At 38.5% G+C, this 288358-nt stretch overlaps 1 non-coding gene across 1 annotated transcript; it reads left to right on the top strand.

Moving 5' to 3' along the window:
* The first annotated feature begins 24528 nt into the window (after positions 1–24528).
* Positions 24529–24633, top strand: LOC124516790 (U6 spliceosomal RNA). The gene has a single exon (XR_006963182.1). It is a non-coding gene; the product is annotated as a U6 spliceosomal RNA (small nuclear RNA).
* The last annotated feature ends 263725 nt before the right edge of the window (positions 24634–288358 follow it).

Here is a 288358-nt window from a genome sequence, read left to right as displayed (position 1 = left end):
GCATTCAAGATGGAGAACTCAATTAAAAAAAAAATTGCCACCTACACAGAGTTTTCACTGTAAGAACAAGGAATGGGTTTAAGCTATTATATTAATGGAGATTTGAAGATATACCAAGGAAGGAGATTGCATTTCAAGCAGCTAACACCCCAAAAGAGGTTAAATTTGGTTTAATTGTTGATTGCTTGTCAGAGGCAGAGGCAGAAAATTAATTAAAGTCAATACTCAGTAGGCTTAGTTGCTATTAAGTAGCATTTGGAATCTGATTTAATTCACCAAGTGACTGATGGAAAGAACAACAGTCCAATTTTTCAAATCAAGCAAAATTTATTATTTAACTCGCTGATAAATGTTTAGATCTAAATGAGCAGAGAACATGAACAGGCACAATTGGCAAAACTAATTTAAAATCCACAAAGACCCACAGTAATTATCAAAGCAAATGACAATGGTAAATATTTCAGTGACATAACAGCAAGGGGTTATTTTCCTGACTACACCCAGTTCAAGCTATTCCAATCATTTAAATTCATCCTGTCTCCTCAAAATATCCTGCATTCTTTTCTTTTCTCTTCTTTTTCATTTATTTTTTCCCTTCTTTCTTTCTTTTTACCTTGAGAAATAAAGGAATTATTTCATCTCCAGACTAAAGCAAAGAAACCAGATTGAGGGAAAGGATAATAATTTTAACAACTCACTTGGGCTTGGGGGAGAGGAGTGTTGAACAGGGGATAGAAAACATCTTAAAATGTTAGTTCATATGTTTTCTTCCTTATTAAATTCTTATTTGCACGTAACATGTTGGCTGGCAAATGTATTTTGCCAAGACTCTTTTCATGTCCACCTCCACATGTCTGAAATTATTCTGCTAATGTTTTTTAAATTTTTTTTCCTAATGTTTATTTATTTTTTATAGAGGAAGAGAGACAGAGTGTGAGTGGGGGAGGGGCCGAGAGAAAGGGAGACACAGAATCTGAAGCAGGTTCCAGGCTCTGAGCTGTCAGCACAGAGCCTGACACGAGGCTCGAACTCACAAACGGTGAGATCATGACCTGAGCCGAAGTAGGACACTTAACCAACTGAGTCATCCAGGTGCCCCGTATTCTGCTAACGTTTTATGTGCTGAATTTTACTATTCCAAATGTATTTCATCTTTGTTTTGTTATTTCTGCAATTATTGCTCTGAGCATTTGTCATGAAAAGACAACAAAGAATACATAGATGTTCTGAATTTCAACACAGAATTTTCTATTTAATTTGAGTGCAGTTAGTAATGAGCAAAACATATATGTAATTCCTATTTTTACAAATTTTGGTCTTGAGAATGCGCTGTAATTTTAATTTTAGTTTAAAAGATGAAATTATATGCATCCAGTGTTGAATTTTCTCTAGCATATTAGATCCTGTATTATTAGACGACATGGATTTCTTGAATATTGCTTTTGAAATACTGATCTACGGGAACGGTAGGTGCCATTTATTATTCTCTCCAGTCTATAGATTCATCTAGTTTTACTATTTATCTCCATTACTACCCATTGCTAGATATGTTGTAAATCTGTCATTTGTACATACAGAACCACTCATCACTCCTCTCCACCTTACTCTCTACCCCTTGGCAGAGGTTGGTCTATTTGGACTACATCATGGGCTCCCTTGCCCTCCAACCATCTTCCTATTGGGTTTGAATGTTAGCAGGAGATCAAGAAGCCAAAAACAAAACAAAAACAAATACAAAAGCAAAGTTAAGGTCCTTGTTTTCCTTGGGATGTGACATTCTTTTTCATTAGGACCTGGACTGATAGAGAATCAGGCTGGTGTATTTTCATTTGTTTGAATACTTGAAAAATATATGATAAACAACCTTTACTATTCCATGAATCTTTCTCCAAAGGTTTTGGTGTATTTTAAAATAATGCATCAAATAGACAATATAAAATAAAATGAATATTGTTAAAATAAAATGAGGCAAAGGGAAAAAAGGGGCAAGGAGTTCTTTGGATCAGGAGCTATATTAGCATTTAAATGGAAATCATGAATGAAAGCCTACGCATATGCAAAACTTGTTTTTGAACTTACTAGTAGCCAAAGCATAGGGAAAAATAAAAATAAAAAGAAGGTTACAGAACACAACATTCTTAATACCAAGAACAGAGAAAATTCCTGTAAGAAAAAGAGGAAATTAGGGCGCCTGGGTGGCTCAGTCAATTAAGCATCTGACTCGATTTCAGCTCAGGTCATGATCTCATAGTTCATGAGTTCCAGCCACATGTTGGGTCCTGTGCTGACACCGTGGAGCCTGCTTGGGATTCTCTGTCTCCTTCTCTCTCTGTCCCTCCTCTGCTTGGTCGCTCTCTCTTTCTCTCTCTCTCAATAAATAAACACTAAAAAAATTTGAAAAAGAGGAAACTACAATGCAGTAAATGACATCTCTAACCACATTCTCAATGGCTTAATGAATCATATCAAAATATTTTTATAATGCTTTATTTCCCAAACATCAAAATGCTACTGCCTGACCTCTATGATTTTTTTCTAAGAAAAATCTGTACACAGTCTACTAATAAAGACCTGTTTTTAATTTTAGGGGGAAGGAGGGCAGGAGCGGATGGTTAGGGATGCTAACTTTTAATGGACTCTAACTTACAATGATGAGCAAGTTTGGAGTAATATGATGTGTGTCCATTTTTTGTTTAAAAAATATGTTCAGGTGCCTGGGTGGCTCAGTCGGTTGAGCAACTGACTTCGGCTCAGGTCATGATCTCACTGTTTGTGAGTTCAAGCCCCACATCAGGATCTGTGCTGGCAGCTCGGAGCCTGGAGCCTGCTTCATATTCTGTCTCCCTCTATCTCTGCCCCTCCGCCACTCGCGTTCTGTCTCTGTCTCTCAAAAATAAATAAACATTAAAAATTTTTTTAAAAATGTTCAAAATATTCAAAAATTTGGTGGCCACTATCAAAATGATCAGGCACCAAGATAAACCAAAATAGGTTGAAGATATATTGCATTGAAACTACTTACTTAACCAACCCAACATTAAAATGATCATAGATAGGCAAAATTATGGTGTGGGATTATATAGATAATAAAGTAAGAAAGCTTAACAACCATTTTCCCTTAAAAACTTTGTAATTATTATCACAGCCCACACCTAATCTGGACAGATGTTAACACTCCTAGACTATAAACCTGTACTCACCATCTTCATAACAGAGCCATATAATGCTTTACAATGTAACACTAACTGTTCTAGGCCTACCACAATTTGGTGAGACAGACACTGTTGTCCTTATTTTACAGATGAAGAGAATGAGGTGCAGAAAGGTGAGGTTTGCCCAAAGTCTTGGAGATGGTGTTTTGAGGAGATCAAAGTAGAATCCAAGAAGTCTGCCCACTTTGATCTAGAAACAGTTTACTCTATCATGGCCTATGGCTCAAATGCCTAAGGAAATTGGGAGAAGAAAATGGTGTGTGAAACAACAATGCTATGCCCACATGTGGAAAGAAAAGAACTGAGCGTATAAATTCTAATGATCAAAGTTTGGAAACCATTTAGTGTCATTTCACGTTTTCCTGTAGAAGATGCCCCCAAATGGCTGAGACTCAAAATGGCTTCGACTTCATTCCATTTCCACTGATTCCTAACACTCATCTCGAAGGAATACTAAGCCAAGTGAAACACGTGAAAGATTCCCTCAATTAAATATATATAAAGCTTTGAATAACCAAGCTGGAAATGTTGGATATAACTTTTAAACAGGAGTTGTTTTGTTTTGTTTTGTTTTAATTAAAAGTAATCACAATTCATTCCCCTACTGGGCCGTGAACACAAGTGGCAATTTTGCCTTAAGCCATTGTTCCCAAACTGCACTGAGGTACCCCAGAGTCGCAAAAGGGAATTCACAGGAGCTCCATGGGGTATTTTAAATACCTCACACCTATTTCATATATGCGCAAACTGGGTCACATGTCCTTTAATGAACATAAGATTATCACATGTGGTATAGATCAATTATGATTCATCCCCAGAAGCTTAAGCACATAGCCACTTGAGGGGCAGGGGGCAGGAATCAAGGTTGTAGAGGAAGAAGAGAACCACTATAGGATGAGCAATTAATTAAGAGACCTTACATCCTTTCATATACTTCCCAAATCATCTATGACTGTCAAGTGTTTTATCCAAAATAAAAATTTAAATATATAAATGTTTTATATATATTTATCAAATATTAAATATATAATAGTTTAATATATAATAAAATAAATTAATTAATTAAAAAGTAACAAATAGTAATATGTGAAGAAAAAGGCAAAATACATCAACTCCAGTTCTGAAACAACCTATTATAGATTAAGAGAAATAGGACATAGGAAAATATGAATATTGTTCATCTGCTACAGGTCCATCTGGCAGACTAAGAGTGGAAAATTCTGCCATTCTGTGAGGTTTTCACCTGATTATCTGCGATTAAATTGCTTCCTACAAAAAAACTGCAACAGCTTGAACATCTCAAGATTTGACAAAAGCTGGACCCAAAACAAGAAACACTCAGAAATTCTGAAGGAAAGCATTGCTTTCCGAATTCTAACATGACAGGTAAAAGAGCTCTCAGGCAACAGTAGACTGTTGTCTGAAGATATCAGCTCACGGGGCTGCTGAAGCCAAAAATATGAGCAAAGTGCTGGGTATCATCAGAAAACATTGTACATCCCTTGTAAAATCACTTGGTGCCTTGGAGTAGAATAGTGCATGGGGCTCCAGTCAATGGACTTTGGAAATGTACGCTGAATTCAAAGGTAACTGACAGAGAAGATTTGGGACTATTAGTAAGGTGCACAACAATTTAGAAATCTAATTCTATAAAAATACTGGGCCAGAAGAAAGACTATAGCCAAATTCCAAGATTCCAGAACAATAGGCAGCCTGTGAATTGGCCATGACTTACAACTTTTAAGTACTATGTGAGAGGCTGGGTCTCATGGTGGCCACTCTGATCAGAGAAGGAGCCAGTCCCAGAGATGGCACTAAAACCATCAGGTGAGTCTGAAAGGCAAAGATAGAAGTTGGAGGAGAAACCACACTCAGTGATAAAAAGTACTTCAGGTAGATATTGTCGGGAGGGGAGAGTATCAAAATGGAACTAGATTGTAAACACAAAACTAGAAGAGACAAATTATGTAGTCAGAAGGAAAGTAGGACCGTATGAAAATTTGACAGACATTACTTTTCTAGTTTTGTTAAGGCATAGGTTCCTGGCTTTCCTCCTGCTCTCTGGAGCATTTCAAAGGGCACTTCCCAGCAGCATCTGTACCACAGAGGGAGGATTCAGATCATTTGAGGAATGGATGGTGTACAGTTGGGGGTAGTTTGAACCATATTCTTCATTTTGGTTTTTGTAATTTATAAACAATTTTCCTTGGGGCCCCTATTATTTGTTCACTTAAAAAGCAAAATCTATACTGCTTCAGTGACTATTCTATGTTGCAAGGCAAGTGCAACAATAAATCAAAGTTCCCGTTCAGGGACAGAATTGGGGGCAGAAGAAACCAATCCGGCCCCAATATAGCACTTGCTCTGTCCATAAGTTTTCAAGTGACAGATGTCCAAAAACACGTAGGGTCTTATTAACGTTCTGTCTTGGCTAAAAATGGGGAGGGCATTTAATGTTTATAATAAGAAAGTCTACTCTTCCTATAAGCTCTGTCATTCATAGAACAATTTGTTGAGAGTCCTCTATGAACAAAGCAGCACCCCAGTTCATGTAGGGAGGTAAAAATAACAAAAGAAGAACATGTTTTTGTCCTGTAGAAGTTTAATATCTCATGGGAAAGACATTACTGTCATGCAATTAAAGAAGGGTTATAGTATATCATAACTCAAATATGTCCTTTTACTAAAATCATCTCAATGATACACAGCGTATGTACATGTGAACATTTGATTTCCTAAGAAGGTCATCATGTAAATCCATGTGTTTGGGTTTGCCTAATATATAAACCCCCTCTGTAAACCTCTCAGGAAAATGTACAATAGAATAGAATAAATGAATCAGTTTATAAACTAGGCATTTGTGTACTTATTCTCATATAAAACCTCAACCAGAGTTAATCCTTTTATTCTATTTGAACATTGAAGCATAAAAGCAATAAAATTAATGGAATGTGGATGATAAGGCCTCATGACTCGAGGTTATTGCCAAATTGTCCCAACAGATGTTAGTAAATTTTAATAATCTTAGAGATTTTAATAATTATTTATTTGGTTGATTGAAGATTGTGTATGGTAACATTAAACTGGTAATATTAATTATATACTTTAATTATTTCTAGGTTCTCGTAGCTTTTGTTGATACGTGCAATACCATGAAAATTCAAGATAATAATTAAATGTGAGCTTTGATATGCTCCCCAGGGCAGAGACCTTGTGCAGCATGTGCCTACAAATGATAATAACAATTAATAATACAAATAATGAATTATGCTAAATCAGTTAAAACCACAATGATTGTCTTTTTAAAATTTTCTCAATGTAAGAAATGATAAAGTAAGTCCTAGTCATTGGGTTCATTAGCCACCACCCTGATTGACAAAGGTGGGAAGGGGAATTAGAGATATAAAGAATAAGAAAATGTATTCAATAGCAAGAACAATTAGTAGGTTAATAATATTTTGCCAAATATAATCTGAGATTAATAATATCTTCTGTAGCTAAATAAATATAAGTAGGTTATAGGGAAATAGTCAAACCTTGGGCTAGTGTATTCAGGTAAAATTATTTCAGTTCCACATTTTATTACAAAAATTTTCAAAAATATGGAAATTGTTTAAACACACACAAAAAAACTGAAAGACTTGTAGAGAGAATACTTATATACTCATCATCTAAATCTATCGAATAATATGATTTTATGCCTAAAAGAAGCATGAGAAAACATTAGAGAAATGATGAGAATCACTAAAAGTGGCAGTTTGAAAAATGAACACAATAAATAATTGTCCTTTGGTTAAAAAAAGACATAAAATTAAACGTCAGATCCCATTCAAAATAAGTGTTAAAATGTCAAGAAATCAACAAGAAATTCACAGGATACATGTGAAGAGCAATATTTACCTTTTACTGAGCAAAAAAAAAAAAAAGCATACACTTTTTATTGGGGAAAAAAATCACTCTACAGTACAAAGATGCAAATTTACCCTAAAATAATATTGAAATTATTTGTAATCTTGGTTAAAAGAATGAATTATGTTTACCAAAATATTTTAAAATTTATTAGAGGGGCACCTGGATGGCTCAGTCGGTTAAGCGTCCGACTTCAGCTCAGGTCATGATCTCATGGTTTGTGGGTTCGAGCCCTGCATCAGGCTCTGTGCTGACAGCTCAGAGCCTGGAGCCTGTTTCCAATTCTGTGTCTCATTCTCTATCTGCCCCTCCCCCACTTGTGCTCTGTCTCTCTCTGTCTCTCAAAAATAGATAAATGTAAAAATCTTTAAAAAAAATTTATTAGAAAGAATAAACTGGGGCGCCTGGGTGGCGCAGTCGGTTAAGCGTCCGACTTCAGCCAGGTCACGATCTCGTGGTCCGGGAGTTCGAGCCCCGCGTCAGGCTCTGGGCTGATGGCTCAGAGCCTGGAGCCTGCTTCCGATTCTGTGTCTCCCTCTCTCTCTGCCCCTCCCCCATTCATGCTCTGTCTCTCTCTGTCCCAAAAATAAATAAACGTTGAAAAAAAATTAAAAAAAAAAAGAAAGAATAAACTAATGGGAAGTAAGGAAAAATGTAAAAAATACTAATAAGGGGAAGAATAATATGCAAAATGTTAAAATATGTTAAAAAGTGATAATATTTAAAATAAACAAGGAGATCAATGAGAGAGAATGGGATATTCAGAATTATATTCATGGAAAAATGAAAATTTTTACATAAGTTACAATGGATTTTCCAAACAGTTGGGTAAAGATGTACTATTTAGTAAATGTTGTTGGTTCAAATTTGTAGGCACTTGAACAAGATCCAATGCTTGCTTCTTATGTCATAACAAATTCTAGACAGAGTAAAAGTTTAAACACGTTTTAAAAGTGCAAAACACCTGAGGAAAAAAAATGAACTCTTTTTGGTAATCTTAAACTAGGAAACACATTTCTTAGTGTGACAACAAATTTGTAAATAAGCCAAAACCTAGATAAATTGACCACTAAAATTTTGAAGCAGTTATTTAAAATAAAACGTAAAGTAAAACAGTAACATAATAGCCTGGATAAATATAGTTGCCACACATGAGACTCTTAAAGGGTTAAATTAATAAATGGAAAGTTCTTATAAATCAATAAGAAGGAGGAAAATCATCCTATAAGAAGTTTGACAAAGGATATAAGCATGCAGGCCACATGGAAAGAAGTACAAGGCACCAAAAAAACATGGAAATTGCACAGACTTGCTCATAAATAAACATAATGAACCACATTGCTGAAGTCTTTTAAACAAGTAAGTTCAACCTAAATTGTACAATGGTTAAAAATTAAGAAAATTTAAATGTCTTCATGTGGGAAGCTGCCCAAAATACATGCTAAGGGAAAAAGCAAGTCATAGAACAGCATGTGTAGTATGAGATAGTTTATGCAAAGAAAAAAGTATAATATGGCCATATATATGCATGTTTATACATGGATAGAAAACGTATAGAAGTGCATATACCAATCTCTTTATAGTGTCTACTTCTCTGGAGGGAGATGATAAACAGTAGGGAAACAAGGTTCATAGGGACTTCTATTTTTTACTTTATACAATTTCATACTTTTGCATTTTTAAAACTTAGCTTTTTATTATTCGAGATAATTTTAGATTCATGAATTTTTTTAACACTGAGCATTTGTTTTATAATATAAGAACTTTAAAAATTTCTGAAACATTTCCAGGAAAAAAAGGAAGAGAACAATAAAAATAATAGAAGAAAAGCCAGAATCATTCCACAGCTTCTTTAGTGAGGACAGACTAGACACCAATATCGTAGTTGCACACTTATTGTGTCTTAATATGTTTGAGTTAACTGTGTAGTGACTTGTCTATAATTTTCATTCCAGTGGGTGAGCCCAGTCATTTTCAGCTAACAATTTTGTTATCTTCATGAAGTCCTCACTTAAGGATCATGCCAGGCATTATTATAGATAGGTATCTGGAATAAGAGGACCCCACCTGCCAATTGTGGTTGAGATTCTGTTGCTCAAGAGGGGAAGAACAGAGAAGTCCCCCTACAATATGATTCTTTCATAAGCCCCATTTGCGACTGGGTGGACCACACCTTCAACTTACCGTAGACATTTATTAGAGGCTATAACTGATATTCATAAGATCTACCCTTCATTGTGTACTTACTATGTGGTGCATGCTGCTCTAAGCTCTTTATTTAACTGACTAATTTGAAACTCATTAACCACCACATAAGATTATTATGCTCTTTATTATTTTCAGTGTGCAGATAAGGAAAGAAGTTAAGAAGGCTCAGTAACTCCCTCAAGGACAACTGTCTAGAATGGAGTTCATATTATAAGCCAGGACTTCCTAATTTGAATGTTCACACTTTGCCTCTATTTATACTCAGGGGAGTGGGAGTATCGAGTGACTGGAGTAAGAAAACAACTATTGATATTTGAACTTTTAGGATGACTAGAGAGATCTCTGGCAAATTTGCACAGAGCCACAGCTCTTCTTAAGTTTCTCCTCAATTTCAAAGCTTCTGTAGCCTGGATCTTTACCAATGCCCAGTGTCTGGGAAGAGCAACAAAATTCCAGAGAAAAATATTTTCTTGATACTAAGAAAAAATAAGTTCAGTGGTCTGACCCATGTGCTGAGGACCTGAACACCAGAATTTCCCTTGGTCCTATTCGTGTAGTTGGAAAATGATTCTTTGAATATAGAGACTTTGGGAGAAGACACTACCTTGGAATGGATTGCCCTTAGATTAAATTTCCAGTATTGAAATCTTTTGGGCCTGGGCAAAGACTTGCGCTAGTGGAAGTGACTAAATATGAGTTTCAGACCCAACCAATTCTGCTTCAGGTATGAATGACACACACTGACATGCTATTGAGACATGGCAGATCTCTTTTGTCTGGGTCTTTAGATGCTGGCAGTTCTCTAGTTTGTTGACAACAGTTGTGATAAGATGGGCAGGATGCCCTCCGTTGCAGCTGGTCTGTAGAGTTGGCTGATGTTCTCCAAATCCAGGATGGTGTGTGGGAATCACATTCCAGGGGTGATTGGGTGCAAACAGGACAATATCTTTGGATACATGTAAGTACCCCCTGGGTAGTACTTGGAAATACTGAAGGGGGATATGTCTGTGGGGGAGGGAGACTGGGTTGTCTGCTAATCTGAACTAGTGGCTACTAACTGATGCACTCTGGAGCAAATTATTCCTAAACCACATTGTGAAATAGGATACTCCAGATACATTTTTCATGGTGGGATTTTTGAAGGTACAAAAAATGCCCTGCAGAGGATCTAAAGTAACATTTTCCAAAGAAGACATACAGATGGCAAACAGGTACATAAAAAGATGCTCAACATTACTAATCATCAGTGAAATGCAAATCAAAACCACAGTGAGCTATTGCCTCACACCTTTAAAATGGTTACTATCAGGGGTGCCTGAGTGGCTCAGTCGGTTAAGCATCTGACTTCAGCTCAGGTCATGATCTCACGGTTCACAAGTTTGAGCCCCACGTTGGGCTCTGTGCTGACAGCTCAGAACCTGCAGCCTACTTCAGATTATGTGTCTCCCTCTCTCTGCCCCTCCTCTGCTTGCGCTCTTTCTCAAAAATAAATAAAAATATTTAAAAAATTAAAAAAATAAACAAAATAAAAATAAAATGGCTATTACCAAAAAGACAGGGAATAAGTGTTGGCAAGGATGTGAAGAAAAGGGAACCCTTGGGTACTGTTGGTGGGAATGTAAATTGGTGCCGCTTCTATGGAAAATAGTATGGAGGTTCCTCAAAAAATTAAAAATAGAATTACCATGTGATCCAGCAAAGCCACTTCTGGGTATTTGTCCAAAGGAAACAAAAACAAAGACATGCTCTCCCATATTCATTGAAGCATTATTTACAATAGCTAAGGTATGGGAACAACCAAAGTGCCCATGGATAGATGAATCGATAAAGAAAATGTGGTATATATACAATGGAATATTATCCATTCATACAAAAGAAGGAAATTGTGCCATTTGTGACAATATGGATGTATCTTGAGGGCATTATAGTGACATAAGTCAGACAGAGAAAGAAAAATACCGTATGATCTCTCTTATATGTAGAATCTTAAAGCAAACAAACAAACAAACAAACAAAACAAAACAAAATGAACTCATAGATACAGAGAACAGATTGGTGGTTGCCAGAAGCAAGGGGTGGGAAGTGGACAAAATGGGTGAAGGAGGTCAAAAGTTACAGATGTCCAGTTATAAAATAAGTAAGTCCTGGGGATGTAATGTACAACATGATGACTATAGTTAATAATACTGCATTATAAATTTGAAAGTTACTAACAGAATAGATCTTAAAAGCTTTCATGATAAGAAAAAGAATTGTAATTATGTGTGGTGATGGATGTTGACTTACTGTAGTAACCATTTCACAATACACACAAAAATCAAATCATTATGTTGTATACCTGAAACTAATATAAATATGTTAATTATATCTCAATTTAAAAAAAATAACTGCTGTAGATTGGGGCACTCTCCTATAAATTTTGAGGAAAAAAAGAGTATCTGATAGCCGGGAAATGTGACTATCGATTTAGTCCCTAAGCAATGAAAGAGTTTTCTGATTTGTCGGGAATTCCAGAATATTGAACAGAATGAAAACAACCCACACAAGCAAACCTGGGAGGGATTTGACCTGAATCATGAAGACACTGGCAGATAGTGAACAGTAAGTAAATAACACCCACTGCCTAGCAGACAATATGGCTTACTGGAGTTACGGTAAAGTGGCAAGTAATTAAAACTCATTTCTGACAATTAAGCATGAATGCCCCACAGGAAGGATATTTTCTGGACAGCTGGCCACATAAACCTGGAGACTGCTTTCACTAAATGACAAGCTGATAAGCTTATTCAACAATAAAGTCCTTCCTTACGAGCCATTTCCACTGAATCACAATCTGAATTTTTTGTTTATTTGTTTGTTTGTTTTGGTGATCCCTGATTTAAAACCTTTCTAGCAAGCAAGTCACTAAAGTAAATAGTTTCAGGACATGGGAGAAGAAAGGGAATAGAGCATCCAAAGACTCTGCCTATTTATGGCAGGATTGAGCCGGTCCCTCATGGCCATGGACACTCTCTATAACCTGCTATGCTCCACACCTTCACAAGCATGAAGAATCAGTCTAGTTTGTTTTCATAGTTGACTAATGTAGCAGCACGGATTCCAAATATAGAAGGGATTTACTAACTTAACTACTTCCTGGTATTACCAAGCATTGAAACTTGCAATTACCATTGACGTATGGTTAAGTTTTGACTATGTAGCCTTTGTCTTCCACCCTTCACTTCCTTCTACCCCAGTCCTTATCATCATCAATATGATGTGATTCCACTGTACATTGACCACCTCCCTTTTTGGCAAGTGTGGTGACAAATATAGCCATCACATTGAAGGTGAAGTGACCCATTGCGAAAATTAGGTCACACATGGGGGTATCCATATCATAAACACATGCAACCTGGACATTTTTTTAGACAATATTGTTTCTTTTATTTTTTGCCTGTGTAAATCTTTCATAAAGCCTTGATTACTTTCTGCCCTTGCCTCCTCCTGCAGAGTGTCACATTTAGGGAAGCATCCCCCAATGTGGAATTGTCAAGCATTAATAGAATTTCTCTCAAGATTATCAGAGTTTCCATTATACTAGCTCATGTCAATCTTACTAATCTATCTCATTTTCTGTTTTTTAGCAGCCCCACCCCCAGAGTCTTTTCTTCCTTCTTCTACCCCACAGCATTCTCTTCTCCTTTCCATCTACCTTGCCATCTTGAGTTTCCATGCCCCGACTGCATGTTATCATGTGAGCCCACATTCCCAGGCTCCTCCTCCATGCAGTCAGCACAGGGTAAACTTTCTTGGTGGTAGGAGAAGTGAAGTACTCAGAGGTGAGGAAAGATATGAACCCCATTCAAGCTAATAATTATTATCCTGTGATACTTGGGTGGGATCTTAGGTGTTATTTTGTGGGTAATGTTGTAGAGAGTTTTTTGTTCATATAGGTTTGGGCCAAATTATTAAAGATACTTTGTAACAATTATTAGTTTCTAGGTTTTCTCAGAATATTTGCCTTTTTATCAGCCTACCCTTAATCTTAGGAACTATATCATACCACAGGAGTACAAAATACTGTATTTCTTTTGTCCTATACGTTTTCGCACTAGTTTTGCTTCTGGGTTGTTTTGGTTTAGAAAAAAGAGTTGTAATCCTGTCTCCTTTGGAAATACCTCTTCCAACTTTGCTCCTTCTTTTTCACTTTGCTGGGTCCCATGGTTGCTAACTGCATGCTTAGGTCACATAATGCAAATCATTCCCTTAACGGCTATAGATTTCACATGGAGAACTCAGACATATGTTTCCCATTTTTCTCCCTTTTATGCCACATACTTGTGCTGAATAGTTTTATTGGTAATGGGGGAGATGCCAGAATATTTACAGGATCATGGTCATGGGAGTGTGCTGTTATTTGGACTATGTCTGGATAATGCCAACATAATCAATCAAAACGGAAACATTTGGTCAGTTAAGCATTTTTTAAATGATTAGCATAAGGCGAACAGCTTTGAATATTTAACTAACCTTACACTTATTTTGAGGGGATACAGAAACAAACTTAGCAGAGTACCCTGTGAATGCTTCTACTTATAAAAAATAAGGGAAACGTGTTGGAATTTTGTGTAGTTGCAACATCAACGGGGGTCTGCATCTAGTTCTGCCACTGCTATTCTGAAAGAGACACAAACAGATCATTTAACCATGCAGATCAGCTTCCTCCCACTTTAAAATGAGCATTGCTTAATCCTATTTTTTTAGACATCGCTGGGAATATAATGAAAGCTATCAACCCTGTCCTCAGTACATACATATAAGAACTTTGCAAATGATTCCAAAATAATATAATAACTTCAAACTCAAAATCTTCCACACACCTCTTAGGGTTTTGCTAGGAACTCTTCGGACAGATGATCTTTAAAGACTTGTTCATTTTGAAATGTTATGATTCCAGGAATTTTCCCTTTCCAAAGCTGAAGGGCTGATCTACCCCTACCTGTTCGTCCAGCACAAGTTTTCTTGGTGCTCATTACATAGGAGTTGTGGATATGCTGAAACATTAGATCTTCTTCCCATATTAGCAATGCTTCTGTATTCATGAGCTTCTATTAGTGAGGGGAAATCTTAAACCATCAGGATATATTTTAGCCCTTGCTAACAACCATCCAGGAGTGACTGACAAGCACCACCTTCTGGAGAAAATGTGTAGTTAAATGTCAAAGTTGATGATCCTTGACACAGCTAGGCGTTCTCAGTTGCCCAGGGCAACTCTTCCCTGCCTTCAGCACCAGTTTTACCCCATATTTCTAGAGAAACTCTCATGTCCATTCATTAAAACCAATGGTGAATCTATATTTTGTCTCTGGGAGCCTTGAAAATGAAGTCTGAAAATTAATTCTGCCCATTGGAAGAGTTCTACTTTTCATTAAAAATGTCACAGCAAAATTTCAGATCATGTTAAGACATGGGCTGTAGGGGTGCCTGAGTGGCTTAGTTGGTTGAGCATCTGACTTCGGCTCAGGTCATGGTCTCACAGTTCATGGGTTCGAGCCCCACATCGGGCTCTGTGCCGATAGCTCAGAGCCTGAAGCCTGCTTCAGATTCTGTGTCTCCCTCTCTCTGCCCCTCCCTGCTCACACTCTGTCTCTCTCTCTCTGTCTCTCAAAAACAACAACAACAAAAAAAAAAAACACTTAAAAAATTTAAAAGAAGACATTGGGCTGTTGTTCTGATTAGAAGCTTTATGTAGAATGACTTACGTACAACTTATTAAAATGTTGGTGAAGTAGTTTAAAGTGCTTACCCAGAGTAAATGGGGAAGGATTAAGAAAAGAACGCACAGTCTTGGATGTAATAATGATGAATTAATGAAAACAATGCTCCATTCTAGCCCCATGCATAATGAAGCATCAAAAGAGTATTTGGTTTAGAAGATTTGCTTTAAACATGAAAAATACATTTTTTAAAAAATAGGTACCTTTTTATACGTGCTTTGATTTTAATCACAAAATGCAAAATTTTTAAATAGCAGAATTGCCAGAAAATTGAACAATCCATGAATATCTTTATTATAATTCATAAAACTTAATTTTCTATTATATTTCTTATAAAACTCTTTTTGTCTCAATTTTTTCTCTGCTTTCCTAGGGTCAGACCAATGCTGATGTGAAACCATTTGTCTTATAGGAATTCCTAACAGAGTTCTGTAAGTTTCTTCTGTTGCCAAATTGACAGACCCTAATCCCATTTACACCTTTTTGTTTTTGATCCAGACAAGCAAGAATGATTATGTTTCCTGAGAAATTAAATTCTTTAAAGCTCATTCACAATGCATCTTAGAAAAGTTTTGAGAGTTGAATCAGCAAGTGGAATATTCCTTCAGGCCTATCATATCCCCAAACTGGGTTGGTTTTCCAAGGAGATAAATTGAGTATAATAAAGTTTACTGTGGAGGAGTTGCAGAAACAAACCCTTGGAAATATAGACTCTGAACATATTAATGTATTTCTCCTGGCATTTTTAATGAGAAAGTAGGCATTGATTGTTTATTCCCAGACAAAATTTCTATGTCCTATACCTAAAAATCCTCAGCCTGCCAAGTGTTTTGCTCTTCCCAAGGGGCTATTAGTCATTCCATAGAATTATATTTATTTTTTTAACTTGCTTTCCAGATGGACATATGCATTGTTTCATTAAAGCCAAATGTGGTTTATGAAATTTGAGAATAATAATTAATCATGCCAGTGAGAGCACTTGAGTGAGGCTGACTGAGGACATTTTCAGAAAAATCAATAATAAAAGTAGAAGTGGCTACCATTTTGAGAGGTACTTAACTCTATTCCAAGCATTTTTATGTATGAATGTATCTTAACTACATATTGCACAGTAAATATTGTTCCCATTTTATAAAAGGAGAGATGAGCCCATGAGAGATATTAAGTGAATCCAAGTCTGTCCAGTCTAGAGTCTGTGTACTTTCCATTCTGCAACACTGCCTCTTGAAGTTAAGTATTCAAACTTGGCCATCTTAAAGCCTTACTAAACTGCATGGGTTCTCTATAACTGATAATGGAAAATAAAGAATTATTAGAATTTGACAAAGTTTGTCCATTAATAATATTCTGTCTTTAAGTAATATGCCTTTTTAGTAGATGACAAATAACTTTTAATCAGTACTATTTGCCAACAACCTCAGGTTTTGTGTTTTTGTTTGTTTGTTTTTTGTTTGTTTGTTTTTTTGGTGAAAAACCACAAACATAAACACACACCAAGACATGACTTGTTGTATCCTTAGGAGTCCATTTAGAACTACCTTTTGAAAAAGTATGATGACACAAAGGGAATCATAAGTACAACTAAACTGACAGGGTCTCATGCATAGACAATGAAAAGAACAAAGCAAAGGCTGATAAACCAATCCAAGCCACAGCATTGGTTCAAGACAATGAAAGCAATGACAGAGATATTTTAAGTCATTTCGGAGAAAGGAAAATGCCTTACGTCTATTGGGAAGGTAACCTCCAGCAGAAAGAAATCCTTACCATACTCCTGTTATCATGCACCTGGGAGAAGTGTTGATTATTACTCCAGGGCCAATTGTGGAGGTTGTATTATTTTAAAATAGAGACCTGGCCAAAGAGAAGGAAATCGGCAGCATGCCAATAGCCAGTCTAGCATTGGGTGCTCCTGAGAAGAAACAGATGTAAACACAGAAAATTGTTCAAATTTGCCAGCAGAACCTATCAGTCCATCAGCCAGCAGTCAAAGTCTAGAAAATAACCAGAAATGCTTTCCTATAAACAAAATGAACTGGAAAAAGGATGGGAAATTAACATCTATGTTTGAAATTGTTGAAAAAAAGGAGAAGATGTGCTACACATTCACGCAGAACAAAGACACGTGTCAAAGATGCAGCATGGTGAAGTCTGCAGAGAGGGGCCAGGTGCAATGCCGTTCTGTGATGGGATTTGGGGCTGGGACCATACAGACTTGAAGGGGAGAGTGTGTGAAATTAATAGGCATCGATGCCAGAATCATTCACACACTTCATCACAAACAATGAGGAAATTTTACTGAAATGCATCCGTGGGAATGGCCTGTAAAACCTCAGTGTGCCTGTTTCCAAGTTAAGAACACAGAATGTTCACCAACTAGAAAACAAAATACATTTTTTGTTGGGATTTTTCATGCTAGAACATTGTAGGTTTCAGTTTCAAGTTCACTGCTCAAAGACTGCCTTAGGTGTTCTGCTTTGGTTCTACCTACATGTTTGGAATTGGCAGGATTCCAATGGAGACTTGGTTAAGGGAGAGAAAGCTTTTTTTACTCACTGCTTAAAATTCAAAAGAATAATTATTTGATAAAGTTAAACAGCAGCACTAAAGAGCACTTTAAAAAGATGTTATAAAAATGTAACTAATAAAACCGGATCATTCTGTGACCTATCTCAGCATGTGTCATACACAAAAGAAACATCTCAAGAGGTATTAAAAAGCAATTGGAAACACAGGGAAGTCTCATGAGGAGAGAGCAAAGAGGTCTGCCATTCACAATACAAAACCAAAACTTCCTAACAATTCTTTCCCAAGAGTTCACAGAGCAGAACTGATGCCCTACATAGTTTTCTCCACACAAAATCAGACTTCCTCTTGCCCCATTGAGCTGGTGTTGGCCCTTCTCTCCCCAACTTCCCTTTATGCTTTCTCACTAATTTACACCCAGGACCAAGAATATTAATTATTCTTCATAATGAAATGTCATATGACTCCTAAAGGAAATTAGTTTAGTCTTTTCAGCTATGTCAGTTCTGCATCAGTTTACACCAGATTTGAACAGCAGAAGACCAAGAACAGCATGACCTCTTTTGGTGGAAGGACATTATGAATATGCATTTATTAGTGATTTTTTTGTCTTTGTCATATAAAGACTTAACCAAATGCTTAGAGAGGTCATGGTACTTTTTTCCAGTAATCTTTAAATTATCAATTACTACTTAATATATCCTTCATTCTGATTCACATTGAATCTTTGAGTCAAACCTTTACTAGATATACTTGATTCACATAGATTCAACCCTCTGACATTTCTTATGATGTAAAATTATTATGTGCATTTTCTAAAAGCACTCTCACTCATTGTAGAAACTTTAGTTACAGTAAGAGATGATTGAAGACCCCTAATAAGAACCCAGATTATCTAGTTTTCAATTCAATGCTGGTCTCTATTTAGAGTTAGCTGAGAAGAGATGTTGGTGACAGAAAGGGCAGAGGGATGGATCATAAAATCAGGGATGGAAGACACCTGAAAGGGAAGGCCTGAATGAAATAGGTAAGTGTGCCTTCCCAGACTTGCTTGCCTCACATCATTTTTCTGGCCCTTCCCTCCTCTGCTCTCTCCCTAGGGAGGCTCACTCCATAGGGCTAGACTTCTCAAGCTCTCTCACATGCTGGTTAGTGGCCAATGGAAGTCATTGGTGGAAAGCTGGAGAATAGAAGGAAGAGAGAAACCAGAGCATGATTTCAGGCAACAAGTAATTTGGTGCCCAGACTTGACTAGAACTAACAAGAGGCCTTCTGTCATTTTGATTCACCCTACTTTGAGTGAATATGTACTTATTTTGCTGAATTTGATTATGGAGTACTGCTGCCCCTGATCCTACGGGGGGTGTGGCATAATCTATGATGTGTCTCATACTGCCTTTATCAAATATGAAAAATCATGAGCTCTGAAACTTACCTGTTCCAAGAAGTTTCAAGTAAGGGACTGTAGACATGTAGTTTGCAAATTTTGTGTGAACTTTAATTCACACAAAAATTAGAAATGTAATGGGACATAACTTTTCCTGTTGTCTTGAATTTTCAGAGGTAAAAATACAGTAGCCTAAAGCAGATGCTAAACCACCTCTGCAGGACACACACTTGGAGACTGTAATACTTATTCTGCCAAGATCAGCCCTCATCTACCTCCAGTCTATAGAAGATATGGCCAAGAATTCATTCGGGGGCTAAAAGGATTAATGATAAGACTTTAAAGGGGTAATTATTGATGTACTGAACATTCATCCTTCCCCACTCGTGGAGGACATCAGGGGCACTTAACCCTTCATCTTGATCCAGGTGAGGGATGGCTTCAGGAGGAACTCTGAGAGAATCTGACCTATGAACACATAGAAGAAGGGATGACTGGAATTTGACTCTTTCCAAAAGAATGTCAGGGGCACCTGGATGGCTCAGTCGGTTAAGTGTCCAACTCTTGATCTCAGCTCAGGTCTTGATCTCAGGGTCATGAGTTCAAGCCCCACATTGGACCCCATGCTGGGCATGAAACCTACTTAAAAAAAGAAGAATAAGAACAAGAAGGAGGAGGAGAAGCAGAAGAAGCAGAAGCAGAAGCAGAAGCAGAAGCAGAAGCAGAAGAAGAAGAAGAAGAAGAAGAAGAAGAAGAAGAATGTCAACGAACAAGGCTATATCTGGAGTTTCTTCTTTTTGGTGGCAGAGGGAAGGGACAGATTTGAGGTAAGACAAGCCTATACTTCCACAACTGAAGGGCAAAGATAAAATTTTCCTTGTGGCCCAGATGCCAAACTTTGGGAAGGGTGTCCTTGAGAGGGACTTTGAGGGCTGAGGACACCGGTGGAAGAGAGAAGGACTATTTGAAGCCTGAGGGCTGCCAGCAGGTAAGAGGATGAATCATAAAAATACCCAGGTGAAACTCATCTTCGAATATCATTGCATCTAGAAGTCTCCAGTGAAACTTTTCAGTCACATAAGACCCTTTCTAATCCTACACATTTTATTGACCCTAAAAAATAGTAGATAAACATGGAGTATTTAGCAAGGATATCAAAGAGAGACTAAATATATGGTTTTTTTGGCAAGTCTCTTAGCTTAAAGGAGGCCCAGACAAGGCAAACACTTAACATTGAAGGCAGGGATAAAGCAGTATTGCTCTGGTTTAGGCATTTTAACATTAGAAGCAAGAAAAGATTACTCATTTCAAGGAAGGCATGTGAATAAGTGATTACATACCATAGGCCCCCTCTACTCAGTGTATGTGCCTGCAGCTCTGTGTTGAGGAAGATTGTGAGTGGGAAGCTGTGCGATGACCACCCGGGCTCAGTGGTGGAGGCAAATATGCCATGTATCTGTCATCTGTAGTTTAGGGAAATGGTGCAAATGGACTTGATATTCTCTCTCTGCCCTGTGAGAGCCTTTTGAGTGAGTATGGGAGAGGGGCTAACACGTTGTAGGTATTCAGTAAATTTTTGTTGAATGAAAATAACATGACCAGTGGAGCAAATCTATGTACCCCATGTTCTAAAGGATTCTTTGAACACCTGACCACAAGCTTTTGATTTATCAATTGAATAACCATAACTACCAATAGTATGGCATGCATAAAGTTCAGATAGGTCCTGTTGAGTAGAGACCCATGTTTCCCCAGACTAGACTCTCTAGAGGAGGTATCACTAAAGGACAATTACTAACTTCCTGACCATGATTTACCTATAAAGCTGGCCCTGTGATTTACCAATAAAACTGGCCTAGTATTTAGACAGTCTCTAAGACAAGGCAACCAAGGTTGGTTCTTAGACTAGAAGCACATGTGGCAGTTGAGCTTCCTTAAAACCTCATCCTTGGGGTGCTTGGCTGCCTCAGTCAGTAGGAAATGTGACTTTTGATCTTGGGGACATGAATTCAAGCCCCGTGTTAGGTGTGGACACTACTTAAACAAACAAACAAACAAACAAACAAACAACTTCACCTTTTATGGCTACCACCAGCTTACTTTTGGGTGCTTGGGAGCCTCTATCCTCTAATTTACATACTGATAGAACAGTGCCCTTGGCATGGCTAGAAGTACCTAAAGGGATAATTTCTTTTTCTCTAATCCATCCTTACCCAGTCATCACATTTATCTCCCTAAAATACTGCATTGTCTATATTTCTTCCTGCTTAAAAAGTATTCAATAGCTGTTCATTGCTTAGCAAATAAAATCCAAAACTCTGTCAGTTCTTCAAAGGTCCCTATGAATGATATTGGCTCAACCTGCTTTTCCAGTCTGAAATTCTGTTCCTCCTGTCCCATCCAGGTGAAGTCATTCAACACTCCCTGAGTATTTCTTATGCCTCTCCTTTCTTTCCTTGGCTCATGATTTTCCTGTTACCAGAAGTATGCTGCCTCCTTCCACCCATCATTTGAAGCCTATCTCTAATACTGTCTCCTTCAAACCGTTTTTCACACTCAAACCCACTGGCATCCACAAATCAGAAATTAACTCTCCTTTAGTTAGTGTCATGTTTTTTATATAAATTATCATATATTGTCTTATATTTTAGGAGGAAAATGGCCAAGCTCCCTACTAAAAATTTTCGTCTTAAGGGCACAAGCCATGTTTTATTTTTCTTTATGTAGTCTCTTATACTTGGTGCAAAAAGGGTTGTATATAGGGTAATGATTAAATATTTGAAGAGTAACTTAATGTTTAGATGCTAAAAAATGTTTTAGAATTAGATAGCGGTAGTTATTGCACAATATTTTGAATGCAGTAAATGACATTTTTACTCTTTTAAATGGTTAATTTTATGTTGCTGAAATTTTACATCAATAAAAATTTGTTAAAAGAATGAATTGATTGAATGAATGATTATACCTTCCTAGCACTTGGCTGACAAATTAAAATCACTTCTTTCTCTCTGCTTCAATTTTGCAGAGGAGAGCAATATGAACATGTAATTGTATTTCCATATCAGCAGCATGAATATGTTCTGTAACTAACTTCTCCCAATTTCTCTATCTTCTCTACCTTTTCAGAGTGGTGTCTTCCACAACCCGACAGCTTCTGATCCCGTGTGAATGGATGGGATTATTCTCTATATTCCCCATCTTCAACCTGACTAAAACAAGCCTCACTAGCCTCCAGTCAGACAATGTGAGGGAGAAACTCACCATCTAACATAAAAATGGAGAATAAGTTTGAGGCTATCTGCATCTTTCCTTAGTTTGAAAGAAAGTTAATCCCAGAATTTATAGACAAAGTACTTTCCCTTAGCTACAAGTACAAATCATTGTCAATTATACAACCTCCTCAATAGAAATGCATTCCAAGAGTATTTTATCTTTTAAAGCAAAAGACATTTTAAATGACATTTAAACACAATGTCTAATATGGCTTAAACAAAGATTTTGAGTGGAACCATTTCATCAGCATTGACATTTCAGCCACCATGAGTGATTCTCCTTCGAATGTTGATGGAATTGATAAACCCATGGTTTCCACCTCCAGTTTCTCCCCTTCCAATATACCCTGCAAAATGTCACCAGATTTATCTATCTCACACACTCCCATATCCAGAAACATTACTATCCACTAATTGTTTACTTTAAAAAGCCCTAACTCCTTAGGTAAATGGTTGTTAATGTTGGCTACACATTGGTGGATTTTTTACATATGCCTGGACCATCTGAATTAGAAGTGGTACACAATGAGGCCCAGGTGTAGGTATTCTTTTTAAGGCTCTTCAGGTGATTCTAATGTACAATTGGTGTCAAGAACCACCATCTTGGATAACTTCAGGAGCTTCGGATTGGAAATGGCAGGGGCAGAAGTGTGGGATGTAGGATAAGAAATGAGCAAGCAAGAAAAAGAAGCCAGTCACAACTGAAGAAAATTGAGCCCATAGAGATGTTTCTTGCGGATGCCATTGTTATGAGGCAGAGTTTTTACTCTCTGAGTACAAGTAGAAAATAGCTGCACACCAGCACTTGCCAGTTACAGTCCCTTCTCCAGCTCTCTTTTACATCTGATTCTGGCAGAAGTGCCAGCAATGCAGCCCTCTGCAGTTGCCCAGTGTGTCCTGACAGGCCATTCTTTCATTCTGGGGTCCATGTGTCCCACCCCTGCCCCTTTCTAGGGGACTGGACCTCTGGCAGGCACAAAACAAGAGTGAGGTTATTGGCTGGTAATTTTCCTCCTGCATAAAGATAAAGAGGGCAACAGTGTTTTATCTGCTGTAACTACTCAACAGGCTCTTTCTTCCCTGGGGCAGGATTAGGTAAAATTTGTGTCACATAGTTTACCCGCCAGGATGTCTGTCCCAAAGTGGAATGGAGAATCTTGAAGGATATAAATGATACTGCTGCAATGGCAGACACATCTGGTGCCCCCAACTCCTTTTAGGAGGCATTCATGTCTAGGTTTTGCTACAAGACCTAGGGTGGGCTTTATCGAAGCACTTTATGACTGTGCTTTTGAAAATGTTTCCCTCTAGTCATCATTATGAGGTTATGTATTAGGTAATGTCTTGAAAAATGGCCAGAGGGCTAAAGTGTCAGCTTTACAGCTCACATACCTGAAAATAACAATGTTGGTTTATTATTTTTATTCGACAATATCTTTGGAATGTCTCATAAACAGAAATTAATAGTGACAACTCTGTCTCTGTACACAACCCTACCAACACATAATGCTAAGAAAAGCCAAGGCCACTAACTGAATACTTTCAAGAATTCCTCTCCCTATTATCCCATTCAAGGTACACTCCTGGCCTTTTTTGTCTCAGCCATCAGAGTCAACTTCAGTTACCCAAGGTTCACTAAAATACACAGATAATCCTCCACTTAAATATTTTTCAAAGAATTGCAACCTCTCTTCCCATCTTATCTCCTATAAAAATTTCCAATAAGCAACAGAGATATGAGTTGGTATATCCAGCCCCAAAGACAAAAGACTGGCTGGGAATGTGAGAATGTTAGCAAAGAAATGACTGAAACATTTTGAAATCACATCTATATTTTTAATTGGTAACTTTTCTTTCTTTTTATTTAAACTTTCACATGTGTGAGCCAATTATAATTGCTATTTTTTGGGAATTTAAGAAGTTATTAATAAATGAAAAGACAATATAATGTCTGCACAATCTGGATTTAAAAAACATTAATTTGTGGGGGAAGGGCACTTGGGTGGCTCAGTCAGTTGAGTGGCCAACTCTTGACTTGGGCTCAAATCATGATCCCAGTGTTATGATCAAGCTTCCCCTTGGGCTCCACGCTGGGAGTGGAGCCTACTTGAGATTCACTCTCCCTCTCCTTCTGCCCCTCTCCCTAGCTTGCACTCTCCTCTCTCTTCCTCAAAAAAAAAAAAAAAAGCATTAATTTAGATTGGTCTTATACAGAAATCGCTCCAGTAAGCATTACCTTCAAACATAAAGTTTGAATGCTCATTTTGCAGCACGTCTAACTAAAGTTGGAATGACACGGAGAGCATTAGCATGGCTCCTGCACCTGGATGATATGCAAATGCAAAGTTTGATCACTTTTCCAGATGAACACATTCCAGACTTTTTAAACCAACCAGTATTAATCAACAAAATAGAAATTAAGCATATACTATATACAAAACAATATTCCATATTTTAAAAATATAAAGTAGTATCTCTATAGTCCTAGATTCTGTAATTGAGTATATACCTATATATGTGATTTCCTTGGGTTCTCAATAAAACAGTGATAATGCTCTTCTACTAATCAAATTACTCATTTTCATGAATGTCTGCTGGAGGTTAGGATTTTAGGTTATATTCTCTTTTTCTATACCCAACGCCTCATATAAGTAGTTGATTCACATGAGGTAATTAATATATGTTTGTTGAATAAATAACCACTCATATAATGTATGTATACCTACACACATATATCTATGTATAATAGATACATGTATGCAATACATATATATGTATATGTACTATAGATATATAGAAACACAGACACATACACACGAGATATTGATTATTTGTTTATGTGAAATTTGGTGTCTGTGTAAAATTAGAAGGAAGTAAATGACAAGTGTAGTGTAATATTTCCATCATTCCAGTGTTGAGATAATAAAGCCATGCCCAATTTGTCCTGTGATGTTACAGGACAAGTGGTAACTTGCAAAATATGTAGGTGGGAACTGGTGTGGTCAATATTTCAATTGAATTTCTGGAATAATAATGATCTTTTTTTTTTTTCCAACGTTTATTTATTTTTGGGACAGAGAGAGACAGAGCATGAACGGGGGAGGGGCAGAGAGAGAGGGAGACACAGAATCGGAAACAGGCTCCAGGCTCTGAGCCATCAGCCCAGAGCCCGACACGGGGCTCGAACTCACAGACCGCGAGATCGTGACCTGGCTGAAGTTGGACGCTTAACCGACTGCGCCACCCAGGCGCCCCTAATCTTTCTTGCATTTTTCTGGACACCCTTTTAAAGAGTTTTTCCACGAAGCAGGTTTTGGGACAGCTGCTTTTACATGTGGTCCTGAGAAAACTGTATTGAAAAGAAAGATAACTTCCACTCAAATATCTATTGCTGTATTACACAGAAATGTACAGTAAAACATGTGATATATTATTACCTGAATTATATATTCCAAGGTCCAAAGGCTGAAAAAAGAGGCTTCAATCTATTTTTTCCAGCATGCTTGAAGGCAAATGTCCTTTAAAATTTGCACATCATGGGAATGGAATGTGCTCAGGGATCAGCTGAAAGTTTAAAAACCATGAGAACTTTGCAGCTGTGGCTACGGGCTTAGGCTCAGCAGGAGAGGACAGGTCCCCTTCTGGGCCATTCTATAAGTTCCGATGAGTTCCCCAGGGAGTCACAGATAATACTCCTTGTCCTGACAAAGCCACATGCAGATTTTGAGCCAAACTATGCAGGTGTACAGTCATAAGATCTTACATTTGCATAGCACAACAGATTATATTGTGCTATATAATCTTTTGAATTAGGCAGAAAGCTAATTATCTCCAGGTTATAGACAAGGAAACCAAACTTTGGTGAGGGTTAGGGGTATGAGATAATAGAAAACACATAACTGGTCTCTGTTCCTAGTTTCTGACAGAGCTCCTAAAACCTTTGTAATTTCCTAAGTGATAAGAGCACAGGGACCATCCTTTGTTCTAATGTTTGGTCTTTCCTGACACAGGGCTCCTGGTTCCTGACACAGGGCTCCTAAGTCCCTTGGAATTTCCTTGATGATAGGGGTCTCTTGTTCTAATGAGGTGACTCTGAGTAGACTCCTGGATGGCATTGATCAACAGAAAGACCAAGCCATGATTAGAGGCTTGGAAAAAAAAAAAAGAGGCTTGGAACTTCCAGCCACACCCCCACATTCTCCAGAGAGGGAAGCGGGGTTGGAAAAGAAGTTCATGATAGATCATGTTTACATGATGAAGCCTTCATAAAAATCCCAAATGTATGTGGTTGGAAGTGAGTCTGCTTCCGGGTTGGTGAACACACGGAGGTGCCGGGAGATGGCATGGAAGTTCTAGGTCTCTTTCTACCGACCTTGCTCTGCATCTCTACCATCATATGTATCTTTTTATCATATACTTTTACAAGAAGCTTATAAATAGAAAGTAAATTGTTTTCTTGAGTTCTGTGAGCCCCTCTAGCAAATTAATCAAATATAAAGAGGGGGTAGTAGGAACCTCTAATTCATAGCTGATCAGTCAGAAGCACAGGTAACAACCTAGACTTGCAATTGGTATTGGAACTGGGGGGAATACTTAACCCCCTTTAACTGGGCCCTTAACATGTGAGATCAGATGTTATCTCCAGAATTGCTTAGTGTGGGAAAAGACCCTGCATAGCTGGCTTCAGAAGTGTTGTGACTGTGGCAGTCATGTGAGAGTAAAGAAGAAATCTGGGAGGGAGACTGGGTTTTTCCTGCTTGAGTTGCTTGCAAGGTCCCACAGCAGAAAGGGGCGAAATTGGAAATAGAACCTATAGATTTGGTCAGATTTCATATAGAGTTCAGAGGATATAAGTGTTTTCCAGTCCTACTATTTTCTGGCTATGTGACTTTCTTCAAGACTCTCAAGCTCTTTGAACTTGAACAGCCTCATCAATAAAACAGAATAAAAATCTCTCACATTGTTACTCTGGGGGTGAAATAATGTGTGAAAAGTTTTGTTGACAGCAAAATATGATTTAAGGTTTATGTCATATTTACTCTTTTACTCCCCTGCAAATGGTAACAGTATAGTTTTCCAGAAGCATCCTGTTTAAAAAAAAAAAAAAGGCACAGAATCTGTAATTCTGAAATCCTCAAAACTCTACACCAAAAGTCTTTCTAACTCATATAGCAGCAAAGTCTTACCTGAACTGACAGTCCTATTTACTTTCTTATTTTACCCTATTTAATATGAATATTCATTTCTTCCACATCAGAAATACCAATATAATTATAAGGTTACAAGTTGCTGCCTCACACCTGTAGACGTCTTCTGCAATAATTGGTATTATTTTTTGTTATTTATTATTTTTATTATTTATGTTATTTTCCTACAACTCAACATCCTATATCCCAATGTATATCTGGCCCTTGAGATTTGAGGAGGATCATGGGGCTTATAATATGGAATGGAGTCACAGTGATCCAGCTTAAAGATGACCGGATGACAGGATGCCACAATTCTGGGTGAATTTTGAGTGTCAGGTCAGAGGCTGGGTGGTTCTGAGGTCAGCCAGAGGTTGGGTCTACTCCAGAGGAAACTTAGGACAGCCTCGGAGATGTCACGCATTTCCGGTCCCAAGCTTCAACTTGATTCCTGGTCCTGAAACGAATGAGGCTATTTGAATGACTCTCCTCACAGTAACACAGCCAAGGGCTAGAATCAGAAACCATGGTGGAGAATGGATGAGCAAAGCCATTGGGCAACATTGGATCTGAATCTGGATCCCTACACTACTGCTTACCAGCTCTGCACCTTTGACGGGTTTACCAAGATTTTTAAATATTATCTTCTCATCCTTAAAGTGGAAAATTTAAAATTTGTCTGAGGGCTGTGATAAGTTTTCAATGGCACAGGATATATAGAAGTGCTTTCTGTGGTGACTGATTGATACTAGGTGTCCAGTAAAGGGTTGATTCCACTCTCTTTTCCTTTGTTACCATTTCCATGGTATTTCCACTAACAGAAACCTCTACCGTAAGGTTATTGTGAAGTTTTTCTTCAAATTGCTAATTTGTTGTGGTAGTGGTATATTAATTTAAATAGCTGAGGGTTGTTATTTCATTTATTTTTTTTTCTGAATCTTGGTTTGGATTTGTGCCATTTTTAAGTCCAGAAAGTTGAATTTCTGGTTTAATTCCAATATTATTCTGGCAAGCTATTTTTTTAAGAAAACAAACTGTTTTAATAATGTATGAGGATTATAATGCACGTGTCTCACAGTTTGCAGGAAACAGAGCAAAACACCCATAAGTGATAAAGTGTGTTTACTGTAGGTCAACTAATTACATTTCTCAAACCTGGAATATATGAAATTTGATGGTTGGCTCTAGTCTGTAGAGAACTACAGGGCACGCACTGTATCTTGGCTGAGATTCATTCTGAAGTTCTGAGGCTGGAGCTCATGACAATAGCACGTGAGCTTTGGTATGACTAATTCACTTAAATTTTTTAAATAGGTCTTGAGTCAAAAAGTTCTCCCAAAGTTAAATCACCACAAGTCATAAATGCTCAAAGAGAGATTCCCTCCAGCACTGGCATTTCTCCTGGCTGTTGTGTCGGGCAGCACAAGAGCCAACTCACAGGCCATCAAGAAACCTCATATCAAGGTGTTACATGTTGCTCTCAGGACCTTTTTCTCAAATAAAGGAGCATACATTGCAAAAGGAAGGCTTGCATGCCTGTGAAGGTGGTCTGTAAGCCAATGGGGAAATGAAGGACAATTCAGTAAGTGGTCCCAGGACCAGTAGTCACCACAAAAAAATAAATAAATAAACCACATTAATGTGAATCTCAGGAAATCAATGCCAGACAAAGTTAAGCCTTCGATGCAAACAGGAAAATTTTCATAAGAAAGTATGCAAGACTACCACATGACCTCAAGACAGGGAAGGAGTCTTAAACAGGACAAAAATGCACAAACCCTAAAAGAAAATATGACCAGATTTTACAACAAAGTTTAAGATGTCCACAGAACAAAAAGTACTAATAAACAGAATTAGAAGACAAGCCACAGACTGGGAGGTGATATCTGCATACACCTGACAAAAGATTAGTAACTGGATTGTATAAAGTAGTTCCAGACATTAATAAGAAAAAACTAATGGCACAGTAGAAAAATGGAGAAAAAAGATATAAATACCAGAACAGGAAACAACATTGACCAATCACTTTATGAAAAGATGTTCAGGGACTCCTGGGTAGCTCAGTTGATTAAAGTGTCCAACTCTTGATTTCAGCTCAGGTCATGATCTCACGGTTCCATGAGAATGAACCTCCTTGTTGGGCTCTGCACAGACAGTGTGGAGCCTGCTTTGGATTCTCTCTACCTCTCTCTCTGCCCCTCCCCCACTTGCATGTGTGAGCACACATGCTCTCTCTCTCTCTCTCAAAATAAATAAATAAACTTTAAAAAAAAGGGTATTCAAGGTGAAAAATAATTATGGAGAAGCAAATATAAACAGATTTGGCAAAATTTTAAAAGTTCATAATGTCACCTTCTGGTGAAATGATGAAATGGAAAGTTTTGTGTGCTGTTGAAGGGCAGTGTAAATAGGTAAAGCCACTTTGGGGAAGACATAGTTGGCATTATCTCCTAAGGTTGAAGATACTTCCATTCCTTTGTCCAGGATTTCCATCCTAGAGCAGGACTTCCCACAGATGTCACTGTGAGCTCTGCACAGGTCACTTGTGTGCTGGGACTTTGATCCTGGAGCCTTGGGGACAGGTGGGGAGGGAGGGGCTGACAGTGGCTTGAAGTCTTGTGTTGGTTCTTTCTGGATACTCACCTGATTCCATAAGTATGCCATATATATTTTTTTCATTTTCTATACACAAAAAATGTTACACAACCCTGCCCAGGAATGTGTGCCTTTACTTTCACAAAGAGATACCCACAGTGGTCACAGATATGTGCCTACAGCATTGTCTATGCTGTGTCAGACCACATGACTACAGAATTTTTTATGGTGACGAAAACTTAGAAACCACTTGGTTTCATTCAAAACTTTCCAACTCAGAAAGGCCTTCCTCCAAGAGGCTTTCTTTTTTTTTTAATTTTTTATTGTTTATTTATTTTTGAGAGAGAGAGAGACAGAGGGTGAGTGGGTGAGATGCAGAGAGAGAGGGAGACACAGAATCTGAAGTAGGCTCTAGGCTCTGAGTTGTCAGCACAGAGCCCAAGGCAAGGTTCAAACTCATGAACCGCAAGATCATGACCTGAGCCAAAGTAGGATGCTTAACTGACTGAGCTACCCAGGTGCCCCCAAAAGGCTTTCTAAATTTGCATCTCCTCTCCTCTTCACTCTCCCCTTCCATGGCGGTCAATTCCATGAAAGCAGAAAACTGTCTATTTATTCACTTCTATATACTCAGAGCATAAAACAGTATGAAGCATAGGAAACAGTAAATACAGTAAAAAAAAACAATTTTTTAAAGTTTATTTATTTTTGAGAGAGAGAAAGCATAAGTGGGGGAGGGATAGAGAGAGAGAGAGGAGAGAGGAGAGAGAGAGAGGAGAGAGAGAGAGAGAGAGAGAGAATTTCAAACAGGCTCCACACTCCATGCAAAGCCCGACGTGGAGCTCAAACTCACAAACCGTGGGATTATGACCAGATTCGAAATCAAGTGTTGGATTCTTAACTGACTGAGCCACCCAGGTGTCCCAACAGTAAAATACCTTTTTCAATATTTAATGAATGTCCATTCTCCAGTTTAACTGTGTATATTCATAAAACAGAATACCATACAAAAGTTAAAATGTAGGAATTAAGGTTCTAGATACCAATACAGGAAGTTTCTCAAAACATAAGATACAAAAAAGCAGGTTGAAAACCATATATATATATATATATATGAAAACCATTTATATATATATAAACATATAAAATATACATATATATCATATATGCTATAATACTATTTTTATAAAAAGTAAAAACATGCAAAAACTGTCTATAGATTATTTGTGTATATTAAGCATGTATAAAAGCTTAAAGTGTGCTTGGGAAAGATACACACCAAATGCAGGAACTATTGCAGTTGCCTCTGAGAACACAGCAGAGGAGACGTGATACACAGAGGGCTTGAACTGTATCTCTAATATTTATTTCTTCTAAAAAAATGACACAAGTATGGTAGATGTGCAAGTACTCAGTAGGTTTGCATAGTGGATACACAGAAGTTTGTTATACATTCTAGTATGTGCTTTTAAGTGTGAAAATTTCTATAATGTATATTTAATGTAAAGATACTCTTCACTTGATAAACAACTCACTTTGTGTCTATAAAGGCAAACATTAGGAAGAACTGGCAAACTTCGGAGCCCCTGGGACTTTTGCCTCTTCTGCAGCATGGCTCAAAGCCTTCGTCCTTGTCACTTCACTTACTTTTTCTAAGTTTTACCTAACAGCATCAAGCTATACATTTTCAGAGATAGACAGAGGACAGACACGGACCAACAGCAGCATAGAAGGTTTCCTCCTCCCTGCAGCTGTCTCCAGGCTCTATAATGAGCGCCTTGTCCCACTTCTGTCTCATCTCCACATCCTGGAAGTCCTGCCATTTCCCTCTCTGACTTCTGGGATGTGCTGCACCCCCCCACCCCCCGCAGCAGCAAGGATTGTCATTCAAATGGGGCTGCAGCTGCTGCGTTTCTGACACTGGAGAAAGTACTCTTGAGCTTCATGTCCCACTCTCTGATGCTAAACAGTCCTTTTCTGTCTTTTAATAGATTCTTGGAGGAGGAGGAAGTGGAGGCTGAGGTTAGCTTGCTGGCTTGTGTGCCTGTCTCAGCTGGAGTGGCATCTGGCACTAAGCCTACCATTTAGTCAGATGGTATTGCTTTCTGTTACATATGCGCCCGCGCACATGCACAAAGCAGAAGCTTGAGCCATTCAAACTCTAGGTCTCCATGCCTACAAGTTACATTGCCCTGGCCAGAATTATATTGAATCACACTCTGGGGTATAAACTCAAAATATACATGTTCATTGGCATCTACAACCATGTCAAGTGAGGTTCAGCTTGTTTTCAAACTGGCAGTGGGACAGAGAAAGTAGGTGAAACTTCCTTCAAATGATTTCTATTTTTGGTAAAAAGAACTCACAGAATGTGGTAAAAGGATCGGCTCAACCAATTCTCTCATACATGGAGGATTTGGAACCTTTCTAGGGGGACCTCGGTGGACTGTTGCTGTGACTAGAACTTCCCAAATATCTCCTTCCCCAGACTCCTAATGATGACTAAAGCATAGAACTGTGACCTCTTTTTTCCACGCTTCCATGGTTCTCTTCCAGGTTGAAAGCCTTTCAGGACCCATCAAGATCTGTCTTCTCACTCCCTATAGTGAGTCTAGAAACTTCAGACCTATTAGAGCAGAGGTTGTCAAATGATAACTCCAAGCTGGCCAAATCCAACCAGCTGCCTGATTTGCAAATAAAATTTTATTGGAACACAGAAATGCTCATTTCTTTTTTTTTTTAATTTTTAATGTTTATTTATTTTTGAGAGAGACAGAGAGAGACAGAGTGTGCACAAGGGAAGGGCAGAGAAAGACAGAGACACAGAATCCAAAGCAGGCTCCAGGCTCTGAGCTGGCACAGAGCCGAAGTGGGGCTCCAACTCACAAACGCTGAGATCATGACCTGAGCTGAAGTTGGATGCTTAACTGAGCCACGCAGATGCCCCAACAATGCTCATTTGTATACAAATTGTCTGTGGTTGTTTTCATGCTAGAACGATAAGGTTGAGTAGTACAGTAGTACTAGGGACCCAAAGCCTAAAATATTTATTGTCTGGCCCTTTACTAAACAAGTAAGCTGACCCCTTGGTACTAGAAATCCCATAGCTTGAAGGACTGACTAGATTACATGCTATAGCAAAACATACTTATGTTCAATTTATAACCAAGCTTATCCCAGGGAATCAGCAAAACTGGGGGCCAAATATGCACACCTCATTTATTTATTTTTTAAATATAACAAAATCAAAGAAATACCCCTCCATAAAGTAGTCCTGTCTTTGACTAGAAACTGTTCCCTGTTGACCCATGATCGCTCTCAACACTAACAATGAAATAACATAGAACTTTAATTTCTCTGTGACTCATCCTCTTTATTCAAGCCATGGTTTCTTGCTGGACTTGTCACCCCACACTTGATGGCTGGGGGCCAAGATGACCATGCCACTGGCACAGCTCAGAGCACCTGGGAAGGTTGAGGGCCCATGGTAAACATGTCCTTTAAAAGGCAACAGTAACAAGCTTCCTCAAGCTTTGGATCACATGTGCCTCACCAGTCTGTGACTACTACTACCCCTTTGTCTTACAGAGACTCAGGCAGATGCTGAGTGGACACAGAAGGCAAATGATATACATCTCTGTTCTACGAGTTCCAAAATCACTTGAATGATCCAAGGAAAATGACTATTTCAAAGAACGCCCGTCCACAATTTACTGTAGTTAATGATGTTTGGTTTCCGGACAGATTGTAATTACCAATATTATATGCATAATAATGTGTTTGACAGGGTTAGCTAAGCTCTGCATTATTGTTTTTAGATCTGTCTGCTTTGTGGTGACTAGATTGAAGGCCAGGAGACTGGAAGTCAAGGGTAAGCCACTCACCCAGTTTGGGTTTCAGTTTGACTCTGGAAATGAGGAGTTTAGATCAAATAACAAGAAAATGATCTTCCTAGTTTACAAAGCAGTTTTGCGGGTGTGATCCTATATTGTTATTTTATGATTTGAGATGTATGCATCTCCGCCATACTTAAGTGCTATTGGAAATGCTGGAACCAGCTTGGCAGTCTTGTGATGGTCTAGAAAAAAGCAGGTCAAAGTGTGTTTCTTGTTTTCCACCATATTCTTCTTTATAATAAAAGTGTTGCTCAAGCAATAAAGTACGTTAAGGGTTTACATTTTCTTTGTTTTCCAGTACTAACCTTGGTTAGTTGATGCCATTGGGCTACGATTAGAGCAAAGCTAAGAAACCCTAGCAGACACCATAAAAAGATTTCCAGCCTCGGTACACCACGCCTCACCGAAGTAAAGTCTAATTCCGAGAATTACAAAATGGCCAGTAAGACACTGTGGCCTGCGTGAGTCTTAGGGGCCTTCCTCCCCTTCCACTAGCTGTGCTCAGTGAATCTTGTGTGAGGCATTTCTTTCTCAGGTGGGCTGTGTTAATCCTGGTGGAGACTTTGTGGTGAAAACCTCAGACTCTGGCCTTTGTTTTCAGAATTTTTGTGCAGATGAAATCCACTCTGTCTCTGACTCTGTGGACACAGGGGTGCAGTTTTGTGGATTACAGTGTGTATTTTTCGGGTGAGGCTTGCGGTGTGTGAATTTGTATGGTGTTTAAGTGACGGATGGAATGTGGAAGGGTTAGGACGCACTCTGTTGAAGCCCTTCCAAGTTGCCAAATGTTTTCTGTGAAGCCCAAGTGTGCCGTCAGGTTTGGATTTCCTTTCCCGACATTTTCAGCTGGTTGCGTTTGTACTTCTGTGGGAGTGTACCTGAGTGGCTGGGTACTGAATAGTTGGCGTAAAAATCTTCCCGGACAATGATGAAAGAAAGATATACGATCTCCCTTCCCAGAAGCTGAGTTTGATGTGGAAAGAAAGGAAAAGAAAATCAATTCCCAGCTCAGTTTCCTGCCTGTGCTGGTCAAAGAAGTCATCCAAACCTGAACATTTAATGATTTTAATGTAATTCTGGAGTTTTAGAAATTAAGTACAGAGGCCAACTATCAGAAGGCATGAGGAGATGCTAACTCCTAGATAAAAGAAGAATTAAACTAGAAAAACATTTATTGTTATCATAGCACTTCCTAATAGGTTAGTTCATTTCATATGCCTTGAAAGAGGAAAAATGTTGCACTTTAGTCAGAAAATAAGCTGCAGTGCACATGTATCTTGCCAAACACCAATTTTTAGAATATTTTTGAAACCTTAGGAGACTAAACTTAAGTAGCACAGAAAGATGTTTCAGAGCACAACACTTAAGTAGACACCACTGAATTGGTCTGATAGACTTTCATTTAGGGATAATAATTTCCTAATTTATAACGACCCAAGCAACACTCATCTGTTTCCACCAAAGTAGCTCCCTTTTACTATTCTTAATGCCTCCTGATGTTGAGGGTCACGGAGTGATTTCATGGATAAAAATAGTTCCTACTGTTCAAACAAATAGAAAAGCATTGGATTTATTTATTTCTGAGGATCCTTATGGCCTCCGTAGTTAATATGACAGAATGAGAAGAGAGCTGAATCAGGAAGGGAAGAGTGTGACAGACACTATCGGTTTTTATGTAGATCTCACCTTCCACTTCACCTCACTCTTATATTTCCTTGCTTACAGATCTCTGACTTTGTTCTGAGATTTGGAACAGCCATGGGTTCAGGGATAGAGACCATCCCTGGCCGAAAGGTGAATCTCAATTGGTCTACGCCAATCACAGTAGTCTTAATCACCAGACAGTCACTGGTTTAGGTGTGAACATATGCTCTTACTCTGGGCTTTGGAGAACTAGAATCTATTGGGAGTGTCTCCAAAAGACTTCCTTTGCTAGAAAAAGAGATACATAGTGGTCTGTTTCTTTTGCAGGATCTCTGCACTAGGAGCAGCTGTCTAATTTGTGGGGCTCAGTAAAGACTTAAAATATGAAGATCCTTGTTCGTTTCTTCTACTGTCTCTCTCTACCTGCCATGGTATTTTTTTACTTGCTATTTAGGGATGGGTAACCTCATAGGCGCCTCACCCAGCAACTCAGCATGCAGAACTCACATTACCTGACCCTACCCACATCAATACTCAGAACCCCACTGGAGGCAAGGGATGGAAGTATTTGGGGCAGGGGTCAGGGAGCAGGTGATCTAAAACTGGTTTAACCCACGTGGTGAGGCAGGACTGTACATGAGTCAAGGCTCCAAACTCTTGGTCCTTTGCTCCTTTGTCCCACTGAACTTCACTTACAAAACACAAATCCAAAGTAAAACTATTAAGAATTTCAAGATGGCAACCATAGAGCATTAGACCCCATGCATGGCACTATTATGAGCCTGGGGCCACAAACAAGCATACTGACTGCATACCCATGAAGCTGGCCCTTGTCTTCATGTCTGGCCCTTGTCTTCATGTCTGCATGTGTTACCTGATGGTTTCACCCATCTTGAAACCACAAGGGGAACATGGCTGAAGAAGAAAGGGGAACAAGCTAAAGAAGGAAGACAAAAAGCACCCAGGTCTTTAAAGTTATTAAGCTACTAAATTAACCAACCTTGAAAACTGTCCAGACTCAAGAATTCTTGCTATATAGGAATCCCTTGTTTTATATCCCTTGTTTTATAGGCCACTTTTACTTGGGTCTTTCATTAGTCACAATTGAAAGTATTCTAACTGATAGGAAAAATTACACGTTAAATTTTTTCTTTTATTTTTGAGAGAGAGAGAGAGCAGGGGAGGGGCAGAGAGAGAGGGAGACACAGAATCCAGAGCAGGCTCCCGGCTCTGAGCTGTCAGCACAGAGTCCAAATCAGGGCTTGAACTCATGGACCGTGAGATCATGACCTGAGCTGAAGTCGGAAGCTTAACTGACTGAGCCACCCAGGTGCCCCAATTACACATTTTTTAAAGTTTATTTATTTATTTTGAGAGAGAGAAAGAGAGAGAATCCTAAGCAGGCTCTGTGCTAACAGTGCCTGATGCAGGGTTAGATCCCGTGAACCTTGAGATCATGACCTGAGCAGAAATCAAGAGTCAGATGCTCAACAGACTGAGTCACCCAGATGCCCCAGGAAAAATTACATATTGATGAAAGAAGTCTACAAAGGGACTAGAAAGCTGTTAAGCTAGAGGAATTTTGCTCTGACATTCAAATTTATAGCCACTGTTCTAGAGAATGCAGTTCTTGCTTTTCTCCAATCACTCTGCAGGGCATGAGAGAGCCTGTGTGTGCATTGGAGCCCAAACACAGGCAGTGCTCTCACACCCCACCCCCTCACATTCCTTCACTCTTAGAAGACTTAACAAGTTTAAGTAGGGCAGATATTGGCAAACTATGACACAGGGGATAAACACCCACATCGAGTTTTAGGTGCACAAGAATGGAGATAATGGAAAGAGGTCACTGTGAGCTTTAGGAACAATTTCAGGCAAAATTATAAAATAGATGAGGCTTGCTTTAGGCTTGCCTACTCTCCTTATGATAGAGTTTTTTTTATCTTTAGAGACTCTTCCCTACATAAATATCTTAGATTCTATTCTTGGTTATTCCTACTTAAGGTACTAACTAAAAATTCACGGTGACATTTTACATAAAATTTTGATTGTCTGGCCCCTAAAGTTCCTTCAAACTTTGAGTTTTTATGATTCTTCATTGGATGCTCTGTGGCCCTCCTACATAAAAATCCTGGGAAAGTAGATTTTTTGGGGACTTCAAGAAGTTCCAAATCCATAAAGCTCTTCCTTGAATTATGGGTTTATAAGAAGAATAAATACCCTCTGAAAAAAAACAGCTTCATGGAAAAGGTATGAGAGGAGACTTTGAAGGATGTGGTTTGATAACCTATCTGGATGGAAAGGCACTCTATCTAGAAGGTCAGCAGGTGTGCAGGCCTGGATGGATGTGCTTCCCTCTGCCTGAGGAAGGGGGATATAACCCTTAGACGTCTCTTCACCTCCCTTCTCAGGAATGGTTAGGCATTAAGCATGCTTTTTAGACATTTCTAGGGATGAGAGCAGGGTCTACAAATTGTGGGTCACTTTTCTACTTTTATAGGTTATGCTGGGTTGAATAGCATCCCCATATAATTTATGTCATCACAGAAACTCAGAATGTGGCCTATTTAGATATAAATGTACTTAGTTAAGATTTGGACATACTGGATTCTAACAGACCCAAATCCAATGATGGGTATCCTTATGAGAAGGTATGTGAAGACACACAGGGAAGATGGAAACTTGAGGATGGAGGTGGAGACTGGAGTTACGCTGTCACAAGCCATGGAATATCAGAAATCACCAGAAGCTGGAAAAGGCAAGGAAGAAATACTTTTTAGGGCCTTCAGAGGGAGCATGGCCCCGTCAACAACCTGATCTTGAACTTACAGCTTCCAGAACTGTGAGAGAATAAATTTCTGTTGTTTCGACCCACCCAGTTTGTGGTAATTTGTTATGGTGGCCTTAGGAAACAAATACACAGGTAAATGATGGAGGTTGCCTCTCACTGGGGCCACTGACCAGGTAGAATGATAAGGCTTGAGAGCTGACCATTGACTGGGCCTTGAATTTCAGAAAGGGAAATGGAAGAGGTCCTTCCTCAACAGACCATCTACTGACTGCTCTGTGTGGGGGGAGCAGGGCTCACCTTTCCATCTGAAAAGAGCCTGTGATATTAGGTAAGTGATATTAGATTGGATGTTGTCTTAAAGGTCAGCATTCCTGACTGCTGCATGTCCATGGATATGCATCTAGGTTTCTCCCACTTCCACTTTTTCATCACAGCTGTCTGCCAAACCAAGTCAGACCACAGGTCTTCCTGTTTGAACCAGTGAGTTTGTTCAGTGACATCAGACAAGACGGCTGAAAGCTGTTGGAAGTTTCCTCCCTACTAGATTAGCAGCACGTGGGTGAACCATGCTCATACATTATTCAGAGGGGAAAAAATGTGGGCTTTGACTGAACTTTGAAGGCATCAGCAGCTATTCCAGAGGAGAGTGACCTATTGTTCTGCTTCACAGAACACAAAGAGCAAGCGGAATTCCTTACAGCATAGCTAATGGAGTGCACACAGACACTGTGATGAACTGGCCAGCAGACATCTTTTACGAGCTCTGAGAGCCTGTGCAGCATGCCACACTGCTGATTAGAGGAAGGATGTTCACACTTTTTCTATTTCTGTAAGGTTACAACCCAGTGATACTAGGGTCAGGAGTTTCTGGAAGAGAAAATGGTGTCATCTGTGGAGTGTGTACTTCTCAACAGCACCAAGGTCCCCTCAGAAGGCCCACCAGGAAGAAAAGGTTGGCCTTCATGGTGTTGTCTGACAGATCCTTCTCTGAAACATGGGAAGCCCTTCCTGTATCATGGAGGAAGAAGAGAAATGGTTGCAAAATTCACTTTTTAAAAAACTGCACACCACGTGTTTCAAAGAAACCAGAAAATCACTTTCTAAGAATGGGAGACAGAAACTCTGACCAAAAGGATCCAAGGAAGGCTAATAGGGCCTCAGTCCAGAGCATCTATAAGGGTTCTGAACTAATTCCTGGTGAAGGCTCTTTTTCAGTCAATAATTAAATTTTAAATATTCTGGGGAGAACATAGAACAAACCATGATAAAGCTATTTATTTGTTCCCTATGTTATCATTCTGGCTTTCAAGAAAGACTGAGGAGGGGTTGGAGTGGGGAGAGGAAGAAGAGAGAGAACTATCTTGTTTATATTTCCCTTGGCAAACATTTCTCAATCTGTGGATTAAGTTGATCTGTATTTATTAAATCTGCTTGATTTCAAAGGTGGAAAACTGATTTATTAAGAAAAAAATATGTTGATAGTACAAACTTGATTTTAAAAATTCCATTTTATCATAGTAAGTTCTCATGATGTTCCAAATATAAAAAGTATAGTTCAACGCATATAAGACTTATAGAAAGACAATAAAATTACTTATAAACTTATTTAATAGTATCTATAATGTTTAAGCTTATTCTATAAAGTATGTTTTAGTAATTAGGTAATATTTGGGGAGGCTACATGAGTCATTTCAGGTCCCAGATTGGCCTTAATAAAGATCTTTAACAATTTTAGGCATAAAACTTATTTGTAATTCAATAATTCATTCAACACTTAAATCCTTCATTTACCCAACAGATATTATTGAGCTCCTATCATGTTCTAAATACTGTGTTGATAAGTAGGGTCAATGACAAGACTGGAACAGATGAAGCCTTCACAAGAATCTGTGAATTAAGAAATATGTTCCCAACGTTAGCAAAGTATCTCTCCTCTTTGATGATATATTTAAACTTTTAATGCTGAAAGATAAATTATTATTCTAAAACAAGAAGCAGCCATTATCAGAATTTCATAGACAGTTCATTTTTAAACATATAATTTGTTTGATTCTTTAAGTCTTATTATAATTTTGAGTTAACTATTTTGTATAGCCATAAATAAAGTAATGGACAAGTATTTGGTCTCTGTATTGTGTGGACTCATATTTATACTTTATCACTCGGTAGCTTTTGATGAATAACCAGACATCTCTATGCCTCAGTTTTCTCATCTGTACAATGGTAATAATGGTATGTACTTCACAGGTTGTAGGGTGATGATTAAAGAATTTAATAGAGTGCCTGGAACAGCTCCTGGAACAGAGTAAATTCACAGAAACATTTTTATTTGATTTTCTTAAACAGTGAGTGTTTTCCTTTTTTAAAAAAATTTTTAATGTTTATTATTATTTTTTTTTTTTTGAGAAAGAGAGAGAGTCAGAGTGTGAGTGGAGGAGGAACAGAGAGAGAGGGAGCCACAGAATCTGAATAGGCTCCAGGCTCTAAGCTGTCAGCACAGAGCCCAATGCTGGGCTCAACTCACAAGCCGAGAGATCATGACCTGAGCCAAAGTCGAACACTTAATAGACTGAGCCACCCAGGCACCCCGATTTTTTTTTATAGTTAAGACATGATTTCAACAATACAATAAAATGAGGGTAAACAAGCAGGTTGTGGGTGAGAAGAACTGGCCTCAATTTCAGGAGACCTGAGGTAGAATCTCAGCACTGCTGCCAAAGAGTCCAGGTAGGTCAGTAAACTGGGTTTATTTTTACTGTGAAGACAGAGCACACAGATCCCCTTTCAATTATCCACTCCCTCTATTATATGAACACATCCTGCTTTCCACTACTCAATGACAAATGAGGGACTTGAAATACATGGTCACCAGCGCCCTGTCCACCTCTAAAATTGTGTGACACTGTAATTTCAACAGGATCATAATTCAGGCCTGGGAAATGTTTTGATAGTGAACCCTTTAGTTAGAAAAGTATTTTTTGAAAATGGTATCTGTAGACATAGTTGAAGGAAATTCCTCCCACTGAAAATTACTTCTATCCATGAAAACAAGGTAGTAGAAGATGTTCAGGCTGGTGAAATGAATTTTGATATTTAATGGACAGTTCCAAATAAACTCTTTAGAATCCAAGAGCTTGGACATAGTCTAAATGAAGACTTGAAAAGCTGTTCTGATAAAGAGTGCCAAGTGTGTATATAATTTTTTGAATTCTTCAAAGTGGTTTTGTATCTATTATTTCATTTTCTCTGCCTTAACTGTAACTTTTGCAGAAGAGCTCTGCACTAGAAACCGGATATTCCAGGTTTTCTACCAGCCATATCATTGCTCTCTGAGGAACAGAGTACCTAGATGTTTGGGTCAACTTACTTATATGAATGTCTTTCTCTTGTGAGCATTTAATTTTTTTTAAAAGTTACTTGGGGAAAGTTCATTTTCAAAGAGCCAGTTATAAAAAGAAATATGAATTACACACCCAAGCACGGTCTTGAGACTTAGCAGTCTTCATAAGCAGCAGTTTTATTTCCATACATAGATTTTTAATCATTGGCACATCCTACTCAACAACTATACATTGGGGAGTATATAATTATTTGCAACATTACCATGGTATTTAGATATACATAAGCAAACACATTGGGCTAAAAAGAAACATACTTGTGGGATGACAAAATATCTAGCATTGCCTTGAGATTTTCTTATTAAAAGTCCTTAAATTATTGTGAAACATTGAGGACACATCTAAAATTTGAAAAGGTTAGGGAAGTTTCGGTTTAGTAGTCTGGGTCTGTCTTGGCTAAATATCATTGTACCTGAAAAATCTAACAAATAAATAGTCAGGTACCCATCATGATGATGAAGGGAAATATTCAATGAAAAGAATGGTCAATTCATCCAGTATATATCATCGGCATTCTCTCTTACAAATCATTCTTTCAAATAAGCGACAATAAAATTAAATTCAACCATTTTGCCAACAGCTCTACATGGAACATTTGCTATGTGCTTTTACCTGTATAGTACCTCCTGGGTTAAGATAACACCACTTGTCTCTGGTGGTTTTTTAATATGGTAGGAGAGGTCACACATAAACACATATAACAATTCCTCCAGTTCTGAGGTGCCTGGGTGGCTCAGTTGATTAAGTGTCCGACTTCTGCTCAGGTCATGATCTGGTGGTTCATGAGTTCAAGCCCCATGTCAGGCTCTGTGCTGACACCTCAGAGCCTGGAGGCTGCTACCGATTCTGTGTCTCCCTCTCTCTCTGCCCCTCCCCTACTCATGCTCTGTTTTTCTCTGTCCCTCAAAAATAAATAAACATTTAAAAAATTAAAAAACAAAAACAATTCCTCCAGTTCTATTACTATCACCCTGGCCTGAGACAGCCATCATCTTACCCCTGAATTTTTTTCGTGTCCTTTTTGTTCCTCCTTTTGGCCTCCTACAGTCTTGTTCTACATAGAATTCAGCGTTCCTCCATTGCACTTACAATAAAATCCATACTATTTAGTCTTGTCATGGAGGTGGAAAGAGGAGAGAAGTGGAGGAGAAATCATCGTGCTATTTTCCTTAGCTTCTTGTTTTCAAATTCCTACACAGTCTGGGCCTGCCTATCTCTCTTACATCACCTCCTATACTTCCTCCCTTGTCCAGGGTGCAAGCTATATTCTCCCACCAGAAGTAGGGTCAGTGAGAGTAGGTGCACTTACCTACCTTGCTCTTTGTATCAGTGTTGTTTACAAAAATGTCAGGCATATTGCAGGTACATAGTTAGCATTTCTTGAAAATAATGAATGAATAGGAGAGTATTATATCCTTTCCGTATTTTGATATGTTAAGTCTGCAAACTGTGTGCAGACATCAAAGAATAGGATAGTCTTTCATAAGGCAGCCATACATAATAAATTTAAACAATTATTTCTTAAAAATGAGATGGACAGGGGCACCTGGGTAGCTCAGTCAGTTACGCATCCAACTTAGGCTCAGGTCATGATCTCCTGGTTTATGCGTTTGAACCCCACATTGGGCTCTCTGCTGTCAACACGGAGCCCACTTCAGATCTTGTGTCCTCCTCTATCTCTGCCCCTCCCCAGGTTGTGTGCCCTCTCTCTCTCTCTCTCTCAAAAATAAATAAAAACATTTTAAAAAATGAGATGGACAACAGGCATTGGGTAGATGGTCACAAGAGGCTGAGACTCGAGATGAGCTTAGAATAAAAATGTGAATTTCAATAGATGAACAGAGAGATGAAAGATAGCATTCTAGGGAAATAAAAGACCAAAAGCGAGCCACGAGTATGAATAGGTGGGTGAATATAGTTGGAGGAGGACATTAAGGAAGTCAAAATGATAGACCCCAGCATTCAGACTGAGGAAGAATAGAAGCCACAGTGTGGTAAAGAATGGCTAAATTATCAAAGGACTTGAACAGATTAGCAGAGGAGATGAGAATTCATTAAGTAGGAAAACAGAGGGTTTAAATGTTTTGGAGGAGATAGACATCATGACAAAAGTAGTGTTTTAGGAAGATTTGGGTGAAATAAAGGAGGTAAATAACCCTAGGCAAGAAGACTTGTAGCCAATGTCAATCTTTGGGAATAGGTGATATTATAAGAGCCAGAGTGTGAAGTTACAAAGATAATGGGGAGGAAAACTGTGAACCAAAGAGGACAAACAGAACTATTGATGAGAATTTGGATGAGTGAGAAAGGAGAAAGGCAATTAAAACTACGAATACACCATGTGCACTAGAAAACACTTCTATCCAACAGGAAACTGAAATGTGAAACCATATTGCTTAAAGGTCAGCATTCTATACCCAAACATAAGGACCTCCTATGTGCTCAGTTTCCTATGTCTTTCTCTATATTTGGACAAAATCAAAGTATGTCACTCTAGAACCCTGTTATTAAAATATGGCTCTTAAAAAAACTGATGGTTATCAGAGGGTTGGTGGGGGAGGGATGGATGAAACAGATGATGGGGATTAAAGCCAGCACTCGTCATGATGAGCACGGGGTGATGTATGGAATTGTTGAATCACTATATTGTACACCTGCAACTAACACACCACTTTATGTTAACTATACTGGAATCAAAAATAAGAACTTAATAAGTAAAAAATATGGCTCTGTCAAAGTCTCTCAGTGAGTTACCCATGTATATTTATAGTTGTTTTTTATTATCTGTCAACAAAATGTTTCAACAGTACGCTGTGTATGATGAGCACCCAGTAAGATGTCTTCCAAGCACCTTTTCTGTGCCCACTCCATTCACAGAAGAGGTTCTGTCTGGTAATACCTTATTGGACACTGAAGTGGATACCTAATTCAAACCGGTCCAATCAGAAACCTGCCTTAAGACTCATAACCAGCAGACAATAAGGAGAAAGGAACTGATGTATGTTGATTCTGGAAGGTTAGAGGAAAAAGCTCATGAATTTGGACCAGATTTGTCTTCATCTTTTTGAATGCTTCATTGTCCAAGTCTTCTCTAATGTCTTAGAATCTATTCAACACATTTCTTTTGTATTTTCTTATCTTTCAAAAAATCATCTTCAGGTTTCTATTGCATATAACTCAAAGAAATCTAATCAATTCCTAGAGTAAAACACTTTCAGAACAGGTATCAATTATAGATGCAGATGTTTCTAGTGGAAATGGTAAATGAGGGCAAGATAAATGTAACTTTGGAGGTTGGAAAGAAAGTTTGCACATTAATAAAACTCTTCACAAGATTCATCTAAGAAAGGCAAGCATCACTTGACTCATGAACACAGGATTAGATTTCTGCTCGTCTTTCTCCTCCCAGAGAACTGATATTTTTGGTAGGAGATTTTCTTGCATTTCTCCATCTTATCACCTCCTTCCTCAAAGGGAAAATTCTAAACTTGGAGGATGTAGAACAGATCAGCTGTGGTCCTATTTAAAAAGGTATAAGGGTGGTGTGCCATTTGAGGAAGCTGATAAACTGGGGAGAAAAGATGACATAAGTTCCCACAGGGTAGGTTAAATTACCAGAAATAACATGTGAGTTGAGACAGATCAGCTTAACCAAAGGTACTGCTGGCTTCCCCTGGCAATTGGGATTCTAACTGCACAAATGCTTAGCTGGGTTACAACACCCACTCTCCTACAGGTTGAAAGCATATGAAAAGAGCAGTCTATTTTTGTAAGTGACACTCAAGGAGGTTTCTACTTAGTTCAGTACTTTAGTTCATTAACACAAATACTTTTATGTTATGGTTTATTGGTTTTATGTTCTAGTTCACTTCAGAATAGTTTGATATGCTCACAGAAGTTCACCAAAAAATGCTCTTTTAAAAGTAAGAATCAATAAGAGGGGGCTAGTTCTATTCCTTCATCTGTTCATTCATTCAAAAATATTTATTATGCTTCTAGGTATCCTGCTAGAAAGTGGTTTTATAGGTTGTTTGTTTTTTTTTTTAATTTTTTTTTAAACGTTTATTTATTTTGGGGATAGAGAGAGAGCATGAACGGGGGAGGGGCAGAGAGAGAGGGAGACACAGAATCGGAAACAGGCTCCACGCTCTGAGCCATCAGCCCAGAGCCTGACGCGGGGCTCGAACTCACGGACCGCGAGATCGTGACCTGGCTGAAGTCGGACGCTTAACCGACTGCGCCACCCAGGCGCCCCTAGGTTGTTTGTTTTAAGGATGCAGTTCTTGCTTGCATGAATCTTGCTCTGATACAGAAGCAAACACTAAATAAAGAACAGTATAAAAATAAGATTACAAATTAAAATGAGTAAACTGAAATATGAGAAAATATGAGAAACAGGTAAAGATTTAATTTAATTAATAAAGATGATCAGGAAAATCTACTCTGAGGGTACTTACTTAAGTTGAATCTGGAAGACTGGCTGTGCCTTAGCCAAGAAAAAGGGAAGAGTGGGGTGGGTTTGGAGGCAGGAAAAGGGCATTCCAGAAGAAGTGGAAAGCATGTGCAAAGCTCTTGTGGAAGGAAAGAACTCAGTGCCTTTGAACAAATGAAAGGGTCCAGGGTGGCTGTGGCACAGTGAGGCAGGGATGGCATGCCATCAGAGGAAGATAAGAGGACATAAGTCTTTCAGGCCAGGCTAGGGATTTGGGGGTTCGTATTGAGTATGACAGGAAGCCATTGTAGGTGGTGATATGAATATCATTTAAATGTTGTAAAGACTACTCAGACTGCTGTGTTGAAAATGGGTGTTGTAGTAGGTCAGCAGTAGAAGCAGGGAGACCAGTTTGAAGGTCAAGGCAGTAATCCAGGGGATGCACGAGAGCTATTGATGGAGGATGGTGATTACAAAATGGCGTTTCAGAGTTGATCTACCTTAAATCTGCTACAGTCTGTCCACTGCTTGACTTGGAAAACTACTTTAAAAAGGCATAAGTATAGCCAAATGGTATGTCTTTGGTCACAACTTCATCCGAGATGTTTTTGAGTATTTTATGTTGCTTTTAATTTTTAAAAAGTTTAAAAATACAAATGTGCGTAGAAAAAAAAAAAGAAAAAAAATGACATCATTTAGATACACACTTACACGTGTATTTATCTAAAATATAAAATCATGGGGTGCTTGGGTGGCTCAGTCGGTTAAACGTCCGACTTCGGCTCAGGTCATGATCTCGCGGTCCGTGAGTTCGAGCCCCGCGTCGGGCTCTGTGCTGACTGCTCAGAGCCTGGAGCCTGTTTCAGATTCTGAGTCTCCCTCTCTCTCTGACCCTCTCCCATTCATGCTCTGTCTCTCCCTGTCTCAAAAATAAATAAACGTAAAATATATATATATATATATATATATATAAAATCATATTATATGGACTGTTTTGCCACTTGTGATTTACACTTAGCAACAGGTCATAAACATGTTTCCTTGTCAAGACCCGAAGATCCTCATTCTTCTAATGGCTTATTGATATTCTTACTGTATGAATGAACCACAATTTATTCAGTAATTTTTCACTGATAGGCATTTAGATTGTTCCTAATTTTTCACTGTTACAATAATGCTGCAGGGAACATCTTTATATATTTCTGCACACATTTAAACACACTTTTAGGAACAGTTTTATAAAATTAATTACTAGGAATAGAACCACAAGTCCAGGGGTTGGGATGCCTGATGTGGGTCTCTAACCACTTGCTCCTTGGGGACACATTCCATATTTGTGAAATCCCTTTCACATGTGGGTTGTTCCACCAGGGGTGGGGTTTTTGGTGAAACTGTGTCTCTGCCTCTCCTACTTATCTTGATGTGGCTTTTTTATTCTTTGTTGTGGAGGAGCTGTTCAGCTTGTTTTCAGGTCTTTTTCAGAGAGAACTGTTCTATAAGCAGCTATATCTGGTAGGTCCATGGTGGAGGTGAGTTCAAGGTCTTTCTAAACCACCATCTTGAACCCTCTCCTCGTTGAACATTGCACAGATTTTAAGAATGACCAATTTTGGGGCACTTGGGGGGCTCAGTCAGTTAAGCATCTGACTTCAGTTTAGGTCATGATCTCACAGTTCGTGAGTTCGAGCCCCATGTCGGGCTCTGTGCTGACAGCTTGAAGCCTGCTTCAGATTCTGTGTCTCCCTTTCTTTCTGACCCTCCCCCACTCATTCTCTCTCTCTCTCTCTCTCTCTCTCTCTCTCTCTGTCTAAAAAATAAACATTAAAAAACTTTTAAAAAAGAATGACCAATTTAAACATGCTACCCCAGCACATCCATTTGCCTTAAAATATTGATTTCATGTCACTCTTCTAAGATGAGTAAAAAGTCTGCTTTTCCATAATCTATTTTGAGATTAACTATAAGCCTGTCATGCTATTTACTATCTTTTCTAAACCACCCTTTACTTTCTCCTTCTTCATCCTTCTCTTCATATGAAAATACTTGGGATTTATGTCTTCACTGTACCAGTTCAATTATTTCTGTATATATTTTATTGGTCATTTTGTTGTATTTATTAGTAGGTTTTTATTTTTATTTTATATTTCTCACTAAATCATTATTATCTTTAGGTTAATAAAACATGTTCTCTACTTTTTATGAAACAATTCTCCATCCTCCACCACCAGGACACACACAATCTAGAATAGTTCTCTGTCCAGAGACGATTCCAGAAAACATAGCTGCCTGACTTTATTTGAGAGCAATGTGCAGTTGCTGTGTGGGATGCATGAGTAGGAATCCGCGTGTGTGTTTGTTAACGGTGACTGCCTCCAAGGGCAATACCTAAAGCAGAGCAGAATCAATATTCAGCAGAGTCATTTCTTTGGCAGCTGAAATGAAACTGCAGGAATCTTGCTGTCACTGATACATTCTTGGATGCCTGCAACTGTAAATTTACCCACCCACCTGCATAACTCAATAGAAATAATTCCCCCAGCTTTGGAATACATCCCCCTCACTGTGGGTCGGATAACAAGCCTTTAGGGGACACAATCATAAGTAATGAGAGATTGAGAGAGTTGAAGCCAAGTGATATTTACAGGAACCTTGGGCATAGTGTAATTACAGGACTCAGGCTTACATGTTGCTCTTGATTATTCATTTTTGGCCACTTCTTACCTCCTTCCTTTGTCTCATCATCACCAGACAATAAACTCTTTTATTTGAGTAACTAGAAAAGGGAATGCTACAGTTCATCAAATGTTCTGTTTCCTGGGTACTGCCACAATAGTTTAATAGTTAATTTTGATTCACAGATATTCTGCATTTTACTCTAAGTCTTTGGAAATACGTACCTGGCTGAATCACAAAGATATTTAAAGTCTTGCAATGAGAGGGGCGTCCTTAGGAAAACCAACACTTCGTGTCAAGTACTACACAGAAAACAAACTGAAACTGTTCTGACCATAGCACATACCTTAGAAATAGTTAATTTGGAAAAAAATTCTTAATAATGTTAATTCACTTTGTGTCATTCACACAAATTGAACTATTAATGAACCTACTTTCTATGCAACTTAGTTGATGTTTCTTGTTTGGTTACCGTATAAAATGGGAGCTTATTTTCAATTAAGTGGTTTTTGTGTGACAATCATGGGTCTATCATTGCTTTTTCATTTTCAACTGAAATGTTCTCATCAAAGAAGGAGGTCATTGTCCAGAATAGGGAACTGTCCCTTCCTGAGATTCTCTTGGATTTCATTGGAAGTGAGTTCCTCCAAACACTGACCCAGCTCAACCCCACTTAGTTTCTCAGAGAAGATGAGCTCATATCCTGGTGGGGTGGTGCTCTGCATGGTACAGTCCCAATAATATGACCATTGCTTGTGTATAAAATAAAGCTAAGAATTTTAGATTGTACAGCTAGCTAACAGAGGAGGGTACTGTCTGTGTGGGAAACACTACATGATTCATATTTTCTTTGAAAAATTAAAGTCATATTTCTTTGATGTGTCAACAGTGATGACTGAAAGCAGATTGCAGAGTCTTTGTACTAAACTGAAGGGAGAAAGTGAGAAAGAAAGCCAGAGAGCAAATGAGAGACTTTTCTGAGATCAAGCAGTAAGAACAATACTGCCAGAAAATATACCTAAACCAAGTGCACGGTCCTTGGAATGTAATAGCATAAACTAATGGTGTGAGAGAAGCAACAGTAAGAGGAAAATGTGAACAGAAATAATTGCCCTTGAATAGCTATGAAAATAAATGAATGGAGGGCACTGAGAGCATCTGAATATTTGTGTGAGGCAAGAAAACAAGGACACACATTGAGTGAGAGAAGAGGCAGGAAGAGGAAGATACTGTTCCCAAAATAATTTGGTGCCATGACTAGAGTGCTGTATTCAGACTCTCTTGTCTTCCCTTTCCTTCCTCTGTCGTCACTCTGTTGTGATCCCATCAGCGTCACTTCAAAGATTTAAATCTCAATTTATCCCCATGAAAAACATACATCATATTGGCCAAAATAAGAGGTGAGAAGATCAGCTCTATGTACAAAATAGTTTCTCTAGATCCATTAAAAATAGAAAATCCAATTTTATGGTCCTTGAAGGAAGTGGGTGGTAAGTAGCAGGTGGCTGTCCTTTCAAATTGGAGAGAAATTGGGGGAGGAGGTTAAAGGAAGAAAGGTGATTGGTCCTCTTCCTTAGAGGAGTAGCCCTCTAAGTGGTCTCTGCCTCACTGATTCCGAGGGTTTGGCGTTCTAGCTATGTCAGCAGGAGCCATCACACCACTTTTTTCCCCTAAGGACTGTGTTTCCCTACCAGGCTTTTGGAGGCTTCAGTGGACATATTACTGAGTGGTCTGAGTCCTGTTGTCGGTGATTTTGCACTCAAGCCAAGGAAGGCACAGGATTTGGGAAGGGCTCAGGGAAACCACCTCCACCCACTTCCGCAGCAGGGAGCACACAGACTAAGAGAAAGAAAAAAACTCCCTGTTCCTTCCAGGACTACACAGAATCCTCAGCATTTCGTGAAGAACTCAAGATGCTCCAAGGCAGCTGCTGCCCTGCTTCTAAACAATGCGCACTTCCTCTAAGAAGACTCTCTCAACCTTCATAAAAAGGGGGGCTAGGGGCGCCTGGGTGGCGCAGTCGGTTGAGCGTCCGACTTCAGCCAGGTCACGATCTCGCGGTCCGTGAGTTCGAGCCTCGCGTCAGGCTCTGGGCTGATGGCTCAGAGCCTGGAGCCTGTTTCCGATTCTGTGTCTCCCTCTCTCTCTGCCCCTCCCCCGTTCATGCTCTGTCTCTCTCTGTCCCACAAATAAATAAACGTTGAAAAAAAAATTTAAAAAAAGGGGGGCTATTGGTATTAATTATTAATAGTAATATGGGCAGTCAGAATCTCGCCAGAGAGACAACCTAACTGGGAAAACGGATCAAGCAGAATGCAGAAGTTGCAACTAGAGTGGTGAATATGAAGGCACTGTAGTGACTCTGAGTTGAATCAAATGTAATTTCCGCGGAAAAAAATTGAATGATACTGAGAACGTGGGGATGCCCCCGCACATCAGTAGTACAGAGCTGTTCTTACTGAAATCTGAAAATACTCTTATTAAATGGAGTTAGAAAGAATATCTGGCAAGGCTCCCTCCATTGCTTTTCAGGAAGTTTCACAAAAGGGTGAGAGTGGGAGCCATCCCAAGTTAGAGAATATCACGCTGACAGCCCTAGCGTCATTGGCTTGCAAAGACCTCATTGAATGTGACAGGCTGGAAATCTAGGTGGCATAATGAGGCACATACACAGTATTTTCAAGGGTGCTCGCAGCTATTTCATGGCTCTTTTCCCCTAAGGCAAGTAAGGTTCCCAAATTCATCTGTCTATTTTCATATATTTTCTTTTTCTTCATTGTTCCTCCCCCTACATCTAATGCACTGCCATTCAGTGGATTGTGCCAAATTTCAAATATAAACATCCCTCGAGGAAATAAAAGACACTCAGACTTCTTGACCACCTGAATTAAAAGTGAACATCTTACTAGAGGATATATGATCAAAATAGTTGTTTTCTAAAGATAGTCTCCTGTGAGGTGTATGCTGGCTTTATTCAGGAATTATATTTTGTTTGAAATCATTCATGTTATCTTGCATCGACACTTCAAAGTTCTTCTAATTAAAGTAACAAATCATCAAAGTTCATCTAAGAACAAGTACATATAAGATCTCTTATTTTAGAAACGGCCAATACAGAATAAGATCGAAGCTGTAAATAATAAGGATGGTGTGCACTGAACAGGGATTATATAATTGAGATGTCCCAGTTTTCTGCAGAGGCTGACCTCAATTACACACAGAATAAAGTATCAGAGTTTGCAGTTTCCCGGATGCACAATTAGGAAAAATGGTATGGATATATGTAGAACATTTTATGCACATATACACAAGGGGAAACAGAAAAAGCCACAAAGTTTATCTCTTTATTTTGCGGATGATCTTTCATGTTTAGCCATACAGTTTTGTTGTTCAATAAATGAGTTTCACTTGTAAGATAATACTACATGAGACTACAAATACTCTTTTTTCCAAGGAAAACTTTTAGCCACCTAAACAACCACACTGGATCAACCATAGGGCCATTTTTTTCTTTGTGTAGTAGCTGGTAGTTCAGAGACCCATGATCTATCTGGCATTTTAGGTAGCCCCATGCTTTGTGGGAAGGAAAGCAGAACTTAGTACAATGGGAAAGAAATTCTGAGTTAGTAGATCTGTGTGGACAATCCATTTCCTGCCCTGTTAAATCTCTCCAGCTATAAAATGGGACTCATAACGCCTTTCTCCTAAGGTGCTGGCTGTGAGTAACTTTCTGAGTGATCTCTGCCTTATGCACTGTCTTCCTCTTCTCCTTTCTTCTTGTCACTTTTGTTCTCTCACTTGTTCTTTCATTCTCCTTGGGACCAATATTCTGAGCGCAGCAAGGGGTTCCTCACTGGAAGCTTTCAGCCACCACCTCCTGGCTAGGGATCATGGAGTGAGAGTGTGTGGATAGACCTAACAGTATAGCAGGAGATGTTCCTTAGGAAACCATCCTGCTAATATGTCCCCAGAGCTTCGATACTTAACTCAACCTAACCCCGATATGAGCCTGACTGCTCCATTCACATGAGGTTTTGATGGATCCTGGTTTCACTACCTCAGGCACTCTGTGTGCTAAGTCTTCCTGAGGATTTCCTGAGGATTTCCTATAAAACATCATTTTATAGGAATATTACACCTTCCAACCTCTCTCATCCGGAGTATAAGAGACGCAGTCATGATTTCAACTTACATAGTTAGCCAAAATGTAATTAGTCTAGGGATAAAATAACCCTATCATCATCATCATCATCATCATCATCATCATCATCGCTAACATTTTACTAAGTCCGAGGCGCAGTGTTAAGCACACGGCATCCAATATATTATTTAATACATCAACACTATGAGACAGGGAGTATCATCATTCCCATATCACAATGAAGCCTACATTTTCCCCAAGCTCACACAGGCACTCCACCTCCAGATCTAGCACCTTAAACCACTGCACTCTTAGCAACCATGAACTTCTCTTTCACACAGAAACCATCCTGCTTCCTCCCACTCCTGGACTATAGCAACAGTAATTAGCGCTAAACCATTCCCAGCCTGTTGGCATTATCTGAGGCAGCTGGCTGACTGCGGTACCTTTCGTGGCTCCAAGTTGTCAGTGATGCCAACTCCCCTCTCATCTCTGGCTTTGCTGTTGTCCTTAAGGTGTGCCCTTTCTTCGCTTTCACCTTCCTGCACCTTTGGCCTATATCTCTGGTCTTGAAAAGTCATCTGAGTTCTGCTTTCCCTTCCACCTTCGAATGGGATCTTCTTTTGGAACACCTTTGTTGCTGTTGGCTCCTTTCTCCCCTAGTCTGCCCTTTCTGTCCCTTTTAACTAGTCTCCTAACATTCTCCAGTGCAACAGTTAAAGGCTGGGAGAGTACTTTACAATTTATAAAGTACTGTAAGAATGTGATTTGCTAATAATGAATTAAAATGTCATTATTCTGAGAAGCAGTGTTGTATGGAATACAATCAGCCTGTGTATTGCTGTCAGCCTGAACCAAGTTTAAATTCTGGTATTACCACTTCCTGAATGCTTATACTAAGTTATGTGACCCATGCTTTCTGAGCCTTAGTTTTCTTATGGCTAAAGTGGACATAAAATGAAAATACTCATGCTTACTTCACAGCATGGTTTTTTGAAGATCATACTCAATATATGATGCTAGTAATAACCAATGTTCACCAGTGCTACTAAGGATCTGACACTGTGCTAGGGACTACACGTTGAAGCCCTAGCCCCCAGTCTGATGTATTTGGTCATAAGGCCTTTAAAGAGGTAATTAATGTTAAGTAAGGTCATAAGGGTAAAGCCTGATCCAATGGAAGTAGTGTCCTTGTAGGAAGAAAGTCCCTGGTTCTGTACTGCACAGAGAGAAGAGGTCACGTGAGCACACAGCAAGATGGCAACCATCCGCAAGCCAACAAAGCCCTCACAAGAAATCAAATCCACTGGTACCTCAATTTTAGATTTCTCAGTCTCAGACCTGTAACAAAATTTCTATCCTTGAAACCACTCAGTCCTTGGTATTTTGTTACGGCAGTTGGATCAGACTTATACAACACCTACCTGTGCTATTTTACAAAGAGACAAAAGGGCCTATAATTACCTTTGTTTACAAAAAAGAAAGTAGAACTGCAGAGCGATTAAGCAAAATGTTTAAGCTCCCATGAAGGGACGGACACATGGGAGATTTGAACCTAGTGCAGTCTGATTCAACACGAGTTTTTGTCACATCCTATATTTACTCAAATGCACCAAGGTGTCCTATGGTGTTCAAAGAAGGTGCTCTCTTTCCCTGTAAAATGTGGCCTAGATGTGTCTGTTGGCCTTTACAAAAACTGAAGGGCTGGCATTTTACCAATGCAACATCAAGGCTTCCATAAGAAATCTTTACCTTTTCTTGTATACTTTGTCCAAATATTATCCAAGTTGGAAACAGTGAAATGATAAGGAGTTTTCTCTTACTTAAGAATACTTTTTTTAAAAACTTATAAAAGGTAAAATTCATAAAAAATAAATGCATAGTGAGTTTCCTTAGGGAATCTGTGTTAAGAAATATTAGTCACTATTATCTTTTGGCATTTTTTTTCTCAGATATGATTTGATACTGGGTAATGTGACAACATGTGAATCATGGTGTGCTTTAATTGAATGTTGGACATTGCTCAGCTCGGCTGATGTTTTTGAAATATATGTTCCCATCAGATATAGCAGTACCACTCAGTATATATTTTTTGAATGAGATTTATAAATAATATAAATTTTACCTATAAGTATAATCTCAGAAAGGAATATAATGTCACATCTATATTAAAAGAAGAATTTGTTTAATCTCTAATAATATAATTAATATCTCAATGTGATTTTGATAGAAAGCAAAATGAAACAGATGTTTCCTTCTCTCCATAAAATTGCCATGAATTTGACAGATACAAATGTGTTGAATTGAAGAACCCACTACTGTAAAGGGATTATCATCAGTGATGGAGTTTTCTAAAATAGTCAAGTTCCAAAATGAAACAAAGAACCATAAAACACAAGATAACTCATTCCTTAATTAGCAGACATGGATGAAACAGCATAGGCAATTTGCCCCCATTTTCTGCCCAATCCCCTCCTCAGCTGAAGGTGGGCTGATGTTCTTCTCTTGTTGATGGTTGAAGACATAGATGCAAGAGCAAAGGCAGGCATAAATATAGCAGGCAGCTTTATTTAGGGAAGTAGTGGGGAAAGGTGGATTATTCTACTGGGGTCATGAACCAACTGCTCAGGAGATTTCTGGAATGCTGCTGCTGTTCTGGGAGTTCAGTCAGTCACTGAACCCAGAATTGTCTCCAAAAATACTAAGCTGGAGCAGACAAATGCTTGAAAGTAGAAGCATACTGCATCTGAGACCCGTATATATTTGGACTGTGTGTCTTGCATTTAAGTCAGTGGAACCATTATTTCCCAGCTGACTGTACAGTTTCACCTTGGTCATTTAATTTGCAAAAACATCAGCAAGCATTCTACACACTATCAGACTTTTTAGACCCTACTTATCAATTACTATGGAGCTTTATGTAATCTCCTCTTGATTTATGTGTTGGTTTAATTCTTGGAAAATTCAATGTGTATTAAAGCACTACAAAACTTTATGTATATGTGTCACTGGAGTGAGGTTCTAGCTTGAGACAATTTATAAGATTTTATTCCCCATTTGGATACCTGGAAGTAATCTCAAAAGTCTTGGGGGACCCAGAATAATTCTGTGTTGTGTGGGATTATTCCCACATGTTGCTGGATATGTAGCATCACTGACTCCCACCCACTAAATTCTGGGAGGTTTTTCCTCCAAACCCCTACTGCTCACACTGCTTCTATTACTTACATGCTTTTTAGAATACAGTATTTTCTCCTTTGAGAACCACTAATAGAGGTTAATAATGTAGGCTTTTGAGTTAAGAAGAGCTGAGTTGTAATTTTAAGTTGGACTTTGGGCAAGCTATCCAAATTAAGACTGGTTGGAGTTCTACTCTATAGTGTAAAGTCCCTTGAAATACTTGAACTAAATACCAAGTCTCTTTTACTTAGAAATTGAATCATTTTCTTCATTTAGCAAGTTTCATGACTTTTATGTTCTCGGGCCTTTAACAGACAGTGGGGGCAGGGAATGAAACATAAGATAATTTATGCCTGCTTTTGGGAAGGAACAGGAATCATGAGAGAAACAGGTATGTAAACCTATTATTGTAACAATTGAAAAAATACTTTGTTAGTCTAGAGTTCCAGATTAAAAAAAAATTAAGATAGCCAGTTACATTTGAATCCCAGATAATTATTTATTATTTAGTATAAGTATGGCCCGTTCATTGGGGGTGTATTTGAATTTTAGGAAATTCCCAATGCATTAAATACTCACACTGAAAAATTATTTTTTGTTTATCTAAATTTCAAATGTAATTGGCTTTTCTGCACCTTATCTGGCAACCTTGTTAGTGGCTGATACAATCAATATATTATCATTAATTCATGCCCATGCTTAGTTTAAATACTTCAAAATGATTTAACAGTCAACATGTAGAGACTTTTAAAGCCTAATATACTTTTGTGTACAGATGAGAGTTTATATTTAAAAAATGGTCCATTTTGCAGGTAAGCGAGCTCACTGAGCACCTAAAAGAGAAAAAAATGGGACTTGGAATTTAAAAAACAAGTTATTTTATAAAAACAGGTATTTTTTAAAACTCTAAACTGTGTTTCTTAGTCTTGGGGGCCCAAGCCTAAGTTTCCTTATCCCTCTGAGATAGTAAGCAACATTTTGCATATCTCTGTTACTTTTCTGGAAAAAGATAATAGCATCTGTCAAATTCTCAAAAATTTTAAAGACCAAAACATATTAGGAATAACTGAACTCAAAACAAAGTTCAGAAACAACTCAGAGAATAAACCAACGACCTTTCATTGTCTTCCCCAAACATACATTTTCCAAGAATTTCACTCCTTTCAATGAAAGTCTTCATTCCAGAGAGAGGTCACTTAGGAGGACCAGACAACCACCTTATCATTCAACAGTGGACATAAAGGATGGCATTTTCAATGACTAAAGCACTTTCCCTGGAAATTTCCTTTTCTTATCTCTATGCTAAATGAAATGAAATGGAAAGACAGTACAAATAGATCGGTGATTTTATTATTCAAGCATTATCCTTATGTCTTCTAAGCCTTTATTACCTATGTCCTTAAGAATTTTTTTTCTTCTTTTCTTATTTATTTTTTAAAGGCAGCATTACTATTATTCATTAACCAGCATGATGACTAGTCTGTCAGGGTGTTATGCTCTTAGAAAGATCACCATCTACTCCTATATACGTCAATAAAAAAAATTCTCTTTCACAAAAAATTCAATTGTCCTAGCCACATTTGTTAATTTCTTCCATCTGAAAAATGGAACTAATATTGCAAATTCTGAAGCTGTCATTCAGTTCAGGCTTCCATAAAAGAATATCATAGACTGGGTGGCATGAACAACAAAAATGTATTTTTATGGTTGTGGAGACTAGGAAATCAAAAATCAAAGTCAGTCAATTCAACTTCTGATGAGGGCCCTCTACCTGGCTTGCAGATGGCTGCTGTCTTCTCATATCTTTACATGGCAGAGACAGATTGAGAGAAATCAAGCTCTCTGGTGTCTCTTCTTAGAAGGGTGCTAATCGCAACATGAGGGCTCCACCTTCATGACGAATCACCTCCCAAAGGTGCCATCTCCAAATCCTTTCATATTGGGGATTAGAATTTCAACATATGAATTTTGGGGGTGAAGGAGAGAATAACCATTCAGTTCGTAGCAGAAGGCTATTGTGCAATAAATATGTGAAAGGGCTTTATAAACTCCAAAGTATTATATCAATTGCAAGTGTTGAAACTATAAGGCATGAATAAAGTCAGATGTATAGTACTACTAATAAAAGGAGCTAACCTTCCTTAAGTGCTCTGTTCATGCAAGCCATTATATACATTATTTCATTAACCTTCAGACACGTCTATAACAGCATTTTCATTATTATTACTAACAGAAAATGCCAAAAAAATAGATTGGCCATGCCCAGATCATGTTCTTGGGCAAGGGCAATAATGTACACAAATTTCAGACATGTTTGATCAAGCTAAAACACAGAGAAAACACAAAAACATTAGGAATGAAAAGATGATAAAATCATAAGATGGCAGAGATTATAAGACATTGGAAGTGATTGCTGTTCACTCATATAATCCGTGAATGAACATGAACTGCATGTTACAGCTAGATACAAATTACCAAATTCAAGGAGAAGAGGAAATAGAAAATAAATTAAAATGAAATAGACCACATTTGTTAACTCTGAGGGGGTGAAGGCGAGGGAGGTCTATCACATTTTGCTCTGCATGCATTAGCAGTGGTTCACTCTTGTTCAAGCCTTCTAATCAGCGGCATATTTTTGGATGCCCGTTTTTATTTTTAAGACACATACAAAGAATTTGGGCAGCCCTGCCATGTAAAATTTAGTTCCAGCTTTCTTCTGGGACAGCTACCAAAATTCTGAAAAGCACCACAAGTGAAATGAGGAATAGAAACCTAATCACAACACAGTTCACACCATCTCAAAACAAAATTAAATTCTCTAGTTAGATGCAGCAGAAACTTTTACTTTGTTTCAATCATCTGAATTGAGTTATGTCTGTCTGGAATTAGTTCATATGTAAAAACATTCTTTAGTGAATAGATAAATTCCTTAGGATCTGCTGGCATTTGCAGCTCTCAAAAACATTACTCTGTCCTGGGAATAATTATTTAGTATTTATATGGCCTTTTTCTCACATTTGAAGAATGTGCTTTATGATGACTTTATGAGATAAAGAACAGTTAATTGCATATTTACAAGGTGCTTAAGGAGAAATCCCGGCTCTACCCTTCTCCATTACAATTACCGTCAACTCCCGGTAGCTGTAAGAATAGCTGTTTTTTTGCATAGGTCTCATATTTTACATGTTTTCTATTAGCATCCACTGGTTGCCAAAAGCACAAATGAGTAGAATCAGTTTGAGTAGGGTTTTGGGGCTTGTTTGGAGGGGGGAAAGACATTATCTCAGTCAAGTTCATTCAAGTAATCCTTTCTAGAAGACAGCTTTTCCACTTTCATGATCTGTGATAACCCAGATAATTAATTAGCCTGCATAAACTAAGTGGCATTAGTGTTCACAGAGGGCCAAAGGATAATGAAACACTGATAAGTGAGTAGTAAGAGAGAAAATATCTATTAAACACTTAAACTCTGTGCCGAACACTTTACATATATTTTCTTAGTCCTCATAATAACCTACCAGAAAGGAACTATGTTATCTCTATTTTTATGAGCAAGTAAACTGAGGCACAGAAAAGTTAAACAACTTGCTCAGGTCACATAGTTAATAAGTGGAGGGAATCTGAACCTCCCAGAGAGTCGAAACCTAAAATCTCTACTTACAGCTCTGTGGTAGTCAGTATACATCAGAATCACATTACTTCCATTATCTAAAAATTCCCCCCCCCCCCACACACCGTATACCAGTTACACATACATCTCAGTCTTCTGAAATGATTACATTGCAAAATTACCACAAGCTCAGATTAGCTTCAAAGACAATGAATGACGTAGAACATTCAGGAAAAAACAGCACCAGGTGATGCCAATTGAGGTTCATGAGTTGTGACAGCCAACACAATACCGTATGTGAGGCATTAACTTACTGGAATGTACATATAAGCTTCCTGGCACCCAGCCATCCTATATGTTTTCCATTTTGCTCACCTCATGGCAGATGGGCTTGTTTTATTAGGGGAGATGCCTGAATGTGTGACCAATAACATGAAAACAGAACCTGGCAGCTGTCTGCGTTACAGAAGTCTTTATGTGGCCCATGCGTGGGTCCACAGATACACAGAACCCACGTGTAAAAACACCTAGACAATGCATACCACTTAGAAGAAGTCTGCCAATTAACAGCACCACCTCTACAGTGCCAATGATTCAGATATGGCTGTGTCAGGTTAGATGCTGATGAAACGACTCATGTAGGAAAATCAGCCAGGGTCCCAGCCCCTTTCAAGTGCATTTATTGATGGTCCTTACTTTAATATGGACTCCTCTGGCAGAAATACTATTGCAGGATGACAAGTAAAAAATACAGCACAAATGCAAACGGAATGAGACTGGCATGAAAATAAGCCTTGCATTTTAAATATTTTGGAAAACTTATTAGAGAGGGAGAATTTTAAGTTACGACTTAAGGTCAGCAAATCAAGGTTTTGCCTTCCAGAGACTGTTGAAAACCCCACAGACAACATTTTATCTTTTATATGTGTGGGTGTAATGGGTTCTTTTTTTTTTAGATATTAAGTCTTTTATTTTTAGTGTAGCTAACACGCAGTGTCATATTAGTTTTAGGTGTACATTACAGTGACTCAACAATTCTGCGCATTACTCAGGTGTTTATCATGATAAGCATACTCCTCAATCCCCATTGCCTACTTCACCCCTCCTCTTTTCCCTCTGGTAACCATCAGTTCGTTCTCTATAGTGAGATTCTGTTTCCTGGTTTGTCTCTATCTTGCTTTTTTTTTTCTTTTCTTCTTTTGTTTTGTTTCTTAAATTCCACATATGAGTGAAATTATACGGTATTTGTCTTTCTCTGACTGACTTATTTCACTCAGCATTATACTGTCTAGCTCCAGGATGGCTATACTTTTGAGATGCATGTGGGTATATTGTGTGTGGGTGTGTATGAAAAATATCCTCTAAGAGAAGAGCGGAGTAAACCTCCTGTCAACCAACTGAGGGAAACAATAGCATAAATGTTACCAAGCTACAGATAATCTGATCAATAATTCTCTGCAATAAGTAAGAGTACATTTCACACTAAGATGTGCAACACAAACACACTCCCTGCAATGTAGATCTTATTTATAAATCCAACTTGGACACAATCTGAGAGAGTTGACTTGCTGAAGTTAGAAAACATAACTGCATTCCCAGTTTGGCCTCAGTTTGGCCTCCGTGTACAATCTATGGCATCACGATGAAAATGACAGGGCTTCGAAAGTGAAATGGTACATTTGAGGATGACACTTCAGTCACCTGAATGTGTAGGGATGATGAAGAAGACATTCTACATTGCAAACGCATTTGGCTCAAATTCCAAACTCTGCGTATTACACTGTGCACCCTTGGCTCAGACTGAGTCCCCCTTGTTTCCTTGTACCTCTCTCCTGATCCCATCCAACACTGATCTCTGCAATTCCATGAGGTCTGACCCAACCCATCGGGAAAGCTCAAGGCTATTGCTATTTCAATGCCAAGAAACTCCCCAAAGTAGGGCAGCCTAACATGCCTCCTGGACCCCTGCCTCTACTCTCAGCTCCCTCCAATCCATCTTCTATACTTGCTGCCAAAGTGATGGTTCCAATATGAAAAATCTAACCGTGAAACCTTGGCTTGAAACCCTTAAAATGCTTCCCTAGTGTCTACAGAGTAAACTGTAAACTCCTTCCCTTGGCATACAAAGAACTTCAAGATCTGGCCACTGCCTAAATGTCAAGTCTCATCTGTCATTTCCTGCCTTGCTCTTTGCAAGCCAGCAATATTGAACTACTTAGAGTTCTCTAAATGCACCAAGCTCTGTGCTGGCACCCTGCCTTTACACATGCTCTCCCTGGAACAGCCTCCCCTGCCTGTGTGACTGACAGTCATTCTTTCCGCAAGCTTCAGTTAACATGCTGCCTCTTCTGAGAAGGCTTCTTTGACTTCCCAAAAAAGGCTGCTGTGCACTGCTCTGGTGATCTCACTTGAGTATGTGGTTAGATTTTAAAGGAAGCATCTTATGGTTTCACACTGTTTAAGTTACTCGAGGGCAGGGACCACATCTTTCCATTTTTTATCCCCAGCTTGAATATTGCAGGCACAGAGTGAGGTTCAATGCACGTTGTTGAATGAATGAATGCAGCATCCATCTCTCCTCAAGTGAGCAAGAGAACAGTTCATTAAATAAAAACAATTCAGGGCCACCTTGGTGGCTCAGTCAGGCCTGACTTTGGTTCAGGTTATGATCTCTTGGTTTGTGAGTTCAAGCCCTGTGTCAGGCTCTGTGCTGACAGCTTAGAGCCTGGAGCCTGCTTTGGATTCTGTGTCTCCCTCTCTCTCTCTGACCCTCTCCCTCTCCCACTTGTGCTCTGTCTCTCACAAATAAATAAACATTAAAAAAAATTTTTTAATAGAAACAATTCAGACTTTTTAAGGACTTGATTTGGATACACAAGGCAATGCATCCAGTGGTCTAGTTGAGCCAGTTTCCTGTGTCTACTTAGTAATCTAACTAGCCAGAAAGAGCATTTTACAAATGACAAACAGCCCATTCTAACTACTTTGCAGTTTCTTTGCAGGGGAGGTTTTGAAGGATATTATCCAGTCTGTCGAGAGTCATCTGGTAAAGTTACCTGTAACTGACCACCAATACCCATTCCCTGTCAGAGCACCACTACCCATTACCTTGGCAATGAATGGGAGGCAGTATAGCACAGGGGTTAAAAGTACACATCCAGGGCATTTTGACTAATCTGGACCCTGCCACATACTTTTTATGCCTCTGTGTGAATCAGTAAATGAGAGATACTAATAGTACAGCCTCAAGAGATTTGCTGTGAAGATTAAAATCAGTGTATATATGTCAAAATTGCTGGGAATAATGTTTGTCACATAACAAATTCTAAATAAGTGTGGTTATCATTACTATTATTATTATTATATATTTTTAAACCTACCCAATTCATCCTGGCCTTTATACAAATTGGGCAACAGCAGCCCTGTTCTGCATTGTCACAGAGTCCTTAAACAAGTCCAACCTCCCCACACACTGAAAATAGCAATAAATATCAGCCACAGACACCCAAAGCTACAGCAACAGTTGCTGAGGGTCTTGTCTCTCGGTCTCAACAAGTTGCTACTCAGGTCTGAGTTCTGTCTGGCCTCAAAGTCTTAGATCTTCAACTAGAACTGGATCTGGCCCCTGGCCCTGTGGGATTGGTATTTGTGTTGTAAATCTAAACTTTGCCCACAGATTCTGCTGTGGCTGGCCCTCTGGCTCTCCAAATCCATGTTAGCTCAGGAAGAATTCATAACAGTGGCTCCTGGCTCCTCAGAACTCAGCCAGGAGAGTCCCATCATTATCAACAAGCAAACCCCTGCCCACCAAGGACTTGAGGAAAAGGGGAAGATCTGACTGTGCAGGTGAGAACTGACTCACAAAGAGAGTGAAGCATGGCCTCTGGCAGATGTCCTTGTATAACTTTTTTTTCCCCTAAAGTTTATTTATTTATTTTTGAGACAGAGGGAGAGCATGAGCAGGGGAGGGGCAGAGTGAGAGGGAGAGAGAATCCCAAGCAATCTATGCACCTTCAGTGCAGAGCCCAATGCAGGGCTCCATCTTAGAAACCATGAGATCGTGACCTGAGCCAAAATCAAGAGTCAGACGCTTAACAGACTGAGCCAGGCACTCCCGCCCTACTGTAACTTGTAATCACAACCAACTTTAGAGTTGGTTTAGATTTGCTTCAAGAAAAAAATCAAAACAAAATAAAAACCCTCCAGGAAGGCATACAGATGGACAGGTTTCTTTAAACACTGTACATATTGGGCAAAAATACTTATTTCTGTTGTATTACCCCCTGAGTGAAATGTTCTGGACTTTTCCTTACTATGGGAGTGATTAAAAGCTTGAGAATATGGTCCTAGGAGAAAGTTCCAAGGTGGCAAAATTTTTTAAATGGTACCAATTCTGTTGTAGCCTATACCTTCAGCCAGATGTTCAAACAGAGTTCATGTGCCCAAGCCAGCTCGCCATGGATCCAAGTCTGATAACTATAATGAAAGTATACATTGCATTGATTGTCTACTCTGGGAACCTTCCTCCTGAACTTTCCACAGTGGTAGGTCTCATCAAGAATTTGAAGGTTTTGAATTTCAGACAACACAATTTTTAGAAACAGCTATTGTTTGAAGTTTGGAATTTCATCTATTTGGCCCATGGGCTGTTTGTTCAGAGAATCATCTTATTTTCTGAGATGATAAAATTTCACGATTGGAAAACTACCTTAAAGGTATACTATTGGGTACAGTTCCAAGTGTTCTTTTGGCTGCTGCTACTGAGTCCTAGCATTACAAGTCTAGGGTGCCTGTTCTTAAAGGTCTTCGTATAGGCTCTCCTGGTCTGATGTGCCAATGGGCAGGTGGTTCAGTTAGCAACCTGTATAAATACATCCTGGAAGGAAGACCCAGTTTAAGCTAAAAATCTATAAATTATAATCATTTCACAGATGGTGTATACTAATTTCATATTTAATATTTTACACCTTTTTTTTAGTATTCTGTGTCTGAGCCCCTAAAGCCTGCTGCTTAAAATGTTTTCTTTTGTTAGTGCCTTGAAAATAATGAACAAAACATGTTTCATTCTGAGTTTATTCATAACCTTCTAATGTTTTGCCAAAGGCCCAGCCTTCTGGACATTGGATGAGAGTTTTGTCTGTAATTCATTCCATCTCATTCTATCATATACTTAGGTTCAAATAATTTCAAGTACTGGGATCCCTCCTGGATGAATCTAAAGTCCAGTCATAAAATCTAGATGCCTGGAAAATTTGAGTAGAAGTGAAAATTATAACCTAGCAATACTCTACATCTTGATTGTTGCATACTATTATCTCTCATTCAAATTGGCTCAGTATGTACACATCCATTCCAAAATGACTCATGTAAATGTGATAAGGACAGGTGGTAATCTAATTAAAATTTAGAAATGAATTGGCTAGATATTGGATTGTACCTCAAAATGGACAGGGGAAATACAAAAGAAAGATTTAGCTAAACGTTAACTAAAAATGAAAAGGCTTCAGAAGATTACAGTCATCCAACGTTCTGACTCAGTCCAAATTAAATTGGAAGTAGACAGTCAATAACCTTTTTGGTTTCTTCAGGGAATGTTTTCTCCAATAGGATTCTTGGCTGAAGTTCCTAACATTTTTTTCCTAAGGACAGTCTCATTGCTAACTTTATAAAAACAAATTTATGAAAACCAAGTCTGTGAATTCTGAAAATTAATATGAGTTTACAAAAAGACAACTCTTTACATGTATTCTCCACAAATAGCTACCTTCTGGACAGGTTATTTGCATGGAACAATTTAAGACTTCAAAAAGAATTCAGCCATTTACTATTAAATAAAGCTATACTTTTAATAACAAAGGTACCTGAACTGTCTAGTCATAAAAGGCACATTACTATCCACCTCTTTACATAAAATCAAAACATAAAAGTAACGGATGAGTTATCTGCCCACTCACTTGGAGTTGGAACGATCTTATTTTTCTAAACTGTGAGTTCCAAGACTGAAAGTCCCATCCACGCAAGACAAACCAAGGTGAAACAGAAGATTAAATATTTGGGAGGCAGTCTGGTTTGACCAAGCAAGCAATGGCAACTAAATTCCTGTCAGAGTCTGATTTAAAATGAGGCTGAATCGACTGATGAATGGATAAAAAAGATGTGGTATATTTATACAATGTAATACTACTCAGCCATCAAAAAATAATGAATTCTTGCCATTTGCAATGACACGGATGGAGCTAGAGTGTATTTTGCTAAGGGAAGTAAGTCAAAGAAAGACAACTACCATATGATTTCACTCATGTGTGGAACTTAAGAAATAAAACAGATGAACATATGAGAAGGGAGTGAGGAGAAAAGAGAGAGGGAAACAAACCATAAGAGACTCTTAAACACAGAGAACAAACTGAGGGTTGCTGGAGGGGCGTTGGGTGGGGGGATGGGCTAAATGGGCGATGGGCATTAAGGAGGGCACTTGTTGGGATGAGCACTGGGTGTTATATGTAAGTGATGAATCACTGAATTCTACTCCGAAAATCAATATTACACTATATGTTAGTTAGAATTTAAATAAAAATTTGGAAGGAAAAATAGAGGCTGGACACAGAAATCCCAACCACCTCATGAATCTTCACCTGTTTGTTTTAAATATAATTCAGATGAACATATCTCCAAAAGACTTCTTTATTCTTCCTCCACCCCATTTTGTATATATTTTGTACCCAGCTTGCTCTTCCAGCTCAGTTATAAAGGTGTCACCAATTCAACACCCATGGGAACTTAGCATCCAGTAAAAGTGCACTTCTAGTCAGTACGAAAACATATGTTATTAAATAAATGGTGGCAGAAAACAACAAGCCATTTGAAGTAAAAAGAAAAAGTTAGATACCGACTCCACTCCTTAAGTTACTTCAAAAGCTAAAGAGGATGAAAAAGAAATCATGGATGACATTTTATTACCATAGAAAAGACACTCAACTCAAACTGTATTAAATTTTTCATGATCAATAGAGTGACACGCAACTGAGAAATTATATGCAGCACATTTAAAATAATGATTATTTTTAATCTTTAAGTCTTTAATGTGTAAAGAGTTTCGACCTATAATCCATCAGGAAAACAAATAGGGAAACAGCATGAATAAGACTATAGACACGCATACATCTATAAGTGGATTATTAACATAAAAAACATGCTGAAACACCCTTATAATTAAATGGATGCAAATTAAAATGAAAAAAGGCTACTACTTTCTACTTAATAGTCTACTAACTCAGTCTGATTATGGAGTTTTTAGAAATCAGGGCCACCATGTTTTCCATGTTGCACACCTTCCCCCCCTGCCCAGGAGCTTCCAACCACATAGGACTGTATGTTCACATTATGAAAGCGATGAGGAAAATAGGCAACCTCAAACATTCCCTGTTAATGACATTGTAAGTTGATAGACATTAACATCTTAGATGGTCTAATCTTAGAACTTAGAAAACATTTCATCTTTAGGAAACTGTCTTACAGCCACTGAGAACTATCTCTTTTTTTGTTGTTTTTACATGTTTATGTTTATTTTTGAGAGAGAGAGAGAGAGAGACAGAGTGTGAGAGTGTGAGTTGGGGAGGGGCAGAGAGAGAGAGAGGGAGACACAGAATCTGAAGCAGGTTCCAGGCTCTGAGCTGTCAGCACAGAGCCCAATGCAGGGCTCCAATTCCGGAACAGTGAGATCATTACCTGAGCTGAAGTGGGACCCTTAATCGACTGAGCCAGCCAGGCGCCCTGCCACTGAGAACTGTCTTACTCACAGCCACTGCAGTCTATGCACTGCATAACTTCAGAGGTGCCATTCCCATAGTTTGTGGAGTGAATGCCACCCCCGCAGGAGTTAATAAGTGGCCTCTGACTTGGATAACTTCTCACACATATGTGTGTGCAAGGATATGTGCAAGGATGTTTATTTCTTCAAACTTTGGAACAACCAAAACCAATGAGGAAAAAATATGTCCTCCAATAAGGAATTTGCTTAAATTCCATATACATTGAACAGAGTAAGAGACACCTATTAAAAGAATGAAGACACAGAGGGGTATGGATGGCTCAGTTGGTTAAGCATCTAACTCTTGATCGGAGTTCAGGTCTTGATCTCTAGGTTGAGTGTTCAAGCTCCGTGTTGGGCTCTGCACTGGGCATGAAACCGCCTAAAACAAAACCAAAAACCAAAAAAAAAAAAACCAAAAACAACAAAAAAAAGAAGTCATAGCTCTCCAGAGTCTGAAGTAGGAGAGAGTACTTATTTATCAATGTATTTGTTTACATGTTCTTTGAAAGTGTTTTGAGTACATGTATTACTTTTCAACAAAATAAACAACTTGATAAAAAACAAATTTCATTTCCACCATTCAAATTGAGAAAAATTGAAAAAAGGTTAGCAATAATAGGGAGTCTCAAAAAAATTACAGAAGAGATAATGCAAAGGTACCACAGTTATCTCATTGAGTCCGATTATCCTTCCAGAGAACATCCAGGCACCATTCCCAACAGCATAGGCACAGTTAGCAAGGGAAGGCCAGAGAAAACCTGATTGACCTCAACAACTGCGCTCATAGTAAGCTAAAGCAATTGGGTGGGTGGGTGGGAGGGGGGCTGGTTTAATGGGACATTCCTGAAGCAAACATTTCCATATAGTTCAGTCTTCCAAAATTCCAAAATCGCAAATCACTTAAATTCAGAATTTATGCACGTAAAATCACTCTTCTGTGATTTGCGAATTTTGGATCATAAAACATTTTTTTAGAACATAAAACAGCCGGGTGCCTAAGTGGCTCAGTTGGTTGAGTGTCTAACTCTTGATTTTGGCTCAGGCCACGATCTCACTGTTCATGAGATTGAGCCCAGCGTTGGACTCTGCGCTCTCAGCACAGAGCCTGCTTGGGATTCTCTTTCTCTCTGCCCTTCCCCCATGTTCTCTCTCTCTCTCTCAAAATAAATAAATAAACTTAAAAAAAAAAGAAATTCGCATACTTAGTCTTTCTTACATGCATCTTCCAGATTTTTTTCAAATGTCTTATTATTTTACATTGTCAAGACTGAAGACATTATTATTCTTCATATTTATTTCCAACAGAGATTTTGTCCTTGCATAATATGTAAATGGATGTAGTGCTTACCTCCTACCTCATTTCTGAATAACTACATTTGATATATCCTTTGCTGTCTTTTATTTATCGAATCACGTTTTCATAAGGGAGCAGGGATTCCACATTTCCTCAGTGCTTGACTTAAGGTATATTACTCTGATGGAGTGCCTGGGTGGCTCAGTCGGTTGACATCTGGCTCTTGATTTCCCCTCGGTCATGTTCTCACAGTTGTGGGATCAAGCCCCATGTTGAACTCTGCCCTGACAGTGTGGAACCTGCTTGGGATTCTCTCTCGTCCTCTCTCTTTGCCCCTCCCCCACTCAACTGTGTACTTTCTCTCTCAAAATAAATAAATAAACTTAAAAAAAAAAGATAGACTGGGCGCCTGGTTGCTCAGTCAGTTGAGTGTCCAACTTCAGCTCAGGTCATGATCTTCTGGTTAGTGAGTTCATGCCGCTCATCAGGCTCTGTGCTGACAGTTCGGAGCCTGGATCCTGATTCAGATTCTGTGTCTCCCTCTCACTCTACCCTTTCCCAGCTCATGCTCTATCTCTCTCTCTTTCAAAATAAATAAACATTATTTTTTTTAAAAGATAGATTTCTCTGAGGGACAGGATAGCCAGAATATAAAGTATTTCTATCACATACAATTTTCCTCACAGTTTTACAAAAATTCTCTATTTTTTGCCAAGCCTCTCCCTTTAAAAAAAAAAGAATTAATGTTTTATTTATTTTTTGAGAGAGAGACAGACAGAGCACAAGCAGATGAGGGGCAGAGAGAGAGGGAGCCACAGAATCCAAAGTAGGCTCCAGGCTCTGAGCTGTCAGCACAGAGCCCCACTCAGGGCTCGAACTCATGAAATGTGAGCTCATGACCTGAGCTGAAGTCAGACTGAGCCACCCAGGTACCACCCCCTTTTTTTAAAGTTTATTTATTTTAAGAGAGACAGAGAGAGCACAAGTAGGGGAGGGGCAGAGAGAGAGAGGGAGAGAGAGAATTCCAAGCAGGCTCCACACCATCAGCACAGAGCCTGACACGGGGCCCAAACCCACATAACTGTGAGATCATGACCTGAGCTGAAACCAAGAGTCAGACACTTACCTGACTGAGCCACCCAGGGGCCCCCAGATCTTTCCTCCTCTTTAAATGACACCTTTCATCTCTGCCTAGATGCCTTGAGCCTCTCCTAATCCTTACAGTTCAGAAATTTTACTGCAATGATATCTTGGTTTTGATCATTTTGTGCAAATATTCCTGTTACCATTGTGTTCTTTAACTCTCACTTCTAAATTTCCTTTATTTCAGGAAAGATTTCTTCTACTTTTATCTTTAAATATTTTAAAAATAGTTTATGTTTCTTCCAAATATCTATAGATTATACAGGTTTCATTTTGTTCAATAACTATTACCTGGCTTCCGGTCACTTCATCACTTTTTCAACTGTTTTCAATTTAATTTTTTACATTTACTCAAGCCTATCCCCTTTAGTCACATCTAGACCCTCACCTCCTAAATGTTGTTCTTCAAATCTGGCCCCTTCTCAGCCTCTCTTCTAGGTAACTCTTCAGTTTTGTGGTTTGTCCAGTTTTTAGTTGTCATCAGTGAGAGAGGGTGTGATGGGCTCACTCAAGCTTGGCTGGCACTAGACTATAATGATGTTTTGAAACTATAGAAAACTGTCAAAACATTTCCTCTCTTTCCTATGATAATTACTTATATAATCTCAGTCAACTTTTCTGATTCATATCTACTCTGTCACTCTTTCCCTCAAGTTTCTATATATAGGCAATTTTTTTTTTTTTTAGCTGTTAATCATCTTTGAATGATGGTGATACCAGTTATGGGCTGAAAAATAATATGGTAAGATCACTAGAGTGAGTTAGGGAAAACTGCAGTTTTCATTCAACTTTCTTATCTCAAATGTGATTTCTGTTCCAAAATTTTCCATATAGAGATAGGTATACTGTGTCATGCATCTAGAATAACAGGCACTGGGGAAACAGAAATAGCAATGTTTACCATTCATAAAGCACTTTCTGTGTATCAGTCATTATGTTAGGTGCTTTATACATTTATTCTTATTTACTGTGTACAATGCTGTGAGCTAAGTATTTTCATACCCGTTTACAGAATAAAGAACTAAGGCTTGTCACTGTGTTAAAATTTGTCTATAGTGCCAGCCAGTTAAATGACAGAGCCAGGACATTAACCCAGATCTTCTCAATACCAATTATTTGGTCTTGAATACTCACTCAAAACATACCTCACTTCTTTTTATTTTTGCTCAGAATTTGACAACAGAAGGACAGTAGGAACTCTCTGTGAATCCACTTTGTTAAAGGGGAGAGAATACTGCTGTTTCCAGAAAGGAAAAGAATCACTCCTAAATAGGAATCCTGAAAACATGCTGTATTTTTATCTAAGGTTAATCATCAGGGACAATTAACTGTCTCAGAGAAGCTTTCATTGACACCACACCTTAGCTCAGCTGCTGGTAAGCTCCTCTCTGTTATACTCTCATCTTATTCTGTGTATCTATCTAGTAGTATTTTTCAATAAGAATTAGTTAAATTAAAAAAAAATTAACGTTTATTTGTTATTGAGAGACAGAGAGAGACAGAGCATGAGCAGGGGAGGGGCAGAGAGAGAGAGGGAGACACAGAATCCAAAGCAGGCTCCAGGCTCTGAGCTGTCAGCACAGAGCCCGATGCAGGGCTCAAACTCATGAACCGCGAGATCAGCATCTGAGCCGAAGTCAGTCGCTTAACCGACTGAGCCCATCAGGCACTCCGAGAATGAGTTAAATTTAAATAATACAATTGATTTGTTTAATGTCAGTCTTTCTGATAGACCTTGTCTTGTCCTCACAGTATTTCCTCAACCCATCCGAAGTTCTCTCACATCGTAGCTTCTAGGTTTATGTTAGTTAACAAATCACTTAAAATGTCATCAACTGAAAAACAAAACAAAACAAAAAACAAACACACGAAGCGAACAGACAAAACCCAGAAAGTATGAAGGAAATTGGCTGAACCCATCTGTAAGTGTATAATTTAATATTCTAAGAAAGCAGGATATAGGGCAGCCTCAGACCTGTTATGTTAGGACTCCCATGCTGCTTCTCTATTATCTTGTACTTTCTTTCATAATTTGTTGGCCTTGGCTTGAGGCCCGTAGCAATATATGTACTATATTTCAGAGATGACAATGTCCAGAGGCAGAAAAAGTGCTATGTCTTCAATGTTTATCTCTCAGAAGATAAGAGTAAGCATTATTTTCCCCAAGCTCATAGTGGTTTTCCCCTCGACCCTTATTGGCTGGAACTAGGACATGTGCCCAGCTTTAAATAAATCAGTAGTGGGAGTAATAGGATTATCTTTGGTTTTGATAAGTCAGAATTTGCCCCTGGTAGATGAATGGCCACCAGGTCTATAGAGACAGGAACAGTGGTAGGGATGGGTCAAGGAACTTGAAAATTGTGTCCATTTGTATCCTACATGACTGGCAATGGTGGGAATATTTAGAATTTGAGTTAAGTGAAGTCAACACTGGTGAAGCCCTGTGAGAGAGTTCTGTGGATTCGGGGTACCAACAAAAATTTTAATGAAAGTTCTTGGGGATTTGCAAAACAGTATTTCATTATTTATGGAATTCAAATAAACTAAAGTTTAATGATTCCACTGAAATCTTTAGAGAATCTTCAAAGACTAGAGTCTAGCAATTATTGCCACCAATAATTAGCAAAAAGCATTGGGAAAGCCCACTGATTCTGACCTCTTCAAAATTATCTTAAATGTAAGTGCCTACAGACAGAGCTTTGGCTGACTGAACTAAAAACTCATTATGTGTTCTATTTCTTCTGGTAAACTAGATCCTTATTCCAGGGCAGGGACCAGGATAGGCTCAACAACTGTTTCGTGCTGGTCACAGAGTGAAGATGGTGGCGTCGCATTTGGAGATGTTATGGTTTGAATTGTGCACTCTCCGAAATTCATACGCTGAAGTCGTGAATTGTGAATTTGGCTGTGTTTGAAGATGGGGTGATTAAAGAGGTAATTAAGTTAAAATGAGGCAATTAGGGTGGATCCTAATGCAATATAATCAGTGTCCTCATAAGAGAGGTTAGGACACAGACATGAGCAGATGGAAGACCGTGTGAAGACACAAGGAGAAGACAAGTAAGTACAAGCCATGGAAAGAGGCCTCAGAAGAAATGAACCCTGCTGACAGCTTGATCTCAGACTTCTAACATTGAGAACTATGAGAAAATAAATGTGTTCTCTAAGCTACTCACTCAGTCTGTGGTACTTTCTTATGGCTGCCCTAGTAAATAAATACGGACCTACAGGAGTTAGTGGCAGTCTCAGTGGGAAAAATGCTGCCCTTGTTGAATGACACTACTCAGGTTCTAGATTATGGTAGCCCATCCCCTGGAGAGAATACAGCCTAGTGTGATAGGATATGGAAGGCTCCATGGACCACAGATAATCTATGTTTGGGCATTATAGAACCAATAAGATATGAAAAGTCTTGGTTCCTGGAACTATATTATATGCAGAGGCCATAGACTGCATGAACTTTATTCCCTGAATTCATGTAATGCAGTTACTGGGGAGGGAAGTTAAGTACCTCATAGGGAAGCAGGGATCATGAAGAGTCTTACTACAACTGTAGTTAATCATTCATTCATTTATTTATCAAAACTATGGTTTTTATTTGACAATTTTATGCTAAGCACTATGTGAGATGCAGGGAATAACAGTAAACATGATCCTTAGGGCTTACAGTCTAATGGGAAACAGAGCTGGAATAATGATATGTGGCTTCATTGGACACTTATCCCAGTCAGTATCTCCTTTGTAGAAAGGATAATGTAGATGGCTGACCATGATGAGCTCAGAGTTCTGGGCTTGGTGGTTTTTGTTGGAGCCATTATGGTTGAAACACTGTTTACTTTCCAGCCAGTGCTTCCTTAATACAGGGCAGCCCTTATTGACAGTATCAGATATCACCCTGAGTCAGAATTAATACTCAGTTCCCAAAGTTCCATAGATGGTTAGAGGAAGGTGTATTATTAAGCAATAGGAGGAATTCAGGCACTGAGCATTCAGCAGCCTGCAGGATACAGACCAGGCAGAGTAGGGACACTCCACCAGTGGATCAGGTTCTGCCACCAGGGCAATCTGCCAGCAGGTATTAGGTATGGTCAGGAAGCTGGCTTCAGAGTAATGGAGGAGCAGGCCTCCGGTTTGAGAACCACAATTTTAGGGGTTGACAATCAGGTTCAAAAGAAATAGGAGAGAAAGAGTATTAAGTAATGACTTCAGACAGTGACTCAAGGTTGACAGGACAAAAAATTATCATATTTTGATGGACATCACAACCTCCTGAGAAGCTTCTTCACACACTTGTGCCTGGACCTCATTTCCAGAGATTCTGATGTAGCTGTTTCCTGGCTAGCCTGGACACTTACATTCTTAAAGAACTCAGTGAGGTATTATAATGTGTACCCATTATTTGAAATTATTGGATTATAAGAATGGAAAGCTAAAGGCAAGCAGATTATTACCAGGCAGGTGTATCGGTATGCGTATGTGTCGAGAGAAGAAACTGAGCAGACCTTCGCTAAGCAGAATAACTTCAATACATGCTTCTCTGCTGAGAAGGGGAATAAGTTTTGTTTGAACAAAGGAAGCTGAAGAGGATTCAAACTGTGCTAAATATCTCTATGTAGAAAAGTGGGCTGCAGGGTTTCATAGGGAAGTCAAAGGAAATACTAATTGTATCACCATAGCAACAGTCTGCCTAATTCTGCCTCTTCCTTACACTAGCCCTCGTTGTTCAGATCCTTATATGTCCCTTGTATAAATAAGCACGAACCTCATTATGAAATAATAACCACACTTTCCTTTCTCTCCTATTCTATTGGAATCTGTGTAGAATATCTTTTAGATCCAAAATCAAAACCTCTTTTAAAATTTTTTTTTATTTAAGTGTTTTAATTTATTTTTGAGACAGAGAGAGACAGAGCATGAGCAGAGAAGGGGCAGAGAGAGAGGGAGACACAGAATCTGAAGCAGGCTCCAGGCTCCGAGCTGTCAGCACAGAGCCCAACGCGGGGCTCGAACTCACACACTGCGAGATCATGACCTGAGCCGAAGTCGGACATTCAACTGACTGAGCCACCCAGGTGCCCCCAAAACCTCTTTTTTAAACAAGAGACAATGACCAGGTAGATTGAATCTACCTCAGGTGGCACAGTCTTAACAAGAAACGCTTTTTCTCTGAAGGGTGATAATGTTGTACGGTATATAGCAGACTGAAAATATGCTGTCCCAAGATCTGATTATTTCCTAATTCCTAACCTATGAATACTACTTTATATGACAACAAAACAAAACAAAACAAAACAAAAACCCCGTTTACTTTAAATGGCAAAAGATGTGATTAAGTCAAGAATATTGAAAGTTGGAACTTACCTTGGATTGTATCTAGGAGGGCCCTAAATGCCATCACAGCGTCCTTATAAGAGAGAGGCAGACAAAAATCGGACACAGACACAAAAGAAGAGGAGGGGATATGAGCACATAAGCAGAGATTAGAGTGATGTGGCTATAATCAAAGAATGCCAACAGCCATCAGAAGCTGGAAGAAATAAATAATGGATTCTCCCCTAGAGCCTCTGTAGGGAATGTGCTCCTGCTGTTCCTTGATTTTGGATTTCTAGCCTCCAGAACTGTGAGAGAATAAATTCCTGTTGTTTAAAGCCACCCAGTTTGTGGTAATTTGTTGCAGCAACTCCAGAAAACTAATACAGATTTTGGTAACAGAAGTGAAGTGCTACTATAACAATACCTAGAAATTTGAAAGTGCCTTTGGAATTGGATAATTGGTAAAGGCTGGAAGATTATGAGTGCGTGATGGAAAAATTCTAAGTTGACTTGAACAGGCTGTTGGTAGAAATATGGACATTAAAGACACTGCTGGTGAGCGCTCAGAAGGAAGTAAGAAGCACCACAGAGAAAGTTTCTACATATCATCATGAACAGGACGTTGGTAGGAATATGAACATTAAAGGCACTGCTGGCAAGGATTCAGAAGGAAATGAGGAGTATGTTATTGGAAATATGGGTAAAAATGATCCCTATTACATAGTTTCCAAAAACTTGGCTGAATAGCATCCTAGAGTTACATGGAAAGCAGAATTTATAAGTCATAAACTTGGACACCCAAGCAAAATGTTGAAGATGTGGCCTGGTTTCTTCTTGCTGCTTAGAGTTAAATGAGAGAGGAAATAGATAAATTAAGGAAAAAGCTATTAAGCAGAAAGGAAACAGCACTTGATGATTTGAGAAATTCTCAGCCTATCCTGAATATAAATGGTGCTAAAAATTGGGAGATTCGTTGTCAGAAAAGCATGCTCTGGAGAGAAGGCTAAAGATGTATTTGGGTAATGTTTAGTTGAAGAGATTAGGTGTGTGACTCATGGAACCACTCAATCATCTCAAGGAAGCTGGGAATCAAGATGGAATCACCCAGGAAAGATCTAGATCCATGGAAGGCCCTCTTGTTAAATGGTATGAATACACTGAAGACCCACACAGCTTTTGAGAAGATTATATCAGGAGAAATGCCGTCAGCTTGGCCTGAAAGAGACAGAATTATGACAACATGAAAGAAGGCCGCTGGATTCCCAAAATTCTACGAGCAGGAAACAGGCTGATAAAACTAGTCAGCTGCAAACATGTGCTACCCTTCAAGAAAGAAGAAGAACCACTCCAAGGGTGGAGCCATGGGTGCAGAAGGCTACACAATTGTGTTACATAGGATTATTCCCAGGCCTTGAAACCTGGTAAAATTTGCCCTTCAGGACTGTGAACTTACTTAGAACTGGTAATCCCTTTATTCTTTCCATTTTTTCTTTTTAGAATGAACATGTCTATAACTGTTACCTTATACCTATCCCACCACTGTAGTTTGGAAACAGGTTGTTTTCTGGCTTCACACATACACAGATGGAAATTAATTTTGCTCCAGGATGAATAATATCCAGATTCTCACCTAAATCTGGTTTAAACGATTAAGATGGCTAAGACTTGGGACTTTTGGCCAGATATTTAGATGAGATTTTGGACTTAAGTGGATGGCAAAATGGGCTGCAAATTTTGAAGATATTGGAATAGAGGGCTTGTATTTTGCATCCAGGATGAATGTAAATCTTTGGGTGCCAGAACTGTAGTAAGCTGAAAAATGATCCCCTGAAGATATATTCACTTCCCGATCCTTGAACCTATGAATGTAACCTTACATGGCAAAACAGTGAATACTGTGTTTTATGGGGGGGGGGGGGGGAATGTGATGAGGTTAAGGGTCTTGAGAGGAGAAGCTTACCCTAGATTATCTATGTGGATCCTAAATGCCATCACAAGTGTCCTTATAAGAAAGTTAGGGGGCTTTGGGCAAGACTCTGCCTCGTCCCACCTGCTTTTCTTCCCCAGACTACCAGACTCCACTATCTGCTTTGAGATAATCTGATAATCTTTTATGTTTTCCACTGCTGTAATGTTAGCCACCTGAGGAAACCTTGCACTTTGAACACACCCCTCGACACCCAGAATCAAATCCATGCCAGGCTCTATATATTCCCCTCTTCAACTTTCCAACTCTTTAAACCTTTCCAGTACTTTCTGCAGAACCCTCACTTTAGTGATCAATAAAACCCTCATATCCTCAAATTCTTCTGAAGGTCCTCTTCACCTCCTTGCTCTAATGGAGATCTGGCTCCCATAGAGGACTCTGACTCTCTTTGATCCCCTAAAGCGACAGCTGTTTTCTCTCCCACCTTCTTATCCCCCTCACTTCTGATGATTTTACCTGCTGGCGCAGTATCAGATTGTTAAATATTACATACACTTCGGTTCCTTCACTACCTGCATTCCAATATTCTGAACTTTCAGATCATTTACCCCTGGTCTGCAATGTCCAAGAAGGCATACTCTGTCCTCTACCCAACTTCAGCTACTCACTCCCATGCTCATACTTGTGCTCTGTCATAACCAAGAACTAACTGCAACCTCTCTATCAACTCAATTTCAAGCACCCTAATTTCTTAATGCATTCATCTAGTTTCCTTCTGCCTTGTTATTGTATCCTGATTCCAGTAATCCTTCAACCCTACTGAGACCTCCAATCCAATGATTCCAATTCCTTTTCATAGGACCTCACCCCTTATGTTTGATACATGTCCCTTTTTTCGTTTCTAGACTGCATGCTCAGTCTTCTTTGCTCATACCCTCTCAACTCCTCAGAGATTTGGAACAAGATTGGAATCTTAGAACTCAATCCTTGTATTTCTTTTCTTCTCTATCCTTGCATCCTTGGACACCTCTCACTTCTCATTCCTCATATGGCCTTTCTTCTGTGCTTATGTGGAGAGAAAAAGATCTCTGGTGTTTCTTCCTCTGCTGTTAAAGACACCAACCCTATGGGATTAGCGTCTCATATTTATGACTGCATCTAACCTTAATTACCTCCCTACAGGCCCTATCTCCTCCTAATATGATCATATTAAGGGATACGACTTCAATACAAATGTGGGAAAAACTGAATTTGGTCCATCACATTGTCCAATAGGAGAAGCTAGTGCTTGGAGAAACTTAAAGTCCTAAAAAGAACTGTACTGCCGTATCAACCCTATTTGTAATGGATAGTCACATACAGCTTTTCAATTAAGATGTCATTAAGTTTCTATTCCTACTTGGAGATCTCCTCCTCCCAAACCAGTTCTCATCCCTTTCAGTAGTTAGCACATTCATTGATCTATTTGCCTTAGTGTTTATACTCAGGGAAGAAATGTTTACAGGTACTAACTACTGACTACCAAACTCAGTCTGGGTCTTGTTCACTGTTGTATCCCCAACCTCACCTTGTGTCAGGCACAGGGTGAGTCCCCTTTTAAGGATTTTATGAAGTGAATGATCTGATGCAGCTCAATCAGGTCTTTTACTTCTCAAACTGGTAGAACAGCCCCCTGGGAGGTTGCCACACATGCTTGGGCTTACAAGAAAACACGGGATAAACACATGCATCTCACTCAAGCACAAATTTTACCTACTGTAAAATTTAAAACATGCTGTGATGTTGGGGCACCCAGGTGGCTCAGCTGGTTGAGCATCTGATTACAGCTCAGGTCATGATCTCCTGGTTCCTGGGTTTGAGCCCTGGGTTCGAGCCCCATGTTGGGCTCTGTGCTGACAGCTCAGAACCTGGAGCCTGCTTTGGATTCTTTGTCTCCCTCTCTCTCTGCCCCTCCCCCTCTCATGCTCTGTCCTTCTCTCTCAAAAACAAATAAACGTTAGCAAAATTTAAAATATGCTGTGATGTTAAAACAAACTTTTTTTTTTTTTGCAGAAAAGGAGAGCAAAATTCACATAAATGGTAAAGTGAAAGGGATTTCTTTAGGCACGATCCTCCCTCACTTTCCCCAAGGATCTATGTTAAATCTGAGTTGTCCCTATTATACTAGATGCTATCAGATGCCAGAAAGGAAATACAGAAGACACTTACATTTATTCACAAATCCATATAAAGAAATGTATGTCCAAGTTCAAGGATGATTAAGAGGTCATACAGAAATTGTTTCTACTGTTTCCTCTTAAAATCCAAACAAAGAGAAATTAGACAAAGTATAGGGACCATATAAGTGCAGCTTTACAGAGACTATAAAATGTAAAATGTGAAGGCTTTTAATTTATAAGAGGAGATTGGGAAAAGAGCTGTTTAATGTTTCACAAAATTAGTTGCAGATGGTAGGAGCTCCTAAGGTCTCCTGGGTCAGCTCTCTTGACCCTGCACTGATGTTTTAAAAATATATACTTCTGTCTAGATTCAGGAATAATATCTCAATGACTTGCTCTAAATTCTGTTTCAATGGTTAAGTGCTCCTGCCAATGCTAACAGATATATCCCACATTGATCTTCCGGTACTCTCTGAACATTTCTCCTTTGTTATGCCACTTCAATGTACTATGGCAAATTCCTAACCAAAAATTAGTCCTCTGCCATAACCTATGTAAAGCACAGTCACCTACTTGTCTCCCTTTCTCTGACCAGATACCTCGACTCATTTTGTAAATTCACTAAGGAATTCCTTCTTTGTTTCCAAAAGCACTCAGACTGATGGTGATTTGCAGCTTTCTGTCATTCACATTTCATCTTCATTGTTTGCTGTAGTGATTTCAGTCTAGGTTCTACTGGATCAGAAAGACTTTTTCTGTTTTCACCGCAGCGATATGATTATGATTCTTAATCACTGACCCTCAAGCATCTTGAGGACACACTGTTGTTGTGTTAGTTATATTTACGCATCTTTTGTCTTGTTCCAAAAAATGACTTTAGACAGCTCCTTTTCTTTGTAACTACTCTTGATTTCTGTGCATTTTACATTTTAGATTTGTCTCTAAAATAGACTCACACCTTCGCATCTGCTTCAAAATCTTTTCAATTTGCCCTGTGTCTGTGTTTGATCATGTTTACTTTGGATTTGACTTCCAGTTGTCCTTGCTATTTGTAAAACTCAAGGAAATGTTAGCACTTGATGTTTACTGAATTCCTAATATCAAGAAGATCTTGATAGATATGCTCGGTCTCAAAGTGTATCTATAAACAAAGAAAATACCCTAAATGCAGTACTTGTGTACTTATCCAAACTACCTCCGGGCTATCTCTCTACGTACACAGTAACAATAAAAGGGAATTGTGTCTGTGCCATTCAAAATTATATCAAGGGAAGAACTGGAGGTGATTTATGACTTCTTGAAGCTGAATGACTTTGCTGAAATGCAGAATACAATCGAGAAACATGACTTTATCTGTCATGGCAAGCACTGCCTTCCACAATTTAAAAACAAGGGGAAAAAAGGAAAAGCAAGAAAGAAATTTTCATCTATGACAAAAATAAATGACTTATGACAGAGAGAATGCTCTTTAAAAGTAATGGCTGATGCAGAAAGCTGATGTCAAATACGTAAAGAGATCTATCTCCATCTATAATCAGTGAGGTATTAATTTACATAAGCATAATGTGAACAAAATTTGTAAACCATCAGCGATGAATCCAAATAAGTTTTTGTTACATTTACTATAGTTACATAAATCAGTCTAAACTGTAATTTTGCTTCAGAAATTTCCAATGGCAAACTGGGTGAAACATCTTTTAATGGCACTGAGACCAGTTTTAAAAATCAGGGTGGTATTAGCATATGCGAAGAGAAATTCAGTGATGATTTTAAAAAACATAATTGGCAACCAGACCTATTAGCTTGTGTATGTGTTCATAGCATCAAAGATATATTTCTAAAGTTTGCTTTTTGAAATCATTCTCAAAATGTGTGACCTAGGAACCTGAAACTATGTCAGTGCACACAGCTAGCTTATTGACATAAAATATACCACTCTTGAAAAGTCCATTGATCTCTTTTTTTTTTATGTTTATTTTTGAGAGAGAGAGAGACAGAGCATGAATGGGGGAGGGCAGAGAGAGAAAGGTAGAGGATCCGAAATGTGCTCTAGGATCTGAGCCTGACACAGAGCTCAAACCCATGGATGGTGAGATCATGACCTGAGCCAAAGTCAGACGCTTCACTAACTGAGCCACCCAGGTGCCCCAGTTAATCTCTTTTACAAATTAACAATCCAGGAGAAAAAAAATAATTGGACAAAGGGTTTGAAGTAACAATTCAAAAAATAAAATAAAACCCCAAATATACAAAATAATGCTAAGTTTCCCAATAATGCAAATTAAATCAACACTGAAATAGCACTTTGAACCCATCAGTTTTTTAAAATAATTTGTTTTTTAAGTATTGGCAAGGATATAGCAAAAACAACTGTCTTCCAATAGTAGGAGCAGTGTAAATTGATATACTTCATTGAAAAGAATCTGGCAAAATCTAGTAATGCAGAATAGATACATATCCTATGATCCAGCAGTAAATACCCTCCTAGGTTTAGGGAATGCATAAAAAGGGACACAAATATTCAATGCAGAAATATGTGCACTTAGCAAAAAAAATAGAAAAATACTGTATATATTTATTATATATACTATATTACATGTAGTATATTCTTATAATAATAACACAACAGCCAAAATGAATGATCTAGAGCTCCATGTATTAACATGGTTGAATCTCAAAAGTTGAGTGAAAAGAAAGCAAGGTGCAGAACAATAAGTATGATGCCATTTATATGAACTTTAAAGTATGAGAAGAAATATATTTGATTAGTGACTCTATCTAATAAAGAGACATCCTTAAAAGTAATAAAAACTAAATATAGGATAGTGATTACCTTGGGGCCAGTGTAAGGAAGAAAATATAATAGAAGAGGGGTGCACAGAGGGCTTCAACTGTTTCATTAAATGGATTATTTCTTAAGCTAGGTGGTTGGGTACACTGGAGTTTATCACATTAGTCTACGTTCATTTTTTGTGCACATATATATGAAATAATTCATAAAAATCTGCTGAATCCAGTGTTTGATTACACTGGTGTTAGGACTAGTTTTATAAAGTCCAGTAAAAATGGCACATCAGTCTCCATATTTTCTATTAAGGTGCATATGAGACTTGATACTAGTTGTTTTTTGCTTTTTCTTTTCTTACAGATGGAGAGTGCCTGAGTGGAGATTAATCCAAATGCTAAAAATCTTAAACAAACAAACAAACAAACAAACAAACAAACAAACAAACAAAAACAGTTGAGAAGAGCTAAGCCCTTCATAGGATGAGCATTCTTCAGCAAATCATTTATGCTAATTTGGATGTGCAGACATATAAACACATACCCACTTTGACCACCCATCCCTTCTGTCTGTAGAAAGGCAAATTTGCCCTAGCTTTGGGTTGAGCCAGTGTCTCATTTGTGGCTCTGTATCATCTTCTATCACCCTCAGCATATTTCTTTTATGCTCTGTGCTTGTAAAGATCACACATGACTATTGCATTTACTAACAGTCTGGTTATGAATGTTTAATAGCTTTCCAACCTAAATGAAAATCAATCTGTGCCCCCGTTGCTTGTTCCTCATTTGTATTTCTGTCTTTGTGCAGATACAAAGGCACAAAGACAAAGATATCCAGCACAAGAGAACTGCAAATTCACATGTCACAAAGGCCAGGCAAATAACTTAAATAAATGATGCAGGCCAGAGGTAAAGCAAAAAATGGAAAATTTATGTGTCTTCTTCTAGGCAGACACTAGTCTGGTCCAGGCTGATTTGGGAAAGTAAAAATACAGGTTCTGTGTTACTAGATCCTCCAATTGTTCAAAGATACAAAATTTGCAGATCTGTATGTTAAATCTCTTGATTTCAAAAGTTGGCAACTAATTTAGCATATCATCTTAACCCTGCTTGGGCTAAAGCAAACATTTCCGCAACCATAATTAGCCCCTGGGCTGCCAGTTGGAGACTTCTGCTCTATCTATATACTATGGAAACTGCTGATAAAGAGAAAACAACTGTCCTTGGGATTAAAAAAAAAAAATGTTTTTCAACAACCCAAATACTTGATTTTCCTAAAACAGAAGGCAGAATTCAACAGTTCCTTAGAAGAACACATGTGGAAGACTCATCTTTGGATGCCATTTGGAAGACAGTCATCCCCAGGAAGCCACGGGCCCCTCTGCCTTAGGGCCGTATCTTGGGCTTAATGCTTGTCATCCAATTGAAATGTTTTAATCAGAGGTGGGGTGACCCTGGACCAGAGGACCACAGATGTCGTTCTATGTAAGTGGCTGCCCTAGATGACCCTTCCAATTCTGTCATTAAGTTAGCCTCGATTTCTTGCTGTGGTTTTTAATTTTTTGCTTTAAAATTCTTTTATTTTTTAAATACTCTTTTATTTAGAATTATCTGTCAATAACCCCCAAACAACTTCTTTGGAAATAACCTAAATGTCTAAAAGTAGAAAGTAGTTAAGTATGTTACATACATCAAATGGAATATCACACTGGCATTAAATGCAATAGTTATGAAATCTAGATTCAAGATGGAAAGTGTGAGAAGTACTAAAAAGTAGGATATTTATAATATGATTATAGCTATGTGAACTGTAAAAAGCATTAGTTCATTAATATTGTCACAGTTGTGTTAAGGTAGCGGGATTAATGGTCATTGTTTCCTTTCTTCTAAATTTTCTCTTACGAAGTTATATTACATATACTACATATATAACTATAATTATTTTAAAATCAATATTTAAAAATAAACCTCCTTTTCCAGTGTTGTATTTGAAACAGAGGGATTATCACTTACTTTTCTCCTCCCCCCCAGATGCCTTGGGGTGTTACTAGTAAATCTCTCTCTGGGTAGAAGATACAAGAGCCTCTGGTCACATCAGGATTCACAGAAATATGTCAGGGAAGGCCTCATGGCTGAGAAGTGCTCCTGAAGAAACTGCGTAATGTTACATTTTCAGATCTCTGTTTTCCCCCAAACTTCCTCTGGAGTGGTATAATTCACCTTCACACCGAACACCAGAGGGTTCCTGTGGTAGGGGAGGGGAAACTGGTTTGCTTTAATATTTTTGTGAGTTTCCTTACTTTCTATTTCTAGGTGAAAGAAGCAACGCCTGGTGGCATTCGTAAAAGGTTGTGTTTCTCTGCAGGAACACAGGCAATATTCCTGAGACAACTTAATCCCAACAGACATAAAACATAAGGGCCAAAGGAAGCTCAACAAAGTGAACTCCTAACTCATGGTCTTTGCTTCTTACCTAGCCTGCTTCAAACATTAAAATTCAATAAACAAAGAAAAGATTCTCTATAACAAAGGCCAGATGATCTGCCAGTCTAACGTTATTCGCATTAGTTGGAAGAAAAGTTCATTTGCGTAGGGATGGTGAGGTTACATGCATAAATTGTTTTGAAATATATATGACCCCATGTGGTTTTTGAATTCATTGGATAAAATCTAGGATGTATTCTGAGCACTGCTTCCAGATTAAATTACTACATATGGCAACTAATTTGAGGGGGAAAAGAAGAGCTAATTCTTATTGAATATCTGCTGTGCCCTAAATTTTTATCTATACTACTTCCTTTAATATTCAGAACAGTCCCACTTGGTAAGACCATTACCCTAATTTTATAAATGAGGAAATAAGATCAAGGCAGTCAAATAACTTGCCCAAGGTCAAACAGCAACTACATGGCAGAAACAAGATTCAATTCCAGGTCTATCTAATTACAAAACCCATACACGTTTTCATGTTATCAAGCTTCCTTGACTGAAATCTATTGAAAACCTGTTCTAAATTAAGAAACCAAATCCTTTGTTCAGAAATGTGAGATCAATTTCTGAACCCCTTTTCACATGTATCGTGTCAATATTTTGGAAAGTATATCATGCTGAGTTGTTTTTTCTTAAGTGTTAGGATTTGAATAGCCAGTAAAAATCAGGTGCCTATCTCATCTGCTGCTTTAAGCTACATTTTCCCAAGTGAATGTTCTAGAAGTGTTTCTGGCGGAAAGGACTAACAACTGCCTTCTATCCTCTTGAGTTCTGTGGCAGGACCTGAGATTTCAACTGACATATGACACATTAGCAGAAAAAAAAAAAAAGCACCCACATTTAAAAAAAATTTTTTTTTTAATGTTTATTCCTTTTTTGAGAGACAGACACAGAGCATGAGTGAGGGAGGGGCAGAGAGAAGGGAGACACAGAAACCGAAGCAGGCTCCAGGCTTTGAGCTGTCAGCACAGAGCCTGATGTGGAGCTCCAACTCAGCAACTGTGAGATCATGACCTGAGCCAAAATAGGACACCCAAGTGACTGAGCCACCCAGGCGCCCCTTATTTAATATTTTTGATGTGTATATGAGAGTCCTCAGAATAGAAATAAAAACCTGAAGAAGCTGTTAGGCTTAAAAGCCTATGTACCTTTTTACACACAGAACAAGAAATTGTGGGGATGCGACAAAACAGAGGGGCTTGGGTTCGGGGCAGTCAACTGTGGGACAGTAAACAGGAAATGAACGAGGGAAACTAATAGAAGTTCAAGAGTCATTTTAGTAGGTTTGTTTGTGCAGGTCCCTTGCAGTGTTGACTCCTAGTCTCGGGTGATAAGATGTTCTCTTTCTGGAACAGGGAAGGCAACTTTCTCGTGGGAGAAAGCAAGGTGATCAACCTGCTTTTAGGTAGAAAGGGGCAAGTCAGAGAGCCTTTCTGCATCTGCAGTTTCTCAAGTACCTTCAGCTCAAAACGGTCAATATGCCAAAGCCGCGTATTTTGGGGTGGCATGTTCTGATCCCCTTCATTAGCTTTTTGTCTTTTGCTTTTTTGAAGCTGTGCTAGCAGAACATGGTTCAACCATTTGTGTTTGATTACAAACAAGTAAGACAATGGTCAATTCAGGGTTTCAGAAGAATGTTTTAAAAGCCAAGCAAATAAAGAAAGCTAGTCTGCTTAGCTTTGTCAAGTGTTTTTCAGGTTGTTGTTTTTTTTTTTAAACAGGAAGTTAGTATGGTAATACCCCTGGAAGAATAGACAAAATCCCTACAACTGGAATCTAGGCTCGAAACGATTATGAAATACAGACATGGTCATATTTGCCAGAGCCTGGTTCTGGTTGTAGTGCTCTACCTCCCTCCAGAGAGGTCTCAGAAAAATGTATATTTGGCCAAAAGAAAAATTTCACTCAAGTTATCTTTTTTTTTTAAGTTTATTTATTTATTTTGAGAAAGCATATGAGAGAGCACAATCAGGGGAGGGGTACAGAGAGTGGGAGAGAGAGAATCCCAAGGAGGTTCCATGCTGTCAGCACAGAGCCCTACCAGGGGCTTGATTTCACGCACCGTGAGTCACGACTTGAGCCAAGACCAAGAGTCAGTTGCTTAACTGACTAAGCCACCCAGGCACCCATCCCCCAAGTTTTCTTAAGTGGTGATTCACTACAGCACCTTCTAAAAAATCTTTAAAAACTACCAAAGCAGTATTAAAATTATATCTATATAATGATAGATATAGACACAGGTAGAGGTGGAGATATAGATATCAATGCAGATGTTGAATTAGATACTGATACAGATATCACACACACACACACAAATAGGTCCAATAATTTGGAATTTACTTCTTACTTTCAAAAACAACAGTACTGGCATTTCTAAACTAGCCAAGGCATGCACCTGCTTTAAGATGATAAAGGGTGATTCCATAGGTGTCTATAAAAATGACTCCTTGATCATGTTCAGGATGAAATGGCCCTAGAATAAGAATCCTAGAACCTCAGTGAGGTTGATAAATCCATCAAATATTCCCATATGTCAATTCCTTTGTTGAAAAACACAGTGATAAAAGTATACAGGGAAGCATTTGACAATTATTTTTCACCCAACACTTCAGAAATTAATCTTTATGTTCCCACAATTGGTAGATAGTAAGTACTGGACATTCCTGGCACCTCGTTAGATAAAAGTACAATGGATGGCATTTACCTCTGAAAATTTTTATATAAGTAGCTAATGAAGCTGGTCCCCAATTAAGAAGATCTTATAAAGGGCGCCTGGGTGGCTCAGTCGGTTGGGCAGCCAACTTCAGCTCAGGTCATGATCTCACGGTTCATGATTTCAAGCCCCGCGTTGGGCTCTGTGCTGACAGCTCAGAGCCTGGAGCCTACTTTGGATTCTGTGTCTCCCTCTCTCTCTGCCCCTTCCCTGCTCACGCTCTGTCTCTCTGTCTCTCAACAATAAATAAATGTTAAAAAAAAATAAAAATAAAAAAAGAAGAAGATCTTATGTTGAGCACATCTAGGACCTGACTTCATCCAGCATGCGATTAAAACAGACTCCATATAGCCCCAGCATCTTGTGGATGCACTCACAATACAATTACATTTTTTTAATTAGGTGGATTAACAGTTTTGCCAATATTAAACACTGAATAGCAGTTGTTACCCCCCAAATTATATGAAGGCTCAATAGCTCTGTGATCATACTTTTTGATCCTCAGAATCCTGTCGGCAGCATTGGGACTGGTCCCTTACAGTATCACCAAAATTGCATGCAGTTCAGATTACTACTCCATGAACTATATAGAAAATAGTGTTTAAAAGTAGTATTGCTGGTAATCATTTACAAAATCCTTTATGAATAATTTTCACTGTTTAGGTGTCCTGGAGTTGAGACTCCTAAATAAATAATATAAATAAACAATAAACAAATATAAATAATGTTTGAATAGGTCACTGAATTCTGATATTCCCAAGTGCCAGGAAATCACAGGCACTTGAATCTTGGCTTCATTCTTTGTAATTTATACCTCTCTAGACATGTTTTGAAGTATAAATCAAAGTTTATTCTTCACTGGTTATCTCAACCTGCACAGGCTTTGTAATTGTCTTATTCCCACAGCCATAACTACTAGTGCCATTTCCTTAAAATACTTAATCAGAGACTGCTTCCTATTATCACTTAACAGTTTACCTAGGAAATTTAAGTATTCCTAGATTGCAAGTTCCTCTACCACTCAGTCACCAACACAATCCTAATTTCACAGTATATGCTTAGTAAATAACAATTAAAATTTCATCTTTTGAGTGGGCAAAAGAGATATGATCAATCCTCACTCTTCTTATTTGGAATAGTGGGGAAAATGTGTAATGGGATGCTGAGAGGAACTTTCCCTATTTTCTTGAAATTGGCTCTAGAGCACGGATTAGAAAAATTTTTCACCAACACTGGGGACAGACTGATTTCTTCAGAGCTTAACTGAAGGGAGCAAAATCTACTCAATCAACTATCTATCTACCTATCTATCTATCTACCTATCTATGATTTAACAACCAATAATCTATGTATCATTTATCTACTTCTCATTGAACATCTGAAATTGAGAAAAATTCAATTATCTAACATTTATCATGTCTCCATCTGTCTATTTCTATCTAAACATTCAGGTATGAAGAGAGAAGAAGGGGTCATTAGCTTCTTTGGCCTAGGCCTCATGAGAAATGTTCTATTAGTCTTCAAAGATTATTTCGTACCTTCTCTAAAGTGTGAGGGGTTGTGTGGACATGGAATTCCAAGGGAATTTCCCACAGAGACTGAAAGATGCCTTCAAAAAGGAAGACTGCATCTTATTTTCCATTTGGGTATCTGCTTTGATGGTAGACTTACAGCCTGACACTATAGGAAGAAGAGAAGAGAATTAGTGTGTGTGTGTGGGGGGGGTAAGGGTGAAATTTCCATGGAATGCCATGAAATGTAGTTGGGTTTGAGTCAGCATGCTGACACTCCATCTGGGACCTAAGCGTAAGAATTTATGGGGTATACTTACGGGGGGAGGAAATGAAGTGGAAAAATCAGTATGCAGTTAGAGGTCTTGCAATGGCTTCCAAAGAACTCACCCTTGTATCCATGAGTGCCACTATAATCTGGCTGGTGCCATAGTCCTGACACCTGATCTGGGCTAGTGAGAGAAGAGGTGGCTACTGACAGAATGAGGACCACAACAGGAGACAGTTAAGTTGGGAATATTCACTATTTTCTCTCATTCTCCTCCCCAACAGCATCAATATAGAGAAAGAACTGTACTTTGTAGCAAAGGGTGGAAGATGTGTCTCAAAAACATCCACTGACACACACACGCAAACACACACACACACACACACACACACACACACACACTCCCCAAGCAGTCATCATCCCAGCTGAAACCTGTCCTGGAGATGGGGGAAGAGATGCATTTTCAACTAGACTGAGTGTTGATAAGTGTCCAAGATGTTAAGGGAAAAGAACAAGGATTTGCCCATGTACAACTGAAAGCAATGATTGGGGGAAAGTGTTTCACAGCTGTAACTTACTGTGTAGAACCATATATAATTTCCTTCTTTCCTTTCTTCCTTCTCTCCTTCCTTTCTTTCTTTCATTTTTCTTATCTTCTGATAGATGTGTCCATAAACATTTAACTTCAAGTCTTTCAAGAAAGACTTTCTCATTGTCACTGCTAGGACCTGAAGTCTGTTAGAGGAACCAGGAAATACATTATCTCAGATTGGTTCCCCAGAAGCAAATCTGAGGGGATGATTCCAGTTTAAGTGATTTATTAACAAAGTGCTTCCAGGGGAAGCCAGTCAGGGAATGGGAAAAAGAATGGGGAAAGCAGGACAGGGAAGAAGAAGAAGCCGAGCAAGGGGGTGATCTCAGGGATGGTCTCCCAGGGGTTAGTTTCAGCCTAATCATGCAGAAAACTACAGACTGTGGGTTCTGCCTCTGATAGTCCCCATCCCAGTCAAGGGAATGGGGGCTGTCATACTCCCACACCTGGGAGTCACCGGTTAAGGGCCACCCTTGGGGGATGCAAATACCCGGAACTTCTGGCTCTCTGCCCTGAAAAAGAGGGTTCCAGGAGCCCACAGGCACTCTTCTCATGGGGAAACAGAAATTGTAAAAGTGAGATCCAAGAGGATCTGGATGGAGCATCAAAGTTAACGACTACACACAGTCATAGAATGTTAGAGTGGAAGAGTACTTGGGGAATGCCAGACCATGGCATACCTTGATTAGCTGTAAGCTCTGTCCCATGCATACACACACACACACACACACACACACACACACGCACATGCATACATGATGTTACCAATAATAAAGCACAAAAATTTGTAAAGAGGTTTTTTTGTTTTGTTTTAGCTTTTTAAAAATTTATTTCAATTCAAGTTAGTTATCAGACAGTGTAGTCTTGGCTTCAGGAGTAGAACCCAGTGATTTGTCACTTACATATAACACCCAGTGCTCATCCCAACAAGTGCCCTCCTTAATGCCCATCACCCATTTAACCCACCCCTCCACCCACCTCTCCTGCAGCAACCTTTAGTTGTTCTCTGTATTTAAGAGTCTCTTATGGTTTGCCTCCCTCTCCATTTTTATCTTAATGTTTATAGAAACACTTTCAACAATAGCCAAATTATGGAAAGGCCTGAATGTCCATCAACAGGTGAATGGATAAAGAAGATGTGGTTTATATATACAATGGAATACTACTTGGCAATGAGAAAGAATGAAATCATGCCATTTGCAGCAATATGGATGGAAATGTAAAGAGTTTTTTAACTAATTTGTTTAGAATTTAAGGTTATCCCTATAATAAATAATGTCACTCTTACTAGCAATCTCATGTGCTTTCTTTATTGGAAAAGAAAGGGTTGGAAATACAACTGGAACTCAGAATGCTATGTATCTCAGGACTGCCTTATTTATTTTTTTTAAAACCTTTTTTAAAAGTTTATTTATTTTGAGAGAAAGAGAGAGAGAGAAATAGAGAGAGAGAGAGAGAGAGAGAGAGAGCAGGGGAGAGGCAGAGAGAGAGGGAAGGAGAGAATCCCAAGCAGGTTCCGTGCTATCAGCAAAGAGCTTGATGAGGGCTCAGTCTCACAATCCATGAGATTATGACCTGAACCAAGATCAAGAGTTGGATGCTTAACTGACAACCCCCCAGGTGCCCGGAACTGCCTTATTTCTGCTACAACTCACCTTAGATATTCTTACTATGGTTCTGATGATAGTTGTGGCAATTAGAAATGATTTAGAATTTACAAGTTCCGGCTTCATAATTACTTCGGAGTTTTAAACACTAATCTGTGAATAAATTTGGGTTGTTTCTAAATTGGCCTATAGGAAGGTCTACTGCTTGCTAGAAAAATATGCCAAAAGTCATTACTGTAGTAGAATCTAGCAAGCAGACTGGTATAGAGGTAAGGCAGTATATACTAATGATTAATAGTGTGCAGTTAAATTGCCTGGGGTCAAATCCTGGTTTTGCTAGTAACAAAATGTTTTTCAATGGACAATGTGATTAATTTTGTACACCTAAATACCCTCATCTATAAATAGGAATGAGGTTGGAAGTTGCTTTATCAGGCTTTTGGAGATTAAAGGGCATTGCATGTGAGGAGTGCTCAGACATGATGCTAGCATACAGTAAGTGCTTCATAAATGTTCATTTTTATGAAAAACATGGTTTCAGGAGTTGGAAAGGCTCACCTAGTTCTATTTTTTGTCCTTGGGCAGGTGAGCCTAAGCTCTTTACAGAAAATTGGAGACAATATTAGCATGACTGGATTTCCAGGGGGATTAAATGCATAATATAAGAAATCACCTAGCACACTTGAAGCACATAATAGGTGTCAGCTCCCTGTGCTTTCATTGATGACACAAATACTCTCCACATGTGAAGGAAAAGTGGCTGTACATCCTGAGCATGAATGTCTTCACATTCACTCTTTCACTCAATCTCTTTTGCATACATACAAATGGAAGACTCCTTTAATTTTTCGACTTTGAGAAGGTGACAGCAGGCCCCATTCCACCTCCACAAAGTTCTGGTGTTAGAATATGTTCCCTTAAATTGAACTAAGATTTGTATCCATCTAACCATAACCCTTTTTGCTCCTGGAACGATATAGACATGAACCATTCTTGAGTTAATTCAGTTGGCCAACAGAACTAAAAACTTTCCCTTAAATTAAGAACATACTAGCAGAGATGAAATGCTCATGGATTCAGCAGCACATTAGGTGGAGTATTTCCTGTGCCTTGACTATAGCAAGGCTTCAATGCAAAGGAAGCCAAAGTATTCACAGAACAGTCCAAACTGTTATATTCCCTTCAAAACCAGTCTCTTGAGTCTGTTCTATAGCTTCTGGCTAGTTGATCCTCAGACCTCATTTTTTTTTTTGTTCAAAATAGTCTGGATTTTATTAACTGGATTGAGTTGAGGCTGGGGTTGGATAATCAGATACTTCCTGTAGAAAATTGCTTAATTGGGGGTGAAGGTTGTTGCTTAGAGTATGAAGCATTAAAAAAAGTCATTTGTTTTACTCTCAATTGCATTAAGGGCTTAGAACAAAACATTACACGGAGAGCAAGTTCAGGTCTCTATTTGAATTATACGGGCAGCCTCATGAAAAGTAGATGGCCTCTGTGTTAATGACTTTCAGCAATAGTGTGACAGGCAGGACAGTGAAGGTATGGTTCCTGGTTCATCCCTGTCTTCCAGAAGACCCATATCTTTGCAGCATTATTCACAATAGCCAAGATGTGGAAACAAATGTTCATCAGTTGGAAAATGAATAAAGAAAATGTGGCATAGGTGTGCCTGGGTGGCTCAGTCAGTTAAGCGTCTGACTTCGGCTCAGGTCATGATCTCATGGTTTGTAGGTTCGAGCCCCACGTCCAGCTCTGTGCTGACAGCTCAGAGCCTGGAATCTGCTTTAGATCCTGTCTCTGTCTTTCTCTGTTTCTCTGCCCCTGACCCACTTACTCTCTGTTTCTCTCTGTCTCTCAAAAATGAATAAACATTAAAACATTTTTTAAAGAAAATGTGGTATATACATACAATGGATTTATACAACCTTAAAAAAGAAGGACATCCTGCAGTGTGCAACAACATGGGTTCCACTTATATGAGGTATCTAAAGTAGTCAAACACATAGAAGATAAAGGCTACAAAAGCAAAAATAAACATGTAGGATTATATCAAACTAAAATGCTTCTATACAGCAAGGGAAACAATCAACAAAATGAAAAGGCAACCTATGGAATGAGGAATAATATTTGTAAACCACATATTTGATAATAGGTTAATATCCAAAATATACAAGGAACTCATATAGCAAAATAAATAAACAAATAACCCAATATAAAATTAGCAAAGTACCTGAACAGACATTTTTCCAAAGAAGATATACAAATGGCCAAGAAGTACATGAAAAGGTGCTCAAAGTCACTAATCATCAGGGAGCTATAAACCAAAACCACAATGAGATGTCATCTCACACCTGTTATATTATCAAAAAGCAAAAGAGAACAAATTCTGGTGAAGATGTGGAGTAAAGGAAACTCTTATATGTTGTTGGTGGAAATGTAAACTGGTGTAGCCACTATGGAAAACATATGGATACTCCCAAGAAATTAAAAACAGAACTACTATATGATCCAGTAATCCCACTTCTGGGTATATATCCAAGGGAAACAAAACCATCATCTTGAAGATATAAATATACTGCCATGTTCATGGCAGCATTATTTACAATAGCCAAGTATGAAAACAGCCTAAGTGTCTGTCAACAAATAAATGGATAAAGAAAATGTGGCAACCGTATACAATAGGATACTATTCAGCCTTAAGAAAGATGGAAATCCTGACATTTGTGACAGCACAGATGAAACTGGAGGGTATTCTGCTATGTGAAATAAGCAGACAGAGAAAGACAAATACTGCATGGCACCACTTATATGTGCAACCTTTAAAAAACAAAGTTGAATTCATAGAAATAGAGAAGAGAAGTGATTGCCAGGGATGGGGATGGGAAAATAAAGAGAGGTTGGTAGAAGGGCACAAACTTTTCAGTTATAAAATGCATAAGGTCTGAGGACCTGATGTATAACGTGGTGACTATGATCACACTATATAATATAACTGAAATTTGCAGGGAAAGTAGAACTTAAGTGTTCTCACCAAGGGAAAAAAAGGTAAATATGTGAGGTGATGGATGTGGTAAATAACTTGATGGAAGAAAACCCTTTCACAATGTTAACATATACCAAATCTTCACATGGTATACTTTAAATATCTTACAGTTTTGTCAATTATACCTCAATGAAGCTAAAAAAAAAAAAAGATAAAGGGGACTATGGTAGAAGGGATGGTTTTCAAAGAGACATAATATTTGCTAATCATTTGTTATGGAAGTTACAAATCAAGTGTTGGCCACTTATAGACTATCAGGCTATGGGTGGGATATGGTATTCAAACCAGAATGGTAAATGGTGTAAAAACAGGGAAACAACACAGAAGAGCATTCAGCCTTTAACGGAGTATTCCTTATTGTATGCCTGCCTAGCACCTAGCCCTATGTGCGGCTCTGAGGAAAGGCAAGGATCCTGTTCTCCATGAAGTCACTTTCCAGGACAGACTAATAGGACATACCACATAAACACAATGAGGTCCCATGAGGGTTCACAGAGTCCATTTTGAACTCAGTAAACCGCAGCCAGTCCAGCCCTCAGTGTTTTGCTAGACAATGCACTAGATGGAACTTGAAGATGCATAAGAAGTAAGGCGGTGATGAAGAGTAAAGGGAACTATTGGCCTGGAGACAACATAAGAAAGGCAAGGAAGTGAGAACTGTCTGATGGCAAAGCTCTCCAGGGGACTTCCTGGTGCTCACGTGGAGCGTGGGATAGGGGCGGAGGCATGGAGGTTGAACGACCAACTCTTGGAGCCACTGATGAGATTTTGGATGGTCCTGTAGGACTTGGAGAGGCTTTAAGGGGCCTGTTCCACTAAGGAATCTTCTAGCAGCAAGTGGCCTTAAACCTAGCCCCAAATGAATGTATTGGCACCTATAACTGAAGATATCAAAGGAAGAGAAAACTGAAGCAAATTACGTTTAACATACCCCCTCCCAAAAATAAACACTATATGGATGTAGAGTGGAATGGCGGTTGCCAGGGGCTGGGTGGAAGTGGATATTGGGGATTGTTAATCAAGAGGTATAAAGTTTCGGTTACATAAGTCCAGAAATCTGCTGTACAACATCGTGCCTATCATTAACAGTACTGTATTGTACACTTAAAAATTTGAGGATAGATCTCATGTTAAATGTTTTTACCACAACTTAAAAAAAGAAAATAAATCTTTATTGAAAACTCAATGAAAGCATCAGAAGAGGTCCCAGGGAAGGCTGTCACCAGGCACCTATGCTCTGCACTCACATTTCCTTCTTCTTTCAGACAAATGGAGTGATCTGAGATTCTTCCATCCACCCTTTCAATTCCTGGTTCAGTCAAAGACCAACATCTAAACCTACGTCATACGTCAAAGACAGTCATGTATGTTAGATTTTCTTCCCTTTCCCCAGCCTTGACCAATCTCTCCAGTGGAAACTTCTGATCTTATTCTACCCTAAAGCGAAGTGCTTTTGTGTAGCCCCAAATTGCTTCATCAAGCATACAGCAGACTCAAAATTATTTCTTTCTTATTTCTATCATTAAAGTGCAATCTTAGTCTGCACAGGGACAAAAGAAATCTTTCTGTCTCCAGGATAATTTATATAATTGTGTTCCCATAGCCATTTGTCTTTGTTTTTTTTTCTCCATAATCCCCTTGCCAACTTCTGTTTTAAGGGAAGTAGGGGTATCACAGACCAATAGGTGTTGGAAAGAGTTCTGGAGACTTCTCATCTAAGAGTCTAAAATTCAGGAAGGATAAAGATTTACCCTCAACATAGTCACACAATTATTAGGAACAGAACTGCTTTGAGATGCCAAGGTCCTAGAAAGCCCATTCTCCATCCAGACAGATCCAGATTGTTTCGGTTGACTATGTCACAAACTTGTCCTTCCCTGCTGATGCAGCTTTTTGTAGCATTCCTGATCACTCTTGATGAACACTATGGGCACAGAGCTTCTAGGTTCCTATTATGTCCCATACATTCAGCTTTCTCTCATCTTCTCTTGTATCTAAACTGATAAACCCAGAAATCCCATCATGTCTTCTCTTCTAGGAACTACACAGGTTATTCTCCTGAGAAGCACCCAGAGCAACTCCTCGTATGGAATCCATTTTTTTCCTACTTTTGTCCTGTTCTTCTGCCCTCCTCAAATCTGCTCCCACCCTTCCCTGTCTTTTGGTTTTTGCGTTTCTCAAAACTATGCCACAGTATTTCAGCATTCCCCACATCGCCATTAACTTTGCTTTTAAGAAAACAAAGAGGACGAAAATGAGGAAGTATTAAATTCCAGAACCTTACAAAATTCTCCCAAGTCCTGTTTCCAATTAAGTTGAATCCAGTTAGATTCTAGCTTTTCTTTTGTATCCTGAGACTGGACTGTCTCAAAAGCTATTCTGATTTTTCCCATTTTCTGCATTTTATATATGTATACACACTTCTCCCAGAAGCTTCCTTTCTCCATACATAGGACCAAAGAAGAAATTGGAGCAGAAAACAGGGAGCTCCTGATAACATACATTTCAATAATCTCAGTGGGTACAGATACTGTACCTTTAGATATTTTTAATTCTCTTCACTAAAGGAAATGAATAATTTTATCTCCATACAGATTTTGAAAATAAAATATTCTGATTTTTAAATGGGTAAACAGAACATATTATACTCCCTCTTGGAAGATCAAAGAACACATAAGCATAGTCTAGGCTCCAAGTGGTTTTGCCACAAACAAATGTAAGTTTATTTAAACCATTATTTACTAAGTCTGTTTGACTGATGCTGGAATCTCTGGAATCTAGAATGTTAGTGCATATTAACATCCTAAACCATCCATGCCTGGAAACATTTGTCAAATACAAAGGCAGCACTGACTCATTGTAAATATTTCCTGCCTTACAATCCCATATCCCTTACCCACTCCTTCAGAAAATAATTTCTCTACCTGAAATGTTTAGTCTCATTCGATCCACATGTTTTACATACCAGACATTATATATACCAGGTATTGTTTCCACTAAACAAAGAAATTTGGGTTAAACAATGTGTTGGCTACAGAGTTTTTGACTGTAAATAAGAAAAATCTCAACTCACAGTGGCCTAAGCAATTAAGGAATTTTTATTACCCCACAAAGCAAGAAATCCTGAGGCAGAGTGATTCTAGTCATGATTAATTCTTCAGCTCTATGACATCATCAACAATCTGGAATCTTTCCATCTTGCTGTTATTCCATCTTCAGCGTTGCCACTTTGTCAAAGATCAGCTGATCTGAGGGTCATACATATGCCGTGCAGATATGACATCATATAATAAAAGAAGAAAAAGTCCTCCTGTCATGAAAAAATCAGACCTTCCATAATCGGCTATTACTACAACTTTGTAATTGAAGGAGAAAAGTTCAAATCTCAGGAAAATAATTGATTCTTAATATCTTACTGAGCCAATTGAGGGCCAATTCCTTTCACATTTTTCTAATCATGTTATTCAAATATTATTTTTTAAAATCTTCTTAATTATCACTACAAGGTCTGTCCTCACCCCTCCTGCCACAAGTTTCTACTTTCTCCTATCTAAGTGCCACAAAGCTCTTCACTGGCATTGACCATAAGACAATTCACAGAGGAGGTCTTAGCTTGTACCAGTGTACAAAAGAAAGTCTGTAATTTTGATGTCTTAAAAGAAGTGTACTTGATGAATGCCCAGCTACTGGCTGGTTTAACATTTCCCTTCATCCTTCCCACAATGAATTCTTAATAAACAATAAGGTCTAAAATTCTTAGTCTGTGGTCTAATTTCTGAGTAAATGATGGAGCACAAACAGAACTGGGGCTGCCTCAGCAAGAAAGAAATGAGGAATGGCTGTTTGGTCAGCATCCAATAATACTTGCTCTAAGTATCCTATCATCTGAGTATTAAGCACACAGTTAATTGGTTTCTTGGTCATACCCACCCATCTATACTTCTGTATACCACCTTGAGCTCAACTGACTACTTGGTAATGAGAGAATAGTGTTACCTTTCTAGGGGCCCAGCAACAAGGAACTCCAAGAACAACTGCTGGCCCATTAGAATTAGAATGCCATTAAAAACTACTAGTACATATTTATATTGTCATTATTCCCTTGGGGGTTAAATAACATTAGCTTAAATTGTGCAAATATCAAATGCTGTGAAGTTATAAATAAGAGTTACTTCATGAAAGAATATCCAATCTAAATATTTGTAGTTTAAAATATATATTTAAAAAAGAAAAATGAACTATTGGGACCTCATCAAGATAAAAACCTTCTGCACAGAGAAGGAAACAATCCACAAAACTAAAAAGAAACCAACAGAATAAGAGAAGATATTTGCAAATGACATACCAGATAAAGGTTAGTATCCAAAATCTATAAAGAACTTACCAAACTCAACACTCAGAAAACAAACAAAATAGTGAAGAAATGGGCAAAAGACATGAACAGACACTTTTCCAAAAAAGACATCCAGATGGCTAACAGACACATGAAAAGATGCTCAACATTGCTCATCATCAGGAAAATACAAATCAAAAACACAATGAGATACCACCTCACATCTGTCAGAATGGCTAAAATTGACAACTCAAGAAACAACAGATGTTGGCAAGGATGCAGAGAAAGGGGAATGCTTTTGCACTGCTGGTGGAAAGGCAAACTGGTGTAGCCACTCTGGAAAAGAATATGGAGCTTCCTCAAAAAATTAGAAATAGAGCTACCCTATGACCCAACAATTGCACTTTTAGGTATTTATCCAAAGGGCACAAAAATGTTGATTTGAAGGGGCACATGCACCCAATGTTTATAGCAGCACTGTCAACAATAGCCAAATTATGGAAAAAGCCCAAATTTCCATATGTTGACGAATGGATAAGGAAGACATGGTGTGTACACACACACACACACACACACACACACACACTGGAATATTATGTGGCAATCAAAAAGAATGAAATCTTGCCATTTTGCAACAACGTGGATGGAACTAGAATGTACTATGCTAAGCAACATAAGTCACTCAGAGAAAGATGAATATCGTATGATTTCACTCATATGTGGAATTTAAGAAAAAAAGATGAACATAGGGGAAGGGAAGGAAAAATAAGACAAAAACAGAGAGGGAGGCAAACCATAACAGACTTTTAAATACAGAGAACAAACTGAGGGTTTTTGGAGGGGTGTTAGGTGGGGATGGGCTAAAATGAGTGATGGGCATTAAGGAAGGCACTTATTAGAATGAGTACTGGCTGTTATGTGTAAGTGTGAATCACTAAATTCTACTCCTGACCATCATTACACTATATGTTAACTAACTTGGATTTAAATAAAATTTAAAAAGAAAAGAAAAGAAAAAATGTGACCCAGAGACAGGCCATTTATTACCTGGTTCAATTCAAATGCCTTGAAATTTATTGGCACAATTCACAAACCTAAAAGATTTTGAGTCTTAAAAACATGAAAGCCCCAGATGGTTTTATTGGCTCAGACATCTTTGTATACTATATTTTGTCAAAGCAGTCACTGAGAGCATAGATAACACTGATTTAAGTCAGTCCCCTCCAAACGTCCGAAAGTGAACGTCCAAGTGTCCGAAAATGATGGAATCAAAGAGAAGAATAAGGCAATAATAAGTTGATATTTCAGTTTGAAATGCAAGATGATCTGCATAGTTCAATAAAATTTCAGGGCCAGAAATAACTTCCATGGGCAATAGATTGCAGAAATTGGCTTAACATGATCCAAAAACTTATTGGGTGAAAGATGGTTTAGGGATGATTCAGATGTTCACTAGCTTCCAAATACTTGCACTTAAACAAATGGAAAATCTATATGTGCCATTTCTCCAAGTCCACCTGGCTGTCTAAAGCTGACAGCCTAAAAACCAAAAGGGAGTTTTCCAGTGATAGAAGGAAATTAGAATTTTTGTGGGTTTTACACTTTTTTTTCAGAGACATCTGCTTATAGTCATCATTATAGACTCACTATTTTTATAGGTTTAGAACAACTACTTTAAATTTGGGGGCCAAAATATATTTTCTTCCTTCCAATCTATATTTTGTAGAGAGCTGGGCAAAGTGCTAAGTTAATATGAAACAAATTGCTCACTAAGATAGGTAATCATGGTCAAAACTGAAACATAGGATTCATTCGCTTTCTTCAGAGTCCCCAGAAAATCCATTGTTTTTCTCTTCTGTGTCTTCTTTCCATTTTGGCTAGCCAGTTTTGCCCTCTTAGCAAAACCTCTTCTTTAGGAAAGAAGTACAGAGACACACACATGTATAATATACATATAGTGTGTATATACAATTACATAAGTCACTTATATCTTAGCCTTAATGGATGTTTGCATTTAAAAGCCTTTAAATAATCGTAAATTAAATGGCTTTGCATTTAATATACAAATATCTCTGGACCTCACCAGCTTTGGGATGTAGGGCAAATTAATCATTAATTTGAGGACATGTCTTGTCCTCATCTGCTAACCAGGATTTGTGATCTCCTGCAGATTCTTCTCCATCTGCCCTATCAGCTCTAGCAGATTTTCCTATGTGTTCGTGAACTGGGCCATCGGCCACAGTAACACTGGACCATGTGGTGTTTTCTGCATTCCTCCTGCCCTCGTCTAATTCTTCTCAGTCAATATCTCTTCCTCCTGAGACTCTGGCATGCCTGATCTCTGCCATTGCTTGTGTAGCCTGCCAGGAGAATGCAAGTGCTATGCTGAGACTACGCTGCCAACGGACCCCAAATTTTCCATCCTTGCAGTGCTTAGAGTATGTTGGCATTTGGTAAAAAGGATATGGTTCTCTGTATTATTGACACCCACTATTTCATCCAGAAACCCCAAACATGATACCTACATTGGCCTTATTTTTCTTCTTTCTGTGCACCTTTTTATTTCCCCTAATTTCTTTAGTTAAAAGAAATAAACAAGGTCCCTATTTAACTTGATTCTGACAGTTAGGTCCTAGAGGGAGTGCCCTCTGTTCTTGGGACATTTATCATCTTGTAGGAAGACAGGTGTAACACATATAAAAATAATTGTAATAAAAGGACTGATGTGTGATTTTAAAATAGACATGCAATTTGTGGTACAGAAGAGGAAACAATTATTTTTGGCAGACTGGGTTGAAGATTTGAAAGCCAGAAATGTACTAAACAAAGAAAAGTGAACCAGCAGCCCATTGAGAGTGGACTAGAATGGACAACAGAATAAAGAAACAGAGGTGGGACATGCAGTGTATAAAGGGCACATGAGTCCTCTTATATGGGATCTTGGTCACTGAAGGAAATATGACTAGAGAACCTGAGCTTTCCTCTGTGACAGTTATATTCACTACATTTTGTGTCGTGCCCCCAGCTCAATGGAACTGATACTTGATGGTTAGTATCCAAAATCTTTAAAAGGGAAAAACAGGTTTTCATGTGTGCTTATTTATATTGAAAAGACTGTAATCACCAGAAGCTTCCCAGAATAGGTTCTTGGGTGATCTCTCTCTCTCTCTCTCTGTCTTATTTAATGTTTTTATTTATTTTTGTGAGAGAGAGAGAGAGAGACAGAGCATGAGTTGGGGAGGGGAAGAGAGAGAGGGAGACATAGAATCTGAGGCAAGCTCCAGGCTCTGAGCTGTCAGCACAGAGTCTGATGTGGGGCTTGAACCCACAAATTGTGAGATCTTGACCTGAGCTGAAGTCAGGCGCTTAACCACCTGTGCCACCTAGATGCCCCATATTCCTGATGATTTCTGAGATACTTGATGTAGATTGTGTCTTCATTTACTCTTGATAGAAAGGTATCATTTTGGGGGCACCTGGGTGGCTCAGTCGATTGAGTCCCTGACTCTTGATTTCAGCTCAGGTCATGATCTGGCATGAGATCGACCTGGGATCAAGCCTCACATCGGGCTTCATGCTGAGTGTAGAGCCTGCTTGGGATTCTTACTCTCTATCCCTCTGCCCCTCTCCCCCTTGGTCTCTCTCCCAAAACAGAAAAAGAAGAAAAAGAAGAAGAAAAATAAAAAGTATCGCTTTGGAAATGAGAGTAGGATATAAGTAATGCATAGGACAGTGCTTTGCAAATGGTGGGTGCTCAGTAAATATTCAGAGAAGAAAGGAATTGACATTAAAAGAGATTTTGCTTAACTTGACCATGGCTTGCAACGCTGGTTTTCAAGCTGTGCTCTGGATCTGGATCTGGAGCCACAGAAGTGTCACCTAGAGAAGGCCTCCTTCCCCATACCTTCCCCATACCTTCCCCATATCTTCTCCACACACGTACCCCCTCCAACTAGAAGAACTGCACTTCTATATATTTTATATGTAAGGGCCCGAATGAGATTTCCTTTAAAGGAACTAAGGTTTCCATGACTTAAAACTTTTGAAAATTATATTCTTTCAATAATTAAATTTGATCCCCTAAAAAGGGACAAAGAACATTTTAAAATTTCTAAGAAAATTGTGGTTCCAGGAAATTCACTAACTTGATTAAGACAGCATTAAAGTAATATTTTCAGGACAGAGAGAAAAAAGAAATATTATGGTGAGCAACAAGAATGATATATAAATAAAGATGATTACTTGGAGATTTATAGTAACAGAAAATAAGAAATGCTCATTGTCTCTAATTTTTAGAAGCTACTCACTGAATAAATATTTTAAATAGTCAAAATTAAATTTTAGATACTAACAAGTAAATATGATCTTATGTAACATTCATTCTTTATAGTAGGCATTCATGGATAAGAATGCAGAATAAGAGAAAATCATTTTTAGACACAAACATATCTACTAATGGGGGAGTAATTAATAGTACTATACACCAGGGGCTCCTGGGTAGCTCAGTCGGTTAAGCATTCGATTCTTGGTTTTTGGCTCAGGTCATGATCTTGCGGCTTTGTGAGTTCAAGCCCCTCATCGAACTCTGCTCTGGCAGTGCAGAGCCTGCTTGGGATTCCCTCTCTCTCCCCTCTCTCTGCGCATCCCCCAGTCATACTGTCTCTGTCTCTCTCAAACAAAACAAAAACTTAAAAAATGGTACGATACATCAAACTCTATTCTCAAGAAAAATGTCTGAACTTGATAATGGAAATTCATGAACAGAGTATCTTGTGAAAGTGTACTACAGGCAGTTGGCCAGATAGAAGCCTTGATCAATGTCCTTTTTGGGGTGGTTAGACAAAGATAATAATACATTTGAATGAGGAGGAGGAAGAAGCCTGGAAAGAGGATAAATTCTACAATGGGAGATGTCCAATGAAGGTAAGAACCAGATGGAAATAATAACCATATTAAGATTAGCTTGGCCTATGGGAAAGAATTTGGAACAAGACATATAACCACAATATAAGCCGGGATCATAAATAAAAATGAATATAGAATGGAAGAAGAACTATCTTGGTGAAGGCTAAACCAACTGGGGAATTGGCTAAGTGCCATTGATTGTGGGAATTTAAAGGATACATTTTGAACAAAGTTGCCATAATTTTTTAACCAATAATCATGATAATCTATAATAATGATAAGACAGTTAATGGAAGTATTTGCAAACTAACCTGTTATTAATAATGAAATATGATTATGTTTTATCAATTAAAGATTTTTACTTGAAACATGCACGCTGCTGCTCATCTTGCAAGTACTATGATAACATACATAATAATTATGCTATCCTTGTGTTCTGAGAAGGTGAGTCATGCTCATCTCTATGAAAAGTAACAAATAAGGGCAAGTCAATGTCACTTCTGCATGATACTTGTCCTTGAGAGTCTTTCAGCAGCACTTAGCAGGTGAGTTGATTAAAAAAGGAACAACAAAATAAATTCTACCAATAATAACAATCGTAGTGTTGCACATCAGGATGCATTAATGTAAGAGAATTGGTCAACAGCCTAAAATATTTGGCTAATGCCAGGAAAGTGAATCACTTTGCCAAAAAGTTTTGCCAAGATAGAGGAACAGAATATGGAGTTCTTTATGATACGGAAGAAAGTGTTTTTAATATGAGCTTGATTAACTTTGGATAGAGCCTCCAACCTCTACCCACACACTGCTCTTTTTATGTGATAGAAGAAATCCACTCATAAAATCATTTGTCACAGAGCATGGCTTTCTAGATTGGCTCAACTGACAAATATTTTCAGCCACAGGAATAATGTAAACCTTTACATTAAGGCCCTATATTCAGCATTATAAATACTGTTTTGAAACTGTGCGACATTTCAGCCAAACACACATTCTGGAACAAAAGATTGGAGACAGACAATTCTGAAAACTTCCCTTGGCTGGAGGAAGTGATGCTGTAGGCTAAAATCAAAACCAACAAAGCCCTGTCAATTTTCAAGCAAACCAAAACCTATAGACACTTGGAAATACCACAGAGATTTTAGAAGGCTACATCCCTTCAAATAACCTAAAAATGAAATGTGGATTCATAATCCTTATTTTGCTGACTTGTAGGCATCTCCTTGACCTGAGACAAAGGACAAGATATGATATAAATTCTACCTGAAGACCTTGGAAATTCTGCTCCTCATTGAAACAAGGCTACTTTCATCTAGCAAAACTAGTGTTTGTTTTTTTTTTTTTAATGTTTATTTTTGAGGCAGAGAGAGACAGAGTATGAGCGGGGGAGGGGCAGAGAGAGAGGGAGACACAGAATCCAAAGCAGGCTTCAGGTTCTGAGCTGTCAGCACAGAGCCCGATGAGGGGCTCGAGCCCACGAACTGTGAGATCATGATCTGAGCCGAAGTCAGACGTTCAACTGACTGAGCCACCCAGGCACCCCTCATCTAGCAAAACAAGTAATGGGAGTTCTGATTCCATTGTTTTGCTATTCCAGATATTTTTCAGTCAGAGTTTCCAGCATTTGTAAGCACAGAAATGAAAACTCAGAAATGGTTATCAAAAGATGCTTTTTACAGTCATACAAGTTCATTCAAGTTCATTACTTATTCAAACCAAAAACAAAACAAAACAAAACAAAACTGTGTTCTCATTGAAATTTAAACATGATTAGAGTTTACATTTTAGTTTTATACACAATTTGTATTGCTATAATTTTTAAAGCAAGTAATATTTTTCACATTAAGTTGAAAATAAACTCTACCCCTCCCTCATTCACACACTCTCTCTCTCTCTCTCTTACAAAAATTTTTTAAAAAATTAAAAATTTTAAAAAAGGGGGTGCCTGGGTGGATCAGTCAATTAAGGGTCTGACTTCGGCTCAGGTCATGATCTCATGGTTTGTGGTTTGAGCTCCGTATCAGGTTCTGCACTGACAGCACAGAGCCTGGAGCCTGCTTCAGATTCTGTCTCCCTCTCTCTCTGTCCTTCTCCTTCTCATGTGTTCTCTCTCTCTCTCTCTCTCTCTCAAAATAAATAAAAAACATTTTTAAAAAATTTTAAGGTTGAGAACTAGAGCCTTTTTTTTTAGAAAATTTATTTTACATTCTGTCTCCATGAAGGAAATGAATATCCAATGCAATAAAAGACAGTATGTGTGTGTGTGTCTTTTTCCAGAAAATAAACAACTAGCTTTCATAAGATTCTCAGAGATTTATGACCCCAAAAAAGGTCAAAACTACTAATAAAGAGTTAGTTCACACTCATGTGCTTGATTCTATTCAACTTTGTAATAAATATTAGGTTGCACCATACACAACTGTCACTGTGTAGCATTTTTGACCTACAAAAACAGCAATATATACAAGACTCAGCCTAATATCTTAGACCAATTGGTAGGAAGCATGAAAAACTAGGAAGAATAATATGTTGGACCCAGAAACAAGTTTGAAAGATATCCAGGCATTCTGAGGTATGGGACAGAAATTTATTGTAATGAAAGAGAACAAAGATACATGTAAAACCTTATATTGACCAGGATAAACAACATTTTTTACGTATAGAATGCCAGAGATATTTCACCGGGCAGGTGAAACTCCCAACAATCTAAATGACAACAAGCTCAACATTAGATACTGACACGAAGGTGCTGCTAATGAATGCTAAAATAATCTTAGCATTAGCAGAACCACAGATGTTCACTGAGTACTCTTAGGAATTTTAATTGTGTATTTGTTTATTTTTATTAATTAATTAATTTATTTATTTATTTTGAGAGAGAGGTCATGAGCAGGGGAGGGACAGAGAGAGAAAGGAGAGAGAGAATCTCAAGCAGGCTTCACACTTTTAGCACTATTAGCACAGAGCCCAACGTGGGGCTCAGTCCCACGAACTGTGAGATAATGACCTGAGCCAAAATCAGGAGTCAGACTCCTGACTCCAGTCAATGGACTGAGCCACCCACGTGCCCCTGTCTTAGGTATTTTTAGATTTACTTTCCCACTAAGCCCTCACAATAGCGCTTTGAAGTATTAACTGTTCCAATTCACTGGTGATGAAACTGAGCACCAGAAAACCTTCACAACTGGTTCACAGATAGTGTCAGGAATGGAAAACATGATAAAAATAATTATTATTAATAATAATCATTGATAAGTCCGCCTAGGTGGCTCAGTCGGTTGAGCATCCAACTTGGGCTCAGGTCATGATCTCACAGTTTGTGGGTTTGGGCCCCGCATCGGGCTCTGTGCGGACAGCTCAGAGCCTGGAGCCTGCTTCGGATTCTGTGTCTCCCTCTCTCTCTCTCTCTGTCCCACCCCTGCTTGCACTCTGTCTCTCTCCCCATCAAAAAAAAAAAAAAAAAAAAAAAACATTAAAAGTTAAAAATCGTCATCATCATCATCATCATCGATAAAATTTACTGCGCTCTTTCTGCAAACTAGGAACTATGATAAAGTGTATTACTCTATCATTTCATTTAATAATGATATTAATATTGATAATAACCCCATTAGGTACGTATTACTATCTCCATTTGTACAAATGAAAAAATTGAAGTTCAGAGATTGTATCTAGCTTGATATAGGTCTTCAAACTCTAGCACTAGACACAAAAACACCAGCATAGGGAGAGTATTTAATTAGCTGTCATTATTGAAAAAGGTCAAATCCCTTATTTTATGTATATCTCCAAATGGTTTTGCTTCTCTGATCAAACTGTGACTAATAGATGTGTAAGCCATGTTTAGGGTTATATAAAACTCTGCCAAAATGTTAAATGGCATATACTTAACATTTGCGTCTGAGAAATGCAGTTTGCAGTGATTGTTGACATTTTTTTGCCAATATTTATGCCCTAAATTTTTTACAGTGAGCAATGTATGTTTACTTGAGGCCTAATAGTTTTTAAAATAAAGTAAAATAAAAATCCTCCTCATTAGTGAGTCCATTTATTTAAAGAAATTAGTATAACTGAAACCATGAATTTGAGTTCTAAAGTGGTACCAAAAATGCATGCAAGTTCTCCAATATTCAGACACGCCAGTAAAGTATGTGGGAAAAGGTTTTAAGAGCTAAATTCTGCATTTAAAAAGCAAATTAGTGGAGCAGAATAGTACTCTGCCTCCTAACTGCATCAGTTCAGTTGTACTATTTCTTCTGCAAACGCACAAGGGAGGATTCTCCCTGCCACCATGATGCCTCAGTAAGTGGGAGGCCTGGCTCAAGAGTGTGGACACTGCTCTGCAGAGCGCCGTCACACCTGTGGAGGCTGAGGGTAGCTATCTGCAGTGCCTGGAAGCAAGAAGGTGAAAGGCAAGTTGTAGCGGTACTTTGAAGGAGATGAGCCCAAGGTTTGTGCTGGGAAGCAAACAGGAAAGGAGGAAGTAGAAATGAAAGAGTCTGGTAAGAAGGTCAGAAAGAAGCAGGGAATTAGATGCAGGCAAGAAATGGGCAACTGAGCCCGTGGGGGTGAAACAGGAGAAATGGGGAGAGGAGAGTGTGAGGAGTGGAGTGATCCCCCACTAATCACACATCCTTTCCTGATGCAACGAACACTACCTCCCTTTTGGGCTCGTCTCTATTCCATCTCTCACTTTTCTGGCCGCATTAGTTCCCTTCTCTCTGCCATTGTCTCTCTGGCTGTGTTGCATCAAATCAAAATCCCTTTTGTCCTGTGAAACCTAAATAAGATATAAATAGGGAAAGAAAGAAGCTTTGGAAAGGAAGAAGGGGGAGGGAAGAGGTAAAGAGGATGCGGAATTATAGCACATACCTCTAGTGAATTAAGAATTTGAAACTACAAATAAATCTTATGCATGCATAACACACAGAAACTCAGGTAGGGCTTGGGGAACTCCCGAACACTAGTTTAATCCATTGCTCCTTGTTTGCCTTGCACCACATAGTGAAAGACTTAGAGTCGTTATTCCAGCTGAGAGTTGAACATGTTCACAAGCATGTGTTTAACAAAAGCAGATGTGTCATTAGGATTGAATCTCTTCACAAAATCATAATCTTAGAACGTGCAAATATATATGTATACATGTGTAGATATATTTGGAGGTCTTAAATATAAGATTATTGGGGTGCCTGGGTGGCTCAGTCAGCTGAGCATCTGACTCCTGGTTTTGGCTCAGGTCATGATCTTACAGTTGGTCATGGTATCGAGCCCACACTGGCGTAGAGTCTGTGTGGGATCCTCTCTGCCTTCTCCCTCTGTCCCTCTCCCCTGCTTGCGTGCTCTCTGTCTCTAAAAATAATAACAACAAATAAAAATAAGATTATTTTTTAGGGCAGAGGTCATACAATTACAGCCCAAGGGTCAAATCCAGTACTCCCTGTTTTTGTATAGCCAGTGAGCTAAAAATAGTTTTTATGTATTTAAATGATTGAAAGAAAATTTTAAAAATAATATTTGTGGTACATGAAATCTAAGTCTCAGAGTCCAAAAATAAGGTTTTATTGAGAAAGAGTGACACCACTCATTTATGTATTATCCATGGCTGCTTTCACTCTGCAATGGCGGAGTTGTGCCGTGTAGCAAAAGAGACTGTATGGCCCACTGAATGCAGCATATTCGCCATCTGGCCCATTCCAGGAAGTTTGCCAAACCCTGACTTAGAGAATTGCTTATTAAAAGAGAAAAGTGCTTTTTCCTACACTGATCCTCATGGTCTGAAAGATATAGGGTATTTCCAAAGAGTCAGGATGTCACTCTTCCAGTGCCCAGCCTTAGATTCCTTACTGTCTTTGCCCCATTATAGTGCTGTTCCAGAACCTAAGTAGTCTATGGATGCATTAGTCTGACTTTTTATTTCTTAAAGATTTTCTTTGACCTATAAACAACAGCACCCAGACCATCATCCGGCTGTTATTTCGTCTCTATTTGGTTACAAAAAAAAGTGTAAATGAGTGAGTGAATAATAAACCACTTTAAATGCCAAAGATATTTCATTTTTGCTTCTCATGTTTACACTTAACATTTCTAGAGACTGACACATCACCAAACCAAAGGAAAAACCATCTTCTTCAGATAAACACCCAAGGCAGGAATACAATTAAGACTTAATTATTCAGCTTATGTTTTAAATTTTCTTGAATGACTAAAGCCCTTTCTGGATATTAAGCAAAACATTATGCTAAATGAAAATACATGAGAGCTTTCACAAACGCCTTGAGATCTTCATGCTTACCTTTGGAATAATTCTTTTTTATTATTATTTTTTTAAATGTTTACTTATTTTTGAGAGAGAGAGAAACAGAGCGTGAGTAGGGGAGGGGCAGAGAGAGAGAGGGAGACACAGAATCTGAAGCAGGCTCCAGGCTCCGAGCTGTCAGCACAGAGTCTGACGCGGGGCCCTGAACCCACAAACTGTGAGATCATGACCTGAGCCAAAGTCAGATGCTCAACTGACTGAGCAGTCAGGAACCCCTGGAATAATTCTTTTTTTTTTTTAATGTTTATTTATTTTTGAGAGAGACAGAGACAGAGTGTGAGTGGGGGAGGGGCAGAGAGCGAGGGAGGCACAGGATCTGAAGCAGGCTCCAGGCTTTGAACTGTCAGCACAGAGCCTGACGCAGGCTGTCACTCATGAACCGCGAGATCATGACCTGAGCCAAAGTTGGACCCTTAACCAATTGAGCCACCAGGAGCCCCACCTTGGGAATAATTCTGAGGCTCATAGCAGGAGGCATTGCCAGGTAAAGCAGCTACAATTTCAACCCAGAAAGTTTTTGTAGAATTTCCAAAACAGAAGATAAATGACTTGGGAGAAATGTTGCTTAGCCATGTGATTTTCATATAGTTTACAAGTGTAGGAAGAAGATTTCAGAAATCACAGAAATAATGTACACTTAAAATTATAGTCTTTTCCAAAAGCCTAACTGAACACTTCACTAAAATTTACTTTATGAATTATACAGGAAATCTCATTAACTCAGCATATAAGTTCAACTAGAAAAATATATAAGTAATATTTCTTTTTTTTTGAAATGGTAAAGATTCAACACAACTATAGCATCAAATACCTTCTCAGCAGCCTTTGTAAAGCTTTCTTTTCTATATTCACATTTATTGGGTTTTATGTAGATGAGACTATTGTTTCTATAAACAATGGAAATTGAAGCATGAGGTTGATACTGGAAAATGAAAGCCAAAGATATTTTTTCTCTCAGTGCATTTGTTTGTTTTCTAAACAGATTACTCCACAGAACCCATCCCTTAGAACATTTAGGTAAGTAAAATAGCAATTATTAAACAATATCAAAATAATCAGAATTATAAAAACCATGAGTGAAGCTAAAGTGAAAGGTTCAGATGCTGTGTCTCACCCATATAGCTTCAAAATACAATACTGCTACAAGCTGAGTTACCCCATTAACCACTAACCTTCCAATTAGAGCTTTGGGGGTAACCTTTTGTGTAATTGGTACAATATTTTAAAGTAAGCAGTAATTATATAATTTATAGAAGTCTCCACTCATTATGACAAAGCTACTCAGAGGAGACAGGGAATACATGTAACATAATATAATAGGCTGATTGTATAAATGGCTTGGCCATATCACTGCTGTTACCATTTGCAGAACAGTAAGTAATGCTTCAGTTCAGTCTAAATCTCATCATTTACTGAGTGCTTACATCTTCACTGCTAGTTCAGGTCTGTCTAAGACAACCAGTTGATGATGTCAGATGCAATAGAAAAGTAACATCCGTAGACCCTTACTCAGAATCAGTGTGAAACAAGTTTGTGTTTCAATCCATCAAAAAGAAGATTGCTTTCAAAATGGGGTTGGTGCCATGAATTAAGAGCAAATGGAAGTGGAGAGAAAGGATGTTGCTGTAATTTGAGAGGCCCACTGATGGCCTCCCTGCTCAATTGTTGACTCTGTACACAGGGGGGTTGGTGGAAATGATGTCCTATTTTATGTAGAAAGTCACATCTAGCTTCCTTGTTACCATTAGTACAACTACTCTCTTGCAAACCTAAGAACTGTGATGCATGGATTGCATGGATATTTCCCAATTTAGCACATGCTGTAACTCCTGCATTCAAAATGTGTATATGTTTCATCACAAATTGATGTTATTTATGATTGTTCAAACAACCAGGAAGATGCCCACAATTGATATAATACAATTCTTAAAACCTAAATTGGGGAACAATTATTCCTCATCCTTTTGCAAGCCACTGTTTAAGCCTACCTGCTTCATAACTTAAGTGCATCAAATATTAGTATAATGTACATAATTACAAGGTATTTTTTGAGAGAGTGCAGGGGAGAGGGGCGGGGGGGGAGAGAGAGAGAGAAAAAGAGGGAGAGTCAGAATCTTAAGCAGGCTCCATGCTTAGTGCAGAGCTTGAGGAGGAGCTGAGTCCCACAATGCTGGGATCATGACTTGAGCCAAAATCAAGAGTCAGACGCTCAACTGCCTGAGTCACCCAGGCGCTTCACAAGGCATTTTTTTAACTGGATTTATGATTTAGATATGGTAAGGCTAAGAGATCAACTAAGGATTTCCATTTGTTGATCACAGTTCCCAAGTGGAAGGGGCACAGAACACCACAGGGGACCACATGGGAAAGGAGGAGAAGCCAGAGTTAGTCAGTAGGCAAGAGCCTTTTTGGTGGCTTCCACAGGAAGGTTGTGAATGAAGCAGGGTAAGCGGGCTTGCAATTGGCTAGTATGAATAATTTTAGTGGGCTCTGAAGCATGGTGGCTATCCCTAATTGTGTGGTATCTGGCCCTGCAATGCTTAGGGCAGGTGGATGAGAGCCTGATAAAGGATGGCTGGGATGCTGGCTCTGGATTGGTTGATTTGCATTTGAAAAGCACTCACACTGGCTTATGTATATCTATGTCTAGGAATATCTTTATTAGGAATTAGCTAACCCTGGGAAAGGAAGTCCCTCCGGGGTCAGCAAAGCTCTGATGTCAAAGCATTACAATACAGAAAATAAAAGATGTGGTTAAGGCAACTATTCACCCATCTTTACTAAAAGCATGAAATGCATTTGTTTGCTGTGAAAAAATGGTTTTGATTACTATTATTATTGATATGATTGAGACAATTCAGTGCAAACTTTTTCATATTACTTTTCTTCTCTGCCAACTCTTTTGTATCTTCCTTCAATTTTATCTCATGTCTCCTGACTCAGAGGAGGAATCAACTCTACTCTAATTGTGAATATTGGTCTTTATCTTACTGCTTTAATGCCAATTCTAAAGCAACTTTCATGAATAATTCTCTCTTTTCATGTATGTATTTTTTAAATGTTGATTTATTTTTAGACAGAGCACACGTGCATAAGTGGGGGAGGGGCAGAGAGAGACGGGGAGAGAGAGAGAATCCCAAACAGGCTCTGGTGTCAGTGCAGAGCCTGGTGCGGAGCTCTATCCCATGACCATGTGATCATGACCTGACCCGAAATCAAGAGTCAGACACTTAACTGACTGAGCCACCCAGGCTCCCCTCTCTTTGTGTGTATTTTGGATGTTCTTGTTTTTTCATCTCTATAGTCCCATCCCCTTATGTTTAGATCTTTATCTAAAATCTTTCCCTCTGTAGGGCTGGCCCATCAAGCAGTCACCCTAACAACCCTCCTTTCCTTCACTGTCAAAATATTGAAAATTAGTCTACACCTATGGCCCCTGAGGCCTTGGTTTCACTCCTTAACCCCTTATAGTCTGGTTTTAGTTCCACGCAGATACCTCTTTTATTGTGATCAAATCCAGTAAGGTTTCCTATCCCCTCAGAGCCCCTTATTTGTCTGCAGGATTTGAGGTTATTGACATCTTGCTTAAATTGTCCATTCCTCATTAATATCATGGCATCAAATGATCTAGATTCCAGTCTCTTTCCACGGCTTTTCCAAAGCGCTCTAATTTCCTTACAGAGAGAATCTCCTTCTCAAGCCCAGAGAGTCACACTGCCAGCCCCTTGTAGGCATTTGTCCCTGGATTTCTCTTCACGACCTTGAACTTAATCAGTCTCATTCTGGTGTCAGCATTCTCATCTCAATTTGCTCCTTCTTTGGTCTTACTTCCTATCAAAGTTATCACCTTCTCCCGGCTCAGAATGTTAGAATCACCTTTGCATCCTTCAGTTCTTTTGTTTGCCACGTTATACCATTTGGCAAATCTTGCCTGCTCTGTCTCAATGAGCATCTTCACATATGCCTCTTCCTTTCCATGCTCACAGTTGTCATCCCCATACGAGCTGTTATTTACTGGCATAAGCTCTTAATTTGCCTTTATGTCTTCAGTTTCTCATTTTTTTAGTAATGGTCTATAAGGAATGTTTTAAATTCCTGGCACACTCATAGCCTCACCATTTTGCAATTTGCCATTTTCAGTGCCTGCAGGGGTACTTTTCTTCTGTAACCTTTACCCTAGCAAATAGTCTTTATAAACAAAAAATCAACCCTAACTCTCAGACGAATGATATTGGGAAGATTATCAATGAAAATGATAAAGCTGACAGTTGTAATGTTCTCCTATGCCCTTCGGTCATTGTATAATTCATGTAACCTTCACTTCCTGCCTCTTTCCATGCCTCCTTGTGACAGCAACTGATATAACAGTGGCAGCATCCAATCTCTGGATTTCCATTCTGACTTCAGTTCAAAAGAGGGCAGGCTTGGCCTCCGTCCATGCTTGTTAGGATTACAGTAATGCACATTATTCCATTCTTACACTGACCAATGAATATGTAGACAGAAATCATATTGAGTCAACTTCAAAGGAACTGGAACCATGAAGTGAAGAACTGACTTGGAGTCTCTGTAGTTTGGGTTTTCACCAACAGAGGTCCTATCAATGAGGCCCTTTTTTGGCTGCAATTTAGATGTCAGAGCAGCAATGATAATGCAACAGTGATGGAAAGGGGGGTATGCTCAGAGCGTCCTGCACAGTCGGCTGAGGACACAGCTTGCTCCTTATCTCCCCTTGACTTAATTGGTATCCTGTTGTAACAAGGGCTCCTTAGTTATAAAAAATAAATCACTACTTAAGTGACAGGTGGTTGGGATTACTAGTTTTTGTCTTTGGAAAATTTATATAGAAGGTAAGTCAACCCACATGGCATGAAGATAAGGGAATGGGGAATATTCTGACATGGCCCTCATCTTTTGGAAACTTAGAATGTAGTGATGGTTAATTTTATGTATCAACTTGACTGGCCACAGGGTGCCCGCGTCCAACATTATCTCTGGATGTGTCTGTGAGAATGTTTCTGGATGAGATAAGCATATGAACTGGACTCAGTGAAGTAGTTTGCCTTCCCCAGTATGGATAGGCATTATCCAATCTGTTGAGGACTGAATGGAACAAAAGGTGGAAAAAGGAGGAAGTCACCTCTTTTTGCTTCCTATCTCCCTGCTTGAGTTGGGACATCTCATCTCATTTTCTCCAGCACTGAGGATTTAAACCATTGGCTCCCCTGGTTTCTCAGATCTTCAAACTCAGGCTGAATTACATCACCAGTTTTCCTGGGTCTCCAGCTTGCAGATGGCAGATAATGGGACTTCTCAGCTTCCATAATCGTGTGAGCCAATTCATCATAACAAATTTCTTTTATATATATAAAATATATTTACACTGCATGTAGTATAAATATATTAAAATGAAATTAAAATATTATACATATTCTACTACTCTATTTCTCTGGAGAAGCCTGTCTGATACAGATACAGTAGGAGAAAGGACTATGTTTTTGAATAGTCTTTATATGGCTACTAGGAGCCCTATAGATGTTCCTTGATAACCCATCCTCTACACTGCCTCCTGCTGAGCTTTCAGCTAATGTCCACATTGCTCCTCTGGTAGTCTTTTCCCAAGAGCCCTTCTAACTTAATACAGCCACTTCATTCTGGCATTCAAGGCCCTCCTTGTTGTCAAAATCTTTCTGATACACTAGAGCCTTCTTAGCCCTTATATTAATCTCACAGAAGATATTCTCACTCAGTTGATCCACCCTAGATTTTATTTTATTTTTTTAACATTTTTTTAATGTTTATTTATTTTTGACAGAGAGAGAGAGAGAGACCGAGTGTGAGCGGGGGAGGGGCAGAGAGAGGAGACACAGAATCTGAAACAGGGTCCAGGCTCTGAGCTGTCAGCACAGAGCCCAATGTGGGCCTCGAACTCACAAACTGTGAGATCATGACCTGAGCCAAAGTTGGACCCAACCGACTGAGCCACCCAGGTGCCCCTACTCTAGACTTTATGTAGACCATTATATGGCCCTTTTCTTACTCTACAGGAGAAGGAAATAAAAACACGCTGCGTATATGTATGTATGTATTGCATGATGGTGAAAATCACATGCTTTGGACTCAGACTATCTGGTTTCAAATGCCACCACCACCAATACTCATTGTACAGCCTTGGGAAAATTATCGTCAAAATGAGAGTGATACTCATAGCACCTACCTCACAGGATTGGGTGAAGATTAATCAAGCTGATATATGTAAAGCATTTGAAACATATTGCACATTGACATGTGCCTCAAGAACCTATCACAGTCCTCAATCACATGGGAGAAGTTTGCTTTCACTTCTCAGGTTTTCTCTCTCCACTCCCCAGAATCTGGCCTCTGGCATCCTCAGGGTTCTACACAGAAGACATATGGCAAGGTCAGCTTCCAAGCAGAAGGGTGAGTCATCAAGGGAAGTTGCAATATGGGGCAGAAAATTGGAGCACTAGACAGACAGAGGTCAGTTTGACTCCACATCTGCCAAGTTATTCCAGCTCTCAGAACCTCAGTGGTCTCAAATATAGAATAGGATTGTCGCAAAGATTGGAGAATGAGGCCTGGCCCTTATGGTGTAACTTCTAGGGCCCAGGGAGAGCCCTCTCCGCCTCAAAGTGCTCAATAAAGAGAGACATCCCTTTATCAGAAACTAAGATTCATTCCATGATAACATGATCAAAGGTTCTCTTTATACCCAGGATATATAGAAATTGAATTGTTCAGAAAGCAGGGCACTGTGTGATATACACTTATTCTCTGTCTCTGAACAAAAGGCCCGTTTCTTGCTCTCTACCTGAAAAATCCCTTTACCTCTCATGAAACTACTATTTTATACCTCATTTACTTTCCACATACATAGCCAAATTCTCATGTTAAGACTTTTTTTTAATTAAAAAAAGTTTACACCTACCTATTATCTTAGAGAAGTGTCTAGCAATTCTGTTAATTCTGAGAAATGCAGTATTACTTTTGGCATCTAAATAGCACCTTTGAAACAGAGAATTCGGGGCATATTTTTATGATGCCTCACAAAACCCTAACAGTGTGTTACTGTTTAGATGTCCTCTGGGAGCTTGTCCATAGTCAGTTGCTGCTTTTCTAAGACAAAATTTCAATGGCCTCAATGTGACCTTTCATGTCTATAAGCAATTACAATCCAAAAAGCTCAAAGCAAGCAAATACATGTATACACACACACACACACACACACACACACACACACACACACAAAGCTTCATAAACTAACACTGTCTGTGAGAAATTAGACAAAACTAGAGTAGTAGGAGCATGCTCTGACTTTTACAACAGTTACTTGAAATTCTGGAGCAGACACAGCATGCTTTCAAACCTCATCACTTTGCAGAATTTAAAAGGCCTGGAGTTAGATCTCGACACCCTCTATGGTACATGCTGAGTTCAGCTCTTTATTAGAGCCATGGGTATTGATTTTGATCTTTCCATATTTTTAATGTCATCTTGATTTGGATACATGGGCTCTTGTGGGCTGAAACTGATTAGGACTGATGCTAAGAAAAATTATTAAGAAGGCAAAATTTATTTATATTGGCCTTCCCCATCTTTTCATCAGCATCTTTTCTCCCATGCCAGCTCTCACCCACCAGGTTTCCTAATGCCTTCATGTTTAGAGCCCCGATTAATGCTGGACCAGCCTCCCTGGAAAATACTTCATGTTCTAGCCTTGTGAGATTTATCTGTTGAATGTAGCCATCTCTCAGCCTTTGCTTAGTGATGATTAACCACTATGATTTATACCACCCATTCTGAAGGGCCAGTAAGCACTTGTCTTAATCAGCTCAGGCTATTATAACAAGATACCATAGACTATGTAACTTAAATGACAGGCATTTATTTCTTATGGTTCTGGAGGCTAGGAATTCCAAGGTCAAGTAACCCACAGATCTGGCACGCGGTGAGGGCACTTCCTACTTTGTAAATGGTCATCTTCTTGCTATATCTTCATATGGCAAAGAGCAGAGAAAAAGAGAGAGGAAGCAATATCTCTCTACTCTTGTAAGGGCTCCACATTCTTGACCTCATTACTCCCAAGGGCCTCCCCTTCAAATACCATCACATTAGGGATTAACATATGAATTGAAGAGCAACACAAAAGTTCAGTAGACTGAACTATCTTAATGAGCTTTCTTTCTCTCTCTTACTAGAACACTCTTCATTTTCTGCTCCTTTGAAAAATTAAACTCACCCACCTCAAATTAATTTCTTTGAAGATTTCTGAATTCCTCCTAGGAATAATTACCCTTTATTCTATGCTCCCATAATACTTTGTGTAGGTAGTCTATGCTATTGCATATAAGACTTTATTTTATTATTTTATTTTAAAAATTATTTTGGGAGTTTGGTCTTTCTTTTCCCATTAAACTCTGAGATTTTCAAAAACTGAAGTCAGCTTTTTTTGTCTTTATGTTTCCACTACTTAGCATAGAGACTGGCACTTAGTAATTGCTCAATAAGTACTTACTGAATATATACATACATATACATATATATATATATATATATATATATGCATGTGTGTGTATGTATATATACATACACAACTATAGGCTACAATAATGTGAATTTGAAGTACTCTTAGTTCTCTCAAGATATACAGTCTTTGAGAAGTTAAAAAGAAAACAATCTGGTGTTGATCCACAATAAAGGATGCTTTGAGCAGATCGTTTTCCTCAGAAACCAATCTGAGGACAACAGTTTGCTCAGAGTCATAGCCTTTTGTACCACACATACTTCATCATAAACCTTGGAAATGACAGAGTTCACAACCACAGATCTCTTTGTTCCAACCTGTTTCTCTGATCAGAGTAATTCTGTATTGCTGCTTTTTTGTGCCAAAGAAAATTTAGCTATACAATCTTCCAATCTTGGTATCCCAACCTCCCTGTGAGTCAACAATAGATTCTTTTTTAAGATGTTTGTTTGTTTGTTTATTTATTTATTTATTTATTTATTGAGAGACAGAGAGAGAGAGGGAGGCAGAGAGCATCCCAAGCAATCTCCTTTCTGTCAGTGCAGAGCCTGATGACGCGGGGCTTAAACTCATGAACCATAAGATCATGACATGAGCCAAAATCAAGAGTAGGCCACTTAACCGACTAAGCCACCAAGGTGCCCAAAAATAGATTCTTAAACAGGGCAAATACGATATATTTTATCATAAAGATCTACTCATTTGCTGTGTCTCTTGTCCTTTTGGAAAATGGCAACAATCAGTGATTCTGAAATCCCATCAGCTAGAGGGGAGAATGTTTGGGGGCATAGGCCTTTCTTCAGTCCTCCTCCCAGTCACATCACATCTGCAGCCATCCTGGCCACCACACAGCATGGGCTATGACCAAAGACATTCCATAGACTGAAATTACACTTCAAACGCAAATGAGAAGAAAGCATGTAAAATGAGATATTCTCATCATTCATACAGATGTGATTACCTCCCGGAGTAACAGAAAACAAAAGGATAATGCACCTCAATCCCTCATCATCAAAATCGCCTCGCTCCATGTCTTAACATGATGAGAAGAGCATGATGAAAGACATTTGTAGTGGGACTTTACTGGATACGGTTTCCTATTGCCATAGAAAACAGTGTCAAGTAGCTATTTTTGTTATTTTTGTGGCCCCAAATATGTAATCACAAACATAAGATCTAAACTTTTGTGGGAAGCCATACACATGCTAAGTTAGCCATGAAAAACATTGATCTTCTTTGAATCATTTGCTTTGGCAGATGTATTTATGCAGTTCCTAGGTATTTCCAGAAAAAAAATATAACATGTTGAATTGTGTAATATTTGGGATTGTGGTTAAGAAAGGCATAATATATGTAAAGCAAAGGAGGAAAAAAATCATCTGACTTTACCAAAATATTCTAGTTTACCTCAAACCTACCTTTTATTTCCACTGCTTCTCTTATTTGTCTCCTCTTACAGATGTTTTTCTTTAACTAATTACTTTGTCTGCACGTTGATTCAGTTAGCTTTATTATCTGATTCCATATGTGTATAATCTTCTGCCTGAAATATTTCTGCTTGAGTTTCTTACATCCCATTTACTAAATGCCTTTAATTAATTCCTCCAGCAATACTCTTAATCCTATCCTCTTCTAATTTATCCAAGACCCTGCCATCGATTATTGTCAGATAACAGCAATCCTGTTTTTCTCCCCTGTTGTATTCTCTTTGTCCCAAATAGAAGATGGCAGCATGGGTGGTCACATCATCCCACAACTCCAAGGCCGTGTATAGAATTTAGTACAAGTTATCTCACTTTTCTGAACTTCAGTTTTCTCAACTTAATCTATTTTGTTCACTACACCCTAGATAAGTAAATAGCAGAGTAAAAAGAGAAAAGAATTGGTAAAAAAAAAATGTAGTAGCCCTGTGAGGGCACCCCTTACCTGATTTGTGAGAGCTCCATCCTGTATCTAACGCTTCCAGGATCGTCCTACAAGTGGCGCAGTGTTCTGGGACCTGTTCCTCCTGCCTGTCCTGTGGCATGCACTCACATCCTCCCTCCCTTCCTTGTCTAGCCGCCAGAGTGGCATCTGTGTTCTCTGAGGACTCTGAAGGTGGCATCTATGCCAGCACTTCCACTGCTGCCTTCCAGAGCCTGTAAGGTTGCCAATGCCCAAGGCTCAAAAGCATCCATATCTGTAGCAAGGCTGCTGATTGCCAAAGCCAAAGGCACAGAAGACATCAAGAGAAAGATACTTTTCTCTAATGTCACTGCCATCACCACAGCCAACCTGCTACTTCCCGTGTTACTGCTTCTTCTCCAGGGACCAGTGATTCCCAATGTTGTTGACAATGTGCACATCAGTGTCCCAGGAGGATTCCAGAGAAATGACTCTTTAATTTACATAGCTCTGTTATTATGCCCCTCACTCTAGGACTTGGAAGGCTGCATGGAGATTGAACTGGGGACCATCTGACGGACACTAAGATGTCCTTGGAATCATTCCCATGTATTCTCCACAAGTTACATTTTGACTCTTTTCCCTTAAAAGGAGACCCTCTCTTCACCCTTCCCCTGGTAAGTAGGCCTGCCTCCTCATTTTCCAGGTGCACTCAGCACACACAATTCTCAATCCTAATTTGGCTTAAGGCTATTGACTCTCACTACATGTAAATTACTGATAATAGAAACTATCCTGTGGTGGATAGTGTGTGTAACACATGTGAAGTGCCATCTGAAGAGGAGGAGGGTTCCAAGGGAAGAAGCAGGCACTCCAGGACTGGTGTCAGAAATGTGTCTCACCATAGCCCTGGTGCAGAACAGAATTCCAGGATGGGTGTGTGATGCTCAAGAGGAAACCCCAAAAGAAGCTTCACTTGGAGACAAAATGTATGTTTGGTGCAACTGTGCACTCCAGGCTGTGCTTGCCCCACAGACTCCCCAACTGAAGTATGACCAGGAGGAAAGAGAAAGCTGCCACGTTGGAAGGTCCTTGAAGATGGACCTAGAGACATGTCAGCAATGACCTGCCTGCACCCACCTGATCACAACGTGGGAGGTCGCACATCCTAGGAGGAAGAGGTACAATTTATACGACATTTTCTCATCCGTGAGAATTTGAACTAGAAACTACACGGAGTTACAAATAATATATATTACCCCTTATAAAAGGAAAATACTCTCAACATAGTCTATCTATATGAATTCTCAGTTCCTTCAATGCTTTGTTGGTGTCATATGACTCCACTCTCATCAGTTTACTGAAATTGCTGCCTCAGGGGTCAGTGATGATCAACACATTGACAGGACCAATATCCCTCTCTCCATCTCATTCCAGGTGACATCTTTACAGATATTGCTGCTCTCCTTGGAGCTGCCCCCCACCTCACCTCCCTAAAACATTTCTTTTCCCACTGCTACTTCTCATGCTCTCAAGAATCTCATTTCTCCTCTTTGAACAGAATTTTTAACTCTGCAGTTTCTGTAATCCAGTACCATTCTCATCCATGTCCTGCCCCATACTCCTTCTTCATTCTTAACTTTCTCCCAGATAATCTTATATACCATTAGGCTTCAGTTGTCGTCCTTATCCATGGCTCTCAAAAATTGTAATGCATTAAAATAACCCAAGAATATTTCTAGAAAACAGATCCAGGACCCCATCCTCCAGAGAATGTGATCAAGTATTCTGTGATAAGACCCAGGAATCTTCATTTGTACAAGCACCCTGAGACAAGTATTTCTCATGCAGAAGTTCTCAGATCACATCTTGAGAAACACTAATGTCTCCTGCCCATGGCTTCTAAGTCAAAGGTATCCTAATCTGCCTCTTGACTTCTAAACCCTTATTTCTATCTAGCTACTTAATATTCCCATTACCGAAAATGTGACGTAACAGTATGAAAGATAAGTTTTAATTCATCCCCCCATTTTACTTCCTTGCTTATATTTCCTGTCTTATGTCAAAACCGTATTGTCATCTCAATCTAGAAACAAGAGATTCGCTCTCTTCATTGTCTAAGAAATCATCCTGTCCTTTTAATTTTATCTCCAAAGTATCCCTCAAATCTATCCTTCACCTCTGCCTAATTTAAATATCTATGGTTCCTTCCCTGGCAATTAAAACAGCCTCTGTCTCTCTCACCTCCAATCTTCTCTTCCATACTCCCAGCACTTTGTTTTCTAAAAGACAGAGCCAAGTGTATCAATATAGTAATAAAGCAAAAATCAAAAACAGAGACAAAACAAACCTTTGATATTTTCTCGGCTTACAGAATTACTATTACCCAAGCATAGCATTCAAGAATTTACCCAATCAGAATCTAACCTCAATTCCAAGCCCCTTCTCTTCAGCCTTCCCATCAGACACAATGGCAAGCTCACTGTTCCCCTCACCCCTCTGTGCTGCCATAGTCCAGGCATACTTCTGTGCTACCCAGATGCCCTTTACCCCATCTCTATATGCTGAAATCCTTTCCAAGCTTCAAATCACACTTCCCACTGTATATCAAAGGCAATATTTCAACCTGGACCCATATGATTTCTCAAATTGTTAAGATTTTTTATTTATTCATCAAACAAATATTTGTGGAACATCTAGGATATATCAGGTCCTGTGTTAGGCACTAACTATTCAACAATGAACAAGATAGATTGTGTGTGTGTGTGTGTGTGTGTGTGTGTGTGTGTGTGTGATTATGTGCGATGAGAGACAGGAGAGAGAGAAAAGAAGAGTCAGGGTGTGTTTTGAAGGGAGAGGAGTCCTGTTTTGGAGGGCACTGTAAACTGGCTTATTCAACATTGAGCCCAATCAACATTTCCAGGTACAGAAGCTAAGAAGCTAAAATCCACATGCATTATGTAGGGTAAGACTGGACTGTTACAGTTGAAAGACCAAACGATACTCCATGGACTTAAAGAAGATTCAAGTTTTTTTCTCACTGGTGTAATCATCCAAAGTGGTTAAATGGACTTTTCTCCACAAAATCATCCAGGAACCCAGGGTAGTGATGTAACTCCACACCCTCTGGCATTGTCACCTGCATAGTCGAAGGTGCGTCAGTTTCCAGCCAACAATGAAGAGAAAAAATGTGGACGAGGTATGACCATTGTCTTAAGGTGTATGTTATCTCCACTTATATTCTCTAGGCAAGAACATAGACATACAGGGGCGCCTGGATGGCTCAGTCAGTTAAGCCTCCAACTCTTGGTTTTGGCTCAGCTCATGATCTCACACTTAGAGAGATCAAGCCCCCTGTTGGGCTCAGTGCTGACAGCAGGGAGCCTGCTTGGGATTCTTTCTCTCCCTTTGTCTCTGCCCCTACCCCAGTCACATGTGTATACACACGCACTCTCTCAAAATAAATAAACATAAAAAAAGGAACATAGGCACACAGCCACATATAACTGGTGGGGAGATTGAAAAACAGTCTAGGGGTGCCTGGGTGGCTCAGTCAGTTGAGCACCCAGCTCTTGATTTTGGCTTAGGTCATGATCCTAGGGTTGTGGCATCAAGTCCCACCTTGGGCTCATGCTCAGCATGGATTCTCTCTCTCTCTCCTTCTGGCCATCTCCCCCACTCATATACTCGCTCGCTCTCTCTCTCAAATAAAAAAAACTTTAAAATCAAAAAAAAAGAAAGAAAGAAAAACATAGTCTAGCCATGCACTCAAGGAGAAAATTATTTTCGTCAAGAATGATATTTTTCATAAAACATTTCCTACAGTCCCTTACAGTAAGGTTTCAGATTGTTATCTTACTCTGGATACTGATTCATTTCAGGAAAAGATCTTTCTGTGCTGCTGACATAGAGTATGACAAAGGCAGGCTAATTCTGGAACAGGCAACTACAGCAATGATTTCCTGATTCCACTGGTAGTTTCCTCCTTTGGTAGATTTCTAGCAAAGACTAAGGTATCATTCTGGAACCAATGATCACAATAACATATTTCTGATTGTATAATGAAGTTTCCGATCATGGCAGAAGCAACATGTCTCCTGGCCTGATTCTGTTACATGGATTTGGAAATGCTTCCTGATCTCAACATAGGGTTTTTCTTCAGCCCATATAGTGGTTCTGTAAGTCACATGGTACCACATAATAACTCCTTGTCTGCTCAGATAGAATGGATTCTATCTTTGGCAAGTGAATTCTAAGCAATACACTCTTTTCTTTTTTAATTTTAGCTTTATTCAGGTATAATGGAAATATAAAATTGTAAGATGTTTAAATGTACGTTGTGGTGATCTGATATACATATACATTGTGAAAGGATTCCCCCATCTATGTTAATTAACGTACCTATCATATATGTGTGTGTGTGTGTGTGTGTGTGTGTATCTCTATATAATGTGTGTGTGTGAAAGACAGAACACTTAAGTACTACCCTCTTAGCAAATTGCAATTATCCAATACAGTGTTATCAACTATAGTCACTATGTGCTTACATTAGATCTTCAGACTTTATTCATCTTATAGCTGAAAGTTTGTACCCTTTTACCAACTTCTCCCTATTTCACCACCCTGAGCCTCTGGCAACCACTTTTCTAATCTCTGTTTCTCTGAGCTTCACTTTTTTATTTTTAGATTCCACATATAAATGATACTGTGCAGTGTTTGTCTTTCTATGTCTGGTTTGTTTCATGAGCAATACACTTTCTATGTCACAAAAAGACTGAAATCTCCTTGAACATGTCTGGCTTACATTTTCGTGATGCATATATAATTTACCTTGAGTTCCAAAGAACATTTACTAAGAGATGTGACAGTCTATGGATCCCCAAAGAGCATAAGAAAGAGTATTCATTTTTCTAGTATTTCTGACATCCTACTCTCAAACCTCAATACCTAATTGACGTTTATTTTGTAGACCCCCAGGAAGATGTTATGTCAAGGGCAGGGAGGAGGGATCCAAGATGCCTAGTAAGTGAAGCCACAACAGAACTCCATGGCAAGTTTCTTTAAAATGTATTTAAATTTAAATCAAAATACCATTATTATATAAGGTGAAGAATTTAGGAGAAAATGGACTAATGTGTGCAATTTACTTCAAAATCTATCAAGAAAATAAAAAAGAATGAGGAATGGATTGAAGAATAGACAAATTGATAGATATATGATAAAGTAAGTATAGTAAATATAAACAGGATAGATTCCAAGAGATTTGTATATGGTTCCATAATGTCAAATTACTTCAGCTTTGCTCTATGTTTGAAACTTTTTGTAATAAAATGCTGGATAAAATATTGCTCATTGAAAGTAACATGCTTACTGGGGTGCCTGGGTGGCTCAGTCAGCTAAGTGTCTGACTTTAGCTCAGGTCATGATCTCACGGTTCATGATTTCCAGCCCTGCATCGGGCTCTGTGCTGACAGCTCGGAGCCTGGAGCCTGCTTTGGATTCTGTGTCTTCCTCTCTCTCTGCTCCTCTCCCACTCATGTTCTGTCTGTCTCTCTCAAAAATAAATAAACATTAAAAAAAATTTTAAGGTAATATACTTCTTGCAAATATACAAAGAGTACTAATACATCTTGAGAAAAGAAAATTTTTCTTTGATTTATCTATTGTTAATTTAGGAGGTATTTATTCATTTTTTCCTTATTTAATCACAAATATAAAACATACATAAATATAAGGATTTAATATCAAATGGGATGATACTATATTGTATTTTATAAATTGTTTTTTCACTTTATAAATGCATCATAGATATCTTTCCAAGTCAATTTATATAAATCTGTATCTATCCCCTTCAAAATATGCATAGTATTCAAAATATGAACTGCCTAATTTGTTTAATTATCCAGTTATTGAGAATAATTGAGCCTGCCTCCAATTCTTCATTGCCAAAAACCATGTTATTAATTTCTTATACATGTTCCTTTGGTATTTTTATATCTAGTAAATAAGTGGTTAGAAGTGGAATTGCTGTTCAGATGGGCATATATTTTAAAGTTTAATTAATTCTGTCAGATAACTTTCTAAGAAGGTTGTTTGTGGTCCAACCAACAGTGAATAAGAATCTCTCTTTTCCCACAGACCCACCAGCACTAGAGACGATCACTTATGAACATTCTGATAGTAACCATGATATGCTTTAGGATTTTTTTCCAGAAGAAACAGGGCTGAAGAATAAAGACCACTCCATAATAAATGTTTTCCTAGGACCACATAGTTTATTAAAGCCTGAATAGGTAACATAACTGTGGATTTCTTTTTTTTTTTCAGATTTTATTTACCCACTCATAAGCTGATGGACATCTGAGTAGCTTTCACTTTTGACTACTATGAATAATGTTGCTATGAATATTCATGGACAAGTTTTTGTTTGGATGTATGTTTTAATTTTTTTAATATGAAATTTATTGTCAAATTGGTTTCCATACAACACCCATGCTCATCCCAAAAGGTGCCCTCCTCAATGCCCATCACCCACTTTCCCCTCCCTCCCACCCTCCATCAACCCTCAGTTTATTCTCAGTTTTTAAGAGTCACTTATGGTTTGGCTCCCTCCCTCTCTAACTTTTTTTTTTTCCTTCCCCTCCCCCATGGTCTTCTGTTAAGTTTCTCAGGATCCACATAAGACTGAAAACATATGGTATCTGTCTTTCTCTGTGTGACTTATTTCACTTAGCATAACACTCTCCAGTTCCATCCACGTTGCTACAAAAGGCCTTATTTCATTCTTTCTCATTGCCAAATAGTATTCCATTGTGTATATGAACCACAATTTCTTTATCCATTCATCAGTTGATGGACATTTAGGCTCTTTCCATAATTTGGCTATTGTTGAAAGTGCTGCTACAAACATTGGGGTACAAGTACCCCTATGCATCAGCACTTCTGTATCCCTTGGGTAAATTCCTAGCAGTGCTATTGCTGGGTCATAGGGTAGAACTGTGGATTTCTAATTCACAATGTTCATTTCCTTTGTTCGAACACAACCTGAACACAACATGTGAAGACACAACCTGAAAACCACCTAGGGTGACAGTTTTCATTTTTTTATCAAAATAAAAATTTTGTTATCTTTCAGCCAAACTTAGTTACTTTTAGTCTCTTAGCATTCTGATGTTTCTTCTATGACTCTAATTGTAGGCAGTATGATCAAATACGGAGTGTAAAATGTGAGGAATACCTCAGCGTTTCAGCAAGTGGAGAGGGGTAGAACTCTTACATGCCCTCCTCTCGTGTTGCTTCCATAAGGGCATGGGCCAAAGTGATGAGATTAAACATGGAGAATGGTCATGAAAGGTGCCATCAGCCTGGTACAGAGCTTGCTAGCTCACTCTACAAATGTAGGCAAATCTCTCCACTTGCTTGTTTGCATTTTCTTTCCTTATATGTAAAATGGAAAAGTAACTTTCACATACAAGGAGGCTTATTCTAGGTTTTGAAGCAAATTTTAGCCAAGCCTCTAGATAGTAAACCCTTATTTAAAAATAATATATCCCACAAAGAAAATAAAATGAGAAAAAAAAAGAAACTTAATAGCATGTGCTGTTACATAGCAAGCTTTCATCTGTTTCTGGAATATTTGAGTAATTATGCTGCATTACCCTGCAATATCTATTTTGACAGTATTTTTATCCATCAAGCAGTTAGACAAATATTTCACAACAAATGGTTAAGCAATTGAAGATATGTATTCTTCCTTCATAAAGTGGTATACAATCACTTTCGACTCCTAGATTAAACCACTGAAAAATGTTATTTTTCTAGAACTCCCTATGACATTAAAGGGATATACACAATGCCTCCTCTCTTCTCTTTATTGGCCAGAAGGTTTTTTTTTTTTTAATATGACATGGTCTGTATATTTTCCCAATGTCAGAGAAGCATAGAACCAATAGTAAATAATTACAGGCCCTAAAAATTAATAGTAATGCTACTAATCAAAAAGCAAACTAATTGTTAGACCTTGAATGAATTAAAGTGGAGCAGAAAATTCAAATTTTCCAGGTAACTAAGCACAGTTAGTATTGATTGTGGCTGTTCTAAGACTTAGGGAAAGAAAGATTCACTTTTTTTTAGGCTATATCTTCAAGTTCTCAGGAACCCCAAGGTCTGTGGAGTACTCACATGTTTCCAAACATTATGAACCAAGCATTCTGCAAAGAAAGGATGGCAATGTAGGCAGAACCAAAACCCCAGGAAACTGATCTTTTTATTTAATCACTAACAAAGCTGAAAACTTATGTTAATATGGTATTAAGTCAGTGCATTTTGGGTCAGAGTGCTCTTCAAGATCATGGTCATTTATATGGTCACTTGTTCCCATGTAAATAAAGTAGGAATAGGTAGACGGGGACTGCCTGCAGCTTTGAGTCATTTCTTACCCTCCCTACAACAAGCGCGCGCGCGCGCACACACACACACGTATTCTGGGAAAGCCCAGACTGGGATAGCCAGTCGAGTTCAGCTGGGTTTCTTAAATTAAGTTATTTTATTTTATTTTTAATGTTTACTTATTTTTGAGAGAGAAAGACACAGCATAAGTGGGGGAGGGGCAGAGAGAGAGAGTGAGAGACCAAGACGAAGAATCTGAAACAGGCTCCTGGCTCTGAGCTGTCAGCCCAGAGCCTGTCGCAGGGCTCCAACTTGGGAATGGTGAGATCATGAACTGAGCTGAAGTCGGCCGCTCAACCAACTGAGCCACCCAGGCGTCCCTGTTTTTAATTTTAATTCCAGTATAGTTAACATACAGTGTTATATTAGTTTCAGGTGTATGATATAGTGATTCAGCAATTTTATATATCATTAGTCAGTGCTAATCAGCTGTTCTAAATCTTAGGGAAATGTATTTATTTTTCTTTGGGCTACTTCCTCAACATTTTAAGTATAATATCAAGATATGAGATTATGAGAAAGAAACCAAGACAACTACTTGACATGCTTTTGGACTTTAATTAAAGAAAAGCAGTCGTCTCAAAGATATCCTTAGTCAAATCTCGCCCATTGGTTCCTAACTGAAGGTGATTAGGCAATGCCCAGACTTATATCTGGTTATCACAAGTGAAGGAAGAGAAGATATACCATTGGCATCCAGTGGGTAGAAGCCAGGATGCTGCTAAATATCCTATAATGCAGAGGACACTCCCTCTCAACAAAGAATTGTCCAGTTTCACTGTCAATATGTCAATTGTGCAGAGGTTCAGAAATGTTGATCTAGCCCACAAGGACTGGAATGTCACTGACAGGTATAGGGCCAACAACATATTTAATCTTATCATCACCAATCTCCCTCCCTCCCAGTGTTCCTCCCTTCATCCCTCCCTCACTCCTTTGCTCTAAATATGGAAGACCGGCTACTTAGTTACCAACTGGAATGATTCAAATATTGCAATCACAGCCAAATCCTCTTTAGAAATATGACTAGTTTTGGCCATTTAAAAAAAATGTCTTAGTATTTGAATTTCTTGTGAGTTGGGTCATTAAGGTAAGTGAATAATGCAGATTAAAATTTCACTTTGGACCATAATTATTTGAGCTGGCCATGTTAATATATTATTACACAACTCAATATGATCAACCTAAGTACCTCACTTTCAAGTCATTTCAGGTAAAAAACAAAAGAAAGAAAATGTTCATGCCAACAATGAAAATGGATTTTAGTTTCTTTGTACATATGTAAAAAATACAGTTACAGAGGCACCTGGGTGCTGAGTCGGTTAGCATCTGACCCTTGATTTCAGATCAGGTTATGATCTCATGGTTTGTGGGATTGAGCCCATGTCAGGCTCTGCACTGACAGCATGGAAACTTCTTGGGATTTTTCTCTCTCCCTCTCTCTGCCCCTCCCTGGTTCATCTCTCTCTCTCTCTCTCTCTCTCTCTCTCTCTCTCTCTCTCTCTTTCTCTCTCTCTCTCTGTTTCTCAAAATAAATAAACATTTAAAAAATACATTTACAGTACTTATATTTTTTGAATACAAAGAATCATATAGGAAAATTTCTTATTTGGTTTCACATCTGTGGATTAATTCAGCTGAGCCCAGTTGCAAGAGTATAAGTCTATATGTAAATTTGTGACAAAGACAAACACAAGGCATTCTCTGGTCCAGGTAAGTTACCATTTACACTAAAACATAAAATAAAATAATTGTAAACATTGACAATTAACATTTGTGACATGGCTCGTATGTGAAATGGGCATATTCTCTATATTTATAAGAGATTCTATAATCTGAATCCTGCATGTTTAATCTATGACATACTAAAGGAAACTAGAAAAATATTTTCCTATCTCAAAAAAGCCTGGCTTTCGAGCCAATTGCCTCAGTGGAAAAATTCTACTTTGGATGGCAGAGGTTGAAAAGTAATTATTTCTTCCTCTTTACAGCCTTAAATTGTATTCTGCTGCTACTAATTGTATTCTGCTATTACAGTCTTAACCCACCCCTACAACTATTTGGTACCAGCTACACAATTTTTTATACCAAGTACAAAATGAAAATATGGTGCTCTTTGTTTAAAACTTTTTCTAGATTTCAAGATGGTGACAAAAGAGCATCAAACCAACTATGGAGCCCTTCTAAGTCAGGGGCCTCTGCAATTACGTGTTACCTGGTCATGAAGCCAGCTCTGCTTTCACCTATTTGGATAGAGTCTGGTGAGGTCAAGCACACAGAAATGCCATTTCCAGCTATTACCCAGCAGGGCCTCCACATTCAGTTCAACAGAACACACAACAAAAGGGCATTCATGTCACAGGCTAGAGAACTGCATCCTCTGGGAATGTTGTGGTATACCACCTGCACATCCCCATGTGCCAGCCCTGAACACCAGTTACACAAAATACATTCTTGGGGCGCCTGGGTGGCGCAGTCGGTTAAGCGTCCGACTTCAGCCAGGTCACGATCTTGCGGTCCGTGAGTTCGAGCCCCGCGTCAGGCTCTGGGCTGATGGCTCGGAGCCTGGAGCCTGTTTCCGATTCTGTGTCTCCCTCTCTCTCTGCCCCTCCCCCGTTCATGCTCTGTCTCTCTCTGTCCCAAAAATAAATAAACGTTGAAAAAAAAAATTCAAAATACATTCTTCTCCATTTTAGCAAATAAAGTCACAGAACATAGCTACTACCTTTGTCATCCCCCCAAAATGAGGAGTGATTCAGTTGATCTTGAAATTCAGTGACTCTTCAGTCCTTCCCCTTGTGATCAGTTACTACAGAGGGTGTTTTGCATTATTAAACTAGAGTTCAAAGACCACAAGAATATTCCTTGTATTTTTCTCATTATCAGAAATATAGTTCATGTTTTTCCCAAATGTTTGAAACATTAACTCGATAGGATTTCCGTGACACTAGAACCCATTTATAGATCATAGTTCTGTCACAATTTACATATTACTTGAGGAAGCACTTAGGGTCTAGGGAAGATTTCCCGTGTAGGTCAGAGGGAGTCCTCCATGAACACTGAGCCCGCACAGATTTAGAGAAATATTACAACTGAAAGTGATCTAAAAAATGATCTTTTCCCATCCCCTCCTTAGCTAGATAAGGAACTGAAAACTGGGCTTGCCACAGGTCACAAAGGTAGATGCTGGGAAAGTAAAGAGTAGATCCCAGGTCACAAGGATCTTGATTTCCAGCATAATCAAGAATATAATGTATGTGCTTAAATCAGATCCATCCTGGGAGAAAAATGATAAATGCTTCTGTCAACAGGAGAAAAATCAATGTCTTGTGAATAACTGTAACTGTGACTCAGATTTGACAGATGACATGTTAGCAGTTACCCCAGTCAGATCCTGTGAACTCATGCTATCACTATGGCACCACTGCTGGAAATGGATGCTGTTTGTCATTGCAGGATATTAGCCCCTTTGTTAAGATTCCTTAGGTGTTGTCACTGTAAACACTCTATCTTCAGGTGTTTATAACAGGCTCATAAGCATTCTGTTCATATTCAGACATCTGAAGCATTAAAAACCCTCAGCAATAAAAAGAATTTAGAAAGATTTGCTGATAATTCAAAACCATCTCAGGCACTTGCAACATTTTATCAAACAAGAAAGGGGATGTTTATCACTCTTAAATTATTTTGCAATATATTTAAATTTTAAAATCGTCACTAAATCCCGAAAGAATGGTTTTATTCTCTCTGTACATATAACAACCCATCAGAATTATTGCCCTCTGAAGCTATTTCACTTTGTCATTGTCTTTCTGTTTCCCCTGGAGTGAATATTCCTCTCTCCCATGGTAACAGAGGACAGTTCTTATCACAAGAACCAGGCTGTGTGAGTTCTAAATGTAAGGAGACAAAGCTTCTTTAGAAGCTCACGTTGCCTACCACCTCTATAATACAGAGCTGATGGTTTTCCTGCCAATTCACCATTTCTTGATATTCTTTGCTCCAAATGAATTATAAAATCCTTTCTTCTGAAAAGTATTAAAACTGAATCTCACATAAAATGTGGCCATCAAATCAATATCAAATATGAAGTAATAATCTGATATACCTAACAGTCCTAAAATAAGACAAAAGCTTATCTTTCTCTTAAGGTGACATAATTGTAACTTGGTAAGGCAACTCCTTTTTCATGATCAAAAAGCACTGATAGGAAATAATATGTGCAACAGGAATAGTTTCTAAAGCAGCGTATCAGATATCTCTTCATGTTAGTATAGGTTGCATTATTATTCCAATTCTTCATCCCTCCAGTATCCATGCTGTTTATCGTGTGATTTTGCAATTCTGCCCCTTGACCTTGACCATGCGACTTATTTTAGCCAATGTGATATGAGTAAAAACAATTTTCCAGTCATTCTTTACCACTTTTTTCATTGCCATGAGAAGAGCTTGCTCTGGCTAGCCCACATAAGGAAGATGAGTGACAGGTGGTAAGACCAGAACCTCCCCCATTGACCCACAGAGAAACAGTGAGAGTGGGGTCGCAGGCTCTGCTTCTGCAATCTGAAGCTGAGTTGCCCAGCCAAACCCAGCCTATATCAGCCAAACTCCCAAAGTCCTAGAGACACAGAGGTGATAATGATTCTTGTTTAAAGCCACTGCATTTTGAAGTAGGTTCTCATTCAACAACAGCTAGCTGGTTCATTGGCCTTTCATTGTGAAAATGAGGAACAAGACTAGCTAAAAATATATATGTGGGATTTCTCCTGGAGTCCAAAACAAGGCAAAACCCCAAACCAAACAAACAAAACACTGCCATATTTTACTGTGCTTATCATCCTCAAATACAGAGGAAAATGCTTCTATTTGGAAATGAGAGTAGGTGAAAATGGTCCACATTTGTTGAGTTTGCTGAGAAAAATATGGCTTCCCATCCCTGCTGAAGTAGTAGTTCCAAAGTTTATACTCTGGAAATGTTTCTCTAGAGACCAGAGGCTCCTTACCATTCTGAAAATACCTGTTTTAGCTAATATACATCTCTCACTTAGACACAATGCTATTCCCCAAAAATAAGATGTGTGATTCTTATTGAACAACATAGACAAGATAGTCAATAGACAACTACTATTCTTCCAAATTACTAAATAATGGATATTTTTTATATTGTTTTGTTTTAATGCTTAGAACAGAGGCTAAGAAATTCAAGTGGGGTAAACAAGAGATCTTGGATGCTGAATAGTTCTCGCAAATACTATAAACTTTTGATCCAAATATCAAAGTAATTTCAGTTGTGCACGAAAGAAAAATAAATGAGTTTGGACAATACCTTCTTACATCATGTTTATTGGTTTCCTAAAGCATTTTCTAACTAAAATATAGATGCTTCCCCACAAGCATAATCTCCCTAATGATTTAAGACAGGATCTTAGTCTGAGACTTGCTTTGAGAATTAACTCAGGATGTTTAATCAAAAAGGCAGTGGTGTAAACTAAAAATATAGTTAATGAAGGTACAGATATTAGAAATAATTTTAAATATTAAATTAAGTATCTAAAATGTATTGTGCTCTTGGAAACAAATAACTATTTTTCATTTACTTCCCATACAGTAAGCAAAATGGCTGTAGAGTTTAAAAAAAAAATCAATGTTTCATTACCTGAAGACCTTGCTGAGGACTGAGAATATTTTTCTGCTGTTGACATCTCATTAAGATTATTTAACAACTAAGCAATCCATTTGCCTCCTTGGTGCTTAAATTGATATATTTTTCAAAATACAGTCCAGAGTTTTCAGAGAAAAACCCATAGATTTTTGACCCAATGTCAATATCTATCACTGAAAGGTGTGAATAAAATGAAACAATAAATGTGTTGAGTCAAGAAAATAGAAAATATATTAAGCAATAAATACAGTCATTCCTTAATTATGCTATTAAAAGTGGCAAAGACATAACATGAATATTCTTTTATAATGAGATTATTTTTTAAAATACCACTTTGCATTAATTGGATATTGATAATATACGTGTTTTATTATTTCATAAGCATAAATAGAAAGCATGAGTATTTTCTTTGTTGTTACTTTCGTATGTAGAGAATAGAGGCGTTTCCCAGATTCTTTTAGACAGAAACAATTTTTCTTTGTTCATTTTTTATATAAATTCAGGCTTACAGAAAGGTTGCAAGAATAGTAGTTAGAGTTAAAATTCCTATGTACCCTTCATCCAAATTGTCTAAATATTAACATTTTACCATATCTACCTTATCGTCCCGACTCTTAATAGGTGTATTAGAACTGCTTAAAGGTAAGTTGCAGACAAGATATTGTACATACCCCTAAATATTTCACTGTGTATATCCTAAAACAAGACTATTGTCTTACATAGTCACAGTACAATTATCAATGTAAAGATATTGACATCAATAAAAATACTATCATATAATCTATAGAACTCATTCAGTTCTACCAGTTATCTCAACAATGTTGCCTGCAGCAAAAGAAAAATCCCAGTTTATATATTATATTCAGTTGTAATATTTCTTTCATTTCAGGGATATTTTAAAAAAGTATAGGCTCACAATTTTGTCGAATGCCCCTCAAATTCGGTTTATCTAATAGTTCTCTATGATTAGATTCAACACATGTATTTTGGGGCCAGAATATCATAAAAGTGTTTTGTTCTTTTAGGTACAACACACGAAGGAAGAGGCATATGATGTAAATTTGTCCCATTGCTGATGATGTTAATTTTTCTCCTTTGCCTCAGGTAGTATCTGTTGAGTTTCCCCAGTGTAAAGTTACTATATTTGGTCTTTTAATTAATAAATATCTTGTGGGAACATAAGTTGAGGCTCTGTAAATATCCTGGTACTTTTCACACTTTTAACCACTAATTAGTATCAACTGATTTTTGACTGAGTCAAATATTATTATGAAGATTGCCAAATGGTAATGTTTTTTAATATTTATTTTGAGAGAGAGAATGTGTACGAGCAAGGGAGGGGCAGAGAGAGGGAGAGAATCTCAAGCAGGCTCCACATTGTCACCACAGAGTCCCACATGGGGTTTGAACTCACAAACCACGAGATCTTGGCCTGAACCAAAACCAAGAGTCAGATGCTTAACTGACTGAGCCACCCAGGGGCTCCTATATCCCACTTATTGGCTGGCTTTCTACTGTTAAAAGAGCTTTTCCTTAATATGTATGTATGTATGTATGTATGTATGTATATATGTATGTATGTGTTTCTTTGTGGGAATCACAAATTTTATTTTATTCAATGGTTTATAACGCTTCCCTAGCATCATTTAGATGACAAATTGGTCCCAGATTTGGCCTTAGTGAGCCACTCCATGCTGGCTCCTATGCCCTTTTGACATATCCTTATTTTTCTGAGAAATTTCTTATTTTATGGCACACCCCCCCCCAAAATGTCCCTTCCCTAGAACTAGTCATTTTTCTATGGGCTTGAGGCTGGTAGAGGGAATTGACTTCAAAGGACACGAGAACTTTTTGAGATGATATATTGATTGTGGTGGCAGTTACATGGCTCTACAGTTGTCAAAAGTTGATAAACTCTACTTTTCGAGGGTGAAATTTTCAGCATGAAAATTATACAACCATAAACATGAGTTAAAATAAACCTCTAGAAGATAAAAAAAGACATACTGCTTTAATATCCAGATAAGGAAAGTGAGGCTAAAAATGTCTAAATGGTCTGTTAACCACCCCAGGGGGGAAGTGGCAGAGGCAGGGCTTCAGTCCAGATCACTGAACCCTCATCTCAGGCTTGTTCATAATATCACATTTTTAAAAATCTAATACAAGCACATTCATGACCTTTCTACACCAACAATGTAGTATGAAGAGGATTTAGACTTGAACTGTGTCTTTCCACTGGGGTTATATTAGGTTCATTAGTCCAACAGGTAAAAGTTGTAGCAAATCAGATTTTCAGCTCAACATAAAAAACGACTTGAACAAGAGGTCTTCCTGCAACAGGCCGCTTACTGATAGTGACCAGAAAGCCAGTAGGCCGGAGAAAGGAGCACAGGGAAGATGACTGAGGAATAAGAAGATTAGGTGTGCCATTGCAGTAGCTTGTCTCTAAGGGTCCAGTCATCACTCCTGCTTTATAAAGAGGTAGGAGATATGCGTTGCACCTAATAATGTGAAGTACAGCCCTAAGGCCTGTGAATGTTGCAAAGATGAAAAAGATCTAACTGCTACCTTGAAGCTGCATATGGTAAAATGTTAAAATCTTTACCCACAGAAAGTGATTGCACATGTGATATTCTAAAAGCAAATACACAGCAAAATAGAGTTAAATATACTTCTTTATTTAGCCCGTACAAGGGAAAATAAAGATTATTATCATTTCAATCAACAATATAGAACACTTGGTACAAATTGTGACAGACATTAAGAAAAATCTACACATAATGTATACTGATTAAAATTAAGGTAATTTAATTAATCAGGGACTGAATATAAATCTTTTTCTCATCACTTATGGATTTCAATTTAAATAATTATGTTAGGGTGGTGGGATTATGTGATTTGAACCTTTTTGGTATAACTGTAAAGTATTTAATTTTAAAGCCTGTAGGATAAAGAATTGCAGCTAATTACTGTGTATACAAGGATAAGGTAAACATCTACTGGGCTGGGACTCAATTAAGGCCCCTGAACTCAAGGACAGAATTTAGTCCAGATCATTCGAAAATAACAGCATCCTCCCGTATAATTATAAGATCAATGACTGACAAGATAATTAGTATATCTGGTAATCAAGGTAATAGCTTTTGCAGCTCTAATTAGAGTATATTCTGTTGCTTGGAATACATGCCAAAGGTGTTAAACTAATCTTCTGTGCTTAAAGATGATGGCTGAATCTTAGGAAACTAATATGTGTAAATTGTATTCCTCACTTCATATACAGTAAAGGGCAATGAATAAATCAATACTAATTATGATCGTAGTTTTACAGATTTTTTTTTTAATTTTGAGAGAGAGAGAGCATGAGTGGGGTAGGGGCAGAGAGAGAGAGAGAGAGAGAGAGAGAGAGAGAGAACTCCAAGCAAGCTCCACGCAGTCAGCACAGAGCCCAAGGCGGGGCTTGAACGCATGAAACTGTGAGATCGTGACCTGAGCTGGAATCAAGAGTCAGGTGCTTAAACGGACTGAGCCACCCAGGTACCCCTGATTATAGTTTGAGCACAGTTAGGAAGAAACACCTACCCTGTTAGGAAAAGCAACAATTTGAACACCTAAAACGCAGTCAACCATCTGACTGCATGTCACCTCTATCCTTTCAACCTAACTGTTAGATTCCTACTGGGAGACAAACTCTAGATATTCACAAATCATGAACTTAAGTCTGTCACCAACCAAAAATGTCTGTCTGTGGCATCTTGGTCTCAGAATCGTATAGGCCTAGTTTAAAGTCCTCGCTATGAGATGTAGACCCTGACAACTTTTACGGTAACTATCTGTTGCTCTGCCTGCGCACCTTGTCTTTGGGTCACAGTGCCTTCATTTTCTTTTGGAGAGTCCTCCCACCCTGACAGCATGCAGTCTGGGTGCGACGGTACAATTTTTAGTCCAATCTTCCCTGTCACAGATTGAGTTCAAGACCGGGATGCTCAATACCTATAAGCCATTCCCTGCAAAGTAGTAACAGTAACATGTCTAAGAATGGGAGTGAGCCAGACAAGGCCAAGAAGAATATTCTTCACGTTTGATGTAACTGCTAAGTTGATGGTGGCCATGTTTTCCACGAAGGCAGAGTATACATGAGAGTTAAGCCACCAAAAGAAAGCAAAGCTGAGGGTCTATATGTAGAGAGATACATAGAGAGTTCTTCTAACAGTGCTTTAATTTTGAATCCATGTGTACCAAAAAGCCAGATTCACCCATCAAAATTCCTAGTAAAAAGATCAAAATATTCTGTTTGCTTAAGCAAGCAACAAGAGAATCTTGACTGATACAACCTGCCTATTATTTCTATGCCTTGGCTTCCTAGTTTATAAAATTGAACATAAAAGTTACTGTTTTACAGAATTATTGAAATGAAAACAATTATTGTTTTACCCTTTTTAAAATTTGTGGTAACACTATGAAATAGGTGTTCATTTTATCTCCATTTTACAGATGGGAAAAGTGAAGTTTGGAGAGGTTAAGGAGTTTGCCCAAGATCATGTCTTAGGGTAATCAGCACTAATTAATGTAAAACAATCTCAACACTTCAGTGGCTTCCTACAATGAAAGTACATTTATTTCCCTTACAAAGTATAGTTCTCATACACAGACTAAGGAGCTCTCCTGGGCAGCATTCTTTTAAGTGCTGTTTCGGGGGTCCAGACCGCCTCTTTTTTGGGGCTCTGCTATTCTGTACCTTCACTATCACACTACTGCTATCCAACCAGCAGGTAGAGATGGAGTTGAGAGGTACAGAACATGAGGAAGGCACACGAGACATACAACTACCCCAACTTAGAAGTGAAACATATTACCCCTGCTTATATCCTATCAGCTAAAATTAGTCACAGGATATCAGCATCTAGTTGCAAGGGGTCATGTCTGCCTCAAATGAAACTTACATGTAGCATAGTTTATATCATAATTAACATTGGTTAATACAGGTGGGACCTGGATTTCAACCCAATTAGGCTGATTATTGAGGCCAGGCCCTTAAGGACTATGCCATACTATAGTAATCTCTGTCGCCAGCACTTACTGAATGTGTAGGACAGTACTAGGCATATGTTAGGAAATAAAGACTGATCACAATTAAGTTCCTTTATTTTGTGTTTCTTTCCTCTCTAAAAAATCCTTAATTTGGTGAATTGGGGACAAAGCAAATGATCATATTTTTAAAAATTATAATACTTTACGAAAAGAAGAAAAATGACAGCAGAAGTGAAATACCAGAAAGTGTTATATGCAGACTTGTTCATCTCCTAACTCAACCCATCCAAATGTTGTTCTGGGTGCCAATGGTACTATTTTGGTAAGTCCTTGAGTTTCTGTATTTGCATGTCTAATCCAAATTATATGCCGCACGTCTGCATTTTTGCCTGAAATTAGCTCCTTTTGACATTTTCCCCAGCTATCTATTAGAGGTTTTAAGGCACTGTCCTGTCTCTCATGAGTCCATCAGATTTTTCCAACCAGCCTTCTTAACTTGTCAGCTCTTTGCCTCAGGTGATCCTTGGGAGCTCTCTGCTGGGCTCCATGACACTTAATGGGCATAACTAGTGGGCAATATTGAAAATAGATAAAAGAAAAAACAATGCAATCCTATTATCTATTTCTCTAAATATGCTACCATAGGAGAGACTGGGCTATATCTTTCAACAAGAACTTATGAAAACTTCAAGGATAACAAACTAGCCTAAAAGTCCTGTTAGACTCAGATCCATTCTAGGGACACTTCTTGGTCAGTTTTTCTTTTGCTTCCAGCCTAGAATCATATGCTAGGGGGCAGCTTACCACTTCTATTACCCCTACCCCCATGCATGGCCAGCGTGGAGGTCTTTATTTCCTGATGCCAGACTAACAACTTTCCATTCCCTTTAGGAAAAATTCCTCCTCCACCTATATGTGTGTGGGTTTTGACCTATGGCTCAAATAAGACAATCATACAGTAGTCTGGCATCAGAACATTTCCATTTCTTGGTGCTTTTTAAATAAGACAACACATGATATCCTGGCAAGATCACACCAAGCCTGCTTGAAAGCTACAAATGTATGTTTTGGCCAAAGGGTAAAAATATTAATTTTCTCAAGTGAATAACCTATATTTAATAAACTATGCCAACTCAGTTGTAGCTACCATAGAGTTCCTGAACCTTACAATAGAGGTTGGTCTTTCCAAGATGCTTACTTAAAACTCAAATGTGTGAGTGAACAAATAAGTGAGCACACCTAATAGTAAGGTAAATATCTGTGGAGATTACAAATTCATGGTGCTATGGGGCTCCTGGGTGGCTCAGTCAGTTAAGCGTCTAATTCTTGATTTTGGCTCAGGTCAATATTTCACGATTTGTGAGTTTGAGCCCCACATCTGGCTCTGTGCTGACAGCGCACAGCCTGCTTGGGATTCTCTCTCTCCCTCTCTGCCCCTCCCCTCACACGTGTGTGTTTGCATGTGTATGCATGCTCTCTCCCTCTCTCTCTCTCAAAATAAATAAAATAAAAACTTTTTAAAAATACATGGTGATATGCCATCCTGACTCATGAAAACCCTCCTAGCTATTCTTTCTGAATAGAAAGTTTGGCATACAGACACTCAACTCCTAATGCTGCTACTCAAGATTATGAACAATTAATCATAAATGTTACTGGAATAGAGATGCAAATAATCATTATCTAAAGAGAAACATGCAACTCTGAATAATTATTTACCCACAAATCTGATAGCCTAGGTGAAATGGGTTAATTCCTTGGAAGACAAAATCTGTCAAAACTCACACAAGAAGAAACAGATAATCTCGGCAGGCCTATATTTATTAAGGAAATTCAATTGATAGTATCTTTCCAAAACAAAAATCACCCAATCCAAATGGTATCACAAGCGAATTCTACCAAACATTTAAGGAAGAAATTCTATCTATTCTCTACGATCTCTTTGAAAAGTTGGAAGCAGAAGGAATGTTTCCTAACTCATTCTGTGGAGGCAGATTACCTTAATATCAAAACCAGACAAAGAAATTACAAGAAAACTAGAGACCAATGTCTCTTATGAAAATACAAGGAAAATCCTCAAAAAAATATATATATATATAAAACTGAATTCAACAAGGTATAAAAAGAATTATATACCATGACCAAGTGAGATTTATCTCAGCTATGCAGACTGGTACAATGTTCAAAAATCAATTAATGTAATCCATTATCTCAACAGGTTAAATAAGAAAAATCACATTATTGTATCAACAAATGCAGAAAATGCATATGACAAAATCCAACACCCATTCATAATAAAAACACTTGGGATGCTAGAATAGAAACTTCATCAACTTGATAAATAACGTCTACAAAACAACTGCAGCTAACATTGTACTTAATGATGAGAACCTAGAAGTTTTCCCTCTAAGACAGGAAGAAGAATGCAGGAATGTTCTCTGTTAGCACTTCTTTTCAACATTTTGTTGGAAGTCCAAGCTAATAAAATAAGACAAGAAAAGGAAATAAAAGGCATACAGATTGGGAAAGAAGAAATAAAATTTCTTTGTTCACAAATGACATGATTGTCTAAGTAGAAAATCCAAAAGAATCAACAACAACAAAAAAATCTCTTGGAACTAATAAGAAATTATAGCAAAGTTGCAGGATACAAAGTTAATATATAAAAATCAATTGCTATCCTATATACCAGCAATGAACAAGTGAAATTTAAAATTTAAGAATTCACATTAGCAACCAAAAAATAAAATACTTAGGTATAAATCTCACAAAATATAAGATCTATATGAGGAAGATCTATCTATCTACAAAACTCTGATAGATGAAATCAATGAAGAATTAAATAAATGTTCACAGATAGAAATACTTAATTTGTCCAGATGTCAGTTCTCCCCAACTTGATCTATAAAGCCAATGCAATCTCAGTCAAAATCCCAACAAGTTATTTTGTGGACATTGAGAAACTTATTCTAGGGGCGTGTGGGTGGCTCAGTCAGTTAAGCATCTGACTTCGGCTCAGGTCACAGTTCATGGGTTTGAGCCCTGCATTGGGCTCTGTGCTAACAGCTCCGAGCCTGCTTCGGATTCTGTGTCTCCCTCTCTCTCTGCCCCTCCCCAACTCAAACTCTGTCTCTATCTCTCTAAAAAATAAACAAACATTAAAAAAAATTTTTTTTTAAGAAATTCATTCCAAAGTTTATATGGAGGGGCAAAAGATCCAGACTAGCCAATACATTATTGAAGGAAAAGAACAAAGTTGGAGAACTAACACTACCTGGCTTCAAGACTTAGTATAAAGTTATAATAATCAATACAAAATGGTAACAGTGAAAGAATAGACAAATAGATGAAAGGAACAGAACGGATGATTTACACAAAGACAGTAAACTTATCTTTGACAATGGAGCAAAGACAAAATGGAGCAAAGATAATCTTTTCAACAAGTGGTGCTGAAACAAATAGACATGAACATGCAAAAAAAAAAAAAAAGAACCAGAAATAGACCATACACTTTTAACCAAAATTAGCTCGAAGTGGATCACTATAGAACACAAAACTATAAAATGCCTAGAATATAAGCTAGGAGAAAAATCTAGATAACTTTGGGTTTGACAACGACTTATATATATATATATATATATATATATATATATATATATATAAAGATACAATCCATGAACAAAAAAATTGATGAGCTAAACTTTATTAAAATTAAAAGTTTATTCTCTGTGAAAAACACAGGCATAATTAAAACACAAGCCAAAGATTGAGAGAAAATATTTGCAAAATACGTATCTAATAAAGGACTGTTTTCCATAATATAGAAAGAATTCTTTAAAACTCAAAATAAGAAAATCACCAATCTGATTATAAATGGGCTAAAAACCTTAACAGATACTTCACCCAAGAAGACATACAGGTGGAAAATAAGCATATGAAAACATATTCCACAACATAGGTCATCAGGGAAATGCAAATTAAAACAACAATGAGATAATTTTTACATCTGTTAGAATGACCAAAATCCAGAACACTGACAATACCAAATTCTGGTGAGGATGTTGTGCAACAGAAATTCTCATTTATAGCCACTTTGGAAAATAATTTGGCAGTTTCCTACAAAACTAAACATACTCTGCCCATACAATCCAGCAATCATACTCCTTGGTATTTACCCAAAGAAGTGGAGAACTTACATTCAAACAAAAACATGAACATAGATGTTTATAACATCTTTATTCATAATTGCCAAAAGTTGGAAGCAACCAAGATGTCCTTCAACAGGTGAAAAAACTGTAGTACATCCAGACAATGAAATATTATTCAATGTGAAATGAGCTATTGAAACTTGAAAATATACGGAAGAATCTTAAATGCATATTATTAAGTGAAAAACACCAATCTGAAAAGGTTACATACTGTGTGATGCCAACTATGTGACATCCTGAAAAAGGCTAAACTATGGAGACAGTAAAAAGATGAGTGGTTCCAGGGGTTTGAGGGAGAGAGACTGACAGGCAGAGCACAGAGAAATTTTATGGCATTAAAAATACTCTGATACTATAATGGTGGATACATGTTATAATATATTTGTCCAAATCCATAAAATTTACTACACCAAGAACAGATCCTAATGTATGAACCATGAACTTTGGGTGACAATGATGTGTTAATGTAGATTCATCAGTTGTAACAAAATGTACCACTCCTGTGGGAGATGTTGATAATGGGAGAGACTATGCATGTGTAGGGAGTATATGAGAACTCTATACTTTCTGCTCAATTTTTCTATGAATTTAAAACTTCTGTAAAAAATAAGTTCTCCCTCTCTCTCTCTTTTTTTCCAAAGGTCATAGTGTATTTAATTCAAGTTCTTTGCAGTCCTTAAAATTCTCCAGTCCTTCATAGAGACCTTGTTTTTTGTTATTTTAAGTGTTATCGTATTTTATCTTTTGTTTTTGTTTTATAATTTGATTTCATAGTTTTTATTTTTTATAATTAGAAAATGTATGCCCTTTATTTAAAAAAAAAGTTTATTTATTTTGAGAGAGAGAGCATAAGTGGGGAAGGGGCAGATGGAGAGGGAGAAAGAGAATCCCAAGCAGGCTTCACGCCATCAGACCAGAGACTGACATGGGGCTTGATCTGACGAACCACGAGGTCATGACCTGAGCCATACTCAAGAGTCCAAAGCTTAACTGCCTGAGCCACCCAGGCACCCCAACCTTTTTTAAAAAAGTTTTTATTTAAATTCTACTTAGTTAACATATAGCATAATATTGGTTTCAGGAGTAGAATTTAGTGTTGTCACATATAACACCCAGTGCTCCTCACAAGTGCACTCCTTAATGCCCATCACCCATTTAATTCATCCCCCACTAACTCCCCTCCAGCAACCCTCAGTTTGTTCTCTATAGTTAAGATTCTCTTATGGTTTGTTTCCATCTTTTTTTTCCTTCCCCTATGTTCATCTGTTTGTTTCTTAAATTCCATATATGAGTGAAATCATAGGGTATTTGTCTTTCTCTGACTTGTTTCGCTTAGTAGAACACACTTTAGCTTCATCCACATTATTGCAAATGGCAAGATTTTATTCTCTTTTTGATGGCTGAGTAATATTCCATTATATACATATATATGTATAAATATCACATATTTTTTATCCATTCATCAGTCAATGGACATTTGGGCTCTTTCCATAATTTGGCTATTGTTGATAATACTGCTATAAAGACTGGGGTGCATGTATCCCTTCAAATCAGTATTTTTGTATCATTTGGGTAAATACCCAGTAGTGCAATTTCTAGGTTGTAGGCTGGTTCTATTTTTAACATTTTGAGGAACCTCCATATTGTTTCCCCATATTTTAGTAAAAAGTGAGCTGACAACGAGTAAACAGTAATATAGAAAGCCTAGAAATTACTACAAAATTCCAATGTTTTATAAACCTAGTACAAAAAAGATCTTTTAATATCAATATGTTAGGATACTACTATAATCCTTCTTATATTAAATTTATTCCAAATAAGGTATTCACATTTCTTTTTTTTTTTTTCAGATGAATTCATATTAGATGTTTATTTAATCCTGCAGTTTTTTTTTCTATTTTATTTTATTTTTTTTATATATATATGAAATTTATTGACAAATTGGTTTCCATACAACACCCAGTGATCATCCCAAAATATGCCCTCCTCAATGCCCATCACCTACACTTCCCTCCCTCCCACCCCCCCATCAACCCTCAATTTGTTCTCAGTTTTCAAGAGTCTCTTATGCTTTGGCTCTCTCCCACTCTAACCTCTTTTTTTTTTTTTTCCCTTCCCCTCCCCCATGGGTTCCTGTTAAGTTTCTCAGGATCCACATAAGAGTGAAACCATATGGTATCTGTCTTTCTCTGTATGGCTTATTTCACTTAGCATCACACTCTCCAGTTCCATCCACGTTGCTACAAAAGGCCATATTTCATTTTTTCTCATTGCCATGTAGCATTCCATTGTGTATATATACCACAATTTCTTTATCCATTCATCAGTTGATGGACCTTTAGGCTCTTTCCATAATTTGGCTATTGTTGAGAGTGCTGCTATGAACATTGGGGTACAAGTGCCCCTATGCATCAGTACTCCTGTATCCCTTGGATAAATTCCTAGCAGTGCTATTGCTGGGTCATAGGGTAGGTCAATTTTTAATTTTCTGAGGAACCTCCACACTGCTTTCCAGAGCGGCTGCACCAATTTGCATTCCCACCAACAGCGCAAGAGGGTTCCCGTTTCTCCACATCCTCTCCAGCATCTATAGTCTCCTGATTTGTTCATTTTGGCCACTCTGACTGGCGTGAGGTGATACCTGAGTGTGGTTTTGATTTGTATTTCCCTGATAAGGAGCGACGCTGAACATCTTTTCATGTGCCTGTTGGCCATCTGGATGTCTTCTTTAGAGAAGTGTCTATTCATGTTTTCTGCCCATTTCTTCACTGGGTTATTTGTTTTTCGGGTGTGGAGTTTGGTGAGCTCTTTATAGATTTTAGATACTAGCCCTTTGTCCGATATGTCATTTGCAAATATCTTTTCCCATTCCGTTGGTTGCCTTTTAGTTTTGTTGGTTGTTTCCTTTGCTGTGCAGAAGCTTTTTATCTTCATAAGGTCCCAGTAATTCACTTTTGCTTTTAATTCCCTTGCCTTTGGGGATGTGTCGAGGAAGAGATTGCTACGGCTGAGGTCAGAGAGGTCTTTTCCTGCTTTCTCCTCCAAGGTTTTGATGGTTTCCTGTCTCACATTCAGGTCCTTTATCCATTTTGAGTTTATTTTTGTGAGTGGTGTGAGAAAGTGGTCTAGTTTCAACCTTCTGCATGTTGCTGTCCAGTTCTCCCAGCACCATTTGTTAAAGAGGCTGTCTTTTTTCCATTGGATGTTCTTTCCTGCTTTGTCAAAGATGAGTTGGCCATACGTTTGTGGGTCTAGTTCTGGGGTTTCTATTCTATTCCATTGGTCTGTGTGTCTGTTTTTGTGCCAATATCATGCTGTCTTGATGATGACAGCTTTGTAGTAGAGGCTGAAGTCTGGGATTGTGATGCCTCCTGCTTTGGTCTTCTTCTTCAAAATTCCTTTGGCTATTCGGGGACTTTTGTGGCTCCATATGAATTTTAGGATTGCTTGTTCTAGTTTCGAGAAGAATGCTGGTGCAATTTTGATTGGGATTGCATTGAATGTGTAGATAGCTTTGGGTAGTATTGACATTTTGACAATATTTATTTTTCCAATCCATGAGCAGGGAATGTCTTTCCATTTCTTTAAATCTTCTTCAATTACTTTCATAAGTTTTCTATAATTTTCAGCATACAGATCCTTTACATCTTTGGTTAGATTTATTACTAGGTATTTTATGCTTCTTGGTGCAATTGTGAATGGGATCAGTTTCTTTATTTGTCTTTCTGTTGCTTTGTTGTTAGTGTATAAGAATGCAACTGATTTCTGTACATTGATTTTGTATCCTGCAACTTTGCTGAATTCATGTATCAGTTCTAGCAGACTTTTGGTGGAGTCTATCGGATTTTCCATGTATAATATCATGTCATCTGCAAAAAGCGAAAGCTTGACTTCATCTTTGCCAATTTTGATGCCTTTGATTTCCTTTTGTTGTCTGATTGCTGATGCTAGAACTTCCAGCACTATGTTAAACAACAGCGGTGAGAGTGGGCATCCCTGTCGTGTTCCTGATCTCAGGGAAAAAGCTCTCAGTTTTTCCCCGTTGAGGATGATGTTAGCTGTGGGCTTTTCATAAATGGCTTTTATGATCTTTAAGTATGTTCCTTCTATCCCGTAAGGTATTCACATTTCTAACCCATGACATTCCTACAAATATACACACATACACAAACACAGACACAGACACAGACACACACACACACACACACACACACACACACACACACTTCAATTTTCCAGTGCCTGCTCAGTTTTTGCCATATTTTCCAAACAAACATAGTCCTTGATGAGACAATCCACTGACCAAGAAGAGAAGACATTCCACTGAGTTGAATTTACCAATATGAGATGATTTTCTCCAATAAGTATCATTGACTTTCAAATAAGTACTACTTGTCATTAATAAAAGTTATTTTCCTGGGACGCCTGGGTGGCTCGGTCAGTCAAGCCTCCAACTTCAGCTCAGGTCATGATCTCACGGCCCGTGAGTTCGAGCCCCGTGACAGGCTCTGTGCTGACAGCTCAGAGCCTGGAGCCTGCTTCGGATTCTGTGTGTCCCTCTCTCTGCCCCTCCCCCACTCATACTCTCTGTCTCTCAAAAATAAACATTAAAAAAAATTTTTAATAAAAAAATGAAAGCTATTTTCTTGACTAATGTTTCATACCTAGAAATAACAATTGATTTTTTGATCTGTAATTTCCATTGAGTGAGTCCACTGATGAATGGATAAGGAAGATATGGTATATGTATATAATGAAATATTACACTTTCATCAAAAAGAATGAAATCCTGCCATTTGCAACAACATGGATGGAATTAGAGTGTATTATGCTAAGCAAAATAAGTATTAATGTGTTTTTATTCTCTTGCTGATTTTAATATTTTTTCTCTTTTGTTTTGGATTTCAGCAAATTGATAATTACATACCTGTGTGTGTACATGTGTACGTGTGGTGTGATGTGGTATGGGAGTTCAGGCTATGAGAAGCATTCAATGAACTTTTAAGAACTAGAGAAGTTTTGCTCATTACTTATTGAAATATTCTTTATATGAATTTTTTTCTGGAGCTCCAAGTGTTTGTGGGTCTGCTCTTGCTGACTACTTTTTCTTTTGATTATGGGTCATATTTTCCTGATTCCTTGAATGTTTCCATATGTTTTAATTGAGTTACAGGCATTGTGTATAAAGGAATAGAGGCTGAAGTATGATTATTTTTTGCTTTATTTTATTTTCCAGATAATTTAAGCCTTTTTCTCTTTTTGGCATTTAGAGTAAGTGGATGAGGATTTAGATTTTTTTCAAAGTCAAACTAAACTGAGCTGGAGCAAAGCCATATCCTCAATTTGATTCAGTTCACCTTTGGTTAACCCTTTCTGCACTCTGCTATTCCCCTGCCACTAAGGCCTGACCGTTTTGTTCCTGACCTCATTTGAGCTAGATGGAGTGGACCAAGAAGCTTTGGCCTATGTTTAGATTCAATAACCCACTGGTTCTGTTTCTCTAGAGAACTCTAATACAATGGCAAAAGGGACTTTTGCAGATGTAGTTAAGTTTATAGTCAGTTGACTTTGGTTAATGAAAAGGGAAATTCATTTAGGTGAGCCTGACCTAATCACATGAGCCCTTTAAAAGCAGATGGTTTTCTCTAGTGAGCAGTGGAGACGGAAATCAGATTTCTGGCAGAAGAAGGGGTTGAAACAAGGTTCTTGGCTTGAAGACAGAAGGGACCTCATGGAAAAGACCTGACCGCAGCCTCTAGATGCTGTGAATAGTTCCCAGCTAGAAATCAGCAAGGACATGGGGACCTTAGTCCAATAGCTGCAGGAAATGTAATTCTGCCAACAAGAATAAGTTGGAAGTAGATTCTCCTCCCTTGTCTCAGAACATGAACTCAGTTCTGCCAACACCTTGATTTTGACCTTATGAGACCTTGGGCAGAAAATTCAGCCTTGCTGTCCTGGGCTTGTCATATAAAAGACTGTGAGCTAATGAATGGGTGTTGTTTTAAGCCATTACATATGTGGCAATTTGTGATATAGCATTAGAAAATTAATACAGCCTAGATACAAAGATGAACTACACTACCAAGGATAAAGATGGTTTAGGTAATGGTCACCCACCTTGGTGTCTGAATACATATAGCACTATAGATGCCTCAGTTCAAAAAATACTAATCCAATCAAATAATAATCCAATAAATAATATTCTTGTTTACTATTCAAAAGTCACTTGATAGGTGATCTGAAAAGTATCTTGACCATATGCTGTCTAAAAAAGGCTTCTCTCAAATCTCTAAGTATCTTTCTTTATTCTGACACATGTACATTTACATTTATAATTAGCAGCATAAACTGTCAAGAATCTAGAGTGACACTGGCTGTCTAAGGATTAAACCGGAGTAGTGGGAATTGCCCCTTAGTAGTTGAAGATGCAAAAAATAAACTTGTTTGTACATGATAATTCACTCACAGAAACTGTGTATCTCTTTCCTAAAAGATTAGAAGAATCTGGTTCTGGAGCGCCTGGGTGGCTCAGTCAGTTAAGCATCTGACTCTTGATTTTGGCACAGGTCATGACCTCATGCTTCCTGATTTCAAGCCCCTACCCCTATCGGGCTCTTTACTGACAGTGGTTCTTTGCTGACAGAGTAGAGCCTGCTTGGGATTCTCTGTCTCCCTCTCTCTCTCTGCTCCTCCTCAGCTCACTCTCTCTCTCTCAAAAATAAACAAACTTAAAAAAAAAAAAAAAAGAAGAATCTGGTTCTTAGGGACAAAGTTGACATCTGGTAGTACATATGTATTTTGCACAGGTGTCAGACTATTGTAAATTTAACATCTGCCTTCACTTGTATTGAACAACCTTCTGGTTTTACCTAAATTGTTTTAGAAGAAGATCCTTATTGAAAACCCAGGAGCACAATGTTTTTTGTTTGTTTTGTTTTTATTTTATTTTATTTTATTTTTACATTTTGAAAGCATGTTTTCTTTTAACATCAAGCTGTAGCTGTAAACAGAGGTCTGAAAAAAAAAAAAAACAACTGCCCTCTTCAGAGCCAGGTTCACATTTCTGTTTACCTAACACTGTTCTCAACCTGCCACCAAGACAGCCTGGTGGTTATGGATGGGGCCAAGAACAAAGATTTTGGAGTCCACAAGAGGTAAGTCTAAAATGCCAACTTTACCATTTATCAGCTGAATAAATAACATCTATGCATCTCAGTTTTCTCATCTAAGAAGAAAATCCTTTCAGAGCCAAGATGATGATTACTTAAAGTCATTCCAGAGTTTCACTGTTCTAATATAATTCATAGAACCTATTTTTATTAACATTTTTCCTGAAATTGAATTGTTTTCATCTCTCCAGCTCATTCCAAATTTTACCAAAAAATTCTTCAGTTGTACTTACTAAAGTTTTTCTCTTGCTGTTATTTATTCAGAACCTATTATTTGTCAATAGTTCTTTTTGCTCATCGTCAAGAAATGAATATACTAAAGTCACCAGTCTGAGTTAAGGACACTCTCTATAATGAAGACCCAATAGCTTAAAGTCAATTTGAACGGGTATTTGAAACTTAATCTTCCAGTTGTAATGGAGATAGTTAGCATTTTCAGTAAAGGTTTTATTGGTCCAGACCACAGAGACCATATTACATTAATAACTTTTCTGTACTTTAAGTTGCTGTAACCACTTTAGGCCAAATTTTGCTCAATGGTAATCACTGCTAAAATGATAGGGTAGTGTTCATTTTCCAGGCTTTACGTCTAGCAAATGTCCTTTTTACACAGGAAAACCATACTCACCAAGCTTTACTTTATGAGTCTGAACTAGGCTATTCAGTATTTTATAAATTCAAAGCAAGACTCTATTATTTATTCTAAATGTGACAGCATAGCTTAGGGGTGGGCAGCCTCCACACAAGTAATCTGCTGATTAGTAAGAGTATGCATATCAGAAGCCAGCAAACTCCAATTTGCATTGAATGCCAGCTGCATAACAACTTATCAGAGAAGCCCAGATAGAAGGGTAAAGAAATATCCCTTCCGTAATTACGAGCATGTGTGTGCCAGTGCAAACCTGCATTAGTATGACTGAGCATTCTGGGATAATAAGTTAATGCTATTAAGATTCATTACATATTCCTAATATGCATACCAATGCTTCTTAGGGGTAATATGTTAGATCCCAGGCTCCAGGTCTGGGCTGACAGACTCCAGAGAGAATGGAAAGAAGTCCAGCCAGGAATGCCAGAAGATGTCCTAAAAATGCTTTGCGACATTTTGGGAAAGATACTTCTGGTGATTGTACATACTAATTTAGTATAAACATCAGGTAATCTTAATTTTCTTTTAAAAAAAACTTTCTGTTTTGGTTATAGACATCCAATCTTTTTGTAATAACATAAGGCAAATTAATGTAAAGTGAAGAGCTAATTGGTAAGGCCCTACTTTGGCCTCAGACCTGTTTTATTTGACTGAAGTTTAAATTTCAGTGACATGGGGTGGCACTTGCACTGTCTGTGACCTATTGCTTTTATATTGGACTTATTCATTTACATTATCTGATGGGTCCCTGAAAGCAGTTGAGCTTGATGTTCTAGTTCCAAATGAAGATCCATTTGAATGGTCCCATGTTTTCTTATGACAGATGGACCAGGTACGTGAATATGACTCTCGATCTTTTGCTTCCTTGCTATGTCAGACTCTGCAAAAATACAAATGCAGGATCGTTTCGACATGGGGCACTACAACATAATGGGAAGTGTCTTGAGTTGGGACATAGGAAGTAGAGTTTTATTTATCTGTTCATTTAGTCATTCAGTAATTCAGATGACCGACATGTACTGACTGCCCACAGGGTGCCATTGTTGGGATACAACAATGAAAAAAATAGTAATACTGATATCCTAAGACTGTTTTAAGGATTCAGTTTGATAATGCATGTGTACTGGGTGCAAATTTTTTTTTTTTCAGATTCCCTTGACCACCTCCATTTGTGTTTAGCCATTAGTTAGCAAAGTCCCTTAATCGTTAGGTGAAATCTGTACCCTAGGGCTCTGGCTTGCTGAATGCACACCAAGGCTGCTGCATAATCCTACCTGGAAGTGGGAGAGCCTGAGCCTCCTATGGAGCAAATGTGACCATTGAGAAATGAGATGCGAAATGAGACTAGGCAAATAAATTCCTCCTCTCGTTCTTCATGGGCTGCTTCTGATCCCCAAAACCTATTTTGCATGTCCAAAATAAAAGGAATTGCAATAGGTAATCTCTAAATGAGCCATATATCTCTAAAATTCTATAATTTTATGATTCCATTTGGACAGTCTCATGTGTGTTTGGTTTCTTTAGGGAAGAGAAAAGAATTACCATTTGTTGTGCCAAAAGTATAGTCCAGGCACTAAGCGGTTCACTTTACATACATTATTTAGTTTTTATAAGTGTCCTGGAAGGCAGGAATTATTTACTCTATTATTGAAGAAATTAAGGCACAAGAAGTAATAAATTGTCATGTACACGCAGCTACTAAGAGGCCCAATCTCTCCCACTAAGTACATTGTTTCACTTTTTTTATTTTAATCTCCTTCCCTTACTCTTCTTTCCTCCACACACAAAAATAAATAAATAAAAATCTATTATTTAGAAATCATTCGTTGACCCACAGCTACACAAATTTAATACCCCTTTAAGTACTTACTTAATTGTTTTTCATTTTTTTACTTTTGAGAGAGAGAGAGAGAGAGAGAGAGAGAGAGAGAGAGAGCGCATGAACAGGGGAGAGGGGCAGAGGGAGAGAGAGAATCTTAAGCAAGCTCCATGCTCGGTGCAGAGCCTGATGCAGGGCTTGATGCAGGGCTCCACCCCACCACCCTGGGGTCATGACCTGAGCCAAAATTAAGAGCTGAACACTCAACCGACTGAGCCACCCAGGTGCCCCTTTAATTATTTATTTTTTGCCTCCATAGTAAAACATTTAGTAATTTAGAGCAATATCTCATTTAAATAGTACATGTAGCTGTCAAGGGTAATTGCCAAGTTTAAAAATTCTTTAACTTAGCACATCACAATATGCACTACAATTTACTTCCTGGATACACTTCAACTAGTTCAATATTTCATTCATTGTAGTAATGGTTCCAGCACTGTTTATTAACCAACACATCTGTGCTCTGCAAGTATCACTATAAATATTCACAAGGTAATTCTCACACCTAAGAAAGACAAAGGGTGTTTTTTCATTTTCAAAGAAAGTTTTCGTTATATTCAACTTAACTCTAAGCATAAGTTTATTTTACTATATTTGAATAATTTAAAGTTGGTAAGGTATACAACTATACCACAGGGTTCAAGTTCGAGCCCTGTGTCAGGCTCCATGCTGACAGCTCAGAGCCTGGAAACTGCTTTGGATTCTGTGTCTCCCTCTCTCTCTGCCCTACCCCTGCATGCACTCTGTCTCTCTCTGTCTCTCAAAAATGAGTAAATGTTAAAAAAATAAAATCAAATAAAAATAAATCAAATCTATGTTTTTATGACAAATTGAATCAATTTTTATCACTAAATTTATCAATATAATCAGATATTTATAAACTTCTCCATGATACAACTAAATATGTGAGTGAAAAAAATTTACATTAAGTATTAAACATAATGAAATGCTATCTTCAGAGTATAACTTAAATAAATATCTTAAAAGTAAAATAATCTTATATATCTGTGCCTGGTTCCTACACATTAATTTAATTCTTATGATTCTAATTTAGAACTTGGTCTAAGTGTTGACTGGTTAGGATACTTTGAATATCCTAGTTAAAACATTTGGTTATTAGCAACCTTTATTGTATTGCATTTTCAGCTTATTTTTTAAAAATCTCAGGGTCAAAACCTGTAAGATGCCATGGAAGGACAGAATGCAGGTAAGATAGAAACATGGGTAACACATCTACGAGGCTTCACTTTTTATACAGAGCATGGATCCTCCTGCACTAAACCAAATAAAAGCTTCCAAATGACCCCATGTGGTCCCTGGAAGGTCAGCCAAGAGTTCTATTTCCATTATCTGTGACGATACACAGAATGTCTTCTGAAATGACTCCCAAATGGCCAGATACCAATACCCCATATCAAGACAGAAACCAAATTTAGTCTTTTATTTCGTGGGGGAAATAACACAACTATTTTTAGTGTTTTGTTTTACCAAAGGCCTCCTCGTTACTGCTCTAGGCTTGGCATAATAAATGTGTTGATGAACATTTGTACATTCTTAACAGTCAGAGTCAAAAACAAGAAGGAAAAGTCCAAAGCAGATGAGGTCCTTATCAGGCTCTCACTTCCCTCCTGAATATTTTCCCCAACCTCCTGCATTCCAGAGTCCTTACCCTTCATGCTAGCTTTATATATATATACATAGCTTTTATAGCCTTATTTCAGGGGCACCTGGGTGGCTCATTTGGTTAAGCTTCCAACGTTGCCTCAGGTCATGATCTCATGGTTCGTGAGTTCGGGTCATGATTCCATGGTTTGTGAGTTTGAGCCCCATGTCGGGCTCTGTGCTGACATCTCAGAGCCTAGAACATGCTTTGGATTCTGCCTTCTTCTCTCTCTGTCCCTCCCCCCACTTGAGCGCGCTCTCTCTCTCTCTCTCTCTTACAAATAAATAAACATCAACAACAACAAAAAGAATGCCTTATTTCAGTCTTCCCCCTAAGTAGTCTTTCCCAGATCAAGCTGTGTATGACATCTTATTTCAGGAGCTGGTAGTTTATTTATTAAGACACAAATGGATATAATGATTGATTTATTCATTCAGTTACTCAACAAACATATGCTGAGTGCCTGTTTAGTGCCAGGCACTGTGCTAGCCACTAGAAAAATATTATTATCATCAATTTAGTAAACACCATAGTAAGAAAGATTAACCCTTATTCATTATCTATAATCCCACTTGCCTGCATTTTTAAAGTATTTTGAAGGTTGTTACCCCAAAGATGTAGACACTTACTAAAGAATTTTAAGCAGAAATATACATATTTTAAATAGAAATGACTGTCCTAGAATTTTCAAATCCAAGAATACACACCCTTTCTCTCTTTCTTTCTCACCCTTTCTTTCTTGATTTAGATTCTCTCTCTAAATCAAATCTCTGATCTGATTTAGAAGATCAGCCTTGAACTCAGCTTACTAACTGTTCAATATGTTAAATAGAACTTGTCTTGTTACCTTGAAATTTGAAATTAAGTCCTAAGCAGGACAAAAAGCATTAGATAGCCTTATATTATAAAAACCTGCTAACTACATCCATGTGAATTATTAAAGGTTGACAAAAATCAGTCCTCATCTCCAAATACCCCAAAGAGCCTATACAAATGGCTGGCTAGCAGTTGCAGGGGGGAATCTTCAGATTTAGTAATGACCAGGTCTTAGACACATTTTGACTTTTCTCAGTGGGGTGTAGTGAGGACTCTCCCCTTTTAAAGAAAGTATAGAAGGTTCTGTAGACTACTCATGATAATTAGAAGAATAAGAAAAAGATGCCCATTTCCCTTCAATGTGAATAGTCACAAGCAGCAGTTCAAATGCCACTGTGAAAACATCCTTGGGAGAGTCTGACATGCTTCCCTTGAGTTTGGGAGGCAACAGGGCACCTTGAAACTTGAGCCTACCTCTGCCTTCAGAATTCTAAAGATGGGAGATGGGCCAGAGCCATTGTGGAAGGGTGAGGAGGTGGAACACTTGTAGGAGCAGTCTGTGCAAGGATCATCTGGCAAGACCAGCCCAAAAGGATGTCAGGCAAAACCCAAGCCATCTGGAAAGTACCTATATTGGTTTCCTGTTACTACTGTAATGAATTCCACAAATGTCATGGCTTAAAACAACACAGATTTATTCTCTCAAAGTTCTGGAGGTCAGAGGGCTAAAATGAGTCTCTGGGGCCACTTACATTCTAGAGTTCTAGGGTAGAATCTGTGTCTTGTCTTTTCTAGCTTCTAGAAACTGCTTATGTTGCCTGGCTTATGTTCCCTTCCTACATTTTCAAAGCCAGCAGTGCAGCACCTTCTGTCCTCTCTGACATCTGCTTCTGTCCTAACATGTTCTGGATATGACTCCAACCCTCCAGGCCCCCCTCTCACACAGATCCTTATAATTACACTGGATCCAGCTGGATAATCCAGGCTAATCTCCCCATCTCAAGATCCTTAATTTATTCAAACCTACAAAGGCTCATTTACCATTACCATTCAGATTCCAGGGATTAGGAAGTGGATATATCCTACCCAAGGAGATGGCTTGTTGGGCCATAGGGACCCCAGCATTAAGAAGCTTAGAGGTATAATACTGGTGGTGGAGTGGGAGTGCATGCATCTCAGAAGATTGAGGAGAACATGGCCCAAGTCAGAGCTCCCAGAAGGCTTCCAAGTCACCACATAAATGTGTCCCATAAAGGACCCAACATCCGAACCTCTGCTCTAAGAGGCAATGACATTGAATCCCAGCAAGTCAAGATTTCCTTGAGTCAACTTTCTCCTCCCCTCTGGAAAACTCAGGAGTGATATTTGGGGTTGACGTGAAGAACAAGGAGAAGTGAGAGAACACACCAAGTGCTGCTCTCTGTGGCAAGTCAGGCCTAAAAACAACAGGAAGGGAGTGTCATTAAAAGCGACACTGATTTAGACAACACTGAAACTTTTACTACCAAGACATGAGTCTTGATTAATAAGATGTGACTCTTCTGATATTGGAAGAGCATGAATTCTGCCTACAAGGAAACCAAGGGGTACGGAAAAAGAAATCCAACACAGCATGTTGGAAGAGTAAGGTTGGAAAATAATTAAGCCCTTTCCTATTTGTAGGAAACAGATTTCAGCGATTCAACAAAGTGGTTACAATGGGGGTTTTTTTGATACATTTTTTTGCATTTGTAGCCAAGTCAGTGGCTTTTGATACTTTTCTGCCTCTGATTTCCTAGTGCTCCTGCCCAGAAGCACTCTTTATGTCAGTCAGTGTACGGTCAGCCACTCTCCTACTTCCAGCAACCTGTCCATTCCCGATCCGCGTACACTCCTAATTATTCAGAGCCTGCCTCATCCTCTAAATGGATTAACTGGCACTAGATTGACACCTTGTATGTTGTTCAGCAGTTGTTACGCTGGCTTCTAAATTATTTCAGCTTGGCATTACAGAGATAATCTGTCACTAATGCAAACTTGTGTATTTACAATATTAGAATCGCTGTCTTGTGATTTTTTCATTACTACTGTATTTTCTGATTCTCCCTCATTACCATGTGTATTGTTCCATTATTTACATTTTGAATGCTATTATCTCTAAGGCTGTCAGCAGAAGTATTGAGATAATGACGCTGTGGGAAGAGAATTATCTAAATATGGATCTTTCTGCTCATGCTCAAATAAATTATTGTCTAACTCTTCAGATGCTTCTTCGGGGTCCTCATTAAGACACTCATGGCCTGGGGGAATTATAAAGCATCAGCTGCCTTTGTCTAAGGGTCTGAAGGTACAGAAACAAAACTAGAGATAGAGAAACCGATCAAGACTTGAAGTGAAGGGCGTTCCTGATAGTAACAGGGGATGTGAACATATCCAATGAAATATGTATTTAACAGCAATGGCCTTGAAAGAGAATGGTATCTGAAAGTCTGAAGGTAAAACAGTGACTGGAATGGAATTTTGCGGGTGTTTTGTTTATTTTGGTTTAGATATTGTCTGTTCAAAAAAAAAAAAAAAAAAGGCAGACTATCTCCATGGTTTTAAAACCCAACTGCACATCCATGCCTCCCAAATTTCTATTTTTATCTCTGACCTCCCCACTGAGCTTCAAATTCCAGTATCTATCCTCAAATATGGCATTTACACTTGGCTGTCCACTAGCATCTCAAACTCAATATGGCTAATACGGACCCCCCCCCTTTCTTTTTTGCCTCCAAAAGTCTTTTTTCTTTTTCTACCCTGTCATCCAGTTTGTACAGAACTTTTAATTTTCCCCAAAAAGTCTTTTTCCTCTTGTCCCCTGTCATCCAGTCTGAGTTCATGCCATCATGGCATACTGTACAAAATCCAGGAAACTTCCTTCAACTCTTGTGTCTCTTCCTGTTCACACATAGTTGGTCAAGACCTGCAGGTCCATCTGCAAAGTGCGCCATGAGTCCCTGACTGCTGCCCATCTCCATGGAGACCATCCACATCTAGGAAAACCTCCTCTCTTAATGGGCACTGTCTCCCAACAGGGGGGTGGGGCAGCTTCCCTTCTTGCCTCTCCGCCCCCAGGAGCTAAAGGGAGCTGCATAAGACATGCATCACGTCATGTCTCTCTTCTGCTTCTCATCCACTTAGAATAAAATCTATACCCCACACCATGGCCTGCAAAGCCCTGAGTGACTGTTCCTGCCCACCTCTTAGATCACATCTCCTCTCATTCTGTCCAGCCACAGTGGCGTTCTTCCGGGTCATTCCTGCCTCATGCTCCCTGTGCTGACCCATCCAGAATATTCTGCTTCTGGCTCTACACATGGATGGGTGACTGCTTCTCCTCATTCAGGTCTCTCTCAAACTGCTTAGGAAGGACTTTCAACTCTTCAGCCACTTTCCTTCCTATCTGGTACTGCTTTATGGTACCTACCATCCTCTAAAACATCCCATCCATTCATTTGTTCTCCTATTAGATCTGTCTTATCCCACTTGACTATAAGCTCCATGAGGGCAGGAATCTCATCTCTTTTGTTCTCTCCACTGTATATCTAGGGTCAAGAATGGTGCTAAATTCATAGCAGTCCCTCAATAAATATTCATGAATAAATGAATGATTGGAATCCAAATCACTTGTGACTCAGTGTCAGAGGCCCACACTGCCAGTCTTTTTAGTTATACTAAATAGTTTCATCCTTGGCCATTTTCCTGCATGTATGAACGGATCCAATTTGAAGACTCAATTTCCAGGTATCGGGGTAGATGCTCACTGCTTTTTGCAAAGCTAGCATCTCAGGCTCTGACCACCTACTTCATGCCTCACCCATTATCATCATAGTGAGAGATCTGTGTCCCAGCTCCTGTTCTCATGTGGGGGAGTCCTCCCCATTCTCTCTGCTACTAGATTTCAGAATCTCCCTTCCTGAAATGCTTCTCTTTGGCTACATTATGTCTTCTCACCTCTTTCTTTATGGATTTCCCAGTCATAGACAGATTAGACTTAGTCTCCTCAGAGTCTCAACAAGAATGCTAGGTTTATGGGACAGAACTCTCTGTCTTTCCAGTAGTTTCAATCATTTTTGACATTGTTTTAATCCTTTTTGACATCCTGCTGTGATGATTCAGCATACAGTTTAGCTACAGTCTTTTGTTTATTTTTAAGAGGGGTTATATAAAAGGAGGAAAGTGGGTGGCAGAATTTGTCTCAAAAAATGTTTCTCGAAGCCTTGCATTCCTGGCCATTTTAATACCAAAAACAAACCAAAAATGTGTCCTTAGCTCCTAAGACTAGTGTCACTCACATACAACCCATCTGTTTCTCCACGGACAAAATAAAATGTAAAAGCAGTAAATAATCAATGCCACCTTCTTACACTACCACCACCAAGACCCCCAAGGAGAGGAGATAATGAAGAGCTATTGAATTGTTTTCTTGAAAAAAATGTAATCTGGATTATACTTCTGAAGGCCAAAAAGTAAGTCAGTAAAGGGTTCAATAATGTTTGTGAAACAGTTAATATTAGAATATCAATAATACAGAATAATATAGAATCTGACTATTAAATAGATACAAATGATATTAGTTTCAACAACTTACAAATTTGCAAACTGTCAAGAGAATTATTTTATCTACAAATGTCAATTAAAGGAAAAGTATGATAATCCTGTGCTTTTCAGGCAGATGTAAATTGTTTGCAACAGAATTACTGCTGTTAAGAGTTCATATTTAGTTTAGCACTTACTATGGGCCAGACCCTACTACATATGCTTTCTGGATGTTCATTCTATACTCCTCACAATGCCTTCTGAGATGGATAACAATGAATGTCCGGCTTCAGCAAAGAAACAGAAGCATAGAAGAATAAGCCATTGCCTGCTGGTACACAGCTCTCACTAATAAACTGAGTTTAAACTCAAGCTATACTTCATTTCATCACCAAACTATGCTAATTGTGGTGGTAACCAGAGACATTTATTGAGCCGTCCTGTTTTTCAATGCACTATGGAAAACATGTTGCACGTTTTATATCACCTAATCTTTCCAACAATCCTGAGGTGGGAGGACTTTAATTATAACCATTATTTAAAACTGATGATGGTACGATTTTATGGAAAGTCTTCCCATACTGCTCACTTCTAGAAACAACTCTTCTGTTTTATTCAATTTTGCAAAGCAGGACCAGCTGCTGCAAGTTCAGATCACACTGTTTTCTTCAGCAGCCCCACACAAGGCCTTAGAATTGCCAGGTACATGTCATTTCCACTCTCTCTCTCTCTTTTTTTTAATGCAACCTCTATTTTTTTTTTTTTTTTGCATCTAACAAAACTTGTTACCCTTTTATTCTTAACTGAGACAGGCATATTTTTAAGGTGATGCTTCTAAGTTTTCTAGCTATACAGGCTTCTCTGTGAGGTTATGTTTTTCATTCCAACCCAGCATTTGGGCTGAACACTCCAAGAGAAAGCTTATACCCAACAAGGATGCTCAGTAATATCAAATCTATGAGGGCTGCAAATCATAAAATATGGGTCCCTTCTTCAGCTAAATTAATTGGACCACATAACAGAAACACTAACAAAGGACTTTCATAGATTCCAGCCAATGAATCCTTTTCAAAGTGAAGCCTATAATACTCTTTTATTAGTCCGCAAGTAACAAATGTAATACAGACATCAATCTCATTGGAATAGTAAAGAAATCCCTGGAGCCAACAGAAGAAAACTGGGTGTTCCATCAAACAGCACTAACAGGGTAATTTAGCAACAATCACCATTAATGGAAAAACACGCATGCATAATTAGGGAGGTAAACTAATACTAAAATTGGGATTATTACTTACAGTCAAGAGTTCACACCCATCCCTTATGATCTGATAGGCACTGTTCTGAACACTTCAAATGAATGATTTCATAATAACACGCAGGGGGAGGTACAATTATCATTTCATGTTACAGATTGGAAAACTGGGGCTTAGACAGGCCAAGGCTGTCCAGGGCTATACAGCCTGGAAGCAGCAGAGCCACATCTCGATCCCAAGCATTTTGGACACTGCATGTATTTAGTTTGCTGTGTTTTATCAGCCTTTAGTGACTTAGAGTTATAACAGCATAGTCTGGCCACACTGAACTGTATGCTGTTCCCAGATCACAGCGGGCACCTTCTCATCTTGACATCTTTTGCCCCTGCAGTTCCCCCTGTCTGGGACACCTACCTCCGCCAACTCACTTTTACTAAGGTTGAGCTTAAGTGTCACTTTGGGAAGGTTGCTATTATGCCAACCACCCATGACCTAGTCTCCTGCCCATGGCATACTAAGATATCCTTTCACTGGCTTAAAATGTATGATCCATTGAGTGCAAAAAAAGGAAAAAATGGAATCAAACAGGCAACCTGCGACTGTAAACAGTGAGAAAGAAAACACTGATATCCAGAGCTACCATGGTCTTACACAGAAAAAAAGAAATCTATATTCACCTAACTGTGGCTAAATACCTTTGATTTTTTTTCAGTTACTGACTGCCAGATAATGTTTACATGATTTGTCTATTTTACAAATGCTTAGGGGTGAAGCTGTAGTCAAATATGCATCTGATATTTATTTGAGCCTTTTGATAGTCCACGGTTCTTCCTTACTTCAGTCCAATTTAATTTCAGCAAGCAAAAAAAAAAAATTCATATTATAAAGATAAGCTAAAAGACTTTTTCCTTTCCTGGTGTAGGAGGAAATCAACTATATGGAGGTCTCTGGATAATAAATAACTTTTCCACCTCTTGCTTTTCTTGGCAGGCTTGTGAAACATTTATTGCATTTCTTTCTAAGGGCTTAAAAGTATCCTTCTCCTCCAGAGAACATTATCCTATGACCCAACGCATGTCCCACTGTTGTCTGCTTCAGCTCTGCTCACATCTCCTGCCCCCTCCCCTGACCCCTGTCTTTCAATGCTGCCTTTGGGTTAACTTCTTCTGACAATTTCGGTTGCCTTTCGTTTAAGCTGTTACACTCCATATGGCTCCTCTCTCTTTGATGTGGCCCAAAACATATTATAAACCACAGAACACAAGCTCAACAATGTAATAGTTCACCCAAGAATCTGCAGTGTTCTACCCAGGGCAGAAGCTTAGTACAACTCTAAAGAAATGGAGAATACCTAGACAAAGAGGGAGACATTCCCCCCACCCTGTATCACTTTAATGTGTAAAGGAAACTATTCTTCAGAACCAAATGGCTACTTTTTACCTGTGGACAAATGCTAGAGCAAACCAACCCCTGGGGATAAACCCAGCAACGAAAACCAAACCCTCTGACCATTGATAATCAGTTTAGTGAGCTTGATTGGAGGTTCAGATTTGAGATTTAATGGCAAATTGATCCAAAACAGATTTAAAAAAATAATAATAAATCCCAGAACTAAAAGCAAACAGATTCAGAAAATGTTTTTAAAAAATTTTCAACCATCCCTACCAGTGTATAAGGAGAGTTGAACCACTTCAAGGGAAACTGAGTCAAGTTAATACGAAAATAGAGAAGGGAATAAAAAATTGTTCATCTTTATCTGTTACAAATGCTGGCGAATGTTGGAAATGAAATGGATTCCTCATTTGGAGATTAAAGATTCTCTCAGCATTTATAGATTGGTTTTGAATACAGTTGAGAGAGAGAGAGAGAGAGAGAGATAGAAAGACAGAGAAGGGGGAGACAGAGAAGGAGGAACTAGGCTACAGGGCATCAAGACACTGTGTTCAATTCAGATTGTACAGTTGAGCTGCAGAATATCCTCAAGCAAGGGTCCCAACCTCCGTGACCATGTGACTCATCAGCTAAGCAAGGCTAATTAGGACCATCCACCTTCTCCACCTAAAAAGCAGAGTTCATGTTAATTAACTTGGACATTTTGAACAACCTGAGCTCCACACACGAAAAAGTGAAAAGGGCATTTCATGGTTGTTAGCAATTACCTGTGAAATTATTTAAGTCATCAGGACTGCTACAGATCTGCCCCTAGGAGAGGTCTCCCATGTGGCTGCATTGACCACACTTTGTATGTTTTTAAAGAAAAGGATCTCTCCCACTCCACTCTCATTTCTTTTTCTGTACCTTTTTCACTCTTGTCTCTTCCTCTTAAATATTCTTGTTCTCTAAAACTGTCACTATCTTTTATGATTTTATATTGTCTTCTAAAAGCTAAGAAGCCAATTATAGTAAAATTTGATGTACCGTCCTCCACAGTTTCCCTATTTATCCTCAAACCCCAACAGATACCTCATATTCTATTCTTCCTCTTACTACAGTAAATCATATTTCCTTATCATGTTATATTAGTAAACAGTTCTCTGTTCTTTTCTACTAACCCCATGAAAATAGATTAATATAGATGCATATTTATATAGCAATGACATCTAATTCTGGACAACTGAAAGAACACTCGAGGATTGACTTTAACGTCTTGTGTTTTAATGACTGCACGTGCGTGCGCGCACGCATGCACACACGCACGCACACACACAGAATGCTAAAAGAGTTAGCTTTATTCTAAAGTAAATATGTCATGAAACTATCTCACTGGATATAAGTCCTTGTGTTGTCTCCTGGCACTATTGTTTTCTCTCCCCTGGAGTGCTTGTAAAGAGCAATTTTACTGTGATTTGCAAGCATACCTCACCTTCTTCTCTGACTTTTGGATAGTCTTGTATTTTAAAAGGTTAGGTTATATATCAAAAGTGTACTGCAAAGTTATTAGCTTGATCTTTGAACCAGAACAGGTTATCTGGGATCCAATTCATAATTTGTCAGTATTATGTAAAACAAGTTGAGGGGAAAAGGGAAAACAGGGGAAAAAAGAAATTTTTCAAAAAGTCCTACTTAAATAAATATTTTATATCAAACCTTTAAATATTACTAACTAACTGAAGATGTTTTAGGATAGACCAAACTAAAAATCATAACTATACTCACACTATAGTATGCAGCCTTAGAAATTAAGTTTGAGGAACTCTGAAAATTATCTTACAGGAATCCCTTTAAAATATCACCACTGGAGCGTCTGAGTGGCTCAGTCAGTTGAGCATCCAGCTCTTGATTTCAATTCAGGTCATGACCCCAGTATCATGGGATCAAGCCCTGCATCAGGCTCCATGCTGAGCTTAAGATATTCTCTCTCTCTCCCTCTGCCCCTCTCCCCGGATTGCGTGTTCTCTCTCTCTCTCTCAAATTAAAAATAAATGCCACTATTATCCATTCACCAGGTTTATTCTGTTATAGTAATAATAAGTTTACTTATTAGTCAACCTATGGATTTGGCTACTCTGTTCCAGGTTCTTTAGTAGTTTCTGGGAATAAATCAATGAAAAGATAGTTTTTTTTTCTCACAAGGGCTAATAGTTTAGCCAGGGTGAAATACAAGCACCTGAACAATTTCAATACCATAGGAAACATGCTCATCTTTGCTGGTCTACCTGAGTCATGATTAGAAAGGGTCCAGAAGTAAGAGCACTCAGGCAGAGAGAATGTCAATAAAAAAGAAAAAAAAAAGTCTTCAATGCCACATGTCAGTGACATAATGAGTGGGTTTTAGTACAATTACAGCGTGAGTGTGGCATCTCACAAGCACAGAGCTTCAGAATAAAGCAAAGAATGGAGCACAAAGGGCCCTGAATGATGTGGCAAGGAATTTTGCTGCAGATAATAGCAGGACATGGTAATATCTATGCAGCGAAATGATTAAATTCCTGTTAAAGTTGCACGTTAGAGAGATTGCTCTGGATGAAGTATTGAAAGATCTATGTGAGAGATTGTCCCTTGAACACAAAAGATCCAAACATATGGATATATACTGACTCCTCCCTAAAACTTACCAAAAGGAATAATGTAACAAGAATGGTGTGAAGCCAAGAGGAAAACTTAAAAAAGAACAGGAAATAGAACAAGGAAAGAAAATAGATCTTTGCAAGATAGCAAGAAGAGTATTTATGCAGTGCAGAGAAAACTGAAGTCTGAATGCCTGCAGGGAGGGATGGGAATGAGTATCAGAATGATTCACAGGAGAATGCTACACTTAGGAAACACTACACTTAGGAAATAGAGACTAAGGGTGTCTGAGATTGTAGGCAGAATGATGTAGCTTCAAATAGCATTGATTTGAAGCTTTTATGAGGAGTCTAGGTCTCAAGTCTCCACTCCAGCTCATACAACTCTTCTCAACCTGGAGGACGATCAGATATTTATTCCATTAAGGAATGGACGTGGAAAAGCTCTAAAATCAGTACCACAAGATTTAGTGAAGGGTGGACATGAGATCCATTTAGGAAAAAAAAAGATCAGTGAAATTCTACATCCTAAACAGTGAGAACTCTCTTCTTTGAGTCACAGAATACTGGAAAACAGATTTCTTTCTGGAAAACTAGCTAGCCTAGAGAAAAGAAATGCAGACATGGATAGTTATGACTCCCAAAAAATTGATCAAGTTTCCCTTAATCATCCTACCATAAAGCCAACTAAATGACAATCATCTCTCCCCACAACACACACACACACACACACACACACACACACACACACATACACAAAACCACACACACCATAAACACACATGACACAGAACTTTCATACATCTTTTATTGCCTCAATCTCAAGTATGAACAGAGAGGCAAGAAAACTGCACATGCAGACACATGAGAGAAGCCTCCTGCATAAAAAGGCAGAAAGGCAGAGACAAAAGAAAAAAGAAAAAAAAGACAAGAAAAAAGGAAGAAGAGAAAAGAGAATAGAGGAAGTATAAGAGAATACTTCAAAGTGGGATTCTATAATTTATATCCTAAGATAAAAGATATTACATCTATAACAAGAATAAGAAGTCATAAAAATGGAACGGGATGAGAACATGAGATTTAAGTAGCATAAAAGTGTTGAAAGATAAAAGTGTTGAAACTGTCCCAAATAAGAAAACAAAAACATAGTTGGAAAAAAAGAGAAAAGAAAAAGATAAATCCAGTAGGTCCTACACTTGAATTATACTAGTACTGTGGAATACTGATTTATTGTAGAGATACAGTAACATTTCCCAGAACTGAAGAACATGCATTTCTCAACTAAAAGTACTATATGAATGCTCAGGCAAATAGCATTTCCACACCAAGTTACCCTATTGTAAAATTTCGAAATGCCAGGGATATAGAAGAAATACTTACATCTTCCAGAGGAGGAAAAATAAGTCACAGAGAATGAAGAAGGGCAATGCTGTCATCTCACTTATATGTAGGATCTAAAAAAGTTGAACACATAGAAACAGAGTAGAATGGTGGTTACCAATGCCTGGGTGTGGAGAAGATGGGGAGATGCTGGACAAAGAGTACAAAGCTTCAGTGATGTAGGATAAATAGGTTGTAGAGATCTAATGTACAGCTTGGTGACTATAGTTAATAATACTGTATTGTATACTTGAAATTTGCTAAAAGAGTAGATCTTAAGTGCTCTCACAAGAAAAATAAAAGGTGATGGATATATTAATTAGCTCCATCATTTCACAATATATACATATATCAAAACGGCACTATATTTTACATCTTAAAAATGTACAATTTTTATCTGACAATTATACTTCAATAAAGCTGGGGTGGTGGTGGAAGAAGAGCAATTCTAGAATCAGAGGAAAGGAAATAATCAAGATCTGAGCCAAAATCAATGAAGTCAAAACACAGAAAAATAATAGAGAAAATCAATCAACTCAAAAGATATTCTCTAAAAGGATCAGTACAACCTGATAAGCCTCTATCTATACAGGTCAAGGAAAACAGAGAAGACACAAATAACCAATATTAGAAGTGACATCACTACAGATAATACAGATATTGAAAGAATAGGGGAATATTATAAACAACTTTACCATAATAAATACAACAGGGTTGAAATGGACGAATTCCTGGAAAGACACAAACTACCAAAGCTCACTCAAGAAGAAATAGATAATCTGAAGAGCCCCACGTCTATTAAAAAAAAAATAGTAAATCTCCTCTTACAAACAAAACTCCAGGTCCAGATGGCTATACTGGGGAATTCTACCAAACATTTAAGAAATAATCTCAGTTCTGTAGAAACTCTACCAGACAAGTGAAGAAAAGACAACTTTTGAACTCATTTTATGAAGACAGTAGTATTTGAATATTGAAACCACATAAACACATTTCTGGGAAAGAAAACTATCTACCAATATCTCTCATGAACATAAATGTGAATGTCTTTAACAAAATTTGAGTAAACCGAATACAACAATATATTAAAAGCATAACACATCATGACTGAGTGAGGTTTATCCCTGGAATTCAAAGTTGATTTAACATTCAAAAAAAGTCAATGAAATTTACTGTATTAATAAGCAAAAGAGAAAAAACACATGAGCACATCAATAGATGCAACAAAAGCAATGGACAAAATTCAACACCTTTCTGACATAAATTATCAAATTAGAAATCAAGAGAAGTTCCTTGATCTAATATCGGGCATGTATAAAAAATCTACAGCTAACATCATAAATAGTAATGAAAGGCTAAAACCTTCCTCACTGAGATTACAAACAAAGCAAGGAAGTCTGTTTTCCCTCTACCCAACTTTGTACTGGAATTTGTAGCCAGTTAAGTAAGGTAAGTAACAGAAATAAAGGGCATCCAGATTAGAAAGGAGCAATTAAAACGGTTTTTCTTTAAAAATGGCATCGTCATCTGTGGACCTACAAAATAGCTACTAGAGTGAATAAGTTAGTTTAGGAGGGTTGTATGATATGAAATCAAAATTTTAAAAAATTAGTTGTATTTGTATACACTAAAAAGATCATAAATTGAAACTTTTAAAAATACTATTTATAAAATATCAAAAATATGAAACACTTTGGATATATATATTAAAATATGTGCAAGACCTTTACACTGAAAAATATAAAACAATGCTAAGAGATATTAAAGAAAATCTAAATAAATGGAGAGGTAAACTGTGTTCATGGATCAGAAGGATCAGTATTACTAAGTTGGCAAGAACTAATATCAAGTTGGCAAAAAATCTAGAGACACTTCATCAAAAACTGTACCACCGACAAGCACATGAAAAGGTGTTCAATATCATTAGTCATTAAGGAAACTACAATCTAAAATCACAATGTGATAACAGTAATATCTAAAATTAAAAGAACTTCCCATACCAAGTGTTGGTAAGAATATGAAGTTATTAGAATTCAACTTAATGCTGAGAAACAGTTTGGCAGTTTCATAAAAAGTTCAACATATATTTACCTTAGGACCCAGTATTCTATCCCTAGGTATTTACCCAAGAGAGATGACAGCAAATATCTAAGACTTGTACACGAATGTTCATAGAAGCTTTTTTTTGGTGATAGTAAAAAACTAAAAACAACCAAAATGTCCATCAGTTGGTGAATAGCTAAACTGTAGTATATCCTTACAATGAAATATTGCTCAGCAACAAAAAAGAACGAGTTACTGATTTTTGCAACAACATAGATGAATCTCAAAATAACTAAGAGTGAAAAAGAACCCAGACCACAGAATATAGTGTATGATTCCATATATATAAAATTCTAGAAAGGGTAGCCTGGGTGGCTCAGTTGGTTTAAGCATCTGACTCTTGGTTTTTGGCTCAGGTCATGATCTCACAGCTTGTGAGTTCAAGCCCCAGTATCAGTGCAGAGCCCACTTGGGATTCTCTCTCTCCCCCTCTCTCTGCTCCTCCCCCCACTCATGACGTCTCTGTCTCAAAATAAATAAGATTTTAAAAAACTTAAATAAAATAATAAATAAAATCCTTGAAAATGCAAATTAATCAATAGTGACCTTGGCAGATTAGCAGTTGCCTTGGTATCAGATGGTAGACGGGGCAGAGGGAGGGATTAAAAAGGAACTCAAGAAAACTTTTGTGGATAATATGCTTACTTTCTTGATTGTGGTGATGGTTTCACAGGTATAGAAATATGTCAAAATTTATCAAACTGTACATTTCAAACCTGTGACTTTTATTGTATGTCAACTTATCTTTAAAAAAGTTTTTAAAAACTTTATAAGTATAAAAAGAAAACTGAGTAAAAAATGTTTTATTAGAAAAAGAGGTCTCAGGGCAGCTGGGTGGCTCAGTCAGTTGAGCGTCCGACTTCGGCTCAGGTCATGATTTCGTGGTCTGTGAGTTCCAGCCCCGTGTCGAGCTCTGTGCTGACAGTTCGGAGCCTGGAGCCTGCTTCCGATTCTGTGTCTCCCTCTCTCTCTGCCCCTCTCCTGCTCCTGCTCTCTCTCTCTCTCTCTGTCAAAAATTAAAAAAAAAAACACATTAAAAAATTAAAAAGAGGGGCGCCTGGGTGGCTCAGTCGGTTAAGCCTCCGACTTCAGCCAGGTCACGATCTCGCGGTCCGTGAGTTCGAGCCCCGCGTCAGGCTCTGGGCTGATGGCTCGGAGCCTGGAGCCTGTTTCCGATTCTGTGTCTGCCTCTCTCTCTGCCCCTCCCCCGTTCATGCTCTGTCTCTCTCTGTCCCAAAAATAAATAAACGTTGAAAAAAAAATTAAAAAAAAAAATTAAAAAGAAAAAGAGGTCTCAAAATTAAGAGAACAGGAAGCTGTGACAATATTCAAATTAAAGGTAATGTTCTGTACTAAGGATTTGGCAAATGAATGGAGAGAAGTAGATTTTCATGCATTTATTAAACTTTAGTAATCAGGACTTTGTTCTTGCTTGGTGGGGTGGTGGTGGTGGTGTGAAAAGATCAGTAAATAATGATTTCACATACGGAACCTGGATTGCTAATTGTCAGGAACACCAGTGTGGGAGCAAGGGTTGGCATGAAAAAATTATGAGTTTAGTTTTCAATATATTGAATTTGAAATACACTCATATAGAAATGCCCAAAAGGGTATGGAAACCAATCTGACAATAAATTTCATATATGAAAAAAAAAAAAAAGAAAAAAGAAATGCCCAAAAGGCAGTTGTGTAATGGGTCCAAAATTCCAAAGGGTGAAGTCCTCACCAGATGGATGATAACTGAAGCAAAGTATTAATTGGTGAGATCACCTAAGAAAAGTTGAGATACGATTTAAATGCTGAGGCCCAAACCGTGAGAAGTACTAATATTTCATGGTTGGGAAGAACAGAGGATCTCACTATGTAAATAGAAATTCATTTTGTTAATTCAACTTTCAAAACATATACTTAGAAATTATAATTCATCAGAATCAAAGGACTTTCAAATCCAAAAATAACCAGTTCACGGTGGCTCACTATGAACTGGTAGACATTACCAACAGAATAGGCATTCTGCTAATAGTTGGAAGAGCCACTGTTCTTAGTTATTAGGTAGGAAAACTCTATGATGGACATTTAGTCATGCGAACAATTCAACACCCCTCCCCCCCACACACAAAATAACATCTGCTCTTATAGGAATTCTCAATAAATGGCTCTCGTTTAGACTTTGCACTAATTATGGTAGTTATAATCATGTGATTAAGAAGGAAAATTAGCAGAATTCCACACGGCATTTTTAGCCTCATAAATTTGAAATAAGAGAATTTTTCAACCATATTGCTGCTCATGTTTAACCTCCCCGCACCTGGTATAATATTCCATGCTTGGAATATTTAAGCAATATACTTGTAGCTATTAATACCAGCTTTGACTGGAACCAATATAATGACTTGAGATTGTTCATGTTTGCTGAAATAAAATTTAAAAAAAAGTAATCAAGTGACAGACGTATAAATGTGCTATTAGGTTTTCATGAAAGATATTTCCATGGATATTATAAATATTGAACAGAAAAGCTATAATGTTGGGCTTGTGTATAAAGCTAAATGTGAAATAATAAGTGAAAATGCAAATAAATGATTAGTTATCCATTATATATTAACTACCAAGAAATACATCCATTAAAGCTCATACATTTCATTCCTAGGGAAGTCCTAATCAGATTTAATTAACTCTTATTTTAGAAATTTCTAACAAGCTTGGTTAACTCGTTTACTGCCTAAAAGCAAATTAGAAGTAATAAGCTGGCTGCAGACAGGACCTCATTTTGAGACATGCACGTTAATGGCAGCAAGCTGTGATGACAGATAAAAAGGAATGTGAAAGAAAAAAGGTTTTAGAAAGCAGAAATCAGAGCTCCAAGAGTAGACCAGTCTGTGGCCATTTAGCGTGGAGTAACCAACTTGCTATATTTCACTGGCCTCTGATGGTAGCACTATACAATGACAAATTATTATAATGTAATAGTCACCAAAAGGTTAAATATAGTAATATTATATGACATTTGTTAAAAAATATTTTAAGAGTTAAAATTGGTTAATAGCTATGATTCTATTGTTTGCAAATATTGCATATGCAGAGTTTGTTTTCTAATAGTGAAAAACCCATTCAGGAGTAATAGTATATCTCTTTAAAGACTATTGATGAGTCGTGGTTTCATATACAAAGTACTTGTTAATTGACCCTGAGATTATCTCTTTGTGTTATTTACAACTCCTTCCTAACATCTGCCTAGCATCACAGTTATTTGTGTAGAATTGTCTGAGCTGGTTAGATTATTAGCTACTTGAATATAAAGAATAAAAATCAGACCCTCTAATTCATCCTTGTGTCCCCTCAACTATATTCTGCAGTGCTTAGCACGCAGAAAGTGGTCAGTAAAGAAAAGTGACTTACAATAGACACACGTACATCCTTTATTCTTTTAGTGACAGTAAATAGTGTCGAAACTTATATTTGGATAACACTGTAAAAAGTAAATTCACATTAAAAAAGTCAAATATATTTAATCACAAATTCAAGTTAACTAGGAGAAAGTCAGTTTAAGTGGGGAAATGAAGAAACGTATAAATTACTGAATATCCTTAAGGAATTACAGTGCAGACAGAATTAGTGTTGCTTATTAGTAAATTTCAAGAAAGTATAGATTGAAATCATTTGTTAATATTATATGTCACAGTAATTTTACAGTCTTAGGTAGATTGCAATCTGCATTTCGTGTTGAGAAAAGGCTTTAAAACCAAGTTTTGCTGTAATATGCTCCCTTACTAAATATTTTTAAATTTCTAATTAATGAGGTGCAAAATAAATGATTCTTCTCTTTTTTTTTTGTTAATGTGATGTATCACGTTGATTGATTTGCGAATGTTGAACCAGCCCTGCATCCCAGGAATGAATCCCACTTGATCATGGTGAATAATTCTTTTTATATGCTGTTGAATTCGATTTGCTAGTATCTTATTGAGAATTTTGGCATCCATATTCATCAGGGATACTGGCCTGTAGTTCTCTTTTTTTACTGGGTCTCTGTCTGGTTTAGGAATCAAAGTAATACTGGCTTCATAGAATGAGTCTGGAAGTTTTCCTTCCCTTTCTATTTCTTGGAATAGCTTGAGAAGGATAGGTATTATCTCTGCTTTAAACGTCTGGTAGAACTCCCCTGGAAAGCCATCTGGTCCTGGACTCTTATTTGTTGGGAGATTTTTGATAACCGATTCAATTTCTTCGCTGGTTATGGGTCTGTTCAAGCTTTCTATTTCCTCCTGATTGAGTTTTGGAAGAGTGTGGGTGTTCAGGAATTTGTCCATTTCTTCCAGGTTGTCCAATTTGTTGGCATATAATTTTTCATAGTATTCCCTGATAATTGTTTGTATCTCTGAGGGATTGGTTGTAATAATTCCATTTTCATTCATGGTTTTATCTATTTGGGTCATCTCCCTTTTCTTTTTGAGAAGCCTGGCTAGAGGTTTGTCAATTTTGTTTATTTTTTCAAAAAACCAACTCTTGGTTTCGTTGATCTGCTCTACAGTTTTTTTAGATTCTATATTGTTTATTTCTGCTCTGATCTTTATTATTTCTCTTCTTCTGCTGGGTTTAGGCTGCCTTTGCTGTTCTGCTTCTATTTCCTTTAGGTGTGCTGTTAGATTTTGTATTTGGGATTTTTCTTGTTTCTGGAGATAGGCCTGGATTGCGATGTATTTTCCTCTCAGGACTGCCTTCGCTGCGTCCCAAAGCGTTTGGATTGTTGTATTTTCATTTTCGTTTGTTTCCATATATTTTTTGATTTCTTCTCTAATTGCCTGGTTGACCCACTCATTCGTGAGTAGGGTGTTCTTTAATCTCCATGCTTTTGGAGGTTTTCCAGACTTTTTCCTGTGGTTGACTTCAAGCTTCATAGCATTGTGGTCTGAAAGTATGCATGGTATAATTTCAATTCTTGTAAACTTATGAAGGGCTGATTTGTGACCCAGTATATGATCTATCTTGGAGAATGTTCCATGTGCACTCGAGAAGAAAGTATATTCTGTTGCTTTGGGATGCAGAGTTCTAAATATATCTGTCAAGTCCATCTGATCCAGTGTCTCATTCAGGGCCCTTGTTTCTTTATTGACCGTGTGTCTAGATGATCTATCCATTTCTGTAAGTGGGGTGTTAAAGTCCCCAGCAATTACCACATTCTTATCAATAAGGTTGCTTATGTTTATGAGTAATTGTTTTATATATTTGGGGGCTCCGGTATTCGGCGCATAGACATTTATAATTGTTAGCTCTTCCTGATGGATAGACCCTGTAACTATTATATAATGTCCTTCTTCATCTCTTGTTACAGCCTTTAATTTAAAGTCTAGTTTGTCTGATATAAGTATGGCTACTCCAGCTTTCTTCTGGCTTCCAGTAGCATGATAAATAGTTCTCCATCCCCTCACTCTCAATCTAAAGGTGTCCTCAGGTCTAAAATGAGTCTCTTGTAGACAGCAAATAGATGGGTCTTGTTTTTTTATCCATTCTGATACCCTATGTCTTTTGGTTGGCGCATTTAATCCATTTACATTCAGTGTTATTATAGAAAGATACGGGTTTAGAGTCATTGTGATGTCTGTATGTTTTATGCTTGTAGTGATGTCTCTGGTACTTTGTCTCACAGGGTCCCCCTTAGGATCTCTTGTAGGGCTGGTTTAGTGGTGACAAATTCCTTCAGTTTTTGTTTGTTTGGGAAGACCTTTATCTCTCCTTCTATTCTAAATGACAGACTTGCTGGATAAAGGATTCTTGGCTGCATATTTTTGCTGTCTAGCACCCTGAAAATCTCGTGCCAATTCTTTCTGGCCTGCCAAGTTTCAAAAGAGAGATCAGTCACGAGTCTTATAGGTCTCCCTTTATATGTGAGGGCACGTTTACCCCTTGCTGCTTTCAGAATTTTCTCTTTATCCTTGTATTTTGCCAGTTTCACTATGATATGTCGTGCAGAAGATCGATTCAAGTTACGTCTGAAGGGAGTTCTCTGTGCCTCTTGGATTTCAATGCCTTTTTCCTTCCCCAGTTCAGGGAAGTTCTCAGCTATGATTTCTTCAAGTACCCCTTCAGCACCTTTCCCTCTCTCTTCCTTCTCTGGGATACCAATTATGCGTAAATTATTTCTTTTTAGTGTATCACTTAGTTCTCTAATTTTCCCCTCATACTCCTGGATTTTTTTATCTCTCTTTTTCTCAGCTTCCTCTTTTTCCATAACTTTATCTTCTAGTTCACCTATTCTCTCCTCTGCCTCTTCCATCCGAGCTGTGGTGGTTTGCATTTTGTTTTCCATTTCCTTTAAAGCGTTTTTCAGCTCCTCGTGCCTGTTCATTAGTCCCCTGATGTCTGTAGCAAGAGATTCTCTGCTGTCCTGTATGCTGTTTTCCAGCCCAGCGATTAATTTTATGACTATTATTCTAAATTCACTTTCTGTTATATTATTTAAATCCTTTTTGATCAGCTCATTAGCTGTTGTTATTTCCTGGAGATTCTTCTGGGGGGAATTCTTCCGCTTGGTCATTTTGGATAGTCCCTGGTGTGGTGAGGGCCTGCAGGGCACTTCCCCTGTGCTGTGGTGTATAACTGGAGTTGGTGGGCGGGGCCGCAGTCCGACCTGATGTCTGCCCCCAGCCCACCGCTGGGGCCACAGTCAGACTGGTGTGTGCCTTCTCTTCCCCTCTCCTAGGGGCGGGATTCACTGTGGGGTGGCGTGGCCCGTCTGGGCTACTTGCACACTGCCAGGCTTGTGATGCTGGGGATCTGGCGTATTAGCTGGGGTGGGAAGGCAAGGTGCACGGCGGCAGGGGGGGCAGGCTTAGCTCCCTTCTCCTTAGGTGATCCACTTCAGGAGGGGCCCTGTGCAGCCGGAGGGAGTCAGATCGCTGCCGGAGGTTTGGCTCCGCAGAAGCACAGAGTTGGGTGTTCGCGCGGAGCGAGCAATTTCCCTGGCCGGAGCCGGTTCCCTTTGGGATTTTGGCTGGGGGATGGGCGGGGGAGATGGCGCTGGAGAGCGCCTTTGTTCCCCGCCAAACTGAGCTCTGTCGTCCGGGGGCTCCGCAGCTCACCCTCCCTTTGTCCTCCAGCCTTCCCGCTTTCTGAGCAGAGCTGTTAACTTATGACCTCCCAGACGCTAAGTCGCGCTTGCTGTCGGAGCACAGTCCGTCAGGCCCCTCCGCTTTTGCAAGCCGGACTCGGGGGCTCTGCTTGGCCGGCGAGCCGCCCCTCCGCCCCGGCTCCCTCCCGCCAGTCCGTGGAGCGCGCACCGCCTCGCCGCCCTTCCTACCCTCTTCCGTGGGCCTCTCGTCTGCACTTGGGTCCGGTGACTCTGTTCTGCTAATCCTCTGGCGGTTTTCTGGGTTATTTAGGCAGGTGTAGGTGGAATCTAAGTGATCAGCAGGACGCGCGGTGAGCCCAGCGTCCTCCTACGCCGCCATCTTCCTAGTCGCAAAAGTATTTCCGCACTTCTGATCTTTAACACCGAAACAGGGGCGCCTGGGTGGCTCTGTCGGTTAAGCGCCCGACTTCAGCTCAGGTGATGGTCTCACCGCAAAATAAATGATTTTGCCCTATATATATCCAAAAGCCATGAGTCTTGGTTCCTTTAGGCAATTCCTATTTAGTTCATTTTATATTCCAGAAATTGTTAAATGGAATATTTAAAGCTTTGAGAGACACATAAATGTGTTCATAATCTTACAACACTTTTAGTCTGAAAAATATTTTCAATATCTCTACATAATAGTCATGCTCAGGTTTAGGGCTCAATCACAATATATTTGTCATTATTTAGGATTTATTCAGAAATAAATTAACAGTCGAACATCATTAATTTCATAAAAATAACACGTCCGATACACTATCAAGCATTTTTTGATGCTTATAGTAAAATACTATGAAGAGGCAGAGAGTAGATTTTACTTAATAAGAGAATGCTATTTGACTCTTGTGTGCAACTTTCATATCTAGGTATAGTTTTGGGGTAATAGCAAATGAGATAATTTGTGAACAACAGACAAATCCTCAGGACTCAAATCACACCAGAAGATTAGAGGTTTCCTGTGATTAACAGAAAGTTTTTCATATCTGAAGCAGGGACAATTGGTAAACATAATAAACATTCTAGTATAACTCATGGAGGAAAGTAGATAGCAAGATGTAGAAATATCAGAGCTGAATCAGCTTGATAAGCAAATAGCCAATCACTTGTTATTACTCTTTTTGTTTGTTAATCTATTAAACTTTGTAATTAATATAATAATGTGGGTGATCCTGTTTTAAATAGATGATTATTGGAAGAGGGCATTCACTCACTCATTCAACACTAAGTGTCTAAAATGTGCCAGTCACTGGCCAGAAGCAGAAGACAGAAATACAAATATGACATTCTTTCCCTTAAAACCCATATTGTCATCTATGAAAAAAATAGTTGAAAAGCTGGACTTTATTAAAATTCAAAGCTCTCCTCTGCAAAAGACAAGGTCAAGAGAATGAGAAAACAAGTCACAGACTTGGAGAAAATATTCGCAAAAGACGCATCTGATACAGGATTATTATCTAAAATACACAAAGAATTCTTAAAACTCAACAATAAGGAAATGAACAACCTGATTAAAAAAATGAGCAAGAGACTTACCAGATACCTCACCAAAGAAGATATGCAGATGAAAATAAACATATGAAGGGACAGTCAACATAATATCTCATTAGGAAAATGCAAATTTAAATAACACTGAACTACTACCACATACCTATTAAAATGGCTGCAATCCAAAACACTGACCACACCAAATGCCGACAAGGATGTGGAGCGATAGTGTTACCAAAACCCAATAAATGAGCTATGCTTGTCACTCAAAAGGCCAATACTCAAGAGACAAGCTTTGACTGGAATGGAATCTGAGCTTTATCAAGAGGCTGGCCACCTGGGGAGAAGGCAGACTCTTGTCCAAAGTCCAACTCCAAAGTTTCTGCCTGGTGCCGAGATTTTTAAAGGGGTTTAATCAATTAAAGGAGTGCACTGGTCTCTGACATTTCTTGATTACATGCAGATTCGATTATGCCAGCTACAGAGTTATCTCAGTGCTCAGAAGTTGCACAAGAAGTTCTAGTTCCTTGGTACCCAGGGGTTGTGTGAGAGTACTCTGTTCTTCTACAAAGGAGGGCAAGGTCTACAGATGCACAAAGGGAGGTCAATAAAGTCATCTGTGTGACCTTTTGCTAAAAGATTGCTGGGCTAATCAGAAAGCTGAGGGGGCTTCAACAGCACAACAGCACAACAGACTTGCTGGCCCCTATGACTTGGGAACGTTCATTCCCCAAGGCCAACAGTCTACAAATCTCCAAGAAAGTAAATTAGTTCTGTTACAGATCAAGGGCCTTAAAGTCAGCAAGCAAGGAGTGTGTTAACTTGAAGCAAATTAACCCTTAAGACCAGCTGGAGTGCTGTTATAAAGGGAACTCTCATTCATTGCTGGTAGAAATGCAAAATGATACAAACTGTTTGGCAGTTTCTTGCAAAACTCATCATATTTTTACCATGTGATCCAGCAGTTGTACTCCTTGGTATTTATGCAGATGAACTGAAAACTCACAACCACACAAAAACCTGCACACAGATTTATAGTTGTATTCATAATTGCCAACACCTGAAAGCAAGTGCGATCTCCTTCAGTAGGTAAATGGATAGGCTGTGGTACATTCAGACAACAGATTATTCAACACTAAAAATAGGTGAGCTATCAAGCCATGAAAAAAAACATGGAAGAGCTTTAAATGTATATTGCTAAGTGAAAGATTCAAACTAGAAAAGATACATGTTACACGATTCCAACTCTGTGACATTCTGGTAAAGGCAAAACTGTGGGGTAAAAAGATCAGTGGTTGCCAGGGGCCCAGGGAGGGGTGAAAGTATGAAAAGGCAGAGCACAGAAGATTTTTGAGAGCAGTAAAACTATTCTGTATATTATACGCATGGATATTTGACATTATACACCTGTTAAAACACACGGAATATACACACCAAGAGTGAACTCTACTATAAACTACGGACATTGGTGATAATGACGTGTTAATCTAGGTTTATGGATTATAACAGATAGGCCACGCTGATGATAGCAGTGCAGTTTAAGGTTTTAACAGTACCATGCTTACCCTAATAGAGAGAAAGATGGAGTGACAATATTGGTATTACACAAGATAGGATTTCAGACCAAAGAATTTCAGCAGGGCTAAAGAGAGTCGTTTCATGATAAAGGGGCCAGTTAATCAAGAAGAGATAAGAATGTTAAGACATTTATACACCTAAGAGCTGAGCCTCAAAATACATGAGGCAAAACCCAGTGGGAAACACAAAAAGAAACAAATCCAACAGTTTAGATGTTTTATTACCCCTTTTCAATAACTGATTGAATAAGTAGACCAAAAAACAGTAAGGACACGGAAGATTTGAACACTGTTAAACTTGATCTAATTGGGGCGCCTGGGTGGCTCAGTCGGTTAAGTGTCCGACTTCGGCTCAGGTCATGACCTCACAGTCCGTGAGTTCGAGCCCCACGTCGGGCTCTGTGCTGACAGCTCAGAGCCTGGAGCCCATTTCAGATTCTGTGTCTCCCTCTCTCTCTGCCCCTCCCCTGTTCATGCTCTGTTTCTCTCTGTCTCAAAAATAAATAAACGTTAAAAAAAAAAAACTTGATCTAATTGACATTTATAAAGCACTCCATTCAACATCAACAGAATACACACTGTTTTCAAGTGCTCACAGTACATGTACCAAGAGAAATCATAGTCCAGTTCAAAGAGAGCTGCATTTTTTCTGCATGTTGAACTGAGATAATTATCTGTGCTGTTGGGACAGAAGGTGGGGTAAAGAGAGGGTTATGTAGAGAGAGGTCAGAAGTCAAAGCTTGATTCAGATACAATGGCCAAGGAACTTTACGAGGCCAGAAAAATTTAATTTCCAATTCCCAGCTATCTGTATAGTATATGCTCCCTCCCTTCACTATGTAACCCCAAAACTCAGTGCATTTCTTGTATTCACAGCTGCCTCTTATGAGCAGTAGGAGGACAGGGAAGACATAAAATAAAGGAGAAGGAAATGCTCCCACATCTGACTTGAAGCCAGGGCAGAGATAAAGCAGCCTCAAGACTCAGAGTAATGAGAACTCAACAAAAGCAGGAAACTGGAGTCAGAAGTGACTCGCACAAATGTATTTGCAAAAACCCTGAGGGCATTGGACTTTCCATAAAACATAGTTGCACAATTTGACCTGACCCAGTCCTATCCTGATGCTTAGGAGCAGAGTGACCCCAGCGAACATCTGTGTTACATTTCTTCTCACCCCAGCAGTCACCATAAGAAAAAAGAAACCATATAAATTTAACTTCTGTTGTGAGTGATTCCAAAGCCCTCTAGAAGGCAAAAGTGGCTACAAATAGTTTTTAAGCAATGATTCCATTACTACCCATCACCCAGTTAATTTGAGCAAGTGTCTCAAGAACAACAGTAACAAGGTGATGCCGGCAGTAAAATAAGAATGAGAAAAAATGTAAGATATTGCTCAGGGAAGGAAAACAGACATATAGACAAGGACTTACTTTTCAAGGTGTGCCTGAAAGCTAAACCCCAGGTGTGTGTCTGTCTGTCCCCACATATCTAACATTTTTCAACTGATAGTATGTGGGAGCAGAGAAATGCTTATCAAACTATCTTTTTGGCTAATACAGGCAGAAGGTAAAACAAAACGTGAGTTTCAGGACAGTCATGGCATATTCAAACTGTTTAAAAGCATCTTCACAGAGGGGAGGGTTTAGAGCCTTAGTTACCTAGAGAGTTCAAAAAGGATATCTCACCAAAATTCTCTGCAGTTGAATTTCTGAGAGATACTGAATGTTGGTACCACTTTTCAGTTCCTACTAGTCAGTTTTCTTGTGCAAGCTAGAAAGTTCCCTGGTCTCACTGCTTGGACCACAAGGCCGCCATGCAAAGAACATCTGCACCACCCAAGACCTCTGTGACCCCCGACTACAGTGGGACAGGGGCAGTAGTGAACCCTGGTCCCAGGGCAGGAAGGATCTTTTAACCGTCTGAAATCAGAATGTGACACTCTTACGTCTTTGGCTTGTTCTCGTCTGTATTGCCTGGATATCACTCCATAGAGTGGCGAATTATCTAGATTACTCACCTTTCTCCCTCCAGTACCTGTCACGGTGCCTACACAGCACAAGAAGGTGCTGAATAAATAGTTGTAGAATTGGACTGTGGCCAAATTCAAAGAGCATGAACAAGTCTGAAATACAACAACAACAACAGTTTGATTCTGGCCATGACAGAAGCTTCACCCATCAAGTGGTAATAAATCAGGTGTCCCTCTGAGAGATGCAGTTGTGATTTTTCCCAGCTATCAAAGCATGACAATTCCTTAAGCTCCAGCGACATATGGCCAGCAAGGGTAGTTAATGTTACAGAGATTTAGGAAAAACCCTGTGTGGGTTTTTTGTCAGCAAAGTATGTAACAAAGTTCAAACTGTAGGCCAACCTGTGAAGGAAGCAGACAGTTTTACAAATGATCTCCTTCCTCTTTCTGTGCCTTTTTATCCTTTTCCAGCACTGATCTCCTTTTTTCCTATTTTGTTATAGCCCTCCTTCTCCCTGTTCATCTCCTTTCACCTAAATAAGCCAGATCCACATAACCAGCAGCCAGATAATACTAAACATTTCCTATTTTACAAGAGAGCAATTGGTAAGTACATTTTTAGCAAGGTGTTATGACTGCTGAGCACCTCTTGTGTTACCCTTCTCAAGTGTTTTGCATTTGCGGTGGAAGAAACCATTTTTATCTTAACTCAAGAGAATGCATGAAAAGGGATATTTAAGGGATCAATAAATCTGGATAAACAAAATTTAAAGAGGAAGGCCATATAGTAGGGATTTTAATTCAACATGAAAAATTTGTTTTCATTTAAACTAAGTAGGAGAAAAGGAAATCAATTTGTTTGATATGTGGTACTTTCTGCTGGCCTTAAACCAGTTAATCTAGAAGAGCATTTTCAGTAGTATAGTAAGAAATCTAAATCAAATATCTAGTAGTATCACTATGAAGTTTTACTTCATCTCTATGAAAATAGCACATAACCTTACATTTGTGTGCTTCTTTATTAGACATTAACAGAAAATGTAAATCATAGTGTGTCTTGTAAAAAAACAAACAAAAAACTACAGCAGACATGGTGGAGGATTCTCTTATTTCCCCTTTGCCTTCAACTATGGCTTTGTCTCCCGATTTTTCTCTTCCCTCCCACCCACACTTTTTTTTCTGGCACTACCTCCCCTACCCCCTAAACCTTGACTAACCACCAAACCACAAGGCTTGCAAAAAACAGCTCTTGGAAAGTACTACTCTGACTGTTATCAGACAGGATGGCACCAACAATCCTGAAGAAACATGAAAACCAGAACAATCTCTAACAGCAAGTTTCTCAGCAATTAAAGACAAAACTGCTACCTGAGCCAAATCACAAAGATACATATTCCCCTCCCCTCTTTACCCTGTAAAAGTTCAGCCCTGAGTCAACTCAGTCACCTGGTCATCAGGTTTTCATTACTGTACATCAACAGAATAAAGCTTTCAAAGCCTATCTGAACTACTTAATGTGTTTTCTTTTGAAAGGCAAACCATAAGAGGCTCTTAAAAACTGAGAATAAACTGAGGATTGATGGGGGGGGGCTGGGAGGGAGGGGAAAGTGGGTGATGGGCATTGAGGAGGGCACCTTTTGGGATGAGCACTGGGTGTTGTATGGAAACCAATTTGACAATAAATTTCATATTAAAAAAATAAAAAATAAAAGTTGGAAATGGAAAAAAAAGAAAGTCTTAATGTGAATGTTAACATTCAAATATAAGCTTCTGTGCATTGAGTAATATAAAGTCATATATATTGCAGATTTTACGAAAAACATCCTCCACGTCATTACTTCCTGGGGTCAAGACGTCAGGTAGTGCCGCATAGGGGTTTGACTAAGGTGTGGCTGCTCAAAGCAGATAGTAGATTCATTTCTCCCCTCCATCTGATTCATCTATCCCCAGTTGCCTTATCTTTGCAAACTAAAATTATATCAAAAAGTAATTTGTCATGGACTCCTTCGGATCATTCCTTAACAATTTGCAGACATAAGAGATCTACAAAACCTACTACTTAAAATAGAGCCATCAATCTGCTTATTCTTAAGCTATGACCAACTGCCGAATCTGCATGCATGACATAATTTTTTACTTGTTAAAAGTCCCTACTTTATTTTGATGGATTCACAGATTCCTCGAGTTGAAAAGGAGAGTATGAAAGTCATCATTCATTTCCACAATGATACTTCCCTCAGAATATACATAGCAATAATAGCATCTTTACACTGCAGAGTATGTCTTACAATTTACGAAACATACAATAACGCAGCCTTCCTGGTGTGAGCATGAACACAGACATACAGAGACATCCAGTCTCTCCTTAAATACTGCTTATAATGGTGGGCTCCTTACATTTAAGTCTTGTCTACTTCTTCGAATAGAAATTGTGCCAGCCAGTGAAAAACATAGTTCTCTTTACTGATAGCTGACTCTCAGTGGTTCCAATCTGTCATGTACACAACTGAAGGAAGTCCAGTTTTCCCTGGATAAGTCCTGGAAGTTCTCAGGGGTGTCTGTAGTCCTTCCTCACCCCTCTATCCAGCCCACCTGAGATGTTTCCATAGCAACGCCAGACATTTCTACCAAGACTCTACCCCAACCTCAAACTCTGTTTCATCACTGGAACTGGATGCCTTCCCCAGAATCTCAGTCTAGAAACATGTGCTTGCTTACAAAAAACACACCTTCTGTATTATTCTCGGTCTGTCAGAGGACTTGTGGCAAGATTGCTTAGACACAGGATTATTAAGCCAGAATCGTTCTTTAGATTCACACACACATTCTCTTTTCCCTTAAGGCACAAACAGCTAGAATGATGGGGTCAAGAAAAATACAGGATTAGCCACCAATGGATAAACGAGAACTGTCATTACTTTCTAGCATACAGACCCAGTTACTGCACCTGGGCCACATTTTCTTAAATGATCTGTTCTCTCACAGGGCCAACTTTGTCTTTTCTTGCAATCTGACTTCCACAGAGCTACTCCATCAGTAATATTTTTAAAATATGCCGCAAACCTCGTTTTGGACAGGTTTAAACTGATGAGTATCATTGAATACTCAGCAGAAGAAATACAAGAAATACTGTTTGGATTCATCACCAGATCTCTGAGCTTCTGCCAGGCCAAGACTCCTATTTACATTTCTTCTAAAAACAAAAAAATTCTAAAAAATTAAATTAAATTAAATTTCAAGAAATCCTACATCTTATCACCTCCCACCCTTTCATTCAAGTTTTGCCCTTTGGAGAAAACTTCCTCCTTGTGAAAGTCTATTCAGATCCTAGATACCTAGGAACATTTACTTCTTTCTTTCCTGAAGATACCTTCCCATTTCTCATAGGGAACAGTGATGGATCATTTATCAGGCTGGATGAGCTCTAGTTTGCTAAGGTGACCTTTAAAATGCATAGCTCCAGCTAAAGTCCAACTCTGATGGAATATAGTTGGATGTGTCCCTGCCTTAATGTGGGTACCATATTTCTATCAAAAAGTCCTAAGATTGGTTTTTTGCCTATCTTTCAGTAATAGGAAGATACTCAACTAGTACTTTTAAATTTCATAAAGGTTAAACTCACCCAATTCAGATCACACTACTCTTCACGTAGTTCTCGTCAGAGTCACCAATGACCTTCATTTGCTGAATTTAGTGACCAGATGCAACACTCCTACATCCAGCTGCTCACTGGCCAACCACACTACCAGGTACCACAGACTTTTTATGTTCAAAAGAGAAACTATCATTCCCTCTGCTAATATGCGCCACCCATACTCTTCCTCACTGGAGCCTCTCGGTTATTGTTAATGTCTTCCTTCCACTTCCTCAGACCAAACACTTTGGTATTATCCTTGAATGTTTTTTTCACACCCCTTGTTGGAATTCATCCGCAAATCTGGTCAGTTCTTTCTTTTAAATATATCCAGAATTTCTGCAGCGAAGGCAGTCCTGAGAGGAAAATACATTGCAATCCAGGCCTATCTCAAGAAACGAGAAAAATCCCAAATACAAAATCTAACAGCACACCTAAAGGAAATAGAAGCAGAACAGCAAAGACAGCCTAAATCCAACAGAAGAAGAGAAGTAATAAAGATCAGAGCAGAAATAAACAATATAGAATCTAAAAAAACTGTAGAGCAGATCAATGAAACCAAGAGTTGGTTTTTTGAAAAAATAAACAAAATTGATAAACCTCTTTTTCTCAAAAAGAAAAGGGAGATGACCCAAATAGATAAAATCATGAATGAAAATGGAATTATTACAACCAATCCCTCAGAGATACAAACAATTATCAGGGAATACTATGAAAAATTATATGCCAACAAACAGGACAACCTGGAAGAAGTGGACAAATTCCTAAACACCCACATGCTTCCAAAACTCAATCAGGAGGAAAGAGAAAGCTTGAACAGACCCATAACCAGCGAAGAAATTGAATCAGTCATCAAAAATCTCCCAACAAATAAGAGTCCAGGACCAGATGGCTTCCCAGGGGAGTTCTACCAGATGTTTAAAGCAGAGATAATACCTATCCTTCTCAAGCTATTCCAAAAAAATAGAAAGGGAAGGAAAACTTCCAGACTCATTCTATGAAGCCAGTATTACTTTGATTCCTAAACCAGACAGAGACCCAGTAAAAAAAGAGAACTACAGGCCAGTATCCCTGATGAATATGGATGCAAAAATTCTCAATAAGATACTAGCAAATCGAATTCAACCGCATATAAAAAGAATTATTCACCATGATCAAGTGGGATTCATTCCTGGGATGCAGGGCTGGTTCAACATTCGCAAATCAATCAATGTGATACATCACATTAATAAAAGAAAAGATAAGAACCATATGATCCTGTCAATCGATGCAGAAAAGGCCTTTGGCAAAATTCAGCAAAGTTTCTTAATAAAAACCCTCGAGAAAGTCGGGATAGAAGGAACATACTTAAAGATCATAAAAGCCATTTATGAAAAGCCCACAGCTAACATCATCCTCAATGGGGAAAAACTGAGAGCTTTTTCCCTGAGATCGGGAACACGACAGGGATGTCCACTCTCACCACTGTTGTTTAACATAGTGTTGGAAGTTCTAGCATCAGCAATCAGACAACAAAAGGAAATCAAAGGCATCAAAATTGGCAAAGATGAAGTTAAGCTTTCACTTTTTGCAGATGACATGATATTATACATGGAAAATCCGATAGACTCCACCAGAAGTCTGCTAGAACTGATACATGAATTTAGCAAAGTTGCAGGATACAAAATCAATGTACAGAAATCAGTTGCATTCTTATACACTAATAATGAAGCAACAGAAAGACAAATAAAGAAACTGATCCCATTCACAATTGCACCAAGAAGCATAAAATACCTAGGAATAAAGCTAACCAAAGATGTAAAAGATCTGTATGCTGAAAACTATAGAAAGCTTATGAAGGAAATTGAAGAAGATATAAAGAAATGGAAAAACATTCCATGCTCATGGATTGGAAGAGTAAATAGTGTCAAAATGTCAATACTACCCAAAGCTATCTACACATTCAATGCAATCCCAATCAAAATCGCACCAACATTCTTCTCAAAGCTAGAACAAACAATCTTAAAATTCATATGGAACCACAAAAGGCCCCGAATAGTCAAAGTAATTTTGAAGAAGAAGACCAAAGCAGGAGGCATCACAATCCCAGACTTTAGCCTCTACTACAAAGCTGTTATCATCAAGACAGCATGGTATTGGCACAAAAACAGACACATAGACCAATGGAATAGAATAGAAACCCCAGAACTAGACCCACAAACGTATGGTCAACTCATCTTTGACAAAGCAGGAAAGAACATCCAATGGAAAAAAGACAGTCTCTTTAACAAATGGTGCTGGGAGAACTGGACAGCAACATGCAGAAGGTTGAAACTAGACCACTTTCTCACACCACTCACAAAAATAAACTCAAAATGGATAAAGGACCTGAATGTGAGACAGGAAACCATCAAAACCCTAGAGGAGAAAGCAGGAAAAGACCTCTCTGACCTCAGCCGTAGCAATCTCTTACTCGACACATCCCCAAAGGCAAGGGAATTAAAAAGCAAAAATGAACTACTGGGACCTTATGAAGATAAAAAGCTTCTGCACGGCAAAGGAAACAATCAACAAAACTAAAAGGCAACCAATGGAATGGGAAAAGATATTTGCAAATGACATATCGGACAAAGGGCTAGTATCCAAAATCTATAAAGAGCTCACCAAATTCTACACCCGAAAAACAAATAACCCAGTGAAGAAATGGGCAGAAAACATGAATAGACACTTCTCTAAAGAAGACAGCCAGATGGCCAACAGGCACATGAAAAGATGCTCACCATCGCTCCTCATCAGGGAAATACAAATCAAAACCACCCTCAGATATCACCTCACGCCAGGCAGAGTGGCCAAAATGAACAAATCAGGAGACTATAGATGCTGGAGAGGATGTGGAGAAACGGGAACCCTCTAGCACTGTTGGTGGGAATGCAAACTGGTGCAGCCACTCTGGAAAACAGTGTGGAGGTTCCTCAAAAAATTAAAAATAGACCTACCCTATGACCCAGCAATAGCACTGCTAGGAATTTACCCAAGGGATACAGGAGTGCTGATGCATAGGGGCACTTGTACCCCAATGTTTATAGCAGCACTCTCAACAATAGCCAAATTATGGAAAGAACCTAAATGTCCATCAACTGATGAATGGATAAAGAAATTGTGGTTTATATACACAATGGAGTACTACGTGGCAATAAGAAAGAATGAAATATGGCCCTTTGTAGCAACGTGTATGGAACTGGAGAGTGTTATGCTAAGTGAAATAAGCCATACAGAGAAAGACAGATACCATATGTTTTCACTCTTATGTGGGTCCTGAGAAACTTAACAGAAACCCATGGGGGAGGGGAAGGGAAAAAAAAAAGAGGTTAGAGTGGAAGAGAGTCAAAGCATAAGAGACTCTTAAAAACTGAGAACAAACTGAGGGTTGATGGGGGGGTGGGAGGGAGGGGAGGGCGGGGGATGGGTATTGAGGAGGGCACCTTTTGGGATGAGCACTGGGTGTTGTATGGAAACCAATTTGACAATAAACTTCATATATTGAAAAAAAATTAAAAAGCAAAAAAAATAATAAATATATCCAGAATTTCTGCAAGCACATCTCATATCCCCTCCAGTACTGCCCTGATTCACAGCATTTCTCACCTGGCTTTGTACAGGGCCATACTAACTGGTCTCCCTGCTTGTCAACACAACAGCCAAATTGATCCCGTTAAAACACAAGCCAGCTCATAGCACTCTTTTCAATATTCTCTGACAGCCTGGCATCTCTTTTAGAGTAAAAGCCAAAAAAGTCATTATAGTGGCCTACCAAGTCTGGCAAGCCCTGCCTCCCTTTCCTTGCAATGCTCTTCCCTCACTCTCTATGCTCCAGCCACCCTGGCCTCCTTGAGTCCTTGAACACACCGAGTACACTCCAAGCTCAGGCCTCCTGGAATATTCCTTCCACATATAGTCCCATACACTGCTTCCTCACCTCCTTTAAGTTTCCATTCAAATATCATGTTGTTGTTGTTGTTGTTGAAGAAGAAGAAGAAGAAGAAGAAGAAGAAGAAGAAGAAGAAGGGGGAGGAGGAGGAGGAGGAGGGGAAGGAGGAGTAGGAGGAGGGCAAGGAGGAGGGGGGAGGGGGAGAAAAGAAGGAGAAGAAGAAGAAGAAGAAGAAGAAGAAGAAGAAGAAGAAGAAGAAGAAGGGGAAGAAGGGGAAGAAGGGGAAGAAGAAGAGGAGGAAGGAGTAAAAGAACTAGAGTTCTGAAGGACTACTACTAAAAATTATTTCCAAGAACAGGTAAAACACAATTGTTTTTCTACCATAATACCCAAGAGAATGTTTTAGTATTCCAGGATGAGAAGTATTTTTTAGAATTCTAATTAAAAAATAGTCCAAAACGTTTGATTTTTATACTTTTATTTTTGTGGTGGCATTCCTGTAAAATTCGTCTTTTCTGAAGTGTTCTCTTAGGTGATTTGATTGACTAGGATCCCCTCATTAGATGCCCACTCTGCACCCTTGAAGGTATACCCCCACCCAGTGGATGTCCAGGACTCCCTACCTCCATACCTTTTTGCATGTGGCCCCTCCACTGACATTATCCCTACCCACATTCATACACTTGCAATTCTCCATATATTTTGTGGCCCAGAGCAGATGCTACTTCCTCCATGAAGTTTTCTGTAATCTCTGCTGCAAAAAGGCACCTTTTCTTCCTGGGAACCCATAGCATTGACTTGTACTTCTTAGTGTGTCTATTCTTGTAAATGTTCTTTTTGTGTGCCCTATGTGCCTTACATGGGTATTATGTGTTTCTTGACATTATAAGCTATCTTTAATTTGCTATTTTATTCCATGCAGGGATTAGAAGTACCTCACATAAAGCATAATTTCAAAAAAATGTTCATTGAATAGTTAGATAAAAATGGGATTAATAAGTACATTAAGACACATTCTTAAATTGTCCCTTTATAAATTATTATTTTTAATTAGACTTATTTAAATAAAGGTATCATTGTTATCTCAAACTAATAATATTAATGACAATAGTACTTGAATTGTCTCCAATTATTTTGAGGTCATTATTTAAAAGATGTTTTCATTATTAAAAAAAAATCTACTACTAATATTTTCCTTGGGTTTTTATTTTCAGGTCTGGTTGCATTTATGTAAAACACATAATATATATAATGCATATCTGTCTGTATATATTGGATATGGATTCATTTGCATAAATATTCAACAATGTTCATCTTTAGCACAGAACATGTACACATGCACAAGTTATATTTTCTATGTAGGCTTGTGTTTGTGTGTTTGTGTAAGCATCACATAACTTTTCAAGTAGGAATATTGATCAAAAATGGGAGTAACTAATATAAAACCCCAAGGCATTTCCAAAGACCAGAATACTTTGAAGTATTTCAGCAAGAACATATTGACCTCTTTTGGGAAAAAGATTGTGTGCGGCAATCAGACATGACTATCTAATGTTGAAGATCAAAGGGTATTGACTGAAATCTGCAGTTGCCATAGCTACTGAGCCCTGTGAATTTACTATAGTTCTCTTATTACAAGCACAAGATTTACAGTTAAGACCTGCTTTATTGACTGGAGGGGTTATCTGTTCACTAAATCTGGGAGTTTACTGTAATGATTTTCAGCCCACATTGTTTTGCTAAATTGAATCTGAGTCAGTGAAATTAAAATTAAAATACAGTGTTCTCAAGGCACACATTCATAATCTACCCAAACTCCATCAATCTTTTTAGGATGTGCAAAATATTCCAAGAGCAATTTCAATCTTAGAGGATAAGATGTTTATGAAGTATTTTTATATGGGGCAAGTTCTCAATTGACTGTAGCACCTGAAACAGATGTTCAGTGGTAAGGTTGACAAGTAGAACCAAGCCAGCACGTCGCAAATTGCCCTCCTTGAAATAGCTTAATGCCTTTTCCCTGGTGACACCAGGTGGATTTCTGAAGCTAGGTTTTGAATCCCAAAATCTCAATCACCAAAGTATGTCTGGTTATCTGAAGCTACTTTTTGAAATGTCCTGAATGTAAAATTTTTAACATAATCCTACATTTGACTGCCTTCTCTATAACAGACTTGGTTCTCAATTTATTAGGTTTACTATTCTAAAAAACATTTAATTAATTCATCTAATGTCTGAATAGATATCTGCCTGTTGGGTCGCTGCTCCCAATGAGGTATTTTCATAACTAATTGGGAATGGTTGGCAGAGAGGAAAAATGGAGAAGAAGCCAGCCAGTAACTCTCCAGCTACTTGTTGTGGGAGTAACTGAACTCTCTCCAGTAATCAATTGCCTTTATGTTCATAAATGTGCCCTTGTGTTCACCTCCTTGGGCCTTAGGGGAAAGAATTTCCAAAACCTTTCTTGTTTATTATTCTGAAAATAAAATATGCAGTAAAAAGCGCATCTACATGGAAGTCCAAAAATGTGATCTTAGCCAGCTTTGAATTCTCAGTCAAATCAGAGTTTCAGTTTCTCCACTGGATAACAAGAACATAACAGTTTCTACCTCATGGTGTTTTGTAAATACATGATAAATTATATGAGGTATGTAGCTGAGCCACTGATGCATAATGAGTACTCAGCAAAGGTTATTTTCAGGACTTAGTATTCTGCTAAAAAGTTTTTAAAACTAAGAAGAGAAAGACAATATGAAGAAAAAATTCTTGTGATTCCAAATATCATTTTTAGAAGCTACAAGGAGGTCACTTCTAAATTTATTATAGAATCCCCTCTTTCCCTCTGATCAGGCAACACATTTTAAATTTGTCCTTAGAAGGGACGCCTGGGTGGCTTAGTTGGTTAAGCAACCCACTCTTGATATAGGCTCAGGTCGTGATCTCACAGTTGTGATCTCATAGTTGTGAGATGGAGTCCCAAGTTGGGCTCCATGCTGACCGACCATGGAGCCTTCTTGGGATTCTGTCTCTCCCTCTCTCTGACCCTCTCTCACTCACTCTCTCTCTTTCTCTGTCTTTCAAAATAAATAAACATTAAAAAAATAAATTTATTCTTAGGAAACATTAATCTTTTGGGAAATGCCACAGTTATACTGTAGAACTTAACAGAAATACTTCACAGTAATTAGAAACACTTCTCAAAGTTCAGATCATTTAGGATAAAATGAAATACTAGAACACAGTTTTTGGCAACTCATTATAACTAACGTTTACTCTTGTTCCCCATTGGGAAAAAACAAACAAACAATAACAAAAACCAGAGCTTTCTGCTCAATTTTTAAGCTCTTTCCTGGGGTGCCATCAGCTGCCTTAAAAAGAAAGAAGCAAAAAAGCAAAGAAGCACATTGGAACTCCAAGGCTAGGGACCACGATTTCTTTACTAATAGTGGCCTAAGTCCATATGGTTTTAACTAGATAAACATATAACTGTAGAAAGTATGCTGGTAAGAAATAAAGTTTTTTTGTTTAACATACAAAAGCATCACACCTTTATCTCCTTGCCTCTAAGCATTCTCTCTGTTCATCAGTAACAAAGAGCATAAGATGATATGTTGCCATGTGATTAAAAAATCAGAATCATACAGAGAAAGACAGATACCATATGGTTTCACTCTTATGTGGATCCTGAGAAACTTAACAGGAACCCATGGGGGAGGGGAAGGAAAAAAAAAAAAAAAGAGGTTAGAGCGGGAGAGAGCCAAAGCATAAGAGACTCTTAAAAACTGAGAACAAACTGAGGGTTGATGGGGGGTGGGAGGGAGGGGAGGGTGGGTGATGGGTATTGAGGAGGGCACCTTTTGGGATGAGCACTGGGTGTTGTATGGAAACCAATTTGTCAATAAATTTCATATATATAAAAATAAATAAATAAATAAATATTTCAAAAGCTGAAAAAAAATCAGAATCAGCTTAATATCCATTTGGAGCATAATTCAACACCTACATCTGTTTAAAATACTGCAGGGTATGATCATCAAACAGAAAGGAAGCTGGAAAAGTGGTGCATGGAAAATTTCCATTTTCTCAGGCTAAGTGGATTCACCCAATTGCTCACTCATCCTTAAGTCAATAATTCTCTTCTCTTGCTCAGGTGATTTACAGCCTTCAGGTGATGCATTCTAGAACACTGTGGGCAAATCCCTTGTGTCCCTTCCCAAGACTTTCTATTTAGGTTTTTATCTGCACCAGTTGCTTCTGCATCAAACCCAAGGAAAAGCCAAACTGGAGTTTTCATACTAAGTGTACATATAGGAATCAAGAAAACACATGAAAAAAGCAAGCTACTATTGTGATAAATAGAAGTGAGTGCATTCTGTTCTACTGAGAATTAATATTTTTCTCAGTTATTCTTATTCTGAAACAGCTTTGCTGTTATTTGGCAAAATTTAGGTACACAGGAATTTTTTTCCAGTTGGCCCATGGACAATTTTTATATGAGATAGAACAATAATTTCTGGCCAGGGTATTGAGGCCCAGAAGATAATTAAATAATGCAAAAGGAACAAAGTGGAATTTGCAAGCTGTGTTACTACTTCCCAGTATCCTGCTCTGCAGAGAACTCAGATTGCTACTCAATGGTTTTATTATATAACCTTGCTGTGAACAACATATAAACTATAATTTAACTGGGGTTTTTAATCTAAACAAATAAAAACTTTAAAAAAAGAAAACTATGATGTAGTGTCTAAATCTTCCAAATTAGCTACACTGGAATAAATAGATATTCTCTGAAGTGCTATAACTTAGGTCTGCAAGTCTAAGTCATGAAGAGCGTTATGTTTTGAGGTACTCTCCTCTTCCATTAAAATGGAATGTACTGGGGACCCAGAAGTTGTGTACACAGACACAAACTTATCAGCAGAGGCCTTCTAAGTAAACACAGAGATTTTCTAAGTAACCTTGTAAGGTAATCAGTGATTTCAAATATTAGAACTTCCCTAAATTTGTTTTCTTTTTAGTTCTAATTTTATAGGTTTTAGTCATGCTTGAATCAAAGAGTCCAATCTAAATTATTTTTCTTCCCTGAAAACAGATTTGAAACTGTGGCATAGAAATTCCAATGGTCAATAAAATTTCCCCCTGGAGGAACCAAAGCAAAAAGATTTGAAAGTGAATACTTCTGGCAAGTATCTTTTTTGAAATCCATAGTTCACAAATGTTGTCAGAAGTGGAGCACCTGGGTGGTTCAGTTGGTTAAGCCTCCGACTTCCGCTCAGGTCATGATCTCATGGTTCGTGAGTTCAAGCCCTGTCAGGTTCCAGGCTGGCAGCGTGCAGGAGCCTGCTTGTAATTCTCTCCCTCTCCCCCTCTCTCTCTGCCCCTCCCCTGCTTGTTCTATCTCTCTCTCCCTCTCCCTCTCTCTGTCTCTCTCTCTCTCTCTCTCTCAAAATAAACCAGGATAAGCTTTAAAAAATATTGTCAGAAGTATTTGTTTCAGATTGTTTAGATGATCAAACAAAGCCTTACAAAGAAAAATAAAAATGAGATGAGAACACTCCCATAAGTGGTTCAAATGGACTCAAAATGAGAAAGATTGAAAATAGTTCATTAATATATTCTGTTTTAGAGTAATAATTATTCTATTGAAACTGGATTCAAGGATATAGAGTAACAACAGACCGCTAATATACACACATTGGTATGCATATACATATGTACACATATATTAAACCACCAGTAAGCTATATACTCAAAGGAACTGAATCGCAAAGACGGATGAGCTCTCCCTAGTTGATCTGAGTCTAGCTACTACTTTCATCCATAGGTGCAATGACCATGTCTGGGCATGAGTAAGCAGAGTACCTTGCCTGCCATAGGCCAGGGGGAGTGGAGGGATGATATGCCGGGGAAGGAGAAGTCAGCCAAACTTTCAGCAATCTCATGAGACTACTTGAAGGACTGGAATCTAAAGCCGTCTCAAATGCAGAAATAGGTCCTCCCAAGTGGACCTATTGATTCTATCTCACAAGTTTGTAGGGGTTTAGGATGCTCAGTGCTGGGGTGCAAAGCAAGGAAGGATCTCTTACAGAATGGTGCTTAGGTCCCAAAGCCTCACTAGAAAGAGCTGTTCTATACACATAGAACAGATTTTGCCCTCAGGACATTTGACACAACAGGTGAATTGAACTTAATAAAATTGTAGCCCAGCCTCAGATCTAGCTCAACTCCTGACTGGATCAAAGGAATCATCCTCTTTCTCTAGGTCTCTGACAAAGGAAAAAGCAGGACCTCTCTGGGGAAAAGAAGATTTATTCTAGTACCTATGGGCCTTTTAAGACACAGTATCTGAATTCTAGGAAGATGGCGGCGTAGGAGGACGCTGGGCTCACCGCGCGTCCTGCTGATCACTTAGATTCCACCTACACCTGCCTAAATAACCCAGAAAACCGCCAGAGGATTAGCAGAACAGAGTCACCGGACCCAAGTGCAGACGAGAGGCCCACGGAAGAGGGTAGGAAGAGCGGCGAGGCGGTGCGCGCTCCACGGACTGGCGGGAGGGAGCCGGGGCGGAGGGGCGGCTCGCCGGCCAAGCAGAGCCCCCGAGTCCGGCTTGCAAAAGCGGAGGGGCCTGACGGACTGTGTTCCGACAGCAAGCGCGACTTAGCGTCTGGGAGGTCATAAGTTAACAGCTCTGCTCGGAAAGCAGGAAGGCTGGAGGACAAAGGGAGGGTGAGCTGCGGAGCCCCCGGACGACAGAGCTCAGTTTGGCGGGGAACAAAGGCGCTCGCCAGCGCCATCTCCCCCGCCCATCCCCCAGCCAAAATCCCAAAGGGAACCGGCTCCGGCCAGGGAAATTGCTCGCTCCGCGCGAACACCCAACTCTGTGCTTCTGCGGAGCCAAACCTCCGGCAGCGGATCTGACTCCCTCCGGCTGCCACAGGGCCCCTCCTGAAGTGGATCACCTAAGGAGAAGCGACCTAAGCCTGCCCCCCCTGCCGCCGTGCACCTTGCCTTCCCACCCCAGCTAATACGCCAGATCCCCAGCATCACAAGCCTGGCAGTGTGCAAGTAGCCCAGACGGGCCACGCCACCCCACAGTGAATCCCGCCCCTAGGAGAGGGGAAGAGAAGGCACACACCAGTCTGACTGTGGCCCCAGCGGTGGGCTGGGGGCAGACATCAGGTCGGACTGCGGCCCCGCCCACCAACTCCAGTTATACACCACAGCACAGGGGAAGTGCCCTGCAGGCCCTCACCACACCAGGGACTATCCAAAATGACCAAGCGGAAGAATTCCCCTCAGAAGAATCTCCAGGAAATAACAACAGCTAATGAGCTGATCAAAAAGGACTTAAATAATATAACAGAAAGTGAATTTAGAATAATAGTCATAAAATTAATCGCTGGGCTGGAAAACAGCATACAGGACAGCAGAGAATCTCTTGCTACAGACATCAGGGGACTAAGGAACAGTCACGAGGAGCTGAAAAACGCTTTAAAGGAAATGGAAAACAAAATGCAAACCACCACGGCTCGGATGGAAGAGGCAGAGGAGAGAATAGGTGAACTAGAAGATAAAGTTATGGAAAAAGAGGAAGCTGAGAAAAAGAGAGATAAAAAAATCCAGGAGTATGAGGGGAAAATTAGAGAACTAAGTGATACACTAAAAAGAAATAATATACGCATAATTGGTATCCCAGAGGAGGAAGAGAGAGGGAAAGGTGCTGAAGGGGTACTTGAAGAAATCATAGCTGAGAACTTCCCTGAACTGGGGAAGGAAAAAGGCATTGAAATCCAAGAGGCACAGAGAACTTCCTTCAGACGTAACTTGAATCGATCTTCTGCACGACATATCATAGTGAAACTGGCAAAATACAAGGATAAAGAGAAAATTCTGAAAGCAGCAAGGGGTAAACGTGCCCTCACATATAAAGGGAGACCTATAAGACTCGTGACTGATCTCTCTTTTGAAACTTGGCAGGCCAGAAAGAATTGGCACGAGATTTTCAGGGTGCTAGACAGCAAAAATATGCAGCCAAGAATCCTTTATCCAGCAAGTCTGTCATTTAGAATGGAAGGAGAGATAAAGGTCTTCCCAAACAAACAAAAACTGAAGGAATTTGTCACCACTAAACCAGCCCTACAAGAGATCCTAAGGGGGACCCTGTGAGACAAAGTACCAGAGACATCACTACAAGCATAAATCATACAGACATCACAATGACTCTAAACCCGTATCTTTCTATAATAACACTGAATGTAAATGGATTAAATGCGCCAACCAAAAGACATAGGGTATCAGAATGGATAAAAAAACAAGACCCATCTATTTGCTGTCTACAAGAGACTCATTTTAGACCTGAGGACACCTTTAGATTCAGAGTGAGGGGATGGAGAACTATTTATCATGCTACTGGAAGCCAGAAGAAAGCTGGAGTAGCCATACTTATATCAGACAAACTAGACTTTAAATTAAAGGCTGTAACAAGAGATGAAGAAGGACATTATATAATAGTTACAGGGTCTATCCATCAGGAAGAGCTAACAATTATAAATGTCTATGCGCCGAATACCGGAGCCCCCAAATATATAAAACAATTACTCATAAACAGAAGCAACCTTATTGATAAGAATGTGGTAATTGCTGGGGACTTTAACACCCCACTTACAGAAATGGATCGATCATCTAGACACACGGTCAATAAAGAAACAAGGGCCCTGAATGAGACACTGGATCAGATGGACTTGACAGATATATTTAGAACTCTGCATCCCAAAGCAACAGAATATACTTTCTTCTCGAGTGCACATGGAACATTCTCCAAGATAGATCACACACTGGGTCACAAAACAGCCCTTCATAAGTTTACAAGAATTGAAATTATACCATGCATACTTTCAGACCACAATGCTATGAAGCTTGAAATCAACCACAGGAAAAAGTCTGGAAAACCTCCAAAAGCATGGAGGTTAAAGAACACCCTACTAACGAATGAGTGGGTCAACCAGGCAATTAGAGAAGAAATCAAAAAATATATGGAAACAAACGAAAATGAAAATACAACAATCCAAACGCTTTGGGACGCAGCGAAGGCAGTCCTGAGAGGAAAATACATTGCAATCCAGGCCTATCTCCAGAAACAAGAAAAATCCCAAATACAAAATCTAACAGCACACCTAAAGGAAATAGAAGCAGAACAGCAAAGGCAGCCTAAACCCAGCAGAAGAAGAGAAATAATAAAGATCAGAGCAGAAATAAACAATATAGAATCTAAAAAAACTGTAGAGCAGATCAACGAAACCAAGAGTTGGTTTTTTGAAAAAATAAACAAAATTGACAAACCTCTAGCCAGGCTTCTCAAAAAGAAAAGGGAGATGACCCAAATAGATAAAATCATGAATGAAAATGGAATTATTACAACCAATCCCTCAGAGATACAAACAATTATCAGGGAATACTATGAAAAATTATATGCCAACAAATTGGACAACCTGGAAGAAATGGACAAATTCCTGAACACCCACACTCTTCCAAAACTCAATCAGGAGGAAATAGAAAGCTTGAACAGACCCATAACCAGCGAAGAAATTGAATCGGTTATCAAAAATCTCCCAACAAATAAGAGTCCAGGACCAGATGGCTTCCCAGGGGAGTTCTACCAGATGTTTAAAGCAGAGATAATACCTATCCTTCTCAAGCTATTCCAAGAAATAGAAAGGGAAGGAAAACTTCCAGACTCATTCTATGAAGCCAGTATTACTTTGATTCCTAAACCAGACAGAGACCCAGTAAAAAAAGAGAACTACAGGCCAGTATCCCTGATGAATATGGATGCCAAAATTCTCAATAAGATACTAGCAAATCGAATTCAACAGCACATAAAAAGAATTATTCACCATGATCAAGTGGGATTCATTCCTGGGATGCAGGGCTGGTTCAACATTCGCAAATCAATCAACGTGATACATCATATTAACAAAAAAAAAGAGAAGAACCATATGATCCTGTCAATCGATGCAGAAAAGGCCTTTGACAAAATCCAGCACCCTTTCTTAATAAAAACCCTTGAGAAAGTCGGGATAGAAGGAACATACTTAAAGATCATAAAAGCCATTTATGAAAAGCCCACAGCTAACATCATCCTCAACGGGGAAAAACTGAGAGCTTTTTCCCTGAGATCAGGAACACGACAGGGATGCCCACTCTCACCGCTGTTGTTTAACATAGTGCTGGAAGTTCTAGCATCAGCAATCAGACAACAAAAGGAAATCAAAGGCATCAACATTGGCAAAGATGAAGTCAAGCTTTCGCTTTTTGCAGATGACATGATATTATACATGGAAAATCCGATAGACTCCACCAAAAGTCTGCTAGAACTGATACATGAATTCAGCAAAGTTGCAGGATACAAAATCAATGTACAGAAATCAGTTGCATTCTTATACACTAACAATGAAGCAACAGAAAGACAAATAAAGAAACTGATCCCATTCACAATTGCACCAAGAAGCATAAAATACCTAGGAATAAATCTAACCAAAGATGTAAAGGATCTGTATGCTGAAAACTATAGAAAGCTTATGAAGGTAATTGAAGAAGATTTAAAGAAATGGAAAGACAGTCCCTGCTCATGGATTGGAAAAATAAATATTGTCAAAATGTCAATACTACCCAAAGCTATCTACACATTCAATGCAATCCCAATCAAAATTGCACCAGCATTCTTCTCGAAACTAGAACAAGCAATCCTAAAATTCATATGGAACCACAAAAGGCCCCGAATAGCCAAAGGAATTTTGAAGAAGAAGACCAAAGCAGGAGGCATCACAATCCCAGACTTCAGCCTCTACTACAAAGCTGTCATCATCAAGACAGCATGATATTGGCACAAAAACAGACACACAGACCAATGGAATAGAATAGAAACCCCAGAACTAGACCCACAAACATATGGCCAACTCATCTTTGACAAAGCAGGAAAGAACATCCAATGGAAAAAAGACAGCCTCTTTAACAAATGGTGCTGGGAGAACTGGACAGCAACATGCAGAAGGTTGAAACTAGACCACTTTCTCACACCATTTACAAAAATAAACTCAAAATGGATAAAGGACCTAAATGTGAGACAGGATACCATCAGAACCTTAGAGGAGAAAGCAGGAAAAGACCTCTCTGACCTCAGCCGTAGCAATCTCTTCCTCGACACATCCCCAAAGGCAAGGGAATTAAAAGCAAAAGTGAACTACTGGGATCTTATGAAGATAAAAAGCTTCTGCACAGCAAAGGAAACAACCAACAAAACTAAAAGGCAACCAACGGAATGGGAAAAGATATTTGCAAATGACATATCGGACAAAGGGCTAGTATCTAAAATCTATAAAGAGCTCACCAAACTCCACACACGAAAAACAAATAACCCAGTGAAGAAATGGGCAGAAAACATGAATAGACACTTCTCTAAAGAAGACATCCAGATGGCCAACAGGCACATGAAAAGATGTTCAGCGTCGCTCCTTATTAGGGAAATACAAATCAAAACCACACTCAGGTATCACCTCACGCCAGTCAGAGTGGCCAAAATGAACAAATCAGGAGACTATAGATGCTGGAGAGGATGTGGAGAAACGGGAACCCTCTTGCACTGTTGGTGGGAATGCAAATTGGTGCAGCCGCTCTGGAAAGCAGTGTGGAGGTTCCTCAGAAAATTAAAAATAGACCTACCCTATGACCCAGCAATAGCACTGCTAGGAATCTACCCAAGGGATACAGGAGTACTGATGCATAGGGGCACTTGTACCCCAATGTTTATAGCAGCACTCTCAACAATAGCCAAATTATGGAAAGAGCCTAAATGTCCATCAACTGATGAATGGATAAAGAAATTGTGGTTTATATACACAATGGAATACTACGTGGCAATGAGAAAAAATGAAATATGGCCTTTTGTAGCAACGTGGATGGAACTGGAGAGTGTGATGCTAAGTGAAATAAGCCATACAGAGAAAGACAGATACCATATGGTTTCACTCTTATGTGGATCCTGAGAAACTTAACAGGAACCCATGGGGGAGGGGAAGGAAAAAAAAAAAAGGACGTTAGAGTGGGAGAGAGCCAAAGCATAAGAGACTGTTAAAAACTGAGAACAAACTGAGGGTTGATGGGGGGTGGGAGGGAGGGGCGGGTGGGTGATGGGTATTGAGGAGGGCACCTTTTGGGATGAGCACTGGGTGTTGTATGGAAACCAATTTGTCAATAAACTTCATATAAAAAAAAAAGACACAGTATCTGCCATACAATTTAAATATTATGATATAGTTTTTAGGAGAATATGACCCACAATTCAGATTTTTTTGAAAAAAGTTTATAGAAGCAAAACCACAGATGGTCCACATGCAAAAATTAACATAAAAGAACTTTTTAAATAAAACAAAGTTTTAAACAACTTAGAGGAAAGGATGGGGAATTTCAGCAGAGAAATTAATACTCTTATAAGGAAACAAATAGAAATTCTAGAAGCAAAGATACAATATCTGAATTAATGATTTGTTGGAGGGGCTTAATAGAAGTGAAGAAAAGCTTAGGATAAATGCTAAGAAACCCATACCAAAGCATATAACAGTCACAATTCCTAAAACAAAAAAACAGAAAATCTTTAAAAAAAAAAGTAAAATCAAAATATTACATTACATTTAGAGGAACAATGATAAGAATTAGAGCTGACTTCTCATCGGAAATAATGGAAGCTGGAACAAACTGGATTGATACTTTAAAGCGCTGTAAGGCAGGGGGTGGCGGGGAAGTCAATCTAAAATTCCATACTTCACAAAAACATCCTTCAAAATTGAAAGTGAAATAAAAATATTTTCAGATGAACAAAATCTGAGGCAATTTGTTACCAGCACACGTGCACTACAAGAAACAGTAAAGGAATTTCAGGATAAAGGGAAATTATTCTATATGGAAGCCTTGACCTTCAGAAAGGAAGGAAGAGCTCCAGAAATATACAATGCATTTTTCATTTACAATACTCATTTTACTGGTTAAAGCAATAACATTTATGTGTTATGGGGTTTATAAGATATACAGAAGTATGTGAAATGAAATTATTTGCAGACACAAGTAACAGAGAAACAAATTCAATTATGGTGATTCATAGCTAGACATAATTGTGCTTTTAGTTAGTCTGTTGACAAATTGATTACTTGACCATATAGAAATTCATACACCAAAATTTTGCCACATAGATAATATGGGATTTGAATTGTCTGTTTTAAATTAAAAAAAATTTTAAGCTTATTTATTTTGAGAGAGAGAGCACAGGCAAGGGGCAGAGAGAGAGGGAGAGGGAGAGAGAGAGAGAGAGAGAGAGAGAGAGAGAGAGAGAATCCCAAGCAGGATCTGCACTGTCAGCACAGAGACCAACACAGGGCTCAAACTCATGAATCATGAGATTATGACCAGAGCCGAAAACCAGGAGCCAGACACTCAACCAACTGAGCCACAGAGGTGCCCTGGGACTTGAATTGTCTTAGAAAATTCAAAAACTGTACCTTAGCCTGTCATTACATAAACTGTTATTATTTCTTCCAGATCGTTCATAGGCTTTGTAGGGAGAAAGACATGTACATGAGGCGAGACATATGAGAAAGGGGTATAACACAGAAGACCTCAAAAATAAGCTCCAGCAGTTGAGGGCTGCTGAGAGCACTGGATCTGGGACCAGACATGTGTTTTCTGAAGCTGCTGTGGAAGAAGGCCACCACATTCCTAAAGGGCTTCCCCCCTACATTCTAATTCTTTGAATAATAAACACTCATTTCTATAAACCCAACTTCCCTTCATCTATTCATAATTATGATCATGCATTGGCCCACCCAAACTTCACAAACCTTTTTTAAAAATCCACATGGTTGTTCTTATACCAAAAACTTTCATTCATATGGTTTTCCTCTCTGACTATCCCAGCGGGTCTCTCACATTGAGTGTCCAAGCCAATTTTTTTTTCTTTACATTACTTACTTTTATAAAAAGCTATGCAGAGTTCCTTTTCTTTCAGAGACTTATTTATTCAGATTTAACCTTTGAGTTTTATATGTCTTCGATATCACCAATGTTTATTTTATTATGATTTACTCATATGTGATGATTTACTTAGTGATTTGAGGTCTCCTTTGTGTTTTCTCTTCCCACTCTACCCCCTCATCCCCCCTCCTTCTGATTACCTTGTTGAGTACTTCTCTTTTGTAGGTTTCTGTTGACCTTCCTGTATCCCATTATACTTATTTTTCTTTCTTTCTTAGTTTCCCTTAGTTATAATACCCGTTATTATAACTTTCCTCCTGTAGAGACTCTAAACAGATCTGTTTCTTCTAAAACAGGTATATCGAATCTCTGTTTCTTAACAAGACTTCATAATATTTCACTAAAATTTGAAACAAAATAGCTTTCCAGTACACCTCAGATGTCTGTAGCCTGGCTCCTCTGACAAGACCACATGTCCCTGGCACAACAACTTTTGTATTACTATGGTACTTTATGCTTGGTCGAGTTTATCAGAGTGAAAGACCTGAATTGAACTACTGGATATGACCCAGTTTACCATTCTTAAACTGTAGTTCTGGAATGCCCAAAAGCTCGCAATATCCTGGTAGAGGATCTCTGAGGTAAAATTGTTTTCAGAGTATTAAGACATTACTTGCTTTCACATTGCTCTTCTCCCATAAATGTAGACTGGAGGTTCCCAGAGACCACTTGACATGGGATGACATCCTTGCTCTACTGGCTAATGAACTATGTACTTGTATATTCTTCTTTCTTCTCTACAGTTTTCAAAAGTAGTAGGTTTAGGACATAAACATGTGTTTTCAGATATTTATCTACCTTTTCCTCAGTATCTCCACTACTCTCTTGTTAGCTATCTTCTGTTATAGCTGTTAAGATCTTCGTAACCACTTCATTCAGTAAATCATCATATTTGGAATTCTAAAGTTTTCCCTGCCCCTATGTGGAAACACAATAAGTACACACACTTTATGGTCTTGTTTTGCCAATGATATTTCAAAATTGTTTTACAAAGCTTTCTAAACTTTTACATTTATCTAAAGTTATTTTATGATTCAAAAGTATTTTATTCTAGGGGGCACCTCAGTGGCTCAGTCAGTTAAGTGTGGGACTCTTGATTTCGGCTCAAGTCATGATCTCATGGTTTTGTGAGTTCAAGCCCCACATCAGGTTCTGCACTGACTTGGGATTCTCTCTCTCTTTCTGGCCCTCCCCTCATTCATGCTCTCTTTGTCTCTATCAAAATAAGTAAATAAACAATATTAAAAAGAAGCATTTTATTCTAAAATAAAAATATTCTGTTTTTCTTATATTTAAGGATAGATCAGCAGCTTAAAAGGGGGAGATTAAAAGATAAACTTTCTCGAGCCACAGCTGTATTGCCTATGATTAAAGATGCTGAAAATGATTAAACAAACATTAGAGTTCCCAGACTTACAGAAGGGAGGAATACACCCAAGAGATGTTGAGGAAATGATAATTAAGAAACAGAAACATGACAAAAGTTATCTTTATCTCAGTTGTGTAGATGTTGATAATTTACTTTTCTGTGTCTTATGCAACACTGTGTTTATAAATGGCATTGGGGTGATGATTAAGTCACAGGGTCATTTTCAAACCAAATATTTAAAGAAAAGCAATTGCTTATTTTAAATGCCAAAACCCAAGATCAATAAGTTGTAAAATACTGTAGAAATAAAATGGGTCTGGAGCAATGGTTCTCAAACTTTAGTGGGCATTACAAATAGTTGGATGGTTCTTTGTTTATTTTTGAGACAGAGGGAGCACATGAGTGGGATGAGGGGTGGAGAGAGAATCCCAAGCAGGCTCTGCACTGCCAGCAGACCTGGGGCTCAATCTCACCAACAGTGAGATCATGACCTGAGCCAAAATCAAGAGCCCAGTGCTTAACCGATTGAGCCACCCAGATGCCTCTTGGATGGCTCTTGGAAACACGGGTTGCTGGACTGTACCGAAAGCGTTTCTGATTAAGTAGGTCCGAGGTGGGGCTTAATTTGCTTTACTAACTAATTCCAAGGTGAAGCTGAAGCTGCTAGTCTGAGAATCACAACTTGGCAATCACCAATCTATAGCAATGATTCTCAAATTTCAATGTGCAAAAAATCCTTGGGGAGTTTAACTGCAGAGTCTTGGGTTCCTCCCAAGCCCTCCCCACCAACTCTAGAGAGTGACTGAATAGGTCCGAGTAGATCTGAAAAGTCTGCAAATTTCAGAAGTTCTCCAGGTGATTCTGATGACAACAGACACAGAACTTTGCTTTAGGTTTTTAAAAAGCTCCCCAGATGATTTAAACATTCAGTCAGGGCTAAAAACCAGTGCTTTGGCACTCTCTTTCAACTGATTTGGCAGGACTTCTAACCATTCCACATTTTTGCCATCCTTCCTCTCGGCATCTGGAGCAGTTGGTCTGAGGCCCTCCACAGACGACTGCCCTCCGTGTTATCTGCCCAGCAACTTCCTCCTCCCAACCTCTCCTCAGCTACCACATATCCATCTCCTTGCTTCACTAGTAGTTTGGAGGTATCTGATCCATGCTAAACCATAAGACTTAGGAGTTATTAGCAGCTCTTGCCTACGTTGTGAACAAGACAAACAAAAACAAAAAACAAAACAAGAAACACACACACACACACACACACACACACACACACACACACACACAAAGGTAAGGAACAGAAGAATAAGGATGCCCCACAAGAAAGGAGAAGTAATAGTACTAGAATCCCTGGATACAGCTGTTATTGAGGCATGGGTATAATCTAGTCTATTTCTTTTATTTTTTTTTAATTTTTTTAATGTTTATTCATTTTTGAGAGAGAGAGAGAGAGAGTGGGAGAGGGGCAGAGAGACAGGTAGACACAGAATCTGAAGCAGGCTGAATCAGCACAGAGCCTGACATGGGGCTCGAACCCACAAACTGTGAGATCATGACCTGAGCTGAAGTTAGACACTTAACTGGCTGAGCCACCCAGGTACCCCAAATCTAGTCTATTTCTGTGAGACATCTCATATTCTCAAAAATAATCCATACTTTTTGTATTTTTTATGCTCATTTGACTTACAGACCCATAACTTGCAGTCAAGAATTTAACTAATGACATGTACTAATTTAACTAATGATATGTACCCTTCATTGACAAGACCCAATCCCCAGGACACCCTTTGGAGGAGGGCAGATATTTTGTGGATAAGAAAAAGAGGTTCTGAAGGATTAAGAAACTTACCTGAGGTCACACAGAAAGATAGGACCAGTAGCAGAAATGAAAACTTAATTGGTATCTTTCTTTTACACTCCACAGCCTCTCTAAGCATGAGTTTGATCTACCTAAAACATCCAAAGGCAACAGAGTGGCTTCTTGTAAAGTGGTGTGAATGGAAATCCTAAGCCAAACCTTGTGAGAACAGATTGAAATTTCCAATGATTATTTAGCTATTGCCAATCTAATGAATTAAATAATATGTTTGGGCTTGACAGACAGACATCTCCAAAATCTGTCCTTCATGATTTCCACTCCTCCTTGGGAAAGGTCAAGTGCACTAATGGCTGTCTGGAAAAAGAGTCCCTGACCTATCGAACAGTGTACTCAAGTGTATTGTTAATGTCTGTGGAATCCACAAGCTGGTCACAATCCTTGCTGAACCATGGCCCAGGCACATGCCTTGACTTTTATGGCACTTGAATAATGATGTTGTACTTTAAAGAGTGTGAGGGGGTTTAAAAATTCTGGTCCTACACCAAGTTTTTCCACTTCATATAAAAGGAATTCTTTCCAACTATCTACATGAAAGGGTGCAGAAACCATAGAGAAATACAAGAGAAATTCTTCTTTGTCTATACTTTTTCTATCTTCAAACATGACCTACTGTTTGAGATGTTGGACGTACTTTAATGACCCCATCAGAATTTTCAATTGTCAGAGCTGTCTTCTGAAAGCTGGAGTTTTGCTATAAAAGAGATGTCTAAAAAATGAATGGATACTGCAAAGTTACTAGTTATTTTCATTAATCTAATTTTTCCAGACAAAATTTCAAAAACCCTTAGAAAAATGTGCTGTAACAAAATCCCACAGAGGTTTTCAAATGAATACAAAGCACAATTTCCACAATCATGCACCCCATACACAGGAAGAGCAGTAGTGGTTTTTTTTTTCCTCCAGTTTAGTGTGGGCAACTCAAAATACTGGGTGGTGTGTGTGGTTTGGAGGTTGTGGGTTAACTAGATGCTTTCTTGGTGGGAGAAAAAAGGGTGTTCTGAATAATTTGATCCCAGGATGATATTGTGAAATTAATCACAGAAGTTTTTTTTTTCCTCTTATAGAAAGGGAAATGTAAGGAGGCTTTAGTAGCAAAAGATATGACTTATAAACAGACTTTATAAACAAAAATAAGAGCAGTTATATATGAAAAAGTTACCCTAACTTAACAGGTTTTGCTTAATTAGCTTTCTTCTGTTTTAACATATTAAAACTAAGAAGTTTTCATTTTTATCTTCGCCTGTTTGGACTGCTATAACAAAATTCCCCAGACTGGGTGGCTCATAAACAGAAATTTATTTCTCACAGGTCTGGAGGCTGGAAGTCTGAGATCAGGATGCCAGCACGGTCAAGTGGGGACCCTCTTCGGGGTCGCGGACATTTACTGCATCCTCCTATGGTGGTAGTGCTATGGAACTCTGTTGGTCCTCTTTTATAAAGGCATTAATCCTAATCACCTCCCAAAAGCCACACCTCCTAATACAATCACCTTGAGGGTCAGGTTTCCAGCAAGCGAATTTGAGGGAGACAAACATTCAGATTATAGTAATTCCCTTTCAATGCAAAAAATAGCAAGTGTCCTTTATGGTGATTGTGCTGTGTGTCAGACTCTGAGCTAGGCTGTTCATACGTTATCACACTTAATCATCACAACCATCCTATAAGGGGATTGTTATTATCCTAGTTTGTATTAGTAACTATTGCTGTGTAACTATCCCCCAATGTCATAGCTTAAAACGAAAACCATTATTATCTCATAGTTACTGTGAGTTAGGAAATCAGTCACAGCCTAGCTGCGTGTCTCACGCTCATATTCCTGGTTCTTGACAGGCCCCTTCACTGGCTTAATGGCAACTTGCTTCCCTCAGGTCAAAAGGAAGGAGCAAGAATGCACCCTTAAGAAGTAAGCTACAATCTTTATGTAACCCAACATTGGGAATAATGTTCTACTGTATCTGCCATATTCTATTCATTAGAAGACAGTCGCTCAGTGCAGCCCATATTCAAGAAGAGAGAATTACACAAGTGTGCAAACATTAGGAGGCAGGGATCATTAAAGCTCTCTTAGAGGACACCTACCATAGAGTTTTTATTATTTTAATAGTTGAGGAAACCAAGGTGTAGAGGGGATAAAGAACTTGCCCATGGTCATTGAGCTGTTCTGTGATGAAACAGACATTCATTTCTAGGCTGTTGGAGCTCAAAGATCAAGTTCTTAATCAATATGCAACAGAAAAAAATATATTTTAAGAAATTAACCTGTTTCATGACAAACCCTTTTGATGACCATTTCCCCCTTCTACAGGAAAAAGCTTAAGACCAACTATTGGCGGTAACCTATATTTTTCAAATACACTGCACTATTAGACATACAGACCTACTGCTGTGTTTTCAGTATATTTGTATACACGTCAGTATCTAACAATTTTCTCAAGCCCATCCCTCCTTCAGGTTTGTATATTAGATGATAAAGCAAGAAATGACTGAAACACATTTTGGTACCTTTTGTGGACTGGCATTCTTCGAAGTGCGTATTTGGCTTAGGGTTACTGTGAAAGTATATACGATTTTGTACAGGGTCAGCTTTATTAGAGAAGATTACAAACATCCAGCCTCAATCTAGTTTTTACACTACAGTTGAAGGGCTAAAGTTTCCTTCTTTTTTTTTTTTAAATCTGAAAAAGGAAGCAAATACAGAACTTTTAAAGTTATGAAACTATAGTTATTTATGTTCAGGATACTGATACCCTGGTATTTCTTACTTAGGTTGAAATGTTTGCCACAATTTGAGTGAGTCCAGAGAGCAAGTAAAGAAAGGACTTTCTAGGTTCAGGTTTTATCCCAACACAGGAATTAGCAACAGGAAAACCAGAGAGGCTTTCAGACAACTGCATTATCGGTTCACTCCGGCCCTCTGTGCAAACCAAATGGCCCGTATCCCAGTCAGCACAGAGGGATTATCCAACTGTCACCTCTCTCCCAACTGAATGTTGTGTCACAGCTGAACTACAACATTATGGCTTTCACTTTTATGTATTGTTCCTGTGAACAATACATACATTTGGCATTACCTGCAGTCTTAAGATACTCACCTTCATTTCTTTAACACCTAACACATTGCCAGCTCTTAATAAATGTTTAAGAACTGCCCTGCTATTTTATGAACACATGGATGGTTTGAGCTTTGGATTTTCATCTTTATATTGATTGGAACCAGCTGGTAACATAAGTGACAAAATTCTAAGAGACAGGTTGCTTGTTCACAATATACTTCATTCAAGCAAAAAGAGAAAAAGGTATAAATTTTTCAAGATGATTATTCCTTATGGGATTTCCAGATCACTAGCATCTAAACTTTGGCAATTATTCTTTAAATCACAGTTTTGTTTTTCACTTGTCCATGAAGCTGACTGAAAATCCAATTTGTGCTGGAAGACATTCTCATCATAGAAATTAGATAAAAATATTTTTCATACTTGTGAATCTAGGCATGTGTATTTAATAGCCCCTCATGGACCATTAATAAGGTGAAGGAAGCAAAAATGTATTTCTGTTTAGAGAATGCTATTACTATTAGTAAAGAACTTGATGTGATTGTACCTCTTATTGTAATCCACATTTCTGTATTTCCAATAAATAGCTATATCTAATCCACCAAATACTATTATTTGGAAAACTGTCATTTATACTCAGTAAATTTCAGAGTAACCATTTGTCATTATTCCATGTGAAAATTAAAAATGACAGTATTTATGAATCACTAGCAAATCATTAGCATAAAAAATAAACATGAAAAATTAAATAGCTTAATTGGCTATAAATAGTTTTAATATAAATAGCCAAATGACATATCTTCATATAATTATTTAATTTTAAATTTGAAAAAAATCGTATTGAATTTGTACAGCACAATTAAGTAGACCTGACATCACCAGGGCTTGGGACCAAAGTTTTCTCTTCTCAATCCATCTTGTCCTGTTCTTGTTTTGTCTGTTTTGAACTATTTTGGAGAAGAGCAAATTGAGACTGCTGAGTTTTAAACTGGCAGAAAAGAAAGAAGGGGGATTTGTGTGGTGTAAGGAAAAGCCAGGAGTCAGTTTTGTTCACCCTTAGCCTTGACCCTGCTTCTAGTAATTGGTTTGCCCCCAATCAAGTGTGAAGACACTGTCAATGATTCCCATTCGGCAATGTGTTCCCCTTGAGTTGCTTTGCTTTTAATCATCCAGCCTTATGTTCACCATGAAGAAGAAGAACTAACATTTATTAAGTGGTGAGCACTTAGCTCACTCTCTAATTTTCACCACTATAATCTTAGAAGGTAGACAGTAGTATTATCCTCACTTAACAGAGGAGACAAGTGAGGCTTCAGAGTCAAGTAACTTGTCCAACATAGAAGTAGTAAGTGGTGACTCAGCCAGAGCCCAGGACTTCTTAACTCTGTACGTGCAGTCTAAACTTGCTCACGTATTTTTGAGATGGTCGCTGGGGACTAAGGATGCCATGCATAGATCGCAGTGAATATAATCAAAAGGGAAACAGAGTCATGATTTTAGGTTTATTAACAAACTATTTTACTCAAATATTAAACTTACATCTCATCATACATTGCAAAAAGGTGAGTAATATTCAGCTGAATTACACAGTTAGCAAGATGACATCGTACCTATAGGATTGCCTAAGTACTCTTTAAGACTGAAATAAAGCAGAAAAAAAAAGTTTCTCTTTAACTAATTTTAAGTATATCCATGAAAATCTACAATGAGATTCTGTCATTTCAATATACACTGTAAGATATTTGTTTTATTATATCATGTTTTCTCAACCAAACATCTGAACAAAATGGCATCTCTGTCATGAATAAATCCTAACTTCACCCTCTCCACGAAATTTTTAAAAGATACACCGTACACAAAACCATTCAGAAATTTGTAATGCTTTCTTGCTTTTTGGGTTAATTAGATCAGGTAACATATCCATAAATGTGAGTGTTTTTGTTTTACTTTGTTTTGCTTTTTGTAAGCATTTGGTCCACCTGCCTGATCAGTAAGCCGTGAATGAAACCAGAAACCTTGCCTTATGGCTTCAGTTATGGGTGAAAATGCAACAATATTTTCTATTTTACAAAATCTGTCACATGGTTGAACACATGCAGCCAAACTGCTGTGACTTAGCCGTGCAACATGGCATGTTCCTCTCATTCATTAAAATGATTTCCCACCGTTTTAAGGAAAGAGCCTAGACATTAAAGACGAATGTTCTATTTCTATATGTAGATTTTTTTTTTAACCCTCTGTTGTTTACAGCCAAGATTCACATTCTTGGCTCTGGAGTCCAGACAACTCTCACATTAACTTGTTTCAGGACATGTGCTCTACATTTGTTTCCTAGGACACAAATAGCTTGGGCATGTGCTGACTAAAACTCTTAACACCAAGGGGATTTAGTTAGATTCATATAGCTTGGCAAATATTTTGCTACAAAATTCGGGTAAAGATCACAAAATAATGCCTTTTTCTTCTTCTTAACCTCTTACCATTAGACAACTTTTTGGATTGTTTCCAGCCAAATTTATTAAGAAATTGAGTCAGCTTTCACACCAGAATAAATGTATAAAAAACTAAGTTCATGGAATGCCTTTTTGATTAATCTGAGAATACATCTCTGCATCCATTTAAATGCTTTAATTAATGAGGATGAGCCTTCTGCCTATAAGAGAAATTCTGACACAAGAGGGCACAGTCAAAATAGGAAAGTAGAAGACTTTCCTTCAGAAATGCTGAATCTGGGAAACACGGAGGGACAGAGCCATAATCTTGTTTTATGTTAACATCTCAGTTACTACTTTCCAAAGCATTCTCACTCAGTATTGGCAAGCTTGTGTCAAATATCCAAAGAGAAATAGAAAATGGTGATTATTCCACTTCCCTTACAGATTAGTTGCCAAAACTTATTTTTTCTGAGGTTGTTTAGTGGGCCACAAGAGTAAAATAATGTTTACAGTGCCCAAATATTAGAATCTCAGTGATTATCAGCCAGAGTCCCATTAAAATGAAAGGTGTTTGGAAAGTACATTGCAATTCCAAAGAAAAGGCCAAACTGCTCAACTCTGATCTTAAATGAAGTTCTGATAATGGAATAGAGATTGTCTTTTTCTTGCATTTTTAAGTGAGATTTGTCATTGTGTATGTGTTTTCCTTAGAATTTTTGAATTACCTCCTTTTTGATTTTTTTGGCCTTTTGGAAATTTTTGTGTTTATTTATATTTGCTTTGAGTCCTTATTTATGTACATTTACATACATATTTACATACATATATATGAAATGTACATGCATATCATATATTGTTCATATACACAAATACATACGTATATATATTTGTAAGAAATGTTTCTACTGCCACTTCCCACTAGTGATGAAAACATGATTTCAATGATTGCCTCTGTAACCTACGAGCACTTTCAGATAGTACTTTATTTGCTCATTATAAATTCATTCAACAAATGATTTTATTTTGCCGTGTGTCAACACTAATGAAAACTAGATAAAACTCACCAGTGTCTACCCTGCAAACTGTGAACTAATGGTGCTTTTCTTGAAGATGATACAGAGAATATTCATTATAATTTAAGACTGGATATATAAAAGTCAACAGGACCATAGGGCACAATTCTGTTAAAAACAAGTTTTTGTAGGGGCATGTGGGTGGCTCAATCAGTTGAGAGTCGGACTTGAGCTCAGCTCATGATCTCGCAGTTCGTGGGTGTGAGCCCCATGTCAGGCTCTGTGCTGACAGCTCAGACCCTGGAGCCTGCTTCTGATTCTCTGTCTCCTCCTCTCTCTGCCCCTCCCCACTCTTCTCAAAAAAGGAATAAACATTAAAAAATAAAAATAAAAAATTATTGTAAAGGATTGGGTAAAAAGGAGAACATTTCCTTGCAAAAAGTCTTACCATTTATCTAAATAAAATGATAGTAACAGAATCAAACTCATCTGGGATATCTTCCATTCTCTCTTTTTGTATGTTCTAACAAAATATCTGTATTCAGTAATTCTCTAACCATTGAGAACACACATAACCTTGTTCTTTCTCTCAATTTTTCACACTCACTTTGGGTACTGAATTTGTTTATTTATTGAAATACACACTACAGAATATATCTTTTTCTAGCTTTATTGAGATGTAGTTGACATATAATGTTGCATGAGTTTAAGGTATGCAGTGTAATGATTTGATATACCTACATATTGCAAAATTATTCCAATAATATTAATTAACACATCCATCCTCCCTTGTACTTACATTTTGTGTGTGTGTGAGTGGTGAGAACTTTTAAAATCTGCTTTCCTGACAATTTTCAAATATATCATACAATATTGTTATTATAGTCACCACATAATACATTATATCCCCAAACTTTTTCATCTTATAACTTGAAATGTGTATCCTTTGACCACCTTCACCCATTTTCCCCATCCCACTGCAACCTCTCCCTGGCCATCAACAATTAACAAACTGCTCTCTTTTCTATGAAATCAGTTGCTTTTCATTCCACATATAAGTGAAATTATACAGCATTTGTCTTTATTTCTGACTTATTTCACTTAGTATAATAATGCCATCAAGGTTTATCCACGTTGTTGCAAATGGTAGAATTATTTTCTTTTTGGTGGCTGAAAAATATTCCATCAGATATTTATCTCAGGCCTGATTCCCTGGTCAGGCTTCCTGGTGGGGTGGGTCTGGACGTTACACTCAGCAGTTTGGACAGGGCTGAAGATTTGTTTTCCTGACCTGGTGGGGCTGTAAAACAGGCTCCACAGCTGGTTTAGTCAGTTGGCTAGAGATCCAAACCAGGCAGAACTGCCAACTGAAGTCCCTGGCCAGAAAGGGCCACATCTGCAGAGCCACTGGCTGGGAGCTCTGCTCAGGCATTTGCAAGGAAGAATGCAATGCACCAGATCTGAGTGCTGGTTGCTGTTAAGTCCCACCTCCGTGTTCCTATCTATCTGATCCCCTGTGGTTCTACATGACACAAGATCTAAGAGGGCCTCTCGGGAAGTATCCCACAATGCCAGGGGAGCTTGTTGTTCACCTGAGGCTCTCCAACCACAGAGAAACTGCAGGTCCAGGGGACTCTTGATGCGGCTCTGTGCTGGTCTGGGGAGGGGCAATGCCATGAGAATGGAGCAGCTCCTCTCACTCACCCCTACATTTGAGGATCTTCTTAATGTTCCTGAGGTCAGGAACAACCTATGATGCCATCTTGATGATGCCATCATCATCCTCACTCTCTCTTGATGTAATCCTTTGATCTGTGTCTCCCCTGCATGCCCAGCTAGATCTGTCCCTGACTGTGACTGTTGTGTGCGCAAAGTTACCAAAGGTAAATAGAAGCCAGATGACGCTTCCCTCGTCTCTCCAAGAGGGAAGGCAAGCTGAGCTCCAGCACTACAAAAGAACAAAATCACACCTTCTCTGAACTTGGATTCAAGTGTAGGTACAGCCTCAGGACCCACTCCAGAGCCAATGAAAAGGCAGGCCCTTGGAAAGGCCAGAAGTCAAGTAGGCTAGGAAGGAAAGCAAGGATGAAGACCACTTCAAGGGAACAAGAAGCTGGTAATGAGACATGCCCTAAGGCATTTTTCTTTTACCACAGACACATACCCCACTTTCTGACCTAAGCCACATTGCTTCACTCCTCTTGGCACCCCTGAATAAACCACAAATATAGAGTGCAGACAAGGGACTAGAACACACTTCTTAACGATTCTAAACTATTTTGGATAATCAGTAAATTACCTTATATTTCCTATTTTTAAGGTGGATTTACCATTGAAACTCTGGACATATTAAGAAAAAAATTTTTTGATAATTTCATGGTTTTGGATATTAACTTGAATTATTTGAACACATAATAGGTATTCAAGGAGTTTATTAATCCCTTAGTTTAAATGCAGCAGAAGAAATCATATATCTAAATATCCATTAACTACTACTAAAAAGTACTCAATATTAAATAGTTTATAAAGTAGGAGGTTTTCTTATTTTTCAAGGAAGCATTATTGCATTAAGTAATCTCCATTAGTTTTATCAAAAGATTTCAAAAAAAAATTGTGAGGGGCGCCTGGGTGGCTCAGTCAGTTAAGCATTCGACTCGGTTTCATCTCAGGTCATGAACTCACAACTTGTAATTTCGAGCCCTGCAAGAGGCTCTGTGCTGATGGTACAGAGCCTGCTTGGGATTCTATCTCCCTCTCTCTCTGCCCTTCCCCTGCTCTCTCTGTCTCTCTCAAAAATAAATAAATAAACTTAAAAAAAATGTGAGATGGGTGATTTCTACACTTTGTCTTATTAGAAATGCTGGTTCAGAGAGCTGGGGGCTACAGATCACTACCCAACCCAGCTACAGGTTTAAGAAATAAAACCTGAGTCTAGTCACTCTGAACCCAGCAGTGCTCAGATTCTTCATGGAACAATTTTATTGTTTCTCTTTAACATCGTGGAACAATTTTAATTTTACCAAGTGGTACACAGTATGTTTTTCTTAAGATTTTAAACATGTGAATAATCACGTTGTTCTTTACCCTATCTGATTTCTGATGTGAGTCTAGCCAAACTTTTATGACTAACACATATTTCTAAGCCAGCGTCTAATCAGTATTATGTAAGCTATAATACAACTGAACTCAAACTAGAATATTTTTAAACCAAAATACATATCTTCCCAAAGTCTTATCTGTTAGGAAAACCAGTGTGTATATTTCATTGAATCCACTCTTTATAACAGATATATATTTATTTCAAAGTCAATGTATTTTAAGTGAACCTTCAAAATGCTTCTCTTAACCACTTTGTTATGTTCTCACCAGAGTATATTATTTTAATGATACTCCATTACTAACTGTGTGGGTACACGAGGATTCCAGAAGAAAACAGAATCTTTCAAAATTAAAGGTATTCAGAACGAACCACGATCAGCACTTTATAAAAATAGAACTACATACATGCACACACACAACAAAAACAATTACTCACACATCTCTTTTTATCCCACAATAAAACAGATAAAACAATGAATCCATTTACCACTAAGCAAAATGGGAAGAGACACAAAATAGCTCTTTATGTTTCCCAAGAAAGTCATGGATTCTATAACCTTTTCTCTCTCCCTCTTTTTAACCACAAGTTATCATTTGAGTAGTCCTCAAAAGGCTAGAAAAGGGGAAAAGATGAAGCATTCTTAGAGTTAATTTTTTTTTCTTAAGACAGTGGGTATACTTGTCTTACTATGGAGCACTTAAAGTAAAACCAAGAGAAATAATAATGCCTTGTATTTATTAAGCATCTATTATATGCCAAACACTATCTTAGACTCTTTACATCTGTTTCATCTGAATCTCCCCACAACCTTACAAGATACACGGCAGTTTCTATTTTTACGGAAAATCAAACTGAGTATCTGAAGTTAAGTAAATGCTGGCAGTGGATAGTTAATTAACTTGGGCCACCTGTCTGACTTCTAAAACCACACTTCCTCTTCACTTTGTAATCTTGACCTTAACCTCTGTACTTCTTCTTAAAATATAGGACATTAGGGTTAGCTTTGTAGAATGCCATAATTTTGGGTCCAGGATATTTTCATATCCTCTTAAGATATTCAAACATCAAAAGCATAGGGCACCTGGGTGGCTCAGTCAGTTGAGCATCTGACTTTGGCTCAGGTTCTCACGGTTCATGGGTTTGAGTCCCACATCGGGCTCACTGCTGTCAGCCTGTCAGCGCAGAGCCCGCTTCAGATCCTCTATCCTCCTCTCTGTCCCTCCCCCACTTATGCTCTCTCAAAAATAAATAAACATTTAAAAAATAACAACAACAAAAGCACAGGTGTCAAAAAATATTCCTATTTCTGTTCCTGTTTTCTCACTATTCCAAGCTTCTATTTGTCACAATGCCAAAGCAACACCCTCTTTTAATACAGGACTAGTATTATCACATTCTGTAGAGTTCACGACTCCTGTTTCTCATTCTCATACCTGTCACTCATTCCTGAGAACACTTTCCTTGACCCCTCATTCCTGGGGTAGGTATCTATGCATTTTTGCTACAATTTTTGTACTACCTTTTTAGTTAAGGGTCTCCTCACTTGAATTGCAGCACAGTTATCAGTCTTGGGGGTCTTCCCAACAAGTTCAGGGACATAATTAGTTCTGTTGGGAGCTGGTTTGAGTAGCTATTTTCTGAATTCCCAAAGAGAGAGTGTATGGCTGACACCACTCTAGGTGCAAGAGAGATGAGATAGCATATTCTATTCAATGGATGTCTTAGAACATTAGGATTTAATTCCCTGCCAGAAACCTATTGAGAAGGCTGGTAGAGTGTCTTCTATTTAGTTTGGGTCTACTCTGAATAGTCTCCTAGAATCATAGCATTTTCAAATCTGTCAGGATAATATTTTAACATATCTCTGAGTTTTGTTTCTTCCTTTTATATCTGTTTCTTTTTACTTCACTTGGTCAGCTACAGACCTTGTACTCATAGCTTGGGACAGTCTTGTGACAAGATGTAAAAAAGAAGAAATTTATGAGTCCCAAAGCAGGAGAGGATTCCAGGGTATCTATAACATGTCTTGGCAAGGGGGTGAGGGATGAGGACCAGGAACAATAAAGCTTTCCCCACCCCTTCCACAGAAAAGGAAGTGACTCTGCTAAGTTCTGAGCTGGAGGGAGGGCAACTATGGATTCTGAAAACAGAGGAGTTTCCCAGCCCAGGTTCTAGATCCTGTAACTGGGTGTGAGGAAGAACTGGGAAAGAAATGGTGGCTTGGACAGGCAGGACTATTGGAAGATGTGCAAAATATCCTACCACCCTAAATGTTATCTGGAAGTAGAAGAGAGCCTTTCTAGGGCCAGTGGAATGGATGTCCCATCAAATATGGCTGTGGAACCCCAACCACTGACTGCTTCACTTACTGCCAGCACATCCCAAGTCTTAACACAATGTAAGATGCCAGAACTCAAGCATAACTTTGAGGAGCAAGGATGTAAAACTCCAGGAAAAGCCAGCATTAGGTTTCCTATTGATGGAACAGAATGGGGGCTGAAAGTAAAATTTATAAAAAACAAAAGTAATGCCTGAGTTTTTCACTTTTGCACCAAGGTCATACCCATGCTGGTCTTCAGTGCAATTCCAGAATGTTAAAAGGGCAGATCTGTTTGTTTTTTCTCACATATGATTAAATTTCAACTTAGAAAAGTGGTTTGTCACATCTAGTAAGGAGCAGGCCTGGGACCTGAGGCTTCCTGGTTCCATTTATATATTACCTAAATTTCAAAACCAGTTTTGCTGTTATAAAGTTAACCTGAGCTCACCATGCAAGATTCAGTCAACATGAAAAAATATGGAAATCTCAATGAAAGTCATCTAGAAATCTCATGACTATTCTTGCAGACCTATCTCTGTGCATTCTTATGGATACACATTTATATAGGTAAGATAGTTCTCTAAATGTTTTGAAACCAATTTTTGCCCCTCAGCAATGCATTGCAAACATTATTCCATGTCAATAAATATAGGTCTACAGTGTTGTAGATAGATAGATAGATAAGCAAGCAAGCAAAAAGGGTAAAAGATACCTGGCCTGGCAGATGTACATTTTAAATTTTTTTTAATTTTGAAGTTTCTTTATTTATTTTGAGAGAGACAGCATGAGCTTTAGTGGGGGAGGGGTAGAGAGGGAGGAGAGAAAAAAATCGCAAGCAGGCTCCATGTTGTCAGTGAGCCCAGTGTGGGGCTTGAACCCACAAACCATGAGATCTTGACCTGGGCTGAAATCAAGAGTTGGCATTAACCAACTGAGCCACCCAGGCGCCCCTTTAATTTTTTTTTTTCTTTGAGACAGTGTGTGAGCAAGGGAAGAGAAGAGGGAAAGGAGAGAGAGAATCTTAAGCAGGCTTCATGCCAAGCGAGGAGCCTGACGCAGGGCTTGATCTCACAACCATGAGATCATGATGTGAGTTGCAATCAAGAGTTGGACAGTAAATGACTAAGCCATCCAGGCACCCCGGGAAAATGTATACTTTTAATTCAGTATAATAAACACTGAGGGCCCCATTTTATGCCAAACTCCATGCTAGGTGTTAAGAAAAGAGATACACAGAATATAGACACTGACCTGGTGTAGTTCCCAGGTCAGTAGGGGAAGTAGGCAAATAGAGCAGTGAAACCCCTGAATATAATAAGTGTACAAAACATGGTCTGCTGGATAATTTTCACCTTTATTTGTACAGTACATCAACGAATGTTTCTTTCTACTTCTCTAGTTCCTATTACTACAGTTTCTGTGCACATTTTGCATCCATATTCTGAGAGTCCTGTCTTCTCACCGAGTGCTTCTGATTTAGCTTTTAATGTCTAATAATTATCATCAAATAATTTACTTGTTAGATGTTTACAAAAATATGAGTAAGTGCACCAAATGTATAAAATTCAATTACCATAATGAAGAAACAATACCATTCATAACTAAATGACTGGAACACTTGTTAGTCATTTCATTTTGGCCACAACACAGAAAATTAGAATGCGAACAACATATGTGCACCTGGGTGGCTCAGTCAGTTAAGTGTCTATTCTTGATTTTGGCTCGGGTCATGATCTTGCGGTTCTTGAATTCGAGCCCTGCATTAGGCTCTGTGCTGATACTGCAGAGCCTGCTTGGGATTCTGTCTCCCTCTCTCTCTGCTCCTGCCCCACTCACTCTGTATCTTTTTTTCAAAATAAATAAAAATAAACTTAAAAAAAAAAAGAATGTTATCTACATAGTTCATGATGGATTATCTTTGTGGTATTATTTCAACTTTTTGAAGGTCACTAATTCATGAAATTGTTTTATATGATCCAAAACAGTGACATTGATGAGAATTTCTGCCTAGTAGGCCACAGAGATAGAAGATCTATGATACTTATTTATGATATTTGCATACTCAGAATGTATTTTATAGCTTGTGTATACTGGTTAACATTTCCTCAGCATGTATAATGTCTTGTTATATTTGAGGATAGAAAACTTACATACATATTGTGAACTAAGAATAGTCATACAAACTGAATACATAATTTATGCACTTAGAATAGGCAAAATAACTGTTCAGTTTAGATTAAGTTAATTGGGAAAAGATTGCTGGAGGAAATGAATTGCCAGTTGCATTTTCAAGTAATTAATAGATATAAGCAAAGAGGAAAATACACATATAGAGGAGTGGAATTCAAGATACGCAATTTATGGCATATTGGGTGGGCACACTACTCTTCTGAGAAGTATCTATCCATTCTTTTATTCAATGGACATGCAGTGAACACAATTTATACCAGGAACAATGTTAGTTACATAATACAGCATTCCTATCTTCAAGCTTACAGTTTCAAGCAGGAGACAGGCAAGTAAAAATATGCTAGGACACAGTAGAGTAAGAAAAAATCAATTCACTTCCCAGATCTGTTGGATACAGGTAGGAAACGGAGAAATGGAGTTAGGAAAATCAGCTTTGGACTGCCTAGTAAGTATCAGCTAATAATAACAGACCCCGCCCCTCTCCTTCATTCTTCATTAAGCTTCTCTAAAAAGAGGTCTGTATTTGCATTTAACTCCTTGCAATCAGGCTTCTGTGCCTATAGCTCTATTATTCTATATAATCACAAGTCTTCAGGACTCCTTGGTTCCCAGTCCCTAGGTCTTTGCTCATTCCCTGGAGTGGCTGGCCCATTCTTTAACCTCTACCTCCCTTCCAGAACACTTTCTCTCCATGTTTCCTGTCACTTCAGGAGGTCTCTGAGGTCTCTTCTCACTCTGCTTCCTTTTTTCCATCTCCTCGCTGCAGGCATTCCTGGAGTTCCTGTATTTGGTCATCCTCCTTTCTCTATACACGTCCTCTCTCCTGACAGTGTCGTTAACTTGTATGATCCCTATTTTCTATAGGTGATTCCAAATTCAGTTTTTAGAATCCTAAATTTTCTTCAGATCCTCCAGTATCCAGCTTTTGCTGAGAAAGTTCTACCTTGACATATTGCTTTGGCAACTTGTATTAATCATATTGTTTTGTTTGTTTGTTTGTTTTCTGTGTTTTATGATGCTTTTGCATCTGGGGACTTGCTGAATGGGAGAGACTTCCCCACGCAGGGTTAACTAATTCTTAAAGATAGCAAACAGGGGTGCCTGGGTGGCTCAGTCAGTTAAGCAGCCAACGTCAGCTTGCGGTCCATGAGTTCGAGCCCCACGTCAGGCTCTGTGCTGACAGCTCAGAGCCTGGAGCCTGTTTCAGATTCTGTGTCTCCCTCTCTCTGACCCTCCCCTGTTCATGCTCTGTCTCTCTCTGTCTCAAAAATAAATAAACGTTAAAAAAAATTTTTTAAAAATGATAGCAAACAACTTGTCTTCCACCACACCTTTGGTATCCCAAAAAACCAATTCCAAGTTTTTACTCCAACCCGCCTCCTGTCAGGCTCCTATTCCCTTGTCTTAACTCACCCCAGGGCCAGGTGTACTGGACACCTAGAAACCCCCACTGTATTCAAACTATCCAACTCGTAGCCAACTTAGCTGCCTACCTTGCCTTGCCCTTTCCTTCCCTTGAAAACAACAATAAAGGCTTTTGCCCATGCGTCCCCCTCGTTCCTTCTGCCTCCTGACCAACCCTAGTGAATTCCCATAGAGTCCTATATGGCATGCCATGCTTCCTATTTCTAGGTATCTGTGAATATAAAAACTTCTTCTTCTGTGATAATCATTCTCATGCCTACGAGTATTACCATACCTGATTAAAACAAACCCAAGGCCCAAGGAACATTTTAAAACACAACCGAGGGGGAGCAGGCAAGATGGCGGAACAGCATGGACATTTTTTGTGTGTCTCACATCCATGAAATACAGCCAGACCAACACTAAACCATCCTACACACCTAGAAAACTGATGGGAGGATTAACACAACAATCTGCACAACCTGAATCACAGAATTCGGCAGATACATGGTGTGGAGAGGTGAACGAGGGGAGAAGGAAGCTGGCAGCAGGCAGGGAGCCTCCTTTGCAGGCAGAGAGAGGACGGAGGTTGGGGCTGGAGAGAACACGGAAAAAGTACCCCTCCCCAAAAGCACCTGGAGAGAAAGTGGAAGATTGGGAACAGCCACAGGGACTAAACTAAAAATGGAGAAAGGAGAGGGTTTAAATTCCATTAAGACTGTAAACAAGGGGAGCGCAAAGGCTGCAATTCCACAGCTCGATACCTGGCAGTGCTCTGGTGGGAAAGGCGAATCCTCAGGAACAGAGTGGGGTCTGGGAGGTTCTCGGGCCACACGGGGAAAAGCAGTTCCAGTGTTGGAAGGACATTTGTAGAGACTGTTGAAGCCACCTGGTCCCAGCAGACCCCAGAAAAAGGCCACATTCGCTGGTGCTGGAACAAGGTCATTAACAGTGAAGACTGGTGCCAGATGTGTGTTGTGATTTTCCATAACAGCTGAAAAGCTGCTGCTACCATATCTCGTGAATTTTTCTGGGGCAGGCTGGCACTTGGTTACAGTCTCAAGGCACCAGCAGCAGCAGCGTCCAACAGGCGTTCCTGGGTGCAGCTGGCATTTGGCCATTGCTCAGTGAGACCCTCCTGCAGAGGGGCAGAATGGGTCAAAGCCGAAGTCCTTCGGAAGTAAGGGGCCGGGGAAAACAGCCACATCACAGACAAAATTCGGGAGACCGATACTGCCTGGGGCTTGGTCACGAACAGTGAAGAAGCGGGAAGTGGACGAAAGCTGAAGACAGAGGACACATGCGTGATTGCTGATCAGAGAGAACAGAGTGCTGATCTAGAGACTGGGTAGCTGGGTGAGGCCATTTTCACCACTCCTTCGCATGCACATAGGTACCTAGGAGCGCTGCCACAATCCATCCCAGTAGGCTATCATCGCCATCTAGTGGAAACAGAGCTATTACATTGAGCCCCGCCCAACAGGGCCAACCTCGCTCTTCAAGAACACAATTCTCATCGCCGGCTTAGTTTATAGACTAGAAAGTGCTACATAGTCTGACTTCAAAGGGAAAATGAAATAATTTCAGTCCTATTTCAATCTGTTAGTAGGTCCATCTATTCAATTTTCTTTCTTTTTTCTTTGTCTTTTATACAATTCTTTTTTTAATACAGAAAGAAAAATTCATTTTCATTTTCAATTTTTATTAAAAATATTTTTCTTTAGGGGCGCCTGGGTGGCGCAGTCGGTTAAGCGTCCGACTTCAGCCAGGTCACGATCTCGCGGTCCGGGAGTTCGAGCCCCGCGTCAGGCTCTGGGCTGATGGCTCAGAGCCTGGAGCCTGTTTCCGATTCTGTGTCTCCCTCTCTCTCTGCCCCTCCCCCGTTCATGCTCTGTCTCTCTCTGTCCCAAAAATAAAAAAAAAAAAAAAAAAAAAAAATTTATAAAAAATATTTTTCTTTAATTTTTTTACTATATTTTTTACTTTTATGTAAATTTTTTCAAACTCTATATTCCATCATTCTATTTTAGTCTACTTTAGTGAATTCACCTTTTCAAATTTTCAAACGATTTCCTTGTTTTTTTATCTTTTTGTCTCTTTTTTGTTTCTTTTTCTTGAATGCAGAAAGTAAAAGACTTCATTTTTACTTTCAATTTCTATTAAAAATATTTTTCTTCAATTTTTTACTATATTTTTTGCTTCTATGTAAATTATTTCAAATTCTTTTTACTTCCATCATTTTATTTTAGTCTACTACAGTGTATTCACTTTTTTAGAATTTTCAAACGATTTCTTTTTTTCTCTTTTTTATTTCTTTTCTTTTTTCTTAAATACAGAAAAAGAAAAAAATTCATATTTATTTTAATTTTTATTAAAAATATTTTTCTTTAATTTTTTCATACTATATTCTTTACTTTTGTGTAAATTTTTACAAATTCTTTTTTACTACCATCATCTCATTTTAATCTACTTCAGCGTATTCATTTTCTCAAATTCTCAAACAATTTCCTTCTCCCCCGCCTTTTTTTCTCTAATCTGTCAAACCACTTTCAACACCCAGACCAAAACACACCTAGGATATACCATCATTTATTAGATTTTGTGTGTATGTGTGTGTGTTTAATTTAAATTTAAATTTTTTAATTTTAATTTTTTTAATTTTAATTTTTCTACTTCATTAATTCCTTTTCTCCCTTCAAAATGAAAAAAAGAAGGAATTCACCCCAAAAGAAAGAGCATGAAGAAACGACAGCCAGGGATTTAACAAACACAGATACAAGCAAGATGTCTGAACCAGAATTTAGAATCACAAAAATAAGAATACTACCTGGAGTCGAAATAGATAAGAATCCCTTGCTGCAGAGATAATAGAAGTAAAAAATAGCCAGAAAGAAATTAAAAATGCTATAATTGAGCTGCAATCACTGATGGATGCAGAGACGGCAAGGATGGATGAGGCAGAACAGGGAATCAGTGATATAGAGGACAAACTTATAGAGAATAATGAAGCAGAAAAAAAGAGGGGGATTAAGGCAAAAGAGCACAGTTTAAGAATTAGAGAAATCAGTGACTCCCTAAAAAGGGACAACATCAGAATCATAGGGGTCCCAGAAGAGGAAGAGAGAAACGGGTAGAAGGGTTATGTGAGAAAATCATAGTGGAAAACTTTCCTAACCTGCGGAAAGACACAGACATCAAAATCCAGGAAGCACAGACGACCCCTATTAGATTCAAGAAAAACTGACCATTAACAAGGCATATCATAGTCAAATTCACAAAATACTCAGGCAAGGAGAGAATCATGAAAGCAGCAAGTGAAAAAAAAGTCCATAACCTACAAGGGAAGACAGACCAGGTTTGTAGCAGACCTATCCACAGAAACTTGGCAGGCCAGAAAGGAGTGACAGGATATATTCAGTGTGCTGAATCAGAAAAATATGCAGCCAAGAATGCTTTATCCAGCAAGGCTGTCATTCAAAATAGAAGAAGAGATAAAAAGTTTCCCAGACAAACAAAAATTAAAGGAGTTTGTGACCATAAACAAGTCCTGCAAGAAATTTTATATAGATATGTATCTATATCAATATATATAGGTATCGATATAGATACATATCTATAGATATATATAGATATATATATACCAAAAGCAAAAAAGATTAGAAAGGACCAGAGAACACCACCAGAAACTCCAACTCTACAAGCATCATAATGGCAATAAATTCATATCTTTCAGTACTCACTCTAAATGTCAATGGACTCAATGTTCCAATCAAAAGACATAGGGTAACAGAATGGATAAGAAAACAAGATCCATCTATATGCTGTTTACAAGAGACCCACTTTAGACCTAAAGACACCTTCAGATTGAAAATAAGGGGATGGAGAACCACCTATCATGTTAATGGTCAACAAAAGAAAGCTGGAGTAGCCATACTTATATCAGACAATCTAGACTTTAAAATAAAGACTGTATCAAGAGATGCAGAAGGGCATTATCATAATCAAGGCGTCTATCCACCAAGAAGACCTAACAATTGTCAACATTTATGCGCCAAATGTGTACACACCCAAATATAGAAATCAATTAATCACAAATATAAAGAAACTCATCAATAGTAATACCACAATAGTAGGAGACTTCAACACCCCACTCACAGCTATGGACAAATCATCTAATCAAATAATCAACAAGGAAACAATGGCTTTGAATGACACACTGGACCAGATGGACTTAACAGATATATTGAGAACATTTCATCCTAGAGCAGCAGAATATACTTTCTTCTGCAGTGCACATGGAACATTCTCCACAATAGACCATATACTGGGGACACAAATCAGCCCTAACTTAGTACAAAAAGATCGAGATAATACCGTGCATATTTTCAGACCACAACACTATAAAATTCGAAATCAACAACAAGAAAAAATTTGGAAAGGTAACAAATACTTGGAGACTGAAGAACATCCTACTAAAGAATGAATGGGCTAACCAAGAAGTTAAAGAGGAAATTAACAAGTATATGGAAGTCAATGAAAGTGATAACACCACAACCCAAAACCTCTGGGATGCAGCAACGGTGGTCATAAGAGTAAAGTATATAGCAATTCAGCCTTCCTAAAGAAGGAAGAAAGATCTCAGATACACAACCTAACCTTACACCTAAAAGAATTGGAAAAAGAACAGCAAATAAAACCCAAAACCAGTATAAGACAGGAAATAATAAAGATTAGAGCAGAAATTAATGCTATTGAAACCAAAAAAACCCAGTAGAGCAGATCAATGAAACCAGAAACTGGTTCTTTGAAAGAATTAACAAAATTGATAAACCACTAGCCAGTCTAATCAAAACAAAAAAGGAAAGGACCCAAATAAATAAAATCAAGAATGAAAGAGGAGAGATCACAACCAACACAGCAGAAATACAAACAATAATAAGAGAATATGATGAGCAATTATATGCCAATATAATGTGCAATCTGGAAGAAATGGACCAATTCCTAGAAACATATACACTACCAAAACTGAAACAGGAAGAAATAGAAAATTTGAACAGACCCATAACCAGTAAGGAAATCGAATTATAGTAATCAAAAGTCTGCCAAAAAACAAGAGTCCAGGGCCAGATGACTTCCAGGGGAATTCTACCAAACATTTAAGGAAGAGTTAACACCTACTCTCTTGAAGGTGTTCCAAAAAATAGAAATGGAAGGAAAACTTCCAAACTCTATTTATGAAGCCAGCATTACCTTGATTCCAAAACCAGAGACCCCACTAAAAAGGAGAACTGTAGACCAATTTCCCTGATGAGCATGGATGCAAAAATCCTCAATAAGATATTAGCCAACCGGATCCAACAATACATTAAAAAAATTATTCACCACAACCAAGCAGGATTTATACCTGGGATGCAGGGCTGGTTCAATATCTGCAAAACAATTAACGTGATTCATCACATCAATAAAAGAAAGGACAAGAACCATATGATCCTCTCAATAGATTCAGAGAAATCATTTGACAAAATACAGAATCCTTTCTTGATAAAAACCCTCAAGAAAGTAGGGATAGAAGGAGCATACCTCGAGATCATAAAAGCCATATATGAATGACCCAACGCTAATATCATCCTCAATGGGGAAAAACTGAGAGCTTTCCCCCTAAGATCAGGAACAAGACAGGGATGTCCACTCTTGCCACTGTTATTCAACATAGTATTGCAAGTCTTAGCCTCTGCAATCAGATAACACAAAGAAATAAAAGGCATCCAAATCGGCCAGGAGGAGGTCAAACTTTCACTCTTCGCAGATGACATGCTACTCTACATGGAAAACCCTAAAGATTCCACCAAAAAACTGCTAGAACTGATTCATGAATTCAGCAAAGTTGCAGGATATAAAATCAATGCACAGAAATTGGTTGCATTCCTATACACCAACAATGAAGCGACAGAAAGAGAAATCAAGGAATCGATTTTATTACAGTTGTACCAAAAACCATAAAATACCTAGGAATAAATCTAAGCAAAGAAGTGAAAAAATCTATACACTGAAAACTATAGAAAGCTTATGAAAGAAACTGAAGAAAACACAAAAAATGGAAAAAGATTCCATGCTCCTGGATAGGAAGAACAAATATTGTTAAAATGTCGATACTACCCAAAGCAATGTACATATTCAATGCAATCGCTATCAAAATAATACCAGCATTCTTCACAGAGCTAGAACAAACAATCCCAAAATTTGTATGGACCCAGAAAAGACCCCGAATAGTCAAAGCGATCTTGAAAAAGAAAACCAAAGCAGGAAGCATCACAATCCCAGACTTCAAGCTATACTACAAAACTGTAATCATCAAGACAGTATAGTATTGACACAAGAACAGATACTCAGATCAATGGAACAGAATAGAGAACCCAGAAATGGACCCAGAAACGTATGGCCAACTAATCTTTGACAAAGCAGGAAAGAATATCCAATAGAAGAAAGACAGTCTCTTCAGCAAGTGGTGCTGGGAAAACTGGACAACGACATGCAGAAGAATGAACCTGGACCACTTTCTTACACCATACACAAAAATAAACTCAAAATGGATGAAAGACCTCAATGTAAGACAGGAAGCCATCAAAATCCTCAAGAAGAAAGCAGGCAAAAACCTCTTTGATCTTGGCCGCAGCAACTTCTTACTCAACATGTCTCCGGAGGCAAGGGAAACAAAAGCAAAAATGAACTACTAGAACCTCATCAAAATAAAAAGCCTCTGCACAGCGAAGGAAACAATCAGCAAAACTAAAAGGCAACCAACATAATGGGAGAAGATATTTGCAAAAGACATATCAGATAAAGGGTTAGTATCCAAAATCTACAAAGAACTTACCAAAGTCAACACCCAAAAAACAAATAATCCAGTGAAGAAATGGGCAAAAGACATGAAGAGACACTTCTCCAAAGAAGATATCCAGATGGCCAACTGACATATGAAAAAATGTTCATCATCACTCATCATCAGGGAAATACAAATCAAAACCACAATGAGATACCACCTCACACCTGTCAGAATGGCTAACATTAACAACTCAGGCAACAACAGATGTTGGCAAGGATGTGGAGAAAGAGGATCTCTTTTGCATTGTTGGTGGGAATTCAAGCTGGTGCAGCCACTCTGGAAAACAGTATGGAGGTTTCTCAAAAAACTAAAAATAGAACTACCCTACGACCCAAGAATTGCACTACTAGGCATTTATCCAAGGGATACAGGTGTGCTGTTTCTAAAGGACACATGCGCCCCCATGTTTATAGCAGCACTATCCACAATAGCCAATGTATGAAAAGAGCCCAAATGTCCATCAATGGGTGAATGGATAAAGAAGAAGTGGTATATACATACAATGGAGTATTACTTGGGAATCAAGAAGAATGAAATCTTGCCATTTGCAACTACGTGGATGGAACTGGAGAGTATTATGCTAAGTGAAATTAGTCAGTCAGAGAAAGACAAAAATCATATGACTTCCCTCATATGAGAACTTTTAGAGACAAAACAGAAGAACATAAGGGAAGGGAAACAAAAATAATATAAAAACAGGGAGGGGCACAAAACAGAAGAGACTCATAAATATGGAGAACAAACAGAGGGTTACAGGAGGGCTTGTGGGAGGGGGGATGGGCTAAATGGGTAAGGGGCATTAAGGAATCTACTCCTGAAATCATTGTTGCACTATATGCTAACTAATTTGGATGTGAATTAAAAAAAATAAAAAATAAAACAAGTTAATGAAAAATAAATAAAATAATATATAAAAAATAAAACACAACTGAACCTATGTCTTTGAAAATAAATTTCTCTTCCTCCTATATTCCCTATTTTTGAATTATTACCATGATTCTTGAAATCAATAAGACCCAAACTTTCAGAATCACTTTTGGCGTCTCTTTCTCCCTTGCCACATACATTGTATTGCTTATACAACATCAAGTCTTGTCTCTGCACAATTACATCTTCCTCTTTCCACTGACACAGCCCTGATGTGATCTTCTATGGTCTCTCACTGAAATTATGACAGCCTCCCAATCAAGCTTCCTATTTTCTACTTCTCCCAGGTCCAATCCATTCTACAAAATGGGACCAGGTTCATTTTCCAAAAGCCATCCCCAGTCATATACCCTGCATGTTCAAAAACCTCCCACGACCCCTCATTCATTGCCTACTGCATTAAAACCATATTCTGAGGCTAATTCAAAAAAATATAGTCCAAGAGATAGAATAAAAAGCAAGAGAAGTCAATGTCTTAAAAACTAAAGGGAAAACAAACAACTGGATGATATTAGGAACATCCATTTCCACGTTCCGTTTAGTTAAAATATTGCATTAAAATGAAACACAAATAATCATATATACCAGTAATCATATATCTGCAATCATATTGCAGATAGAGGTAAAGACATTCATTGCAGGACCACATAGTGCTTTGTTAAGGAATATCCAAAGGAGAAGAGCACTAGGGGTAGAAGGTCAAAGCACCTTTGCCTTTCCAACTTGTGAAGGCCTCAGAGTGATTGTCAGGTTTTCTGTGTTCATTGATTCCATGTTCGTGGTAAAACTATCAGTCTCCTTGAGTAAAGACCTCTTTATCTCAAAAATCCAGAGATAAATTCTGCATTCAAACTGGAATACTATATGCTAGTCCAAAATTTTTAGTATAATCTCAAAACAGAAGAGCATCTGTTCACATGGAAAATAAATAACGATCATGATGCAGTGTTCCTCAGAAATGTATATTGACAACAGGCTCTAGTCTAACAATTTGTATGTGTTGGCACAACAATAAAACTGTATTTAGTAATACGGAAATTCATAAGTCCATTAAAGCAGGAAACATGCATACCATTATATAGTATATGCTAGAAAAATATCACTAGAACCAAGCAAGACATTTGTTTTCCTTTTTCCTTGGTATTCACTTTTTTCTCCCCAGTGAGACACAGGGTATTATTGGTTATAAGTAATTTGCAGTCACGTTTTGGCTTTTATAACAGAATGAGAAATGCATAATAAACTATGTGGATGTTGAGATACACAGATATACAGTGAGCATATCCCAGACTGAAAATAAAACAAAACAAAACCTGATCCCACCACCTCTCCAATCTCAAATTCAAAGACTTGTGTTTTGCTCTAACAAACTACTGTGGGACAGTCATGATATTATGGGGCAAGAGAGCACCACACTGAGAAATGACAAGGTAAAAATCTATGATGTGCAATTGTTCCAAAGGCTAGTGATGCCTGCAGTCTGTCCTGAGGAATTTGATACTCCACGTATTTTCAAAGGAGCCCAGAGCATCAGTACAGGTTCCCAACTGTCACCTCAGTATTTTGGGATCACTTCTAAGGAATTTCACAGTCAAAACAATTGTTTGAACATATGGTTGCACTCTCAGAAAATATAAACTAAAAATTCAGTATGAACGTAAGTGAGAACCTTTAAAGCAGAAGGCATTCAAGTGTAGGGTTTTTTTAAAATGTATTTTTATAATTATTTCATAGTATCAGAGCAGACCTCATTTGAGTAAAGAAAAAAATGGGACTTTTCTCATGATTACTGAATGTGTTACTGCTGATTTTACTTAGCATAGGGCATTTCTCTCATCTCAGTAAGCTGTCTTACCCTATTTACAAAACCACACATATGTTGATTCAAAGGAAAAGACAGAGAGAATATTATGCCAAAGGGATAAAATCATATTTTTCTCTATTTGTAGAATTTAATTAACAGCAATCCATTTAATTTCATTGAGTACTTAGTACTGTGAAAATTATATTCAGTAAGAATAAGTGAAATAAAAAGTAAAATCATCATCCCACCCTTTAGAGTCTCGCACCTAAATACGAGACCAAAGAAAAGTAGAATGAAACTCTACCAAATGGAATGATTGGCACTATGGTAAAGGAAAACAGAGGGTCCCATGGAGCACAGGAGAAGGGCATCTAAGCACTTCTGGGGTTGAGGCTCCCTGAGCTGAGTGTCTAAGGACATGAAGGAGTTAACCCAGTGACAGAGGAGAAGATGAGCTTTCCAGACAGGGCAGGAGCAAGTGCGAAGCCTGGAACTGTATGAGAATGTGAGAGCGCCTGCACTCAGAGTCAATGGGGGTGGGGTGGTAAGTCTTTGAGGAAGGTTCAGATCTCATCCCAAAGCACTCTCAAAATCCATAAGACTTGCCTGGGGCATGTTTCTCAATGCATACCCCATGACCACAAACACATGCTTATATCAGATGTTCAGTTGGTTACAAGCCTTCTACGGCATTAACCTTGGGAGGGCTGCATAGCACTTTGGCATTATAGAAACATGGTTTCAGGTAAGGGGACTGGCTTCTGGAGCTTCTGGCTCTAGAACTTGGTCAAGGCATTTAATATTCCTGAACCTCCATTTCCTTCATTTGTTTATTTGTTTATTTATTTATTTAGGGAGCACACATGAGCGGGAAGGGCAGAGACAGAGGGAGAGAGAGAATCCTAAGCAGGCTCAGTGCTGTCAGCACAGAGCCTAACACAGGACTCAAACCCATGACCATGAGATCATGACCTGAGCCAAAATCAAGAGTTAATCACTTAACTGACTGAGCCACTCAGGCATCCTCCTCCATTTCCTTTAGATGTAAAATAGGGATAATTGCCCTTCAAATGGTTACCATTAGGAGTAGATAAAAGGAAGCACATGTCACATTGGAGATGTTCAGTTATGTTCTTCTCTTCCTCTTTCTCTTATTAGCTACCCTTTAACTGTACTGTAACAGGAAGAGTTCTCTAAGTCGGTCTGGAATATTCTGAATTTTTTTCTTCTCTTCCCAGTGATAAGCCTCATATAAGAAAAAGCATTGCAGTGGATGGGTTATCTCATGAGGGCTAGCAAACTATTTACAATAGAGAAAAACACTTATATAAGGATAGAGACTCACATGAGTGAGTCTCAAATTCACTTAATTCAGCTCAGAAGCCAGTGAGCTTTGGACATGATTTTGAACCCATCGCTTTGCTTCCTGTTTGGACAGCTTCAAAAATATTTATAAAGCAGAGTTCAAGGTTCAGCCACAGATACACCATTTCCTCAGTACACAGAAAAATGCAGGAAAATGATCTAGAATGGTGCAATTAGCTCTGGCCTAAATGCATATTCAGACTCAGACCATGTCATAAATACACATATAGAAACTATAGTGCACAAGTCTTTATTTGACAAGACGCCTTAAAATAAAACTAATGGGGGGAGGTTTGGTGTTTGGGTAGTCAGTTGAGTGTCTGACTCCTGATTTTGGCTCAGGTCATGATCTCACAGTTTGTAAGTTCGATCCCTGCACTGTGAGTGCAGAGCCTGCTTAGGATTGTCTCTCTCCCCTCTCTCTCTCTGCCCCCACCCTGCTTATGTTCTCTTTCTCTCAAAAATAATAAAGAAACTTAAAAAATTAAAAAAAAATAAAATATAAAATAAAATAGAACTAATGGTAATACAGAGCCACAATCTGACAGTTCATTCATGGAAACTGATGTGTTTTAAAATGTAATTTTTTGGAGGTGCCTGGGTGTCTCAGTTGGTTAAGCATCTGACTTCAGCTCATTCATGATCTCATGGTTCATGGGTTCAAGGTCCACACTGGGATCTGTGCTGACAGCTCAGAGCCTGGAGTCTGTTTCAGATTGTGTCTCCCTCTCCCTGTCCCTCCCCCACTCATGCTGTCTCTCTCTCTCTCAAAAATAAATAAGCATAAAAAATTTTTAAAAAGAAATAAATCAACATTTAAAAATGCAACTTTTTTCTACTTTTATAGAGGTAATGTTGCTCATTTATCTTATATTTAGTAACATTCCAGTAGGTCTACAGTAACACCTGTAATGAAACCTAATAATATTTCTGCAACATAATGTATAAATATTCACATTAGTAAAATAATTAATGACCAAAACAACCTCACATTCAGTTCATGTTTGGCCACAAAATAAGTTCAAATCACGTCAAGATTCACAACCAAATAAAAAGGAAAAAACTTATAGTTTTCAAAGCTTTTTGACTTTCGGAAACATGGATAAACTACTGAGGACCTGTAATATATCTTCCTTCAGGGAGTTTTCAATCCTATTAGGTTGCTATATTAAAAAATCCACACATCTCATGGGCAAGATCCAAAATAGCATTTAAAACCACTTGGTCAAATCATAAAAAGTCATAAATTACTTCAAATTCTGCTATCATATTTAAACTTGTGTTGATAATATAAGAAATGTGCACAAGTTATGGCTTTTAGTTTATTGTGATGGTCTTATGTTATTTATGGGAAAAAATATCAAGTTAGAAGAAAATGTAGTTTGCCGACTTATTTAATAAATGTTTTCCAGGGTTGACAGAAATGAAACTTAAGGTAAATTGTTTGCAAATTAAGGAAAATAAGACTTCAAAAAAAATCACTGACATTTTAGCTCCTGAAAACTGTTGAGTAAGTAATCATTGAGCATGATTCTTCTAGCTCATTCTCTCCTCTATTTTAGATGGTTTGCCAGGGCCCTAGAGTACTATAATATCTTGCTGAGAAGTAGAACAGTCAAATGGATGCAAAGGTTTTATGTGATCAAAATGAAAAAGAAAGTGTGCTAGAATTTCCTGTGCATTATTACTAAAAACACTTTTGGCTGGTTATATTTAGAATTTTCCCAATGTATTTATACCTATGCTCAGAATATCTTTGCATGTGATATTTATGTAGTGATCTCATGGGCATTTATTTATTCAGTTTCCTAATGAAGGGTAACAGAATATGCTACCCAAAATATGCCGCTTTGGCATAAGAACTGTTTTGAGATGAAGCAAACACAAAAAATCCTCCTACCCAGCCCCTATTTGTGTAAAATCTGGACATAAATTTTCAAAGATGTCCCTCCCGCACTCTCTACCAAAAAGGACAAAAGTTAATCACCTAGAGAGATTAAGACTCTATCAGTCTATAGACAGTACCAGAGGAATCTTACATAACAAACTTTCTAACTACGCTTTATCTTTTTCCTTGGAAGCCTAAAACTGTTGTCCTTTGTCCTGCCATGTTTTCCAGAAATTTGTGTGTGTGTGTGTGTGTGTGTGTGTGTGTGTGTGTGTGTAAGATGCTATATAAGTCAAAAGTTCAAAGCCACCTCAAGTTACTCATTTTCCCCTGGGTATCTCCCGTGTGTATATAAGGCAAACATGTTAATAAACTTGTTTTTCTCTTATTAACTTGCTTTTTATTACAGGTGTCTTAGCCAAGAATTCAGAAGGAGAGGGGGAAATTATTTTTTTTCCCTACGCACAAAACAGAATAACTTTTGTTGACCTTAGTAAGTCAGCGCCCATCTTATATAATGTACAAATAGATGCTCAGTTAATACTACTTTAGTATACCACTTGGAGGTAATGAGACCAAATTCAAATCAATAATGACATCAAAACTACTAATCCCAAATAATTAGTGAATTACTTCTTACTAGTTCATCACTTTGTATTATCCTACTACAAGAATACAGTAATACTCAAATGCTCTAGTCAGCTTTACTGAATATACTAGATCTACATAATCTGTGATAATTGTCTGATCAGTATAAGTAACATATTTTGAAGAGAGCTTCTTAGCCTCACTTACCCTAATATGAAGATATGCAGCTGTTAATAAAAGGGAAATGAAGATCAAAAAGCATTCCAGTCTACAAAAGACTTACTAGCTTCATTGCTCTACCCTTTGAATAATTCTATCAAATGCTTAGTCTTTCACTTTAATAAATGCAATCTATTTATTTTGGTAATAGCATCTCAGGACCACTTAAACCATACTTGAGCTTCACAGTCTAGGCAGACATTTGACTACCTAGAAGGACTGTATCTGTATCTCTAAAAAAGCCAAAGTACACAGTGAAAACCAATAAAGGAATTGATTAAAAGAAACACACATCAATCCTTTGGGCAAATGGGAGCATGTAGTGAAAACGATGCTTTCATCCACACATCTGGTTTGCTAATGTATGCAAGTAAGGTTTGTAACATCTCTATAATTATTCCACTTAAAGTACAGAATGTCCTCAATTCATCCAATGTGGGGCGGGGGAGGAGTGGGGAAATAGTTGCCAGTGTGGAATGATCGCATAAAATAGGGAATAAGCACACAAAAGTATGGCTTTTAAAATTTTATCAATTTCATCTTTAATGCCTAGAGGTTTCAGTTTCATGATAAGAAAACATTTATTGAGTGCCTGTTATATACTAGGCACTGGGCAAGAAAGGACCCAACACATAACTTGTGAATAAAGTACCCACACCCAATGTTCTTAGTGTATAATTGCATATTATTTTAATAAATAGCCATGGGCTTCTAGAAATAAGGGAAAGTGATTCTGAATGTGTTACTTTAAGTTCCAGCTCTTTGAAGCTATTAATACATGTTTATATTTTAACATGTTTTTCCTATAAATTCATCTTGCTTCCAATTGTAGCAGTATCCACAAGAACATGTTGACTTCAGGACACATGGCTTTTATTTATTTATTTTTTTTTTTAACGTTATTTATTTTTGAGACAGAGAGAGACAGAGCATGAACAGGGGAGGAGCAGAGAGAGAGGGAGACACAGAATCTGAAACAGGCTCCAGGCTCCGAGCTGTCAGCACAGAGCCCGATGCGGGGCTCGAACTCACGGACCGTGAGATCATGACCTGAGCCGAAGTCGGACGCTTAACCAACCAAGCCACCCAGGCGCCCCGACACATGGCTTTTAAATAATGACTGTACTACAGGATTTGGCACTGCCGCAGAGAACCAGGATATTTGGTGCAGAAGCATTGTTTTTAAGCACTTCTTTATGAAGAGAAAGAAGAGAGCCAGTTCTCTGATGGACTCACTCTTTCCCACAAACCCCAGCCACATGTTTATATGAAGAACATGACGGAACACCTCCACTCTGAATCCCTAGCATCACCAAAAACAAAAATTCCCACCTCTTGAGTTCCTATCACTTAACAAGAGTGAAACAAACCTAGGGGGTGAACACACTAGATCAACCATTATTCGGCAGGCACACGCTGTGCAAGGAAAGGGTCACAGTTAACTATTCAAACACGTGGGACCCAGAGTGTTTAGAGATTAGCTAGGTGATGACAGAGCATAGCCATCGGTATTCACATTCAGTCTTTAAAAGCTGTTGAACAGAGGGGCACCTGGGTGGCTCAGTTGGTTAAGTGTCTGCTTTCAGCTCAGGTCATGATCTCCTGGTTCATGGGTTCAAGCCCCACATTGGACTCTCTGCTGTCTGGGCAGAGCCCACATCAGATACTCTGTCTCCTTCTCTCTCTGCCCCTTCCCCACTCATGCTGTCTCTCTCTCTCTCTCTCTCTCTCTCTCTCTCTCTCTCTCAAAAATAAATAAATAAACTTAAAAAATTAAAAGCCATTGATCAAAGACTGCAAGGCCCTTGAGATAAATGTCTTCTTTGAACATATTTATAACAGTTCATTTTCAGTGTTTAATTTTCAGACCTATGAATAGGAAAATTTTCCTTCCATGCTTTCTAGTGGAGCTTTAAGTAGTCTATGAAACTTGAAGCAAACCACAAATCCTCTGTAGATCTGTTGCCAGCACCTGTAGGATATATAGAATAATACTCCTGTGCATGGAAAGAACCTGTTGGTATACTTGAGATTCATCCACAATGCAGGCAAGATTATTTACAGCAAAACAAGTCAGACATTAGACCTGTTCATTAACAAGTTCTGGCGACTGGCCAGGCAGAGAGATGTGTACATAACTGGAGTCTGGGCCAAAATGTAAGTCCAGTCCTTGGATCCAGGAGCCCCATTAAAAAACTGACAGCTGTGTTACAAGAGTGCACAACAAGAACGATAACTGGATTTCAACACTAAGTTTTTGCTTCCTATTCAAATAGATTTGGAGAAAATGCTAGACAAGAGTCAACAGAGGTATCCAACTTACCTTGGGTAAGTCACTTAACTCTCAGTGCTATTGCATCATCTGTAAAATTGGGACATCAGTGGCACCTGTCCCATAGTGTTCATGGCAACCCGTAATCATAATCTAAGAGAGAGCTTATTATTAGGAAGTCACACTACAAAAGTAGTCTACATTCAAGCATCTAATATCTGGAACACTCACATTACTTCTGTAGGTAAGTCCTTGTCCTCCTAGGATAAAAATGTGAATGAAAAACTATGAAAGGAAATTTACTTCACTTACTAGTACCTCTCTTTAGGTTGGTGAAGTCTCAGTCCTGACAAACTGAGGGCCAGAGAGTTAAAAGAAAATGTGTTTTGGTTGGTGGGTATAAGAAGTTCAGAATAAGAATATAACAAGAGAAAGCTAGTCTGATTAGTGAGTTCTGCCTGAATCCTAGAAAGAAAGAGCCCTCATTTGCAGGAGAGAACACCCACCTGGAGAGGGGAAAAATTATTATCACAGCCTCACTTTGCACAGCACCAGCCTGAAGCCCAGCTACTATGATTAGTGCAGACAGACTTAATGAAAACAAGTCAATAGGTCTAAATACAAACATGTCATTTTCTTCCCCTGGTCAGTCTTTTTCTTTCCCCTCTCTCCTTTCCCCTTTCCCCTTTCCCCTTTTCCCTTTTCCCTTTCCCTTTTCCCCTTTCTCCTCTGCCCTCCTCTCCCCTCCCCTCCCCTCCTCTCCTTTCCTTTTCTCCCTCTCTGTATATTCATCGGCGTTCAGAGGATGCATATATTTGCTTCAGGCAACTGTCTGAGTCCTATCAGTTTTTCAACAGAAAATGTTTTGAAGGCTGGTTTAGAGGTGTGCCCAATGGCATGTTGGTGAATATCTAAAATTTTATAAACTAAAATGAAATGAAAGACTGTATGAAGCCATCTACCTAAATATTGAAAATAAGCATTAAACTGCCTCAATGCAGGTAAAGAGAAGTGACATGCATTTATAGTAGCTGAATAGATGATATAGGCAGAAACAGCACACAGGGAATTTAGAGTTCATTTCAAAAATTGGGTAGACTTTACTGCATCAATGCTTGTAGTGAGCTTATCTCCTTTTTACAGATGTGGAACCTAAAAGAATTTGATAAATTTTCTTTCTGGGATCTATATTAAGAAAGGATATCTCTTTTACTATAGGCAAAACATGAAAAAACATTTAAAGGTTATATACATACGTGTGTGTGTGTGTGTGTGTGTGGTGAATACATCCCTATCCCTGTTCTGAGTTGATCCTAGGAGAGATAGCTGCCCAATAGCATTAGCTATGCCTTTCAAACTTGGTTATATCATCATCGTCTCCATGAATATTCATTTCTTAAACTAGAGGGTAATTTGCATATACTGCTGACAAGAGGGAGTCAATGGGTGAGTGACAGTGTCCAAATGAGTCTCACCAGCATTGCAGAAAGACTTCTTTTTTTTTTAATTTGGTTTATGTTTATTTGCAGAAAGACTTCTCAACACAGAATTGAAACTACGTCTACCGCATCTGAACTGCAGATGAGTTCACATTTATTAGTGAGTTGAACGGGTTCAGAGCATACCACCCCAATGTAGTCCTCCAGCATAGGACTATTTTGAGCTGAAAGCATTTGAGACAAAGCACAGGCTGAACTCTCTGCCTTCCCTTTATCCACCTGTAAACAGAACATACCATGAAGGGGATAACAACCTTGTCATCAGAGACAAGATAGCACCAAGAGTCTACACGAACAAACCTTACTAACTAGCCCTTATCTTCCATTAGTTTCCCCATATATTTGCCTCCCCAAAATTTGCTGCCCTTAGAAGTTCAAAGTTCTTTTTAACTTGTCACTCCTCTACAAAATTGTTGTTCTTTTCTAAGATGCTATATAAGCCCAAGTTCTAACCACCCCTTTGAGTTACTCATCACTGAGTATTTTCGTGCGTGCAAGATACATATGTTAATAAACTTGTTTGTTTTCTCTTGTAATCTGTCTTTCACCCATCTAATTTGCACAGCCTCAGTCAAAGAACCAAAGATGGGTAGAGGAAAATGATTTCTTCCCCTGCAACAGAATTGAAATTAAGAGTTTATGATATAATCTCTGCAGCATGTGGTGCAGGTCTACCACAAACAATAATCTCATGCTTAACTGCTGATACATTTGAGACATCTTAACAGTTACCAAGAATTTATGACAGGCAGAATGAGAGAGGCAGAGAGGAGTGAACTGTGTACATCCCACTGAGTCTTGGATCTTTCTTTTTTTTCTGGCTCTTTTGTTTATCAAAACCTTAACAGTACAAAAGTGATGAAAACTAGACCTCTTGTTGAGAAGAAAGGCTGAAGGTCACAGGTAAGATGGGATATTGGGAGTTTCAGCTTCTCTTAAGTGGCCGCACGAAGTATGTCTGTCTACATGCCTAACTTCATCCAGAGCAGAAATTCATCTCTCCAGTAGCGCAAAACAATCCCACCCACTACCACACACACACACACACACACACACACAGTTTCCTCTGGGCATTTGATGACTATTTCAGGAGATGATAAAGTAGCCCCCTACATACTCCAGATATATCAGGAGTTTGGCATACATTACTTCCTTATATCCTCCTGTAAACAGCATAAGACATTATAATCATCCCATTTTACACAGCTAGCAAGTGGTAGAAACCAATGTTAAAACCAGGTCTATATGACCACTCCCCTCTTCATGTTGCCTACAATGTATGATAAGAATGCCTCTAATTTTACCAAAGAAGATATGAGCATAATTTCCATGTAAAATCATTCCCACCTGTCTATACCCAGTTTAGCGGATCAAACTGAAAGAAAAGTAAAACTAAGAAAAACATTTTATGGAAATCATAAAAATTGAGATTCTATTCAAATAATTCATGAAAATGACTCATCCCACACTCTTCCTGTAAGGAGTTCTCTGGCTCTTTACTGAGCCTAGTTTTCATTTGCTGAGGTTACATTTCACTGCTACAGAATTCCTTAAAAATAAAAACATGAAACATCAAAGCAGAAGTTGTTGTCTGACCTATTTTTGATGATCATTGGAAACAATGAGGTTTCTATGCATTTCCCTCGCCTTTATGCTCTTTCTTTGTGATTACTCCCATCTTTTGTAATTCATTATACCCCAAGGCAATTACTGCATTTTGTGAAATGTACAGCATTAAAAGGAATTTCCATGCAGGGTTACAGAAACTGAATGCCACATTTCTGAGTAAAGCACCCTTCCTTAGGGCATTGTGGATTAGCCTTTCCATGCCAACAGGGTTGGATAGAGACAGTTTCTTTAGCAGTCCACATGTATTGAAAAGACCACGAACATATTTTTTCTTCTTTTCAGACCAGTCCTTTGGTGACTGCCCAGGACAAGTTACCTCTTGTATTCCTCTCTTTCTAAACCCATCTGATGCTCATTCAGCCGCTTAGCTGAAGGTGTCAGCCTTTCAGGGAGAAAGGAAATTCAACATGGATCAATCTGAAATCTTCCTGTGATCGTGAGGTTGTACCCACCCCTAACCAGGATGTATCAGAGCCTAGCACCTTGGACTTTCAAGTGTAGGCATTTGAGCCAAGTGCCGCTATGTAAAACCTACATCGTCCATGAACAAAGTAACCTAGCCCCTTCTCAACCAATGTTTTGCTTCAGCATACAATGTCTTAAATTTCATGAGCTTTGTTTAAACAGTGAAAATTAAAGATTTTTTGTCTTATTTTATTTACCTGAATTAACATTTCTGAGAATTGGATCATAATGAGATTTCTACAGATTTGTTTTGTTTGTTTTGTTTACCAAATTCTTAATAAGCTAAAGAGCCAAGGATGTGTGGCATTGATTTCAATATTACATTAAATCTATAATAAACATTCATTATAAAAGAAGACAAAGGGGCTCTTTAACACCATTTCAAGGCTTTTCTAAAGAGAAATAAGAAAGTGTATGGTGGAGGAAAAGGGGGGCAGTCCTGGGAAAAAATCACCCCAGAGGAGTACTCTTCAAATTCAGCAATTTAAGAATGGCTATGTTGAAGTCACAATCAAGTGCTAAATAAGTAAGGAGCCTAACTAAATCTCCCTGTCTGACAATAAACAAGTTGCAGAACCTTCTGCAATTAAGAACCTTAATTTTCTCTTCTGTAAAATAAAGTTTACAATGCCTTCTTCAGAGAGCTGTTGAGAAGGATACATGAGGTCACATATGTGAGAGTGCTCTGTGAACTGAGCACTCAGTGAACTGTGTATTCCTACAGTAGGAATACCATTGTCAGGAGGACAGAATGTAATGAAACTCTTCTTGACCTGCCCAGCAAACTGATCAGAGAAAACCATGTCTTTCTTTCCCTTTTCTCAGGTTCTTCTCTCCCTTACCATGAGTGTATGTATGTGTGTGCATTTGCGTTTGTCTGTGTGTGTCTGTGTGTGCTGTTCTGCTTCTCAACAATATTTGTCTCAAAATTCTGCTACTGACACTACCTTTTGCTAGATAACATTCAGTTTTGACTACTTCTGAGTGAGGGCCTCCTTTGCTTGTATATCTCTTCTGCGAGCTTGTACCAAAGTTCCAAAGAAGTGAACTGGCCTTTTTAATATTTACATATTTTTGAGACAGAGAGAGAGAGAGACAAAGCATGAGTGGGGAAGGGGCAGAGAGAGAGGGAGACACAGAATCTGAAGCAGGCTCCAGGCTCTGAGCTGTCAGTACAGAGCCCGATGCGGGGCTCAAACCCACACACTGTGAGATCGTGACCTGAGCTAAAGTCAGACACTTAACCAACTGAGCCACCCAGGCATCCTTAAACTGGCCTTTTTAAAAGATGCTCTATGGTACAGTTATTTTTAGCTAGAGAGCTACTAGCAGTTTCTCCTTTGTGGCAGAGTGAATCTTTATCGGTCTACCAAAAGATTTGTTTGAGTCTTCTTTTCTATATGAGTGAAAGAGGAGTCTACATGCTACACTAGGTTCTGAAAATAAACACCTCAACAAAAATAGTCACGTCCCTACCCTTGTGAAGCTTGCGGCCAAGTGGTAAATAATAACAATAATGAGGATATTACAAGCAGTAGCTAACATTGGTTGAAAGCATACTGTGTGCCAGGAACTGTTCTAAGCACTTTAAACGTCTTATCGTATTTAATCCTTGAATAAATTGTCTTTACTCACCGTCTCTGCATCTGCATCTTCTCCTCTTCTTTCCTGAAATGACACAATTTAGGCTTTTGTTCCCGTAATCCACTGAAATCACGGTGCTCAGGGTCACTAAGTTTCATCAAGTTGCCAAATTCAGTTGAACCCTTGTCAGTCCTCATCTTGCTCAAACTCTCAGGTGGATTTGACAAAGTCGACCTCTCCGTCTGTCTTGAAATACTTCCTATACTTGCCTTCCTGAACACCACTCCCCTGCTGTCCTCTTATCTCATCAGCCTCTCCTCTTCCATCTCCTTTGCTAGTTCCTCTTCATCTCCCTGATGTCTCAATGTGGGAGTGTGTCAGGCCTCAGCTCTCAGATCTTTTCTCACCTCTGGCCTCATACCTTCCTAGGTGATCTATTTGCTCTCGGTAATTTTAAACTCCTTCCATGTACCAATCCCTCCAGCGTCCTTTGTGTCCCTCGAACAGTAGACTGCCTACTCAGCTATTCAATTTGTTTGCTAGGGCTGCCATAACAAAATAACACAGACTGGGTGGTTTCAACAACAGAAATGTATTTTCTCAGACTGTTCTGGAGACTAGAAGTCCCAGGGGTCAGCAGGATTGGTTTCTTCTAAGGCCTTGCTCCTTGGCTCCTCTGTCTCTACTTGGTCCTCCTTCTGTGCATGTCTGTGTCCTAATTTCCTCTTCTCATAAGAAACCGGTTGTGTTGGATTAGGACCCACCCATTTTACCTTGATTACCTCTTTATAGACCCCTCTCCAAATAAAGTCACATGATGAGGAACTGGGATTAGGACTTCACCATATGAATTTGGGTGGATACAATTCAGCCTGTAATAAAACCAGATACTCAACTTCTCCACTCCAATGAATAATGGGAATCTCAGACTTCACATGGCCAGGACTGATCTTTACATCCCACCCCACCCTCACCCCACTGTACCCTCCAAAAACCTTGCTTTTTTTCTCAGCGCTCTTCATCTTCATTCAGTTTCTAGTCAATGTCCCCTCCTGTCTAATACATACTCTCAGTTACTCTCTAGCCCCATGACATGCTACATCTTTATATGTTTATTGTCTCTTTGCTACTAAAGTGTAAGCAGGACTGGGATTTTGTTCTGTCCTTTACCCTATCTCCAGTACTAGGAATCATGGACTGACAGACATAATAGTCCCTCATAACTATATGCTGAATGAGTTAATATAATTATCACAACTCTATTAGATAGGTAGATTATTATTTCCATTTAATAGATGAAGAAATAAAAACTCAGAGAAAATACATAACTTCCTTTGGGTCATGGAGCTAGGATTTGGAACCAGGTAATCTGAATTTATATCACTGCTAAGCAGTTAACATTCCAGTGTGGCACCCATGCTATTTGTAGAGAAGCACAGAGTGAACTGGAGCCCTTAGGAGGGGTACCTAACACAGGAGTTTCAAAGAGGAGACAACTAGTAAAAAAGCAATATAGAAGAAAATCCCAGGCCTCATGAGGTAACCTGACATATGCAGGTGAGATAAGATCCTAAACCAGGTTGGTGCTCAGTAATCAGTCAAATGAATGAGTAAACTAAATAAACAATTACTATATTATATAAACCCAGAGGAATCAGAACATATAATCATGGAAGGGGACTATAGTACTCAGCACTCTATTTATTTGTGAAACCATTAAATTTAAAGAGAAGGAACAATTGACTACCACAACAACCAGCCACAGCTCCCAAGCTGATAATGAAGCTGTCAGAATGGACCACTCCAGGCCAAATATATTATGATACCAGTGTTGGTCAACAAGGTTACAACAATAATTAAGATCTAGTTCCAACTTCATTAGGGCCTTGGGGAAATGGTAAACTTAGCAGAAACTTGCAATGTGTAGCAGACCTCGAAGATTCTGTGAGAAGTTTATAATTCCCTAGTGGAAGTAATCAAAGCCAAGGTTTTGTTTTGTTTTTTTTGTTTGTTTGTTTGTTTTATAATTCACAACAGAAAAACAACAGGAATATTGAACTGAATGCATAGAGAGAAAGAGATGATTCTCTAAAACCAAAATAAAACCTTTAAATAACCGCACTGTGTAAACTTCAAACCACATTTATTTCACCAAGGAGAGCCCATTTTACTATTCATTGTGCTAATTTAACAATGAAAACTCATTTCTGACATTAAATGTAATGTTTAGTAAAATTTCAAGAGTTGATGAAGACACAGATGGCTAGGAAAGCTGAGAAATTAACTTCTGAGGTGTGCTTCTTTCTGAAATAATGCTATCTAGAACGTGGATTCTCATTTAGGGCACTGATTGCCCCTAGAGTTGACGTTATATAGCCTTTGGAGCCTATAACCAGTCTATGCTGAAGTTTTAAATGTTAATGATAGGCATTATAGCCTACAGGAGCTGAAAAGGCTGCAAGTGTTAAGGCCAAATAAGTACTTTAAGAAAAAGAAACATGGCACCAACTGGGTCAAATGATACCACACCAAATCCAGCCTGAGAAAAATTCTTTTTTGAAAAACACACTATTGGAAGATAATCAGACAACCTTTGTATGTTCCAAATTTATGAATTTGAGCCATCAGAGCAGTGTGCTCTAGACCCACTGATAGTGCTGGGAAGACTGAAAAATATACTTACGGAATGTGTTTGTCAAATTCTGTGTAAAACCATATGGGAATATTAACTAGAACTAGACTGAATTTATAGATTAATTTGAGAGGAACTGTTACCTTTAGGCTACTGAATTCAATATCCATGATCACAGTACAACTCTCTATTTAGTTTTTCTAGTTACACATCCTAGAGTAGAACTTCTCAACCTTAGTAATATTGACATTTATGGCTAGATAATTCTTTGTTGCCCTGTGCACAGTAGGATGTTGAGCAGTATCCCTGGCCTCTATCCATCTCATAACAATAGTATCCCCTGACCAGACATGACAATCCAAAATGTCTCCAGACATTGTCTAATTGCCCTAGGGGCAAAACCATCTTCTGTTGGGAACCACTGCCCTAAAGAAACTTTTACACATATTATCAAGGAGGTTTGGGCAAATATATTTATTGTAGCACTGTTTGTAATAGTAAAACACTAAAAACAACTTTAGTAAAAGTAAGGATCAATACAACTTGGTTTATTCCTGTAATAATTTTTTTTGAAGCAGCAGGAAGAATCAATCTATCTGCCTATATACCAATCGATAAATGTGAATAAATTAAAAAAATATAAAAGTGAATAAAAAAGGTTGCATAAGACAACATAAGTACAACATAATACTGCTCATATTCATTTTAAGTACTTAAAACAATTCAGTACCTAAAACAATTCTAAATATCCAAATGATACTTTAAATTGTTAAAAATTTAAAAATTCATATGGGAACACTTTCCATAAATTTCAGGATAGTTGAAGAGACAAAGGAAGAGCTTTAGCTTTAGTTTTCTCAATTTTATTTCCTTAAAAACAAAAATGATATGAAAAAAATTATGGCAGATGTAATATAGTTTGGGTCTGGATGGTAGATGTATGAGTGAGCATCTGCTATACTATTTTCTGCACAATTCTACACACCTGAAGCACTTCAAAATAAAAAATAGAAAATTTAGTCATATTTTAGAATAAATCCATGAGCTATCTTTTGAAGGACTGCCTAAATTGGAAAGCTTATACTTTCTCAAGAGTAATTTGTTTTCAAGTATTTCATTAGACTTTTTAAACAGTTTCTGAATTTCCCTCAACACTCATTTGTAAATGAGAGTTAAACATTTGTTTCAAGTCAGTATTATTCATCAGTCAATAATGCAAATCCCGTAAGATTCACTCATGGATTAGATGCTAGATCTGCCACAGGAGCCTTTACATTGTCCAAATGTAAAGCACTCTTAACTGAGCTTACTAACATTAAAAGGCTCAAACTTTGACAGAGTATTCAGTATTTAAATTATAGTGGGTAGTGGGCTAGATCCTTACTTAGGAATGCTTAACATTGGCAGTGATGACCATCTCTCTTCCTGGAATTGAGAGAACTGGATACACTGGCTGATTTACAGATCAGTTTTGCAATTACGTTTTACAGAGTGCTATAGTTTTACAAATGCTCCTCTCCCACTTTGACAGACACAATGAATTCACAGCTATAATTAGAACTTGGCCCCTCATCTTTTCATAGGACCTATTAATTATTTTTCATTTTTTATGAAATAGCTTTCTAAAGAAAAAGTTTTGAAAGGAAAAAATATATTGTCTCACACTGAGATTGGCAATCTCTGAAAAGGCTGCAGCTATATTTAAGTCAAAGGTCAGTTCAGATGGAAGTTTCAACTTATTTTCCAATTTCTACTCTTTTAAAAAGGTCATGTGACTTAAAAAGCTATTCCTTTCATACAGCAAGAAAATGGATGGTCCCAAATGATGGGAGTAGGTGATAATAATCATAATTATGATAAAAGCACCATCAATGTACTCTCCAGGAAGATATTTTATATGACATCAAGAGCTTGGTACAAGAAATGAAAAGAGAAAAAAAAATGTGCTTGTACTGCCAGTGTTCAGGCATTTAAAGCCAATCATATGTCACTGATACAAAATAGCATGTTAACAAGTGTCAAATTCAGAAATCAATAAGAATCTCCCCCACCCCTTTACTTTAACGGTACAAATTGAATACATGTATCAAACTCCAACAACAAGAAATGTATCCATTTCTAATCAATAGGTGCTTTAATTAGTAATGTGGGTTTTTTTTTTAAAGATATGTACCTTTTTTTCATTATCTGTAAATTATTCTGTTGATCTGTACTTGGATGAATCTTCTCTACTTAATATCCAGAGAACACAATGTAGGAAGTTCTTGTATTTATGACTCATAATATCAAAAAGATATTTTTAACATCTGTATTTAAGAGATTTTGAAGAAATTACCACAGGGAGTAATTCCTTCGAGGCCATAGATTGTATGAAGTGGCTCTCACTGCACAGAGGTCATCCGAAACACATGGAAACCTTGGACATGGCCTCAAACTGACCACAGTGGAGAGGGTCAGACAGTGTCTGTGGCTAAGGAATCTGCATGCCCATTGTGCTCTACTGAAAACAAGGGAATTAACTAGACGTTTACCAACTGAATGTTGAGAACCCCAGCCATTTTCCCTTGCTTGGTTCCCAATTCAGGCTAACATTCTCTGACTTTAATTTTCTGAGGAGTCTAAACTGCCCAAGGGAAGAGACCTAAAGATACTAACAGTTGAGATAAGAAGGAGAAGTTTACTGGCTTCAAATAATCATTATGCTCATGGATTCTGTGAGTCAGGAATTGGGAAAGGTATAGCAGGGATAACTTTTCTCTACTCCACAATATCCGGGGGTTTTAGCTGGGAAGGTTTGAAGGTGGGGGATGACTCATGCACTGGGAGAAGAAATCATCTGGACACATTTTTACTTACATATCTATCAATACCAGGTCTGAGCCAGGACCTCAGCTGAAACCACAGTCCTGAACACCCACACGCAGCCTCTCTATGGTGGCCTGGGTTTCCTCACAGCTTGGTGGCCTCCAGCTTTTCACATGCTGGCTCATGGCTCCAAATGTAAATGTTCTGAGAGGACCAGAGCAAAGCTGCAATTCAGGCACACTATTTGGGTATATGACATATACCCCTGTCCTATTTGGTTATGTGGAAGTAAATACCAGAACAATCAACTAAATATATTGAAATAATTGTTTCTGGGTAAGCATAAATGGTAGGGGAGGGAAACTATAATAAAAATTATGGAATAATAAAGTGTAATCAATATCACATAGTAATATGCAAGAAATATTATGGAAATACATTGCTTTAAAATCACATACATGTTATAGAAGCAGAATTCTAAGATGGCTCCCATGTTCTTTACTCCTTGGTGCTAACAGTATGTAATCCCCTCCTCTGAGTGTGGACAGAACCTGTGACTTCCTTTTAACCAAGAGAATATGGCAAAGGTGATGGGTTGTCACTTTCTTGACTATGTAACATGATCTAAGACTCAGTCTCAAGACTGGAGAAAAAGCCTCTATTGTTGGCTTGGGAGAAGCAAGCATGTTGGAGAAAGCCCTATGATAAGAAACTGTGGGCCACTTCTAGGCTGAACAACCAGCAAAAAGCTGGGGTCCTCAGTCATACAGCTGCAAGGAAATGAATTTTGCCAACAACCCGAATAGCTCGTTTTACTCAGCTGTGATTGGATTATTTTGTGCTTTGTCTCTCAGTGGAAATAACCAACACAGCTAATTACAGGCATCATTTCAAAAAGTGCAATTGAATGTACCCTCTTGATCAAAATTCAGGTCATTAGCTCTTCTAGGACTACTCACAGACCCTGACGACATAGTCCTTTGTTTTTATCCTTTGTTTTGTGACTGACAAGATTAGTCACAGATTTTTCTTTACTCAGATATCAGACTATTCCTCTGATAGTAAAAAGATGATATTTCAACTAATCATCATGTATTTTTAACTATCAATTATGTTCTAATCATTGCGACATTAAAAGGAATAAAAAATATACATGTTCCTCCTTTCCAGGAACTTATAATCACAGTGGAGACATAGTGCAAAACATGAACAAATAAAAGGCAATGCTCAACAGTAAATGAAGTCAATTAATTGAGTAAAGTCAACTGTTGATAACTACCTAAGTTTGGAGAAAGGAGAGATATGTGGTCTGGAGCAGCCTCATGGAAGGCTTCACAGATATACTGGAATTGGATCAGACCTTCCAAGGGGAGTAGGAGTTTAACAGATCAACAGGAGGAGCAGGCACTCCAGGTGGGGATAAAAAGTGAGCAAAAATTGGAGGTCAAAAACTCAATAGGTGCTCAGGACAGAGTGAACAGACAAATTGCTTGGAAAATGTAGAAGACAGAATTGAAAAAAAAAAATGGGAGCAACGCCTCAGGGTCTAGAACTATCACTTACATACTATAGACACTCAAAGAGTTTCTATTATTTTTTTTTTTAACGTTTGTTTATTTTTGAGACAGAGAGAGAGACAGAGCATGAACGGGGGAGGAGCAGAGAGAGAGGGAGACACAGAATCAGAAGCAGGCTCCAGGCTCTGAGCCATCAGCCCAGAGCCCGACGCGGGGCTCGAACTCACGGAGTGTGAGATCATGACTTGAGCCAAAGTCAGACGCCCAACCGACTGAGCCACCCAGGCGCCCCAAAGAGTTTCTAAATAAAAGGCATGAATGCCAAATTTGAGCAGGAAAGTGATTTGACCAGTTACAGTCTTAGAAAGACTTATACTACTCCTTTGGTGAAGGAGGGAAGCCCGGGCAGTTGCTCAGATTTCCAGACATAAGAATTTAGTACCTGAAGTGAAATGGTAATGGTGTGACATGGGCAAAAAGAAACAGAAGAGAGAGTTAATTCTTAGAAATAAATGGATAGAATTTGGTTACATAAAACAAGAATAAGAAAAGTGTTCATTAAAATTAATTTCAAGGATAAGAAGAGAGGTTCTCATTCCCAGATGTTTTGCCTCTCCCATCTCCTTCCCATTTCATAGACTGTTGATACAAAAAGGAATGGATTTAGACAAATAAAGACAATATTATACTTTGTAATTTGGAGTTGGTTGGGGGAAGCTTTGAGCTCTGTCGGCACAAGAGATGCACTTACTTTTAATGCATCTGAAGAGACAAAAGGCATCCTACAGGGCATCTCTGAAAATTCTTCCCCTCCTGATTCCCAGGCAAAGGAATTTATATGCTGATGGTTTCCCTTGAGAATTTTTTCTTTCTCATGATGAAAATTCAGTCAGTGGTCTCATTCAAAGCAGACTTTCCCTAAGGCCACACACATCCAGCCTGCCAGCCTGAACTGCCACCAACCTCTCACTCTCTCCCTACCTCCTAGACGCTTCCTCTAAATAAATTACAACAGGAAGGGAGAGAGCAGTACTTGGGCAAAAAGCTTCACAATGTAAATACCACTTACAGCTGACAATGCTGTTTTGCATATGCAGCATCTGCCCCAAATTAGAAATACTTGTGAATGGAATACCACAAATGTCTTTGAAGTTCATTACCATTGAGAGTTAGGCACTGAGGGGGCCTATTCCTTGTTTATGGAGCATGTTAAGGTCTCTTGGAGACTGAGGGAAGTGGAATAACCACTCTGGTTTACATTATAAGATGGTTCACAGAGATGAAAGGATTGTGTGCAATGAGTCATACTGCCTCTGTTATTACCACCAGGGCAGATATGGCAAAGAGAAAATCAAGTTAATCTGTCAGAACTGTGGGTTATGTCTATGAGGATCGTTACACAAGATAATTTCATGTTCTTGGAAAGGTTTAAGTTTGCTGAGGACTTGATGACCCCCTGGCCTATTCCAAATCTATGGCTTTTATAAGGTTTTGCCACATTTTTCTTTTTCTCCCTATAAGAGTATAATAATGCCCGTGCTTATTTAATGAACAATTTTCTGATATTTAGTATAAAATAGTCTACTCTGAACCCATAACTAGGAGAATCTCAAAGGAAAAGGAGTCTAGGAGAGAATGACCAACTCATGTGTCAGATAAGGCAGCAAATAGCAATTTAAGGACACCCAAAAATGACTTGTTTTAAATGGCATATATAAGTCAAACAGAACAGTATACAGGTGACATGTTTAATGTGTCTGTAGACACAGACAGCACATGGAGAAAAACTCATGAGATAAACGTGGGTGGATGCAAAGGGATTTTGTACATTCTCCTGCCTGCACTTGGGTCCACCATCTTTTTTCTGCTACAGTGGGATGTGGAGAGCACACATTTTGAAAGGCATTTGTAGCGATGGCTCTGATTCTTAGGTTTCTTCGGTCCAATATCATATTTAAGACCTTCCATTCTAGTTTTTATTCTCTGTCCTTTAGATCTCCTGTGGCTCCCTACTGAGCCCCCTCAATGACCAATTTTATCTGAGCAAAAAGAAAATTCTGTAATTTAGCAGAAAGTCTCCTCCACTTGAAAGCATAGAAAAATTGTTCCTCAGAACTCCTAGGTACATTTTCCCAGCCCAGGAAGCTGCCTTAACTGTGGCGTGAGTTTCCCTTGAAGGTTTGGCAGAAGTTGACAAAGAAAGTCTTCTTAGGACCCCCTTTCTGTCTTATACTTTTTTCCACCAAGCTATCCACAAAGGCAGGTAAAAATTAATAAGCGTCCTTGGGTATTGATATGAAACTCCAATTAGAGCATAATTAAAAACCTTTGAGGTTTACTTTTATTTTATCATAAAAACGCAACTCAGTTTTTCTCTCTAGACATTAATGTTTCTATCACTGATATTCTCAATTGGTAGGTGTGAGGATTGGCATACACCTCCAAGGAGACAAAGCAAATCTGGATGGCATGGTAACAGGGGAGAGGGGCAGGAAGTGGGGACGGGAAGAAAGAAACAGATAGGCTGAGAATCCATCCACTGATAATCACAGTCTGGAGAACTGGATAATATTCAGGTAACTCATACTTGTCTGAAAAGCTTAGAATAAAGCCTGATTTATGGTATCCTATTGCCTCAAAAAAGGTTCAAACAGATCTAGTCCCACATGCTGACCTTTAGTGATAATAATAATAACCTTTATTAATCTTTTTTTACGTTTATTTATTTTTTTAAGAGAGAGAGCATGAGAGGGGGGCAGGCAGAGAGAGAGGAAGAGAGAGAATCCTGAGCAAGCTCCACACTATCAGTGCAGAACCAGACATAGGGCTCGGTCCCACGAACCATGAGATCATGACCTGAGCCAAATCCAAGAGTCAGACACTTAACCAACTGAGCCACCCACGCACCCTGATAATAATAATCTTTAATTGCTTCAATTGTATTGCATTCCCTTTCATAAGTCAAAGTACCTCCTGCTTGAGTTACTTATGTCAAAATATAATTTTCATGAAGTTAAAGACGGTTCCCAAATACTTAGTGAACACTTGTCACAAATGTATTTACCTCATTAAAAGGAAATCAGATGACAAAGCTGGTTCAAAGACAGGTGAAATTGCTATATAGTCAATGAAAAACAGAATGCAGAAATGCAACCTCTAGGAAAAGAAGCAAAAATCACAGCCTTTGCTGTTATCTTGTCTACAAGGTGAAATCATCTGCATGTCCGCTGCACAAAAATCATTGACCACTTTTCAATCTTCTACAAGGTAACATCTAACTTTACTGAGTTTGGATCCTAACTAATAATAAGTGTTAGACCATCTACCAGTGCTTCACAAACTTGGGTGCACGTAAGAATCACACTTGAAGGTTTATTAAGCCAGATTTCTAGGCCCTGCCCCGAGTTTCTGGTCGGGGTGAGTCCTAAGAATTGGCATGTCTAACAAGTTCCACGTGACACTTCTGCTGCTGGTAGAGGGACCACACTCTGAGAATCACTGCTCTAGCTAGACATTGAATAGGCTTGCAGTAGGGGCACCTGGGTGGCTCAGTTTTTTACACGTCTGACTTTGGCTCACGTCATGATCTCACGGTTTGTAAATTCAAGCCCCGCGTCGGGCTCTGTGCTGACAGTTTGGAGCCTGGAGCCTACTTCAGATTCTGTGTCTCCCTCTCTCTCTGCCCCTCTCCCACCTGCACTGCCTCTCTCTCTCTCTCTCTCTCTCTCTCCCCCTGTCTCTCTCAAAAATAAACACTAAAAAATTTTAAAAAAGAAAAGGCTTGTAGTAATATTTCTGCCATATTTTCAAGAGTCACATATGTCAGGATACATCATGAAAGACTTTAAAACTGACCAACAAGATTATCGGATATCTTCATGGAAAACTAGGCCTTATCTAATTCCAGATTTTCTGAATCTTTGGGGGTGTGCACCTTTCTTATCTTTGAGCTGTTATAGAACTCTGTAATTTGTAGATAACTAATAGCAATGCAAATGATTCCTGTCCACAGACATGCATATTAATTATGTCCAGGTGGAAATACAATTGATTTCCCTTCCCCACCCTCCACACTTACCCTCTGCAAAAAGCCACTTTTGCATTTATTTGTAAATTTTCAGTATTCCTTGTGTGTGTGTGAACTTTCCTTTGAAATGCTTGTCATATTTTATTGGTTTCTTCAATTAATGAGTTAGCTGAAATCTTTGGCACACGCTTATTTTATATTTGCATGAGTCATAATTATACCCTTTAAAAACTATCTCTTAACAGATACTTTTCCTTAAAAATAATCCCCAAGTTTGGAATTTCACGTTTTGTTGATACCATTTTCACTGCAAACAAGTGAATGTCTTCTTCCAGTACAGCTGATTTGTGTTTGTTTTTATTTCCTAACACTTAACAATCAGTTTTAAAATTTAGTCTACTGGGTCACTGACCAGACTGGGATCCTATAGATTCCAGCTGCCTCTTTCCTTTAAGAATAACACAGCTGCTCTTACTTTTTAAATCCTTCTTTGTCGTAATTTATCTAACCCCGTGAATTCATATTTGCTCCTTTCAACTTGTATTATTTCGGGGTATAGTGTGGCTATTTCTACTATTCAGGCTGTTGACCTCAGCCCTTAATTAACAATGGCAAAATCACAAAACATTTGCTACCTGTTTCCAAGCCTGGAAATTCTTAGACATCTGGAGTGTGAAGAGGAGGCAAATTTTTGTGCCAATTTAGAATCCTTTGAATTTCTAGGGTCAGCAGGAAATCTTAACTGGCTGGTGGGGTCGCGGACAGATATTTTAAACTCTAAGTTCACGACCCTGGATGCTGCCCAGCTTTTACTCTGAGTTGCTTCCTTCCAACAGAGCATCTGTGTTCTATAAGAGGAGCTCAGATTCCCTGCACACACACCCCAGCCGGAAGAAACCCTTCCTGGGCCCCCAGCTCTGGAATCCATAACAGACTCCAGTCCTACTCTCACAGCTCAGATCCCCCTCCATCCCCTCTCTTGGCAAGTTCATTTGGGAGACCGCAACACCCAGTTTTACCCAGAAATGACCGTCCATGGTTCACTATTTCCCTGACGACTGAAAAAAGCTGTAGTGTGTACTAGGAGGAATATGGAGGTCAGACTAGGCCCACTCTATGCAATGACTTTGGACCAAAGAAGAAATAATACCACTCATTTCTCCTGGGTTTAGAAAAATAAGACCCTGAATTTTTTTGGTTAATTGTCTTCTCAAAGTTGTTGCTATACATGCAGGGTCTTTTGGGTTAATATTTAGCCTTTTGATCCCAAATAATTATATTTTCATAGAAAATACGATGCCATATTTTAGCTAATATCTTAAGATATTTTTCAAAGGAGAGCATGGGCCACCTTAAAATTTCCTTTATGCAAAACTCTTCCCTCAGTCTTTCCCTAGTGTCCAAAAGTTCCTAAATACAGGCAGGTGGTCCATGTTCTGACATGTCTTCTCAATCTCCCCTTGTCATTTTTTCTATGTAGTCAACAAAAGGAAAATACAATGAAAAAGAAATCTTGCACCAAGTTCCCCAATCAAGTGAGAATTGCGAATGGAGGTATTATTTAAATATCAGAACATACCTCTAATCTTTCAGTTACCTGGGATCACCTTGACCTTTTAGATCCATAAAAATATCATTTCAAACTCCATAGATATATGACAGAGAGGGAAAAGGGTTGCTCGATAAAATTCAGGATTGTCCTAAGTATTGCCTGAGAAATACTTATACTAAAGAATTACTCATTATTTATATGAAATCTAAATTTAATTGGACATCCTAGATTTCGTTTACTAAGTTTGGAAACCTAGGAAGGGGTAACTCTTTGTGCCCAAATCTGGAGATCCTTCAGGGGAGAGAGGGCACATGGATTGCAGGTCCTCTTAGGCTAGAATCTTCTGATTTAGCTGCATTATGAGGCTCATTCATCTCTCCCCTTTTTCATTGACCCAAGTACCAGACACAGCCACCTTTCCTTGGTTTTTCCAAATTGTCACTCAATGCAAATTAAATTTTTACTGAATATTCAGAGCTGCAAAGGGAGGTAGCTTTTACCTCACAGGAGTTTTTCAGTCACCCTTACCATTGTTCATTTCCTTTCTGTGGGTCCAGCATTCTGATGAGTTTCTGGACCCCCTCGATCCTAGCTCTTCTGTCCCAGGCACCCAAATTCCTATACTTTTCTTACTGCAGAACAGTTTACAGCAAAGATAATTCCATTAGCTTTGCTATTGGGTTTGCTCAAAGGCTTTCAACTACAATGTAAACATGTGTCTACATGAAGAGTAGTCATTCCTTCCTGAAGTGCAAGTTCATCATCAGCACTTAGTTTTTTGTACTCCCTTCAATCTAAGGGAAGCAATAACATTTTGTAAAGTTCAGGACAACAAGGCTCAGGAAAAAAGAGAAAGTTAGGATTAAGCATCCCCAAAAAGAACTAAGGCACAGTCTACAGGTGTGTAAAATGTTAAAATAAATGTTAGCAACTAGTTCTCTATCTCCACTAAGCCTGTAGCTAGAGAGAAATGGTCAAATTATTACAGGTTGGATGTTGGTCATCTGTATAAATAGGCCTGCAGAGGCTGCCTGTACCAAAGGGATCACATTAAAAGAGATAATTCAAGTATTATAAACATGAGCCACCCTTCAACATAAACCTTCCAGTGACTAATCAGAGCAATGCCCCCTTCCTCTGAGACTCTCTTGGGATACCTCATGATTACATACACTGCCACTAAAGACAATTGAAAGTCGCATCTTCCTGGGGCCACTGATGCCAGTGCCTTTCATGAGAACTTGAATGTTGTATTAATCATATTTTTTAAATTTTTTCTATATTTTTATTACACTTTAACATCTTGGGACTTTGCGGTACTTGAAAAAGACTGCCCCTCTCCTACATAGCTATTTCCTAGCAAGAGAAAACAACCTACCTGTAGGCAAACCAATCAGTCCAGAATCCATGCCCACATCCACCTCCTTTTATCAGACTACTCCCTGTGGTCTGAGACACCATGCCCCCTGCCCCAAATCACCCCAGAACCAGGTACTGACAATTAGAGGCTACCCTTATAGCCCAGAGACCAGAAGAACTGCTCCAACTATGCAACCCTGAAGGCGTACAGGTTTACCTTTTCTCTCCCATCCCTTCCTGTGAAAATCACAATAAAGACTTTGTCCAAGTTTTCCCTTGCTCCTTTCTGCCCCTAACTAACGCTGGAGCTCCCCATGTAGCCCCATGTGGCATGGTATTCCTCCTCCTCTATGAGTACTATGAGTAACAAGCTATCTTGTCAAAGGCAATCATCTCCTAATCTGGTGGCCTCACCATACCTGAATAAAAACAAAGTTCCAGATACATTTTAAAATAAATGTCTGAGCCAGAGATGTTCTCTACCAGGGTTCCCAGACTGATCAATTCTCAAGGTACCCTTGACATATTGCAGACCCTGGAGGTTTCACTATCACCATGGCAGGGAGCCAGTCATGGGAGAAAGTCCTTTCTCCTCACTGTTGTCATCTATGGCTCTTTAGCTCCAGAGTGCCTTTTGAACAGTGTCTCCAGGGGTGCCTGGGTGGCTCAGTCAGTTATGTTGGACTTCAGCTCAGGTCATGATCTCACAGGTTGTGAGTTTGAGTCCCGTGTCAGGCCCTGTGCTAACAGCTCAGAACCTAGAGACTGCTACAGGTTCTGTGTCTCCCCCTTCTCTGCCCCTCCCCAGCTTGTGCCCTGTCTCTCTCTCTCTCTCTCTCTCTCTCTCTCTCTCTCTCTCTCAATAATAAATAAACGTTAAAAAAAATTTTTTTTGAACAGTGTCTTCAGCTTTTCTGTCCTGCTACATAGAGCTCCAGACACTATTTTGGGGAGCAGGGCTAGGGCCCACTCCCCTCCATTCTCACCCCTACCACCCAACCACAGGCCCACACAAAAATTTCTTGGCTGGGGCTCTTTCGCAGGCCAATAAATTGATATAAATTGATGCATGCAAGTGTTTGTCTCCTAGATTCCGAGAAAGATGGGTGCAACTATTACTGAAGCAGAGGACCCAGCTACTAGAAGGAAAGATTCTCAAAACTCGTATGTTGGTGAACATTAGGATGAATTTCCAGATGGATTTAAACATCTTCCCAAACTTTGAAAATAGGATAATCTACCAAATGTTTGATTGAAATAAGTCGTAAAGGTCACTTATGACCCTACTTTATTCTATACTTTATTGGGTTATAGAAAATATATATTATAATGTGTATATATTCATGCATATAAACATGTACCACATAAACACATATATGCATATATACTATATATTCATAATTATATAAAATTAAAGTATGTTATCAAACAAAATATACTCACTCAGAGACACGTGACTTCTCATGAGCACAGGAGCAGCTTGGATCACAGTCCTCATCACAAGATAGAGCCCAGGAAAACAGCTCAGCTGGAAGGAGAGGATCTGAATTAAGATACATTCCCAGCAAATCTGCAGCAATAGTTACTGTTTCCCTTTCTTGGGACATCCAGACCGATTCCACCCCAGATATGTGTCTTAAGGCAGAGCCACAGGCAAGCCCTTTCCAAACGTCCTTCTCCAAAAGAAATTGTCCAATAGGAATCATACTTAGGTATTAGGGCAATGAGTAGCTCTTCGTCAGATTTCTATTTTCTTAAAGTTCAGACTCCTCACACAGTTATATTCCCCAGCTATCCATTAGTCAGGTGTGCCTCTGTGACTAAATTCTAACCAATGGAATGTAAACAGAAACAATCTGCACCACTTCCTGGCTAATGCTTTTAAAAGGTGGATCTGCAAGCTGGATGCTACAGGTGACAATGATGGTAAAGTTGTAGACAGCAGGTGACTGGGTCCTAATGACACCAACTGGATGACAGCTGACTCTACCCAGAAATACTTAAGAGTTTAGGTGAGTAAGAACTAAAATTTGACTATATCTGAGCCATTTTATACATGGAGATCTATTTGTTGCCACAGCCCAAACTTCCCAATGAGAGCAATAATTTTAGCAGCTTGAACCATACTTGATATTTTCAGCAAACACCAAGAGTCATTTTCTGTTTCCTTTGACTCTCCTGCATTGGGATGGCTGAAATCCCATAGGCCACAGAAATTGCTGAGGATCAAAGATGTTCCATTCCAGGTAACGCTTCTGCAAACCAATGTTTAAAGAGTCTACTTCAAGGTTTATAAAAAGAATATGCTTTGTGATTGCTTTTAATTGGTGCCTGTCATCTGCTTGCTAGAATTTTATTAACAGAAGTGTAAACATACATTGCAATCTGTAGAACACAGGAATATTAAGCAGCTTACGAAATTCAATCAAAGTTCTTTTTATCTGTAGTGTTTGCTGATAACTCATTAAATGTTTCTCAATGTTACAAGTTGTGCAGCAGAAATTTCCTTGCAAATAAAAGTGATAATGTAGAGATGTTAACACAGCAAAGGAGTTGAGGGTTGCTCAATATGGAACAAAATAGGAACTATCTACCTCTATCAAAGACTTCACCTCATACAAGAGAATAAATAGTCCTTAGATCTTACTACTTTTTTAAATGAATCAAATCTGCAAAATAGTTCTTCTTGCCCACCATCCCAATGTTATCAAAACCATGTACTCTTCTCAGACACAAGCTCACACACACTTTCACACACGCTTTCACACACACACACACACACACTTTTATAGGCTTTAAGTCTTGTATATAAATCCAGGAGATTTTACACTTAATCTAAATTCAACAAGAAATAGGAGTATTCTCAGTGTCTGTAGTCCATTTGACTCACTGGAATGCAGTTGAATTGTAACATTCTCATGCTAGTAGATCTGCCCCCAAATAAGGCAGTTACACAGACCTCATTATTTGTATACCCTCAGCAACTTAGGCACTGATGTTTTAAGTGACAATATGACCAATAAACCTCAGTTTCTCTTTTGGTTAATGTGTTTCAATGAGACAGAATCAGATGACTAGGATGTGGTTATATTAAAAACAAAGCTGAATTAGGCTGACAGAATGGAAATCCACACCTAGGCCAATTTTGCACTGCCCACATTGCCCTGTATGTATGTTTCCCATTTAACTGGGTTATGGCTTCCGTAAACAGATGACCAGAAGACATCAGAAGTCTTCCTGGAGGCAGGTGACTCTATTTCACTTCTGCCACTTTGGCAGACACCTAGCATAGGAGGTGACACCTAGCATACTCTGCAAATCTCTGCCACACTGCCCCTAACTGACACCAAGAGAGTCTGTCTCTAAGAAATTAGTCACAGCAATCTTCCAACTATTGGAAAAATCCCTTTACTTGATGTCACAGAAGTCAAAGTTATTGGAGACCCACAAAACGGTATGGAGATTCTATAACGTTGAACCCCCGTCATGATTGAATTTTCATAACTAGCCACATTAAAATCTGAATAAACAATATTCTGTTAAATATCTGTTAAAATAATATTTATCACATTGGAATGCAACTTTGAATCTGAATGTCTGGCATTTGTCTGTTGAAACTACAGATAGATAGCACCGAGGAGTCTTTCTGGGTTCATTACTGTATTGTTTTCTTTTGTCTTCTGGGATGGTCGTGATAAGGGAAATCCCAATTTCTGCAGCTCAGGGCGGGATACTCAGCCCTGAAGCGCCTTCTTCACCCACCACTATAATCCCCGTCCATCCTATCAATTTTCTACTACCATAAGAACTAAGATTTTATTGCCAAGTGATGTAGAGTTTAAATCTCTGGAACATAAAAAGGACTCCACCTTTCCAGGGGATAAAACTCATCCCTGAAGAATCCCACAGCTCATCTCCCATCCCCCATGCCTGCTTCTTCAAAGCAACCGTCAGTCATGTTTTCATGTTCCACTACATCACATTCTCAAAAACTCACTCTGCTCAAATTGGTAATGTAGCTTTTCATTTTTAAGGGCTCCACAACTAGATTGGTGATGCCTCTCACTGGTGAATATCATTCACCTTTTCTTCCCCAGCACATAGAAAGCAGTGCCTGCCACAGAGTAAGGACCCAGTAAATGCTCAACGAGTGACTTTTTAAAATCACTTTAGAAGGACACATTCTTAAGCACAACACCACAAATATTATCTCTTGCCTTCATTGTCATGTTCTCTCTTTCCTCCGTTTTGTACACACTTTAGAGGAGCAACCACACTGGAAACTGATGCCCTCTTTCACCTGTAGTAAATTTCACTCTAATCTGACCTGCCAGCAAAATGACTTGGGGCTGGAACACAATCCCATAATCCAATGGGGTAATGTGCATTTAGCAGGTAATAGATGCTGCAAAAATCCATTTTAGCTTCCTTTAGCTTTGGTTACAGCAAAATAAATAAGAGCCCTTGGCTACTCTTCCTTCTCAAATAAATACAATGTGAATCTAGAAGATAGTAAATTAAGTTTCAAAAGCAGCTGGTTGACCTTATATCTCCTATCAGGCAAGTGGTCGCCAGAGTAAATAACACTCATTTCTCTCCGCGTCAAGACTTGGTAAGTTTAGACTGCTCTGAGTGTGGCCGTGTGTTCTCCCTTCCTCTCGTGCCCAGGACCTCACCGACAGCTTGGGCTCTGGGTCTCGGAAAACAGACCTCATCTGGTTTACATTTCCTTTGAGCCCCACTCTGAAAGCTAATGGGGAGATTTCAGATTTCTTTGCTAACACTATGGACTAAGTGATGAAAATCCCAATGGAATTCAGACTTCCTCAGTATTTATATATGTCTGTAGGGCAATTGTGAGTTAATAATCTTTTCCTGAAACCACTTTATATTTAACAATTATTTCTGGCATTACTCCCTCTTTCCTAAGGAAATTTCCTTCATTTTTTTGCTAGTCCATATTCAAAATGGTCTTTGAAAAATGCTACAGTATTATTTGGCTTTTGAATTAATTTAAACTAATTATCAATTTAATAATAATTTAATAATAATTTAATATTAATTAATTTAAACTAATTATTAATTTAATTAAACCAATTCTTATATTACACATATATAAAAATATCTGTAAAGAACTAGTTAGGAAATAGGAAACTTTTCGGAAGTACTTAGTATGAACTATCAAATTATTTAATGAAAACAAAGACATAGATCTCTGTTTCTTTTTCTCCTTTTAGTTTCAACAATAAATATATTCGTCCAATGGGATTGAATATAGTTCAGTTTAGAACCATCCTCTGCCATGCAACTGTCAAATTCTTCAAGATATATACAACTTTGGACACCTCGGGTATTCTATATTATTTAGAAATTAGGACTTCAAAAGCTTTCTAAATAACCCATTGCATTTACATAATTTTTTCTACTGCAGATTGACATAATTGTAAACTATGAATGACCTAGACCTCTTTCATGTCTGTTTCTTTGCCTTTGGAATTTTACCTGAGAAGCTCACATATGACATTACAAAGTGCAGGTGTTAACACAGACCAAGGAGATGCCTAGTTTATCAGATGCAGTTTGGAGGCGCTGATTTCTTCCATCTCTTTTCAAGTCTCCCGTCCCTCCTGGTGCTTCCAGCTGTCCAGTAAACTGCATAAATAGGAACTGGGCAACATTTCATTTGAAGTCACCCATATCAGCTTATCTTGTTTCATGGGACACTCTTCATGCTCAATTACTGCTATTGCTAATGGATGCTCTGGTCACCCAGGGTGGTTGAGAGGAGGCAGGGCAAAGGGAGTAGATAAGACCAGGATTCTATGATTACTTCCACAATTAGCTTGTTATTTGAAGAAAGCAGGCTCAGCTACTCTATCTTTCCAATAAAAGGGATAAAATTTATCTTAACCATTCCAGAGGGCCTTTATAAGGTTAAAAAGCATTGGGTAGATTTTTCAAAATGCATTCAGTATGCTATTATTTGATGATACTACAAACCTAAGGAGAAAATAGACAATTTTTTTCAAAAAGCAATTCATAAAAGTAAAAATACTAGCAGCCAATAAACATGAATAAATATTAACTTCTTTAGTTATTAAAGAAATGCACATGAAAACTGTTAAAGTTCTAAAAAAAATGATCTCGGAGGTTGGTGGGAGTGTTGAGAAATGGGTTTTCTTATGCATCTTTAGTGGAAGCATAATTTGGTTTAGCAATAAAAGGTTAACATTTCTCAAATTAATACCAGTTAGTATGTATAACTTCCACTGAGGACTCCTACCTACAAAATCTTATTTTCAGAAAGATCATCAGACAAGTTCACAAAGACCTGCATACGAGGATGTCTGGTACAAAATTTATAGTGTTAAAGTACAGTAAAAGAGTATAGTAGTGAAAACTTATCATTTTGACCATATACAAATGATATGGGAATTCCTTTTGGGTGCATTTAAAGAAAACTGGGAAAGCACTACATGGCCAAATGGATTTATATTTTTTTTCCCGGAAGTAATGTGTAAGAAGTAAATACAGACTCCCTAACAGTACACAGGAAATACATGAATTTGAACCACACTTTCAAGACACACCTTCTTGCTCCTAGTTATTCCATCTCATACTATTATCCCCTCCATGGCTACATTAAGATCACAGCTCTGGGGCGCCTGGGTGGCGCAGTCGGTTAAGCGTCTGACTTCAGCCAGGTCACGATCTCGCGGTCCGGGAGTTCGAGCCCCGCGTCAGGCTCTGGGCTGATGGCTCAGAGCCTGGAGCCTGTTTCCGATTCTGTGTCTCCCTCTCTCTCTGCCCCTCCCCCGTTCATGCTCTGTCTCTCTCTGTCCCAAAAATAAATAAACGTTGAAAAAAAAAATTAAAAAAAAAAAAAAAGATCACAGCTCTTAGCCTATTCCAAATACACTCCTACTTCCCCTCCCCTCCCCTACTGCTGGCACACATATGCATACACACTGCCCCAACATTTTAATTATGAATACAAAACTCCAAGGACGATGATTTAACTATAAATATGAAACTCAAGGAAAAATATCAGAGACTTTCTTACTTTGGGTTAATGGCAAAACAAGATATCTTGCTGAAGACTAAGTCTCAATCAGGAGGGATCATCTTGTACAATGGTCTTTCCTACAGATGTGAGCCTTGAGCACTAGACCTGTTCTTATTTTCTTTCTTAGTCATTTTGTATCCTTTTAATTATTCATAAGTGATACAGAAGAGACTGTTTTGTTGGGAAAATATCAGAAGGAAAAGAGAATGAAATTGTCTTTCAGTACATCAATATACTCCAGTATTTTTGGAGTACCTAAAACAGTAAATACCCAAGAAATATTTACTAAGTGAGTAAATATTCTATCCTATGCTAAAGATTCAAACCATGAGAATGGACCTTGCTGAGAGCCCCATACATCCAACAAGACTGATTCAGAGCTGAATACATAACAGGAAGAAAATGGCAGAGGGTGACTTCCTCTCCTCTTCTCTCCTCTCCTCTCCTCTCCTCTCCTCTCCTCTCCTCCCCTTTCCTTTCTCCCCACCTCTCTCTCTCTTTCTCTCCCTCTCTATTTCTTTATTTTCAAGAATTCCCTCCTACTTCATAATAACTGAATGAGGACTTGAAGTATTACAGAATCTCTACTCTGTGTAGTGTTCCACATTACAGCTCAGATGCACCAAAATAGGTTGTTAAACAAATCTTTCCTTTTCCTGAGAAACAATGATTAAAATGGAAGAATATTAGTATTGTTTCTATCAGTTCTTTGTTTCCTTGACATACTGAAACACCGTCTGGGAATAAGGGGCTGCAGACTGTGTTCATTACCTTAAAAGGAGAGAAGATGAAGTCTGTGATGGTTCATGTGTCACAGAATGTGGGGTCTTTTTTTCACCTCCTCCTCAAGTTATTCTCCATTCTGAAGCCTTGGCATTTTCGTAACTCTTAGAATTCTCCCAACAAGTCAGTGTAACTAAACCTATCATGATTCATGGAGGTACCTAATTCCATTCTTGTTTATGAAGCTATTTTCCTCAATGATAGTCTGTGGCAGTGGGAAAAAAAAAACAGTAATTTAGTGTCTAACCCACTACTTTCCACTGAGCCTTATTTCTTCTAAATATAAAGAGTAATGAGATTTTCACAGAGCAGTCACCAAAAACCACTCTGCACATAAAAGCGGGGGTCGGGGGGGGGTACTTAGACCAGGTCTTCTCACCCAAATAAAACACAATATTGAATTAATTATGAAGTTCTTCTAAAATGGCTGTATTTTAATATAATGTGTTTATTTTATACTTTTCCTTCAGTTCACCAGTTTTATAATTAATCTTTAAATGAGAAAATCTGCATGTTGTAGGTTTGTCAGTATCATAGTCTATATAATAATCTGTATTCTTACAACCACTCTGATCTTCCTCATGCACTATTCCCCAGGGCAGCAGAGAAACCTAACCTGCTTTACTAACAGTAACTCAGTTTACAATTGTCTCTTTCAGATAAACGTTGGGTTGTCCACAGTTGTGCTCCCTATTCCTTCTCCTCTCTGCGACCTTCAGTGGTTACATTCTTCATCTGCCTGTTGTGACATGTGTTTGCTTGCCATGTTGGCATTTGTAGCTAGTGAACCAGATGCTTCCCTAGATGTGAGTTTCTGCCATCATGACCCACCCTCAGTTCACAGTTCACATTCTTATCCACTCGGCAGACTGGTGGTGACTCCAGAAGGCTGTTCCTCAAATAAAAGGCAATTTGATGCCCATATTTTAATTTGCACTCCCCCCTTGCTCAAGCTCACCCATTGGTCCCATTAGCTATTTTCTGCTGCTCTACCAATTTTACTTTGATATGGCTTTCCAGAGTGGTGTCAAGACCACCCTTCAAGGTGAATCCCAAATAGGAAATGAAGCAAACTCTCTTCTGATTTCAATTTTCCCTTCAACCCATCCAATACACCCTTCACCCTAGCATCATGGGTACAAAAAGCATGCTTGCTTCACTGTCTGTCTCCCTAGCTTCTATGATTTTTCTCCCTATAACCCACCAGGGATATTTCCATATCCTCTTAGAGTCATAAATGATGGATAAAGTTCTGAGAATGGGAAACTGAGAAGACAATATGAATCTGAACCTTTTAAAATGTGCTTACTAAGTTACAAATAGAATTACCATTGATCTAGCAATTCCATTTCTACATATATCCTCCAAAGAATTGAAAGCAAGGACTCAAAGAGATATTTGTATGCCCATGTTCATAGCAGCATTATTCAGAATAGCCAAACGGTGACAGCAACCCGGTGTCCATCAACAGATTGAAGGATAAACAAAATATGGGGGGTATATTCTCTATGTACATACAATGGAATATTATTCAGCCTTAAAATGGAAGGAAATTCTGACACATGCAACAACATGGATGAATCCTGAGGACATTAGGCTAATTAAAATAAGGCAGTCACAAAAGGACAGATACCGTATGATTCCACTTACATGAGGTAGCTAAAGTACTTCAGTTCCCAGATATAGAAAGTAGAATGGTTGTTATCAGAGACTAGGGGGAAGGGAAGATAGAGAATTATTATTTAATGGGTATGGTATTTCAGTTTTGCAAGATGAAAAGAGGTCTAGATGCAGAGGTGGTGATGGTTTTACAACAATGTGAACATACTTAATAGCACTGAACTTAAAAATGGTTAAGATGGTACATTTTATGTTTTGTATACTCTACCACAATAAAAAATTAATGTATTTATTATGCTGGTTTACATCAGCAAGAACTGAACAGAAAACACTTTGTGAGACAGCATGTTGAGGAAATAAACATGTATTTCATTCTAAGAGAAGGGAAATCATGGAGGAGAAGTATCTTTAATAAGGGAGAGTTTTCTGGAAAATCCTCAAACCAGAAGATATTCAGGTTCGTTTCAAAAACTAGTACACTGCTACTAGTGAAGAAGGAATTGCTCTGCAGAAGTTATTTGCTGAGATCATTTATAACCAAAGAAAAAGCATAATATTCACTTTTCCTGAAATTTATGCTTTGCATTTGCCCAAAGCTTGGCTCAGAAAGATTTTCAGAGCGCGTCATTCAAGTTTTAGTGTCTATAAAAGCTTCTCCCTGGAGTTGTGAAATCTTCCATTGTATCCTCAATTCCTAGAATAGTACCTGGTACATAGGATACCATGTACAATAGTGTATAGATACGTAGAAGGAAGAAGGGAAGGAAGGAAGCAAGGGAAGAATTCCTTTCATCGTATGCATATAATTCTTTTCAGCCAAAAGAGCTTATGATGGTTAATTTTATGTGTCAACTTATCTAGGCTATGATACCCAAATATTTGATCAAATATCAGTCTACATGTTGCTGTAAAAGGTATTTTTTAGATGTAATTAACATTGATGTTAGTAGACTTTGAATAAATCAGATCACGCCATAAAATGAGGGTTGACATCATCCAATCAATTGCAAGCATTAAGAGAAAAGACTGAGGAGGGGTGCCTGGGTGGCTCAGTTGGTTAAGCGTCGGACTTTGGCACAGGTCATAATCTCATAGTTCGTGAGTTCAAGCCCCACGTTGGGCTCTGTGCTGACAGCTTGGAGCCTGGAGCCTGCTTCGGATTCTGTGTTTCCCTCTCTCTCTGTCCTTACCCTGCTCTGTTTCTCTCTCTCTCTTTCTCTCTCTCTCTCTCTCTCTCTCTCAAAAATAAATAAACATTAAAAAAAATTTTAAGACTGAGGGAACCCTGAGGAAGAAGGAATTCTATCTCCAGACTGGACTTGAGCTGCAATATCAACTCTCCTCTGGGTCTCCAGTCGCCAGCCTGTCCTGTAGATTTCAGACTTGTAAGCCCCTATAATCATATGAGCCAATTCCTTGAAATAAATCTATCTCTTTCTTTCTTTCTTTCTGAATACATACACACACACACACACACACACACACACACACATAAATATATAGTATATATTTTTTCTGAAAGAATATATATTATATATATAACACGGATATATTTATTATATAGGTACACATATATGCATGCATGTACACACATACATACACATAAGTATACGTGTGTGTGTGTGTGCATGTGTATATACACACACATCCTAGTTCTGTTTCTCTGGAGAACACTGACAAATACAAATTTTGATACTGGGACTAGGATTCCATAAGTCCTCATGTACTCCTTGTCCCCCGCACCACGGTCATGAAATCAGGAGGGGTGCCAAAATTAGGATAACACAGCTAATGGATAGATAGCAACATACCCATTAGAACAGGAATTGATTGCCAGATTCATTCACTCAGAAACTCTAATATATTGGTGGAAGTTACCTGGAAGAATACGTTGAGAATAATTCGGAGGCCCAATCCAGGCTCAGCAGGAAAATACATTGTGATTGAGGACTGGAACCTGTCCTGGATCCATGCAGGGCCATGTGTTCATCATTCTTGCTTTAGATAACAGAACACAATACTTTTTCTTCCGACAGAAATAAGCATAGAGAGAGATCTCAGTGACATGACACTCATCTTGAACAGGCCTCAAATATTTTCCCTTCTTGAGGGTATATAACTAGTTCTATTTGAAGTTGGACATGGAATTCATTGTTTTTACTTGACCTACTGTGTCCATGGTCTTTCCTCCTCTCAGAGAAGCCCCAACCCAAAGCTCTCAGTTTTACAGAAGACAGAAAGGGGGAAATTGACTTTCACCCTAGCTTTCACAGCAATATACTCCCCCACTCCAAGGAAGTTACCCTCTTGCCCTAGTCCACCCAGCCAGTGGGAAATAACCCCTCAAAGCCCAAATTTGCCATCTGTAGATTCAGAAATTATACTTCATAGAATTTGTTTACATACAACAATCTATTTTCTTTTCCATGCCTAACTCTCATAATTCTGTAATGACTCTGATTTACAAAGTTATACTGTCGACTCAGTTCAGAAGGATCTTCATTTGAGTTCTTTCAAGGAAATGCCACATGAGGTTAGCTGAAAAACTAAGAGCCTGTTACAGGAGCACAGAAGTTCTAACTCTTGACATTCCAGAAATCCTCATCGATAATGACATATTTTTGTCCATTCCATTAACTCACTCATTCACTTATTCACTCACTCATTAAACTATGAGCATCACATATCAGGTACCAAAACAGCATGGGCCCTGTGTTGAGGTGGTAGAGCCTAGTGGCAGAAGACAAATAAGGAAACACGTATAATACTCGGCAATACGTGTTATGACAGAGTGGTGCATCATTCCAGTTTTCCCTAAAAGCACAGAAGAGGGCTACCTGACTACCTAGGAGTGAGGAGTGTTCAAGAGGTCTTCCTTGGAGAGAGCAACATTTCATCTGAGTCCTAAAAAGCAAGTAGAGGTGATCTAGTTGAAGAAGATGACGTAAGCAGCTTTAAATAGAGGGAACAGGTACAAATCTAGGTCAGACAGAACATGGCCTTTTCCTGGAACTGCTAGAGCTGAAGGTATGCAGAGAGAAGAGATGAGAGATGAGACCAGGGAAGAAGGCAAAGGCATCTTCAGTGTTTCTCTGAATGATCTTTGTGTCTCAAGGAGAAGAGACCTTTGTGCTTAAAGAGAACAGAAGTCATTGCACTGAATAAAGCATGATGGTGGCAAAATCAGTCCTGCTACCTAGTTTATCTCCAACTTGCGTTTTAGAAGGATCACTCTGGTTTCAGTGAGATGGAGACTCATCTGACACAAGTCAACAGTGATTTCCCATGAAAGAAGTGTTGAGGGACTGAAGTAAGGGAGTGGAAAGGCTATGCGCCAGCAGGGGAGAGATTCAGGAAACAAGAAGTGGAAGGATTTAGCATATGGTCAAAGGAAAGTCAAGGGAAAAGGTAAGGTATCGTGACTTAAGTGAAAAACAAAGGTATGCCTGCTGCTGAAAATTATGCATTCCCCAAACCGGGGAATATGATTCCCCAAATCATACAGGGTATGTTTCTTGAAAGACTATTTATACTTGCAAATGAAGTAAAAAACCTGGTGCCTGTTAGTATGCTGCATATTAGCCATACCACAAGTAGGCAGATGGGAAGGATGTCTGGGAGAATGGAAAGGCATCTTCACACTAGGGTGCTGGGAAGACCTATCTCCAGTTACTCTGGCTCCTGCACAACAGATTCGCCATCAAGCTGTGATTATCTGAGCTTCTGGAGGAGCAGGAGTAAAGAACCAAGAACTTCGAAAAGCATCAGCATTTGACTTTCAAAAGCATTTTTCAAATGGCACGATTACCAGTCTATCTCTATTCAGGGAATTCATATTATAAAACCCATAATTAAGGCTGATGCAAAGATGTGACTTGAAAGTTGGAAAACTACTTCCACGTCCTGTTCCCCTGCTCTACTCTCACTAATCATTTCTCTTGTGTCTGTGTCTGTGTCTGATCACAGCATGCAAATCTCTGGGATTATGAAATTGCCACCTTCTATTCTCACTCTCTCCAACCATTCCTTTTTGGTGATTTGACAGTAGATAACCCAGGCAGGTTCAGCTACATAATTTGCAAGGCCCTGTGCAAAATAAAAATGCTGGGCCCCTTGTCAGAGAATTATTAAGAGTTTCAAGACAGCAACCACAGAGCATTGAACCAAGTGTGGGGTTCTGAGTATGGGTCCCAGTGGGACTGCACAGATCACACATCCATAAGTCTGGCCTTGAACCTACAACCCTGTTTTATTAATGTAAAACAGCTGAACCAAGTTGTGTTGTAGGTGGTGCAGAGGGTGGGAGAGAAAGAGAACATCAAGACTTCATATCTTGTAATGCTTCTTAAAATAAGGGAAATACCTCTTTCATTGTCTGTTAAAATCGTAACCAACCTAAATCCATCCATTTGTGCCATCACTGGTGGTCTACCCATTAAGCAGGTGAGTTAACCATGGGAACAACTGCAAATACCGTTAGCTAGAGTGAATGACATTCCTGTTTGAAATTGAGATCATCAGTGGATATATCTGCTGTAAAGACAGATTAATTATAGCAAACATGCTCCCAAGCACTGTATGGGATGCTCAAGAAGAGGGAAATTGAGAGCATTAGCTTTGAACTACATTCTCTATGGCACTTCAACCAAATACCAGTGGTGAGGATCAATAATGAGCTAGAATCTTCACTTCAGAGAGCCATCTCCTTTACTTCAGTTCCCTAACTGAGACCTCTGTCATTGCAAAGTAGAAGAGACATAAAAAAAGATAGGGGGAATGGTCTAACCCTAACCTGAACACTATCTCACCTGCAAATTGGCTGGCCTGGGAAACTCCAAGAAGACAGAAGCTGCAGGAATCCAAACCTTCATTCACTGATCAATGCATTTTTATGTCATCCACTTATTTATTCAGTGAATTCATTAAATTTGAAACGTGCATACCCATATTTGGGCAGACCAGACCGGAAGCACACCAAGAGCTCATGATCTACACTACATAACTAATTTGCCTTAGGTAGGAAAATTCTCACAGTACAATCATAACATGAGGTCAGATGTGGAAAGTCACACGTAAATGGGATTATACTTACTATTAGGGTCACCCCTTCAGCTCCTGAGCGGTCCACTCAGACACCCAAGGGTTCTTTGCCTACTTACTGCAAACTAACCCAGAATGCCACACTGAAAGCAAAGTAACTGGTTTGTTCAGATTTAATATCAACTTAATACTACTTTAAAATTGTGTTTTGTATATTCACATTACAAATGATTATGATCCTAAGAGCTAATCAATTGCAATATGTCTATGAACTGGCTTCTCATCCTGGGTCTCAAAGATGTTGTCCTGGGACTAAGGCAGATTTAAGAGAAATGGCCTGGAGGGATTTGATGCTAGCCAGTCCTTCCTCCCATTCCTGTTAGTTTAATTCCTAGAGACGGCATTTGGAGGCATTCTTATCACCCTCTTATAGACTGAAGCAGAGCAAAAGGAAATGAAGTAGCAACTGTTCAGAGTTGGGAAGGAAATGTTCCAAACTGGTAGATTAGGTGGTATGTCTAGAACATTTTTCCTACTAAGAGCCAGCTGTAGTGTTTGGGGGCACAGTTCACCAGTTCTAGAGGGCAGTGTGGGTAAAAGGATGGCCTCTGAGATTAGCAAAATCTGACCTCCTAACTCACTAGCTATGTGACCCTGGGAAATTCATTTAATACCCCTAAAGTTCAGGTTTCCTACCTATAAAATTGGAATGTTGGGGTGCCTGGGTGCCTCAGCCAATTGAGCATCCAACTCTTGATTTCAGCTCAGGTCATAATCTCCTGGTCGTGAGATCAAGCCCCACGTCAGGCTCTATGCTGACTGTGGAGCCTGCTTGGGATTCTCTCTCTCTCTCTCTCTCTCTCTCTCTCTCTCTCTCTCCCTCTGCCCTTCTTCCCTGCTCACACGTTCTCGCTCTAAGAAAATAAAAAATTAAATAAAAATATTTTTTAAAAATAATAATAATAAATAAATAAATACCTGCTTATAGGACTGTTCTCTGGTTTTAGTGAGTTAATATATTCAAGACCCCAACACAGTTTCCAGCATACAGCTGACATTTGATAAATTACATTACCCTTTTCCACTCTCCTTCCTTTGGACTTTGTCCTCCATGCTTCCTGAGATTACCAGAAAGATGTAATTTCTTCTCCCCAGAAAGTCATTACAGTCTTTTTTCAGAATGAAGCAAAGATGAGATGTGAAATGTGCTATCTTCCAAACCCCAAATTCCTGAATTTAAGCCCTGCTAGCCCTCAACACGGGCTCCTGAACCAAAAGTTTATGTCCAATGATTTTCACTTATTACCTTGCTAAATCATGTGCCTCCTTTAGCAGGGAGCAAATCAACAGGAAACTTCTTGGTATCCTGAGGGGCTGTACCTTAATACATTCTTTCACTTCAGTGACATGAAGACATTCCATACGGGAGCACATACTGTTCTAACAACAGTATTCATTAACCCCACTGCATGACTAGTGCCAAAGACATCCTGTGAAAAAGAAGTGATTCACAGTGTAAGGTGCTCATTATCTTTGTGCCATTAAATTGTATTTTAGAAAATGCATAGGAATACAGCCCTATGTATAAGCACACATGCACACACACAGTAGACAATACATAGCCTATTCTTTGAAAGAGCTGCTATGGTCAGTGGTGCTTCTAGAAACTAGAAACTAATGGCATTACCCTAAGTAGATACAGACAACTATAAAGTTTAAACTATTTTCCTATGTCTAGTACTATACAGCCCGACCCCAATGGCAGTTTCCCAAATGACCTGTATCTGTGTATGTATCTGTGGCAGACACTGCTAGCTGGCTACCTAATACAGATTCTCTTCTTTTTCCATATTAATATAAGCTTGGTTTTACTGGGGGCAGCTAGATACACATTTTCTAACCTACCTTGCAGCTAGAGGTGACGATGTGACACCAGAAACTTTCTGGGGATTACTCAGAAAGGTTTGCTTTCCTGATAGAGGTGCTGTCACATTTCCCTTGCTGTTTTCTCCTTCTGCTGACTCAATAGCTGAAGCCACAGCGGCCATCTTGCCACTAGGAGGGAAAATCAGGAGAAGGGCGGGGATTGCAGCCTCCTAGTTCCTGAGCCACTGCATCCTTGAAGACTGCTCTAATTCGTTTAAGCCTTGGAGACTGGGTATTCTTCTGCAAGCATTCCCAAACTGACACAACGATCTTCTTACTTGGCCAGAAATGTCCAGTTTCCTTAAAGTACCTATGCTTAATAACATGTGCCATATTCTGACTATCACACCTGTTAAAATGACCAAAAGAGAGTTTGTAAGCATGTTTTGAAAACTGTCAAGCACTTGAACAAGAATATAACAAAGATAATGTCATACTCATCTCTCTATCCCCAATAGCAGGTAGGGTGTCTGACCTTGGTTCTTTGTTTTGCATTCCAGATACAGGAATAATTTTGTGGTTTTTTAATCAGATTTGCTGGAGGATACATCAGAAAGCAGAACCAAGCCCTGACTATCCTGTACAAGAACAGCAAATATATAGCATGCCTGCCCACACTGCTCTTTCTCCTCAAATCACAGACATAATCAACCAATCAAGCAATCAATCAATTCCCCCAATGAGAAAACATAGTGCCTTAGACAGTCACTACAAATCCAACAATGTCTTAAAAAACAAGTGATTATTTTCTAACCTACAAGAAAAAGGCAGGTGCTAATAGGAGATCAAGTTCAGCCAGGACTGAGCATAAGATCATTAAAAGCAGCACCATAATGTAAGAACAAACTGAAATATCAGGTCCTGTATGAAGGAAAAATGACAGAAAGCACCATCCAGGAACACCAGGACCGGTGCTTGGGCCAGGCAGGGAATGGAGGATGGCTGAGGTCCAGTCACAAGGAAACCTAGCCAACCAGGAAGTAGCTGAGTAGCTTTATTTTTACATGTCTGCCATCCACCACCACTTCACACCCTTGGTCTAACCTCTCCTTGTACACAGGCATTCTTTTCACTGTTGTTTTTTTCTTTTCTTCATCACTTTATAATTCTCCCCATTGAGGTGTAGCATGACCTAGTAGAAATGCTTTGCAACCCAATAGATCTGGATTCAAATACTAGTCCTTACAAGCAGGGGGAAAGTTGAGTGAGTTGCTAAATCTCATCATCTTCACATCTCCACATCTCACCAAGGAGGATAATAATCGAGCTTCATAGGCTTGTGGTGAGCATGCGACATGCTTATCTACATAAAGTACTTAACACAGGGTCAAGTTTATTTTAACAGCTTTCCTCAGATAAAGTAAGAGTTCATTTGTCTTCCCAGATCCTTGACGCATTGCCATCTCTCAGGAATAAAGAAGTTTATGAACATTCATTTTGGTTCCAGACGTTTCATAAGGATGCGATGAATATTCTAACCCAAGAAGGAAGAGAAGCCTACTTTGAGCAAGTAAAGTCATAGGTCTAGTTTGAATGAGGTACTTTGAATCAATACCCACAATGGTAACTTCACCCTATTCTCAGATAAGCAATAACCATCAGACATGTTACAGTTTAATAAACTTTTTAATGAAAGGACCTCCAGATTCCACTTATATTTTCCAGTGAAATTCTATCTACTCCAATAATTTTTAAACATATGGAATTTATTTTCCCTCACACCTGGCTATATTTAATTTGTTATGAGAGGTTCCTGACTGTGTTATGTGACCTATTCCCATGATGCTTAAGAATTAAATGTGTTTCCTGCTTTTCTGAATTCCAAATAAACTGAATAAAATAACCAACCCTTGGATACACAAATGTAATATCCTGAGCCTGCAAACACACACACACACACACACACACACACACACACAATTTTGTTCCTGTTTTCTATTAACTTGTAGTTTGTGGGTATGGTGGAACAGGAGAAATAATAAGAACAAGGAAATTATGAACCACTTAAAGAGAATTACTTGAATTTTTCATATTGTGGTTATTCTTAAATGTTCTCATCCATCCTAATAATTTAGTATGTTACTGACACCTTAATAACTTATTCATTTGATTTGTCTGGTTTTTTCCTTATGAGCTAAATACCATGAATATTTAGAAGAGCATTTCAAATTTGAAAAGGAGAAATCGTTTTTAAGATATTAACAACAATAATATAATACCCTATTCAAATAGAACAGTATATTTTGGGAACTCTTAGATCTATCTTAAAAATAAAGGCTCAAGTGTAGTTATTCAATACCCATTTTTTAAAATCATGACTATTCTGCATTCATTACTATGATATATCAATTCCATCTCATGAAGACAGTCTTATATTCTATTTCCACAGTTTCAGCTATTAAATGGTATTTTTTAATACTGGATATACATACAAATTGTGTTTCATATCTAGTTTTGCAGGTAGTACAGAACAGTGAAGAAGCATCATCTAGCAGCCAGACATATGAAATGTGGTTCCTTCTACCACTTACTGTAAACATATTTTAGACAAGTCATGTTGTCTCTCTGGGCCCCAATCTACTCATGAATAAAATGGAGTTAATATTTTACCCACCACACACCAAGCAGCTGCACTACATGATCCAGTGAAGAGCTTAAGAGTATGATTTGTGGGGCACCTGGGTGGCTCAGTCGGTTAAGCCTCCGACTTCAGCTCAGGTCATGATCTTGCAGTCCATGGGTTCAAGTTCTGTGTTGGGCTTTGTGCTGACAACTCAGTGCCTGGAGCCTGCTTCAGAGTCTGTGTCTCCCTCTCTCTCTGCCCCTTCCCCGCTCACACTCTTTCTCACTTAAAAATAAATAAACATTAAAAAGAAAATTTTTTAAAGAGTATGATATTTGTAGTGTCAATTATTGATTGTGTAGCCTTGGGCAAGTCACTTAATCTCTGGAAGTCTTATCTTCACTGAGAAATGAAGGTTAAATTCAGTGATGCCTATAAGCACTTGATATGGTTCCTAAGCATGCCATGGTACGAGTATGGTATATGGGTCAAGTACCATGGTTTGTTCACTGACGTATCCTGAGGACCTAAAGGACCATCTGACACATGGAAGGTGCTTAGTAAATATTGTTGAATTAATTTTAATCCATATAACATCTGGGGTTACTCTGACCTTTAAAATCTAAATAAGACTGACTCAAAACACCATCTCACATTCTTTAGAAAATTCAATGCCTCATTCAAGACTTTTACAAATGTATGGAATCTCGCTATTTTTTCTGTCATATCTAGTTCAGATTTCCATCTTCTGCTGTTGTTTCTTTTTTCTTTTTCTCAAATAGAAGGCTTGGCTCTATTTCTTGATTTCATGGTTAGTTTCCTTTAGTTAGCTCCACCATACATATACCCACACACCCTCAACACAAATAGGCGGATACCACTCATATGATGAAGCTGTGTGTATCTGACTCATAGGAAGCATTTAGGAGCGATGGTGAGATGGACTCAGTCACAGAGCTACATACAAGACAATTTACACTTGAATTTTAAGCTTTTTTTTTTTTTTTTTTAAGAAAAGTCCCTGGGCCGACATAGGGGAAGGAAAGAAAAAATAAGATAAAAACAGAGAGGAAGGCAAACCATAAGAGACTCTTGAATACATAGAAGAAACTGAGGGTTGCTGGAGAGGAGGTGGGTGAGGGGATGGGCTAAATGGGCAATGGGTATTAAGGAGGGCACTTGTTGGGATGAGCACTGGATGTTATACGCAAGTGATGAATCATTAAATTCTACTCCTGAGACCATTATTATACTCTATGTTAACTAACTTGGATTTAAATAAAATTAAACAAACAACAAACAAACAAACAAACAAACAAACAAACAAATCTCAGTCACAGAAAGTCCCTGGGCCATAGAACTTTCTTGCCCTAATTAAAAAAAAAAAAAAAAAAAAAAAAAAACCTATTTACAAGAAATAATTATGAAAACCCCTATCATCAATTCTTTTCAGTATATATATTTTATTGTTTTTGTCATAAAAAATTCTCCCATCAGAATCTTTCTCATATGTAGGACACTTGTTTAGTAACAAATGTTTATTTATTTACCATGATTGAAGATAAAAACAAAAAACCTTAAACACTTTCCAACTCTCCTTCAGTTAATCTCACAAATACAAATTTTTCCATCAGTCAGGGCATATCGGAACCCATCTGACAACGAGTATGGGAATCTCTTTTATGTGTATTCCGTACAACCTGCGCGAGACAACACAGGTTTCATTTCTGAAGCATTCAGCAGTTTGTTTAGGAAAATGCCATTCAGAGAACCAAAAGACTGTCTGTCTGGATCCAAAATTAGTCTCTTACTCTCCATATGTATTGCCACCAGGAAGACAGTCTGGAGGAATGTAGCAGAGCATTTTTCAGAGTGTTCTTTCATAATTTAAAAACTGTTAAGTCTTAAAATGAGACTGTAAGGATATGGAAATGAAGCATTATACTAAATGTTCTTTTCAGGAAAACGGATCATTTACTATAAGAGAAATATTCTACTTCATGTTATTTCCCCTACTCTCAGGAATATTAATGATATGTCAGGAGTTCTTATTCTTATTCCATTTGACATGTATAAGAGCAATCTCCTTGCCAAGGGAGACCTGCAGAGGTTACCTACAAGGGGAGTTTTTGGGGTTAGAGCCTAGGGAGGAAATGTCAGAAGTTTTTCCAAGCTCATAGAAGCAGGTTCAGTATTGGATGTTCCCTCTTTCTCTTGGAGAGATCCGGAGACCCAGAGTAGCATTGCTGGGGATAGAAGGACCAAAAAGATGTGGCATACTCTCAGAGATGTAAGAACTGGAAGACTGTACTGGAACACATCTTCCCCATTTCCCAAGAAACAATCTTTGTTCACAGGAACATCATCTTATGTTTATACACCATCTTCATGAGTGAAGTGATTCATTCAACAAACCATGTCTAAGGTGCCATGCTAGCTGTTCACAAGAGAAACAGCAGAGTGTGGTTAAGACCATGGGCTCTGTAGCTAGACCCATCTTGGCTCTGTGCCTGCCAGCTCTGTAACATTGGACACACAGACCTCTGTGTTTCGGTTTGCACTTGTGTCAATTGGGATTAATAACTTACTCCCTGAAGTAAAAAGAGAGACACAGAGGGAGAGAGAGGATAAAGGGACGTACAGTCTAGCAGAGAAGACAGACAAGTATACAACTAATCCAACTAATATCCAAACATCCAAATTATGATATGTTGAAATAGATGCAAAAGCAAGTACCTACAAATCCCAAGAAGGTGGAGGTTAAGACACATTCTTTGCATCTAGAGCGTAAGAGTAATGGCAATAAACCATTCTATGATAATATAGCAAAATGATCATCCAAAATGACACAGGGATGGAGCCTGAAAAGAAAAATGAGAATATTTATAAGTCTACACAGAGATTCTACTGTGTTTTTCTTCCCAGCTGTCTCCAGAAATTTGAAATATACAATACATAAAACCAAGTTATTATGTACTATTGGATTCAGAACCCCAGGTAAGCTTACTCTACTAAAACTTCATTGTCAGTCAGGCAGTCCATACCACCAAAGACAGATGCAAACCACTAGCAAAATAATCATTATTTGCAAAGGACATATTCTTACCCATGTATCATATAAATCACCTTGAAAAAAAACTGTATTCAAAGTCCCCCAATCCTAAAGTCTCCCAAATCTCTGGGAGAGAGATACTGAACGTCCCTCCGTAATAATCACATCAAGCTCCATTAACAATACTGTTTTTATCACATTTTCCTCTCTTAGGGACCTAAAAATTCAACTCTGGACTCTGAGACAACCCATAAAAACTACAGCAATAAAAAGCAAAAAAGTGCAGACTTTTAAAACAGGCCTGAGAATGTCATTGTTTCCTGAAGGTAGAAATACAATGATATAAAACCCTGGTTTAGAAGCAAGGAAACCGCTAGCAGCTGGCATGGAAATTACCCCATTATTTATTACCGTTATTAGGTGAGATTCTTATGCCACATAACTCAATAGAGAATAACATCTATTTGATTGCATGGGATGAGAGTCTGGTCCATTATTATTAATTTCCCTACTCTGTAGCCATTAAGTGACTGCTCCTTTGGACCATAAAAAGTAGTACATGAATAACAGAAAAAGGTTTTTACCTTTCTCAATAAGGTAATGAATGCCAGCCACTGTACCAATAAAAGATTCAGCCACCTGCTTAGATATCTCTCTGCAACTGGGCTTAAGAGCAAACAGCATTGGGTCCAACTGGTGCCCACTGAGATAACATTACTCCTTACCCAGGTTGTTAATCAGTTCAGAAATATGGATTTCAATTTGTGATTGTATTCATGTTTGTTCTTGAAGCTTTTCATATATTTAAGGATGACTACCCTTTAGAATAACTCTTTTACCCTTCACTCACCCGCCATTGTTGACTCGGGGCATTCATCCTTTAAATAAAATTTTAGATAATCAAAGATTTCTACTTTAGACACCAAATTTTTGCTACTTTGAACATCTCTAAAATCAATATTTCTATAACAATAGGAGCACCTTTCTGTTTATTTTTTTAATTGAATATGTTGAATCTAAGTTAACATTTTCTTGATGACTATTCTTCAGATTGGTTGTTGTTTTAGGCCAAAGCTGCAAAGGCAAGTCTTGTGTTCAGTGCTTTGATCCTTGTATTAGGGTTCTTGTATCTATCCAAATAGACAGACAAACAGACAGATAGTTATAAAAGGAGATTTAGTATGACGGATTGGATCATGCAGTTATGGAGGATGAGAGGTCTCATGATCTTCCATCTGGAAACTGGAGGCCCACGGAAGCCAGTGGTGTAGTTCTAGTCCAAACCCTAAGGCCTGAGAACGAGGAAGTCGATGGTTTAAATTCCAGTCCAAGTCCAAAAGTTCGAGAACCAAAAGCACCAATGTCTGAGGACAGGACAGGATGAAAGTCCTAGAGCAAGTATAGAATAAATCTGCCCTTCCTCTACCTTTTTTATTCCAGTCTTTCAGCATATTGAGTAATGACCACTTGCATTCATAAGGGGGATTTTCTTTACTCAGTGTATAGATTTAAATGCTAATCTCTTCCAGAAACATCCTCACACACCTAGATATAATGTTTTCATCAGCTATCTGGCATTCTCTTAGCCCAGTCGAGGTGACATATTAAATTAGCCATCACAGGTCTCAAGGATCCAATGCAACTCTTGTGCCCATCTCCAAGTTAGGGGCCTACTGAGTCCTCTGCCATGGGAAGCTCCTGAAATCCTCTTGTGGGTACCCTCAACACCCAGGGGTCTGGACAACTCTGATTTTCCCTCATGTACTACAAACTGCCATCTCAGGACAGTCTGCTAATCAATATTGTGTCTCAAGACCTCTTGGTCGTGTACTGCAGTCCATTTCCACTGGGTTCTACACTCTCCCCACAGACATTAGTGGGATTCCTCATTACCAGTGCTCAGAATTCCTCACTGACTCCTGGTCAAGCCTGTCCTCAAACTTGGCCAGCATGCAAAAGTGACTTGCTTCAGCTCTTCTTGTTCCTTCAGACTACAGAGGTCTCCATAGCCTTAGGACCCACTCTGCCTGGGACAAAATAGAAGTTAATAACATTTGGCTCCTGGAGATAAGTCAGTGGAACTTAAGTCCAATGATCCAGACCCAGATGCCATTGCTGACCTTCTTTAAGGCCTCCTGAATCTCTTTCACCTAATTAGACCAGGGATTGATGTTCCAAGGAAAGCTTTGGGAGCCCATGTAGTACTGAGATTACAGACCTCCAAGCTCACTGCTGCTCTCTGTGTCTTTCTCTCTCTTTCTCTCCCTTTGTGTCTCTCTAGTCTCTGCTTTTGTCTCTCTCTCATATCACACACACACACACACACACACACACACACACACATGCGTGCACACACACACAAAACTCGCACACAGTGGAAGAAAACCAACCAGACCATCATTAGCATAAGCCTTCATTGGAAAACTCCTGGAATGAGACAGCCACAGAGGAGCTCATTCTAATGCGGGGAAGGAGGACAGAATATTTTATGGATTTTAGCAGGAGGGGTATTGGCCAAACTATAGCTACTTTTAAGGACAGAGACATTATAGATTAGTGGCTATTACTTGAGAGCTCTGTATCTTATCGAGAAGAGTGGAGAGGAACAGTTAGAAGTAAGGACAAGGACATATGAAGGCCACAGTAATAAAGTCTCAAGTCCTATGGGACATCTACATATATTTTTATTGTAATAAAATATAAATAACACAAAATTTATCATCTTAACCATTTTTAAGTGTACAATTCAGTGTTATTAAATAATTTACAATCACCACCATCCATCTCCAGGACTTTTTCATCATCCCAAACTGAACTGCCATACCCATTAAGCAAGAATTCCCCATTACGACCTCGCTTGGCACCTGGCAACCAGCATTTCACCTTTTGTCTCTATGAATTTGATGACTGTAGCTGTCCCACCTAACTGGAATCATATAATGTTTGTCTTTTTGTGACTGGCTTATTTCACTTAGCATAACATATTCAAGGCTCATCCATGTTGTTGCATGTGCCAAAATTTTCTTTATTTTTCAAGGTTGAATAATATTCCATTGTATGTATATACTAGTAGGTATAACATTTTGTTTATTCACTCATCCATCAGTGGACATTTAGGTTGCTTCCACCTTTTGGCTATTGTGAATAATGCTTTAGGGAATCTCTATATACTTAACTTCATAGAGTATCGATGCTAGAGCATCGAGCTGAGAGCTTTCTATATGCCAACTATCAAAACTATCACAAAAATAGTATATTGGTAAGACAAAGCTGAGCTTCTTACTCACTGCTATAAGGAAAAGCACTACCTTTACAGAGTCTTTGTAGTATCTCAGAGAGAGAAGGGCAATGTTGTGATAATATTGGAATTTAGATTTAAGGTAGGTCTTTTTTTTTAACACAATTTATTGTCAAGTTAGCTAACATACAGTGTATACAGCGTGCTCTTCACTTTGAGAGTAGATTCCCATGATTCATAGCTTACATACAACACCCAGTGCTCATCCCGACAAGTGCTGTCCTCAATGCCCATCACCCATTTTTCCCTCTCCTTTTAACACAGAGGGGTTGACCGGGATTGGGTATAGATCATGACATCATAGTTTAGAATTACTGGGCACAGCAAAGAGAGTAAGGAGTCTAAGAGCTCTGAGGTGTAAACTGCCATTTGATGCTTTATGTTGAAGAGTTATTTGGTCTTTCAAAAAGTTCTTGGAATAAATAATAAATTTATTTGCAACTTTTATATTCCAACCAAGAGTTAGCTGGAATAGTAAAGTTATGTTGATGAAAACAGCAGAATAGTAAACTCTGTTGAACGTAGTAAGCAATAAGTAAGTAAATAAGTAAGTAGATGGTTTTGATTTTCACACCAATAACTTCCTCAACAACACTGGATGGAGAGATACTACTCCTTATTCCCCGGCAACTTGCCCAAGGCCACCAAGCTAGAAAGTGCACATATGAGATCAAGTACCCAGACAGTCTGACAGAGAACCCGTGATCTTAACCACTATTTAACAGTGCCTCCAGAGCCTACTTTGGCACATTTTGACACAGGGTGTAAGGCTAGGTGGTTGCCAGGTCAATAGCCTTTGTTCTAAATAGGTACTTTACAGAACCTGGGCCCAAACTTGTATTGCAGCCCATGACTGGAAGCTCTAACAACATCCTTTCTGTCATCCAGGACCCAGGCCTCACCCCCCAACCTGCTGATTTCCTCCTGTGACTTAGCTTCTCTCCTGCAGAAACAGCCTCCTCACTCCATGTATTGAACTCCATTTCAGTGCCCCTGCTTTGGCCTGGTACTGGATTGGATACTCTCATCCCCTCTATTTCCAAATTTCAGCTGATATTTTTGTGCCTCCTTTGATAAAATATGCCTGAATCCAAAAATCATCTCTGGAGCCAGCTTCCAGAAACATTATTCCCTCCCACTCTTGGGGGGACTATACACAGTGGCTTTCTGTTGGTATAAGGCTATAATTCCCAAACAATGGCCTGGGGACCAGATTTGGCACACTGCCTGTTTTTCTATGGCCTGTAAGGTAACAATGTTTTTTGCATTGTTAAATGATTGGGAAGAAATAAAAAGAATACTTTTTCATGACATATAAAAAGTATATTAAATTCAAAATTTAGTGTCTACAAATATTTATTGCGATACAACCAAATCTATTTGCATATTTGCACACTTATTTGCACAATCTGCATATTGTTTATGTCTGCCTTCAAGCCACAGTGGCAATGTTGAATAGTGGCAATAAAGAATACATGCTCAAAAAGCATTAAAAAATTTACTATTTGGTCCTTTACAGAAAAAGTCTGCTAATCCCTGGTTTTGGGCCTTTGCTGCCAAAGACCTGAATTCAAAATAACATGAACTTCCAGCTTCTCCACCTTTGCCAGAGCACAACTAGCTCCCCTGTAGGAGTTCCAAGATCATAGACAAAAGTGTATTCTGCTCCTTAGAGTCCTATGGAATGTCACCACTACTGTAGCATTGACTCTGCTGCTACACTTCAATATTTTATGTGGCAAGAAGGTTCCCATAGCAACGTGCAACAGCCCTGGTCAAGTCACTCCCATCCCCTGCTCTAATCAATCCTAAGGGATTTTTTTCCTTTGCCACAGTACAACTGGTTCAAAAACAGTGCAGTTAAAATAATAAAGTTGCCTTCCTGCTTTGCACTTCACAGACTGTCACTCATACAATAACCAAGTTACCTGTAGCTTCCTTGGCTGGAAGTTGGGACCAGACTTCTCCAGATCTGGGTGAGAGAATACCGGTGTCCCTACAGCATTCTACATTTTTCCAGAATTGCAACCCACCAACTCACGTCTGAACGGCCAACTCTTTTGCATTGAAGTGTGGAAGTAAACCAAGACCAAGCAAATGAGAAAGGCAGAGGTTATTGTTCAGAGCTTACTATAGCAAAAGAATCAGCCACCAACGTTTGTGTTTTGGCAGAGACTCAAAGGCAGGCAGGGGTGTGGAAAAGCTTTCCAGTAGAGAAAAAGGGAAGGCTGCAAGTGTTCCCTGATGGAGGCTATTGGTTTCGGGAAGTCATAGGGGGCCACCCAGAAGCAGGGCATCCCATGTAATTGGTTAGAGGTGCATATTTGGCTTTCTCTGGTTGGTCCTACGTTTGAAGTGGGAACAAAATTTAGGGAAGCCATCAGCTATTAATCAAGTCTTGGCCAGTTTGTACTAATTGCTACAAAAGTTATTGTTTAGGTTCTTGGATTATTATTAGAGGTTGCAGTCAGGCTTACTCCATATCTGCCGTACAGCAGGCTGGCTTTCCTGGGTTTTTTATTGTACATAAGGGGGTTGATTTCCCGGCAGGTCAGCATTCTCTTTTTATATATGATCTGGACATTGTCCATTTATATATTCAAATTCTCAAAGTGAGATCCGTATGGGAGCTTGCTTTTGTCTTCTTCTTTGTGTTCCATGGCATTGTTCCCAACATAGTGTAGATGTTCAATAAAGTTGCAATAATTAATGACTTCATGGAGGGTATTGAGAGTGGGGGAATCAGACTCAGTTGATTGGATGAGTTAAATGTCACCTTGCAGGGAAAAAAACCTGATGGAATTTGATTTAAAAACAGAAGGTATGGGTCACAAGAGGAGTTATGGCGAAATCTCTTGTCACTGCTTCTCCAGTAATACCTTTGATGCCTAAGTTTAGGTTCTGGCCTCAGAAAACACTTCTTTGTAAAAATTTACTTCACGTTTCCTGGACTCTTAAGTTTTCCATGGAAAATGTGCAGCAAAATGAAATCTGACGCTAGTTTTAAGGTATATATAGACATGGAACAAGAGGTACAAAGCATGGATCTCTGTGTTGGGTGGACAAGACTATGTAGAGGGGCAAAGACTTGGGGATGTAGAGTGGTAGAAAGACAATGGGATAGGGTGAAAGGGTATCTTTGGGGACAGTTTTGAGGATGAATGCTACCCTACTCAACGGCTTCTCTATCTGCAACCAACCCCCTCCCCCTGAATCTGGCCTCAATCTTTATTCCCTGACTAATTTCTTTATCCCTGTATAGAAAACTGACAGGAAGTCAAGCTGAGTACCAAGATATGCCTTGCAGTTTTTTGTTTTTATCTTCCCCACTTTTCAAGTCATCCTATCTTGCTGGCCTTAAGTTCATCTTTTCTTTTTCAAGTCAGTTCTTATTCTACCATCTTTCTTGACCCAGTCCAAAACCAACCTCTAAGATGCTTCCTCTGGCCAGAAAAGATGGAAATATTGTATGCATATCCTCGACATTTCGATGACCCTCATTGACACTGCCATTTATTTACTACTTGTGTGAAAGCCTATCTCTACAAGTAGATGGCAAGCGTGATGGCTTACAGTTCCTTGCATTGCTACAATGTCTACTTTGAGTTTCAAACATGTGGGGCAGAGAATAAATGACAACTTATTGTGGCAATTATTAAGAGTCCCTGGCACTTGATAGATGAGTTTTAATAAGGCTTAGTTCAAATAATAAACCCAGGACATGGCTTCCCCCAAATAAACTCATAATCTGTTTCTTGATTATATACTAAATTAATTGATCCTACAACAGTATTTAGTTTCCTTGTTAGTATTGGCTATTATTTCACTGGTCAATGAAAACAATATTGGAAATTTCATAGTTTCTCATTTCCAATCTACCTTACAAAAAGAAGTAACTGAAATGGGTTACTTAATGTTTTCCTATGTTCACTGATCACAGTAAAATACTTCACAACCATTAAGTTTCTTAAGTTTTTCCAAATATAGCAATATTAGTTTTATTTTAACACTAAGTATCACTTAAGCAACCATCTGCCAGCACATGTTTTCACATAACCTTTCTCCAATGATTCCAGTGAGTTTTGCCAAACTGTTCACAAAAGTAGTCTGTTACAGTAATTCAGTTTTAACTAGGTGGTTGTCATAACTTTGATGTCTTTCTCATTACAACTGCTTTATTAACATAAGGAAAATTATATCAATTTTTCCAAAAATTCTTATTTCTAATATATAATCACTTTTCCTACCCAAAGGCTAAGCATCATTCTCTGCTTTACTTATGTAAAATTTGGTTGATGATGTCACATTTCTGAAATTAATTTCTATAAAATTTAATCAATTTTTATTATTTTTATATGAACCCTTCTCTATATGTATTATTATACTTATATGAACCATTCTGTATTTATATGTATAAATTTACCATTGAAACCAAAAATTTAAATAAATTGGTTGATTAAGTCTACCTGAAAATTTTACTTTGTTGCTTGGCATTTCATGGTTGGTTGGTAAATGATCCAATTATCTTGGTACATGGTATATGTGTATGAAGACTCACACATGGTGGTATTTTAAAGAGTAGGATAAAAATAAGTTAAGGGTTTCTAAAGATTCTAGCAGTTGAACACCATAGCAAATTATTTTATAATTTTTTGAGCTGAGGAATGAGAGGCAGAGAAAGAAGTGCTCACTCAGCCTTAGGCATCATACAATCCGGCTGGACCGCTGTCATGCCTATAATTAGAAACCTTCTTCATCAATCACCAATTATAGCAGATGAGAAGATAGAACTAATGAGGCCAGTCCTGGCTATTGCTGAACACATTTAGACAAGGTGCAGCATCTGAATGAATTACTAGAAAATTTTGAGAATTTCAATAGACTTCTCTTCTACTTTAAAAATAACAGTGGAAAGAAATCACGCCAAAACTATCACAACAGATGTATTTGTAAATAAATACCTGAAGTAGAGTTTTAGTATAGGGATCAGGAAGTAAAGGTTTATTTTTGTTTCTTTTAAACTTAAGCATACAAACCAAAGCTAGTAGAAGCAAGTGAAAATAATGTGACCACATTATGGAACTTGAAAAATGGAGCAAAGGATGGATAGCCAGGAAATTTGCATGGAAAACAAATTTCATTGTCTGAATGAAAAATTAGACTAGCATAACAATGAAAACAAATCCTAGTGGATGAAACCACAGTAGAATTGTTTTGTGTCAGGTCACATCTGCTGAGCCCAGAAAGCCTGCTGAGGACACTAGTTCATATTAAACATTTTTTTGGTGGGGCTGTCAGGAGAACCATATTAGTGAACCCCCCTTAATGTAACTGGTGACTTTGTTTTAAAAAAAGAAAGTCATTAAATATATTTAAATTTCAAAAGAGATTCAGCTATTATTTATTTATTTATTTATTTATTTATTTATTTATTTATTATTTTAGAGAGAGAGTATGCGAGTGGGCAGAGGGAGAAAGAGAATCTCAAGCAGGCTCCATGCTCAGTTCATGAATCTTGATCCCTTGACCTTGGGATCATGACCTGAGCCATGACGTTCAACCAACTGAGCCACCCAAGTACCCCACGAGAATCAGCTTTTTAAAAGAAACCTACCAAAATTACATACGAGATTATTATGTATGTCACACAGATCCACTTTAGATGATGCATTTCTGCACTTAGAATATGTCCCACAAGTAAAAAATAACATTCTACGAATACAATAAAAAACCAGGTATTGTCTAGATATGGATTTTTTTATCCCTGAATTGACAGGTGAAACATATGAAAAGCTGATATAAAAAGACTAACAATGATAATACTGATGTTATAGCAGCTAACATTTGTTAGCTTTGTTCCAGTCCCTGAGCTGTGCACTTTAACATTATTATTGCATGGGCAAATACTGTGCAAAGTGCTTCAGGAGGTACATTGCCAATAAATTTAAGAAGGACTTGTTGGGGGTGGCGCCTGGGTGGCTCAGTTGGCTAAGCGTACCACTTTGGCTCAGCTCATGATCTTACAGTCTGTGAGTTTGAGCCCTGTGTCAAGCTCTGCACTGACAGCTCAGAGCCTGGAGCCTGCTTCGGACTCCGTGTTTCCCTCTCTCTCTGCCCCTCCTCCACTCACACTCTGTCTCTCTGTCTGTCTCAAAAATAAGATCAGGAAC

Source organism: Lynx rufus, unplaced genomic scaffold (assembly GCF_022079265.1).
Source record: "Lynx rufus isolate CCGP_SWC_20201006 ecotype Redwood Valley unplaced genomic scaffold, mLynRuf1.p SCAF_2, whole genome shotgun sequence".
NCBI lineage: Eukaryota > Metazoa > Chordata > Mammalia > Carnivora > Felidae > Lynx > Lynx rufus.
The sequence above is the reverse complement of the archived record's forward strand: the minus strand, read 5'-3'. Positions and strand labels throughout refer to the sequence as shown.